The 217,500-nt window shown below is 42.6% G+C and overlaps 6 protein-coding genes and 2 long non-coding RNA genes across 15 annotated transcripts in view; 3 read left to right on the top strand and 5 right to left on the bottom strand.

The window, feature by feature from the left end:
• The window catches only part of th (tyrosine hydroxylase), a 10,564-nt gene extending 8,052 nt beyond the window's left edge, over positions 1–2,512 (bottom strand). Inside the window, exons 1-4 of the mRNA XM_035418802.1 lie at positions 2,375–2,512; positions 1,711–1,911; positions 151–325; positions 1–28 (exon numbers count right to left, since the gene is read on the bottom strand). The exon at positions 1–28 is cut by the window's left edge and continues 61 nt beyond it. Of these exons, the coding sequence (XP_035274693.1) occupies positions 1–28; positions 151–325; positions 1,711–1,911; positions 2,375–2,458 (488 nt within the window). The 5' untranslated portion in view covers positions 2,459–2,512. The remainder of the gene's footprint in view (positions 29–150; positions 326–1,710; positions 1,912–2,374) is intronic.
• Positions 2,513–17,921: 15,409 nt separating this feature from the next.
• Positions 17,922–42,191, bottom strand: LOC118228079 (ras-related protein R-Ras2). The gene is made up of 6 exons (XM_035419329.1): positions 41,567–42,191; positions 23,464–23,551; positions 22,887–22,989; positions 21,761–21,869; positions 20,877–20,995; positions 17,922–20,046 (listed from the first exon to the last, which is right to left on the bottom strand). Exons 1-6 carry the CDS (start codon positions 41,666–41,668, stop codon positions 19,959–19,961), a joined length of 609 nt encoding a protein of 202 aa, XP_035275220.1. The 5' UTR covers positions 41,669–42,191; the 3' UTR covers positions 17,922–19,958.
• A 6,868-nt stretch (positions 42,192–49,059) lies between these two features.
• On the bottom strand, positions 49,060–62,302 carry LOC118227007 (coatomer subunit beta-like). 2 transcript variants are annotated; one of them, XM_035417055.1, is made up of 22 exons: positions 62,125–62,302; positions 59,802–59,953; positions 59,320–59,549; positions 59,010–59,179; positions 58,693–58,807; positions 58,472–58,564; positions 57,829–57,966; positions 57,464–57,583; positions 56,863–56,970; positions 56,479–56,625; positions 55,386–55,531; positions 54,987–55,083; positions 54,468–54,628; positions 54,066–54,186; positions 53,554–53,781; positions 53,074–53,253; positions 52,133–52,277; positions 51,904–52,023; positions 51,614–51,759; positions 51,415–51,504; positions 50,448–50,603; positions 49,060–49,589 (listed from the first exon to the last, which is right to left on the bottom strand). In XM_035417055.1, the coding sequence occupies exons 2-22, from the start codon at positions 59,890–59,892 to the stop codon at positions 49,530–49,532; spliced, it is 2,862 nt and encodes a 953-aa protein (XP_035272946.1). In that variant the 5' UTR covers positions 59,893–59,953; positions 62,125–62,302; the 3' UTR covers positions 49,060–49,529. The 2 variants fall into 2 exon arrangements, with proteins under 2 accessions (XP_035272946.1, XP_035272945.1); XM_035417054.1 differs by lacking the exon at positions 62,125–62,302 and adding an exon at positions 61,251–61,382.
• A 479-nt stretch (positions 62,303–62,781) lies between these two features.
• On the top strand, positions 62,782–108,695 carry LOC118227005 (cGMP-inhibited 3',5'-cyclic phosphodiesterase B-like). Of its 3 annotated transcripts, XM_035417053.1 has the most exons (17): positions 62,782–62,992; positions 64,359–64,644; positions 91,818–91,868; positions 92,075–92,323; positions 92,881–93,014; positions 95,299–95,402; positions 95,613–95,823; positions 96,389–96,480; positions 97,574–97,764; positions 98,508–98,642; positions 98,968–99,079; positions 99,509–99,622; positions 101,296–101,495; positions 101,863–102,066; positions 102,413–102,574; positions 102,953–103,217; positions 104,143–108,695. In XM_035417053.1, the coding sequence occupies exons 2-17, from the start codon at positions 64,408–64,410 to the stop codon at positions 104,361–104,363; spliced, it is 2,682 nt and encodes an 893-aa protein (XP_035272944.1). In that variant the 5' UTR covers positions 62,782–62,992; positions 64,359–64,407; the 3' UTR covers positions 104,364–108,695. The 3 variants fall into 3 exon arrangements, with proteins under 3 accessions (XP_035272944.1, XP_035272943.1, XP_035272942.1); XM_035417052.1 differs by lacking the exon at positions 62,782–62,992 and having other exon boundaries at positions 63,610–64,644; positions 97,574–97,689; XM_035417051.1 differs by lacking the exon at positions 62,782–62,992 and having other exon boundaries at positions 63,610–64,644.
• A 2,537-nt stretch (positions 108,696–111,232) lies between these two features.
• On the bottom strand, positions 111,233–118,583 carry LOC118227173 (vitamin D 25-hydroxylase). Of its 3 annotated transcripts, none has more exons than XM_035417345.1 (5): positions 118,060–118,583; positions 116,867–117,008; positions 114,066–114,702; positions 113,359–113,688; positions 111,233–113,072 (listed from the first exon to the last, which is right to left on the bottom strand). In XM_035417345.1, exons 1-5 carry the CDS (start codon positions 118,297–118,299, stop codon positions 112,883–112,885), a joined length of 1,539 nt encoding a protein of 512 aa, XP_035273236.1. In that variant the 5' UTR covers positions 118,300–118,583; the 3' UTR covers positions 111,233–112,882. The 3 variants fall into 3 exon arrangements, with proteins under 3 accessions (XP_035273236.1, XP_035273238.1, XP_035273237.1); XM_035417347.1 differs by having other exon boundaries at positions 114,070–114,702; XM_035417346.1 differs by lacking the exon at positions 111,233–113,072 and having other exon boundaries at positions 113,335–113,688.
• A 5,642-nt stretch (positions 118,584–124,225) lies between these two features.
• On the top strand, positions 124,226–128,961 carry calca (calcitonin/calcitonin-related polypeptide, alpha). 2 transcript variants are annotated; one of them, XM_035417432.1, is made up of 5 exons: positions 124,226–124,337; positions 125,240–125,330; positions 126,118–126,249; positions 128,134–128,319; positions 128,759–128,961. In XM_035417432.1, the coding sequence occupies exons 2-4, from the start codon at positions 125,245–125,247 to the stop codon at positions 128,291–128,293; spliced, it is 378 nt and encodes a 125-aa protein (XP_035273323.1). In that variant the 5' UTR covers positions 124,226–124,337; positions 125,240–125,244; the 3' UTR covers positions 128,294–128,319; positions 128,759–128,961. The 2 variants fall into 2 exon arrangements, with proteins under 2 accessions (XP_035273323.1, XP_035273322.1); XM_035417431.1 differs by lacking the exons at positions 128,134–128,319; positions 128,759–128,961 and adding an exon at positions 127,103–127,715.
• A 4,156-nt stretch (positions 128,962–133,117) lies between these two features.
• Positions 133,118–144,060, top strand: LOC118227201. Of its 2 annotated transcripts, none has more exons than XR_004765205.1 (5): positions 133,118–133,967; positions 134,732–134,820; positions 135,094–135,141; positions 136,251–136,408; positions 143,626–144,060. It is a non-coding gene; the product is annotated as an uncharacterized LOC118227201 (long non-coding RNA). The 2 variants fall into 2 exon arrangements; XR_004765204.1 differs by having other exon boundaries at positions 134,633–134,820.
• A 31,945-nt stretch (positions 144,061–176,005) lies between these two features.
• LOC118228228 lies at positions 176,006–178,318 on the bottom strand. The gene is made up of 3 exons (XR_004765424.1): positions 177,951–178,318; positions 177,753–177,836; positions 176,006–176,338 (listed from the first exon to the last, which is right to left on the bottom strand). It is a non-coding gene; the product is annotated as an uncharacterized LOC118228228 (long non-coding RNA).
• Positions 178,319–217,500: the final 39,182 nt, after the last annotated feature.

Here is a 217,500-nt window from a genome sequence, read left to right as displayed (position 1 = left end):
TCTGAAATTTTCTTTGGAAACCAGTGAACTAAACACAAGAAAGAGAGGGAAATGGCGTAATGAATTGCCTGATTAACCTTTGGAAAGTTAACAGCAGTTCTGTACTGAAACTACGAATAATACATAGGTTAACATTTTCAATGTACTCACATTTAACTTCTTTGGTGGTTCTGACATCTTCCGCAATCCTCCTGATAGAGCTGATGAGAGTGCTGACGTCAGCCAGATGAACCTCGCAACGCACGAAGTACTCTAGATCCTCGAGGCTGTCCTTTGGCTTCCGCCTGGTTCTGGTTTCCAAGTGATGGATTTTCGCCTCAAATGTCTGTGATGTTACAAAAAAATTAGGACAGAGCCGTGTTTCTTGAATTTTATTTAATTGCTTTATACTGCGAATCCCCTAATGCCCCAAACCCGCCATTGTCACTGGTCGTCATAAACCTCTGTTAATATAAAAACATCCGTCACCGCACAAAAATACGAATCAAAAACATGTACTAAACCCAAAATTCTATCAAAAGTTCCAGAAAGTGAACTATCAGTTTAATCTTGCTTATTCTCCCTGTAAATACGCTGGGGCGGCAGAGTAGCGTAATGCATGTAATGTATGCTAATGTAATGAATGAATAGGCAAACATTGTAAACATGTATTTTATATTAAAGTATTGTACAATGTTCAAGTTATTCCAATATTGGGTTATGAATAATAATTAATTTCCACGACAAAGCATTACACTAAAAATATAAGCTAGGGTACTAGGCATTGCATTGGTACAGTAGGTTGGGGGGGGGGGGGGGGGGGGGTCGTTCGAAATTCGAAAATGTGAGCGTGCAGTTAGTCGAACTTTTTGTGGAAACCCACGTATCTTTGCAATCCTTCATTTTGCAATACGAATGAACTAAGAAAGCATATGACCCAGCTATCAGTCTTCCAGGACCCTGGAGATGATTCCGATAATATTCCAAATTGATTATTATGAGTACGATCACCAGACAGTCTCAGAGCATTGCAGACAATGTTCTGTTACAGACCAATTCTATCAAAGTCACAGGTAAATGTTCCAAGCATGTAGCATACAATCGTGCTGGAAATATCTCTAGATGGTTATCATGTAGTCTATAAAACAAAATAGAAGGTAGTCATTTCAATTATTTTCCTAACGAAAGTATCAAAGTGGCAACGTTCTTTAACTTATATCCATCATAAAATAAATATGAAGGATCCAATATTCAAATTCTTTTTAACGTGAATATGTAAGCCTATTAACGTTCTAAAATAATTCCTTGAATACTCCCCGTGACTAAAAGATGACGCCCAAGGGATCACAGATATTGTTTCACACCTTATTCAAATTATCCGACCAAAGCATGCCTAGTTGAGAAATTTTCCAATATATTCTAATACCCGAGTCGATACAAAGACTGTCTTCTGGGTCTCAGTGCACCTGTTTTAAAATATTGATTTTAAAAATGCTCTGAATCGTAGAAGGTATAATGAAGAAAACAGTATCGGGGAAAATTCTAAGAATTTTGGTATTCAAATTCTAAAGGTTGCTTGTTAATTCCCAGAAAGTTTTGTGGCCTATAACTGTCATTTAATATGGTGCGAGCTGTGTTTTCCCTATTTCTCATGCGAGCAGATTTTAAGGGAAATATGCTGATATTAAATGTGTAACCTTAGGAGGATATTAGATTATCCCTGATGCTTACCTCAAAAACCTTGAGAGCACGAGAGAGTGCGGGGATCTTAGAACTTCGAAGCGTGAAGAAAAGGTTGAGCAATGCTTTACCGTCCTCCTCATCAAAAACGATTTGCTCGCTCGCTTCTGACGATTCCGCCGCGGCCGCTGCTTCCCTTTCTTTTCTAGCGTCCTCTATTAAGCTCTGTCTTCTGCCCACGAACCTTGGAGACTATAAAAGATCCAAGGCGATTAACAGGCGATGAACTCAACAGAAATGAAATACCGGTGAAATTAAAAACTATCCAATTCTGAACTACTACGCTCCACATTTGTTATATTTCTGAAAGTTTATAAAGAAAGAAACAGTGCCGTGCCACGCTTTCGCCTTAATGGTGAAATGTTTACATCTCAAACATGGCATAAAAACAGTTTACGTTAACCTGTCGTATTGCTGATACTTCATACATAAACCACAATCACAGCTTGGAAATTAAGACTTTTAAATGTCCTTGCACATTATACAAGCGCACCGTCCCGTGCGTAAAGATGCTACTTCTCCGTGCGCACACGTCCAATTCTTTTCTAGCCTTCTAAATTATACAAGACAAACACGACAGTATGAAATAAGTTCGAATCTCAATACAGTGATCGATTGAACACTGTTTCAAGAAGATAATGCATCAATTCCTTACCGTTATAGAGTCTGCTCTGTCAAGTTCGGACCCTGCTCTGGTGATGCTTTTTGTCGAAGACCCGGAAGAGTTGGAAATAGGCATGTTTGAGCACTTAATGGGTTATCCTGAGCCTTTAACTGATCTGAATCGCAGTGTTCAGTGTAGTCTCTCGCTTTTCTCCTGGACGCCCATATTTATAGAGGTCATTTCTCTTTCCTGACGTCAATTGCAACAATTTCCGTATCAACACAGCCAAGGACACTCCTATTTAACTGTATCCGATAGGAATACAATTTTTATATTTTGTATAGCTGATCGGTAATGATATTTTTCGCTCACATGGGAAGTTGTATTCTTTTAGTCTATTTCCTAATAGTTGGTGACAATGAGAGCTGTTTTCATAGTTTAACTAATTTGAATTAATTCTAACAAAATACTTGCCATTTCCTGTGTGAAAATCATTTGTTCATTCAGGTATGCACAAGGCTGAAAAAGTTGGTCATGTATAACAAAATGAGAAAAGAAAAATCGGTACAACATGTTTTTAGTTGATTAACTTGAATCACTCGACTATCTTCTTCCTTTTAAGAGAAATGTAGTAACGTTATGACAAACGTAAGCCTCGTAAAATATAGCCTACAGTAATCATTAATTTAAAAGTTTTTAAACAGTTAATTTGAAGTCACCATAAATTTTTGCATTTATTGAGAATGCAGTGTTCATTTCAATTCAATTAATCATTTCGATGAATATGTAGTGATCTACAATGACTGGCTGTACCTGAACATGCTGTACGTAAGGTCGAGGATAGCAACTCCCTTAGGAACTGAGTGTATTTGCGACAAAACTGACATGTTCTGGGGTAATCATGTAAGCATACATCTCACAAAAAACACGTTTTCAACGTACAAAAATGCCACACACACAATTGTTTCCTCAATTGTTTCATGTCACTTGGCCCTCTGTTTTTTAATCTTACCATTTTACAATGTCATTCAAACTTTGTGTCAGATCAAAGTGTCAAATATTTCTAATTGTCTCATGCAACACATTTAAATGCATGTACAAAACTGCTGGTGAATAACTACAGGAAGCATATTCCTCCAGAAAACACGTTTATACTTACTTGTCAACTTCATTTTACTAAATGTACAAGAAAGGCAGGACAGTTAAATACATACATACCAATACAAATTGGACATATAGGCGCCTATTATTCAAACAGTCTTGACTCTCACAAACCCATCCACACATATGTTTGGCCTGTCCATGTACTGCATGCTTATGCACACAGTGACTTGAAACAATTGAGGAAACACTGGGTAGCATTGCTTTTGAATACAGCTTATTTAATTTCGGTGAGGCAAGATAGCCTATATTGTTTGTAGTACAGTAACCTTGCGTCATTTTGATATCAATACTTGTAATGGCAGGCCTAGATTTTGCCAGTTTGAATAAATGAGTTCAAGACAGTGTATGTATTGTGTGTGTGCGTAACTTGGCATTTTTGTATGTTGAAAACGTGTTTTTTCATGAGATATTATTTCTTTTTGCAAAGCGTTTTGTTATGAGAAAGTGAGAAATGCGAAGTGACCCTTTAAGAAACGGTTGTGGATTATGGCTATCCTTGTGTGAATTTGTAGTCCGGTGAGCGTGTACCGTTTAGCACTTTCGTTTTGTATATATGTAAAACAGTGTCTGGGATAAAGGGTTCGGTGGCGTAAGTATAAACGCATCAGAAACGCCGCTGAAATATGGCCGGTGTATGTACTCACGGATTTGACGGCCATCCAACGAGCCTTGATTGAGCAAATAATCAGCAAGCTCGTAGAATTAGAGCTGACGCCAACACTGACCACTAGGCCACGAACAGGCTAGCTGTTCTGACTGGAAATGTTTCACTAAAAAGGTACGGTTATTTTGCGTGTGTATGCGAGATTTAGATTGGTTTATCTAGGTGAAGGATTGGCTGGTGTCGTTAAAAATGTCCAATGGGGAGACATTTTGTTTGTGGAATAGGTGGCAGGAAAAATAAGAATGAGAAGAAGGTAGAGAAAATGCAAATCCCCTTAGTTTGGGGCTTTATTGTGTGGACATGTGAAGTTATTTATGAATTCTGTCTGTTGAAATGGGGTCAGAATGTACAGAAATGTAATGTTTTTAAGGACTGAGTGTCTGTGGCTGTTGTGTTTCTGTGTGGGACCCTGAAAAGTGTCAAACTCTCGTGCTGTATAGGTATGGGGCATGCCGCCATACCTATGACATCTATCTTTCTTTAGCCCCCGCACATAGGTAGTTTGTGCATATTCTCTATAATTTCCCACAGTAATCATGGGGGACTGGGAGCAATGAAATGGGGACAATATGCATGGTGTCCATTTTCTTCCAGTAAAATGTGGCTGTTCTTGAGTCTGGATAATGAAGATTATGGCAAGTACAACATACAACCGGAAGATTTGAACCCTTATTCTCAGGACCAATTGAAATAAAGCCGTCACTGTTGACTATGTTCCCAGTCATTATCTGTCACATACACATACGTTAATTCACAACTAAGAAAAAGTGGATAACTCCACCCCAAAACTGATGTCCCTTGGGTAATAACCCCACCTTTCCCTCATTGTAGAGAGTGAACAACTACAGTTCAAATAATACTAAAATAGGATGCCAGTTATGTCTTGCATAATGTAATTTTGACTTCTGAAATATAGAAGAATAGAGATTTTAACAATTACACAATATTCTCTAATTCAAATGACAAGTATATTCGCTTAAATGATAAAAAGAGGAAGTATTACATGTGCAGCGACACTTCAAATGGTTTGCGATCACTTCGCTTGGTCCTTTGCTGATGCAGACAAAATCCAAGGTTTTTGGCTGATCCACTACTACTATTGCTACTGATACTGCTACTACTACTACTACTACAAAGAGAAAGACAAAGAGAATTAGTCTAACAGAATAAATAATCTAGTTGTCTACCCTGCATGTGCAGCCATGATTGAGCTTTTACAAGCAAGACCTTCCTGTCACATCCCACAGGTGTTCCAGGATGGCTGTGCATATTGGGAATTGTATTACACTTCGGTCACGGTCAAGTTGATAACAGATCCAATTAATAATTTCTAATGAGGTCATTTAACATCGCATTATTTTATTGCCACTCTTTTCTTTTTAAAGCAGCTTTTCAATGTGGTATCCACACTGAAGCTACGAATGAGAGAGGTGTATACTAACTTGCAGGTGAAAAATGCATTGAAGTGTCTGTAACTGAGGTAAAAGGTAAAAGAAGTAAAAAGTCTCTGTCTTGGTCAATTGAGTCACTTAATAAGCTCAATTTAATATCTGCTGAATCCCCCTCCCCTCCCTAAATTTTCACAAATTCAATTCCTATTAAAACCTGCACGTTGTTTTCTATCCCAGCCTCTGCAACAAGTGCCGTTTTTACCTTCAGCCGAGAGCGGCATGATGGGTAATGTGATTAAGATGTGATGTATATAGCCTAGAGGCGTGGAGGCTAAAAGGATTAGCCATCGTTTTTGGTTTGAATGCTGTTACTGCCGAGCCCCCTGGTCAAAAACAAGGGTTATGTCTCCAGTGCACAGAGAGGAAATGTTAAAGATCACATGCATCGCTCGGGGCAACCCATCGAAAGGCCTTCCTTTATCGGAAAGGGCAGAAGAACAGAAGTAAAGGGAATACACTGGCATCAAGACACAAACTGAAAATACGTTCCATGTTACAGCAATACATTATCTGCACATAATCATGTCTAACCAAAATCGCTAGTATTTCCCCATTCTTTTTTAACCCTTGTGTTTACCTGCAGTGAAAACCCCCAAAATTATATTTTGCAACATGAAATTTGATGACTTCTCCTGGAATGATCCTACCATTATAAAAAGTTAAACATTGCCATTTATTTAATAAAAGCGGTATACCGTCAGGGTGCAAAGATTGCTTTATCAGTCGTCTTTAAAGTTACAATCCACACATCTGTTACAGCAAAAATAATAATAATAATAATAAAATAAGATATGATGTGTGTTTTGTAGTATAAATGAGTGGTGTAAACTGAAAAGAAATGCAGTCTCTCCAGACTGTGAAGTAGGACCAGTTATTCACCGATTTATTGATGAGTGACTGGTTATTTCTACATGAAAAATGTTGATTTAAGGTTTAAAATTAAATGGAGAGGCTTTATCACAGGGGTTCCTGCGAGGGTGGGTTATTTTATAGCTTGTGGACATGGACTGGATGCAACACAAGGGATAAGCAACATGACACAGATAATGGGGGAATCTACAGCTGGGAAATTTTCTCTTTGATGCAGGACATATATAATATTACACACAAACACACACACACACGTATATATTAGTAGTATATTAATATTGTATTATGTACATGCTGATAGTTCTTAAATAACTACATGAAAAAAGGACTATTAGTTTACCTGATGATCAAAACCTCATTGTCAAAAAACAGTGCTTTCATTTGTGATGCATAAGAGAAGAATGTATAAATGCAGACCCGCAAATATAATTGAAGACATTTAAAAGTTTCCATTCTAGTACGCATCATACAATGGACTCACAAACTGCTAGACAGCAGCAACATGAGATTAACATGAGATTCAACAAGGTGGGGTTACATGTTTATGGTATTGAAAAGCGTTCAAAAATCCCCTGATGTTAGCATTAGTGTAAGTGTATCAATGTTCCATAAGTCACGAGGAACAGCACATTCTTTCTAAATGGACTGCATTTATAGTAAATGGACTGCATTTATATAGCGCTTTTATCCAAAGTGCTTTACAATTGATGCCTCGCATTCACCAGAGCAGTTAGGGGTTAGGTGTCTTGCTCAGGGACACTACGACACGCCCAGGGCGGGGATCGAACCAGCAACCCTCCGACTGCCAGACAACCGCTCTTACCTCCTGAGCTATGTTTCTGCTTTGTTTTTCAGAACGCAAGCTAAAATGTTCTTGGAAGGCGTTGTACTGTACCCATAGGCCTTGTGTTGGCTTATTGCATAGATATCGTACAGATCTTCCATGTTAGGATCTAGCTGTGGGAAATGGATGTGGTGCTCATGACTGTATTGGCGGTGGTTTGGGCCACACAGAAAGCTTGCTCTATGAGCTGCTCTGCCTTGGTTCTCCTGTGTTGGGGTCCTGCTGGTCTGGGGCTCCCCTGCATTATGTGCTGGAATGGTACCAGCCCCACGCATTCGTGCCACCTTCTGGGGCGTTCGTGAGGCGCCTTTTGTCCCCGTATCTGCAGTCCTGGACGTGTCCACGGGAGCCAGATTTCAATGGCCGCCTCGGGCTGGGGGAGCTGACTCACCGGGCGATGCCCGCCCCCCCAAGCACGAATCCGGGGCTCTTTGTTTGAAATGCTGTTTCTGATGAAGTGACATCTCTCTGTCTCTCAGTGCCTCTTCGTGTTTTTTCCCCCTTGCTTCTTTTTGCCACTTCCAAAGAGACACCACCAAACCTGCATCATGGCAACAATTACAGCAATTATGTATTGATCCTCCAGCAGCTTCCACGAATTGAGCTTCACAGCTTTTCCCACGTAATTGTTGGATTTCAGACAGAATAATTGCAGCTTGCCCAGCTGGGTAATTATCTGCCGTTTCCCGACCTTTCTTTGGGCTGTTGAACGTTGCCGGTCTTTGTGGGTGTCATTAGGTTCATTGGACGCAACAACAACAAAAAAGGAAAATATTTTATGATTACTGATTACTGACAGATAAATAATCACATTTGATAATTTTTTTTTTTTTTAAATGAAGAGAGCCTGAGCAGGATCCCTAATCCTTGCCCTCGCTCACTTCTGACACCACAAAGAAAATCGTACAGATGTGCCAGTCTGGAATTGCAGTGGCGGTTATGCTGTGGTTCAGTGGATCAGAGCTAAAATCTTTATCAGGAGAGAGAGGTTTGTATTTAGGCACTTGGGTGCCTGTGCTGATTTTCTCCCACTCGGTCCACTTCATTTGTTTGTTAGGGGGATTTTCACCATGTCCGTTACATTAATGGAAAAATTCTATTTTCCATAGATTAAAATTTTAAAAATTTTCGTTTTCAATTTTACTTTTCAGCAATGACTTGGGGGAATCAGGGTGAGTTGGGATTGCAAGGGACTGTGAGGAACGTGCAAGCTTCCTCAGAAATCAGTGCCCCCTTCTCACAATTGCCATTACCAGCAGAATTTTCCAGAAGGCCTTTCACCCAACTGCTAACCTAAACTCAGGCTGGTTAGCGCAAGAAGGCAAGACAAAGCACCAGAAATTCCACATGAACCAGCTTTGTTCTTTACTACAGATGACTAGCTATAGATCTTCTTTACATTACGTTAGAGTGAAGAGTAGGGCTGATTTAGTTCTTTGTTGCTTTGTAGCTTGGCTGTGAGCTTTAATGGGATAAAGGGTACATCATTTATGCTACCAACACACATATACACATTTTACTGTAGGACATCAAGTCAAAGCACCGAAGTGCTTACATTTGCTACACTTATACGAAAATGTGCTAGTATGTAAACGTAGATGCATGTGGATATGCATGCAAGACCCCGCCTCTTTTTCTTTTTCTCCTGGTATTATGACAGTTAATGTCCACTTACGTAGTCTCAGATATAAAATGGCTGGTAAGGCTATTAGTGAATAACAGCACAGAAAACTGATGCATCTATTTTCAACATTTTATGAAGTGTTTCATGAACACACTGTCCTTTTCAGGTGATATAAAAACTAATCTTGACATTTAATGTCATCACTCACAACATTCGTCTTGGCGTTTCAGAATCTATCATCATGTTTTGTTTTGTTTTTTTTTTTTCTCTGTCCTTCTCTTTCAGCGATTTTTAGCCCAGCTATAATTACCAGTGACCACGATCCCTTTCGTATTTGTCAAAATACAGCTGCCAATTGGAGTGACTAATCATGCAGAGTGGCATTTTATTGCTTTTTACACATGTAATTTGTCAGAAGTGACAAAGTGTTTAGGCGGCCGTGGGGTGTGGGAGGGGATGGATGTGGGGTGGGGGTGCGATTGCTTCCATGCGTCCTGTTATCTCTGGGGGGGATTGGTGAGTATGTGTGGAACGTGCAAGCTCCCGGGGACAGTACCACCCCACCCTGCTGCCTTCCCACCCCCTCCCCCCCTCCATGCTTCAGGCTTCCTGTTTTTACATTCTGTCACAGTGGAACCTCAACCTCCAACACTCATTATGACACTCTGTCCATACAGGGCCAAGCGGCTCCATTTATTTTACATGAATCTAATTGACTTTTTTAAAGAGTTTTTAGGGTGGGAGTGAGAGAAGGAAAAGCTTCAACTCACACATTGGAGAAGGGGGAATGGTGCATGACTCCCACGTAAAAGGTAGATCATTTTAAATCTTTCACTTTCCACTTGGGAGAACTTGAGTCTCCCTAGGTTTGGTAGAGATATTACTTTGGCCACTGATGTGAATGCCTCAACACACGACTTATGTATTGAAAATTGTGCTCAAACGTGAGTCAGAATATGATGTTTTGACTCAAGAGAAACATTACTAAATAAACAAACATCTAAAAAATGTATATAAGGGAGAGAAGTTCAATGGATCAGGGAGACTCGTCAAGCCGATCTCCTGCGCATCATTTACGTGTATAACCATTTCACCACTCACATTTTGCACCATCGTATGTTGTCATTATTACTGAACACACTGAACTGAACAGTTAACTGCATTCGTTTTAACCTGGCATTCCTCTTTGGCTCTTACCACTGCACACCCAGCAGTTTTAAGGTCCTAGCATACACATAGAACTCAGGATATCTGCACCCCATGGTCACTTGCTTATACACAAGTGTTGTAGCAAGATTCACAAGATTATATTATACTAGCCAATGACACATCCATGTCTACCAAGATTGTTAGTGACACTACTGGTGGAAAGCAGTCTTCGCCGTCCATGTTAGCACAGAGGAAAGGTTAAAAGACAAGTTTGATAAGTGAGATAACATTAAATGAATCCCATTCCGGTACCACCGGGTAAGACTACATGCTTTCCTTCGCCACTCAGATACTTCCACTCTTTGGTGTATCTGAGGGGTATCTTACAGTAGCGTGCTTAAATACATAAGTTGTGAAATAGTGCTGGAAACAAATTTATATGACTCTTGTGGCATGCATAATTTCTCTGCTGTGCCATGCTTGAAGTGTAATCATTTTTGCTGTCAGCAAAAGCTGACAGAAATCATGGCCCTTAAAGACTATTTGATGTAAGCCAATTTTCAGACTTTTGCTGGAGCACTTTTACCTGTCCCCAGAGGGGGTGATTTCTGAAGAATGTATGCTGCTTCTGTATAAATGCCTAACAGAATGTGTCTTGTTCTGTCAAGAAGTATTCCAATCACTGTGCATCTAACCTAATCTGTAATGGCAGACTCGAGGACAGAAATGGTTTTGACCACAGTAAAACATTCACATTGTCTTCTTTTTCAGGTCTGTTATGCCGGTCACTTTAGTGCCAGCATATGAGAGGTTCTCTGTTTAAGGTTCACAAGGCTCGCTGTTTAAGATTCTTGAAATGACACCAAACACAAAAAAAAGGGTGAGATGAATCAAAATCAAAGCCTTAAAAATGCTCTCTTCATCAGAGCATCTGAACGCGACACAGTTTCATGCCATTACCATGTCATTGTGGAGTACCGAGCATGAAAAGGGTTTGAGCTAAATGGATATGGACGTGAATGTGTCTCTCCAAAGCCGTCCGTGGTGCGTAAAGCATGCTCACCACATCTTGATGGTTGCACTCACGTCTTACTTTTCAAGAAAGAATGACATTGTGACTTTGGCTCATCAGACTTAAAAACACCGAAAATGTACTGTTGATCTAACGTGAGGTTGCCCGAAGTCTAATAACACAGCTCCCACTCGAATAGACGCAAGCCATTTTCCGTACGGTGGCTTAATTGGGTTTGTCTTTCATAATGGAGTCGTGTGCTCTCTGCCTGTGGGCAAACACACGTGGTAATTACCAGGGCCCCCCTGCTGTATGGACCAATCTCCCCATTAAAACTCCTGACATTTCCAGTACCAGCACCCTCAAATCCATATCAGCCTGGTTCTGACGTTGGAACATGCCCCTCTGAGCAACTGCTTTGCAGTGAGCCGGGCAACAAATGAATAAATATAGTGCAATTTTTGGCACACCTGCTGTTTTCAATGTCCTTTCAATGCAGATTTGCCACAGCGCAATTTCCTTTTTTTTCCTAATAATTTTCAAGTAATATACAACAGAAAAAAAATTTATATTGGTGTCTGGCAATTCCCAGCTCTTTCTCCCGCTAATTTCAACCCATCTTCCCAGATGTTCTTTATTATTTTTACCCACAATATAAATTTTCTACAATGTAATGGTGTTTGAGAAATATTCTAAATCTATTTACCTCTAATTCTTGTGCTGTGTTTGTTCAAAAAATAAAGTTTTTCCCTGGTAGGATTATTAAGTTATTAATTCATCTGCTTCCTTCCCTTAGGTCCAAAACAATGAATAATCTCATTTTAAATGTTTATTTTTGTTAGTCGTCTCTGCAGTCTGAATCCAGAAACAGGCTACAAAGGGCCAGTACCACAGTAAATCGGAAGCATCTGCATATGCCAGATTGTTTGATGCATATTAATATATTATATTATTGTTTCCAAGAATTTGTACAGTTATTCCATTTAGTAATGTCTTATAGACGTGTCAGTTGTAATATTGTTGATGACAGTCCAGTTGGCTGAAATTCTCCTAGCTGTTCTGGATTTTGTATGGCGTACATATCAAGGTTTGTTGAAGATATTTTTTTATCAATCAAACTTTATTTCTATAGCTCATTTCATACAGCTGAATGCAATGCGATGCACTTTACAGTGGGAAAAATCAATAAAACAATAAAAATGAAAACAATATGATGAAAGAATGAAGGAGACAGCCAGTAAATAAGTAATATGTAAACAAAATAAACGGGGAAAATGTGTTAATTAATGTTCCTAGGTGAAATTGAGGCTAAAAAGGTGAGCCTTGAGCTGATGTTTAAAAATCTCTACCATTTCAGTGGCCCTTAGAACAGCTCTACTAGGAACATATTTAGGCAGCAGGTCAGTAGTATATCCAGGCACAGATTTAAAAACTAATAAAAGAATCTTAAAATCAATTCTAAAATTAACAGGTAACCAGTGTAAGGATTCTAAAACAGGAGGAAAATGTGTTCTCTTCCTGGTTTTAGTTAAGACTTGCAGCACCATTCTGAATGATTTTTAACTGACCTAATGCCTTTTAGGGAAGCCCAGAGAATTTACAATAGACAAGCCTGTTCCTAATAAAAGTGGAAATTAGTTTCTCTGTGTCACCTTGAGTGAGAACAGGTCTGACATTAGCAATGTTTCTTAAGTGGTAAAGGGCAGTCACATTCCATATATGTGGCACAGAGCTCAGATCACTTTCGAAGATAACGCCTAGGTTTTTTAGAGTTCTGATGGTCTGTGATAGTGGCTTAAATTGTGCCATCATTTTCTCTCGTTGGTGCCTTGGGTGCGAACATCAGTATGTCAGATCTGTCCTTGTTTAACTGTAGGAAGTTATGCCACCAAAGCATTAATGTCAGTGATTATTACAGTGGGTTAGTCTATCAATGGGGCAGGGATTCATCAGGCGTGGCAGAGATGTATAGATTGGTGTCATCAGCATAAAAATGGAAGCTGATGCCATGCTTGAGAATAGTGGTTCCTCGTGGGAGCATGTACAGGCTAAACAGAATGGGGCCTAATACTGAACCTTGTTTGAGCCTAATGTTGGACACAGGACCATTTTCATTCTTGCTTCATTGATTTTGACACGGTGTCTTTGGAACAAATGAAATGAGCTCCTTTGCTTTTGTGTGTGGGTGTGTGTGTGTGGGGGGGATAAACAAGCCAGTAACCTATACAAGCGAGGAGGTCTGGGGGAGAAAGTGAGCCAAAGATCACGTTGTCTTTATTACTGCTGCAGATTAAAGTACATTGCCTTTCAGCTGCGCGGCGTGTCCAGGGCGGCTAGGCGGCCATAACTGCCGATCGATGCCTCCGCCGGTTTCTCTGCTCACGAGGACGGCAGCAGCCGGCGCGGAGATCGGCATTCATTTACCGCGTTTCCCGTCGATAGTGGCCACAGCTGTGCCTGATGAGCGCCCGCCTGCGTCTTCCCCGTCACGCGCACAGACGTAACGGTGCCCCTCACGAGTGCCTGTACGTCTCATCAAAGCTCGCAGACAGCCTGTCAGACAGCCTATTACTCTCGGGCTTATGGGCTTGGGGGTGGGGGGCGAGGGGTACTGATGGTGTTGGGGGTGGTGGCCTGACTCAATCGACCCCCCAAAATCCAAAACCGCCTGGTCCACATCAATAATGCAATCAGGAAGCTCACCCACTTCATTCAAATGTCAGTGCTGTGGTCCGATTCCATTTGCCAACTGGCTGCATAGACATAACTTAAAGTTAAAGATTCTATTATGGACCAGCAGAACTAATAGAAAAGCTGTATTTTAGGGGGAACTCAGACACAGACGTTCTTTTAACTAGGAACAACAATGACAACAGTTACAACAACATTTAAAATGGAAAATATTTTATGCAAATAGCCAAAGGTATTTAGATTTAAAATGAAGATTCTTTGCCATTGAAGCTTTCAAAATTTTCTGATTTGATTATAAATATTTATGATAGGGCATAGCTGAGGACAGAACGTCTCTCTTGGCTAGCAATGTGATAAGACTGTGCTCAGCTTCTGTAGCTAATAAAGTAATGATCACTTTCCTACTACTGAATCACAACCGCATGTAGATAGGCCTCAAATAGGAAGAGGCGGTTCAAAGCCGGAACTTTCTCTGGTCGAGTTTCTGTAGAATGGGTTAACTAAAATACTAAAAATAGTAGAATTTGGAGGATTAAATTCATGGGTTGATGTCAATTAAGTTTGAGGAATGTGTCTGTGGAAAAGGGGAGTCCAAAAAGCAGGTAGGATTACATAGCTAAGAATTAAAGGGATTATTCACTTCCTGCAGTTTTCAATATTATTTCAGTTGTAGTGTGTTTCTGATTGGCCCAGTTTTTGTGTGCAATGTTGGATATTTTGGATACTTGCAGAAGTTTCTGCTGACCTTCTGGCTTTTCAGTGGCCAGTGCAAGGGCATGTGCAGGTTTGTGCTTTAAAAAAAAAAAAACAACAACAAAAAAAACACATTGCTTATACAGTGACTCCAGAGATTGTATGCGTATATATTACCAGATTTTATTTAATTTTTAAAAAAATTATGTGTAATAACAAATTAAGTTGGCCCAAGTTCCCATGTCACGTGACTGTGGTGCTCGAGGCAAGAAGCAGTGGAACGATATAAAACTGGGTATTTATGTTTAGAATTGCAGATGAACACTGTAAAATGGATGTGTTTATATGTATAGCCTCTGTCCACATAAACACATTACTAGCGACAGCGATGGCTCCAGACCCTCCCGTTAGGAACCGGAACCTCTGAAACGTACATGTGATGAGGACAGAAGGGAGACATCTGTTAATTAAGGAGCATGTGTGCTTTCACAAGAAGCCTGAGCCTCCTAGTCAGTAACTTGAATCCTCAATTTCAAAATGAAACCGCAGGAATGACTGCAGGCTTCTCAAAGCCATCCCCTGTCATTCCTCTGTGTGTCCCAGACTAGTTCAGGTTTGATTTAAATATGAAATAGGTGTCTACAGGTTGCATGAATTAAGATGTTTAAAAACTTTATGAGGCTAATGACAGCCAGTGCTTTTCGCCTCACTATAGTAGCTAATGCTGACATTTCCTCTCGGATTAGGAACAGATGACCCGTTCTCATTACCTGCCTCTCCAGTAGGATGTTCTCTGCAGGCTCACTTTGCCCGTGTTTTCTGTCTTCTGCTTGCACCAGCTGTGAACGGAGCGTGCGGTTCTGAAGCAGAGGCTCAGGTGCTGGACCGCGAAGTGAAAAGACGTGGCAGCGTGCGGACTGTGTTTTGGACGAGAGCAGGTACAGGCACATCACCATTTGGATATGAATTCAGGATATTTGCACCAAATTTCTTTGAAAAAAAGGAAAAATGAACTTACTGCGTCACCTTAATTATCTGAAAAAGTAAGGTTTGTAGGTGTCGTGTGGCTTCAGTTTTAACAGATCCTTACTTTCAATTTGTTTTTTTCTCTTGTCAGCTACGCTGTCAACCGAAAGTGAATTTAAAAAAATAACAAAGAATTATTTTAACAGTTTATAAATCGGAATCTGTAGTGATCTGAATGAACGCCGATATTAAGTTTTTGCTGTGGTTTTAGCACTGGAAACAGCGATTTTTAATGACCCCATTATAACGTGACCCCGCTTTAAGGAGGTTGGCTATTCGTTGACCCCAGCCATCACATTATTACAAGGTTCCTGTGTGCTCTGAAAGGCTATCGGTGAATGTCAATGCTATGAAACATCTCAAAGATATTGTTAAGTTTGTAGATACACTGATAATTTTCTACACTAGAAGTAGGCTACATCTATTTACAGTTATTAGTCAACATTCAAAAACAAACACTACTACCATCACATATTTCCGTCACATATTGCATTCACAACCAGCACACAACTTAAACACGTGCAGCAAAACTTCTGCTACACATGTGGATGTTCAGAATGTTATTTGGTAATATTATGGAATGCAGTTAAATTATTAATGGTCATTTGCATTCCTTGCTGCATTAGTTAGAATTGCAGTAGGTCGGGTTGAAAAACGTATCTTTCAGCATACTTTTTGAATGTGGTTTAATGCACTGATTTACATGAATGTTTATCGCTACATAATGACAGTCACATTGACGTTGGAACAATGGTAGTTTGAAGCATGAGCGTGAGCGTGTTTGTCCTTATTATGTAGTGCTAATGTTCAAGCAGAGCCCTGCTCACACAGGTGGCTAGGCAGCACAGGGCTGTTTATAGGCTGCAGGTGTCTCCAATTGTCTTCCAGTCAGGCCTTGACATCATAAATGCAGCCATTACACGAGATTCAAAACCCTCATCTACAACAGCTACTGTCCATTATGAATGTACAACATGGCCGGGTGAACATCTGTTTGTTCTCCGTCAGCACTGGCTAAACATCTGCTTGTGATTCAGTGATTATGCCTCACCAACAACCTTCAGAAAAAAAGTTTGTCGATGTGAATTTTATTTCAAAAGCATTTTTCATTCGGTATTTTCATTAAAACCCCGTTTACACATAAACCCCTACATTTACACCCCTAAACTTGGGCTCACTCATTTTATTCACCTCAGAAGGAAGGTTCCGGGGCCTTGGGCACTGCTCTGCTCTGCTGCGAGGCTCTGCTTCTCTCCCAGCAGGAGGGAACGCCGTTCGTTTCAGTCCCTCCCCACGTAGAGCGCCGACTGGAAAATGTCACGGCTTGACAGGGACCGGTCGATGCCCCGCCCTGATGCCCCGAGGGGCCGCGGGGCCTGTCACTTCCCCTAGACTGCAAGGCCCCGGCCCCGCCCGACAGCGACCGCAGACTCTGACATTTAGCCAACCTGGGCCTACCTCCTTACGATACGCCCGGGCCCTAATCCTTAACAGGCTCAAAGAAGGAACGTTTTGAGTGTGCGGTTTGAATCACTGCATTTTATGTATTTAAGCCGTTCTGAGTAGTGACATCATTATCTCTTCTGCCGTTAAATGGGGAAAACAGACAGTGTTCCAATATCGTAAATTATCCTTATAGAATATACCAGATTTGCCAGCATTACTACCTTTCCAGAGAAGAATCTCCCAGAGATATTTTCTACACTGAAGCCATTGCTGAACCTAAAAAATGAACAATTTCTGATGTCATGTTCATATAAATCTGAGCTTGTTGCTGGACTGTAGACAAGATTGTGTTAATGCTTAATAGAAATAAGGAGTGAGGCGATTGATGCCCTCTTCTGGTCAATCATGGAACAGCACAGGTGCAGAGAGGTATTTGAATATATGAACTCCTGAATGTGAGAATTCAAAAAAAAAAGAATTTTTTTTAGAAATACATAAAAATGAGCATTTTTCCGACTGATAGTTTGAAGCCAGTTAGCTAAACGTACTCCAGAACAGAGCACATCTTTTGCATGCATTTTCAGATCAAGATTAAGAATTCTGAATGGGACACTCTTTTTATGAAATCCCTCATTGCCTTCTGAAAATCAGCCAGTGCACCTCACAGTCCAAATAGAAGCACAACAAATCACTGAAGCCCCTAACCCATACAAAACATGTCTAGGATTAGGCCTCCAGGTTCCAGTGAAGTACTATGAGAGCACAGTCATATTAAACGTGAAGCTTTGAGAGCATCATCTGAAATGCAGTTAAATTATCCCTAAATCAGACTTCAACAAAATGAAAGGAATCCTGTTAAAGATGAAGTAAACCTTTGAAATTCTCAGGGGGGAAAAAATCCCTAAATACAAAAAATTATATTAATTATCTATATTTTAAAATCAAATGAATGGTCATATTTGGCTTAATCATGTCTTTTATTATTATTATAGCACCAGAAGCTATACAGGGGGTAGACTTAAAGAACAGAACACAGAACATGGATTGGATGAGCACAACCTCTGGTAGAAGGAGGGAGTCTGACTTTTGCATGCTCTGCAAGACTGCTGAACAATTTGTGTTACCGTGACCCCCCAACCAGCACCTACAGAACGGGGCTGGCGCCCCCTGCAGGACAGGTAGGGACAGTGGAACTGGGGCAGTCTAACACACCGCCTGCTCCATACAGCCAGCGAGGAAATGTTTCTTTACCTGCTTCACCATGTAGGCCGAGCCTTCTCAGTTAAAAACTGTGGGAATTAAATACTCCTCTTTACATATACAGTTGTGCCGCGAGAGCGTACAAACATATAAAAATACTTGTTAACTAGTCTGATAAGAAAATAATGTATAAAAGTATATAGCAAAAACATTTAATCATTTCCTTCAATGGATCCTCTCCATCCGTTTCTCTTATATTACATGAAGATAAAACAAAAAACTACACTAGTTTCTTTGTATCCCTTATTCAGAAATACTCACATAAAAAAGGAAGACCCAAAACTCAAAAACAAACAAAAGCCCTCTTTAATAGTGATGTGAACCCTAATGAAAAACATTTAGGTCAGAATTGGCCACTGATGGATTTTTTTTTTTGCGGTTAGCAGGTGATGCATTGAGTCGGTCTATCATGACCCGGACCCAACAGAACCACTCCCACCTCACATCAGACCAAACCAAAATCCACATCCGTAACTGCTCTTAAAGCCCGCACACTTTTTTTTTCAGTTAACCGATTGCTGACTCTATAAGTGTAAACCATTTTAAATGCGTCGGCTTCAACAGCGACAGTTTTCCCCCTATAAACAAAATACATGCGCTTACCCCCGCAAGAGAAATTAAAAACTGAACATCAATTAAAAATCGTTAAAACATGGGGGGGGGGGTGGATTCGTTTAAATTATGATACCCAAAAGGAACCAAATAATTTGTGGTCTTTGTTGTGCTCTGTGCGCAGTGGTAATGAGGTTTCTCAAATATAATCGCTCTTAATCTTCAGCATAATGGCAGTTCCTTCTTGCTTTTTTTTTTTTTTTTTTTTTGGCTTGGTGAATCTGTGAGTTCCAACAGAGGCAAAGGCTGAGACGTGCACAGTTCCGAGCCATCCGGAATTACACATGACCAGCTCACTCTACACCGTTACATACGCTGTGGCAGTGTTAACAAGTGAAGGAGATATACAGTAGACCGATCGGATGTGACCACTGAGACAACTGCACTCAAAGACACAAAGGTGGAAATTTTCGCTTACAACAGAACATAAACTTGGCATCACTTTCTTTTTTTTGGCTGTTTGTGCACGTACGTACATACATTCATACATTTATTCATACTTACATGTATATAATTTTGTAATGTATTTCAAACCAAGCTTGTCAACCTCACTCGCTGTACTTCAGTAATTTAATTCATTAGATGCACTTCTATAATCACAACAAATTCCACTTATGTACAGTAGCAGATTAGCACATGTGACATACTCAAAAGCTTGATTAAACGACCTCAGTCCGTAAGACCAAAACACCTGTAGCTAAAAACATACATTTTTTAAAATCTGACATTCCGCGAGTGCGTTTCGTCATCATCATCGCCCCCCATTGTCCAAAGATATGTCACTAAGACAAATGTCAAGGCAATTAAAAAGTCCAACATACAAAAAATGTTTTTTTGTTTTGTTGTTTTTTTTAAGAAGCAGTGATTAGTGTGTTTGGTATGCCTGTCAGGATGGTGATTTGTGTGCATGTGTGTGGAGTCTGGATGCCAGTTTCAGGTCGCCTTGTTTGTCCTCTAGTGTAGTCCCTGGTCGGCGCCTCCGGGTTAAGGCTGCTGTAGAGGCCATCGTTCCGAGTCATGCAGGTGTGGGAGGCAGCACTCTTCCACACAGGATGTGATGTAAGAAGGCAAGGGGGCGGGGTCTGGTGACAGCAGCTTGGGTGAGCGTGTGAAAATGGGAAGGAGCCAGTCAGAAGATCACACAATGGCAGCCGCTCTTGTCCTTCTCTTTGCGAGTGGGCTCTGGTGAGGGTGGGCACTCTTGCTCCTGGAATTTCCTAGAAAAAAAACCACACACATACTTAATTACTTAAGATCATAGATCCACCGTAAATGTACATTCACGTCTCAGTCCATATAAAAGAGCAGCGGTAGTTCCACCCTCCCCCTTCAACTTAACCCATACTTAGTTTTTAAATGTGACACAGAGACAAACTTAAGAGAGCTTAGATTTACCAAGCCACATATGTATGTTCAGTAGCTATCGTTTTACTAGCAGGCTAGGTTAATTTTGCTTGCTAGTATTTTTAAGATCTGAATTAAATGTTATCTAGCTAGTAGTTACCCCAACCCTCAGGACAACATTATCTGGATAACCTTCTGACTTACAATATGCCTATCCAATGACAAGGGAGTGCAAGTAGCATTGTAGTCAATTCAATGTTCAGCATATAGGGGGCGACATAGCTCAGGAGGTAAGAGTGGTTGTCTGGCAGTCGGAGAGTTGCCGGTTCGATCCCCGCCCTGGGCGTGTCGAGGTGTCCCTGAGCAAGACAACTAACCCCTAACTGCTCTGGTGAATGAGTGGCATCAATTGTAAAGCGCTTTGGATAAAAGCGTTATATAAATGCAGTCCATTTACCATTTACCATATAAAAAAGAACGTTTCTGAAGTAGAACTTTAAAGCCTGTAATACAATTTTCAAAACAGATGTCTATTTCATTTAACTATTTATAACAGCCAACCAAACACTTTCCGGGGGTTATATTTTATAACCGACAGCTAAAGCTGGGTTCCAGGCCCAGGAAACAGCAAAAACTGTGTGTGTGTGTGTGTGTGTGTGTGTGTGTGTGTGTGTGTGTGTGTGTGCGCGCGCGTTCCACCCACCTTATTACTCTAACCAGCTCGTGGAAGGCTTGGTCTACGTTCATCCGGATCTTTGCCGAGGCCTCCATGTACGTTACCTTCAGCTGCCTGGCCAGCTGCTGGCCCTCCTCCTGAGTCACCTGGAACACGAGCACACTCTGGGTCTGTCACCAATCCAACAGCTCACTTCTCTCACCGTAGGATATAAACGATAGCTCTCAGATACCCACTAAATGCACTATTACCAAGTTATTTCACTGACCTTACCAGGTTAACTAAAGGCAAAGGAAAGGCAGCACAATCATCCTCATTGATTTACCTAGTCATCCCACACGAAAGACTACTCTCCTGATTTACAAATATAATTCACACCACAAGGTGGCAGTATAGTCCTTTGTGACAAAGTTGCTGAAAGGACCTTTAATTTTGGCAAAACTGGATAGAATCCAGGCTTGGCTTCGGACCTTTGCTCTCCTGACTAGCCAGACAACTCATACTAGCAGAGCTGGTATAAGATGCTGTATCGTAACTTGAGTAGGTTCTGATGTTTAGCACTTTGCATCAAAGCTGCACTGACTCATTTTGCTTTACTTCAGGAATCGATCCACAGGTCCCTAAGGCTAATTAATTTTTTTTTTACCTCAGCGATATTTAATGTAAGACACAAACCACCATTACCTACCCCTATATTTACAGATCCTGCATTTCCCCAGTGACCCTCCCTGCTCAACTTTCAGTGCTACCCAGCCAGGGCAAACCCTCTTCTCCATGGTCAAGTGGAAATGATGTTAAACAATAATCATAACCACATATGGCTGCAGTGCTCTGAGAAAGGGCCCTGGTGCCTGATGGGAGATTTAATAATGTCAGCAAGCCTCCTAAGCGGGCCGTGATGTAAAGCTCACCTGTCTCTGCAGCTCCAGGTCCGCCTTGTTGCCGACGAGGATCATGGGAAACTCGTCTCGGTCTTTCACTCTGAGGATCTGCCTCTGGAACTTGTAGATCTCCTCGAAACTGAGAGACAGAAAGGAGACACCCGCCGGCGGGGACAGTTATGACCGCACGTCTGTCCGCAAAGGAGACCCCACCTCTCCACGCGCCATGCTTCCGTTAATGCGGGCCTCTAAATCGCAAGTGCAGGATCAAGGCTTAGCAAAAAGGTTCACTAGCCACAGCTCTACGCACTGTGTGGCTTACATTGTGTTCTGCCGTTGTGTAAACAACAGTACAATGCTGTGATCAGTACAGGCAGCGAAAAATAAATAAATAAATAAAAAGCGTTTGAAAACTTTCCCCTTTCCATTCCACCCCCTGGTCTGCAACAGGCCTCCCCCATGAAGTCTGCTCCTCTATGAGGCTGAGAGAGAGGCTCTTTATGGATCCTAACCGGAAGAGAGAGCGAGTCGGGGGAAACCCTACAGGGGCCCTGCTCCCTTCCAAATATGTTGCTACGATGTTGTGAAAACATGGGGAGAATGTTAGACGTTAGCCAAACACTACTGTGAAGGACCCTGGTCAACCTGCTGTGCTACACATGCGGGTCCTGCTTTGGCCGGCTCGTCTCCCTTCCATTTAACGGCTTTAAGAGGGAAGGCTCGGGGTGGAAGCACATAGCATTAAAGCACAAGAGCCCTTTGATGAGGTAAACAAAACATTCCAACCAACAGAGGGCCGGATCTGAAAGCAAACGGCTCTCCAACGGCTTTGCCGCCACTCAGTAAACCCTGGTCCCCACAACTCAGTCAGGGCTGAGTGGTGTAAACACAGGAAGGAAAGACTGTTTACAGCAAACACACAGCAGCCCTCAGGGACAGACTGCACTGCTGGCTCCCCTCAAACACAGCTGTAAACAGGAGAGTCGCTAAACTGGTCAGACACAGCGGACTGACAGACCCCAGGTCAGTCAACACCCTGCCCACTGAGGAAGAAGGTGGACATTTTGTCTCAAATCTGGACAGGTAGATCAACAGAAGATGAAAATGGAGAAATCAAAAAGAGCGTTTCCATGGCGGTGGCCAGGTTGGCACTCACCTCCCTCGGTCGGTGACGGAGAAGACGAGCAGGAAGCCCTCGCCCGTTCTCATGTACTGCTCTCTCATGGCCCCAAACTCTTCCTGTCCTGCTGTGTCCAGGACTGCCAAATACAAAACAGGCCCCGCCAGTCACCAACAGATCAGGCCTGACTATGCGATGGTAGAGTGATCAACACAAGCCTCTAACTCAGGCCAAGTAAAGTGTAGACATGGCAAAACCAACCAAGCAATGAACCATCCAGGTACATACGCAATAATTAATGGCCAAAACAGAGACGTACCATTTCAGTCATTTGTCTGCTATGTTTACAGCTCTCAGATCCAATATAACACTCTGAAATTGTACAGCTATTCTCAATAGCCTATATCATCATTTGAACCGCTCTACAGCCAAATAAAATCCAATTCAGCAACAGTTAATTCACAAAGGTGCAGCAGCTTTTTAAGAGAACTAAAACACGCTCTCTGCTTTGTATGTTCGGTGTGAGTACACAATTGGGGCTCTTGCGGATTGATATTCTGGGAGGTGCTTGCAATGCCTTTGCGTTTCCTCATCTTGTCCGCTTGGTACTTACTATCCAGACGAGCCGCTCTCTCATCAATCACACACTGCTTCGTGTAGGAGTCCTCGATCGTGGGGTCATAGTCCGTGACAAAGTAAGACTGTGGGGGGGAAAAAAGGGGGGATGGATGTTACTCCAGTGTCATTTTAAAAGTGCAGACACCTTTCAACGATCAATCTTCAGTCTAAATTACTTTTACGAAAGTAAATCAAATTAACATGAACTTTATAACAGTTCAGGTAGTGACCCCAACGACCGCACGGCAGAGAAACGTCCACAGGATGTCAACATGCGATAAAATCGATTTGTTTTGAAAGCTGGAATAAATACGGGCTAGCACAAGCCGCTGGTGGGGGCCATTCTGGTGTTTTGGTTCGGCTTGAGGAACAAGGTTAACCCCTGTGCAGGGGTTTACAGTCAAAACACAGCTTTAGTGTTAACGGCACATCCAAACAACTCCCACTCCAATAATTACACTAATCACTTCCAGAGCTCATTAATTAAGCACGAACCTAGACCACTTCAGGTCCAGAAGCAAAAATATCTTCCTACTAATCTGCCAGCTGTTTACTGATAGGGGAACTTAAGGTAATACACATTCATCTTTTTTTTAAACATTATTTCTCAGCTTCTCTTTCAGGAAAACAGGGCAATACATTTCCACCTGATGAAGCAATATTGACACCTCAAATGAGTAGGAAATTTGTTTGTTTTTCTCATATTGCAATTGTACCTTGAAGGAAAAAATTACCAAAGATTTACCGTAAATAAACTAGGATGCAAGTGATTTTCTCTGGATTCAGACAGACCGTCTGTAGTAGACAGAAACGCGGATCGGTTTCCGTTCAGCGTAACCACCAGAGAGTGAAGGACTCTCTCTCCCCACAGCCGCGCTGACGCAGGACCAGGAGTGCAGAACCGAAGTGTGCCCGGGGTTCCCCGACACGGCTCGTCCTCTCGTTCGGTATGCGCTCCGGTTATTCACCGGCAGGCCTGAGCACGCAGCTCATTCCAGAGCGTAGCACGTTAGCGCGTTAGCTGCAGGCTGCAGCCGCTCAAACGGCCCCAACCAGGGCTGCGCTCCACTGCTCAGGGCATCGGGCATTTGGCACTTCCTGTTTCTCTGTAATGTCCGCTGATCTCCACGCTCCCAGAACAGCTGTAGTCCTAGGCTACTTGCACACCTACTCTGAAACAGGCACAGCCATTAACATTTAAAATGTATGTAACTGGAGCCTGAAGTAGGTTGTAATTAGGGTTTGGATGCTTTCTCAATATGACTGGTAATTGCTCCATCTGTAGCTACAGATTTACTGCTTTTTCATACGGTTGATATTTGCTGTAACCGTTTGAATTGTTCAGTGCGCGACTGTGCCATAACGCTATAAAGGACAACTTAGCAACCGAACAGGATGACCGTCAATGAATGCTTCAGTGGGCTCTTTAGACCCTTCACCTCACATGAAGTCATGAGTCAGGGCACAGGGAGAGGAAAGGCACCGCCAGCCCGCTCCCTGCCTGACCCACTCAGGACCAGAGGAAGGAAGCTCCACCCACACAAAGGGCAGGGGGCCGCTACAAGCCCTTCTGGGTGAAGGTGATGTCACAGAAGAAATATTCTTGCCGCTCGGCCCTCTGGGACACCCTCAGAGCAGGGGGCCTGTGATTCACTGCCACGCTTGCCCTCCTTCGACAGACATTTATCTTCCTACCTAACAATTCTGTACACGCTCAAAGGCTTGGATCTCGCTATGACTGCACACCCTTCTCAGGAGCAGGGGGCAAAAGCTGCAGACTCAGCAAAAACGTGCACGTCTTATATAGGCCAGCGCTCAATGGGGCGCATAAACAGGTCCTTATGAATATCGCAAGCATGCATATGACAGTGCCCCTCACGCAAGGAAAAGTAGCACTGTATGCATGTGGGTGTGTAATTAACACCATGTTGCCCAGTGCACCTTCTTCACATAAATAACAGTCCCTTACCCTCAAAGCACAATAGAACCGTCATACATAGCATGAATAATACCTGACTGCTACATCACAGTAACGGTAACGGAAATACTTCTCACGAGTGCAAAAGCATGAGACCGAAGCAACAGCAACAGGTGTTGTGGACACGTTGTTCAGTCTGGCCCGTATCCAACCCACATCAAACACTGCCGACTCCAGCAACAGCGTTGGGACCAAGTTAAAATGCATTTTTGTGAATGAAATCCTAGGTTTATAATGCATTCAGACGAGAGTAAAAAAAAAATGCAAAGCTAACAGTTTTGAACACGGATGAGGACACAGTGTGCAGAACCCGCTCTGTGCGTCCTCTCCAAAGCCGAGGCGAGCGTAGCTACAGTACCCTAAGGCCGAGCGCTCAGCCCCGTCACACTGTACCAGCCAGGCCCTGTGCCAGCTGCAAGACTCAAGCACTGCAGTTACTCTGCCACCCTTATCTAAACACATCTACTGCTCTCCCCAACTGCTCACAGTCATGCAAAAGCACCCCTGCCATTAGAATGACTACCTGCCTAAGACAGACACAGTAATTCTCTGTGTATACCTTGTGATCATTATCGTTTGACTGCGTTCTGTTTGGATTTTATTCTACACCCACAATTTCACCACCACTACATTGGTGGAAAAATACTCATTATATTGTCTTGGGTGGAACCTTATTGCCACTTTTTAAAATAAAGCACAAGCTATGTCACGTGGGAAAAAGTTGTTCTTAGGAAAGAGAACAACACTGCCATTTTTGATTTTACTATTTTTTGGGGGTGGGGGTGGTGGAATTCCCCTTTAAGGAAATCCCCAAATGGTACAGAAAGCTGAAGACTGAACTTTCTGCAATCCTGACTGGGTGTGATCGCCACACGCATTCCACTGGGTGGGGGTGGGGGTGTGGGTTTTTTTTTTTTTACATACAGGACAGGGGGAAAAATCACCTCCAATTTAAATCCCCCAGTGACCAGTGTGAACTTTTAATAGGAGAGAATCTCAATTCATTTTAGAGCAAAGACCTTAGCTCTGTCCTGTGTTACAGTGAGGAGTGATGCTGTGCCTGTTTGGGGGGGGGTTCTGTCTCTCTGTCATAGATACAGCTTCCTCTGTGTCCATGCAGCACAGAAAGTGACACACGAACGTACACACACACACACGCATGCACACTGCACACACATACACAAGCCCAGGCCCTTCCAGATCATCCATGAAGTGAAAAGGGGCGGAACTTAATTTCCTCCCCTTTATAACCCCTCTCTTTGTTCCCCAAACCCCCCCTCCACCAGGCAGCCAAAGTCCACTGACAGCATTGCACAAGTCTCTCAATGTCAAATCTGCGGAGATTAGGGGCCTTGCTGAGCCGGCAGTCACACAGACCAGTGCTTTCCTAAAGGCAAGCCCGCAGAGGTCAGTCATGCCCACTCTGATAAGCTAACGGGCAGCACACAAAGAGCGCTCAGCCAGGCACAGCTGTGGACCCAGCTCTCCTCTCCGGCTCTCAGCCTGAGCGTTTAACCTCTGATCCACCCTGGGCAGCCCGTGAGACGCGAAGCACTGGGGCCGTGGGGGAGGGGGGGGGGGGGGGGTTAACGCGGAGCAGGCGGGAGCGTACGGGGCGGGGGGCTCCTCCACCCCCACCCCACCCGCCCGCTTCCAGCACAGAGCGTCCGCCCGGCCGAGATTTACGCTCCGCGGCCAAGCCCCGCGCACAAAAGCTCCCCTGTTTCCTGGGGGAAACGCCCACTTTTTCTCATGACATCATGCAAAGCAGGAAGGGGCGGGGACCAGTTGCTCGGCGACTGCGTTGCAGGGTGAAGGGAAGGAGACAACAATGAGAGAGCGATGCCTTTAATGGCAGAGAGCTTCTGGTGGTGCTGTGTAACCCTGGGAAAGGTCAGGCCTTTTCCTGATGGAACAGATCCTGTCGCCTATCGGCAGCGGGGAAAAGGGAGTCCCTTCCCGCTCCGCGCCTCGGCACGGCCACCTTTTACCGCCTTCCAGCCCCCGATAAACATCAGCATTAACAGGACAGCCAGCACCTACCGGCAGATAGGGGCTGTGTGTGCGGTGCAGGTACTAACAGCCACACTGAGAGCTGGATATACAAGTTCTGGAGGGTGCGGGTACAGTTCACTGCCCTCCCAAACTGTCAGAGGGTGCTGCAGCAACGGGACCTGCGTACTACTGCCATACGCAGTTCAAAATTCATTTTTAAACATTTATCAAATGCACAACCGATTTATACCTACGCAGCAAAAGAAGTGCTTCTACGGTGCATGGCTTTATCCACATGCAGTAACAGATGGGAGCGGTAAAGATCAGTTCCCATAATCAGGAGCAGGACTGTGCAGCACTGCGCCTCCTCTCCACTGGGTTACTGCACAAATCAAACAGCACCTGTTGCTACTGCTCAGCAGTGTTGCTACTCCAGCAGTGCAAACCGCTCAGCTGCTCCTACGCCACAGCTACTCCTACACTCCAGACAAGAGGGTATTTAACAGTCACAGCGAATATGGAAAATCATGTACAGCGGACAACGTGTCAGTCACAGCACACAGTGCAGAAATATTGACAGTATGGGGATTGTATTAAGAGTATTAGGACTAGACCTCTATGGATGGACAAGCCTTCAATGTAAGATGAAGAGCTGCACTGGCAGGTTCTGAACGGGGTTAAGCTCAAAGTAAAAGTAAAAGTGCGTGTGTGTGTGTGGGGGGGTGGGGGTGGTGGAATATTTACACAGCGCGCCACTGACCCCCCCAGCTTGCCTGGCTTTAAGGTCTCAGTAACCGCTGGAGGCTGGACTGTTTGAGGCCCCCTCCCTCTCCCCCCTCACTGAACCCACTCAGGTGGACCCATCAAAGTGCAACGATCAAAGACAGAAAGATTAAAGTGTCCACCCTGCTGGTGGGCATGGCCTTTACCATACCCCTGTAACTGTACGCCTGAGATACCCACTTTCCATTGTTATTACACACATTTTAAAACAGTGTTATGTGAGTGCTGTTGGTGGTGGGAAGGGGGGTTTGGGGCAGCAACAACTGCTGTTTTACACCTTCCAGCCACAAGCGTGTGGCGCAGATGGCCAAACTGTCCTCTTTTAGCACCATGCCATTTCACACAAATAACTTTCTCGACGGTGTCCTCACAAGCCCTCACAAAACACAACGATAAACAAAGGAGATGAGCTCGAAATCAGGTTAACGCTTTCACAGAAAGAAAGGGAAATGGATCAGGATGACACAAACAGACATCTGGCTTCCTAAATCTTAGTGTACCCTCTAAAATAAGATATTCCTTTACAAATTACATACTCTAAAAAAAAAGTACAAAAGTTAAAAGACAAAGACGAAAGAATCCAAGTTGGAGTAATTGTGAGCAAGTGAACAGTCAGAGAATGTACCACAGTATCCCGGAGGGTCTGAACTCTGCATACTTTAACAGGTCCTTCTTTCGGTTAGATCATGTTCGCCAACTGTATAAACGAAACGTGCATGCAGAGGAGGCGGCATATGGTGCTCATGTGAGCGCTTTGGCTCGTTTGAAGCCCACATGTTCAGGGTTGGCCTGTTAGGGCATCTCAGGACACCCACACACACACACACACACACATGCGCACACTCACGCACAAATACATACACACGTGGGCACGCGCACGCACGTACACACGCACGCGCACACACATGCATCATACATCACTATATGTGATGTATTTTTGGTTTGTTTGGCCATTTACGAAATGGTTCAGCTCAGTCACAGGAAGCTGCACAAGGGGCTGCATTTGTTCTCATTTGATTCGTTCATATACTTGGCTGTCACCCCCCCCCCCCCCCCCGCCGCCATTCACTCCTCTGATTTGAATTTGAGGACAACAGATGTACATATTCATTTTTACTGTCAGATGAACTCACCAAGAAGCGTTCCGTTGTCTCTTTATTTAGACCCAAACAGATCATAATCATCAGATTAATCCCTACAGTAATAAGCCAGCATCTGGTGGGATGAGTTCCCTAAACGTCCGGAGAGAACCAGGGGTGTGAGGGGACCGGACAGGCAAGGCCCCCGCCACCGACACCCCCCTCCTCCCAGGCTTTGTTTTTTACGAAACAAAGATGCGCGACTCTGTCATTTTGAAACAGGCACCTGCAGCAGGATGTCAACAGGGGGGTTTTTTAAATCAAAAGGCAGCCATCGCTGCGTGCCCACAACCGTCTCCCCAGCCGAACGTGCATCAGTACGGGCCTTTGCAGAAGCACACAATCACAGGAGGAGAACCTTGAGCAACTCAGGGTGTTTACTGACTGCATGCTGAGATCAGATGTATATCTATAGCTGCAGTGCTTTTCTGCAGTGATACCACCGAATCAGTGTTACTGCTATTTGGTCATTGTTTCCTTGCAGTGCGTTAACTGCGCTGTTACTGTGCTTGATACTCTTTGCCCGGTGCTGTAACCTTTAAATCCTGGGCACTGTGTTCTAACATTGTGGCGGGTTAGAAGCGGTCCGAACTGAAGACGTGACATCACATGATAAAGCGCTGATGATAAAGCATGTTTGATTGGGCCATTGCTGCGCTGTGGATTGGCGGCATGCAATCCCATGATTCCTGTGAAGAGCAGTTTTCACAACAGAACCGTCCCTCTGAGTGACAGGTGCTGCTCAGTTAAATCTATAGGCTTCTATAGGCACACTGCTACTCTGTCCTTCAAAAGGACCCTTTATCACTCAGAAAATTGTGATTTAACCACACTGACACAGCCCATTCATTCAGAGAGTGTTTACACCAGGCCAGAAAAACAGCAGACGGCTGCCATTAGTCAGAATAAAACTCGCATGTTATATGTTTACCGCAATAATGGTTTCAAATGAAAGGTCAAAGGGAAATTGTCCTGCGCTTTAGAGATTTAGCTTGCACAGACAGGCTAGTCCAAGATTCACTCGACTGAGTATTTTCTAGAAATGGGAAAACGTGTAAAAGAAATGAACAGCAGTTGAGCCAAAATGGAGATAATAAAAGCACCGTGATGCATAGCTGTAATGGCAAGTTCACACTTTTGCAAAAATAAATAAATAAATAAAAATCCATGCTGAAGTACCGTTGAGTTGCCGGGGAAACGAGGAGAAAATCCACCTGCTGCTTAGCTTTACCTCACGACAAACAGCTTAACTGCCCAGCATTGTGTTGCAGAAAGCAGAATATAATAGATCACAGCTCTATACTCTTTGCTGCCATTGAAACCTGGCCAATATGAAGAGGGGGTTAACATGTCAATCTGCCATCAAAGCACAATCCCCATGCTGCCAATACACTGATAGGTTGCATTTCTTAGAGGTTATGCACTCCGTATAGGATATGCACTCCGTATCGCAAGTGTTTTTCACATGTATTTGCCTTCACGCAAATCATAAAGAACAGATGGAATACCCGCCAAAAAACAGCTTAAAAAAAACACTTGGTTCCCTTGCAATTGGCATTGAAAAAATGCATGTCTTTACTTTGTCCTGCTCTGGATTTACAACAGCAAGACATGCCATAAACACCAGCAATCAGACCAGTGTTCAGCCCTGCACATCTGAATGAAACATGGACATTTCTCGATTCCACGCTGAAGCAGAGATGACAGTACTTAAATGTTTCCGAACATCAAGAAGAGGATTATTACATAGCTCTAGGTCTCTTTCTAGCAGCAAGCATAGACAAACAGTGGTACAAACACTCCATATTAAAACAGGAACTACATAAATAAACATGAAATGACAGCAGAAATAAAAGCACCTACAGCCAGGCCATTCAAGGCCAAACCGCAGCTGTCTGCCAGGCACATTACCGGCATCGTTCATTAAGTAATGAGCATTTTTAGCAAATGCCCTGTTATGTCTTTGTGGAAAACTGTTATGGATATACTTCCCTGTCACTTTACATTTTATGTGTGTGGTTATGCAAGGATTGCTGCTTTTAGAAGGCTGCCAATCCAGAGTGATGAGCCAGTCTGTTGGGACAGATCTCCAACAACTTTGCACACCTAGACAATATTTCCTCATTCTCCCTTACGAAGCTGTTGAAGCTCAGCCAAGCAGTGTGGGGAGCACCGACAGACAGCAACCTTCAAGTCATGCCACAGATTTTCGACTGGATTTGGGTCATGGCTCTGCCTGGGCCCATTCAATGACATGTAGCCTTTTGTTAATTAGCCACTCCGGTGAAGGTTTGAGAACAGAGAACTTCTATCCAAATTTCAGGTTTTCCATGGGGATTTTTCTGAATTTTGCTTTGTCCATTTTCCTTTCTATCCTGACAACTGTCCCAGTTCCTGCCAAAGTGAAATACCCCCATAACAATTCAGCCCTGAGGGGGGCACCATCATCACGGCTGGTATTCACCCTTCTATTTCTATCTTGACCGTACCCCACCAACATAGGCCCATTTTGAAATCTTTTCATACCCATCTCTGACCTGTGACTTTACGAAACATTATTCTGGAGCTCATTTGAAGAAATCATGGTGGACTCTTTGCTTTGAAACGCACTACCCAGCAGAGGAAACCTACAGGAACAGATTTTATTCTGAAACAATCCACGTCACTAGTACACTTTAACAGAAGTTGAGGCCAGTTTACAGGGTGTGTGATTCTGCAGCTGTGATCCCAGGACTAGAGGGATGGGGTACAGAGCAGTGTACAGGGGTGGTGTCTGTGGCTATTCAGCAGTACGGTGTTTTGGGGGAGCAGAAGGACTGAGAAAGGCAATTGGGAACTCGGGAGGGGACCATCTGAAGAGACTTGCCTGAACTTCTCATGTTCTAAATCAGAGGCAGAAATACAAAGAGCCTCTCCCAAGGTCCCTGGAGCACCTTTTGACTGGACATAGAGCGGCGAGCGAAGTAAACTGGGAAAGTAGGCTCGTCTCCACACAGAAACCCACCTCACCTGCAGGAGAACTACAGCCTACATTCATTTAGCTTCCTAACACATTTTTTAGTTCTGAGTGGGTGTTACAAACACCAAATCTTTTCTTCCAAAGACCAAAGACCGAGGAGAGGCGGCGTGCGAGAGCTAGCAGCGGCAGGCGACGTTTGTTCCCGCAGCCGCTCTGGCGTAAACAGGATGCCTCAGGCGGAGGCTAGGGCCTCTGAAAGCCGCAGGAGTGAGAGCGCTGAGAGGGTGCGAGGTCACGCACTGCAGGAGTGAAACAAACACTTTCTCACACCAGCACCTTCTCACTTCTCTGGCGCCAGTACATGGGCGGCTTGTTCATTTTGCTGATGAACGCAAGCTGTAGGCTAACACGCCAAACGTGGACTCTCAAGTGGAACACTTCATTACAGAGATGGTTCAACCCCAAATTTAAAACTTTCAAAATTGCCTTCTTACCAAAACGCTTTTAATGTCTTTTTTTAATGTAATGTCCTTTTCTAGTTCCTAATGAAAATGAGTTGATTTAAAACGTGTTGCTTTAAAGGCTCTTGTGTATAGGCTTGTATTGAGTCTGGACCATGTCAGTGCTGCCTGTGGTTGAGAGTTCCACAGGATGACGTAATTGGCCGTAGTAGCACCCAGGGAAGGGGGGGTCCATTGTTCACTGGTTTCATCCAGACCCCCATTTCTCCTGCTGATTGAGAACCAACTGCCTGTCTTCCAGGGGAGATCGGTTAGTGGTGCCAATTCCTATTGGTTCACCATTAAAACAATAACACTTCATAATTATACATGGTCCATATGAACAGTATATTATCGGCATTTCAAAAAGGATAACAAAAACAAAGATAAAGAGATTGCGGGTTGTTGGTCTTGTTGGTTCATTCACTTGGTGCTCGTTTCTTGGTGATGCGATAGAGCATAGGTCTGGTGCTGCTGTGTGGAAATGCACTCTACACATCTCTACACTAAAAAGTTTGCAATTCTACATTCTCACTAAATGTCCAGGAGGGATATAATAGCCTACATTCAATCTGATTTAGATTTACGCACACATCACACCACATATGTTTTCTGTCACATAGCATTTATACAGGCATAATGCTAGATAATAATTTCTTGTTTCAGTAATTGGTGATCTGAAATCAGTAATTCAATAAAACAAACAGAAAGTTAGCTTTTTTAATTTTTTTTTCGGTTAACATATAAAAATACTGCACCCCTATTTAATACCGCATTATTGTTTTCATGGATACAGTCAATTTCTGTATCTGGAATGGTATTTGTTTTTACTGCAAGTGTAATGTTGCAAGTGGCTCTCGATAAATCATCTACTATATAAAGAATGTAAACATAACTGAATGCCATAGTTTTTTCTTGTATTATAAAACTCTCAGTAGTCTCAGAGGTTGTTAAAATGTTGTAAATGCCTTCCCATAAGACCACTGCCTGTGACAAATTCTTTTACAACCGACAGAGACGCTATTGTGGCCAAATTGTATAGTGCTATCTGTTGACACAAAAATCCTAGTGCCCTGCGGACAATAACATTGTCTCCGTTGTGGCCTGAAGTGGACTTCAAAACACTCCAAACACAAAGCACCTCTGGCCAATCCACCGAGGCCTCTTCTCCTGTTCTTAACTCATCAATAATAGGCCTATCTGGTTGTGTTTATATGGAACTCATCAACACCGATGTCAAGTAACTTGAAAATTAAGTCTTATCATCCATCTCTTCACTGGAGGCAGAGTTTGTTTAACAGTGAAATTTCCATCAGTCCAGATACGAATATTCCTGAATACTGTACGAATGATATCACTGCTGTACGTCTGTGGAAAAAGTTTGTATGGAAAATTACACAGTCCAAGGGCAGATTAATGACAAAGGAAACAATTGTCAGTGCTGTCAATAAAGAGCAGTTGTGGATCCAAAGGGAGTTGACAGGGTTCGCGTGAACCCCGACAATCTCCAGTAACCCCCCCCCCTTCCAATGGATAGACTGAGTGGGGAACAAGAGCTGAACACAAACAGATTTAAAAGCAAAAGTATGCTAAATATTTCTGACAAAATGGAATTTGTCCATATCCCACCCATGAAGAGATACAAATTTAGAGGGGAAAAAAATCATGAAACAGTTAGCCTAGTTTCCAACCAGCAATTTTAAATGAATTTGCAGCTAACAATAAATATCCATAACAATGCAAAAACTGCTTATTAGTGATAAGACACAGTAATATTCTCCAATTTTAATCAGAGATGTTTTAATTACTTGAGAAAAAAGCTGATGAGAACAAGCCAAACACTGCAAACGCACACAAAAAACATGATAATGTTCACCTCCCGCAACACGCACGCTGCCTGTAACACACAAGTCACATATATTCAGCACTTTCACAAAAACAAGGAACTAACAACTAAAAGGACTCGCCCACATACACTTTTTATATACATATATATTGCTGAAATGTAGAGCAGTTAATTTAGTCCAGAGGGGAAAAACATCATGGGTCCAGCGGTGAGCTCTACTGGACTGAGCTTCCATAAACAACACGTCACTGCTCATGTATAAAGGGGCGGGCCCATGAATAAAAGCGTCATGTTTATGAAATCACTTTCCTCAGAAAGACAAACCAAGAACTGAAATGAAGCCGTTTGCCGTATGAATCCATGGTGCACAGTGTATTGCACCAGCGAGCAAGATGAACGTCCCACAGCCACCTCAAAATAAGGCCGTGCAACACACTGACAGTGGGAGGTTCAAAGGTCTGAAATCCAGCCCGTTCATCATTAAGCACAAGACCCCCTTTAGGAAACTTCACCACTGCTGCCCCCCCCCCCCCCCCCCCCCAAAGGAATGCATGCAGGAACAACCCACACCTCCCCAGCACCTTGCCCACGCATGCCCAGGACGGACCTCCCTCGCGCTGGATCTATATTTATTCAATTACCGCTCGGCGCAGCGTGCCACATATATGAGCTCATGACTCGATAATCAGAACCATCTCCCGCAGCGCGCGGGAGGGCCCCGCTCGCCCCCAAGGAGCGCGCTTTGTGAGGCCGAAGGACCGCGGTTTCTCAGCGCACCTTCAGGACACGCATTCATCAGTCTTTCTATCCAGGACCAGGACAACTGATCACGACCGACCGCGGGCAAACGGCGATTCGTTAACGGGCTTCTCTGCCCCTCCCCGCTCGCCTTCTCGCCGAGGCCCTCGGACCGCTCCTCCGGCTCAGGGGACGCGGACCTCCTGCGCTCCGGAGGCACGACAGACGCCGCCTCCTCCACAGCACCGCCGCGCAGGCACAGAGTCAGCGGCACCTGACCCAGGAAACCGCACTCTACCACCTCCATTCTGCTGGCTTACATCAGGGGCCGTCAAACCTCCCAGCCCCCCGTGGCCCCCCGTGACCCCCCGTGCAGGAGCGGAGCTGCTTCCTGCGGCTCGCTCTCCTGTCAGAGTGAAGCCGCGTTCAGACAGGAAGTCAGGGTATGCCAGTGAACGTGGTGGCGTAGAGCAGTGGTGTTCAGGCTGATTAACGCAGGTGACTGTGGAAGTGGAACAGCGTTTGTTGTCACGCACACCCAGCTCAGCCACACTCCCTTGTCCCGTCGCCGGAGAGCCCCCAGCTACACGCGAGCGGTGCGCCAGGCCCACGGTGACCTCCTGAGGAGCTGCCAGATGATTCAAAGCTCTTTCTCCAGGCAGTCATGCCCCGCTGAGTCACCCGCCTGACGCACGGCTGCCCTCGCGCACCGCGCCGACCCTCCCGCCCGTGACCTCCAGGACTGTTTTTAGAGCGCAGTCACCAGCCTGGCACGGGGGGACGACTCGGGAAGCCCCTCCGTGGCCCACGGCCCGTGTCACTGCCGCAGGGGTCACCGGCTCCAGTGGGTTCAACAACTCTGCACTTCCTCTCCAAACTCACATCTTTATTCCAGACATTCCCAAGGAAAAGCAGCACCAACAGGAGATAACAGAAAGAAACGGCAACTAGTTTGGACTGTTCGTTTTAAAAAATTAAAAAATGTAAAAAAAGAGTGCTCCCTACAACTGTGGTTCTGTCATATGGAAATCTCACACCCTCTCCCCTGACAAAAGTAAGATAGCAAAGAAATAAATATGACGGTGAATTCCAGGCCCACTGAGTCAAGCTGCAGCTCTTTTTTTCGCTCGTGGAGGAGGCCCTCAGAGAATGAGCAGGACTGCAGAAGGACTTCCTGTTCCAGAGCGCAGATTCCGGCTGTCCCATGGCCATTACCCTGTCATGACTCAGACGGAACCTTCCCCAATTCGTTTGGGGGAAAGAAAACATAGACCCACACAGACCCGAGTGGGAAAAACTCAACAGCCAGCTGTGAAGGTCCGTGTTATTTTTTTCGTCATGGAAACAGAGCGAGTGGGCCAAAGGCACAACTCCTTGCACAACAGCCTTGCCATAAAAACCACCATTCAGTTCTTAAAGCTGATCTACTTTAAATGCCCGCAGTAAAAATCCAGTACAATAGTAACTACCATTTTGCACAACAATGCGAGCAACTTTCAGAGTAATTAAGTCAGTGGGCCAATGGGATTTAAGGGACGGTGTTGAGACACATTGTCCCCTTTCAAATTTTTCCGCTACAAAATACCACACCCAAACCAAAGCTCTCCAGCAATTTGGCAGCGTGCTCCACAGGCCGCAATCGGCAAGTGCTGCAAAAGGAAATTAAATCAAGCTGGGAGACCGCACGGCAACAAGGAAGTTGAATGGTGGCAACGGTCGGAGGGGAAAACACCACAGATCGCAGTGGAATGCATTTTTTAAAGCCTTTTGAAAATCACCCGTCGCAGCAATCCACAGAGACCCACAATTAGAGCTCACGCACAGTAACCAATAACAAAGCCAGGCCCGGCCCATTTATTCGCCTTTCACGTCTGATCTTCCCACTGCAGTTATGAATTTTGTGAGAAAACACGACACTTAACAGCACTGTGGGAGGCTAGATTTACTCTCCCAGTTCTTTAATTCATTTTCTCTGTCCCCCCTTGAACTAGCCTAGAGTGAATTCTTCACATTTATGCTGTTATATAGCTACCCTCTTTCTCTCCCAGTGTGTGATCTTTGGCCAGAGGGTGATCCTGCACATGATATCTCTAGCCATGGGGTAATCTGTGGTCACGGCAGGGGTGTCATACTTAAGTCCAGAAGGGCCACTGTGTCTGCAGGTTTTTTGTGGTTTCCTTTCAATAAGCTTCCAATTAAGGCCTCGAAAACAAGGCGTGTGGAATTCTTTAGCCAGTCAAGACGTTTGTGAATCACTGGTGCTGAAACGCACAGAAAGCCAGCAGACACTGTGGCCCTTCAGGACTGGATTCTGACACCTGTAGGCTACGAAATGCGGCAGCTGTGTCCCCTGTCACAGACGGAGTGGTTTAGATTCCAGCCCAGACTCAGTGGGCTGAATGGGAAAAAAGGGAACTAGCAGGTGGGGAGATGAGCGTGGGATGTTTGGCACCACTCTCACAACGCTTTCGCAACACCCATGACTGCTGTTCAAGGCACATTAACAGCAAGCACAAAGCCATGAAAGATCTAAATAATTCCAGACAAGTTGTGAGAGCATTATTGTGCTTACGGTTCACATACAGTTGCATGCTATAGTGCTGAGAAAGGGAGATCAATCCTCGTTAAGACGGAGAGATTACACCCGTCAGATCTTCCCTTACAGACGATCCTGAAATTTCCTTTTCAGTCACTCAAAGATCAGGTCTCCCACTCAAAAAAAGATGTATATTTTCTGTAACATTTGAAGGTTCATTTTTAAAAATGCAATATTCAGGGCTATATTGTGCTACAGAGCTACTTTTACAAAGTGGATGCACATTTTGAGACATATTTCTCTAAGAACAATGTACAGTAACCACTGATTTTTTGATACAGAACACCGAGTACTTCCAGCACAGTGAAATTGCACGACTTGATACGAACCGACATCAAGCTACTCAGCTGACCATTAAGTTACACGCATTTTGCTTTTGCAAGTTTCACTGACTTTTCAAGGTCATTGGGCTATGTCACCACTTTCCATGTGACTTCTCTGTGATTTTTTGGGGGGATGCAGATATCTCCAAGGATTTTTCAAGTACAGAGAGAATCCTGGAGGATGAAAAGAATGTTGTCCGGTCACGGGTTTTCCAGAGCAGGAGTATTCAAAGTTGCAGTGTTCTACCATATTTCCAAGGCACCTTCCCTCATCAGCAACCGGTCTGCATCAACATATAGGCTAAGCAGACCATGAACCATGTGGACAATCCTCAGCATGTCCCATATATATTAAGTATTATAAACTAGGCCTATTTCCTGTACTCTTGTGGTCCATCTGAGGCTTGCACTCATACCATAAGGGAGACTGACACATGATGACTATGGCTTGATCAGCACTAAAAACACATGTCACAGTTTTTCTTAAAAATAGCCTACATAAGAAATGACAGTTTCTGTCTTACTTGCTCTCAGCCTATTTATTACTAAACCATTTAAAAGATGCAAATGCTTCACACTGTAAAGTAGTAAGTTAAGTATGAAAACTGCCAGCAAAAAAGAAAGCAGACACCCATTTCGATCAGTTTCTGTAGCAACACTCTTTAACATGATGTAGCCTATTCTGTGTGCCAAAGATGTAGTCTTACTGTGAAAAATTCAGCACAGCACCATGGCACTGTTCTTTGTTCACTGCCTTTCAAGGGCTACATAACATCATCCTACAGCACACCGAGAGAGTGAATATCTTTGCATGGCGTGCACAATCTTTAATCATTCAAAACACAGATGCTTTGATTTCTAAGTATTCAAAGTTCATTTCTAAGTTTCTAAATATTAGCCAAATAATTTCTGGTAAGCATTCCTGACAAGACTGGCATAATTACCGCAGCTCTTTCATAGCTGTACAACAGCACAGTGGGCAAGACAAAGAATAAATAAATAAATAAATAAATATCAACCACTAAGCACTCTTTACCTCTACATCACACAAATAGCAACATTTCAGTGGGGCTGTTAAGATCAGCTGCAACTCTGCAAAGCAGCTAAAATCTGGGGGAGGGGGTGTACATTTAATGAGCTTTAACAAAAACCCATTACACAAAAGATCTTCAGCAAAATCACAAAAAGATTTTACATCTAGAAACAATCCACCTTTTCTCAGCCTTACTTATGCAAACTGAGCCCATGCCCACAGCCTAATGTCGCATCCCTTGAGGAAAACTATACTCAACCATAGGACTTTAGGCCTCAAAGATCAAACAGGGTCTAAGTGAAGATGGTAAAGCTTTAGGGCCTTGTGAAAAAGACTTTGTGAAAAGGTGGAAATGGAAAAGAAACTGCATACAGCTTCATGCTAATAAACAAACGAACAGGCAAGATTTCACTTTCTTCCAATTAAGTTCACAGTTCAGTTTCAATTAAAATCGATGATGGAGTTTTATATGGATATTCTAACATGGAACAGTTTGGTCATTTCGTCATTTCCTCATAAAATACTGAGTAGGTACACTTATTTTACTGATATAATTCTGAAAGGGGGGGGGGGGTGCATCTTAAAAACTGCTTCCTAGGAAGGCTGAGAATGTGAAGACGAGTGGCTATCTGCTGGAATGCCTTATATCTGCTACAAGGCACTTAAACAGCAACTGGGAAATGCCTGTTTCCACAACAGCTGTTACTGTTCACTACAGCTGCTATGAACATTGTTCTACAACTGCTTTATTCAAAGATCATGAGTTATTTATGCAATTATTCATGTGATAGTATCCTTCTTACATTTTGTGTGGTAGGCTAATCAATGGACCGGTATTTAAATATAGGCCCACATATTACAATTTCAAATTAATGAAAGATTACACTTACTAAATTCAATAGTTTTATTGCTTTTCTACTTTATTCCAGGCATGCAGACCTTGTGCGTTGTATTACATTATTCATTAAAACGCACATTTGCCTCCATATATTCTGGCATATCAATGTGGCACTGCGGCTTAAAATTATTACACGTTACAAGCTTTAACCTCTTGGCGCGAGTATTCTTGATAATAATTGAATTTTTCACAACAGCGTGAGTTGCGTTAATTTGCGATTTAACCGTAAAAAAGAGCAATAAATAAATAAATAAATAACCATAGGCATTTACGCATAATTGTTAAGGAACAGTTAAATAAACAAATAAATTCCTGTTAAAAGTCCCCATTTATGGATAAGATCACAACTGTTACAGAACCACGCATGGTTACAATATGTAGGCTAACTATGAATAACAGCCTATTTACGTTAGCCCAACATACTAATGCGTGGTATTTAAATATGATTTTCCTCGTTCAGAAAAATTTCTATTCGATCACATTGTTGATCACTACTGGCTAATAATGGTCGATAACACTCCTAACATGTAGGCTTCGCGTTGTTTCGTTTTTAGTAGCAGCTGTAAAAAATATTTTTTTTATTTTTTTTTGCAAATGTTAAGATTAGCCTACAGAACGAAAACGATAAACTAATTTCCCACCTACAGGCTACATACCACAACATAACCATGTAGCTCAAGGATAAATTACTTTTTCTGGTGGAGTTTCATGGTTAAACGTAATGTTAGGTCTTGTAAGCGCCCTAGGCTATATAATGCAAGTTTCAAATGCGGATGCTCAACAAAGTTGCCAGATTACAGCTTTAAAACGTCATGTATAGCCTACTTCTGCCGTGATTTTTTTAGAAGTACACCGAAAAATAAAGCGACCGAAAACACGTCATAGCATAATATTAAATAAAGGGCAAGCATACGTCAAACAAAAGGACTAATCCTGCGTTTGTGGAATTAGGATAGACAAAGTTTTGCGTCCGTTATGTCAGAAAACCAGAAAACATTCCAGAAAACATATTCTACCATTCCCCAGGTCCGTAATCATTCATAATTGTGTATTTATGGTAACCGTATTTTTCACAGTGCATAGCTCGCTATTCCGTGATCAAAAAAACTTTTTTCATCGTAGCCAATTTTGGAGTTTCTTCAAACAAATATTTAAGAAATTGGCTAGCTAACTGCAATACAGGCCCAAACCAGCTAACTGAAACCCCTTATTTTCCGCGTGTGGGGTCCCTTTCTGAACGAGAACCACCCATATTCGTATTCACGCTTATTCGGCGCGATGGCAGCAAAAGGCTGCGAGTGTTTACTGACCTGGATGAATTGGATAGTCAATGCTGACTTCCCGACACCACCGCCTCCAACGACAACCAGCCGATACTTCTCCTGCACCGACCCATCCTTCCACCCAGCCATCGGGGAACCGCTGCCGCGCTCGCCGCTGTCTAGCACCAGTGAGAGGACTCTCACTTCTCAATGACAGGCCTTCTGTTGAGAGAACGCAAAGGACACAAAATACGCGCAACTACAAAATGTAATCCGTTATTGAAATGGGGTAAAAGGGAATGTCTTCCTTCCTTTCTTTCTTTAAAAAAAGTGCTGCAATACGTCTGACTTAGTCCATACGCCCTCCTCTGAAATCGCTATAGCCTAACTGCAGCGCAGAAGACGTGAAACGGATCGGAGGAATCGCTTACTACAAATGGCCGTCGCTAGAGGCTCTTTCTCCCGTTCCACACCGCTCTATGAATATACATGAGCAACATGTAAATATTAGGGAATAAAGTTAACTTCGCTTTATAAGGCGCGAGAACTGCCTTGAATGAGCATCGCCTACTTAATATCTATGTTTACACAAATTCGATACCGATTGAGTAGACTGCCATATCTTACATAAATACTTCATCCTATTTCATTTTGCTACATGTGGCAAACGTCACTGTACAAGTGTTTGAGTGATCTTATCATTAAAACTTCAGCTTTGAAGAGTCGTAATGTGCCAAGGTGTAGCCCGGGTAAATAATGACGGCTTTTAATTATATAACGCCTTTAATCTCATCGGCGTATCTCGAAGTGCCCTTTTGCCTTTTTGGTGGGCATAGGATGTGCCAAGGTTCATCAGGCTAGCGTAGTTTACGTTTCTGTGCTAAGAATTTACCATGCAGACAGACGAAACAGCCACGTCAATTAAATTGTGTCAATAATTAATATTGTGCCAACCCAGTAGCCTAAAGTTTCCATTTTCCCTCTACAGAGTTTGTGTAGGCTATGCACTGGTACTTTGATGACTAAACTGGAAAGTCTGATTTAAATTTATTTTCACTATCAACAGTCTTCTGTTGTTAATGCCACGGTTACATCAACTTTTCATAACAATGTTTTTTTCTTTTTACACTGATTGTAGAGACATTTGAGCTGCTTAGACATTTTTAAGCTTCCTACTTTGAAGTTGTGATGTCGAAAAATGCCGCATCCATTCTCACAGGAGTTGCAGCAGATGTGGAACTGAACACGTACATAACAGTGATAAACGATCATTTTAAAATACTACTATATCGTAGAAAATTAATATGGCTCTGTATATTCCAATATAATTTGAATGCTGTGGGGGGTCATTAAGTCTAAATGGTCCTGATAATGCAATTTACATTTTTAAGCACACTTTCAAAGCAAGGGCAAGCGAGTAATTCATGTCATCTTATATATGCAGCTCCCATAAATCAGTGCTATTTAAACAAGGTCATTTAAATTCTGTCTTGCTCCAGGGTACCATTGGAATCATAGTCTTCTGACTCAGGTTTAGGATTAACCTTTTGTCATATTTACTCTCACATTGTCATTTCTATGGTTTCTAGGCTCTTTTTGTATGGACAAGATTAAATCGTACCCCTCCTGCAGCTGAAATGTATGGCCAAAGAGGTTAATTGACAAAGTACACAGGGCATTCACTTTGGTCATGTTTTTTTCAACAGCTTCCTGCACAATGAGTACAGTTTTTGTGCCTGGTAAAAACGGTATGTGTTTTTCCAAAATTAGCTAATGGTATTGAAGGCTAGCACAGTACAGCAAAAGTTTCATTTCCCCTTCTGCTTGGCTGAACATACAGTTTAGTTTTCAACGTCTTCGAAGACTGTATGCTTTACTTGTGGTGCTGGAGTCAATGTTGTTCATTGTAAATGTTGGTCTATTATGTTCTGTGTCTACAGTCATCAAAGATTGCATCTGAAGTGTTTTGGAGGGTTGATAACTAGCTCTGTGATTTTTTTTTTTCTTACATTGGGAGAGTCTAAGCTCTGGCTTTATGTTATGTGAGCCTATACCGTTGCTATGTAATTGTTAAAAGTTCTTTGTTTTTTTTAAGAGCCTTTTGTGACTCTAAACTTGTAAAAAAAAAAGAAAATTAAAGGCCATTTTGTAGGTTTAAAATTAACTGTGAAACAAACAAAAGTGGTGGTGCCTTTCTGGGGCTGAAGATTTGTGAAAACATGCTAGTAAACAGATCCCCGTAATGTCCCAACCACAGTCCACACTGCTCCCGGTAAAATACGTAAAAATATAGCCCTGATCTTGTCACGCGGAATACCAGCAGTTTACTTCCTTGGGGCTCGAAAATATGCTGTTCCAACTTCCTGAATCTGCCCGCATACAAGAAGCCAAAGGAACAACGTGGGTCAAAACAAGCTCGTCCTGAAACACACGTACACACAGAAGCTGAGCTGCCAAGTAAACAAGGCAATGGTGGGTGAGTGTGATGTGCGTGTGCAGTATGTTGTCACAGCTGCGGGACAGTGACCGCACACCCACCCTTGGCTGTTATCACAGCCTGGGGTGTAACGTTTCATACGACTGAAGGGGAGGGGCAGAGGCGATGGGTTCGCGAGCTCCACCCAGAGCGCCGCCACCTGTCCAGCCGAACCCCCAGACCCTTGATTTAATCTGGAGTCACACCTGGCAACCTCATCCAGCAGTACCCAGAACATGGTATTCAGCAGGCTGCCTGGGAATCAAAGGTAGTCTCTTTACTCCTGACCACTTTACCATTGAAAGGAAAAACAATTAATAAGATGTATCAAGAAGTATTACTTCCAATTCTTCCAATTATTATTGTCCAAGTCTGCTTCTGCATAGTGCCAGCATACATCTGACTAGAGACAGAATAATACACAATAGCTATAGCTACTTTAACAACCCGTTTACTTTGTTTTCACAGCTATACATCTTACTGATATATTATTTTACAAATAATATGTGGAAAATATAAACACATCTTGGGAGCAGAGAGTATTTTAGTTGTTAAAGAATTGGATTTGTAAATTTTAATTTTAGATTACAGGTTCTAATCCTAGGTAGGGCATTACCATTGTCATCTTTAACAAGACCAGAATTCCCCAACCCTGGTACTGAAAGGTCATGTGGTCTGCTGGATTTTCTTTACATCTTAAAATTTGCAATACATTTCTGACAAAAAACCATGGGCCTGTATCTTGTGCCTCAACAACCCTGATAATTAGCCGTACCCAACGCTGTTATGTGCTTGTTCACACACACGTCTGCACGTGGAGCTCGAATGTTAGTCGGACGAATGAGAAACAGAACTCACGCTCACATGTAAGCGATGTTGTTCGCTCCTGACAATGTCAACATTCATAGCAGACTGTCTGCAACGCTTGTTAATTCCACAGACCAGCCAGTGTCCCAGAATCATCTATTTAATGCTAAGCCTGTTGCTAATATGCAAACAGTTTTCTGAACAGGGAGTTCTACTGTGTCATGTGTACGTTTGCTTACTGCTCAGCAACTACTGGTAGGGACCTGCTGTTGCTGATTCACACGCATACTGTAAGCTCACTGTCATTTGGATACTAACTGGAATTAACATTGTCATTACCTATTTCTGGCAGTACTCTATAGTACAGTTGTTATTACCTTTAATAACCATCCTGCGTGTGAAGTTAACCATATTGAGTGCAGAAAGGGGGGACTTGTAAGTCACTCTGGATAAGAGCATCTGCTAAATGCCTGTAATGTAATGTAACTTGCAGCCATATTTACCCATACTATTAACTAGACCTGGCTATGGTGAATTAACTGTGTAATAAATTGGTTAATTAATTTCTGAGTGTGACGATAAGGTTTTTCTACCCATCGCACACGCACACGCACACACACACACACACACACACACACACAAACACACATCTTTGCATGACATTGCCCCTTTTGTAACCATGACAACACGAGGTCTAAGGGGAGGTTGTAAAGCTCAGTAACAACAAAAACCTGCACGTCCCTGTGGCTCTCCAGGATCAGTGTTGGAGACCCCCTGGGCAAGACCCTTAACCTGAATTGTTTCAGTCAAATTTCCAGCCATAAAAATTAATGGTCCTTGTTTAAAGTTGTGTATGATCCTCTGGATAAGTGCACGTCAAGCAAATAAATATTGCAAAGATAAACTGATTTAAGCATGTCTAATAAAATAATTTATGTGATGCTGATCTTTGACTCCTGAAGAGTATACATACAGACTTCTGTTCTTCAGTGAACCGTTTTATTTGACATCTGTTGCTTTGCCATTGCATTTTAATGATGCTGCTTTCTTCAGAGGTAGTGAGACCTTGTTATTTCGCTTTGCTGAAAGAACAGATTCTGATTGACTCCCATGCTGCTGAATTGCTCCCCAGGAATTCCAGGAATTCCAGTGAACTCCTGAATCCCCCATTAGCTTCCCAAGCACAGACAGCCAAGGGAAAGGAGGAGAATGGCAGCGGCCATCTCAGAGATTCACTGCCTCAGAAAAAAGCTGAACCAAAAATGACCATACTAAAGTCATGGGAAGATGTCTTCATTGAGTTCTGAGAGAGGCACAACAATTAAATATTTCCTGCTTGATAGAGTGTTTAAGGAGGATGGGACATCTCCCCCTCCACATCACATTTTCTGGGTTTATGAGTGGTCTGTGGGGACACTGCTGCAGACCAATTCATGTTCTGTGGAACCATGTACAGCTATCCACTTTATCACCCTGAGAGGGATTCATTCCACAGGGTTTCTCCCTCAGAGCAACTCGTCTGGCCAATCAGGAGCCTTCAGTGAGCTGTAGTCTTCCTGGGCCAGCTGTACCCATATAAACTCTAAGTAGCTGCATGTACTGTACACCTGCCGAACGTCTTAAGTAGATGAAGAGTAAATGTGCGTGCTGCCAAAGTTTTATATAAGCACATTTCTATGGTAATAAAAACCAGTGAGGAGAGGCTGAATGTGCACCATATAAAATGTAATTATGATAACTAGACACACTTAAAATCAGTTTTAGGTTACCTGCTGTGTGGTTTTCATTTTCCTTTATTTTTTAAAATCAAACACTATTTCACAGCAATAATATAATCTTTAAAAAAATGCACAGGTTTAATATAAAACTCAGCATGTAAATTCATACTTTGAATCAAATTGAAATTGGTGTTATATATTTCCATGTAAAGGAATGGAACCCCTTTGAGCTTTTGATATAATCTGATCCAGAGGGAGGCTCGTCTTATGCTGGGAAATTGAAAGGAGAAATAAAAGCTAAATGTGTGTGATGGAATATTAAAATAGAGCAATGATTTCCAATGGATGTCAAATTTCTCATTCTCCGGCTGTTTTAATATGGAATGTGCATATATTAACCAAGTGCTTTCACTTGGCGTATTTCTGTAAGCTTTTGCTCTGTCCAGTTAGGCGCCAGCCCTCTTTTCCCCAGGTTAGGTTGGTAACCAGTGTGCAGCTAGTATTTTGGAAGAGACTGTCACCCCCCCTCCCCCCCCTTTCCTCAAAAAATACAAATAAATTTCCCGACACAAAACAGAATCAGTTTCCTGTACAAGAAAGTGCTCAGATGGGGAAGTGGGGAGATTGGATTGCACTGGTGGAGATTTATATGGCTGTAATGTCTAAAACATGGCCAGTAACAGAGGGCTAGAGTTTTATGTGCTGGGAATAGCCAGCTGAGCCATGAGTGAAGCTCATAAATAAACACTAAAATGACCAGACCTGCGTGTGTGTGTGCGTGTCTGTGTGTGTGTGTGCACGTGCATGTGCGTGTGTGCACGTGCGTTTGTGTGTGTGTGAGTGCGCATGCACATGCGTGTGTGTGTGTTTGTGTGTGTGCATGCCTGTGTGCATTCTGGGGGCTCTTTAATTGAGTGGTGAGTTAGTGTTTCATACACCCTTTTTTTAAACTGGGGATTTAAAAGCACTGCACAATTCAATCTAAAGTAACACTATTTGGTGAAGGCAATAACCTGGAGTCAATTCTTTTCTCCAGACTGGGAATATTTTAAACAAACATCCTAGTGCACAACATTGCCCATTTCTCTATGAGATCTACTTCTGGAATGTATCATTTCAGTCTATTTTTCCGTAATTCAGTTCCCAATGCAAAAAAAGCTTCAAATACACTTACAGATGAGTAGAATGTGAGTACTTCTCTATCTGAATGGGAGGCTCTCTAATGAACGCAGGAGGAGAGCACAGGCAGTGTACTTACAGTATGCTGGCACAGATGAAAATAACGGGAGCTATTAATTAATTACTTCTAATTACTGTGCTGCCGCATAGCCATGAAAAGCATCGCAGAGCTCTTGTTTTGCAGGGATGTAACCAGGAGAATGGGAAACTGTGGAAACAAAGGTCCGTTCTCTGCCTCAGCATCTGTAATGGAATTTGAGGGGGAGGGCCTTACCATGCGCTGTATCAGCAGGTTTGCCACTATGAAATCACCCGCACAGCGAGACGCCCAGACCTGTTTTTAATCCCTAATGCAGTGTCCCCTCTGTGTGTGTGTGTGTCATACACACAGAATGCTCTTCATAATCAGGAACTAAAGCTTCCCAGATTGTTTGCCCTTAAAATAGCTTTGTGTGTGTGTGTGTGTGTGTGTGTGGGTGGGGGGGTTCCGGCTGGACTAGCTGAGCTGGAGAACAGGACTGACTGTGGCTGGCACGCATACACACACACACACACACACTTCAAATACTCACTCCTACCATCTTTCCTCATTCCAGGCAGGCGCGGGAGGCGAAGTCATCTGAAAAGCATGTGACGGAAGAAAAGAAATTCTCCAAATTCCTGGACTTCCAGGGAGCAGGGTGCCTCTCCCAGCAGCTGCAAGCCCAGCAATGTGCTGGGTGCTGCTCGGAGACGTGGAGGGGAGTGACTCTCTCTGCCCACACACACACGCTTCCTGTGACCTCAAAGCAAGGACAAAACAAACCTGACCTGGGAGCATGAACTCCCCATTCTGGGCATACTCTCCACCTCTTTCTGCTTGAGTACTTTCCACAACTCAGTGTGGAGTCTGTGAGTGCATACTCTCCAACCCCTCTATTTTAGTGTGTACTCTCAAACTCCTCTTTTAGTGTGAACATTCTAACTCCTCTGTGAGTGCATAATCGCCACCGCTTCTGTGACTGAATACTCTCCACCGCCTCACACTACGTACTCTCCACCCCTCTCCATGAGTGCATACTCTCCACCCATTTCTGACTGCATACTCTCCAACTCCACTGTGAGTGTATACTCTCCATCCCTTTTTGTGACTGCATACTCTATACACCTGACTGCATACTCTCCAACCCCTGTGAGTGCATACTCTCCACCCCCTCACACTACGTACACTCCACCCCTCTCCGTGAGTGCATACTCTCCACACCTCTTTGAGTGCAGTCTCCACTGAGCTCGTATTCTCCACCAGTTTCTGTGAGTGAACTCCACCTGTGTGTGTGTGTGTACACATTCTCCACCTCTCCACAAATCAACACAACAGCAAATTATTAAACGTAATGCATTTATTGTACGGTGCAACATTTAGTGTAAATTTCAGGTGAAGCAGAAACTATTTGCTGACGTATAAGAGAAAATTTGAATGAGGAGACATTTAGAAGTGTGAATTCACCCCCCCCCCCCCCCACCACCCAAAAAGACTGAGGCAGAGCAGAGGCAGAGACACACACACACACACACACACACTCACTCTGCACATGCATGCATGTACAAGCACACACAGACATACACCCACTCACACATGCACGTACAAGCGCGCAGACACACTCACACACACATGCTCATGCACACACGCACGCACGCACGTACACACACCCATATTCACGTGCTCACACTCACACACATGGCCACTTTACATGCTGTGATTTGTCGCAGAGGTGAGCAGTATAAAAGTGTGGAGAGCGATGAGCTGCAGTGGGGTACAGCCCCCCCCCCCCTTCTTCATCCAGACACAGGCTTACGCACTGCTCTTCTTCTGGGACAGGTTGATCTTGTCCCCCAGACTCAAAGCCATGCCCTGCGGAGAAAGAGAAAGGGAAAGAGGAAGAGTAAACAGTCTTTCACTTTCCATGTATGTACACTCCTCCTGATCTGAGGAAGGCCATGAGCCCCCTCTCCCTCTCTCCGGCTGGTACAATAACAAGCGAAGGATTGTCGTAGTATGCCAAGACATAATGAATGCTGAGCGCGTGTGCAGTGCCAACAGCCCAATATGTCTCAGTAAAGGGGAGTGCGTACATGAACAGACCCGTATTCGCCTCCCCCCCCCTCTATCCTGTCCTTCCATCTGGCTTACGTCACACTTGGACCGGAACCAGCAACCTCTCTCGCGCATTTCGCTTAATCAATACACTCCCTTAAAGGCCAATTAGTCACAGAATAAAGCAGATGCAATCACGCTGAGTGAATAGCCCAAGCACAGCGGAACATATTCTTCAAAATCCATAAAGCTCCATCATGCATTAGTGCTGGGATTAACCCCGCGCATTGTGACAGCCCCTGGGTGGGGTGGCGGTGCGCTATTAACTCTGCAGCCCTGTGTGATAGTATGTAGGGAAAAGGGCTTTGACTCATAGGGGTTGCAGGGTCAAATCCCACGTTGGTCACCCTTTACCAAAAAAAGTACTTAACCTGAATGGTTTGAGATCTCCTGCTACATTAGTGTACGGTATGAAAAAATTTAAGCTGCAAAATCACTCCTTGGTGCTTGTGAGTATAAGGGACTAATCTGATCTGAGTTCAATGCTTGAGCCATTTTCAACTGTATGCTGCAGTAAAGAGCTGATCTGGGGTCAGTGTGCAGGGCAGTTTGATCCAATCCTGGCTGCTAGTGAGTGAAATGGACTGATCTGAGGTCAGCGGGGGCGGGGCCCACCTGGCTCTTGGCCCGGATGCGGATGTGGCCGCTGACGGGCGAATCGGGGCCCAGGTGGACGGGCCTCTCGATGCTGACGTTGGCGAGGGCGTCCTCGCCGAAGATGGAGCGGGCGTACAGGTTGGCAGCCATGAACCCGCAGAAGCCAGAAAGAGCCTGGTCAGTAGGAGAGGACGCAGGGGTCACATGACAAGAAAAAAACAACTCTCTTTCACACAGTCCAGTGCACTGAAGACAACACCTCAACGTTTCCACATTCCATTTTCACACATTAATGAAAGCAGCGATTCTGAGGTACTCTACTGAGTGCAATCAATTTCCTGCCAAATAGATATAAATTTAGAATATAATTTTTTTTAACCGAGAAATTTCAACAAACTTATTTTATAACAAGACAGTTATTCAACCAATAATTTATTAACCTTAACAACACAAGCATGCACTGGCTACAATGCGGTGCGGTGCTGCAATGCAGTACAATTATACAGCGCTGCAAAACCTTTTCTCCTTTTCGCAGAATAGCACTTGGGTCATTGGGAATGACTTTGTGTCCTGATGAGTGAAAGATGATGACTGTGTGACGTATGCAGCAGAGGCAGTTCATGCAATTAACAATTCAACACTAATCAGGGCTGCGTTTCATGTGCTGAAGAACAATACCTTCCCTCATAACAATCAACTGATTTTGGGCTCTACAATGCAGACAAAATACAAAATCTTTAAGTCCTCTGTGCAAAACCCACCCATTGTCACTGCCTTGTGCATGCAAAATAAGCTTTAAAAGACAAAGGAAGAGCCCACTAACCGGGGAAACGTGCAACTTTTTTTAAGACACCTTAAACAAATGCAACTGCACACATGCATACATAATGAAAATACACACACATGCATACATAATGAAAATACACACATATGCATACATAATGAAAATACACACATATGCATACGCAATGCAACTGCACATTACCTTCTCGGGAGTCAGGCACCTCATGTTAGTGGAGCTGAGGATATGATGCAGGTACTCGTTCAGGTCTGTGATGTTCGTGTTCACCGTCACCTAAGAAAGGTCAAAGAGGAGCACAGGCCATGTGACTCCCCCTCTCTTGGGCGAGATCTGCACATTTGCTCCATGAAAGACTCCAGGCTAGGGCCCCACCCCCTCTTACCTTATTCTCCCACTCAAACTCCGCCCACATCTGCCGGAACTCGGCGTCGGTGCAGGAGGCCGGCTGGATGTAGTCCATGATGTCGATGTGGATGTCACTCAGGACCACGCAGTTCCTGTCACTGGCAGCACCGGACACGTCGTACACTGACACACACACACACAAAAAAACACACACACACACAGACACCAAGATCAGCACCACTCCGCTAACATGTACCAACATTAAAACTGCAGATCAGAACCACTATTTAGTGTGGCAGTGACGGGAAAAGAGGGGGCCCATCTTACCGATGTTGCCGAATATGATGCCGTTCTCTGTGGAAGCCACCTTTACGTTAGCCTTAATGTTGGCAAAGTCATGGGGGGCCAGTGTGAGTGGGGAGGGCTTTTCCACAAGCTTCAGGTCACCTGCGGGATTCACAGGAGGCACCATCATTGCCTCTGAGCACTTAAAATACCAAATTCGAAATGCTAAAAATGAGAGGTTATACAGGGAGACTGCCATCTTCACACTCACCCAGAGTGGCCAGCTCCAGGGTGCAGTTCTGCAGGGTGTCGCTGGTCTGGTTCACCACCAGGACGTCCAGGACGATGTCGTACTGGTTGACGTGGACGTAGGCCTCGGCGTAGACGGGGTCCGAGAACCCGGTCAGCTGGGTGACCTGCGGCACAGCGGGAGCAGAGGTCACCAATCGGCCAATCAGCACGCGAGTGCTGCCGGTGAACACCGCAACCGCGACCTCAACCGTAACCGCAACCGCAACCTCAACCTCAACTGCAACCTCAACCTCAACCGTGACCGTGCCTCATGCGAGAATGCAGGCGAGCACGCGTTCGTCCGCTCAAAGCAGCGGGAAAACCAGAGCCGCAGTACAGCACGTCTTTATCGCTCAGTGTTAGTGCCTTACAGGCACCAAAGGACTGACTGATTAAAAGAGGCCGTTTGTTTCTTTTTTAACGGTATTTTCTCAGGAATCCCAATCATAAACACTTGCTGTTAACAAATGGAATTCATGAAATTCCACTGAACCCAGCAGTCAACAACCTGTAAGATACCACTGAGGCAACAAGTACTATTGACCAGAGGCGCCATCTACTGGACAATACTGGATGCACAGCATTCTCTGCACCACAGAGAGCACAGCCGGCTCAAAGAGGAAGATAACATGCTTCATGTTCAACACGTCACTATCAAACACCTATCCATGTGCACACAGAGACATACTGCTCAATTCAAGAAAAACTGACATAGAAATTAAGCAACAATTCCCACTCAGAGAGTGTCTGAGAGTTCTTACACCATAACTAATAAACTAATACTAGTAACTCATAAAAAGTGTATTTTCAGGGAAATTCTTGAAACATTTGCTAAATTATCATGTCATACAGTAAACAAATAACCCCGAGCCAGCATTATTAACACACACAGACCGTTGCCATGGCGCACTGACCCCGTACCTTGTTGAGTTTAGAGGCCAGCGGGTCGTTGGCCTCCTTTCTGGGCGTGTTGCCCATGGCAGCCAGCAGGCTCAGCTGGAACAGGTCCTCCTTGGACGCCATCTCGCTCTTGGCGGTCAGCTGCATGAAGGAGATGGGGTCGTCCGCCTGCACGGTCACGTTGCGCTTCTCTGACTCTTTCTGCGAAGAGAAACAACCGACACACACAACACGGTCATTTCCCCTTTACTGAACCCACATAATCACACTAAGAGTCGAATTAACACTGAACACTACACTGTGAGCAAAGCAGGATTAAACCAGACACACATAGCAAAATGTTGAGTGCTAAATCAACTCCAACAGAATACACAACATCCCTTCTGACTCAAATGAACTGCAACAGAGTAACATGTACTTGCTCAGAATGAATAAACAGTCAGGGTCAACATTGACACCTTAAATGTGAATTTGAGTGGCAGCGGGCGCGAGAGGCCCCACCTTCTGCGAGATCTTCTCCTCCTCCAGCCGCACGCTCAGCAGGTGGGACAGCGAGCGGCGGCACTGCTTGTTGAAGATGTCGTCCATGAGGGGCGGGCACTCGGACAGCACCTTCAGGCACAGCGAGATGCGGTCCACGTCGTCGTCCGTGATGGGCTTCTTGGGCAGCGACGACTTGCCCAGGTGGAGCACGGTGGCCATGATCAGCATCGACTCGGCCACGAAAGACTGGGGGGGGGGGGGGGGGGGGGCAGGGGGGAGAGGCAGGGAGGGAGCGCGTTAGCCCTGAGCGAACAGCCAGAACTGACTCTAAAGGGAGAACGCGTGACTGCAAACTCCTGCTTTAGTGCTCATCGCAGCCCCTGTAATTGATTGGGGAGAGTGCAGACAGTCATGTGATCCACTCTGGGGCTGCTGCTCAGTCAGGAGCCGTTTCCAGGTTTATAAAATGATTTTGGTGAAAATCATCACAGGTTTGATGTGTGGTATGGCGGTGCACACGCTAAACTCACGTTGTGTTTCCTCTTGTCCTGCACCAGGGCCATGTAGCGCAAAGCCACCTTGGTCAGGGTGGTAGCCAGAGAGGCGGCGACGTAGAAATCACCATCCATTAGGAACCCCCGCAGAGGAGGCCTACGAGAGAGAGAACACCACCCAGGAGATTAAATAACTACCACTGTGCCTAGGAGTCTTTCACAGAGGAGGCCTACGAGAGAGAGAACCACTCCCAGGAGATTAAATAACTACCACTGTGCCTAGGAGTCTTTCACAGAGGAGGTTAAAACAAACAGGTCAATCAGACGAGGACTTCAGGAGGAAAACTGAAACCCCTCCCCCACCCTCTGAAACACTCTACCCGATGCCCTGTCTGAAGCAGAAGCACAGCGTGACATAGCTTCAGCGGGATACTTTACCTGTCCCCGTCTTTTTTGGAGGGCCGGGACGAACTGAGCGCGCTCTGTGTGACGTAGGTGCCCATCTCCGTCACCAGCTTCTGAGCGGGCGCCACGCTGACCTCCTCTTCCGGTTTCACATCTCCCGACTCACGCTTAATCTCGCTCTCTACGATGGGGATCTGTGTGCAGGACATGAGAGGAGACACGACCACGTTTTCTTTAAAGAAGAGCTGTGTTCCAGTGAAAAAGCAGCTGTTTATTAATATTACTAAACCATTACTACAAAACAAGAACAGCACAGAGGAATTTCACCAAAACCCTCATACACCTGGTGACATTACAAACTAAAAAGCATGTGTGCTGAAGCCATGAAGTCAGAGAAGAACACCAAGAACGCACAACACTTTCATCATCTGGAGGGAGGTAAAAGCTATCTCCTGCTGTTCAGAGATGTGGGGTGTTCATACACGTTTGGTGAGCGTGGCTCCTGTGTCCTGTTTTATTAGAACCACTCAAAGGAATCGGGCAGGAACGCACCTCTCCCAGTGACCTGCGGACCTCTGTCATCACACTCTGGATGTCCTCCTTGGTGCTGCAGTACTCTCCCAGAATCCACAGCGCCCCCCGGTAGATCCTGGCACAGCAAACAAACATCTTAACACTGAACCACACAGTACCATCATCCAACAACCAAGAGAGAGCCACACTGAAGCATGCGTTAGCTCTCAAGTTACAGCAAAGAGTGAAATAGTAATGAGCAGTCAGCACTAGCTCAAAAAGGATCCTTCACTTTAAACTACACTTAAAAAAATATACATATATATATACATAAACACTGAACACATGCACACACACACGCTCAACACAGTACTTTTCCCTGAAATACCACAGTTGAGTGGACACATCTCTCTTGTTCAGGGGTTCACGGTGTCTTACTTGACCGTCTTGATGGCATGGAAGACCTCCAGCATCTTCTCGATGATGAGCGGCCTCAGGTTGTCGAACCTCTGGATGGCCTCGCGCACGAACTCCAGCACGTCAGCCGCCGCTGCCTCGTTAGTGTCGCTCAGGAACTCCATCAGCTGGCGAACACGCGGGAATCACATCACGTCAGTACGTACAACAGGGCCCAATCACATCACGTCAGTACATACAACTGGGCCGATTCACATCACGTCAGTACATACAACAGGGCCCAATCACATCACGTCAGTACATACAACAGGGCCCAATCACATCACGTCAGTACGTACAACAGGGCCCAAACACATCACGTCAGTACGTACAACAGGGCCCAATCCCATCACGTCAGTACGTACAACAGGGCCCAATCCCATCACGTCAGTACGTACAACAGGGCCCAATCCCATCACGTCAGTACGTACAACAGGGCCCAATCACATCACGTCAGTACGTACAACAGGGCCCAATCACATCACGTCAGTACGTACAACAGGGCCCAATCACATCACGTCAGTACATACAACAGGGCCCAATCACATCACGTCAGTACGTACAACAGGGCCCAATCCCATCACGTCAGTACGTACAACAGGGCCCAATCACATCACGTCAGTACGTACAGCAGGGCCGATTCACATCACGTCAGTATGTACAACAGGGCTGGACAGCTCAACTGGGAACCGGCTGCTTTGGCTTCTCTCCAGTTCTACACATCTGTGAGAGTCACGCAATTCTGCGGAAGTCCGGTGTGAAAGACAATGTCCAGGTGCCTTAAGAATGGCTTAGATTTCATGCGTGGCTGAACAGTGTAATCACTGAATCTTAACAAGAATTAATTACTAACAAGCTCCCATCTAACCAATGGGAAAACACTATAATTACAGGATTACTTACCTGATTATTTGAATGCCAAAATCTCAAGTTCACAGTGCGGCACTTACAACCAGCACACCACACACCTGTAGAGTTCCACACACCGCAGTGGTGCTCCTTCTTAGGGGAGGGACAGGGCTGAGCTAGCACAGGGGCTGCACAGTGCGTGTGTGCGGACAGGAAGTGAGCTCACCACGGGGATGACGTTGGCGGCCATGTCGGGGAAGCGCACGCTGCATGAGTGGAGGGTGCGGACCAGCAGCTGCCGGTACTTGTCCGTGTCCTCGTGCTCCGTCACGTTGTTGGTCTTTATCACCTCCTTCTTCAGGACGATCACCAGCTGCAACACGCCAAAGCCCCGCCCCCTGTTTAAACCACACCCCCTAATGCACGGGAGGCAGCTCCCACACTTACACCGAAGACAACCCCCAGCTCGTAAAATATTCTAAAGCAGGGATAACGTGTCTTCATTTGTTGCTGAGGACAGTATAGGGATCCTCAGACCACAGTTAAGGAACAGTTAAGGGACTCAGGGGGTCAGATTCTGGGTCCTGGAGAACTGGACCATAAAACGCACCTCCTCCACGTTCCGGGACGAGACCAGGTCCAGGGCCAACTGCAGGGTTTTCTTACGGACCTCCAGATCGGGCGTGGTCAGGACCCGCAGGATATCCATCACCAGATCCTGCGTGACACAAAGCATTATGGGATATCAGTGCTGATAGGGAAGAACTACTTTCAGCAAGCATGCCCGGGTCTATCAGAGCCAAGCATTCAACATTAAGGCACCAGCAATCAATGCAGCACAACTTTGCCAAAGATGGCAGTGAGCCAAAATGTTATGACCTTTATGCAAAAACAATGACTAATGACTAATACTCTTTTGAACAATATTAATCTGTCTTCATCCTGTTGGCTTAAATAAATGAGTCATGAATTTCAACTAACCACTTCTGAAATTCAGCCAGGTACTAATACTTATAGGTATTACTCTGCTACCAGAAGTAAATGGCATGTTGTCCAGCCATCACTGCTGAATAGGGCAGGACGGAAGCTAAGAGAGCAGATCACACAGTGCAAACGGGCCCCTGTGTGGGGAGTACGCGCGCGTTTCGGTGGGGTGTCCTGGCTGAGCTGCTCGCAGTGGGAGGAGTTTACTCAGACGCAGGTGAGCTCACCTGCAGCACGCGCTCGTGGGCGGGCTGTTCCTTCAGCTCGATCAGCCGGTCCAGCACGATCAGCTTCACGTTGTTGTCGCTCTCCTTTATGATCAGGTCGATGTAGCACTGAGCGGCAGCCTGCAGAGCACAGAGTGGGGTCAGAGCAGCCCCTCTGCTTTCAACATGGATTTGTCACATAGCATGAAAAAGTAAGGCTTTACAATTAAAATGCACTTAAAACTTTTTTATTACTTTACGAATTTGGCGGAAAGGTCTGTTCTCATCATCATTCATGCACACGTGTATGTGTATGTGTGTGTGTGTGTACGTGTGTGTGTATGTGTGTGTGCGTGTGTGTGCATGCACGCTCAGTGGGGCAGTACCTTGACGGCGGTGGGCGCGCTGGACAGTGTGACCAGCGTCCCTGCAGCCTCGTACTTGACCGCGGGGCTGGAGGACTGCAGCAGGTTGTAGATGCAGCGGATGAAGCGGGCGCGCTCAGAGGGGTTGGCGTGGCACACCTGCACACGAGGGCAACGCCAGTGACATCAGAGACCCCGTCACAGGAACACAGCGCCACCCCGTGTTACTACGGTATACTGGCACTCTACAGCACCGCTCTGCAGTGCTCACCGTCAGAGCATTTATAATAAACCCGCGACCTAAATGTGACCCTGCCCTCTGTTCTATCGTCCATTACATCTCCTCTCTCCCTCCACTTTGATTGCAAAGGTAAATGCAACAGTGCTTTGATTACACAGGAATCCATGACAGAGCTTCGATTATGTAGGTTTATATCACACAGAAGGAAATATCACTGCTAGTACAAGACCTTACTATAAGCAGGCGCACTGAGTGGAATGTTTCATTCAGTACTCTCACCTACATAATGTAAAACCTTGAATGGGTCAAAGGGCTTTACACCGAGAGGGAAATTTCTGTGCCTGAGGCAAGATATTTCATAAAAGGATCGAAAGGCACTGATGTGGAGCCTTCACAGAATGAGACTGGCTCACCGGCACCTACCTTGTAGATCAGCTCCACGATGACCAGCTGAAGGATGTCTCCAAATGTGTGCACCTGGTCAATGCAGGTGCTCAGGTAGTCCAGCGCTCTATCCTGCATCACAAACAAACGAGTGAAAATGGACATGTGCACAGCAGATTCCATTTGAGTTGCACAGTATTCTGAAATAAAAGAAAAACTCCTCAGCACAAACAAACAACGAGCATTCCCTCTCTGTTTACCTGATCAGCGTGAATGAGCATCATGAAAGCGTTCCTCTTGCAGCTGGCGTCTTTCTCGTTTACCAGGAAATCGTGGATTAGCTCTGGAGCGTCGGGGATCAGATTTTCAAAATTCCTACAGAACAAAACCATTTTTCAAACGTTCATTCAGACTGATATTTAAGAGTTATTTCCTCCAGTTTTGAAAAGAAAACACTGTCTGATTTCAGTACGTTCAGCCTGTCCTTCAACGGGCTCATCCCACAAATGTAGGTGGGCCGTCCACCTAGTCTCACATACAGAGCTATATGTCCATAGTCACACACACACGCGCACACCTGTAGATGGTGTAGATGGCTAAGACGGCGTTCCTGCGCACGTAGCTGTGCCTGTGCTCCAGGCAGGCTCGGATGGCGGGCATCAGCGGCTCCAGGAGCTCCGCCTCCTTCAGCTTGCACAGGAAGCGCAGCGTAGAGCCCCGGATGAACTCGTTGGGATGCTGCAGGTCCTGAAGAGAACAGAGCGTTTTCCCGCTTAAAAACTCCCCTCAAAATAATTGCCCCTGCCCTTTTTTCCTCCCCTTCTCTTCCCAATTTGGATATGGACACTGTACCTACACTGACTAAGCCGCCCTCGAACCCGCGTTACCTTCCTGTAGGCGTCGCACACCAGGATCATCTCCTGCAGCAGTTTGCCGTCAGGCGTCGTCTTGGGGACGATCTCCCAGAAGACCAGCAGCAGCTTCTTGATGGTGTGGTCCTGCAGCGGCAGCACGAAGCGGATGATGGTCATCAGGAGGCCCGGAAGCTTCTCCCCGTTCAGGATCATGATGATCACCTTCTTCAGCGCCTCCGTCTTCGCCTTGATCTCCCCCTTTTCTGCACGAGAGAGGAACCGGCATCACGTGTAAAACAATGAAGGGCACGGTGCTGGCTTCAACAGAAATACATTTTCAGCCGTTCATACGAACTGGCTTTTTACATTAGTACAATTATAATAAACACAGCAGAAGAGAAGGCAAATAAATAAATTAATCAGCAAAAGAATTACATTTCCCCTGGAACAAAACTCCAGCAAATTATTTTCTTTACAATGACTTGAATTAACAATTAATTAAATAATTAATTTACCCAAATCTGCCTTGAGGCTGATTTCGGTGGGAGGCTCCGAGTCGGTCGGGACATTTATGAGGGTGTAGCACACGTTTTCGGCAGCTGTCATGGTGCCGGTGGGTTCACTTCTTCCTTAGGAATGCACTGGTCAGAGCTCTTCGGGCAACTCCCTGAAAGTATTTAAAAAAACAAAAAAACATTTTCAGTATAATTTGTAACTCACTTAGTCAGCTAAAGAAATACACAAGAAATACACAAGTAGCATGTTGAGATACAAATGGATTGTTTCACCTTCAATTCAAGGGTCAAACTACTGTCACAAAACAAGAAGGGAGATAATTCACTTTATGATTAACTCTACAGACTGCAGCGGTCTTTTCCCAGCATTTTATTTAAAAGCAGGAAGCTAAAGTTGTTGTTTTTCTTTAAGGTAAGCGGAGATGGAACCAAAATCAGCCATTCAGAATATCAAGGTAAGGATTTGTATAAGGCAGGATTTTTTGTTCTTGCCAGTCTCACTCTCCCAATCAGCTCCCTCCCTGTCAGGTGTCTAAACCGTTTTTTCAACAGCGCAATGTAGTCTTGATGCCCTGAGCTAGTTTGCCTCCTGCCTGTCACGTCATTCTTGCCAAGTCAACTAAGAAGGTGAGCGCTCTCTCTCCCCACATTTCACACTCATACTAGGAGTTCCCCAATGCTCAGTGCTTGCCCTTCTTTGGTTCTCCGATTACGTTAAATCACGTTTATCTTGTGCCCGCGGATGTACAAATAGCCTACTGTTAGGCTGATGACACTCAGCGATTTCCTTTCAAACACAACAGTTAGCTAATAGCTTCCTAGTTTAATCATACCATTAACTACAAACAAGCTGGCGAAGCAATGCTACCTCGCTAGCTAACAGCTAGAAATAGAAAATACGCGCAAGTAAAATTATCTGGTTGCGCCTGTTGGCTATTTGACAGGTAACACGTACGCAGTGCTCGCACATACAATTATCCTCTTATTGAAGCAGTTCACTCCTTTCTTACTACATTACACCAACAGTCTGGGAACAGAAAGAGTAACTTGCGGGATGTGCAACAGCTTCGCGCAACTTCATTAAACATGAACAGAACCGGCCTTGAGGCTTCAATTCAGGAAGTGAACTTGGCTAGCCAACTAGCTACTAACTTTCAGCAAACAAGCTAATAAATCGAAATGGCCTAGCAATGAAACTAACAAAGTTAGTGAAGCGGTATATTCAATGAGGCTTGTTAGCCAAATGCAAGATTTCTTAGCTATGTCAACTTGATTATGACGTTACTTAGTTTTAGCTGGTGCAGGCAAATTGAGTTAGCAAGCTCCTTTTATACGGTAAGGCGAGCTGTCTAGCCATTTTCTAGAAGAAACGATCCACCGCTACGTAGTTAGCTATATTCAGAAATATTTATTCGACATCACTCTCTGGTTTTTTTGGTCATTTATTACCTTTAAAATGTCGTTTCAACGTTCCTTTTAGTAATGTACACGCAGCTCTTCAGCCTTTTTCTGTGTGCTGTCTCCTCAAGGCTGCTTCTTACCAATGACGTGGAACTCTGAGCCACATCAATACTACAGAAAGCCTAGTGGGCCAAAACAGTGTGTAACATGGAAAAAACGCCAGGGGTATCTCTGGCCTCCCAATTTGGAATAGCACCACCCTGGCTACTCGTGGTATTGCAATTTTTGTTGTGCTGTCCTGTTCCATACTTTAGAACCCATTTTATCGAATAAGCACACTACTGCTAGCTATGATCAGGCAAAGTAAATTTTATGCCGTTAAGGTCTACTCGACTTGAAAGCTGTGTCATCTGTAAATGTAAATATGATGTACATTATTTTTCTAACTAAAGCACTTCTCTGGAAAAGGTTCCTACTGACCAGCCATTACTGCTGAGTGTTTCTTGAACGAAGTGAAAAAAGAGACTGGCTTGCGAGGCTAAGTGTTTCCCAACAGAACATACTTGTTCCCAGCTATTATAAATCATTCAGTGTCATTCTGTGTCAATGAAGCACAATATTAGCCTTTGAGCATGAGCTGTTCTGTGAAAGAACACTTCAATAACTTCAATATAAAACAAACTAAGGACAATGATAATAAAGCATTCTCAATTAGTTTGCCTGAAGCAGCTCAGAAAACACACAGGTTTACTGATACAGCAAGACATTTTCAGGGAAGGTTTGTGTTTATTTAGACGTATTAACTAAAACAAAATAACAAGCAGAACAAAACTCAGGTGACCACCTACCTGTCTTGGCAAAAAACCAAAGTTGACAGTGCATTAAGTGACTTAACATAACTGGTACACTGATTTATACTTACTGAAACCAACTGAAACATGTTAAAGTGTAATACTGGACAGAAAGCACAGTTTATCTGTGAGTGTTGAGGATTGAGAGCAGGCCTTTGCTCAAACTCTGTGACAGCCCAGACTAAACGGGACTAGGCTGAATTGGACCAGACCAGTTCAGTTGACTGTGTTCTGTTCTGTAGGCACTTCCTTGGCCTTCTGGGCTACGTGTAGAACATAGCAGAGGATAGATGTTAATTATACAGAGAGGATAACTGGAAAAGACACAGACATCGTACCAAAGCATGTAGCACACAAACCCAAAATCAGCGATAGTGCTAGACAAGAGGTGAACAATATAATACTTCCCGCCAACTTAGATTTCTCTATGCCTACGCAACACAACTTTACGAAAAGAAAAGCGTGGAAATCAACTCAAGGCTTGTGTGTTCCAGTAAGCTTAACAGTTAAATTGCGCCACAGCACGCTAGCAAAATGTGCTAGCCAAAAATCAGAAGATAATTTCTAAATTTACATAACATTCTGATTATGCCAAAATCTAAAATATGGTGTGCTGGGACAAGCTAGTATCTGCCAATAAGCAAAACGCTGTGCATTATCAGCGAACTACCATGGATCTTACGTCAATGTGAACGTGCACTTGAGGATTCGGAAGTATCGTAGTTCGCTGGAGGAGTTAAAGGATTATGGGAAAATTTAACTATCGCCTGCAGTCCCAGAATTATTTTAGAAACTACACCGTTGAAAGATTTTTTAAAGTTTGATTATTCAGTTTTTTTCCATTACAGTCAGTATAATTTAATCAATACAGAAAATATAGTGATTTAGACAAACATATAACTATTACACAGGAGGCTACAATGGGGCGCTAAATAAAAGGTGAGGGATACTTTTAAATGATAGGCTACTCTAACTATAGCTTGTAGTCTACCAACCGTTAAACTGTGTTCCATGTAAAGGTTTAGTCAAAATTCATCCAGATTAAAAACTGGTACGATGTGGTTGAGTTAGTAGCATTTAACGATAAATTACTACGACATGTTAACTACTGTTTTAAACGTACAATACAATATTCCAAGACTACAGGAACGAAATCACTATAGCCTAGGTTACACAGTGTATCCTCAAGATCAATTGTTGCAAACTGATGCAATTGTTTGAATGTGAATATTATTGGTTTTAACAGGCGTGTCCAATGACATTTTGAGCTGGGATATTATCTGCTAAGAATGAGAAAAATATTTGCCAAATAATTTGTGTCAATGCGATTATTTACGTTTAATTTAATTGATTTATTTTATTAGTGTTTTACGGTTTAATGGTTGGACAGCTGGTTGCCAATTGGCAAAACATTTGAATGGTGCGTGGCTTGTTTTGGAGCAAATGGAATGCTGCAGAGCGCGCGCTTGTCCGATTTGTAGCCAATATTATTGCAGATTGTCACGTCTAGGCGGCGACATAGAGTCCATCTTCTGCGCAAAAAAAAAAAAAAAACATTTCACCTTTTTCCTTTTACCCAAAATGCTCGAGTACGTTTGAGTGAGTATGGAGCGCTTTAGCTGTCATGTAATAACACGATAATAGGATCAGGAAAGAGGGTGAAGGGACATTCTGACGGGATACACAAGTATACAGTTGGAAACATGGCTGTAAAAGAAGAAGGAGAGGTTTTGCACTGTAAATTCAAGCATCACGATGGGGTTGGCAATGCAAACAGCACAGAAAGCTTCAGGAACGGCTACGTGAAGAGCTGCGTCACCCCTTTAAAACAAGACCACCAAGGGGGGTTTTTATTCACTGTCTGTAGGTTTTGCAATGCTGATTTATTAGGTTCAAAACGACTTCGGGCTTCGGTCCTATACATAGGTGCATTCGCAGTTTGTGCAGTTTCGTTACTAATTTCTAGGAGCTTGCAAAGTGGACATTTCTTCTTGGATCTGCGGACTTTTCTGCTGGGGCTTTCACAATCTGTCAGTCCCCTCTTCAGTATAGGCTGTGCGTTTTTCTTTTTAACAATTTACCTGAGGAGAAAAAAGCGGGAAAGCCATAGGACCTGGTTCGTGTCGCTGCCTGCATCATGCTATTTGGGGGATTTCTTGGTTTCGGTGTTTTTGCAGCTGGGAGAGTATCCCCACCACATGCAGATGGTGGGCAGATTACTCTTTGTGTTGGGTTGTGTCGGTTTGCTGACACTGGTCCCAACTTTGAAACTGAAACACAGTGTCCTAATCTTGATTTTCGCCAGCCTGGTGTGGCTGGTATCCTTCACCAGCCTGGGATGTCTGCCTGTGTACATGAGACCCATCTCGGCTTGCCTGGCGGGGGTATCTGGCTCTCTCCTGGCGCTTTGTTTCGACAATTATCACCAACCTAGGGAAACATCGCACCGGATCCCAAACGAGGAGAAAGTGCCTGTCATCCGACCTCGGAGAAGGTCCAGTTGTGTTTCTTTGGGAGAAACGTCAACCAGTTACTATGGCAGTGGTAAAGTCCCACGGAGACCGTCCCTGCCATGCATTTCCAGAGAACAGGTATGTTTACAAGCGAAGACTACTCTGTTGAACGGCCAACAGTTGTCATCCAGAATTAATGCGGTGATAATGTGCAAATACAATTGTGCTCTGGCTAAGCACAAAATCTACATTAGTCCTTTTGGAATGCATTTTCTATGATATGTTTTAGACTTTAGAGCAAAAATAGCAAGCGTGGTTAGTTTACTCGAGTGTTAGCCTACAGAATGTATAATTCATGAACTGAAACATTCTAAAGTCTACCAGTAGTTTATACTTTAAATGTTTACTTAAAATCTCACTGAAATTAAGTTTTATTTGCAAATATATTCAATCTACTTTGCAAGTCGCATATGTAGGCTACAATGGTTCAAGAAAAGTTGCATCTAGTTACACAACAGGTAGGCCAAACTGTCGAAGTTGTTCAGGATATGAAGTGGTACCAGAACATTTGAATAGGCCTTAATTTCAATGTGACATTTGATCGTACCACAAGAGTTAATCTGGCAGTCGAAAGTACGTGATCTGCATATTTTCCTATTGCGATTTAATGTAGGCTTTAAAAAAGAGCCTTATTTCGAATAGTAATTGAACTTCCGTTATATGATCAAGATGTGCATTTCGGAAATTAAAATAAGTATTCAAGAAAAAATAGGGAAATAACGTAGCCTATGTTGACCCGAAGCATCATTTTCCCCTTTGTCTTCGAAAAACAACAATGGCAGTGCTTCACTGCAACTGGGTTCTCTGCTGTTTTAATTGATGAGTACAAGTGAAAGCGAGAAGTTGAAAATTGCATAAAGCTCTGGATTAATAGCATTCAATTTCCAGAATAATTCTACAGATTAATTCATGACATACTGCTATTAAAATACACTAATCAGTAACAGGTTTATCGGGAGAAATTTGGTTTAGTACGCTGTTTTTAGTACGCCTCACTTCATGATATTTGAAATGAAACAAAAAAACCCGTTTGCCATTGTACAATTGTGTGGAGAATTAAGTTCAAGTTATCTCCATCCTGTTCAGCAAAAAATCGCAACATGTCTTGTGGAGAAGTTATGTGAAGATGGTTAACAGTACCCAGTTGGCCACACTATTTTTAATTTTTTTTAATCGTTCAGTAGTTATTTTTTAGAACCATTTTTAAAAAATCTTTTTTTTTCGTCTGCACCTTTTAAAATTAAATGTAGGCCTATTCATACACGTGGAAAGAGGCAACTTCATGTGGTGGTAATACTGACTTTTCCTGTGTTTCCCCAGTGCTGTGAAATGAGCAGTATTGAATTTTACAGCTTTTTAAATTTTATTATAACGATTCCAGTTTTTTTTTTACTGTAATCACTATAAATGTCTTCATGGGCAGTCATCTTGACAAGATCAGCGGATGAAACGCAGCTATCCTGCAGTTCAGTGCTCCTCTCGTGATCCGCATTTGTTTTGAGAACCATGGGTGTAAATATTTGCAGTAGGCCTCCTGACGAATTCCGAGCCTGCTTCTTACAAATGTTGTTTAAAATGTAGACTCTTCAGGCTTAGGAGTTTCACCCGCACAATTTATTGTTTGTTTTTAAAAGAAAATAACATTTTAAGTTGAAAGACACTGAATACTATCAGTGAAAGACACTGAAAAGGTATTTCTCTATAAAGAATAACCGGGATGAGCTTTCTGTTATTAGAAATGTATTGGAACCATAAAATCAAGATGTACTGATAAATCTTAATGGCTGAAATGGATCTTGAGTAAATAATGATCAGTCTGTATTTTTTAAGCTGCCAAAAGATGAGTGATGAGTAAATTAATTTGAAATGTAAGATTTTTTTTTTTTGCTTGTTTTAGAAAATTTAATAAAGATGGGCAGAATTTCCATTATAATTAAGCCTATAAATTATTGAGATTAATTTTTTAAAAAGCAATTCAGTGTGAATGATAATAATAACAATAATAATAATAATAATAATTATTATTATTATTACTTCATTGGCAAATCAGGTGTATCTGATACCTGCTGGGTGGCTCGTCCTGTTAAGTTAAGGCATTGTTCTTGTGTATGGTTGGGCCCCAAGGCCTGGGATCACATCCTGACCATGCCATTACCAACTGTGGCTAGTAGGCCCGTGGGCCGACAATTGGTGCTAGAGGTCCGCATCCTGACCCGGACCTGACAGGGCCTGAAAGTGTGCTGTGATCAGGCTGGACATCGGCCCTATTTTTAGCTCTGTGACCATCGGGTCAGGTCGGGTACGGGCCTGCTGCCAGCCCAGAAGTTTGCAAACAGTAGCGTAACAACCTGAGGTGGAAAATCCAGGTTCAGAAAGAAGAAGTCCTCCCAGTATTTTGTTCCAATCACCTGGATTTACTAATTGGCACAATTCCTCAGCCAGGAGGTAGAACTAATTAGTGAAATCAGCTGGTTGAGTTCATGAGTGGAAGAAACACATGGCAGGACTTTTACAGGACCCCTGGACTTTCTGCCTCTGGTAGCAACACTTCTGCCAGCTCTTGACGATGATTGACAGTCATACAAATCTTCCACTTTACGGTAACTCTGGCTGCTAATGCTAGATAACTAACAAAGTTAGCGAATTTAGCAAAATATAGCAGTCGTCGCTAGCCGGAATTTGTGGTGGCAGCCATTACACTGGACTGGACAGTGACACCCCTTTTTTGAGCCCCTGTCTACACAGTTTTATTGACAGGTGATTGCATTTTCAGTTTGAATTTCGGTAAGGTTTTTCTGTGACCACACAAAAATGATAATGCAAACGAAAGCAATACTGTTGGATTTAATTTATGTCATCCTTGTGCCACAAAAACATGAAAATGGAACAATAAACGGCCAATTGGATTATCATTTCTTTTTTCTCATGGATAATGCGGTTACAAGAGGAAACTGCTATTTCAAATGTGGTTTTTCATTTTCATTCAACTTATGACACGGATGTGAAATTGAAATTGAATATGAAATAAACTTCGCATTAAAATTTTGAAATTGTCAGGTGAAGCGCAAACATTAACTTGAAAGTGAAAACACAAAGTGGGCTTTTGCATTTCCATTTAAATTATGTCATGGTTTTTGTGCACATCGAATGAAAAAAAAAATGTAATTGCCAATTTGCATTTTCATTAGAATTTTGCCACGGTTTTGGCAATTTTTCCATGCTACTAGGCTTTTTTTTTTCACTGCATGCAGTAAGTTTTTTTTTTTTTTTTTTCTTTTTTTTTTTTTGTTCCAGAGTTTTAACTGGCTACAATACGAAGATGATTCTCCGAAAGCAAATCAAATGTATTATCATAAAAAAGCTATCTAGAGCGTGGCATCTCATTTTCGAATTTTCATTCAGATGAAACACCTGTCCTTTGAATCTCACAATGCTACCACAGTTGTGTAAATATTATGATTTATAAACAACACAGATTTCAGACACTGAAGATGATTGGCTCAAAGAAACAGGTGTAATTATTTTCAAGTCTGGGTTTTCGCTAGTTGTTATCTTTAGAAAAACACCTCAAAATATCTGTGTTTATAGAAGGCAGTATATATTTTCCTTGTGTTTTGGCTCTCTCTTTCTGCGTAAAAAACATAAAATCCTACATTAACACAACCTCTGTATGGACAGATCATATGAGTATAACCCAAGTGATCAAAAGCTGAAAGTATTGAGAGAAAGAAACTGCTCATGATCCAAAGCATGCCACCTCCTCTGAACCATGAACCATGAACCATGGTTGTGGTAGTGTTATGGTTTGGGCATGTACAGCTGCCACTGGAACTGGCTTACTTGCCTTTACTGATGTGATTGTTGATGGCAGTGGCAGGATGAATTCTGATGTGTACAGAATCATCAGCTCAGATCCAAGCAAATGCCTCAACTTATTGGACCACAAAACTCATTGAGCTGCAGGACAATGACCCCAAACAAGTAGCCAAATGATTTTTTCAGGGAGAGTGGAATGGTCTTGACTGATTAAGTCAACCACCCTTCCTGAATCCAACATCCATTTCACTTGATGAAGACAACACTGAAGGCAGAAAATCCCAAAACAAACACAGAAATGAGGATAGCATTAGTATAGGCCGGGCAGAGCATCACTAGGGAAGATACCCAGCGTCTGGTTATGTCTATGGGCCACAGATTCCAGGCAGTCATTGAATGCAAAGGATTTGCTACCAAGTACTAAATATGACAACTTTATTTAAGATTTTTATTTTGCCCAATTACTTTTGGTCCCTTAAAATGGGGAGACTATGTACCTTAAGTGGTGTAATTCCTACACACACTGTGTATGTGGGCCTGTTTTTTAGAGTAAAGACTAGCATGACGAAGCAGGTAGCACTTCCGAGAGAAATCCTTCCTCTTTGGTTTAGCCTGTGGCCAATCACAGTTGGCACCGGCATCCTCAGGATTTGAATCCAGACCATAGGGCATGTGAGTCCACCGAGTGACTGCCTTTGTTGGATATGCCAACTCCAGAGCCTGTTTTACCACAGTTGTGTTGGTGGCCAATGACAGCAGACGCTGTGGCCAATGACAGCAGACGCTGCGGCCTGGGAATCGATCCCGCAGGGGGAGGTCACCGCCTGCGGTCTAACCCTGTTGACTTAGCGAGAGGGGACAGACACGCAAACGTTGCCCAAACCCTCTGATCCGCTCTAGTTCAAGGCCTGTGTTTAAATGTTTGGTCACAACCTGCCCATGTGACCACAAGCATATGCCATGTTCAGCTCCTCAGATGTCACTCAAGCAGCTGTAAAGACCTTGCTCTCCTCATAATGATGCACCATACGTTATTGTCTTTAACCCAGACCTTTTCTGAAACAAATCTTGAGATCATCTTTGAGTGTCATCATATAGTTTTTCAAACAATTTTTATTCTAATTTATTTATTTTTTTGACTGCCTAATTGTATCTACGTGCCTGTATCATCGTTGTTCTGTCTTCTGTCAATTTGGCTAAAAGTGCCACAAATCAACATCAATTTAGATAATCCTCAATATGGGTAATTGTTTGCATCAGGTTATAATATTGATAAATTTTCAATGTCATGAATTTTTTTTTCATTAATTGTAATTTTCATTAATCAACCAAAACCTCCCTTTCCCATGAATCCTTATTTTGCGTGTGTGTGTGTGTGTGTCTGTGTGTGCACGTGTATGTGCCTGTGCCTGTGTGTGCATGTGTGTGTGTAGAGGGGGGTGGTTGTGGAGGGAACAAGTAATATTCTTATAATATTTTGTTGAGGAAGATATGTGAAGAGAACATGTATGAATTACCGCCACATTACCACATACGTGATATTTTACCACATATTACGCACGTAGTAATTAAAACTGTATCTTAATATCAGCAAGGCGGAAATACAGGTTTTGTTCATTGGTGAGCAAAGGCATATTTCAGTCAAATAAAGTACAGGTACACTACAGGCAGTGGTGTGCAGATGTGTTTTTTTAGGGTGTTATTTTGCAGCTGAAATGCCACTGTGCTGGAGTGATGAGTCCCGATTGGTCATGGTTCTTTCAGAGCGGGAGTGATCGTAGTGACGCTCACGGAGGGACGATAAAGATCTGCGATCGGAGCGTGTCTGGGCCCTCGGCAGGCGTGCTGTCTCTCCTTCACGTGCACGTGCGAGGGTGTGCGTGTGTGCTCCTGGCTTTTCCCTGTTTGTAGAGCACAGCCTGCAGCCGGGCCTCTGTGTTGCACCCGTGACTCATAATATTCTCAGCGTACGGTACGACTGCACCAGGCTGGCTGCAGGCTCTTTTTTTTTCCATTTTTTTTTCGGTTGCAGGAGCTTTTGGCCGCGGCACGATCGGGTTGTAGTGGGGTTAGTGGCTTGTTTACAGTGAGCTGGCCGTTTGAAATATTTATGGGCTTTATGCAATGGAATCTTTATAATAATAAAACAAAAAAAGAAAAACAAAACAAAGCAAACTGACCTTTGGCCTTCAGCGAGTGTGTAAATCTTGGAATGGGGAACTTTGTTGCTTGTAAATGCCATTTTAGAAAAGCGTCGTCATCTCTTTCCTCCATTGCCCCCCCCACACACACACACACAAATCACGCTGTGTTGATAGTAATGTACAAGGATGGGGGGGGCGAGGCAGCGCAGTTGTGGGAGTGGATTGACTGTGTTGGAAAAGAGCGGTGGCTGACAGCATGCCGGAGGGCGTTGTTTGTGGACGCTCGCAGGTCAGAGGGCGCAGGGGCCGTGCGACTCTTAGCAACTGCTGGCTAATGCTCTCCTGCACGTCAGTGGGGCTCTGATGTCACGGGTCTGCGCCACATGCTTCTGAGTTTTTCCCCCTTCGATTGGGTGGCTATTTACAGTTTAACGGTCCAATGAGCTTGCCTCAGTGTGCCACACAAAGAGAGAGCGAGAGACACAGAGACTCGTGCAGTAAACACTGTGCTGTTCGGGAGGCCCTCAGCATTAAGATTAAATTCTGCCTTGTTTTGACCATGAGACTACAACCTTAGCTGCTTAGCTGTTTATATAAGATATGATTATTACCAATTAAATGCACAGTAAGCATCTGATTGTTTTGAAATGTATTGAGCACGTGGAGTATCAATATGCTTATCGCTTTGCTAACACCTGTGTAATTTCAGAAGTTGGTACACTTCTGAAATTATACAAAATTAAAGTCGGCACAGGTGTATTGATTTTTGGATAATAATTTAATATATTATGACACAAGTTTGATTCACTGTTGACTGTTGCGTAAACACTACAGTACTACAGGTCACTTCATTAGTCAGAGAGGCAATGGGCCAGGGTAGATTAGGCTATTTATGGATGTTGAAAAACATGTTTGAAAAGCACATGGTGGAACTGACATGCCCGTGTGTATCAGGAGAATAATACCTTGTTGTGTTGGATGTTTGGCTGTGTCGATGTGCTATCGCTTGCTTTTCTAGTGTTTTCAAGGCTAAAAATTTCAAACCTGGCAACACCTGACATCCAAGCACACATTCCAGGTCCTGGGGACAGTCCATGAGTGATTACTTTTTCTCGGGATTGACTTGCACCATATTTGTCATGATTAGAATAAAAGCGTGCCAGAGGCAAGCTGCTGTTATGTTAAGCCATGCATTTTCACTTCTTAAACTCTATAAAATAAATTAGGAAAAGCACTCAGTGAGAATGGATTTCTTTTAAATTGAGCTTCTCGAGGATCACCTAATATGTAATGAAGCCATTGGTGAAGTTTGTTTGATTCGGTCACCAGACTTCTTAAGTTGCCCTTGGAAGCAGCACTTTGTTGTTATTGTGTGTTCTCTTGTTCAGTTTATCCTGAAAATTGTCATTTGAACAGAAGGATCATTATTTATTGATAATGGCGGGGGATGCCCTGCTGGCTAAAGCCCCTCCCTGGACAAGCCTACCTCCAGTTATTTTACAGTTTTATACCTCTGCACTGAAAGCTATTTTTTTTATTTTTATCTTGGAGATCCCTTAGTCAGCCATTGTATGACTAACCTGACTGACATACGCTAGGCTACTTCTAAAGGCAAGGCAAGACCAGTTTAAACAGATTAGACTGGCCCTTATGTTTTATGCACTAGGCCTCAGATTGAAATTTGTAGTTGGGTAACAAGCAAGGTACCAATCGCTCGACTAATGTTTGCCTGATCCAAAATGTGTATTAACTAGCCACAGTTCAGCCACAGACAAACCATTGGTAGCTAGCCCTGTCAATAGATACATTTAGTAATTTTCTATCACTCGTTGGTCTGAAATTAGTTAAACCTTATGCTCCAAATTTTAACAAAATGGCTAGGCCTAGTTGTTAAACATACATGTTTTACAGAAATAGCTAACTTTTAAAAAATAGCATCTCGAGAAAACTACTGACCAATGTAGTATAGAAATGTAACTATATAGTATATGGTACTATTTAAATCTCAAAAGTGAGCTGAGTAGCCTTTATTTATATGGGGAAAATTGTAGGTGTGTGTTCTTCTGAAGTGGTCCTCCATAGTTCTAAATGTAACCAAGCCTGCTTTTTCTGTTTGCTGCCCCAGGTTGGAGAAGAAACTCACTTTTGTGTGTATACTACACTTGTGAAGATGGCACTTATTTATTTGCACAAAAGTAAAAGTATTCAGATACAAAATCCAGGTGAACTGTAGAATAAACTCAAATATGTTTTGAAACTAAAATTACCCTTGGCCTTTCAGTGAAAATAAACAGAAACATTACAGAGCTTTGGTGAGTAAGTAGGAGTGTAGCAGGACCCAGTCTCGCTCTCTCGCACCCTCTTTCCCTCTTTCCCTCTCTCCTTCCGTCTCTCCATGCTGGCGGTGAGGGCTTTAATCGCAGGTGTTTGTCATTCCCACACCTGACTGATGCCGCTGACAGACGGATAAGTGCAGGTATGGGTCGCGTTTCCACAGTAATGGCTGCTCAGTCTGTGTGCTTCACTCAACACCCGAATAGCGGCTCTTGTCAAAATACCGGCTCTTCCCAGCCCTGCTGAAACCAACTGAGCTGCCCTTTCATCACTTATAGAAAGATTCAATGTTCAAATTAACAATAATAAGCATTAGTGATAGGCTGCATGTGGCCTCTGCCTGTGCGAGGGCAGTGACTAGGGAGCCATTGTTTTATCCTGATTATGTTGTTTAGCCTTTGTTTTCCCCCCAAAATAAGCCTTTCTGTGTATAGAGCACACATTCAAGCGTTCAATAACCACCCCTTTACTTTTTAGTATCAGCAGAAAAGGCACTGGCACTGACTGACACTCATACAGTCAACATGCAGACGGCAGACAATGACAAAGGGACACTGAAGACTACAGACAGACACGCAGTGGGTGCTTGAATGTACTGCATTTTTTTGTGAGGATGCTTGTTTTCTGTGGCAGTTGTTCTGTACGTGTAGACTTCCTGAGCGAGGAAGAAATTGAGCACATAATGTTATTGTATACTTGAGTCGGATGAAACCCTGTAATTCACAGAATGCACAATGTAACCCTAACCCTAGCCCCTCCCCAGACAGCAGACCTGAAAGTGACTGTCCCTTCTCCTCAGAATGTTGGGAATTCGCTTTTTTTCTTTTTAGCACTTATTGTGTTGATGTGGTGGAAAACGCATTTTAAAACATGGCCTACATTATGAAAAGCACCACTGTGAATCCTTTGTGCTTTGAGGAGGAGAGGTTTAGGGTTGAAAACCCCTCAGTAATTAGTACAGCTCATGCAAATGACCTAAAAATAAAATTGTACTTCATCTTATGATATAATCAGGTATGTAAAGATATGCTTTATGTCGTATAATATTTGTTTTAAGCTTGGAATTCATTGGAGGAAACCCTATTCCCCGTACTTCTAAACACAAAGGTTAATGGTTCTGTGTTTGTCTCCCCAAAGTTAAACTTACGGAAAGAATATGAGAAATTTGGAAACATTTTACATTTAAATCATTCCCCCCCCCCCCCCCCAATATTCACCGCCTCTTTAGTCACAATAAATTCTTTATTATTTATTTTTGGGAAAAAGTTATTTTAGGTCATGTGGAAAGCCGGTACTTTCAGATCTATAAAGCCTGATTTTTATCCATGACTGATCATAGCTTTTCAGGAAGTGTGAGACAGCCTTAATAATAATTCAGTGATAAATTGAGAGATATCCTTCAGCTAGAATGCTGTCTCAAAGAAAATAAATACTGGGCCCCTGGATGGAAACACAGGAGAGCAATTGTTGACCAAAAAGAAAAATATACAAGCATGGATATTTTTAATGACTCTGTAATGGCTTCCTCTCATCTGTTTCATTTTCCCATGTAGAATGTTGGAGAATAATGTGGGAAATGTGGTGAAAATCGTTCCAGGAATAAGCACCAGCATTAAATAAGTCTTCCTTTTAGATAAGCCCCTGTCCTGGCACAGTCCATGGCTGGTAGGACTGCAACACAAAATACAGAAATACAAAACACATCATGTCAGCGTATCGTGTTTTAAAAATATATATATATATTTAAAGCTGTGTTTGAGTTCTTGTGAGTGAAGCCTTCAGATCTGTGGTGGTGATGTTCCACAGTACCCCTGGTGAATCGGGTTGAGATCACCCTGCTCTGACAGGGCTGTTTCTACAACCGCACGCTATGCATTATGAATAGATGGGGTAACGGCGAGACTAACGTTTTATAATTCATGGGGCGGAGCTGAGAGGACTCGTGTTTCAGCTCTGTGGAAAGTGTAAGTGTAAAAGTCCGTGTGGAACACTCCCTTGATTCATATCAGTCCTGCGTGCATTCCGCAGGGAAAGCCACGATTGTGTAGAAAGCGATTTGTTATGCTAACCTGCATAGAGCAGTTCTGCACCTTAGGATTCAGAATGTAATGTAGAGCACTGTATACTTGTGCTACGTGTTTTGTAACCTTCTTCGTTTATACACACACATGCACACACACGCACACACATTTTGAAGAAAAGCATGCTCATGTGCACAGTCTTGCAGTGAGATCAACCAGCAGCAGTGGTGGCCGTATATATATTTTTTCGACATATCTTACAAACTTAATGGTTAATCCAAGCCGAAGAGCCGTGTGCTATTTTACATGCTCGCTCCAGGATCCTCCTGACGCCTTACGGTTCGGCCGGGCCGGACGGCGGGCTGATGCTTCGCAGCTGTAACAGGTTAAAGTCGCAGTCAAATTGCTCATAAGACGGAGAGCTAATGTGAGGCCCGGAGGCGGACGGTATGCAGGGTGAGGAGCCGGGGTGAGGAGCCAGGCCTCCAGCAGTCTTCCTTCAGGGGCCGTGCTCCAGACTGCTGCTTTTCATGGCGTATGTGACATTTCACATGATATTGTTCCTCTCCTTTAAAGCCTCTTTAAGCCGTCTGCTTCCATTGACAGACGCATTACGAGGAAGTTCTTAATGCATTGTATTTACGCCATTTAGACATGTCGACATTTACCGCATTTCAGAATAGAATTTTCCAGTAACCTCAGCTGTATGATTTCGAGATGGTTTTATGTTCACCAAGCAAATTTCTTTAAAGGGTGACAACATCATGGTTATCACCACTCATATTGGCATTATTGTGTTGGCTCAGGCCTGGGCCAAATAAGTATTTAAACAATTTTATAATACCTTTTTGACATGTATTTTTAAATACAGTCAGTGCTGCTTGAATGATATTTTTTGGCAAATATGTTTTAAAATGCACTGAAATACATCATTGACATTTTAACCTAATAACCTGCATAGCATTTTGTTTCAAGGATGTAATTGAAAATACTGGTATAACTGCTACATATTTATACGGACTAGCCACTATGATGTCTAAATCATATTTAAACTGTTTATTTTTAGATGTTCTGTCTAAATTGGGATTTACTTCACCTTCTCTGTATGAGACTACTAAATTCTGTGTTCTCCCTCTTTATTGGAGATGGTGACGGTTAACTGCCGTTTTGAACGACCTTGGTGTCGTGCTGGTTTAATCTCCTCTGCGTTTGGTAAAAACGGTCAGATGTGACTGGCTAGATGCCTGAGCTGCAGGCTGGGCTGGAGCGCAGCAGCTTTCAGCCGAGCACTCCTGCTGAAAAGCTGTGTAGAGTGATATAACATTGACGTCACTCGCTGACGTGCATAACTGTGACAGGGAGAAAAAAAGGCCAAGATTTGCTTAATACCCTGTAGAATTTAGAGGCTTCCATTAGCTGTGAGAGGAGAGAGGCTCCAACATAAATGTACTTTTCTGAAATAAATAAAATAAAAAATTGTTTTATGCCAATAATAAATCTTCCTATCTGTGAATAGCTAAAAACGGTCATATTTCATGACAATTGCAGTAAGCATGACTGTTTTTCCTTTTACAAACTGAGCCGGCTCAACACCTACATCCAATTCATTGCACTCGGATGAAATAAATTGCTATGTTTGTGAAAACTTATTTATTTTCCTCCCTCCCATTTCAGTCATATTTTTTTTATATTTGCATTGACTAGACAAACCAATTCAATAGGACATGTTTAGTCATCCCTAAAAAATCAGCGTTCAGGACAGTGATAAAATTGTGTTTATGCAGTATTACATTAAATTGGCCATACTGTTTGTCATTTAAAGAAACTTGTATTTAACAGACGATACATTCAATATCAAATCTAATCTGGGAATTAAGTGTTGTGTGTGTGACTACGTGTACGTATATGCAGTACATCTCATAAAACTGTCAGTGCAGTACGGTAGTTGGCTTTGTTATTAGTAATTTATTTCATAATCAGAAGCAAATGTTTTTTACTACATGTAGGGGTTGTCTTGTGGAAATAAGGTCGTTGCTTTGAGGACATTTAAAAAAAATCTATTCATTCTAATAGCAATTTGTGAGATTTTACTGTGCTCTTTAAATCACCTTGGACATTGGCATCCTCAAAACATTGTAAATACATATATAATAATCAAATAGCAGATAGATTATTTTTAATATAGTGGTAAATTTATGAAATGGGAAGGCCTTATTTGTATAGGGCAAAATTATTGGACAAGGAGAACACCCAATTGGTTGGTGCCAAGTGTGAAATGCAAGTTTTTAACTTGTCCCACCGAGGCTGTTATCTTTCTTCATTTTTCCCCTCATCCGTTTTTTGTGATTGAACTCATGCGTAATTATGGCCGATGAGTCATTTGGAGATTGGCCAGGTCACAATCGCACCTTTACCATTCCCTCAACCTATTACAGAAGGGTTCTGTGCTCAGTCTCACTTTCCACTATATACCTTTTGCATTCTTAAAATATCAACATTTTGAATATGCCTTTTTGATCTTATGCAAGCCAGCTGTACTTACATCCTTTAAAAAGGCCCAAAGTCTTTCTTGATTTGCTAACAAATTAAAGTGTTCTGAAATTGGTGAGATTCATTTTAATGTGTGGTGTTCGAGCTTTGCCTGCTTTAGCAAAATTGGGCTTTCTGATAAGGTTTACGTGGACTACACAAGTTCTTAGTTTGACATCTTATTTCACTTTTGAAGATTCATTCACTGGTGGCACAAAAGGCTTCAGCCATTTCTTGACCTGGGACACAAGATGAACCTTGAACCACAAATTATTATCTGCCTTCCTGCAATGTACACAGTGGGGTGAAATATCAGGTCATTTTGTAACTATATTTAGGCTTTTTTGTCCAAATTTGGTGATACACACAACTCTCTGATTTCAAAACTCACATGGCGTGTCAGTTCTGGAATATATGAGGATCACGCTGGAATGAACGGTACGCTAGGGTACAAATTCGGACACTGTTTGCTATGATTTTCTTGGCACATTGAGTCCATGTTTGCAGCTTAGCAGATCGATGTACAAGGATTATTATTTAAGTGTCAACAAGCCGCTGCTGACACAACTGCACGGAGGCTGGACCATGTGGGCCTTAGAGGTGCTGGCGTCGCTGTGCTCAGGAGGAGCTGTCTGTTCCTCCCGTATGGAACTGGAACTGGCTGTGATATAGAGAAATGTGTCATTATCACACACAGCAATATATGGGCGAATATGTGTACAGTATGTAGATTTGCTTTTTTTTTTTTTTAAAGTACATTTCTGTGGCCTATATTTATCATTATATTTTCTACAAAATCCACATATTTATAATAGGCCTGTATGGCAGCATATTCCATTTACATTAGGGCATGTATTTCAAATCTTAACCAAAAAATAAAGTTTCCCCCTTTCTGTCAAGTTGTGGCAATTTATACATACATATATATATATGTATGAACACCATGATAAATATATTTAGATAGATTTAGTAAAAATGTAACACGTGAAGACTTCTCTTTGTGAGCTCAGAGGCAGTGCAGAGGGATGGGGGGCTGAGGGACAGGGGGGGGCTGTTCCTGCGGTCTGCTCTCGCCTGGCTGCACACTGAGACAGGATGCAGTGACTGCATTGTCGGGCCCCGCTGTTATGAGTACAAAACAGAGGAGGAAAGCTGGAGTGCACACTTCAGAACTCCGGCCGTTGCCTTGGAAACCGTTTGCGTCATGATCGCCAGCAATTAGCCTGCAGCTTTTTAGCCGCGATGACGGCTTGGTGGAGCTCGGCTCGACGCTGGAGCAGCCAGCGAGGAGGAGGGAGCGCAGAAAGACACCCACAGCTCGCCTGCGCTCGCCTTTGCTTTGTGTATATTTGCATGTTTCACTTCAGTAGTTCATTTCTTGATTTTAACTTTTTGTTCCATTTGTGTATGAGTTTATGTTCAGAAACCCTTCTGTAGAGCTACAGCACTTAAAATGAAAATGATGAAAAGTCAGTTACTCTGCTGGAACTTGAGAGTAGAGTTCATGTAATGTAAACATTTTTTCTTACACATTTGTATTATTTTTTAAATAAACAGACTTCAAATAATTGATTGAAAATGAGTGTTGTGAAATTCATCATGCATTGAAATTCTCGTGACTGGTCACGGTAGGTTCTTTGTCATGCTTATGACAGCATTATGTAGGCCTTAACGTGCGTAGTTCAAGTACTATGTTAACCAAAAATTTTTAAAAGGCGACGTGAATATGACCTGTGATCCGCTGTGAATATTATTGCTACTACAGCCTCTAGCAACTACTATTAATACTACTACTGGTACTACTACTGGTACTACCACCACCACCGCCACCACCAAATAGAACGACAGCAGTAGCATTTTATTTTTTTAAGTATTATTTTTATGATTTATTATTTTGTATCTCAATGTAACAAGCTGATTTAATTCTAAATATGGTTTACCTAAATGTTTTTTTTGCCATGTTTCATTTACCTCAGGATTTTTTTTTTTTTTTTTTTGGTCTAATTTTTTACAACTTGCCATTAGTAGAAAAGCAGGCAGTGCAGCTCTAACCCCATCCTCTGTGTTATGTAGAAATTGTATGGTTTTACTGTATATCACAAGTGGTTGAAACCTCTTTAAGCACTGGTCATTTTCCCCTGTGAGTAGCACTTAACTGTTAGGTCTCCTCTTATCTGTCCCATCTGTGCGTGATGGTCCCAACCCTGTTTGGTGTGCGTCTGCGTGGAAATGCTTTGATTACTGTCACGAGCGCAGGCACAGCCTGGCCTCTCCGGGCCGGGCTCAAAGATCCTGTGAGATAGGCGGGAGTTTTTAACGATCGCGTCGGGCGATAAGAGGCCTTTCGTGGCGTGCGAGGGGATCCGCGCGGGAAGAGGGAGGGAAGATGCGCCGTGAGTCTGAACGGAAAACAATGGGAGGTGGGCGTGGTCATCACAATGTACCCCCCCCCCCCCCCCCCACCCTCTACCACCACCTCATTAGCTGCAACATCAGGACGTCTCATTCAATAAAACGGAGTGCAGATTTTCTGCCTGGTTTATCTGAAAGGGTTCATTGCTTAGTGACGTTTCTCATCAGCCCCCTCCCCTCCTCCCCGGTCAAAGCACTCATGGAAGCCCCCTGCCTTTTAAGGTTTTGCGGAGGGGGTGCGGAGGTAGCGGAGACCATTCCCCCCTGAGCCGGCGGCCACCGCCCCAACCCCCCGTGTCCGCTTTTGTCCGCAGCCACGCCTGTGTTCGTGCTGGGCTGGAGCGGTGGAGGTCCAGGACCCTTTCACATTTTCTGTGTGCGGGTTCTGCTGTGTGAAGCTGCTGCAGAAAAATCTGCTGTAGTTGATGGGGAAGGCCAGGAGCACGCTTTGCTCACAGACTAAAGAGAGGACTGCCTGCCCTCTGAAGACTCTGTTTGCATGCGTCTCCTGCTGATTCATGGGCGGAACAATCAGCAAGAAAGCCGTGCATGGCCATGGTCATTGATGATTGGAATGTGTAGTTGCATGGTTGTGTTTATATATATATGTATACGTATATATATATAATGTGTATAATATGTATATGTATACATATATATATTATACATATATATATATATATATATATATATAACTGAGGTCCCTCACATTTATCCAACACCAAGTGCACTGGGTATTTACAAAACTAGTGTGTGCAAATATGCTGTTATTTCATAGATGTATTTTCAATGTGTAACTTTCAGTACTTCATGAATTTTTAACAATAATGACCAAATCTAGTACACACTAACAGATGAGATTTATGTCTATATTACCGGTCAGTCTAAAAAATCTAATACATGAAATATGGAAATATAAACACAATATTGTTGAGGAGTCCCTGCCTGAACAGGGAGAGTTGAAAGCAATAAGGCAGACAGTACAGTGTTAATGGAGACCTGAATGTGCAGTATGGGGGCCCTGTGGGGGGGGGGGGGGGGGGGTGGATTCAGCCTAATACTCTTACTCACTTTAATGCAGTGCAGTTCAGTCATACCAAAACAAAACTTACTCGATTTGTTTGCAACCATATCTCAATCAGGGAATATGAAGTCAGTCTCTCCAGTCACTGAACATTTACCAAGTGATTGAAATCAGGGGTTGCATATGATTGGTCAGGCAGTAGTACACATACCTGCCTTTTCTTTCTTGAAGTTCTTGTTCTCATAAGCTTATAACATGTTCAGTTTCTGAAACTATTTGTCTTGTGTTCCTAGTCCATTATTTCTCAGAATATGATTTTTTTTTCTCAAAAACAAACAATCTTAAATGTCATTCCATGTCAAGGAAGCAATGTTGTGATTTTGCTGACAGAGCTTGTCAGGACTGGATTAACCCTACTGTTTGTGTTTGCCACATGTGCGATATTTAAACCTACCATGGTCAGATGCTTTAATCACTTGAATGCTGGCCATGTAACTTAAGGTCTCTAGGTTGCATGGCCTGCTATACCATATTGCTATACAAAATTATATATAAAAGGTGAGAGCCTGTAGTAGGCTCGGTAACAACAAAAATGCCATCTGCTTATTGTTTCGTGGTGCTAGGGATGAACGAATGGACTTGTAGTGCTCTAAACAGACATCCAATGATCAATCCATGGCTATAGCGTATGATATGTGTAAAACTATAAATCATTTTACTTGTATCATGTGCTACAATTATTAAAGATAAGTGGGAAATAAATACATTGTAAATGCTTTGTATCTGCAGTATACAGTTATATTTTGTGAATTTCTTTATACCAGCAGGAATTGCCAAATTGGGGACGGGTAAACATATTATTTAGACCGAAGCTCCCTTCCCATTTTAAAAAAGCTCCTGCCTCCAGCCTAGACTCTGCATTTCCAGCCACACCTTTTCCTTTTTCCTGCATCTTCCTTCTGAGGAAAAGATTCATGTTGTGGAATCGGGCTTGTTTGACTGAACTGCATTTGTAGGTTGGTAATAGAGTGGCCCAGTGTCCTTGAATGAATCTTGGGGATTGTTCCAGACAGTTATTCCAAAGAAGGAAGGCTAGGATACTCTGACCATTTACAACGAATGGCCAAGATTTGAAAGGAACAAACATATAATCTGTTGTTTTGCATGTTTGTGAATGTATGACATTCTTGAGTCCTCTCTGCATTGAAATCTAGACTTATACATTTCATTTTAATTCACCAAATTCAAATTGCAGTCTTGAAGTTTTAAGTCTGTTTAATGGATGCTACAGGATGATAAGGATGCTATTGTACAAAGCCTAATATGTTAGTTATACATAAACATAGTATATTTACAATAATGTGAATGAGACCTTTGGAGTTTAGAATGGGGAAAATGACTTTTTTTTAGTGTATTGAAGGTCATCAGTTGTCAGTTTTTCTATCAGACCTCTTCCTTTAGGAGTTTGCGTTTAAGTGTATATTGCAGGTTTGTGCTGAAACTCTCTCTCTCTTCTGCCTGCCTATAGTTTTTCCCTCTCGATTGAAACCAGTGTCAGCACCGCCTCTTTTACACCAAAAGGCTGTTGCTAGGAGACGTTTGACGTCAGTCGCTGCCACAGAAGAAGGTTTGTGTGTTTAGCTGTTCAGGGCAGACCCCACTGTAAAGGGCAGAACTATGAAGCTCTATTAGTCACTGCCATGAGAAGCTAAACTTTAGTGTTCGAGGAGAGACGCTCTGTAAATAATACTAAATGTGGACATTCAGAAAACCGTCTCCAGCTTCACCCGGTTTATAGGTTTCAATTTTTTTTGGAAAAATGCACACGGGTCGACTTCATCAAATCATCCCCCCACCCTCTCTTGTAAATGCACGCGCGCTAAATTTACAGGCACGTACGCACATTTACAGATACACAGGCACACACACACACACCTACACACACGCGCACACACACACACGTACCTCAGTCCCCAGACCCCTCCTCTCTTTAAAAGCTATGACGTAAGTGAGGTTTTGTTGGGGGTGGGAGCCATCAATCATATGGCCTCATGTAAACCTCATATTTCTGGAGCCACAGCAGCAATTATGTACATCATTCTACCCGTGAGCCTTTGCTCTGCTGAATTATGCATCTCTATTCCCTCATGGTTCAAATGGTCAGAGACCGGCATAAAGCATCGGACCTCTCTCTTGGCAATGAGTGCTGTGGAACATCTCACTAAACAACCAGACTGGATCTTGTCCCCAGATGCCTCTATTTTTATTGGTACATTTCTTTTTTAGTAATCATGATTACAAAAAAAATAAAAGAAATGTGAATTTAATTTATTATTATTATTATTATTATTACTGTTATTACTAGTAGGAGTCGTAGGAGTAGTAGTGTTCACATAAACGCACTATTAGGATTGGCTGTCTTTTTAGGATCCATATTTATGATTTGCGGTATTTTATTTGCCTGTAATCAATAAAAATATAATTGAAATATCTTGTATGACAGAATGAATGTAGCAGACAGTTTTTTTTACATGAAACAGATGAGAAATAATAGAGGAAAAGTGGAGCAGGGGGTAGTCGTGCGGTGTTTATACAGATTGAAATACGATGCTGGTCAGAGGGCCAAATGCCTGCGTTCCATTCTCTGTTTATCTGTCTGCCTTTAAATAAACCGCACGGTGACGGGGGAAATTCTTGAATGAAGATCACCGGAGATTAAAACCAATGCAAATATTAGATTTCCAAGTAACCGTATGGAAAGAGCAACACTAAAAATATCTGTCAAAACAGAAACGCATCGTCTGGTAGCCGCTGGAGCGCTCGTCTGTCCTCTGACTGTGTGACGTCCGGGCTGTCCTGGCGTGGCGGTTTGTGGATAACGCGGTCTGTCTTCCGTGATAAAAGGGCTGCTCGAGTGAAATGGGTGGTAGGACATCTGCTGGAATCAGATGTTCCTTCGATGTTCCCTGGATGACCACGGAGTCCTTCATCGTCATAGTAACTGTGGGATCCCCCTCACACATGTAGCGTGACGAAAAAAGATTAAAGGTCTTAAGCTGGCGCATACAAAATAAACACATATGAGAGTCATCTGTCTGACTGGTAGTTTAAATCGAAAACTCTGACAAATTGCACGTTCTGTCTCCCTCCTTGATATCACCACCAGCCACAAACTTAGCCTAGCATAACCGCTAACAAGAAAGAGGGTGGGACAGGTTTACTAATGAGAAGATATAACGGCAGGCTTTTGGGACTTTTGCTTGATATGGTTTTGTTAAACTCCTGCAAATACTTATTGTTTGATAAGAAACCTTTTCTTTTTTTCCCTTAATTAACGGTGGAATGCCAGGGTTGTTGATAACCTAATAACCTAAATGTTTGGAAGTGATCAGAAAACATGAAGATACACACCCATCTGCAGTGTGACAAGAAGATAAAAGGTAGAAACTTCAAAGTGATACAGCTGTTATTTAACAGATTACATCTATTTGTAGTCCCAGGCATTTTGTTTGGGCATGCTAGGAACTGCAGTGAAGAATATCTTGAGTACGTTCTAAACGAAAACATTTCGCTACATTTGCCAGAGTTGTATGTGAATACAAGAATACAATCTTGTATGCTCCTGTTTTTTATGCATCAATTTTGATGTAGCCAGAAACCGTAACTTATTGATGAATCGGCATCACAGCATATAAAATTTGTCCTATCAGCAGCCGTGGTAGCAGCGGTGCGCAGCTGTATGCTGAATACAGCATGGTTTCAGTTTAAAAAACAATTTGCAACATTTCTGTCAACTTGAGCAGGGCCCATGTTCCAAAGGTAAAACTGTGATATTTTATAGTCCTGTAGAGGGCGGCATGAAATTTAAAGACTATTGCAGCTCGGCCTAAGATACATATGTGAACGTATTTTCTACAAAAAAAGAGGTACATTTTGGTATGTCTGAGATATCGGCACTATGAGGTGAACCTGCTGAATAATTCCGCACTAAACCAAAACAAACAAGCAGGAATATGGTTTCTCAAATGAGAACGCATAACATTGTGGTTTGTGGGGCCATGGGAGAAATATGCTTCTCTTACTTTCAGTATCTTTCTTCCGTCTGAAAGCTACGTATTTAAAACTGAATTTAAGGAAGTTCTTGTGCACACAGAGGACAGAAGAACACATTCACCAAAATTCTCTCTGTCGAACTAAACATTTATTTATAATAAAAACGAATTAATTGCGGTTGCAACTAAGGTGTTTTGAAGGTGTTTGCTTTGATATAAATTTAAAGATTACTTTAAAGGTAATCTTTGGTACATTATATTATCTTTACTCCATACAGCATGTCAGGAACTCTAACCAACTGAGTAGATGCCCTGCATTATCCCTGTGGGATTTTGTGCCTACTCTCATTATAAACCTCAATCAATACATTGACCCACCCACTCATGACATTCAAATCCATGACTGGTTATTTTATGAGTCTAATTTTTTCCTTACTACCATGTACATTGACAGGATACATCTGTTTTCTGACATTCTATCTTCTTTACAAGAGCCAGTCGCAATGAAGGTTCTAAAAAGGGGTTTAGTGAAAAATAAAATCCAACCATTTCCTCCAGTATGTTAACAGTAGAATTAAATCCTTTTGCTGTATACTGAGGCCATTTGGATTTGAGATCAAATGATGAATATGAAACAAAAGTGCAGTCAGTTTTTATTTCATGGTATCGTGTGTATGTTTTACCATTTTACAGAAACAGCTGTTTTTGTGTTGTGCAAAATTAAGTTAATGGATGAACTTAAAAGGGAATCGAAGCACTGAAGTCTAATATTTGGTTGCATAGCCCTTAGCAGTGTGAGCCCTCAGTCCAGCTCTGTTCACCTGGTATAGGTCAGGATTATATCAGGTTTTTTCAGCGATGTTTTGCCTCTGCACAATGTAGGCTATATAGACACAGTCTGTTTTGTTAATGACCAGCTAGTTTACATGTAAACTAAACCACGACTGAAGCTCTGTACCCGCGTGTCGAGCCAGGGGATGTTTTGAGGAGAAGGCTGCTTACTTGTCTGTATTTCTTTCATCACATCCTGAAACTGAGAGAGGACAAAACAGAGCTGTTTGTCATCACTCAGGCCTGGAGCCAGGGACTCCATGAGTAATATTTATGGTTGCAGTCCTGCCCACTGTTGATTATCTAAGCTCTGGAGAATGGGTTATCTCCCCAAATATTGCTGCTAAATGCTAGTCGGTCTCCACTGTGACAACCCTAAGAGATGGAGGGACACAGATAATTATTATGAACTTCCCTTCGCAGATGTTTTACATTGGCCCTAGTACAAAGAAGGCTGGAGTAGGTTGTTTCTTAGAAATGATGGATAAGTACTGAATTTTACTGTTGATGATTTGCTTGACTGCCTTTTTCAGTTTATAAATACATTTTAGGCAATCATAAATTTTAGGCAGCATAAAGCATCACGTCTTTCTTGGAGCTGTCGGATACTCTTGGTGTGTAAATGCAGTGCTATCTCAGTATGTTACTACAGCCTGTAGATTGAAAGATTATTGTGCGTGACTGTTTTTGTAGAAATCATTTATTGTTATGAGATTTTAATGTTATATAAAGTGCATGTCAGCCTAACATAGACAATTTCTGGCTAACATACCCTGTTACACGTGACACCTCACATTACTATGCCTCAGATAGGCCTGCGTGACATGGCAGTATAATGGCACTTTGCACTGGAGTGGGAGCGGACAGATTTCTCAGTGTTTAAAATTTAAAATAAGCACCAGGGCCGTGGTGGTCTCAGTCTCCTGAGTGTTGCATTGTGTCTGAGCAGCACAATGCTGCGCTAAGTCACAGCATCCAGAGCTTGAAATATGCTATTGTGGGCGAAAGTTCATCTCTGACGTAACGGCGATGACCTTCAGCAGCTTGTGCCATTTTTGTTTTTCCTGAAAACACGTGTTTGTCATTATGCAAGCCTTCCCCCCCACCCCCCATCACAGCGCCAGGAAAGGAAGACGAGAGAGAAAGACTGAGACTGACAGCCTTTCACCCAATCCTGTTAAAGTGCTCCCTGCTCCTAATTCAACATGTCTGAAGTTAATCACTTCACAGGGGTACTATAAGTGCTGTATGCTATTACTGAGCAGAGTGTTTTGTGTTCTGTAACTTTTATTGCTTGCTGCAGTTTGTTGCTGAACCAGCTGTAGACACTTGTGTGTGTGTGTGCCTTTGTGCTATGAAATGAATTTAGCGTTATTCTGCCAGGCATGTTTATGAATCACTGCCCAACGGTAGCAGTAGTGTGCTTGTTGTGTGTAAGTGTGCTTTTGGCGCAGTCATGTTGGCGGTAGGCTTACTGTCTGGCCCCTGGTTTTGCTTTGCGTGGTTGTGTTTGAGTTTTGTTGTGTTTTGAGTTACACCTGCCACCCCTGTGCTGAAAACTGACCAATGAGGTTTGCTCACGTGCAATCTCAGCAAACGCCTCATTCCAGCTTTTGCCCTCACCCTGTCAATCAACTGACCTGAACAAACAGATGTGATTTGCAACAATGGGGCAGTTTTCTGCAAATCGCACACACCTGTCTCCTGTGTTCCCCTTCACATGCAGTGCCCTGTTATAACAAAACTCTCCACCGCGTGGATCACCTGGCTGTAATGAGTCTGTTTCTTCAGTAATGGAATATGTTGCAATATATGGTTAATATGAGGACTTTCATGTTCCACTTTTCCTAAATCAGTGATAAATTGCCATTTGGCAGTAGATTGTGTAGCAATGTACTGACAATATATTTCAGTATATTTTAAAATGTATTCCACAAGGGGTGAACATACTGTTTCTGTTTGTATATTTGTATTTATTTAAAAGCTACTTAAACCTGGTTCTAACTTGACTCTTTTACCCCACTGCCTTTGCAGTGTGTCCCAGCTCTGGCTTCCAGCAGTGCTGGTGTTTGAGCGGAAAACTGGCTTCACATCTCTGCGTGTTGTTCACACACACAGCGCTGGTGCAGCGCAGCCCCTGACATCACCAGCCTGTTGGGCTGGTCCTCCACAGGTCCCCTCGCAGTTACCAGCTGTAGAGAAATCCATGGAAGGAAAGTCATTAGACTGGGGCTATTTTTTATCGGTTATTTGCCTGTAACAGGAGCCCAAAACAAGAGGATTGGCCTAGGGAGAGAAGTGATGGGTCTGTGTGAAAAGACGCACAGGATTACCAGCCGTACGAGGATGACTGCCTCCTACCCCCCAAGAATTTTCCATACTCCCGCCAGTTCTTCCCAAGAATGCTTTAAGCTCTGGGCGCCCCCCCTTCCCTACCCCTACCCCTTGCAGCCCCTCACTATCCCTATAGTTTGAGGTCTTTTAACTTATGTCTTGCTGTTTGAAGTTCAGAAACTTGATTAGAGTAAATATGCAGAGTTACGGCCAGCTTGGACTTAGGAATTTCTGAAATTCCCAGAACTTTGAACTTGCAGTAAATCATTTTTAATTTACAAATGATCTTCTGCTCCCTGGTCTTGGTGGGATTTGAATTCTGAGAACACTGGTGCTGACTGCTGTTTCCCTGAGCGTGTCACCAAGTCATGCGTTATCAGAAGTTGTGTCAAGGGATGGAGTCATTTGGATGATAAGGTGTCGTCTTCTTCATTATGACATCATTCTCATTTGCATAGGGTTCTACAGTCTGACAACAGGTGGTGCATGCAAAACAAAAAATCGGTTAAACAGACATGTTTATCTGATAGCATTGTATCAGACCTTCTGGATTATGTGAGAATTTTCATCAGATAAAAATCTTTCTTTATGATTTATATTCCCTCAAATGCTATTATTACTCATTAATCTGAGTAACAGGGATACTTGTAACACAAGCCTTTGCTTCTGTCATCGTGAAAACTCAGGTTCCGCATATAGGCTATTAATTGTGTGCAGTGCACAGGTTCGTTTATGCTGTAGGTCAATGATGTCATAGGATAAGGGAAGCAGTGACTGACTAATGCTTGCTAGCGTGTGCACGTGCGCAGTGATGTTCTCCGTCAGTTCGACGTAGGTTCGGTAATGCCCCCCCCCCCCCATCCCTCTGGGCCCAGGGGCTGCGCTTCACAAACAAACTCGTCAGTGGAGTTGCCATGGTGTTTGTGTCATTGTTTGCTTTCCTCTTCGCCGGGTTTCCATGGCAACACTTATTTGACCTGCTAACGTCTGGGAAGTGTTAAAACAGACTCTGGATGACAGGCTCTGCGTGGCGTCCATTTGACCATCGGGGCGTCTTCTGATCTGAAGGATGAGGAGAGGAAAAGAAGCTTGGGCTCAGGTTTTTTTCTGAGTGGAAGATCAGAGCCTGAATGTCATCTTTGAGTCTGCCTGGCCTGCCAGTTAAGGCACGGCTAAGTGAAAGGGTGCTGTGTAAACTCCTCATGTTTAGGCCGCTCTCCCTGTGCTTATGCCCTCTGTGACAGTCTTCCTGTTATCTCTCAGGACATTCTGTCATGGAGGTAGGTCACATGGTTCTCATACGTCTCGCCTGCACACCAGCAGTTTATAGTTTTATCTCGTTATGTACACTGCGTGGCCAAATGTATGTGGACACCTGACATCCAACTTATGTCTTCCAAGATAGTGGCCGTTAATAAGGAGGTGGTCCGCCCTTTGCTGCCAAAACAGCCTCCACTCTTCTGGGAAGGCTTTATACTAGATGCTGGAGCATTGCTGCAGGAATTTTCTTCCAGTCAGCCAGAAGAGCATTAGTGAGGTTGGGCACTGGTTGGGCAGTTAGGCCTGGTCACAGTTGGCTTCCCGATTGATCCCAAAGGTGTTGGATGGGGTTGAGGTCAGGGCTCTGTGCAGGCTAGTCAAGTTCTCTCACGCCATTCGTGACAAAACCATTTCTGTATGGACCTTGCTGTGTGCCCGGGGACATTGTCATGCTGAGACAGGAAAGGGCCTTCCCCAAACTGTTGGGGAAGCACAGAATCGTATAGAATGTGACTGTATGCTGTAGCATTAAGATTTGCCTTCATTGGGACTACAGGGCCTAGCCCAAATCATTAACAACAGCCCCAGACCAAGGGGTTTTCTGATACTTTCAGTTGTATAGTGTACCCATTGTCACAATATGGATGTATGTGCATTTATATATACTGGGTGATACTTTAAGTTTAAATTTACTTTTTTTGGGGGCTGGGGGGTTTCAGCTTTATTAGACAGGATAGTGTAGAGAGACAGTAGGAGGAGAGAGAAGGAGAGACATGTGACAAAGGTCAGCGGTCAGACTCGAACCGCTGACGTCGCGACTCGCAATGAGCATGTGGAAAGCGCTCTATGGGCTACGCCACTGGAGGCCCCAAGTTTAAATTTACTTTAACCACATATGCAGTATGTGTAAAATCATATGTCCTAAGTACAAGTGTTTTGTCATCTTGTTTTTGTATGAAGTTATGAACATGATTTGACATTCACTGAAGAGTGTATACACGGTTCAGAGAGGGAGCTTTTGTGAGCTTCTGGAGACGTTCTACCCTGCAGTATTGATCTGGATCAACTTACCGTACCCACAGCCTAATCCAGTTAATTATGCACATAAAACTCTGAGTGAGCCAGTATCAGCTTACTCTGCCCAAAGCCTGGCCCGTTCCTTTACGTGAAAAATACTCGTGCTGATTTGGGATCAGCCTGCTTTCCCGACAGCCTGGCCCAATTCAGTTTGTGAATAAAGTTCAAGCTGATCGCACGTTAGAGGAAGTGGAGGGTATAGCCGGTGCCGAGGATGTCTTCTCACACATCGCCAGTCTGCCATCTTGTGGTGGAAGCTCTGTAGCATCGAGCCAGACTGAAAGCTTCTTCTGAAGTCTACGTGGCCAAGAAACTCCCTCGCACTGAATCAGATTTTGTAGAAGACCAGTGATTAACAGCTCCTGGTACATGTACTGAATGTGATGTTACATTATTTTATTTTTCTTTGCTGTGTCACACGTTAAATCTTATGTAACACGTTATGATAAAGATTTTGGATATTTGATGTCCTGTTCATCAGATCCATAAATACAAAATATTGTTCTACTGGCACAAAATTTGATGGCATGCTTGTTTTAAATTGGGGACTATCTCAGGAAGGCTTTAACCTTGCTTCCTCTGAATAACGGAACACAGAGGATATCAGGACCGCATTTAAAAAAACACAACTAGCGTTACCGCAGGATTGAGCTTTTCTTTTTACACAGAAACTGAGCCAAAATGCAGGAAAAAATACAGTGTTCTATAAATGCAGATTTCTGAGGTTTTTTTTAAGATTGCAAGGGGCGATGACCCAGACTAGAACCACAACAAAATAATTACTCCTGTTTCTTTAAGCCGATCGTCGTTCCGTGCATGACAGTGTGTTGTTTATGGATCATAAAATATTTACACAGCCGTTGGTAGCATTCAAAGATGGTAGAGATTCAAAGAAAAAGCACTTAATTTGAATGAAAAGTTGAAAACACGATGCTCTGGCTGGCTTGCTGAGTAAATTAAAACAGAAATAGCTCTTTGGGTTTTTTAAAATATTATTAGCCTTCCTTTAGCAAAAATTTGTTTTTATCAGAACGCCAGAACATTTGTATCTTATTTCATCCAGCTAATCCCACTGTATCATCCTGCTTCTGTTACAGGTGTCATAAAATTATGAATGACATACATTTATTGTGTTATAACTGAGTTTATATATGTGGGCAAATGGTTATTTTTATCAGAAAGTGAACTAGTGTAAAACACGGGTTTCAAAAAGACCTGCATTCCAAAGACACAGCATTCCATGGGCTAGCCCGACCACAGCGTAGCTTTGAAATTTAGCTTTTCCTTTCCACACATTGCCTCCCCCCTCAGCCCCTGGCTCATGGTACCTGCCCCCCCCCCATCTCTTTACATCTGATATATGACAGTGACTGTACTCTAACCCCTGACCTTTGACCTGTTTAATTCTCTTTTCCAGATGATTCTGTGGGACTGGGATCTGAAACAGTGGTACAAGCCACAGTCTCAGGTCAGTGCTAGTTGCCTAGTTGCATGTAAATGGATATGAGAGACAGTGTGTGTGTGAGAGAGTGTGTGTGTGTGTGTGCCTGTAACCCCACTGCTTGAGTGTCACTGAAGTATAACACCAGTGCTCTAGTGTAGCACCTTAGTGAGACTAGTGCACGTGTGCATGTACGTGTGTGTGTTTACGTGTGCGTGTGCGTGTGCGTTCAGGGTGCGGCCAGCGGGAACGGGGTGGACCTCTCCGTCATCAACGAGGCGCGGAACCTGGTTTCGGACCTGCTGTCGGACCCCTCGCTGCCCCCCCACACCTCCACCTCTCTGCGCAGCGTGTCCCGCCTGATGGGCACCTTCTCCGGCTCCTGCCGCCCCCGCCCCAACCCCTTCACCCCCTTCCCCGGGTTCTACCCCTGCGCCGAGGCGGACGACCCCGCCGAGAGGAGCGAGAGGAAGCCGCCCAAGGTGGGAGGGGCCGGGGCGTCTGGCGGAGGAGACGGTGAAGCTGTAGTAACAAACTCACCAGCACATGTGTAGCTTACCATGAAAGTTTCATTGTTAATTGCAAAATTCTTAATTATACCTTTCGGAAACATTCTCCTCAAGACAGGTTGAGTTTGCTGTGGGGGTTGAAAGAGCTGATTGTGGGACAGCATTAATTTTCATGAAGTCGTTCTTATTTTTCTTTATTGATGGGAAAGGCAGATTTGCCTATTTTGGGAAAGTTGGTGAGCTACTATGTAGAGACTCTTGATCAGGCAATTGGTGAATTAGATGTCCAAAAATATATATGATAGCATATATAACCTGCTGTACAGTGTTAAGGGTCCTTGAATTTTGGGGAATCATAAGAAAAGTCCTTCAGCTGGTGACATAGGAAAATTATTGGGAGGTATTGTTGTTTTGAATGAAGTCCATTATGTATTATATTGCATGTATTCCTGTAGACTTTTTCATGTTCAGGTTATTATGGTCTAATTAATAATAATAATAATAATAATAATGGTCCCCCCCTCCTCCAGGGCATGGGTAGCAGGAGCAGCCTGCCCACCCCCCAGCTGCGCCGCAGTTCCACCTCCTCCCCCTCGGAGGCGCCCTCTTCCCGCTGGGAGCGCACCAGCAACAAGAGACCCCACCCTGAACTCAGTGCCACCAGGTTTGAATGCTCATAGACACACACACACACACCAGACACAGGTTTGAATGCACACACGCAATGCACACATACATGCACACACACACACACACACCAGACTCAGGTTTGAATGCACACACGCAACGCACACATGCATGCGCACACACACACACCAGACTCAGGTTTGAATGCACACACGCAACGCACACATGCATGCGCACACACACACACCAGACTCAGGTTTGAATGCACACACGCAACGCACACATGCATGCGCACACACACACACCAGACTCAGGTTTGAATGCACACACGTAACGCACACATACATGCACACACACACACACCAGACACAGGTTTGAATGCACACACGCAACGCACACATACATGCACACACACCAGACACAGGTTTGAATGCATACACATTATACACACATACACAGGCAGACACATATCCTTTCTTGATTTCTGACTGCAGTTTCCTTATAAGACATGGCTACACACACACATACACACACACATATAGGTATTCTATCATGCCCTTTTCTCTGGAGAATGTAGTTTACAGACTGACAGATACCTCTAAATCACAAAAAACTAAACATGGGGGTCTAGACCACTTGTAACATGTTCAGAAAGTATGCTTTTAATGAATATAAATGGAAGATGGTTTACATTTAATCGTACTTATCTTCAGTTTTGTATATGCTCTCTGTTTCTTCCAATAAAAATATTATTTTAAAAAACCTCTAATGAAGAAATGGGCAGAAAATTTGGACATTACAGACCATTTTTAGCTATTTTGGGGGAACCCAGGGAATATTTACAGCAAGGAACAGACAAGGAAGGTACTTTGTTTAGATGACAATTTAGTGGGGCTTTATGATTGAAAATCTTGTATAAGTACTGGTTCTGGAATGTGCCCCATGTGGGGGGGGGGGGGGGGGGGGGCATAATCGCCTCTCAGCGCTGCCCGGGAGGCAACATGGGGGAGAAAATTGACAGGGAACTCCCCACCCTTGAATGTCCATTTCAAACTGAGAAATTGAGATAAAAGGCCATGCAAGTTCTTATGTATAATAATTATAGTATATGTTGTCATTTTCATACTCCTTTTTATTTTTGTGGATTAAACAGTTACTCCATTTTTATCCGCATTCATTTTTATGTTAATTTTGGGCTGTAATATATTATTTTGTCCACTGGGTGGCAGTAGTGAATAATAGAGATGAGCTGGCATAGATAATGATCTTGGTGCTCCTTTGTGTCTGCTTAAAGTTTCGATGACGCACTTGGGCTCCCTTTTTTATGAAATTACTGTTCAGCGATATTTGGTCAATGCTGAAGGGCAATTTATTCAGCAGTTTTTTTTTCTTCATTTTTACATTTTTAGTCCAGGGAACTTCCTGCTGTTAGACAGATTTTCTGATCTGGAGTTGTCCGGCTTCTCCGCAGTTGGCCTTTGTCCGCTGCGGTTCTCTGTGTTTCTGCTCTGACCAGCCGTGCGTCTCCTCTCCTGCGCGTGCCCATTCTGATGTGCCGTTTCAGTGTGGCTCCTGCGTTATGGCCTGACCCTGATCACACAGCCCAGCTTCACCTCCGCTCTGCTTTCGCTCAGCTTTGATTTTGCTGGATTTATTCAGTGCTAATTTCATCTTCCCGTTTCGCTCGTTTTTCCTCATACCCCTTCCATCAAGTCCTTTTTCTCTCGTGTATCTAAAGAGGAACAAATGCCGCACTTTGATTCGACCGCCGTGGTCTCAAGAGGGAGTTGTTATGTACTGTATCTATTATATTTTCCTGCTGAATTATACGATTTTCTATGTAATCATATTATGTAATTGTATCATTTCCCATATAATTATATCCTATTCAGTTCAAATTTTATAATCTTAATTGCATACGGCATCTTTTTTATTCTTTCCACCAACCACAACTGGAAAATAGTGTAATTTCTTCCTTTGTTGAATTTTGATTTGATTTGATTATCTTCCATTGTTTAACGTACAGCCACAGATTTATTTTGCTCCATTTATTTCTGTCACTGAACGCCTGTATCCACTTCTGCTTTAATATGGACGGAGGTGAACCTTCAAATGACATCATCAGCTGTGGTCTTTCGGGCTGTACGCTAATGCTGTAGAACATGTTACAGAAACGTTGTGGGCATGATCTGGGGCCACACCACACTCCTTCACTGGCTCCATAAGGGGCGTGGCCTGCTGATCAGGCTTCACGTGTTCCCTGTGTGCTTGTGTGCCGAGCGTCAGGTTGCCCACTCAGTGTGACCTCTCTGTGTTTAAAGCCTGGGGTGTCTGTCCAATGGACCCAGTGCTAACCTGCTGACCATTCCCAAGCAGAGGTCCTCCTCCGTCAGCCTGACCTACCACGCTGGGCCCAGGAGGGCAGGTGAGACAGCGCGGGGGGGTGGAGGGTGGACCCACATAAAGATACTGTATATTAACGGGACCGAATAATGTGTATTACATGTGAATTATCCTCCCTGACATTCTTTCCCTCTCTCTCTCCCTCCTTCTGTCCCCTTCTCTCCCACTGTCACCTCTCCCGCTCTACCTCTCTCCCTCTGTCCCCCCTCTTTCCCTCTCTCCTTACCTGCAGGTACATCCCCCGGCCTGAGTCCCGTAAACTCCCCCTCTCACCCGCCCCCCGCCGCGGGCTCCTCCCTGGCGCTGCGCTCCTCCCCCGTGGAGTTCCCGGACACGGCCGACTTCCTGACCAAGCCCAGCGTCACCCTGCACAAGCCGCTGGGCTACGCCCTCAGCTCGCCCGACTTCCAGCAGCAGCTGCGCTGTTCCAGCCTGTGCGCCAGGTGCTGTCCTGGGCCCGGCGTCTTACACCAGCACAAACACACTTTACCGTTAATGACTGAAGGCCAGCCTCACCCAAAACCTAAATTTCATATTTATCTTGTGCGTATATTACTGTGGATGTAACCGATGAGACTGTTAACACCTTGTACATTATTAGGAGGAACTAATTTTACGAGTCTGGCCTAATACTGGTACTCATTAACTCTGGAAGTTCTGCACTGTTTGTTCTGCTTTTTCTTTCAAAAAATTCAAATACATGGAATGGATGTGGAATGGCCATTTTTCTGCCTGTGTAAATATTGAAATTCTACGTATGACCCTACTCCTTAAAGCATTTCCCATGAACTCTACACGCTGGCACTTTGTGGTTTTTTTTCATATTGCTTACATCACATTTCAGCCAAAAAAAACAGTTTTCACTGCAGCAGGTTTAATTGTGATAGCAGGGTGGTTTCTGACCTTGGCTCTTCAGATGTGTGTAGCTACACTGGTGAGTGTGGCGGCGAATGTGCATATTGCGTGTTGATTGACAGCTCTCTCTGTGACCCCCCCTCTCCCCTTCAGCTGTGGGCGAGCGACGCTGAAGGGCACGCCCTGCGCAGAGGTGGCCGAGGGCCTTGCGCCGCCCCCTGCAGAGGCGGAGCTCAGACACACAGGTACTCCCAGCATGCCCCAGCAGGTCCCCTGGGACGGACGCCCCCTGGCACTCACTTCCTGTGAGGGGCACATTTTAATTGTGACCCTGTCCCTGCACATGAAGTAAATTACAAATTACATTTGTTATACATCAAACTATTGTCCTTGACCTTTGTCCTTTGTATTTGTTGAAGGTTTTGTATTGAATCTGTATGTAAAAGCGTACAGACACGCTTCTCATTTATTAAATACCTGTAGTGGTACCTAATGAATAATAAAGCATCTCAAACATTATAGAATAGTCTGCAATAATGGGTTGTTTAGTCAGGTCTCAAAAGACCAGTAAAAGGTCAATGGCTCAATGTTCCAATATAAGGGATTTAATTCAGTTCAGGAAGAATTAATTAAAAATCCTAATTTATTTATTGATTTGCTGAAAAGTAGTGACAGCACAGGTCTCACATACGTTGGCACAACTGTGACTCAGTTGTGTGCGCCTGCTTCAAGTCACCTTTGCCAGCCGTGAAGAGAATGTCCTCTCAGGGGGACAGAAACGTGTGTCTGTCTCTCAGCTGGCAGAGGTGACAGGAAGGGAATGGGAAAAGCTGAGGCATGAAAATCTGTGAGCTGCTGTATATCAGCACACATCAGTCTTCCCCTCCCACTGCTCTCTAATAACCTCTAAGAGTTATTATGATTCAGTATAATACCCTTTTATTATCCAATCACCATTAAACCAAGCTCTTCTCTTTCTCATTCTCACTAAGGGCCAATTGTCTGAGATGATAATATCATGTGTTAATAGATCCATTTGGAACCGACATGCTTGTTTTGATAAGTATCTAAAGCGGAGTGGCTGGAGAGCGGTAGATTACACTGTTAATTACGGGGAGCGGTGTTTTGCCGGGTAGCTGCAGACGGCCTCTGTGCAGCAGGCTCAGGAAGCCTAACAGGGTCATGTGATCAGACGATGGGTCATGGGTGTGTTGGGGGGAAGGTGAGCGTACGGTGCGGGGTGAGACAGGCGTAGGGCGTGTGAGGGTGGTGAAGGCGGGCCGTTGTCGTGGATGTTCGCGGACGAGAGAGCTGAGATGACCTGGCCCTTCTCCACAGCGGGTGAAGGGACGGAGGACGCGGCGGACGGGCGAGACAGGGCGGGGCTGGACGGAGGGGCGTGTCCAGACCTGGAGGAGGCGGAACAGGAGCAGCAGCAGCTGCAGGAGACGGAGGTGCAGTCAGGAGTAGAAACCTTTATTATTTCCCGTGGGAAAATTTGTTTCGCAGCCAAACAAAATCGCAGCACAGTACGTACCATACCAAATCTGAGACATTTAATTACATTAAAAATGTTATAAGTGACCCAGAGCGGGTATTTGCTATTTTAAAAGGATACTACAGCAGGGATGAATGACTGCCTGTATTATTCTGGCCAAGGGGGTCAGAGAGACACCTGCCTTAGGGTAGGAGATTGAGCTCTGTCAACAGGGGGTGGGTCGAATCATTTAAAATAATCTCTGATTATTCTTTTATATAGTGCAGACAGGCTGGTTTGTGACTGCCCAGTGATTTTACTGCTGATTTTAAGAATTTTTCCCTTAAATCCCTTAAATTCCCTTTAGTCTTGGAATCCTTGTACTTTAGGATGGATCACTGGCAGAAATGCTTGTCACACCCAGAGGATGAGCCACAATGAAATACAAGTTTTAAAGTACTGATAAAAAAACTACATGTATAAATGAACTCCCTGTCATGAGAAGCTTTCTTTGCTCTGTAGAGCATCACTGGGGTTCTGTAACATTTGAAAATAGATAATAAATGTCTTGTTTGATAGGATGACCTTGTTATATCAAATCCCAGTTATGTATGGCCACTTTATTACAAGTAAGGCCTGTACATACGGTGAATGTGAAAAATGATACGTATGTGCTAGCTGTTGCTTCATATCAGAGAAGAAATGTAAACTCTCGCTCCCTCTGTCTCCTTCCCTCCCTCTCCCTCCCTCCCTCCCTCTCTCTTCATCTCCCTCCCCCCTCTCTCTCTGTCTCAGAGCGAGCAGGACTTCTCCTTGGACCCCCTGTTGGAGGAACAGGAGACCCTCATGGAGACGCTCAACAACTGGAACTTCCAGATCTTTGACCTTGTGGAGCGGACCGGAGGGAAAACGGGCAGAATCCTCAGCTATGTCAGTGCCGCTGCTGCAGCTTTGCTTTATAGACACGCTTATAGACGCTACATGCTATATCTGCCCTGTGTTTGTTTTTACACTGACCGTATGCACGTACCAGCTTCAGTCTGTGTGCTGTTCCAATAGCAGCAGTAATCAATAATAATATCAGTAATATTAATACCATATGTCACGCTCTGGCCTGCCCCCTGTTACCTCATCATGTACGTTGCCTCATGTAAACTCATGTGGAGTGTACTGTGTACTGTAGCTGTCTCCTACAGTACATGCAGTTCTGCGGCTGGATTTTAATGGGCTCTGCTGTGCCGTTTCCTTTCCCCAGGTTACGTACACTCTGTTCCAGGACACCGGCCTGTTTGAGATATTTAAAATCCCCATGCGAGAGTTCATGGCATACTTCTGCGCACTTGAGAACGGCTATCGGGATATACCTTGTAAGTTCAACGTTAATGTTCTCTCAAATAATCGCAAATGGATTGTGTGTCGCCTACAGATTTAGAGATTAACTTGAACTTGAATTACGTTCAACAACGCAGGATGGTCTCTAAGCTCGACGCATCCTTAAATAAAAAACCACTTACTCAGTTCTTAAGTGTGGATTAAGGTGTGTATTAACTTGTCCAACCAAACTTCAGCCCAATAGTGTGCAGCCCTCCTGAACAGAGGGCAGATGCTGCAGTAATAAGACAGGCTTACATTAGATACTGGGAGGAAGAAGGAAAATGGGAAATAAAAAGATAAATGCATGTTCTTTACGCTTTTAAAAAAGAAGAGCAAGAACAGTCAGGATGGACCTTGTTGGTGGACGTGCAGGAGACTCGCCACAGGCGACGTGTTCTGACCGTGTGGCCTCCTCTCCCCAGATCACAACCGGGTCCACGCCACAGACGTCCTGCACGCGGTCTGGTACCTGACCACACAGCCCATCCCGGGGTTCCAGCAGATCCACAATGAGCATGTGACAGGAAGTGACACGGGTAGCTCGTCCCTCTCTGCTATTATCCCTTTTATCCCCCCCCCAAACCCACGCACACACACACACACACACACACACACACACACACACACAAAACACATCACCCCAGCAGCTAGTCCTAAATGTATAATCTCTCACATCAAAATAATTCTATTTTTCAATATATGAACTGGCATATTAAAAAAATGAATTTATTTCATTTTACAAAGTGAATTGAAAATTGAAGAAATATATATTTAATGCATTATTGAAACCATATGTGACCCACAAAGAGTAATACGATTTTAATATTATACAATATATAATAACTATTCATTTTGCATGCATTCATCAAATTATTTCTAAAATCTATTTCTGTTATGATAAAGACACCAATCGTGTATTATTTATACATTTTCTGTTCTCTAATTCCTGTATCTATAAATGTATCCCTAGTATAATTTGTGAGAATGGTACTTTTTAAAATCCATTTTATTTGTATTTTCATTTGGTATTTCGTATGGACGGAACATTCTAGCATTAGCCTGGAGGCTCTGGCTTCAGCCTTGGCTCGGGCGTGTCCAGCATCGACCCCGCGTATCTCTGACGCGGGCTCTCGCGCACGGGCGGCGTGTTCAGACTGCTCCGCCGCCTCGCTGTCTCTGTTAACGGCGGCTGACGTGCGCTCTGTCCGCGGGACGGGAATCAGGGCGCCGCGCCGTCCCGTCCCCCCCTGCCAAACGGAGCGCCCCGTGCTGCGTCTGAAACCGCCGTGCCCTGATTGAGACGTGCTCTGTGCTCCGGCCCGCTGCTGAGCTCAGCGCTTTGGGGCCTGTCTCAATCTCCCAAATGGAGCGCGGACTGAGTCACGCTTCGGCTAATTCCGGCCTGGTTTTTGCCCAATTTTCCTTTTTTTCTGTTTCCACTGTAAAGCGCCTTTGTGGCAGCGCTATACAAATAAAATTGGACTGAATTCAATTGAATTATTTTGGCCCTGTGGTGACTAAGGCATTTAAAGTTACAGAACAACACAGTGAAAGAGAAAAATAGGGATTCGTGTGTACATACATACTGTACGCCGTACCTCTTACCAGTGCAGAGCAGCAGCTATGGGTTTGATGGCACAGCACCAATCAGACTTTGCAGAGAGGCTGTCCAATCACCTGCCATCCTGTGCTGTCTGTCAGGTTGATTTGTAACCGTTTAGCATCTGGTTACCGTGTCTGATTTGTGTTGGTTCCGGCTGCAGTGAGAACAGCTGCACGGCACATCTGTGTGTTAGTCACTCCCTGAGAGGTGACACCTGCTTGAGAACATGGCCCAGGGAGGCAGGGTTTTAGTCTGCATTTCGTTACGGACTAGAACCTGCTCTGAGGTTAACGAGCGCCCACAGTCTGTCTGCATCAGCTGTGCGTGAAGTGTTACTCCTGTGGCACCAAGACTACACCACTTGGCTGGTGGGCCGCAGTGAATAGGTGGTGATAGTTTATCCGTGAATACAGTTGGACATTCCAAATACGGCCATAAAGCAAGCAGCAAATGTGCATCCAGCTATTGTATTTAACATATACAAAAGTACTAAATTCAGCAAGTGTAATTACACGTCATTAAGTGCTAATGAAGGCAGAGGACAGTGTTGTAATCATCATGCGCAGGCTGGTGATGCGTGGGTCTCCTCTCGGTTCCTCTCCTTAGACTCGGACAGCGGGATTTCCCCGGGCAGGGTGGCCTACGCTTCCTCCAAGTCCTCCTCCGTCTCAGACGACAGCTACGGCTGCCTGACCTGGAACGTCCCCGCCCTGGAGCTCATGGCCCTGTATGTAGCGGCAGCGATGCACGATTACGACCACCCCGGCCGCACAAACGCCTTCCTCGTGGCTACTAATGCCCCACAGGTAAGTGCACCATCGCCTTGGCGTAGTGAGTCTTTGTTAACCTGTCCTTCACTGCTTTTGTAAGATTGCATCGTGGTTAATGAGATGGTGGCTGAATATGTATATTCGGTGAACTCAGCTTGTCTATCAAATGGGGTGACAGGACCATAGACATGAAGCATATATGTTTCCCATTTAAAGGTTTTATTCTTTTTAATTATTTTTCATCAAGAGTAAGAAAGATGGTTTTGACAATCAAGCCGTTATAAGTGTAAGGCCAATAAAATGTGAAATATGACTCCACCCCTGCTCCGCCTCTGACTCAGCCTCTGACTCTGGCCCCGCCTCTGCTTCTGTTGCCCCTCCCCTCCTCCTCTTCCCCACCCAGGCGGTGCTGTACAACGACCGCTCGGTGCTGGAGAACCACCACGCAGCCTCCGCCTGGAGCCTGTACCTGTCTCGCCCCGAGTTCAACTTCCTGTCCAACCTGGACCACGTGGAGTTCAAGCGCTTTCGCTTCCTGGTTATCGAGGCCATCCTGGCCACCGACCTGAAGAAGCACTTTGACTTCCTGGCGGAGTTCAATTCGAAGGTGGGTAAGAAGCCCTCTCTCCAGGTCTTGCTGTCACACACACTTGCGCGTGGCCCTGAGAGAATTGGAAAAACGTGATGTCCACCTTCCTAAGAGACATCACATGCTCAGGCATTATAAAAAGTCTGTATGGCTAATATATCACATGTAAGTGGTCTCCTTTCCTGTTTTGAAACTGGAATAAACTGAGGATTATTAGAAGCTCTGAAAAGCTTTTGTCATTTTGCTTGAAGATACTTGAAAGTTATGTTTTAGCCATTTAGCTTTTTTTGTTTGTTTTGTTCTTAGCTTACCGGTTAGACCCTGCACATTATTTCCTGCACATTGTTTCCTCATATTCAAATAGGTAAATGATGTGGACAGTCCAGGAATTGACTGGACTAATGAGAACGACCGGCTGCTGGTCTGCCAAGTGTGCATTAAGCTGGCGGACATCAACGGACCGGCCAAGTGTCGCGAGCTCCACCTCAAATGGACTGAAGGCATTGTCAATGAGTTTTATGAACAGGTATTTATCTCCACTGACTCTTTACTCCCAGATTTTTACACCTCGAGCCAGAGAGAAGAAAAAAATGCCAGGATCCATTTAAAAATGAACGGTTCAAAAAGTGCCCGTTTATATTTATGTATTTATCAAGCTTACTGTTTAAAGTCAAGCTAGGCATAATACTTTTTCATGCTGCACAGTTGTATGTTTTCTCGGAGTATCATGCCTGTGTACATTAGGAATGAAGCTATGCTACCTCGATTTGCTCAATATATGATGTCAAGAGGTTGACCCGATGGCACATCCCATGATCCTTTGCATGATCCAGCACGTGACACACTAGCTTTCCCCGTCCATCCCCAGAGCAGACTGAGATAGGCCGTGTTTGCCCATTTCCAGGGTGACGAGGAGGCGAGCCTGGGACTTCCCATCAGCCCCTTCATGGACCGGTCCTCTCCCCAGCTGGCCAAGCTGCAGGAGTCCTTCATCACCCACATCGTGGGGCCGCTGTGCAGCTCGTACGACGCCGCTGGCCTGCTGCCTGGATACTGGATGGATGAGGAGGGAACGGAGGACGAAGCGGAGGAGGAAGAGGAGGAGGAAGCAGACAACTCAGAAACGGATGATGAGGAGTTGGAAGAGGAGCTTGAACCAAGTCATAAAAGTAAATTACTTACAGATATGTAGAACTTGTTAATTAAGTAAAATTAATGAATACTGTATTTATTTATTTATTTATTTTTGCCTCTCCTGGTTTTTTGCCTCTCCATCTTATTCTTTGTTAGTTGTTTCAGGGGGCTTCAATCAAGCAATCAACCTTTATTTAATTCTCAAAATATGCATTGAGGGAACAAGCCCTCACTTACAATGGTGCTGAGATTGCAGAATTCATCAAAACAACAATGCTAAAAGTAAAAATAATTTAAAAATTAAGTAACAAATTAAAAAGAATAATAAAATAATAGTTATAATAACACTAAAAATGAATGTCCAATTAATACCTTTAATAATAAAAGCTCAGAAGGGCAACTATTTAAAAAAAAAAAAAAAAAAAAACTGCCCCAACTTATCTGTTGCAAATGTTAAACATGTACGAGAGGTGGTTGACTGGCATTATAGTACGTGTGAGGCAGATGTTGGCACGAAAGTAAATCAATCGTCTGTAGTGGAGTTCAGAGAATCAGCTGTTTGTGTTTGCACACGTGTGTGTGCCCATGCAACATTGACTTGCACCATACATCTAGGAATCCTTGCTGCTGGGAAAAATCCTAGGGGAAATGCTGTGTAATAATTACCACTGGTTGATGTGATCTACAAGGTCAGATATGTGGATTGTGAGAAGCTCGATCTAATGAAGTTTATACCGCTCTAGACTGTGAGAATCTCGGTCTAATGAACAGTTTATACCGCTCTAGACTGTGAGAAGCTCAGCTGTAATGAACAATGCATACTGCTCTAGACTGTGAGAAGTTCAGCTCTAGTGAACAGTGCCTCCTGCTCTAGACTGTGAGAAGCTCAGCTCTAGCGAACAGTGCCTCCTGCTCTAACCCTTGCGTTGTCTCTCCCCCCTGCGGCGCCCCCTTGTGCAGAAAGGAGAAAACGACGACGGCGGCGGCTTTTCTGCAACATCATGCATCACCTGACAGAGAACCACAAGGTTTGGAAAAAGACCATCGAGGAAGAGGAGAAGAGCAAAGAGCCCGGCAAACCGCCTCCCCAGCCGACGCCCTCCGAGGCCCCGCCCCTGTCCTCCACCTCCGAGGACATACAGGTGATTCAGGAGGAGGCGGAGGAGGAAGAGAGGCCGTAGCAACGGACAGGGGTGGAACCCAGATTGGAAACTGGCAGGACTTCCTAGGGAGGGGTACGTGTATGCGGAGGGGTACGGCAGGGGAGGTGAGACCCCCCTAACACCCCCCCCCCCCCCCCCCCCCCCCCTCCCCGACACACACGGGCGATGGAGCCATCCTGCTGGACCTCTCCTTGATACGCTGAGCTGTGGTGCTGACGCCCCCCTACACTGAAGCACGCCTGCATCGGCTCAGAAAAAAAGGCCTTATTACTGTGAGCGGACTCCTCCCGCAAATCCTATGCACTTTGACCCCACGGGGGAATAAGATATAAACAAACAATGAAATGACAGAAACAACCCTTGTTCTCTGCAGATGGGGAGGGGGCAGTTTTTTTTTTTGGGGGGGGGGGGGTGCGGCATCAGGAATGGATGGAGAGCGGGGCAAGGATGCAATCTCTGTGTCGTTGAGTTATGCAGCTGATGCTGTCTGGTTGACCGCAGAGAGCGTTTTGATATCTGTGAGGTACTAAAAATAAAATAATAATATGCCTCTTTTAAAGTGATTGAAGTTACCAAAGTGAAGAAATCGAGAGGGCAGCGTCTCTGTGACTGATTCAGGCTCTGCCGGAAACAAAAACAAGAAAATATATATTTAAAATATATATGAAACATATATATTTCAAATGTGCCTGTCCCATCATATACTCAACTCAAAACAGTTGAGGCTGCATATAGACAAATAGTTTATTTTTTTATTTTTATTTTTGTTTTTGTTGCACAAACTGTGCGGTCTCTCTCCGCCCTTGGGCTAATGACACGAAACACTGTATACGCAGACTCTGTTAGTGGAAGCGCTGACATTTTGACTGAAGACAAATGTGCTGCCCTTATTCTTTATGATGCCTTCTACCCTTGTGTGTAGCCTGCCTCGTTCATTTCTTGTTGACATATATATTTTTTGGAATGCACAGTGGTTCTGAAAACTTGCTCCATTCTGAATGAGGGATATTTCATTTTTAAAATCTTTATATGTCTACATACACAGAGACAGACATAAGCGCGCATGCACACACATACGCACACACATACATGCACGCACACGCACACATGCACATACTGTATATACATTTTTCACTTTTTCTCAGGATGCACATTAATATTAAATTATTTTGCAAGAGTTCTGGTGCAAAGTCATAATGCCCCCCTGCCCAAGTGCTTGGTATGACTGATTCCACAGAAAACGGGTGAGCTGCATCACTGAATGTGAAAAGTCTTTTGGTACAGTATGGCACGGACCAGAACCTGAACATACTAACCAACAAGGAGATGCATAGTGCACAGGGATGGCTATTTTTCTGCTGACTTGCTGTTGGCATTATTGACATGTATTCCTGGTTCGGGCTGCCGGGTGGCTCATCCTGTTAAGGCACTGATGTGTGTGTGGATGGGCCCCTTGGTTTTGTATGGATGAATCTGGGCCATGCAAGTGTTGGCTGTGGCTGGCAGCTGTAGAATTGCCTGGAGAAGGAAATGCATTCAGACTGCAGGGACGTGTCTCCTCATGCACTAGCACCCCCCTCTGGTCATTCTAGTCTACAGGCACAAATTGCACATGAAGTGTCCTCTTTAATTCAGTGTGTGAGTTTCACGGCTGTGTTGCAGAGTGACTAGAAGCAGTGGCTTGATTGAGCTTTCAGGGAAGAGAGTGTACTTGTGTGCACTGTCCCGAATCGACTAGAGATCGCAGCGATGAGCATGAGCACACACAATTCCGGCGCTCCAAATTGGGTGTACATGGGGGTTAAATTGGAAAGAACATGCGTTCTTGCAAAACCTCGTTGTTTTCTTCAGAATAACTTACTGCTGATTCCTGTGCGACACTGTCTGTCTGTCAACTGTCAAACTGTCAAAGTCTGTCAAATGTATGTCCGAGGCCAGTGAGCAAATTAGCAGCGTTCAGCGTTCCCCTGGAGAGCGGCTGCTGAGCTTTTTTAATGGTTTTGTGCTGTACCACATAGGACACATACAATTTCTATTTTTCTCTGAAGCAAGAACTTTCAGCATTCCACTAGAAGTCGGAAAAAAAGCAATCACGTCGGACATCATGAAGGCCAAGCTCCTTCACTGAGTTTTTATAGAAACGTGTTCCGACGATGATCAATGTTCTCAAGCAGCCAGTGTAACTCAAGCTAGTGTATTTAAAAGGAGAATTCAAAAATGCGCACCTTTTACTACCAAACAAGTGTTTAACCTCTGCACAGAAAGAGTATCTGCATATATATTTTTTAAATAATCAACTGTATCACAATGCATCTGTTTTATATGTGTGGTTGACATGATGTTCTACACACAGAAACCTGTGATTATCATCCTGTCTCTAGTGTTTTTATGAAATACTATTTACGGGTGTGAAGTCTGGGATGTCGAGAAACTGGGATTTGGTGTTAATTCCTTTGGGTACAACATGTGTGTTCCATAACCTCACTTATCTTGGACCTCTTTAGTTTTGCATTGTTATTCAGTCCAAGTTGTTTTTCTTCTTCTTTTTTTTTTGCCGAACCAATGAAGGGGTTCCCAAACTGGTTCCAATGACCCCTGAGTGTCCATGAAGAAGACTAAGGGGGTCTTCTACAAACTTTAAAAAATATTTTACCCTTTTTAAGAAATTTTTAAAAAATATTTCCATATATCATATGAAAACGTCACATATTAGACTTATTTTCAGGTAAGCTAACCCTCTTCTATTTAAAAATCCTGGTTTTGGTCATTATTAAATATTTAGATTATCCTAAATAGTTTTATGTCTTGTATGGATCTATGATATAACCTTGCTTCCATATATCACTGGGTTAAATACTTGGTTTTAGCCAGTAATACAGTTAGATACAGGTGTCTAAAGATCACATCCTCATCCAGAGTGATGACATTTTAAGAGCCACAAATTGGACAAAGTTTGGGAACCCCTACCCTAGTGCTCTCAGGATTTTTTTCCCACAATGCACTGCTCAGTGTGGAACAGAAGCATGACGCAACCGTAGGAAGGCACAAAACTAAAATGAATGAGGAAAAATACATATGCTATTACCTGGATACCTGGCCAAAGGTACCTGTTTCCTCGCCAGCAGAGGGGAATCTAGTGTCCCTTTGTCTGGCACAGGCCCATCTGTGCTGCAGGTTTTCCTTTTTGAGTCATTAAGCCACACCCCTGCTGTAGCATTATGTCATTAGTAGCGCATTCTCCCAGAGCACTCAAATCAACCACAGTGTATTGTCAGATTAATCAGATTTTATGAATGACTGTCACCAGTATGTAGCACCTAAATGTGTATCTCAGATGTAATGTTTAAACCTTACGAAATATATGTGTGGCGGGGAGGGTAAAAGTCTCTGGTCTATCATTTTTAGTTTTGAAGGTGTGTGTGTGTGTGTTTTTTTTTTTTTTTTTTACAGCAAATATGTTTTTGTGTGTAACGTAATATGTTGACTATAAAATCCAAAGTTCAAGGAATATATTTTAATAAATGTTGAAATACACTGCATTGTATCATTTCTCCTTTTACTTGTGAAAGCTATGCATATAGCATACTATTTCAGTGTATATTATTGTGTGTGTGTGTTTGTGTGTGAGGATGTCTGTATCTGTTGTTGACCGATTGATATTGTGCATATATGCATCATGTTCTGATGGACTCTTGTCTGCTTGCTGTTAATACTCAAACATACATTTAATCTTCTGCTATTTAACTTCAGAGACTTAGGCCTAGACCATATGGTAGTTCTGTATGGATATTGACAGAGGAAATCCACAGGGAACTTCGGCTCTTGGGAGATGGTTGAAAATGGCTGATTGTCGGAGTTTAGCTCTGAATGCAGGGTGATCTTTGTGCTCAGTCCATCAGAGACTGGTGACACGGTTGTTCATCTGCCGCTGTTTTGACGTGTGTGACTGTCAGGGAGAAGTCTCCGCTCTGTTCACAACGCTACGCTCGCTGTCTGTGTCCCACGTCCCCGGGGGGGCGATGAAAACAAACTGGCATCCCAGCGGACAGCCTTCGGTTTGTTTCAGCTGTCACTCACGAAACCGCGAGGAAGCTCGATTATAAATCACCAAGAGATTTAGAGGGCTCTGCTGAAGTGAACCTAACCACCAAAAAGTTGCTGTTTTAAGAGGCAGTTGTTTGTATGGATGGGTATTATTTGCATGCTGTGGACCTGCAGCAATGGCAGATTGGTTGCTGTTATTTAGCCTTTTTTTTCCACAACTGGCTTGTCTAAAGCAAAAGGTTGATGTTTATTTATTTGTCCTTTTTGGTTTCATTTTTATGTGAAAATAAACTCTTTGTCCTCTTCTCCTTTTTTCCAGTTAAACTTAATTTCATTCGACTGGCGAAATTGTGCTTGTGGGAAAAAATCATGTTTAAGAGTAAAAGTTGTGGATGAATGTTGATAAGATCCGGGCCTTCGTGAGTGGAGGGCGCTCTCTGTGAGAGAGCGATGATTTCAGATGGGTATGCATGTTTTAGCTCTTTCTCTTTGCGCACAGTCAGCACTCAGGAAATAGTTTATGGCTCGCTTGGCCACCCTCCAAATGCAGGCAAAGCTTTTAACTAAGGATTTGAGTCTAGTTTAAATTCATTGTTGCCCATCAGTGTGGTTTTCAACTCTTGTGTTACAATTTGATGATGCAGTGCTTCAACTTTTGTAGCTGCGTTTTGTGGAGGGCGGTAATTTTAGAAAAAGGCAGGCCCTCGTTTTCAGTAAGTGCAGTGAAGTGCACTGCACTCGTGCCTTATTAATTACAGTTTCCCCCCCCCCCCTCTTGCCTGCTGGCAGATTTTTTTTTTTTTTTTTTAAGTCAAACATGCAGTCACATTTTGCAGCATTACGTAATGGAATGATGAAACTCCATCCTCATCCAAGGCACCCATATGTTCTATTATGGGGCTCTGCCATGATATTTTCCCAGCTTTCCTGCTTAATGTGGTACGCCAGTTTGCAAAGGTATATCTGTACCATTGCAACATAATCCCCCCTTAAGCTCTGGAGGGTGAGGGCTAGTGCATACGCAAATAATCCCCTAGTCTATAGGACGTATACCAGGTCTATACCTGGTCTATAGGACATATGCCTGGTCTATACCTGGTCTATAAGTACCTTAAATGGCTGCACCACTCAACCACTCAGGGGCCTTTGTGCGGTCAATGGTCATTCACTGTAATGATGCACTTCGTAACAAATTAGCTGGAGAGATTTGCCCAGATAGAGTAGAAAATGGCAAACAAAAGCAGAATGGGAAACAATGCTTTGGTCCCCATAGTTCACTGTGCCTCCATGGGCCACAGGAGAAACCAGATGTGTGGATCAATGTAAATGGGCTACAGACTGTTGTTAAGGAAGTGAGTGAATTCCTGGGCCCTTGCCATGGCTGCAGATTAGATTAGATTAGATTAAATTGACCACTTTTGGAGATATTGGAGATATGTCTTTGGCCTCACCAGAAGAACAGATGTGAGTAACAATACATCGTTCTGGACAATATGTCCGTAACATTAGACCGCTCTGTAACGATCCATATTTGACATGTGAACATAGCTGTAAGAACCGCAGATCAGAGTCGTGACCAAGAGGAAAAAAGTTCAGACGCTTGAGTGTCGTGAGTGTCTCTCAGGAGATGCTTTGCAGTACAGGACAGAGGATTTCTTTTACATGTTTCTGCATTAAACACAAGTTAAGATGAGTATCTGGCCAGGAAATGGCGTGTCTGTGCTTTTGCACTGCGTGAGGAACCAAGGCTGAATATCTGGACAGTGTCTGCTTTTTTTACTGGATGAGGAGGCAAGGTGGTACGTCCTCAGACAACCCTGGAGGGGCTTGGCAGGGCTACACAGGTCACGCCACACGTGTGATCTGAGGAGGAGGATGATGCGTCTGTACACTCCACATACTTCACTTCACGACATTCCTTTTCATCAAATAGGGCTGACACCTAATTTTAGTGTATGATCAAAAAAGCTCTGTGATAGTCATGGCAGTTTACACACAGTCATTTTAGCGATGTTCAAATCTTTCATTGCTGAAAAGAAACTGGAGATCTTATTTTGACCTTCGAAACGTTTTTTGGACAATTGTGGGAAAAAGTTTGTTCTCTGCCTCACGTATCTCACTTTTTTGCCAACTCAGTTAAAAGGCTTGATTCTGTCAAATTCAGGAATCCTTTTTTGGCAGCAAGTAATTCCAAGAAGTGAGCCTATAATATGGCTGGGATTCAATCAAAATTTGTCCTTACTTTTAGCCAAAAGCTTTTTTCTTCACAGTTTGGTTTGGCAATCACTAAAATTAACTCACCAAACTGAGTTTATGAAGAAGTGTAACACATGCATTTTTTTGTAAGTTAAGGGCAAATGATTGAATTTCGGCCCAAGTACCTTTACACCGCTATAATTCACTAAATAGAAACTTATTGCTTAGGGTTGTGTCACATTTCCTGGAAAAAGAAAAGCCACACATTAATTGTAAAACTAACGCAACACTGAATTTTGCAGAAAGCTATAAGTTCTTTATAAATTTTTTTAATGTTTTAAGTTAATATAGAAATTGTGACAGCCAAAAACAGGAGCAACAAATCGATATTATACACTAAAATGTCACCCAGGCAACCTGGAATGTGTACAGGTCCTGCTATTAATAGCATTTTCTAGTCTGATATCAAACTTTTGAGTTGCAAATAGGGGAGGCTGTTTAAGGCGATGGGTGACTGCTTCTCCCTCATTCTACTCCACCTCAAACATTGTTTTTCCGAATGGCTTTTGAATTTGATATTTCTGTACTTTATAAGTAATTGAATTTATAATTATTTATTTTCAGACCAATATCATACTCCGAATTGTTTTATTTGACAAAACACAGCAATGCTTATGCTTGCTCACAAATAAAAGCTATAAAAAACTTCAGTTAGGTATAACATGAAACCGAGTATAGAACAGTTTTACAGATTATAGAAAATGTTTAACCTACTCAATGTATTCAAGTAAGCCAAACTTCACAACACTGAAACCTGAATTGTAATGTTGTTACACAATCAATACAATATGACTAGGATGCTGACATACTGTATGCTGTAAACTCAACTTTGTTACTGTGCTCTCAGAATAATAAAACAATACACAAATACAAAAAATAATACAATTTCATGTTAAGCATTCTTGTGCAGACTGTTGATAAATGTGTCTCTTCAAATGTACTGACATAGTGGATTATTCCACACTGAAATAATCAATTTTCTGTCAGTCATAACGTGACATCTCAGAAAGAGTTCATGGTTCGCAGAGCTGATAAATACACTGAAGCCAAAGGCAGTGTTATGCAACAGGCGGCATTTGAGGATATAGCGCATATTCTAGGAAAGACAGCTTGTGTACCTTTAGTCTTCACCTGACACAGCAGTTCTGTACGTTCCAGTTTCGGCACATTTCTGTGAAGCAGGTGGGATTAGGCAAGAACCTCGCCAACAATACACACACTGCAGACACCCCTGGATCTAACTGCTTTGCTCTAAAAGCCTTAACATATTCTCCAAAGACCTGGAAATAAATGTTTGTCCCCTGTAGGGGGACACAAGTCTCTGGTGTTAATCTCAAGAACCGTATATTCTAACACTACAAGGAACATTCAACAAAAATGAAATACTGTTCCCCAAACTGCAACATATCATATTCTGTCAAAAATGAAAATATTTAAACTTTGTTTCAGCTGGCTCTCAGGCGTATATGGAGCATAAGCACTGTAAGGCACTTTAAAAGTCCTGAAAGTTTATCAGCAATAAAACATGCTTATTTTGCGTTTGTTCCACTTCTCTGTTCTTTTTGTAAAACCGAATTTACATGTAGCCAGAGTCGGCAAAAGTAGCCCCTGATATAATTTGCCATGCTTTCTGTCTGTCCTAGAGTCCTAGGATCTGTTCCATATCCCCTTTTTAATTCAACTCAACTCATTTTTCTTTATGAACAAATTTAGGTTGCTCAGTCTTAAATGCAATCCTGTCCCATGGTCACAAGTCCAATTTTGGTCTGTGCACAGTAGCATAGGCATCTTCCAAAATGTGTCCAGTCAGCTGCTACTTGTGCTCACTCTATAGTCCACCAGCTGGGCTGTGCAGTTATTGCTATAGGGAGATGCTGTGGCTAATTCTGCACTGCTGTGCTAGACTCCAAACCAGAGCCAGAACTGTAGCATTCAGGATTAAATTCTGCACCATGGAGCGTACCACTACACATAAGGCTAATGATTCAGTTGGAGATACTGACTGATATTTCCATCGGCTTCCATTTTGTTTTGTTTTTTTGCTGCGATTTCGTACTGAACTGACAGAAATCACAGAAATATGAACTGCAGTTCAATAGCTTCACATCAGGCACAGCACTGAGTAAGAGGAGCGTAATAATTTACGGCTGCAGATGCGGTTGGGGAGTTCAGATGGGAGACATTAGCTGCCTTTCTGCGCTGGTTTGAGTTAGTCTCATCGCAGTTCAGACGCTGGGCTAACTCTTCACTGCTGCCTCCTGGTGGCACAGATGGCGTAGGGCAGAGGTTGTAGCGTCATGCCCAGTTTGGGGGTGAGGCTTGGGACGACCCCCGGGGGAAACTGCAGGCTGAATCTCTGCATCAGCGTGCTGAAGAACAGAAACATCTCCATCCTGGCCAACGGCTCCCCCAGGCAGTGTCGCCGCCCTTCAGGGAGAAAACGAAATGGGAAATATTTGCATTTTATTTTTAAAAATAAAATTTTTTGACATTTCGACATTTAGCTCCCTTTCTGCAGTTAAAAAGTATCACAGCAGTGTAAATGTGACTTCTAATGTATCATGTCTTAGGTATGTTAGAGTATTCAATATAAATCCCAGCACTCTAAGACTAGGATTGGAAAAACCTGATGGCAGACTAAAAATGATGAACGATCTGCTGTTTATTTCTCTGTGTCTATCAGCACACTGCGGGCTAAAGATGGCGGACTTGCCCAGGGAGAAGGGCAGGAAGGCCTCCCGCCTGACGAAGTTCCCGCTTGCGTCCAGGAACCTCTCGGGGGAGAAGACGTCCGGGTGGCTCCAGTACTTCTCGTCGAAGTGCACGGAGTACAGGTTGGTGATGACCAGGGTGCTGCGGGGAACCGAGTAGCCCCTCACCAGGGCGTCGCCCGAGGTGGCCCGGAAGATGCCCAGGGGCACCACGTTGCAGAAGCGCAGGACCTCGTGCAGCACGGCCTCCAGGTAGGGCATCCGCAGCCTGTCCTCCAGGGTGGGCGGCCTGCCGTTCCCCAGCACCCGGTCTATCTCCCCCTGCACCTTCTCTGGAGGAGAGAGAGAGCCCAGCCAGCACATCAGCAGCAGCACAACCGGATAGCTTATCGGAAATAACAATACAATTACGTCTATATCAATTATCATAATTATGATTATTAGAATTATTATTATGGTATAATAGAATTAAAAAGCTGTCGATATATAAAGTAGTCATAGGACAGTGTTGCTTCAATCCCAAACAGGAACAGCTATCCTATGCTGACAGATGTGAACCTAAGTTCTGCTATAGAGAGGAAATGATTTTGTTTGTTTCCAATATCTTTATAGCTCCATCCATTATGAATATAGACCTCCCTCTCTCACCACTGGTACAAAGGCCTCATGTAGACACCCAGGCTTTAAGCCATGATGTAGAGTGGTATACCTGCCTTGGACGCTGGGGTACAGGGCCATGTACAGCATGGCCCAGCGGATGGCGTTGGTGGTGGTCTCCGTGCCAGCGATGATGAGCTCGCCCACGGAGAAGATGAGGTTCTCCAGGGAGAAGGAGGCGGTGGAGTCCCCGGCACTCTGGTCCATCTCGTCCAGGTAGGCGTCGATGTAGTGACGCGGGGACTGGCACGTCCTGCCCTGCGCGAAACGCTCGGTGATCTGCTGCAGGAAGACGTACACCTCCGCGGCGTTGCGGAACAGCTTCTGGTGCTTGCCGAACGGAAGGATCTCGATCCAGGGGAAGGCGTTGTAGAGGAAGGCCCAGCCGCTGGCCGCCAGCTCCACGTTCTCACTGAAGATCTCTATCATGTGCTGGAACTCGTGGTCGTCGTAGGTGAAGCGGTTGCCGAAAAGGATGAGGTTGGTGACGTTGGATACGGCGTTCGTCACCAAGTGCTTAGGGTCAAAGGGCTTCCCCTTGTGCTCGTCGATGGCGTCCACGAAAAACATGCACTCCTCTGAGATCTTGTTCTCAAACGTCTTCTGGCCAGTGCCGAAGTAGCGGAAGCTGTTGACGGCGAGTTTGCGATGCTCGACCCATCCCCTGCCATACTTGGCGTTAAGAAGCCCTTTAACACAGAGATGAACAGTGAAGGCCAGATGAAAAAACTGGATTCATATTTATGGAATTAGGCTGAGGTGCCAAGGTCCAGTGTATTCACAGTGATAAGATTACATGAAAAGATCACTTCATAACCATTATTGTAGGATTGATAGGTTTGTCTACATAAGAATATTGAAACAAATGGACATTGAATGGGTAAAAACTCTGCTTTGTGGTACAGAACTTAATACATATAACAACAACATAATAATAACAATGGCAATAATAACAGGCCTACATTGGCAAAAGCTTCTGAATGAATGAGTCATTGTCTGACTTAGGATGACGATTAAAAAAAAATTATGTGGGTGTGCATCTAATGTAGCATAGTGATCAATCTCTAGCCGTGCCACAGAAGCGCGTCTGAGGAGATTGCATCGATGAATCCAGTCATGTGCGCACTGCCAGGCACCACTGAGCAAAACGCACGCACAAAAAGCTTTTAAAATCACTTGTGAGCTGCTATCAGTGCAGGGAGCTACACTGTTGCCGTGTGTAATGTGGCCCCTGAAGCTTTTCACAGGGACTGACATCGTTCTGGCCCCAGAGTCACAAGATTTCCTCAGAGCAGGAGTGCTGATCTAGACTAGTGTCAGATTTCTCTTATCCAAGCCCGAACCGTATTAATTGTGTGCTAAATAGCAAAACTGATCCTAACCTCCGACATTCCCTCTGATACACATTTTGAATAGTCAGGAAAGTTCTAGTGCTTTCTGCTGTCCTTGTACTAAAACTGAGAAAGTGTGAAACTGGAAAACGAGGCATGTCACTGCTTGCCTTCCATGAACAAGAGTCAAGTCATTCCTCTTCAAAAACTGAAAGAAATCTGTCTGTATGCCCTTTTTTTTAAAGGATAACACCATTTTCATTTTTTCAGCATTGCCACCATTTCCCATGAAAAGACCAAAATCAATAATTTGTACAGAATATTTTCATTGAAACACAGGTTTATTCTGAAGGAAATAACTTTTATATAGTCTGAAAACTTATTTTAAAAATATATAAATTACAAAAATGAAATAGTGATTGTTACACATTGTTGACATGGCATTCTATAATGAGGTTGACGTAACACTGACTGTCCTTATATGTATGTATGTCCTGTGAGCTCCATAATGTTTGGGACAAAGACATTTTGTTTTTCTTGATTACTCCTCATTTTACATTTGTAATCAAACAATTCATGTGTGGTTAAGGTATTTAAAAAAAAATAGATTTTGGTTTCATCATGTAAAAATTACAACACTTTTTATAAATACCCCAACACCCCCCCCCCCCCCCCCCCCTCATTTCAAGGCACCATAACATTTGGGACAAATGGTGTTACAGGTGTTTCTGACTAGTCAGGTGTGTTCAACTACTTCCTGAGAGTAGGTATAAGAGAGCTTTCAGTGTCTAGTTAGGATTCTTTTGATTGCCTTTGGAGTCTATTATTAGTGTTTGTCAATATGAGGATCAAAGTTATACCCATGACTCAAGGAAGTCAAAGAAGTCAAGGAAGCCATGAGGCTGAGAAATAAGAAAAAACAACTAGAGACGTAGGCCAAACCTTATTCTAACCAAAATCACTTGTTTGGAACATTACTAAGAAGAAAGAGAGCACCAATGAGCTCAGAAATCACAAAGAGCTCACCAGTGAAACACATGTGATGCCATTTGTCCCAACTGTCATGGTGCCCTGAAATGGGGGGACTATTTATAAAAAGTGTTGTTACTTTACATGATGCAAGCAAATTATATAAAGAGACCCTCCAACAAAAGCTGAGAATGTGCACTTCAACCACACATGATTTTTAAAAATACAAATCTAAGAGTACAGAGCCAAATAATGAAAATAATGTCTTTGTCCGAAATATTATGGAGCTCACTGTATGTATGTACGCATGTATGTATGTATGTATGTATGTACTCATTAAACATTGTTAGTATCCTGTGTTTGGTTTGAACACACCTCCAGGAAGATCAGAAAATCCGCTATATGGCGTGACTGCTCAATGCACTATTTGTGCCTGTGATTTTTTTTATGTTTCTGCCGCCATCGAGAAAATAATAATTACGTTTCTCAAGGAAAAGTGTAGGCCTTGGACGGCAATCGGATAGATGTTCATGGAAGCAGTCTGTCTCCTTACCTCCCATTTTTGTCATTTTCTCGAACAAAGGCAGAGATGGACGGTCCGCAAACAAGTCGCTCTGATGCACGAGACACTCTTTGACTACATCGTAGCCGTTCAGCACCACGGTGGAGATGCCACCCAAATCAAGACTGAAGATCTGAAAAAATAATAAATAAATGTGTAGTCTATACACAGTAAAATGTCCAGTGCTAATTAAACTCCAACAGTGTTAATTTAACTGTTAACAGATAACATTTGGTCCCACTCTGGAATGTGGGACCAAATTTTATCTGCGGAGAGTTGAATTAACACTGGACATTTTATTGTGTACATGTTACGCGTTTATTAAACTCTTCCAGAGTTCATAGGAGTCCATTAGGTAGGTATGAAATGTCGGTGACAATCGGAGATGATTTAACAATGGACATTTCATTGTGTAAAAGCCTTCATTTAAAAAAATCTAAATCTAAATCTTAATAAGGCTACACTACCTGAGGAAGAATCCAATGCAACAACGGAATATATATTTTAAAATATAGCCTACGCAGCAACACACTTTTATTTACAGACAAATTTTCTATAATAGATCACAATAGAATGAAATGCGGCATTTGTTTTCGTAAAGCAGAGTTTCCAATTTTTGCATGAAAAAAACGTGTTCGCCTAAGTAGATAATTCCTTTGCAAATATTCAATAGCGTCTGGGGAGGGAGGGGGGAGCTAGACAGACAAAAGCCAACTCTGCATTTTCTGAAACCTCCAGGAAAAGCAGACTTCAAAAATGCAAGGGGAAACTATCCTTGTGTTCTGCGCTGTTTGGTTGATGGAATTTAATGAGACTAGGCTATATGTCATTAATTAGAGTCCTGCTTCATAACTGTTCACACAAGAGAAACTGCATATTGTCAGCTAAGTTTCTTCTCCCCGTAGCTATAGCCCACAGCTGGGAATGCTAGCCAAAGTGGGTAGAGTATTAGGCTAAGTCGAAATAACTTTAGGAAACTTGAATCATTGTCGCATTTTGATAATGAAGGGAAAAATATGTAACAGTAGGCTATCACCGAAACTCCAAATAACGGACTACCAGTATCACCAGCGCCAGGAAACGCGGTCTACACAAAAGTTTTTGTGCCGTCACCGTGATAGTGCGGTAATATCAATAGACAGTCAGTGAATTGCCGGCTCACTAAGACTAAATAAACACAATACCTGTCCGTGGATTTCGCTTTGTTTCTTCATGTAGACGTGTGGCTCGGAGGCGAGGGACAAGATGTTCCCAATTATAGGCAATGGTGTAGGTCCCGGAGGGAACCCTCTCGGTCTCCTCTGCTTGGCAAGTTGACGAACTAGCAAGAACGAAAGAAGAATGATCAAAAGACTCCCTAAGTATAAGCATGCTCGCCCGTAGGATACCTTCTGGAGAACTGTCAACCGGCCGGTCGCCTCCATTTTCGCTTAGGCTAGTTAAGGATCGGCACTCTTCTCAAAAGGTTACATTATCACCGTACACATGGAGCTATCCCCCGCCTCTATGCTAAGATTGGCTCGTCGTGCTGCGACGATCATAATCATTGACAAACTTTGACTCCTCTTAAAATTAAACCATTTGACAAGTTGGTGCGAGACGCCTAGAGACCCGAGACAATTCGGAACAAGATAAATAAATGCATCTTTTCATTTTAGATGAGTAGCACATATCCTATAAATGGCTGTTTCTGTTTTTTCCCCCTTTTTGTGGCGGATATAAAACACCCTCATTAAAAGAAATAACCATAAATGGTCTATACCCTAACACTATAGAATCGCTTTTTGTAAATATTTTCTTTGTAATAACTACGCTGTCTACGTACTCTCATTACAGCTGTCTGACAAAGAGTAGAGACTGAGTGACCTGGCTAGCTATTAAAGCCTATTTGCACGTGTCCGTTAAATTATATCACATCAGATCCAGAAACTTGTTAATTGTCACAAATTGAAAATTATGCCTACGTATTGGAAAGTAGAGTCAAAAAGGCAACGTTAGAACGAGTTTATATATATATATATATATATATATATATATATATATATATATATAAAGTGAAATGTGCTATCTATTACGACGTGGGGCTGTTAGAGCTGGACGTCTAGACACAGCCTGTTATCAAACATAATGATGTAATGAATCTTCAGCATGTGTTCCTTCTGGACCCATAGGCTAAATCACGACCATAAACTTTGCATCTGTCAGCTGATGGAATTCCCACCGCTTAGAAGAGGTCAAAGGTCAGAGAAGGCGCGTTCCTATTGTAGGCTACATAAGCTATTTGTGTGATTTTTTATAGGGAATGGAAACCTCGAGGACAGCTACTTCTCAAACAAGCACCCTGTTCTGTGTTAAAAGTTACAACGTCTGTTGCAAAAAAAGAAAAAAATGTATCAGGCAAATCCTTGCCCTTTATCCCTGAAAGCATGTTCCCCTGATGTTTCAGTAGGAACAACACCATGAAGAATCCATCATTCTGGTCTGTCAAACTCTTGTCACCAATTTATGGGCACAGCACCATAGGCAAACTTTGACTTGAAACCACAAGGGGGGCATCTGATTGTCATTGCAGACCAGGGGTAAGTGGGGTTATGGCTATCGCAGGCCATGGGTGGGGGTTTAGATTGCAATTGTAGACTGTGGGGTGGGGGTGGGGTTTGAGATCACAGTTGTGGAGGACGAGGGGAAGATCAGTCCCTGCATGTGCCCAGGCCTGCCCCTAACATTTCGGGGCCCCTATACTTTTTTTGAGCCCAACCTGGTAGTGACTGTGACTGCAGGGGTTGGTGGGTGATCGCGGATGGGTGTGGGTAGGGAGTGGATGCAATTGTGGACTGGGGGGATGCAATTATCTCTTGGGCCTCATCCATTGCAAAATCAGGCAATGAACCATACAATAGTTTTATTTGTTAATCACTGTTGATCAACAGGCAACCCGCCCCCACCCCCCCCCCCAAAAAAAGGTACCAAAATGCAAGATGTTCTCTAATACGTTTTTTATGCTCCAACACAGGTTCCCTTTATTTGTTCTTCTCAAATTGCGACCTTTCACGTTTAACTTATTCCCAACATCAGTGGGCCACCAGGGGAATTCTGAAGGAAAAGCAGTAGCGTTCATTCACGAGAAAGGGTAGACCTTTGACGAAACCCTTCATTGAATGCGAGTTTGTGCTAGTCCCTCTCGGGTGGCCTGGAGAGTTAGCTTTCCTGTTCACTGACTCTTGGTTTGTGTCTCATTAGCGCAAATCGCTATTTTCTGAGACTCTTCTACTTCATGCCAAACCAGCTGGCATTTCGCTTCTTCAAATGAAACAAACAGGCCTCGCTGGATCTCCCCCACTCCTAGTTTGTCTAATGACTTTGGTTTGTTATTAGAATTTAATGAGGTCATTCAGCTCCTTTCTCTGGGCTCCACTGACACAAGGTCCTTTTCTCCTGGAAATGTACGACCTATCAAACTCATCTATAATTTAAAGTGTGTATGTTTTTTTTCAAACAGCACTGCTGTGGCAGATGACATACCAATGAGTCATAGTGGAAAAGGAGTAGACTGACCAATTATGAGGATGATTTCAGCTCAACAGTCAGCTCAGGACAACGCATATTCAATAAGGTATACAGGTCTTTGAAATAGTGCCAATGAACAAATCCTAAGATGATGATGATGATGATGATTATTATTATTACTATTATTATTATTATTATTATTATTATTATTAGAGGTCCAGCACTATAACCCCTAGACGGTATGGTGAAAACTCATGAAACATGGTAGGGTGGTTAAAGACGGTAAAAATGGAAAGACATACAGAAATGGCAGTTATTGACCAGACGGGATAACTGTATAACAAAGAAATTACAACTTTGAAGGGTCATGACTTTTGACCCATTAGAAGTGGGGACATAGAAGTCGTGCTTGGACCCTAGTTATGCTGCCTGCGGCTCTATAATAATAATAATAATAATAATAAAAGAACAAGGTTGGATATGTAGAGACACAAGTGCAGAAGCCTACCCATGTCCTCTCTGTATGTGGTTGACAGATGCAGTATCCAATGGCTCATCTTATTTAAAGCTGTGGAGGTTGTCTTTGATTTCACTACCTATTGTGTTAGTTGGTCTAAACTACCAGCTGTAAATTCAGCATTCTCTTGGCAGCAGTTTTCCCACCACTTTTAAGAATGACGCTGCATTGCTGGCCTTCTGCTCCGTTTTCAACTTGGGGCGGGAAAGACAGGCATAATGAGGATGGATGGGTGCTTCAGTCTACAGAATTGTGTTTATTAGTAACATTTCCTCAAAAGTCATCTCCTAGTTTCTGATCGCCATTAAATCGCTTCCCAAATTTGACATCGATCTGCACGTAATTGTAATTCCCAGATGTGCAGCCTGGGACACCAACACACCTACAGATCCACAGAATCAATGGAGAAACTAAAGCAACGGACAGCTGTTTAGCCCAATGTGGTACCTTCAGCAAATATTCATTGAAATGCATGTACCGTATTTTGCACCTTATCAATTTTATTACGCGTTTCAAAATCCCTTTGTGACCATTACTGCTGAAACTACTCCTCCTCAGCACTTCAGTTTATCAGAACAAATAACATAAGTACATCTGAATAACGTATTATCTCAGCCCTGTTTGAAAATCCCCAAAGTCTCATGGCTGATGTGGAGGGGGGGGGGGGTTTGATCTGGGGAGCTTCACTGAAGCTTTACACTCAGTGAAGGATGTCAGACGGGCGGCTGAAGACCGCTCTCTTGCAACAGGGGACTGATTGATGCTCGACGCTCAACGATTAAATCTAATCTCCTTAATGTCTGAGGATGCACACAGCGAACGTTCCTGCTTCCGCTCGACATGAAGCAGCCTTCCGCGAGGGGCCGTAGATAACCCGAAGCGCCCGCACTGCGTCATCTCCCGGGAAGTGGCGCGCTCCCCGACTCTCCTCAGCTCCGACAGCGCACTCGGGTGCGAGTGGCGTCTTAATCTCTGCGTAACCATAGCCGCCAGGTGTGCAAATGTTTCCCCTAGCTGGACTGATGCAGCGCACACAGGGTAGCTGCCCTCTAATTGGACAAGGCTTTCCCCGCAGTCGCTGTGCTCTGTGTACATTTAGATAAAGGCAGCTGATCAATGTTTTGACTGGGCAATTCATTACTGTGGTGTGCTGATGCTACCTAAGGAAGTCACTTACAATAAGATTCATTGGGCACACAAAAATACTGATACACAAACATTTACACTTGTACACATATGCACTCACGTATGCAAACGCGCCATTTATACTTGTACACGCGCACACACACGTACAAGCACACGCACACGCACACGCACACACACTTTCTTATTTTCTTTAGTTGCCTGAGGATGTTATGGAGGTGTACATTCAATATCACATACTTAATGTTTTTCACCCAATTAGGATGAGCCAGCTGCTGGCATAAACAGCCTATACGTGTTGTTTATGGTCACATATTTCCATTTCGGGTTTTGGAACGCATTTAAATTATACAGTATTTGTCCCCAGCAATCTTGTTTAGGGTCACGAAAACCCCAGGGTGGCTGAGCTCTCCCCATTAGACTGAATAATCGAGCACCAGGGCTCTGTTATACTTATCTGTACTTTATCCAGTAACCTTTTATGGTAAACCTATAAAGACCATTTCCATCTGTACCGAGTGCACTGCGTACAGAACGTGCAGCGGACCCCGTTGGCATACAACCCACGGCTCTGCCCGGATGTGACCACGTGAAAATCACTAACTGTCTTCCGCAATAACTTACACAAGGATGGGTGAGGCATTCACGGCTGGCCCGAGAACGTTTTTGAAAGGTTACCTTATCGACGTGAAAGTTTTGAAAGGTGGTATTGGGAGGGGCTCGTGGCATTGGTGGCGGTGGTTGTGGTGGGGGGGGGGACGAGGGGGGTACCCCCGCAGACGTTGGACACTGGTTGCTTATACTCCGGAGTCCGCTGGCTATTTCTGTATCCTCAGCAGAACAGTTCATTGATATAAAGTAAAGGAGCTTCCTGCCAGGCGGACACCCCCACTGGTCTGCTTAGAGACTTAGAGGAGGTGGGGGAGGGGGGGGGGGGGCGGCTGGGCTGGCTCTCGGTCCACTTGCGGTGATTTACCAGTTCTGTCATCTGCCCCGTCGCAGAGTTCAATAGCACTAAAAGGCTCATCCACACTAATGGGGCCCCTCCATGACGCAAAAGAGGATTCTCAGCAGAGATGCTTTGCAACACGCCCCCACACAACCCCCCCCCCCCCCCCCCCCCCCCTTAAATATTGAAGTTAGGAACAGTACATCACAAAAAGATTTATATCTGATTTTTGAAATTTTTTTGTGAGATGACCAATTGTTTTTTTACAATAGGTTTTCACTTGCTTTCACTTTTTCTAGTGAAAATACAGGTATCAAAAGTTCACGTATCAAAAATATCAATCCCTAAGCATATCCCAAGCTTTCAAAAAATTAATTTGTAAATTATTATGGTAATGAAAAGAAAATCATTAAGCACTGAAAAAATGTGAACCTCTGATGTGCAACAAAAAGATTAAATCATTTATTTTCACAAAATGTCCATCCTAAGTACATCATGGACAAAATACATAACAGTGAGAGGGTAGAATTATTATTTATGTTTCTATATATTTTTTAAAAAGGCTCCATGTATTTTATATCAAGTATTTTCTTCCAAAATATGCAGTGAATGCTTCGCCAACCCTTACATGTTTGAATTTATTTCTAAATGAGCGGGAGTACGATTGTTTGTTCAGCTCTGTACATACGTAAATATCCCTACAGAGAGCTACAATTAAATAGCACACACATAAGCTTGTGTTTTTCAGTGGTTTTAGAGTTGTATATTGCTGTATCATTCATGTAAAGGAAACTTGTCAACAGATAATTGGAAATGTGTGCGTCAGTGGGAAAAAAAACCTGCAATGAGAATTTTTGGACAGTAGATGGCTCTGCTAGCAAGCTATATATGTATGCCATTTTTTAAAGCAGGCAAAGCAATACTACATTTTTTAAAGCATATAAAATATTTACTGGAGGGGATGAGTTCCATGGTCATTCATTTGATCTGCTCTAGTTTAATTAATGACCTCAATGTAAATTTAGAAAAGGGGTCCAAATGACTGGCAAGATTTTGTGAATGGAGCACTTAGTGACTAAAGAATGACGTAATTTGAGTGCCATACCCTTAAGTAGATGTGCCAGAGCCAAGGGGTAGTCACTGATTGGCTGGCTTGAGCAGCTGAGCACTGTGATTGGCCCACAGAAAACAATTAAACACCTACACAGTCAATACACAAACCCATGTAGTAGATATAAAGGACTGTGAATTGTAGCTGCCTGCTACAGAATCCCAAGTTGGTCTACAAGTTTTAGTCTACTTATCCTATTTTTTTGTTGCGCAAGAAGACCTAATACTCACTCAAGGTAAGTACAGCTTTCTTCAAACTGGCCCTCTCTGCAGGGAATGTGTACTGGGATTCAAAGGTAGACTGTTTAAAGCTTAAACTTCAAGCTATTGTCTTTGCATTTCATGTCCAATGTGATAAGATCCATGTGAGGCAAGGATTTGATTTTCTCGCTACTATGAGACTGTAAGAGAGTGAGACTGTGCTGGCGGACGGACAGCGCGTGACAGTAAATGTCCCAGGTGCATTTTCCCAGGTCCTGTTTTCGCAGCAGTAGAGATGCGGTGCGGATGGGGATTGATGGATTCTCACAGAGGGACAGAGGGACACCACGCTCTCTCTCTCTCTGAGAGCGGGCACCAGCTCATTACGCTAATGCACCGCGGCTTGGAGGAAAGCTGGCCAGGGCCACTAATCTTGATGATAACCACTAATACTACACACCCACCCTACCCCCCATTAGTGTCAGTGGCTATGCACAGGACCGCTCCGCTGTGGAAGGTCCAAGCAGGATTTTCCCTCCGCGAGAATAGCGAAACAGTGAGAATTACTCAGACTCATCTCTTTAACTGTCATTTTCGTGAGGGGCTTTTGAAGAGAGGAGTAAGGCACTTGGGACTGGATGCGACAGGAGATAGCGCTCACTATAGCGCCTTTCATAACCTCTCTAAAAGGATCACCAGAGAATGGCTGAAGTAGTGCGTCAGGCGTCCTCAAAGTCAGAGCCGAACGCAACACATTTTCTGTGGATTTCAGTTTTCAAGAGTCTGCAGACCATAGCAGGGTATCATCTTTAAGTTTTTTGTAGACCACATAGATGATTTGTTCATTTGTTGTTGAAGTCCTTGCTGTTGAACGTTTATTATTTTTGTGTCGTAAGTCAGTTGTAACATGGACGGCGTTGTATTTGTGTTGCTGCAGGGACCATGGTTATGTTGAAGATCTCTGCTTTCCTTGTTGCCTATGCGCTGGTCATTTGCCAGATGTACAGCTCAAATGCCGCACCCGCCAGGTGAGACAAAACGCACGCCACAGACAGACCGATGGAGAGGTGGACTTAAGGCACAGACATAAAGAGAAAGAGTGAACAGAGGAAGGTATAAAGGAAAGATGAAGAGACACACAAAAGCTATTGTAATCATTTTCAAATTGTTTGCTCAATGTTAGCAAAGAGTAGTGAAACACAAAAAAAGCAACCAGGACAAGATTCCCTGTTTGAGGTACAGGGGGTTGTATTAGCTTGTGGAGGAAATCTTACTGTCGGAAAGAATTTACATCTGCTCACCAGGACTGCAAAAACCCAGATCAATGCAGACAACCAATTTATATGACAATTGAGTAAGATATCATTACTATTCTCTTTAAAAAACTATTGAAATAAAAAATTGTCATTTTGACAGCTTATCGATGCTTACATGTATTCCTTATGCAAATAAAGTGTAGAAGTGATTCTCTTCACCTTAATCCACTTTAACAAGACAGTCTCCTTCCAAATAAAATTACAAAAGCATTTACAGAATTAAAAAAAGTCACTAATGCAATTTCTTGAGATTGGTAATATGTACTTTGTAAATAAGACCCAAGTCCAAGCCCCCTCCAGATTCTTACCACATTATTGATTTTGTCATAAATCTAATCTTGGCTACCTGTCAGAATTTTAAATGGATACTTTTAGCAGATTGTTTTGATACTGGCTTGGGTCCCTTGTACCAGAAGGCAGTGGCTTTTAACTTCAGTGACATTACCTCACAAGTGGGCTATTTTTAGTCTGATCATTTCCATCTACCCTTCGCTTGCAGACCCGGTTTAGAGACAACAGACCGCATCACACTTACCGACTACGAGGCTCGGAGGTTACTGAACGCCATAGTGAAAGAGTTTGTGCAAATGACGGCGGAGGAAATGGACCAACAAGCCGTCGATGGAAATAGGTACAGGACACTTAACACCTATACTCTGTATTCTGTCCAAATTATTGTGTGAACAAGGATGTATGGTGCTGCTGGTAAGCGGGGAGCTGTATGATGAACTGAAACCAAGACACTGAGAAGTTTTTTGGCGTCATTCGGTAACGAATGCTGGTCGCACCGGTTTCCGCCTTGTATTCGAAGCTGCCGACCTTCCCTGTACTAATCCTCGATTTCCACTCTGTGAGGAACGATTCCACTAGCAGCCAGTCCAGCAGGTTTTGATTAGGACAGTATTGTAGAGGTATGTGCCCAGGACAAATTATTAGTGAACCAAAAGAGATGGGAGATTTGGACGGACATAGATGAATTCTCTGTCGCAACCTTCTTTTGCATGGGTCAGATTTATTTATGCGTTTTATGAGGGAATGCTACGGAGCCTTGCCTGCCTGCGGAATGCCGAAGGAAGAGAATGCCAGATGGAAGGGATTAGTGCATGCATGGTCTCAATTAATGCAAACAGAATGTGCTGCATGACTACAGACAAGTCTGTGCTGAATTTAAACTCTTGACGATGCAGCGTTGAAGGGGGGGAGGGGTATTGGAGCATGACAAAAAAAAATGATTGGGGATGCGATGGAACTTTTTATTTTGAGGGTGGTGGGGGCAGCATGGTTTTAGAATGTTCCTTTCTTTAGACGTGCATTCAAGAGCAAGTTTTAGAAATGCATTTAACTGATATGCATGAAGGAGAATGATGTAGAGCTGTGTGTCTGTGGGTGGATGGGTGGGTGCGTGTGACAGGGGGGTAGGGGAGCACGTACCTGCATGCCAGTTTTACTATGATCGTGTCTCTGCATGTTGTTTCTCCCCACAGCCTGGATAGACCCTTGTCCAAGCGCTGCTCCAATCTGAGCACGTGCGTGCTGGGCAAACTGTCGCAGGAGTTGCACAAATTGCAAACTTACCCGCGCACCGACGTCGGCGCTGGCACGCCCGGCAAGAAGCGGAGCCTCGGGGAGCCCGGTCGCTATGCAAGCTACGCGGAGTCATTTGACACCGTCTAAAGCAGTCTGCCCCCACCTTCCCCATCGTTTCTTCTTCTTCTTCTTTTTTTTTCGTTCGATGCATGTGGATCTTGCCTGCTTGATTGACTTCTGAGAAAACCGTGATTGCATACCTCTCATTTTTTCAGTTTAGTTTTTCTTTTTTCCCCTCCTCGAATCCTCTTGTTTTCAGCAGAGAATGATAGCTGGATCCTTTCAGACACTCCAAATTATTATTTGAACATCGAAAAGGAAATTTTATTCGCATATACCGATTATTTTTTAGGTGCATGGTACGCACCCACCTTTAAATATCTTGATGATATCAACAGTAATAAAAATATACGATTAATACCAGTGATAATAATAATAATACCAATAATAAATGCTTCTCATGCGTGACCATGTTTCTTGTTGAATAAACTTATTTTTCTACCAGGAAAATCTCTTTCCCCTCTTTTGTTCAAGCATATTATACATATTGGATCTCGAGAATTGTTTTGCTCTTTACATGCTCGAGTTAAGCTATTTAATGCAGCTGCCACTATAAAAACTCATTGCGTTACACATTAACATGACTGGTGCTACTTGAACTCGAATAGCCCCTTTTGCTATCATGCCAAAGGCCTATACTCACAGTTCTCAGGTAAGATGTTTTACAGTAGGCTACGACCAAGTTGATTATTGTTCCGATTTTAAATCTGGAAAATAAAAAAAATTATTAAATGATTGAAATGGATTGTAATGGTTGTATCGTTGCAAATTCTTGTATTAAAACCATTCTGCAATGTGCTGTCTGTTTGCCGTTTTAACCTTATGAGTACGATATCCCAATAAACTCCCTCTCTCCCCCTAAAAACAGCATCACGGCGCAGAAACGAGCCTGCAACACGGCCACCTGCGTGACTCACCGCCTGGCGGACTTCCTCAGCCGATCGGGGGGCATCGGCGGCAGCAACTTCGTCCCGACCAACGTGGGCTCCAAGGCCTTCGGGAGAAGGAGGAGAGACAGCCAGATGTGAACGCTTGAGGGGCCTGTATAGACGCGGTGGGTATCTTACCTCTGAGACCCAGTCCTATCTCTCTCTGCCTCCCCCGGTCTTGTTTTCTGGTTTTGTCATTTACCGAGCGCCTATGGCATTATCCCCGATGTTCTGGGAGGCTCAGGGTCCTATTTCGCCACTCACCTCCCCTGTTGGAGGCGTCTGTCAGGTAGTCTCAGACGTCCTCCAAACATCTCTTAATCTCTTAATTTTGTTTTACAGCTAATACCCGCCATTAGCCTTTAGTGCCTCACGTGCTCATGGAATCCGCTGTCTATGACTTTCCGATCCTCTTTGTATGCCAAGAAATAGGGCTTTGCAAATGACGGCAGTAAAAATCTAAAACAGGATGAAAAACTTCAATGTCAATCTGTGGAAGATCCACCGGTACTTAGGGAAACAAGATACTAACCTGTCCACTTTTCTTCTGTGCTTCTCCTACAGAGTAGGCATGTCTGGACAATACAACAGTCACGTTTATTTTCCGGGAAAGGGAAAAACAATGATCTTCTCCTGCCCAACAAGAATGGCCTCCAGACACAAGGATCGATTTTTTCATCCTCCTGTCCATATCTTACCAATATTTATTTTTATCTATTAATGTGCTTTTAGCAAAGAAGGGAAAAAAACAAAAAAAGAAGAAAAAAAGCAGTTTCATTGTGTATATTACCAGAAAATCTGAAAATTTAGAAAATTATATTAATTTTTATAAGCAGATCTATTTGAAATAAAAGGAAAACGGCACCTGTTACATTCTTTCTCCTTTGACATAGAGCACACCTGTACCATGTGACCCACCTCCTTCCTCACAGGCATCTGAAGTACCTCAGGAGGACATTAAGCTCACCCTCACCCACCCCCTACCCCCCCCCCCCCCCCCCCCCCCCCCATTGCCCCCAGAGCTTCCCTGGCAATGGCTGTGCCTTGATATAAAAACATTTTACATGCCATGATTGTACAGTGTGTTGAAAGGAAAAAAAATATTCAAGAAACATAAATATTGTAATGATTGTGAATTTCAGCAAGATTAAAAAGGTATTTTAGATACATTTGGTTTGGGGTACTTACTTTATTCCACTGAGGCTGGTAGCTATTTCACTCCTGCCTGGCAAGACTTGATTGCTTCACACACGCAGGGGGATGACGGGCCCTTCGGCCTGATCCGACACCCCCCGTGCGCTTACTCCCCAGCTGTGGGATATTACAAACCGCCTGCTTCGTCCTTCACAAATGGACTTCACAGAAACCCATTCTGAAAGATATACAAGGCATAAAAAACAAACTGTCAGCTGTAAAAAGCTAACAGCGCTATTCCTCTCGGGAAAGGCTGACTGCACTTATTAAAGGGAGCAATAACAGAGTAAGAAGAAAAACTTATGAACCCTTACTTTGAAAATGTAAATAAATACATATATAGCAAGCAAAAAATAAATAAAATTATATATATATATAGATAGATACAATATGAGTAAACAATAATATTTATATTTTCATCTACAATTTCACTAATCATATAGAATCAACTGCAATGAAATTGCAATTGTTGGACAGTGGTACCCTTTATTCTTTTGTATTTTTGTGCTATTTTTAATTTGTGGAGGTTCTGTGGTTCTTTTGTGTGTGCGTGCGTGCATGTGTGTGTGTGTGATATCCTCCATCTGGCAGAAAAAAAGGAGGATAACAAGCTTTTAAATAGCAAAAAATAACATGCATGAAGGAAAAATTCATATGCAGCATGCTACAGTAACAGCAAGTAACATAATTATACAGAGATAATTTGGTGAATTTAGCTCTTATTTTCTCATCAAGGGCAAGACATTGCACTATTCTTGTCAGCTAGTTTGAATACATAAAATACAGAGTTATAATAATAATAATAATGGATTGCCTTTAAATATAACTTTTCATTATCTTAAAGTGAATGAAGGGTGGAAACTCATCTCAACCTCCCACCAATGTAATGCACAGCAGTTATTTTCCACCAGAACATTCACTAAACATCAGCTGAGGTGGAGAGATGGGCGGGAAATGAAGCCGCATTTTATATATGTGTACCCCACACTAACCTTCCATCTCCAAGGGGTTTGAGGATTCCAAACAAGTCTTAGGCCTAATATATCCATATGGGTCTCGTGATCGCTTCACATTCAACTACATGCTTCTGTGAACGAGTACTCAGAAGAAGAACCCAAATGCAGAGAGAACACAGTCAGGGAATAAAATCTAAAAAGTCTTTAATTATGAGCAAAAATACACAAAAGATCACAACAAGCAAAACACGAAAGAAAAACAATAATCCGGGAAACACAGGAGAACAAGGGGAAAAGGCACAAGAAGCTCAAAACACAAAGGGCTGGTACAGAACTGGGGTACAGAAGTTCACACAAAGACTCAGTGAAGACACTCGGGAAACAGGGAACTTACACAGAGAAACACCTGCACTCACCTAATTAAACAGACACGTGCATATTAACAAGAACCAATAATACAATAATTAAGAAATATTAACTGAGAGGAGACATGAGACACAAGGATAAAATGAAAACAGGTGGCCTCTGGTGGACAACCGAAGGACTCGTGACAGAAGCCCCCTCTATGAACAGCTTCTGATGTTCGCAAGGGACTGATGGTGGCGTAATTGCCAAATGAGCTCAGGGTCGAGGATATCCTAAGCCCAGACAGAGGATCATTCTTCGGGACCATAACCAAACCCACCCCGTCCAGCTGGTACTGGGTTTATCTTCCTACCCAGGGACGTGGCGGACTGTGAAAGCAGGTTGACTGCCCACCATCCTAGGAGGTGGGGGGGGGGGGGGGGGCAGGGGCCAGGGGGCTTGTGACTACCGGTCTGAGTCTGGACACATGGAACATTGGGTGGATGCACATGGACCAGGGCATCTGGAGTCTGTAAGTAACTGGGTTGATCCAGTGCAGGATTATGAGTGAGCCGATCAATTTTAGAGCCAGTTTTAGGACTCGATGCGTAAGGGAATGTCTATCGTGGAGAACCACACCTTCTGACCTGGGTGAAACAGGGGAACGAGGAAGTTAGCATAGATCAGGGCAAGTCTGGTGATTACAGAGGATTACGGACAAATTTACTGACTTAAGTTTGCAGTTCTCGAGCTGTTCCCTTGACGAAATCAATGGCAGAGAGGAAAATTTTGCTATTCGCCTGGTATTGTTAACGGATTGGACCATGATCGACTTGATTATAAACAAAAAACTCCCAGATTCCAAAGCGATTCCCTTAAGTGGAATTGGTGAGTGTAAGTGCCCGCAAGAATATCTGTTAACAAATTGGGACAGCAACCTTGATTAAATTAATATTAATAGTGGTTAAAAGACAACAACTACACCAAATATTCTCTTAATAGGCAAACCACTCAGAATTGTTCCATTTGTCGCCCCAGTTCCTAAGAGTCGGCAACATTCCCGGCTCCATTTCTATGGCAACAGACAGTATCAGCAGGGCTCCTGCTCTTAGATGTTGACCCTTTTCTTCACAATGAATCCATGATATCTAACACTGAGAGAAATGAAGAGTCCTTGATCCATATCCCTAACAGAAATGAAGAGAACATTGTGTCTACAACCAGGGATAAGCAAACAATTTACCTGCAGTGAATTAATAAGTGCCTTCTGGGACTTCCTTGTTCAGAAAGCTTTAATAACTAAATGTTACAAGAAATGGTTTGCTTGAGATATGCATGTGGATAATAAATATCTCTAGTACTTTTCATTTAAAATGAGTGGTTAAGTAAAAGCCGTGAAAAAATCTTACGTCCATCGAAGAGGTTTGCTTGCTACCTTGAGAATGAGATTAATGAAACCACCTGCTGTTTCAGTATGGGGAGAAAATATAAATTTCAGCTTGAATGACTAATGATGGGCCTCACATACAGGGCTGTATCAAGGATGGAGTGTAGCACAGTGGGTAAGGAACTGGGCTTGTAACCGAAAGGTCGCAGGTTCGATTCCTGGCTAAGGACACTGCCGTTGTACCCTTGAGCAAGGTACTTAACCTGCATTGCTTCAGTATATATCCAGCTGTATAAATGGATTAATGTAAAATGCTATGTAAAAAGTTGTGTAAGTCGCTCTGGATAAGAGCGTCTGCTAAATGCCTGTAATGTAATGTAAGGTGTTGACTATTCATGAGACCGAGGTCATGAGACATAGATGGTTCGGAGGTATGACCCCCTGAAAAATACTGATTTTCCTCATCTAAATCTTAAGACAAATTGAGAGTAAAAATTGGATGATGATCACTTTGGACCCATCTACGTCGAGCAGTAATTATACAAGGAGAATCAGGTTTAATGTTTATCAATGCAGCACTGCACCGCTGAGGATGGCATACACACCATTGGATCAAGCGCAGCTATCTAGCTCCAATCATTATCGAGGTTATTTACATATAATGGCACAATTGGCTCTCATTGGGATGGTATGCCATTTGCTAAGTTACGCCTTGGTGGGGCATGCCCATAGACCGTATAAAAATAGGGCATGCCACATACCTATACAGCACCATGAGATTTGTACTTTTCAGGATTTCCTATAGAAAGAACCAATTGACCACAGACTCTCAGCCCTTAACAACATTCACTACTGGACCCTCTGACCTCATATAAATACACAGAATTCAAATACAACTTCACACGTCCACACAATAAAGCACCAAACTTGGCTTATTTTGAGTTTTCTCCGTTTTCCTGCCGCTTTGGTCATCACAAATGTTCTGTTAGCCTGTGTTTCGTCTCTCCGGTTTGTCATCTGATTGGTCGTTTCCGTCTCCGGTTACTCTGCTTGAAAAAGCCGCCATTTGCCACCTACCCTTCGGGATTAGTTCTTCGAAGTTCAAACCCGTGTTTGGTGTGTTGTGTATAGTGATTGCGTCGTTTGACTTCGCGTATTCGACCCTATTTTTGTTTGATTCCGATTCCCGTCTAGCCATTCTGATTTGTTTGCTTATTAGATCTCGTGTATGACCACTGAATCGTTCCCTTCGACTCCGACTCTTTCCTTAGCTCTTCTAGTTTTTTAGTCCGTGATTTTGTGTTTCTGACCATTCGCAAAATCAGTAACACAGAACTGAGGGCTCGTCGTCTACTATGGCTAGGTTTGATTAGGAAGATGTTACTATTTGTCAGACTGTGGAACAGTCTGGTCGTTGCCGAAAGGACGATCTGCTACTTATAGCAGATTTATTTAGTGTGACTGTGCCCAGGAATAAAACTAAACGGGAAATAAAAAATTGGTAGCTCAGAAAATCCGACCTGACGAAGAGGAGTTCATGGGTGTTGCAGCTGAATTGGAACCACTGCAGACTACGGCTACGGCGTAGGCTGAAGCCGTGTCTGACGTATCTCCATGCATATTATCCCGGCGTTTCACGCTAATTTCTAGCTAACCCAGTGCTCGCTCTGTGTTTTAAAAGAACTTTAGCTAAGCAGGCAAGAGTGTCAGAGCCAGTTGCTGCAGTTTTCTGACCGTCAGGTCAAGTCAAAGGAACTGGAACTGCGAGCGAAGGAAGGGAGGCCTACTCCAATGCCACGGAAATCCCTGCTTTGTTCGCCCGTTGTCCCCTGTGCCTGTCAGTGCATCGCCTCCCGCGCCAGCTCAAGAGGCTTCCGAAGGCACCGCTTTCGTGAGTTCGGTTGACTTATGTTAGTCGGCAAATTCGTTTAGTAGCCTAGCTCTGTTCAGAGGGAGTGAAGTAGACAAACATTTCCATGTTTCAACCAGAGACTGTAAAAAAAATAGGTTTCAAGGCATTACTTCTACATTGCATTGGCCAAAGAGCGCGTGGTCTTTTCCATTACAATGCAGATTACTGGAGAGGCTCTGGTATGTTAAACGTTGTCTTTAGAAGACAGTTTAGATTACGATGTATTGAAAGCTACAGTGTTACGTGTTTATAAGCTTGTCCCTGAAGCCTACATGCAAATATTTAGAGAGCATGTAGAAGCCGCAAATCAAACTTTCGTTTGCGATAAAGCTACACATTTTGATAAATGGTGCTCGCCTAACGGTGTTACAAACTTTAAACAAACAACCGAAGCAGTTCGTGCTTCTAGGGGAATTTAAAAAATCTGTTCCGGATAAAATTGGGAAATGCAGCGGAGGTAAACAAGCCCCCAGGTGTTCCCAATGAGTTTCGTGTGTTTCTAATATGTAATATAGCCTATATGCTGTAGGCACAGTAACGAATGCTGTCCAAGAGGACACTTGTTTTATGTGCCACTAACATTTTCTCTGTTTACCGTTTTATCGTCTATTAAAATCCACTGCATACATCCTGACTGGTTATAGACATGCAGTATGGGAACCAGCTGTCATACGGGTCTGCTTGTTTTAATGGGGAGAGCTTTGCCATCTCAAGCATCACTGCGTTATCTTTGCTGAGCAAAGATTTTGTAGTAACGACGGAATTCTCCTGCTCGGGTTGGGTCCACTTCACTACCCCACCCCACACACTTAGAAGTGATGATGAAGATCAGGTAATCTTGGCTTTCAACAAAATTTTTTCTATGACAAAGTGAATTCATTTTATGTACAATAGTTCACAATGTTTATTTAGTATAACACTGAATCTTTATGTTAAAAAAATACTGAAACTCAAGAAACAAAATACCGAGGTCATGACCTTAGTGTCCTCAATGGTAGATACGGCCATGCTCACATGCACGCTTAATGTTGTATGTAGGTCCTTAATTGCTTCTGCTTCATCCACCTGCTTCATCCACCATCACCATACCTTCTTTTTTCCACAGCTGGTACAGTAACCAGGGCTGTAAAGAGGCAATTTGCTATCCTGATAGGTTAAGTATCATCACCGCTGCACCAGTCTTGTAGAGATGCTCAATGACAGGGATCCTCAAACTCCAGTCTTAGAGAGCCGCAATCTCTGCTGGTTTTAAAAAATATATATTTCCTTTCCATCAGTGGACAATGTCTTTGGGAACAAGGTGTGCAGACTCTAGCTAGTGAAATGAAATTAAGCTTAAATTAAGCACTTAAGTGCAGGAACACATCTTAAACCGGCAGCAGCTGACACAGTGAACCTCTAAGATTTGAGTTTGAGATCCCTGCTCAAGAATATATATATATATATATATATATATATATATATATCATTGCCCAGGCTGCTGTGTGCTCACTGCTCTTATACAGAACTTTTCTAGTCGTCTGCAGATAGTTTGCTGGAGACTCGTGCGAATCAAACTGAATAACAAACTGTAGTAACCACAGGAATATTTCCCCTGTAATGCCTTCCCACATTGCCACATTGATTTTCCAAGAGTTCATACACTCTGCACCTTATTATTTTTGGGTCCATTTTCAATGGAACCCTGACACCTGTGTCCTTCATAGTCAGTCATTTCTTTTAGTTTTTGAAACGGGTGTGTATTTTATTCTTAGATAACGTTTTTGACTGACTTATTAACAGAACCTATTGCTTATATTTCAGTATAAGGTATGAATGGTTTATTAGACAGCCTACATATCTGATGCTTTCAAAGAGAGAATATTGAGGCTGAGGTATTGCAGTTGTTTTTTGTTCATGCAACCACCATCACTTCCCATTTTTGTTTTAAAAGGTACTTTTTGTTAGTTTCTAATGTTTAAGCAAACTTATTTCAGAAAGGCATTGCCTGCCCTTGCTTACAGTCAAGAGATTTTGGTTCTGTTTTTCAGGTATCTCTTGAGACTTTACTGTACTATAAATGGTCCAGAATAGTTATTTTCACCTCCTCCTCTCCCTTCTTCCTGTTTCCTGGCTCTCTCCACCTGCCGTGTCATCCTTAGAGTGGTCACTCAGCCAGCTGAAATTGTCACGGCCGGCCCGGTGTTGCGACCCCATGCGGGTGAAATGGATCTCCTCTTACTCAAGATGATTAATTAACCTTTTTCTGCGCCTTGTGCTCAGTGACTCATTTCACATCGCTCCATCCCCGCCCGGCTGCCCCCAAGATTAATTTATCCTGTACTCGGCGTGGCAAACGTCATCTTTTCAGTCCGTCCACTCTCGCTGCGATGTGCCACACAAAACCTGCCCATCAGAATTCTCTGCTCTCCGTGGTCCCTGTAAGTACCATGCACAAGTATACAGCAGGTTTTGTCTATCCTGGTCACAGAGAGATGCAGAGCCTGCTTGTTTTTGTTATTTCTCAACATTGCATAGATAAATTGAATTGATTGATTACACAGATAATTCAACTCACCTGATTTCTTGGCTTTGAATTGGTTTCGGACTCCCGAATTAGCTGAGCCAATTATTTTAGTGGAGAGATTTTTTTCTTTCCAACCCTCCAGGCTCTTGTTTCTCCCTGTTTCATGCTAAAGGCAATTAACTTTTTTTTTTTAACTACAGAATTCGAAACAATAGACACATTGTTTTTGGGGGCAAAAAACATTATTTTAAAGACCTTGCTTGAAGGTGAGTGGGTGAATATTAGTAAACAATGACACCTCTGTTATTCTGACTCGCCAGTTGGTTTTGTCTAACATGAACAGCAAGGGATTGTAGCACAATACCCAACCAGAAAATTCACTGAATTCCACAACCTCCCTCTGCTTTAACTTGGAAACTGAAAGCCACATTGCAAATGGATATTCAGGTCTTATGTCCTGCTTATAGCCAAGGGTGTACATCTGGATTTCCAGAGAACTGCCTGCAAACATCTTGGAACAAATATCATATTATTATTAGTCGTGTATATTATTAGCCATCCATCTCATCCATAGCCAGAAAAAAAAAAAAACAACTAATACCAAACATATCTTAGCGAGGTTCTGACTGTGAACATAACATTGCAGAAAGCTACAAAGGAGGTTCCAGTCATGCCTGTTTATTTGCTCTTTGGCTGGAAGAAGGTGGAAAAGAGTGATTGTTGGATCAGACCACACAAAGCCATCCCTTGGGGCAGACTAAATGCACTTCTCTTCCTAGGAACACTTCAAAGTGGCACAAACGCAATCAAACCAGACGCCCTCTTAGTTATCGCCTAAACAGTCCTAGCTGTCGCCTAAAACAGTCGTCTGCATGCGGCCAAAGTCAGTCCCTCGGGTGGCAGCTCACATTGTCTTTTGGAATCGGCAACCAGCACAGTTCTTCTACATCCAGGACAAGCATCACAAAGTTATTTAGTTGTGCTTGTTGCTGCATGCTGCACACGACTGGAGCAAAACGAGTGTTTTTTGTTGGCACTGTGAATCATCTGACAGTGTTTTCTCGGCCTCAGTGAGCCGGAGCTGATGGAGAAAGCGTTCCTCCAGAGAGTCCGATTGTACTAGCGGACTTCACACTGTGCATCCAACCGGTAGTTTATGAAAATGATTGAGACATAGCATCTATAATGCACGCACGTAGCTTCGCTTGACTGTTTTACTGCTTGATTTAATAATTGTTTAGTGAATGAAAAGGCTGGAAAATAAAGGTTAGATAACACTGCACTGCGCAAAGCATTCGCTTCGTCTTTTCTGTTGCGTTGGAAACGTATTTGGAAAAATAAACCGGGGACAAATTCGAATCTGGACTTATAGCCCTTGATTTAAAACACAATATGTAATTCCTTATGCACTTCAGTATTCTCACTATATTTTGCATAGGAATGCTGTAGGGGAATACTGTTGATAGAATTTACTGTGCTAAACATAACTATAAATATTCTGTTGCATTCTTTGCTTACATTTCAGTTTCATAAAAATAATTCCCAGATATATTAAATGTATGTTTAAAGGGACATTATAATAGTTAAGCATATGTAATGCACATATAAACATGTATAAACTGAACTGCAGTTCAATCCTTTCAATTTAACATATACTCACTGAGTGGCAAGACACATCAATGTAAAATCCCCAAACTGTATCTGATCTGCTGTAAGTAGGCAAATAATTGTGTGGGGGTTCTGTGTTCTTTGTGATGCACTTCCACACGTTTTGTGTGTCTCTGGCATTTTGTGTGGCATCAAACCTGAAGCCCACCCTCTCGACTGCATCCTTGATGGCTACATCTTTGATGCCAACAGTGTTTGAAAGATTCTCATCCGCTGACAAAATGACTGTGCATCTGAGTCACTGTAGCCTGCATAGTGAAGGTAAGTTCCTGCTGCAAAAGGTGCTTCAGGGAAGAGCTCAGTGTCATACTCTTTCAAATCAAGTAAGGGTATATAAAGTTACTGTTGTGCTATGCAATCCAGTTACTTCTATGCAACGGAATGTCATTAGGTAAATGGATTCAAATCAGGCAAAGCCCTTCTGCCCTTAGGGTTAAAAATAGAATAATTGAAATGGGTCCAATCGATAAAGAAAGCTGACCAAAGTTGAAAACACTTGGAGAGTGCCAAACCTCCCCTTTTTCAAAGTAAACAGTCACTAAATGGCTGTTGGCCAACACATTAAAAGATAAGAAATATTTTACTGGGACGCTGGACAGAGTTTCAAAATCTGTAAAAGGGTTTATTTTTAATTAAATTGGAAGTAGAAAAAGTAAAATAATCCTGTAATGCTGATCAATAGCATAGAGATGCATATAGCTCCTACAGCACACAGTCAGCCATTTGGATTGTTTGGGGGATTATGGTAAAGTGAGAGTAAGAGGAAGCCCTAGGAATGTGTGTGTGCCTTGGTCTGGTCTGGTTTGTCCCACAGCAGCCCATCTTGGCACCACTTGGAACAGTCCAGGCAAAGCCTCTGCTAGTAAAAACTGTCATGTAGTTCTTTTAAGTAAGTCCTATCCTTCCTGAGAATAGTGTTGTTTCTGCATAGCAGTCGACGTCATTCAATTTGCAAATGTTATATCTAAACGAGACATGGAAGAACTATTATTCTCTTCATTATATGCAGCTGTGTATTGTCGGATGTGTAATTCACCATTTGACTGTTCTCAGTCATAGGAAGCTTCAAAGGTGCTCAGCCAGCATAGCCTGGTGTGGATTTGTGCGTGTTAACAGGAGTGGTCTGGCATTCTTCATATTCATTTGATTTTGAATCTTAAATTGGTTATTACACCTACAGGCGCTATGTTTCACAAATATTTTCATAATAGTCACTCCCAAAAAGATTTAATGTCATCATAATGTTTACCTATAACCTTAAAAAGATTTGGTGTATTGTAAATTGACCTGAACCAATAATAATAATATATATAAAGGGGGAGAAATAAGCACCCCATAGATCCTCCCTGATCATTAAGTATGCAGAGGCCAGGAGAAGAGGGTGTGTCCCTCTCTTTCAGTAGATAAATATGTCCACCCTCCTTTTTTGGGCAACTTGGCAAGAGGTCAGTTTGTAGCAGTTACTTGGAAGTGGGCATCTGAGTCCTGCACCTTAGCCTGGTCTACATTTCTTCTCTGGTCTTTTGGAATATTCTGTCCTCTTTAGTTTTTTGAATTTCGGTCTTGGCACATCCTTGGGTTACTTTAGGACAAGCACGCTGTGGTTTGGTTTTTTTTTTCATTTATTCCTTGTGTGGCTGCAAACCAGTCCATGTCTGTGAATTTGTTCATTGTTTTTAAGGTAGTTGAATCTTGTCTTTAGAATAGATATGGATATTTGTTGTAACCTTAATGCATTTCTTCGTTTTAATTGGGTTGTGAGTCATACGTTTTGATAACGGTTGATCCAGCAGATTGCTCTGCCTGATTTAAATGATAATCGATACCTTTGATGATGATTACCAAATGATCATTTGCCGGACATTAAACGAGGGTGTTATCGGTTGAAACTGCTGGGTTTGGGAAATGAAATGCATTTCACTTAAACCTCACTTCGGTGACAGCCTGTTGCATTAGGCAAGAGACAGATCATTTTATTCCATTGCACATAGAGAAAATATTCTCATACATTTAAGTGGATGTCCTTGCTATTTGCAATCTGGAAAGAGGTCTATCTGACCAGCAAAAATATCTTTTTCATTATTTAAAAATGTGGTTTGAACTCTGTCAAACCTTTTACTAATAAGATTCCAAATTCCCATCTCCTGTGGATGTAAATCTAATTGCAATCACCTTTGAAGAGGCTATACCCAACTGCATGCTATGAAATTACTTGGTTCTGTAATAATCAATAAGATGTAGGCCATCAGTACACGTATCCATATTTATGCACTTTGTTTGGTACATTATTTGCACTTTGCACTGCACATCACAACAATATCTTCTGAGCTTAAGTGGATCCTGTAAGCAGTGGAGTTCCCCTTGCGCAGTGGACATGCTAATTCTCTCATCACTCCTATTGGAAAGTACAAACGCTTTTTGCTGTTCCCAGTGCTATAACATTATGGTCTTTTTAACGTGAAGGTGAAGATACTTGTTGCACTTATGGCATTGATTTAGTAGCAATAATAATCACCAAAAGAAAACATGAAAATCTTTTTCTCCTGTAAATGGAAAATTACCACAACGACCTATATTTTGCTTGCAGATAATGTACAGTAATGGATGCAATATGTTTGACGTGGTTATGTTGTTATTGGTCTCCATTTCGGAGGTGCGGATCATACCCCGGTGTTCTGTATTATTACGCTGTTGGTTGTGCAACTGAAAGCCTGCGCAGGCTCTGCCCATAATGCACCTCTATCTTTCCCCCTCTCCATAATCAGCCTCTGTATTCTCACCCTCTTTCATGTCATCATAACCTTGCAGAAAGTGAAATTCACTCCAGATTAGAAGTATTAGCGAAGGGCCATTTTCCCACCCCCACCGCACCCCATGCACACCCCCACCTGATTTTGCCTCTGCTTTGAATTTCAGCCTGACAGCAGGATTGTGTCTCCGGTGAGCACTAGAGGGAACTGGCCAAAATTGCTGGTGGGATGCAAGAGATGGAACTAGATGAGAGGGAGCAGTGGCACTGGGGGTGCGATGGGGCAGGGCACATTGGGGCTGGCACTGATCTCTGATCTCTTTGGGCTTCAAATTTGCGTGAGGTTTCGTTCTCTAGACATCTGTGAGTCTTTATGCTTCATCATCCTGCCCTTACGCAGGAGTGGCAAGGGCATGCCATCATCTACGTCATTGTGTGGTGAAGAACTACACTGATGGATGGTGAAATTGTTTTTCATTCAGTTGGAACCATGCCCTCATCTGGAAACGACTTTAGTTCATTTACCTTGTTAGATAATATCAACTGAGTTGAGCAAATGGGGCTCAACTGAAGAAACTTGTATGACTAGTTTTTATTCATTTCATGTGAGAGGGATTGTAAAAATTAAGAACAACTTATTTTTTTGCATCCATTAAGATACTACAACTCAATGGATACAGTTTTTCTTTAAAACCCAAACAATTTATCGTTAATTTTGTTGTTTGTGGTGTGCACTGCTCCCCCGGAGAGCAGTTGTGAAATATAAGACGTTGCCTTCAGAATGGGGTGTCCTTGTTCATGAAAAATTGATTCTTTAAATTGATATCCTTTCCTATATTATAGTTTACAGTAAATGAAATGGACACTTTGGCCCTAAACCAGGAAGTGCAAGGCTGCTGTCTGACTGCCTCGCTAAATGTAGTCTCTTTTAATTAGCTGCGTCTCTCGCAAATCCTAGAATGATGAATTCATCCATGTAAACTTGGATGCCGCAGTTTCAGCTGAGCAGTTTTCTGCTTTTTTTCACGACTGTGGATCTGAACTTTTTTGGAATGCAGTATAAAAAATTGTATGAAAGAAGAGAGATCCTTCTCAGTGGATTCAGAGGATTTCTCCACTTTTCAGACCAGAGCATCGTTCTGACTCACGACCACTACCACTGAACATGGCACTCCTGCATGAGTTAAGATGGAAGGAATTCAGAAGGACCTTATGGAACCTTAACTTGAAATCCCACTATACCTCTCGTTTGCAGAATGTTTGCTTGGAAAGGATTTGCTCAGCATGGTGTAAAAGCCTCCTCAATTCGGCCTACCTTGCACTAGCTGAGGTTGGCTGTGCAGTCACTGTGCTGGGAGACAACAGAACTGATGCAGTTGGTGTAGGCAGGCTGGAGAAAGTTTTCTCCAAACAATTGTCAACTTTCTTGAGTGGGAATATCCAAATCAAAAATATTTCCATCTGGTTTACACACAAATCACAGTACTGAAATTAGATCTTTTAATTTGTTTTTAAAGCACTACTGAGGCTTGCCCCTATGTACATTTACGGCCTATTTACCAAAATGGGCCATCAGAACTTGAGAAAAGTGAAAAACAAAGGATGATGTAGCCTTCTCTGTCCAGTTCTCCAAATTATGGATTTATTTACCAGAAAGTATCAGGATCTTGCAATCAGTCTTTACTTTAACATTTTTTATTCTGTCGTTACTTTCCTATTTTTCTTTCATCCATCTTTTACCCTATAGGATTGACTTAATCTAAATTGTGTTCCTTAATGTAAGTGATTCGTTGTAAGCTCAGGTATTTAAACATTATACAACACTTAATGCAGTGGTTCTGCACAAATACAGTACCCTTCCCCCAATACACATCTGTCAACACAAACTTAAAATACAATTACTCTTAGAGTGAACAACAAATGCCCTGCTTGAATGAGGAGAGGTGGTCCCTGTGCAGCTTTCCTTTATGTTTTATGGCAGATCCCCCTTGCAAACAAAATCTCAATCTGAATGTGTCATTCCTGGTCAAATAAAGGTAAAATAAAAAAATCTACCATAGCGGACTTCATCGGTCTATGAACAGATACTCCCTTTGACCACTGAAACCCAATATTGCACTGTGATAGTGCTTCACCCAGTACATTCAGCATAGTTTATACACAGCAATTGGCTTCATGGACGAATGCTGTAGGCAGTAAGCATTAACATAATCACAGAATGGCTGTGTTAACCGTGCTCTATAGACCTGCTTGATTCAGTACTAAGCAGGTTTCTTGTAGTTCATTTAACAAGCAAATGGTTTTGGATAGTACTTGATGTAAACTAGGTTGGGGTATTAACTCATCTGTGCTGTTATTTGTGTTATTAGTTTTATGTTGCCTGCTTTGCAAAATTTCAGTTATATTGTGTTCTGTAAAGTGAACAGATTCAAAAGGGCAAAACAGTTATATGGTAATGACTGAATGGAGTAGCTCACTTTGAGACATGTTCCTTCAGAATTTCACATGAATAATACATTTGTTTGTTTCCTGTCATGGTTCTGATTCATTCCATGTCCACTCGTGTAGTTTGGGCCATGGTCTTTTCCTTCAAAGTGCTGCTTTTCTGTTTTGTGATTATGGCATTAGAGGGAACATTTCGCACAACATCAAAGATGCGGTGTGCTCTATGTGATTCAGGCTGCGTTGAGTGAATATTACCATTTTATCAACAGAAGATCGGCAATTTTGAGGATTCCACACTGTCAAAAACCCACCGGCGTGGCTTTTGTCACAGATATGACGAGGAGTGTCGTGTTCCTTCAGCTGATGGTGGAAATTGCTTCCTCTGGACTGAAAGTACTGAGGAAACATCACCACATAGCACTGCTTGCGCATTCATGTGTGAATACCCATTTAAAAAATTTTTTTTATGGGATCAGTCATGGTGACGCCTTGGCTGAAAAACTGGAAATGCAAAAAATATTATTAGTTCTAGGTACCTACGAGTGGGGAGAAATCTTCTTTCTTGAATGTTCTTTCTTGAAGGGGAGCTAACGGGCTGATGTGGCAGATAGCGCCCCCAAATGGACTGACATATGCACCCATTTCCTGCCTCAATGTCTGTCATTAGATCATATGTGGGTGAGTGTAATAAAAGGCGAAATGAGTTTGTGCGGTTAAGATAATTACACATCCGCATTTTTTTGTCACTTACTGTATGACTTGGATCTTGATACACAGCATTAATCTGAAGACTTTTCAGACAAAAAAAAAATTCAACAGAAAACTGCTAAATGTTGCTCCTATGCTTTTTAAATTCTTACAAAGCCTTCCATGGGTTTGTTGGACCTACTGCATTTTTTCAATTTAAAGTTTTGTACATATGAATTTGTACCTCAATAAAGACAGTTCCTTCAGATGAAATGAAGGGGTCATAAATAAATCCCATATAAAGTAATTACAACCTCCCTACTCAGGTGAAACACCAACATAGAAGTGATGAATGAACCAGTTTAAGTTCTGCAGCTTATTTACTGCATGCAGTTCATCTGGTAATTCATCCTATCAACTGACCAAAGGCCTGTACCCCCGCATAGCATTGCCCACAATTCTGCTAAAATGTGTCTGTCTGAATGGGCTGGTTGCCATATACTGGCCAATTACCTTGACAGATAATTAAATTAATTTAAAATGAGAAAATGTTTTATTCTTATTTACATTGTGTCATTCAGATGACAATCAAAGGACATTATGTTTAGCTCACAAAAATAGCTTTTTTGACATTTTTATAATATAATAAAATGTGGCTGTTTATAACCATATGCGACACAAAGTACATGTTCAGAATCCCAGAGATGGGGGGGAAAAAGTATTATGACATGAACTTGATTGCCACAACGTAATCTGAAGTAAGATTCAGAGTCGGCTGCAGAAAGCTTGTTACTTAATGTATGCACTAACAGGGATTGGATTGCACTCCAAAGCAACTGGTGAGCTGTGAAGCTCAAAAGAACCAATCACAGCAGTGGGCTCGGGAAGCATGTGATGGCTGTGCTTTCCAGAATTAGTAACAGCATTAAGACATGTCTGTATATGTGACTGGTATTACCTGTTGGAGAGAAAATAAAAATGTCGGTAAGTGATTGATTTAAGAAAAACAAACAAAATCATATCTGCTCTGCTTTACCATCAATGTATATGTATAATTTCCCTTGTTTCTTGTATTATATGCAGTATTTCACCACTGGTGGCCTAGGCCACCATTAGCTCTATTAGCAAAGAGAACAGTCTTCCAGCCAGTGGTTAATAAAATGCAGTTTTTCATCCTGTATGTACACAGAGATGTTTACTTCACTATGTTGAACCAATGCGATTGCCCTTTTCTTATAGTGCCTGCACAACCAACCACAGTGGCTTTGAAAATGCCCTTATCAATGTCAAACATTACAGAAGTTAAAAGCTTGTAATAGAACTTAATTGAAAGTGAAGCAGCAAAGCATTATAAATGTTCTGCAGTGGTTCACTCCATTATCCAGAATGTCAACTCAATTGCCTTTTAAAGTATCAGGGTATAATTGTTTCAATATGGGCATGAAATAAGTTTTTTTGTTAAATATTTGTATTGATTTTTTGCACAGTGTAACACATTCACAAAAACAATGCTCCTCACCCTACAGCACACCCCGAACCCCTCCTCCCTTTCCCCTATGCCCAATGCAACCCACTCCCCACCAATAGATTTACAAAAAAAAATTGGTTCGGTTTTGTCAGAAGCTGATAGTAAATAGTGCCAGTAAGGATAGATTGACATTAGCAGATGCAGAGGCCCACAGTCCCTTTTCTGCTGAGGGCCTCAGGAACCAGTATTTTGGCGGGAAAAGGGCTGAATTGTCTTCTGACTTCATTATCCTGTCATCATCGATTGTCTCTCGGGTGCCGAGGAAGACACATCTTTGCGCTGTCGTCTGTGAGCGCATATGTGGTTCCTGAGGCCAAAGTCCGATGCACACATGCGGCTGCAGATGGGACATGGGATACCATTGGTGGGGACAGGAGGGGACACAGCTCTGTGGCAGTGGTCACAGCCTGCTGCAGTGCGTTGCCCACGATCGTCCTCGTAGAGGGCTATTGGTTCTCTGGTCAGGGTCCACCAGCATGACCTGTCAGTGGCGGCCTCCTCAAGATTACAAGGTGGGAGTCCGTCCATTTGAGGTTCATCTTGAGGTTGTTCTTGTACCTCTTCTTTGGTCGACCTTGGTTGCGGCTGTCATACGACAGTTCCCTGTAGAACAGCTGTTTGGGGATTCTGTTGCTGTTCATGTGGGTGACATAGCCAGTCCATCAGAGTTGGGCCTGGATGATTTTGGCCCTAATGCTTGTGTAATTACAGTGTGACGACAGTGGTAGGTAGAGTGCCGCTGCTGAACAAATACATTTACATTACAAATACATTATACTTTCAGCATGTACTCTATATATACATAAATATATACATACATACATATACCTGTTTAAGTTTTTGCTCAATTTCAGTGGTCTTATGAATGAAACCTGCAATATTTTCCTCATCAGCATTAACGGTGTGTGATCCACTGGTCTGTCACCCTGACACAGGTCTTTGTGAATGACAGGCGATGAGAAGCAAGTTGTGTCTTCATCCCAGGATGTCGGCACAATTCAGTTCTTCTCTCCTGCCCACTTAGTTTATGTGACTGGGTGTACCCATGAACCACCCCTTTGGGGGTTCCCTCCCTCACCGCCATTTTCTGGGAATTGCTTTGGCCTGTGTAGGGGAGGAAAATTGTCAGAGCCCTTTGTGCTTTTCCTGTTGATTCCCACCCACTTGTTGAATCAAAAAGGTCTCATTTTCTGATGGGGAAAGGACACCCCCGCTATAATTTTCCTTGTTTCACAAAAACAGTGCATCTGAATATTTTTTAGCTCAAATGATGCGATATTGCTCTATCAACTAGATCAATTTTGCAGGCAGTTTATTTTATTTATACTTGTCCTTTTCAATGAGCCTATAGCTTAAAAATAATTACAGCTGGTGAAAGCTGTTTGTCCAGCAAATTTCTCTGTGTATGCCACACACCCAGTTGCACAAACATGGGTGTAATGTGCCAGTTTTTGTTTCCATTAATAGCCATATAATAAACAATTATGATAAATAATTATTGCTCAAAAGAGGGTGGATACTGTACATTAGGATAGGAGTGGTAGTTACAGAAGGGGGGTGACAGCATGTTTTACCAAAGCAGTAAAACAGGTGAAATTTGAGACAACCAGTAAGGTTGGCAGATTAAACTAAAAGCCGGTCTGTTTGCTCATCTTTGTTAGCCATACCTCTTGCACTGTACACAGGGATAGGAACGTGCATACACTGCCACCCCTATGCCACGGGCAGTGCCTGTCGTGCACACCCAGCTCTTTGGTGTCATGTGGTGGGAGGGATTTCTTTCGGACGCGTATACGAACAGACCGCTGTATTTACCCAAAACTCCTCCGGTGAGGCTTCCCAGTGATGATGTCGCATCTACTCCATTTTCCTGCCAGACAGCAGGGCACAGTGGGCTGGTGAACATTAGTCAGCCCTAGAAGCAGAAAAGAACTGAAGGGTACCACAAAAACAGCTACCATACTAATACTGTTTCGTTTTATTGTATTTATGAAGTTCATAAAGGTGGTCTTAATAAAATCTCAATTTCTAGAGTGATCTATTGAGAGGCAGCAATGTTCTGTAGTGTAACTGTAGGCCTCAGTCAACATTTGTTCTTAATTTTTTAAGAGGTTTGATAGAGGTTTATTCTTCACTGGTGGCTAAATCCAAAATCTAAATGCATATTGCATATATTTTAAAATTAAGATACCATCTAAGTGCTTGTAAAACTATTGGTCAATTTGATGAGCCATTTTGAACTCAAAAACCATTTAATTGTTGTGACTCATCATTGCCTGTTATTACTAAGCAATGAATCTTTTCATACCAAATGGAACAGAAAAGGGAAATATTGTCATGTCCATATACCTTGATCTGGAGCTGCTGTTGTACACAGGTCCTTTACTCAAACCAGTCCTGCTTATGTAAGATAATTTATTGTAGTCCCTATTCTCCCTAATATTTCAGTTCTAAATCAATTAAGGGTATTTTTCAGATCTAATTAGCCATTAGGGGTAATGGCGTACATACAGCTACAGAAATTGGTGCATAATAGTGGACTCAAAAATAGTCTAATATTAGCATTATTAGAAAAAATCATTTTAATGACAGAATACAGTAGATGCATCACCAATGACTATAGGGCCAACTGTTAGGCACAAGGCTAGCTAAATAACTGCTGCTTGAAATAAACTGTATTCATTAGATGTTGGCATTTTGTTCTTAAAATCTGTCTAGACATTGCCTTTAATTGTAGATGCAACTAAATGGCTCCCCATTTAATTTGCCGTCATTTGGCCAATTTGAGTAGCCATTTCAGCTTAAAGCTATTTTTGACCAACTTTTAGACTATTAGAGAAATATCCAAAAAATCCAAATTGATGAAACTTTTTTCGCATACGGTGCACGATCTCATCAATATTCCATACGGCGATAGTGCTGGCATGCAACTGAAATAGCATTCTTTTTACAATATTCCCCCGTGCCACCCCCACAGTTTTATAAAAATCTGTATACAATTAATTTGGTGCACCTTTGGAGAATTAAATAATTCCAATAACCAAGAAAGTAGACTGCAGTCTGAATTCACATATTAACCCTTAAGTCAATGTTCTTCCTCACTTTGGTGTCTGAAGTAAGCAAAATCTATCCTGGATAAGTGTTAAACTCACCTTGCTCACGAGAAACACTCGGCATCACATGGACCACATGTATGTTGTCCATTCCTGCCTCCTTCATCCCATTTTCTTCTGCTATATGTGTTTTTGTCTCCCGTGATTTCACTAAATGGGAAAATATCCATTTATGCTATGGAGGAACAGGAAGGAACAAAACAGTGATCGGTCCAACCCGTTGGCTTTTCCTGTGCCAGAAGTCTTCAGTGAGTTAATGAAAAGCACAACCTACTCTCCTTTTCCCCAACAACCCGGCAGAAACCTGAAAACATCAATTAGCATTTAAAACTCAGACACAGAAAATTCAGTGACCAGTATAACTGACCAAAAATAAACGTTCTTCTGCTTTAATGCAGCGTTTTCTCAGAAGCTCTTCCTAGAAAATGTGCATTAGAAATAGAAGGCCAGGTTTTATTAATAACCCGGCACAAGGCCTACTTCAATAAATGTAAATGCTTACGTCATTGAATGCAAGACCAGAAGTGGTGTTGATGACGGGTGGAGGACAGGGGTGCTGCACCCCAGTTTTAAGCAGGTAGCAGGAACAAATTACACATGTACCCATTAAATGGCACCAACATGGCTTGTTATATTGCAGTATGGCCACCCACAGAAAACTTCAGGAACAGAACTACAGAGGCTGCACTGCAAGATGCAACCCCTAAATAGTTAGCAGCAAAAAAAACAGGACAGCCAGGTTACAGCTTGCTAAGAAGTACCTAAAAAAGCCTGAAGGGTTCGGGAAAAAGGTCTTGTGGACAGATGGGACCATTATTCACTTGTATAGAGTGATGGCAAGAGCAAGGTGTGGAGGCCAAAAGGAACTGCTCAAGATCCAAAGCACCCCTGTCATCTGTGAAACATGGTGGTGGGGATGTTATGGTTTGAACATTTATGGCTGCCACAGGTACTGGCTCACTTGTTTTCATTGATGATGTAACTGCTGATAATAGTAGCAGCAGAATTACTTCTGAAGTGTACAGAAGCATCTTATTTGCTGAGTTCACTCAAATGCCTGTAAACTCATTGGAAGGCACTTCATCCTACAACAAGACAATGATCCCGAAAATACTGCTAAACCCAACAAAGGAATATTTCAAAGCAGGAATTGGATAATTGAATGGCTAAGTCAGTCACTTGATCTGAATCCCATTGAACATGCGTTTCATACACTGAAGAGAAAACCGAAACAACAGGACCTGAAGATGGCTGCAATACAGGCCTGGCAGAGCATCACTATAAAGATACTTAGCACCTGGTGATGTCTTTGGTTTGCAGACTTCAAGAAGTCATTGCATGCAAAGGATATGCGACAAAGTACTAAACATAACTACTTTCATTTACATTACATTAATAAGTCCCAGATATAATGGTCCCCTAAAATGGTGGGCTGTGTATAAAAAGTGCTGTAACACCTACATGGTGAAACCAAAGCAGATAAAAAAAATACCCTTAATAAAAGCTGATAATGTACACTTAAACCACATGTGCATTGTTTAGTTACAAATCTAAAATTGTGCCGTACAAAGCCAAATCTGGCCTTCTCACCCTTGTGAATCTTATGCTTTCATTTACCATATCCCACTCTACTCTAACCTTCTCACCCTTCTCCCACCCTTGCATTCACCCTATCACTGTCTATACTCTAACCCTCTCACCCTTTTTTTCACCCTCTCACATACCTTTTTGTCTGTCTCACTGGTTTAGAGCACATAATGAGGAGTCCATGTCCAGTGTTAAGCACTACTGCTGAACATGGGCCCTCCCCTTCGCCTGTATTGCCATCTAGATAAGAGAGAAGAGTTCAAGCACGAGGTCCCTGTTGCAATTAGTGACCACCGCTTCCTCTACACACTCCAGAGAACTCCTCTTTTACTGTCATTAAACCCACACACATCCAGCCCTTGATCGATAACCACCCAATCCCATTAGAGCTTCCACTAGGGTGGGACCAATTGAAAAGCACAAAGCATTGATCATGACAACTTTACCAGCTTTGTTTCTTACCTTGTCTTCATTTCAACGTTTTCATGAGGTAAAGAAACTTAATTACAAAGTCTCCATAGACTATAGAAAATAAATCAAGTATTTAAATCCCCCCCCCCAAAAAAAAAAAAAAACGAAAACCCTCAAACCCTATGGCACTGGTGAAAATGAGAAAGTGTTGACTGCTGTAGACGGCAAGTACAAACATCTCAGGACAGTATCCTAATGAGCTAGAAATAGCCGAAGTAGCTCAGTACTTCAAAGGAGAATTTTATGATTGCTTTTGAGAGAGATTTACAAAGCATTTACTGGGGGCTTAATACAGCAGTTGTAAAAATAAAAAAAAGCTCATTGTACACAATAAACTGGCTATCCATATTTGCTAAACTGACATGCTTATGGTGGGTAAAAATGAAATGATAAAGACATACTGTAAAATACGAAGAGGAAAAGTGATGAAGTAATTAAATGGTGGGAGGGGCACTGATTTATTGTGAGTTCCAGCTTTTTGTAGTGGCAGCTTTCCATGTTTGTTGTGGGGCGGCATGGTGGAGCAGATGGTAGCACTGTTGCCTCACAGCAAGACGGTCCTTGGTTTGGTTCGAGTCCCGGCCAGGGCCTTTCTGTGTGGAGTTTGCATGTTCTCCTCGTGTCTGCGTGGGTTTCCTCCGGTTACTCCCGTTTCCTGCCACAGTCCAAAGACATGCTGCTTAGGTTAATTGGAGAGTTTATGAGTCTATGTGAGTACAGTATGAGTGTGTGAGTGAATGGTGTGTGCCCTGCGAAGGACTGGCAAACTGTCCAGGGTGTATTCCTGCCTTTTGCCCAGTGCATGCTTCAGCACCTCCCACAACCCTGACCAGGAATGGTAAGTGGCGGGTGTAGATAATGAACAGATGTTTTTTTGGGTTAATGGTGATTCAGTTTTATCATTGCCAAGAATCACAATATAGATGCCATTTGGTATTCCTGAAGCACACACACAGAGTAATCATATCCAGTCCATAATACAGTTCTCTGAGGGGGAGTCAAGGAATCAGTATGCCATCTCTCTCAGAGTTCCACACATACATCTGCTGGGTCACTGGGAAAAATCTAACCCATGCATTTGATTTGGCTGCAATCAGATTTTTTTCTTGTTTTCTTTTTGTTTATCATACATCTGTATGGAAATTTGTATACATGACATTCAGTTAATGTATTCACTCTGCTAAACAAGTAGGTACAAAGATGATGAAATAGGTTGCAGATGTGTCATTTAGAATGGAATGGAAGCATCTTATCTTTGTACTTATTAATTTTCATAAATGAAGAGGGGTTCAGACAGAGTTCAGGACATTTAGCTTAATAAAGTGCACAAGTTGAAATGACATCTCCATTAGTTAAATTGCACATTTTTTAAAGAGAGGATTAAAAAGTTCTCGTTAACAGATACCAAACAAGATGAATAAAGGGGTGTTTGAGTAATGCACTGTATATGAAAGTGATCTAGACAGTTACATGGCTGCATTGTCTTTCACTGGGCATATCTGATTGTACTTGTGCTGAATATGTTTTCCCTTTTGACTCTCATAATTTAACAACATCCACATTTAGCTCATTTTACAAAATCTCATTTTACAAAATCAACATTTAGAATTGGTACAGCTAGTACCAAAATATACTAGTTATGGGATATATAGATATACTTGTTTGGGATATATATTGAAGCAACAAAGTAGCACGCTCAAATTTGATTTCTGCACCATAATAATGTGATATACTAATTGTAGCTTTCTGTTCACAAGACCACTTTAATAACCACTGGCCTATAATGTAGTGCAGACAGAGCAATACATGCATACATGGAATTTGGCAGATATATAAAGCCGATATATATGAAAAAGTATGAAACTAGCACATGCACAAACATTACTTTTCTGGTGCAGGTAAAGATGACATGAAATGCTATATGAGAAAAAAACACCCTGTTCTAATGCTCCCAACAATAAATGAAGTGTTAAGTTACAATCTTCTCACTATTGTTTAATGTTAGTTGGAAAAACAGAGGTCTTCTCAACCATTAATTTCACCACTGGGTTACTGGGACTACTAAAATGTTTATGTTTCCTGTTGCTTCATAGTAAATGCATTGTAAAAAGTATTAATTCATATCAATTTCAATCCTCTGAGTATGTTATAAAATGCATTTCTTCTTGAGGAAAGTACATGAATATGCAAGTGGTCACAATTATATAAATTAAATTAACAGAGAGCAATTCCGTGTTCTCACTAAACAGAAAAGTGCTGCTTGGATAATGTGGCTGAGAGAAGCTCTCTCTCTCTTGCGAAGGTTTTATTATTATTTTTACAAGCTCAGACCGTCGACTGTGTGCGGCATTGGGGTGTGAAGCTGTCGTTTTTAGAGGTTAGCTTCCAAGTGGGCAGGGCAAATTTAACGGGAAAACACTCAGCGTTTGAGTCAAACCATTAGCTGATCCACGTCCACAGGCCCTTTGTATCAATGCGAGAGCTCTGTCAGCTGAATAATGGAGCTTATTAAGATAATGGCAGTAGTTACAGTTACCTCGTGTTATGGGTAATTCTATCAATCTCCGTGTGTAGCAGAATTCAATCACTGCTCCTTTCATGGAAGGGCACCACTGGCAGGTACACCCTAACTATTTACGGAAATATCTCTCTCACACAAATAAGTCTCTTTTTCTGTATTTGCGTTTGTAAAATGCATCATGGATTGATAAAGAAAGGCATTTCTTTTTTTTTTTGTAAATGCCAAGGGGAAACTTTTCCAAAAAATGTGTAACTTGCCACTTGTCCATGGACTAAGAGTAAGAAATCTGCCAAATGTGAGATGGCTTTTGTGATCAAATTGTGCTACACTTAACGGTGTCATACAAATGAATGTAAGTACAGCCTTTCCCAATTTTAAATACCTAGGGTGATTTTAGTTCTCCCATTCCCCAAGAGAGGTTGTGGGTGAGCCTGCTCAATATCTCCAGATGGAACTTAGTGTGAACAGCGGCAGTCACTGCCCTGCGTGCATTTTGGATGATGTGGATGCCAGTTTGAAATCTCCTGAACTGCCAGAGGAAATTTAACACTGGCCTACAAATGCAAAAAATACTAAGAAAATGTATATGAGATCTTCCTTATGTGAAAAAATAATATTCTCACACATACTTCAGGATACTTGGAAGTGTAATTAAAATGTATATGATTCTGCTTCAAGTATGCTGATTATACTATTTTTCCACATCGGTCAGAATAAAAAACAAACACTGACTGGTTTAGATCTGTCAGATGCTCCATGACACCACACATTTTGAGGCCCAGTAAGCCTCAGTCTTCCACCACTGACTGACAGAGGGACTCCTTGGAGAGAGAGGAGCTAACAGTGAGCCAATTCAGCCTGAACCGCCCGACTGCGCCATTCAAACAGGCCCTCTGTCTACATGACATTCACATGCGCGTTTACTCATCCCGCAGGTGCGTTCAGACAGAGCGGCCCACAGGAGAGCACGAACGGGAGCGGAGGTTTGTCTTCACGCAGGTGAGAAGAGCGCTCTGGTGTTTCACTGCAACAAATGATGCTGACTAATTAATGATGGGTAGATCGACGACGTGCTTATCGGGAAAGGCTTGTAATATTGAAAGGCTTTCCTTTATTCCGCTGGCCGGGGGAACGCTCCCTTGTTAATGTAATTGGATGGAGCTGTAATATTGATTTTATGAGGGAGGCAGAAGCTCCGAAAGCTTTGGCACCCGCACTTGAGCTCACGCACTGTACCGTACAGGCCTGTGTGTGCGGCAGTATGAATTTTGTCAGCACGTGTAAAAAAAGATGATGTCACACACAGGACCTAATAAATCTTACATATTGTGTTTTTCCCCTTTTTGCATTTTGTTCAAAATAATATATTTTGTGGTTGTTCCGCTACTACGCTACTGTTGATGACCAGGATCTTTTTTCTTTTTTTTTGAACCACCTCGTCAAAGCAACAAACCCAGTGAATTTTCTATTTACAATTGAATAAATGTCAGTTTTTTTGTGTGTCTGCTCAGAGCTAAAAGTATTGTCTTATATTTGTTAAAAAACTTTGAAATATCCTTTCAAGGGGTGCTTTGCTAATGGTCTGCGATACTTGCCGGATTCTGGAGATACAGGGCCGGTTCTGCGCATAGGTCTTATAGAAGGTCACCTAGGGTGCCACCCGTCTGGGGAAACATCAAATGAAGGGGGGAAAGAAAATCCTTGCATTGTGTTCATAATAGTCAACACAACCCACCACTCCCCGGTCAGAAGAAAGGCTTGAGTCATCTCTGAATGGCCAGATACAAACATAATATGCAGGGCTGCTGAGGGAAAATACTCAAAAGCAATTCCTACCCAGGTAGGAATTCTCTTAGCCTTGTTTGTAAATGGTAAATGGACTGCATTTATATAGCGCTTTTATCCAAAGCGCTTTACAATTGATGCCTCTCATTCGCCAGAGCAGTTAGGGGTTAGGTGTCCTGCTCAAGAACATTTTGACACGCCCAGGGCGGGGTTTGAACCGGCAACCCTCCGACTGCCAGACAATCGGTCTTACCTCCAGAGCTATGTCGCCCCTTTTTGTGTGCTTGACCCAAAGGATTGTATGGGGGGGAAAAACGATGTCTCTAGGTGGCTAAATAGTTTTTTTAGATTGTAAAGGTTAAAGTGTCAAGGCTGTGACAAATTGAGCACAATGTGGCAGATTGGTCTTTTCTCAGCAAATGGCCTTTGACTGATGAGCCAATCATAGAGCAGCAGGGTGGAGCTTGATGACTGAACCAGCTGCTGTGTGAAGTAAATGTTGTTGAAAAGGTACAAAGGTATAGGCTGCACTTTCAGTGTTTAGCATCCAAAAATAAAGGGAAGGCCATTACATTTTTGCATTGAAAGGAAGTACCAGTTCCATTAATTTGCAAGTCAGTGCTAAGGGCAATGTTGGCTGAACTCAGGCCACAGAGTTAAAACAGAAAATTAACAGAATGCTTCAACTGGAACGATCCCTTACACTCACTAAGACATTAGGTCATAACAGTCGATTGGTGTTAGACTGCAATACCTACGTACAGAAATACAATGCAGATGCATTTTAAGGGTTAAAGCCATTTACCATGCTGCATTAGGCCCACGTTCCTTTCTGTTGCCTTAATGTAATGTGACAGCAGAATATTATGCATATTGAATGGTTCAGCCCACTTAATGTCCAGTGATTGGGCTGCAGGGAAGTGTAGCTGAGTAGTGAGTCACACTGAATGAGGCAAATAAAGTTGGCACGTATATATATGGACATTTATAATCACAGGGTTTTTTTCCCCCCCTCCCCTAGAGATGACAATAATAATCTCCTGTTTAAGGATTCATAACCAAAATAACCGTGTTACTGGTGGTTCACCTGTCGAGCATTCTTTTCCAGAAACTGTTCGGAGAAACGAGTCTCTTGGGCGCAGACAGCGCTATCGCCCGTTCCCCGATTCGGCGTAACGACGCGGCTCTCTCCAACCCACATTACAATATTACGTAGAAAATGGCGGGACTGCATCAGCGGCGCTTCCACTTCAGAGTAATGTCCCGCAGTTGTTGTCTGAGAGGGCATTTTACACCTGATAACATCAATGATTAACTGGCCAGATCAGTTCTCGTTATGCCGTCACTGTTCTCGCTGTTGCCTGACCCGCGTGTTTATGCGGGTCATTGCTTGGTTATGGATAAGGAACGTGAGAGGCGTGCTGATAAGAGCTGGTGTATTTCATCTTCTGTTGAATGATCTCACTCACCACAGCGATGTACTGCTACCTGACCAGAAGCATGCCTTTGCCTTTCCTTCTTCTTTTTCTTCCTCTCCTCTTTCCCTGAACCTCTTCTATTTTTTCTCCTGTTCCTCCTCTCTTAGTCCTCAGGGGTCAGGCCTGCTGTATTCAGTTTTCTCCTCCTGTAAGCCTGTAAGGTTTCTCAAATAAAATCCTGGCATTTCATACGCCTTAGAAGAAAAATATCACAGTAGATACATAGTTTAGATAGTTTATTATCTTCAGCGAGGAAATTCTTTTTCACAACATGAAGCACTGAATCATACGCTAACAGCAAACATTGACACTGAGATTGAGATTGAGATGACGTGGAAATATTGAACTGAATTTAAACCCAAATCACAGAGGGAGGTGAGAGTTGCGAAGTTTCTGTATGGCAGAGGGCACAAAACTTCTGCTGAAGCAAGCCGTCCTACACGTGGGCGACCTGAGGGAAGAAGGTTGAAGTGACAGTGCCGTGGGTGTTCCGGGTCGTCTGCGATTGTGTGTGCCTTACCTGCTATGGCTGTGGAGATGAGAGCGGATAGGTTGGGAGGGGTAAGTGCAGTACTGTGATAAAGTATTTACCCCCTTCCTGATTTCCTCTATTACTGCAGATTTGGCACACTGAATGGTTTTAGATCTTTAGATGAAATGCAGTATGCGACAAAGGGATACTGAGTATATGCAAAACACATTTAAAAAAAAATATTATTTCATTTATTTTATGAAAAAAGTTATCAAACACCCATATCACCCATTTGAAAATGTGATTTCCCCGTTAGTTACTCAATCAACCAGTTGCAGCCAGCCATGTTAAGGTTAAACCTTACTCATATTGAACCTGACCATCAGAGTGTAGAGAAGTAGTCACCGCCAAGCATGCTATGCCATGACCAAAGGAAATTCCAAAAGAGATTAAAAAAAAGTTGTTGAAATATATCAGTATGGAATGTGATACATAGCCATTTCTAAGGTTCTGGGACTCCACTGAACTACAGTTAAGAGACATTATCTCCAAATGGAGAACACTTGGAACAATTGGTGAATCTTCCCAAGTGGCCGGCTTGCTGAAATTTCTCCAAGGGCACAGCGACAATTCATCCACAAAATCACAAAAGATCCCAGAAGAACATCCAAAGAACTGCAGGCCTCCCTAGCCTTAGCTAAGTTCAGTGTTGATGACTCCACAATAAGAAAGAGACTGGGCAAAAACGGGATTCGTTCAAATCAGCAAAAAATCACCTGGATGATCCCCAAGCCTTTTGGGATAATGTTCTATGGACAGATGTCAAAAATAGAACAACATGGGTCTGATTATTTTGGACCTAAACAAATACAGCATTTTGCAGTAAGAACCTCATACCATCAGTCAAACATTGTGGTGGTAGTGTGATGGTGTGGGGATGCTTTCCTGTCTTGGGACCTGGATGACTTGCCTTAATTGTAGGAACCATGAATTCTGCCCTGTACTTCTAAAGTAGAAATATCAGGTCATCTGTGAGCTGAAGCTGAAATGTAATTTGGTTATGCAGCAAGACAGTTAAACACCAAGGCAATCTACATCTGAAAACAAAATGAAAGTTTTGGAGTGGCCGAGTCATTGTGTTCAAGTCCTGCCTTGAACACAATAGAGATGCTGTGGCAGGACCTGAAATGAGCAATTCATGCTTGAAAACCAATTTGTCTGAATTAGAACAGTTTTGCAAAGAAAAGTGGGCTTACATTCCTCCACAGCAATGAGAAAGACTAATATCAAATTGTAGGAAGCGTTCGGCTGCAGCTGTAGGCGGTGCAAGCAGTTATTTTAAGGGGGCAGTTAATTTTTCACATGGGTGATATGGACGTTTGATGACTTTTTTCATTAAATTAAATCATTTAATAATGTGTTTACAGGTTCCCTTTGTCTAATATTACATTTTGTCTAAAGGTCTGAAATAATTCAGTATGAAAAATATGCAATAATAGAGGAAATCAGGAGGAGCAAATACTTTTTCACGGCACTGTAACTTTAAGAAGCACAGTCCTTTATTGTATTTGTCCAATTATATCTATGGCTTGGTAAATTAAAACTGACAGTCAACTGTGGCAATAATATCAGTAATGAGTAATGATTATCATGAGGATTATCATGTATTTGCTTTGATCCTGGTGGAAGAATATCCATAGTGTATTTACTGTAAATATCAAACCACAGGTACTTGCTGTTAGCACCCTGAAACTCAAGGTGAGCAAATGTGATTTGTCTACCTTCCTTACAATACTTGATTGCTAACTGAAGAGTTTCTACCAGAAAACAGATATAAAAAATGCATTAACCCTGCAATCTAGTCATTGTTATGGTTTCTATAAATAATGCCTGTATGAGATATTTTTGATAAAGGGTTGGTGTATGACTGGAGGGTGGCAGAGTGCGTCAATGGCAGCAAATCTGAATCAATCTTGTTGTCCCGACTCCTTGCCTCAGCCAAAGGGGTTCCACAGAAGTCCATTATATTGATAATTGTGTTCCTGGATGTCCCCATTAGGGGAATACTGAACATAACCAAAGCTACAGATGGAGAAATTGAATTAAACCTCAGAGGACAATTCCACACAATTCCTCACCAGAATACCACATGCATGCATTAGCTATGATTCAATTATGTGGATGTAAATGTAGTATGGAAATTACTCAAACAAACCATTTATCTACAATATCAAAGTTTACAGTAGTTACATTTAAAATAGATAACACTGGAATATGCCTTTAACTGAGAGAAAGATATGTTGCAGTGCAAATCAAAGGTGATGTATAATGTACTTTTGAAATAGAGCCCAAAGACAGGTTATCTTAAGTACATGTAGCTTACAGTTAACAGTTTTAAAGTGATATTGTGTTCAGATTTTTGGCCGTTTGAAAAAAGCAGCAAAATAAACCAATTTCAATTTAAGTTTTCCTCCACAGATATTTATAATAATATCGATTTGATCCTGAATTTAGTTGGGCAGGGGGTGGGTGGTGGTTGAGAGTTGAATGTCCGAAGCCTTCTTTTTGCATTTGCGTTTCTGTCCATTCACTCAAAGCGGCAGGAATGGTCTTCGCCTGGGGGAAACAAGCTGACCTCATATCCAACGCTGCCGGCCCTGAAACTGCCTGTGCAACATCGCCACCATGTGGCCAAACAAATGTTTGTGACCAATCTGTTTTTTAATGTGAAAAATAATATCCCTATGCACATCTAGTCACATTCTATCCAAAGACCCACTGAGTCTGCTGGCTTTCATTGTTACTAGGCTTAGTTGGTTTAATAAAAAAAAAACACATGCTGTGGCTCTCCAGGACCAGGGCGGGGTCCATGCATGAAGCATGATCTACAGTACTCCAGGGGTATCTGTAATGACTGTTGTGAACCAGATGGGGGTGCTCTTGAGTGCTGAGGAACAGAGGGGAGTGGAGTGAGGTGTGCAGACCCTGTGGGCCCAGGGAGGCCCAACACCACCCCGCTGCTGCTGCCAGCCAGCCTCCTGCCTCCTCTGGCATCTTAAACTTTGTCCAGTGAATGAGAAAGAAAAGCAGGGCAGTCTTCCAGACTTTCTATCCTGGAGGAGCAAGTTATAAAAAAAATGCTTCCACCAGCAGTTTTTTTTCTCCTTTCTCCTTTTTATTAGATTACACTGGGCTTGGGCTTACTTAAATATTTTTTAAGACAATTAAAGTTGTTGGCTGCATTCCAAAGTGGTGACACAATTCTTTAAAAAAATTTTTTTTAGTTGCACCCAAAACACGTGAGCTGCATCCATGAGTATAATTAATGTGATGCATTAAAAATAGGCCACTTTGGTAAGTTAATGTCCCCTTGGCCCATCTGAAGAAGAAGAAGAAGAAGAGGGGTGGGTGGGTTTATGGGATGTCCCCCAGTAGTTGGGCAGGGACTAATGGCTGGCAGACAGCATGCCAGGCGGACCTGAGAGGCAGGTGGAGACAGCCATATCACCTAAGAACGTCAGAGGGCAAGAGGCATGCCTAATTACAGGGACAGGCCACTCTGCCCATCTGGGCTGGTTATTTTGCTTACTGCCTAGATGCGTGTTTAGATATGTGCCACTCACATACAGTGGCGTGCAAAATTTTGGGCACCCCTGATCAAACAGCAAGTTTTGTTGAATCTCGAAGTGAAAAGAGGTTAACACAAATTCTGCAGGGCACAGACTTAATCACCATGACATACTTCTGCAAATGTTAGTGAGTGTACAATTTATTTTAGTTTAAAATACAATGATAAATGTGGCATGTGCAAAGGTTTAGGCCTCCTTCCAATTGATCCATTAATACTTGAGATGTCAAAACTTGATTGACTCTTTAGACCTTCAATTAAGCCCAGTGAAGACAATTCCAGTGCTTAATAAATAATACCATTCAAAGACCATTTTAACCTCTCAGGTTCTTGTGCTGACTCTTACCAAACAGCAGCTGACTGAAGATTTGAAAATAAGGATAAATGCTTATAGAAACGTGGAATTTACTTAGTCGGAAACAGCATTAAGAAACTGAAGTTGGGAGAACTGTTGAAGTCAAGGCAAGATTTGGAAGACTGAGAGAAATCTCTGATAGACCTTCTCATAGACTGATCAGGTATGCAAAACAAATCCCACCTATCACTGCACTGGAAATATTGTGCAGGTGAAAGGAAGAATGTATTCAGCATATCATAGAAGCTAATGTCCCAGAGTCAGTGAAGAAATTGAAGTTAAAAAGAGGTAGGATATTTTAACAAGTAATTGATTGAAATCAATGGCAAACTACTTAAAGAAATGAAAGATTAAGGTTTTGAAATGGCCTTCACAGTCCCCGGACTTGAATATTATTGAAAATCTGTGGGAAGACGTCAAACATGCTGTGCATGCAAGAAGACCAAAAAATGTTTCTGAATTAGAAGGGTTATGTGAAGAAAAGTGGGAAAATTCCTAAAGCAAGAATAGAAAGCATGTAGCTGCTTACGAGAAACATTTGGAAGGCGTGATTTCTGCCAAAGGTGGTGTTACTAAGTACTTACTGACAGGGTGCTCAAACTTTTGCACATGCCACATTTACCATTTCATTTTTTCAATCTGTTACATTCAGCAAATAATAATTGGGCATTAAAATGTTCAAAAATATGCCATGTTAAGTCTGTTCCCTGCAGAGGTTTCTGTTCACATAACAAAATGTGCTATTTGACCAGGGATGCCCAAACCTTTGCATACCACTGTATTTACTGTATGCCTGCCAAGAATGTCGGTTGTACCTGCAAAGTATCTAACAACCTGTACATACAGAGCTGTGAAAAAGTATTTGCTTCCCTCCTGATTTCCTCTATTATTGCAGATTTGTCACACGTAATGTTTCAGATGTTTTGACAAAATGTAATAGCAGACAATGGGAACCAGAGTAAACACAAAATACATTTCTTTTTTATTATTTTAATTATTTCATGGAAAGCGTTATCAAACACCCATATCACTTTTGTGAAAAAGTAACTGCCCCCTTAGTTGCTCAATTAAGCAATTAACCAAATTTAATTGACAATTAGATTCAGTTGATTGAACACACCCAGGCTTAATTGCAGCCACCCATCTTAAACCCTCTAAAATCAGGATAGGGGCAAATATCTTTTCAAGGCACTGTACCAACATTCATGCAGATTTCATTCTTAATCTAACACGCATCTCAAGCTTAAGTTTCATAACACACCTAATTATCAAACAGCATGGGGGTACCAGTGGCACAGTTGTTCCTCAAGAGGCTTCTAGGTTGTTCTAAAGCAGGCAGAAATAAATTAAATAGTTTTAAATGAGTAGGCTATAAACCTGCATCCTGCATGTTATACCACATTTTCCAAAGACAACCTAGCTCCCCCATACATTACCTCACCCAAAAACCAGGTTTGTGTGACACCTGATGCCTGTGAGTGAGCCAGTTTGTTCACCAGAAAAAAAAAACAGATCCACCAGCTCTCCTCAGGACTCCTCTGTACCGCCTTCTAGAAGAATCTATTCAATTATACAGCATATTCATATTATATTCATAATGTGCACCGTGCACAGGAATCTTCTGGGTTTAAATTAATATACTCTTAGTGCCTAATTTGAATTCTTCCATGTCTGTAGTAATGAAACTTTTGTATTTGATCTACATTTCTCGCAGTGGAAGTTTCCAAAGTCTTTGCCAGAGTTTAAAGATTATCTTTGAAAATGTGCTGTCCATGACATTTTAATTTAATGAAACATAACTCCCTTCTTTTTATTGTGCCCGATATGAACATATGAAGAGTTGACTAAGTAAGGATCCAGAGCTACTCCACTCATTCATTCATTGTAATGGGACTGTAATGTCAAGGTTATCACACAGTGATATCTGACATTGTTTCAATGAACAATATGTTGACACTATGGTTATGTGATAAAAATGTAATTCAGTTAATTTCAGTGTGCTACATATGCAGGTCTTTTGAGATACTTGGCTTAAGACACAAATGTACAGTGAAATGATTTACATTTCAGTAAGAACAAAGGGTGTGTGCCATTTTTGCAGCACTACAAATGTCCTGAAGTTAAAAATGTTCCTCTATGAAACTATGAAGTAATTAATCCATATTAAAAGGGTGTTAAGCATTTCAGCTGGCAGGTTTGTTTATAGGCAACAGATACCAGCAAAAGATGGCAAAAAATGTAGCTTTAGACTACAGACACTAGAACTGAGGAGGTGGAAGTTAAGCCAGTTTGTTTTAATAAAAATCTGTTTTTGTTTCTAACCATATTGCGACTGTACCTGAAATCCTCTGTTCTGGAGATGTCTGGTTCTAGGATTCCTCTGATGTGTGTAACTCTAACCAGCACTCTGGTGACTGTCCCTGTCAGCTTGAGTATTTCCAATGACAAAATCCTGTCCTGGCACAAAAAAGCAGGATGACCTGTTCTTCGGTCAAAATACTCCTCCCTTTAAAGCTACGTATTTTCCAGTGAACCCTGACGACAGTGTCACACAGTGATGTGATTTTGTCATCTAGCACAAGATGGTGCCAAAGAGCCACGTTAGCCCTACTTTCTCATTTATTTTTGCTGCAAAAATACCCCCAGCTCACTCCTCGGTATAGTGTACTCAATTACTGTTTAAAAAATATATCATTTTATTTGTAAATTTTAGCAATATTATCCAAATATTTGCTTTGCGTTGTCTTTGAGATAGATGGGCAAACGAGGAGCAAACTGTCTCCAGTTTACAAGTTCTGTTTAATTCAGTATCCCACTATGCCTTTCTGGTGACTTGTTGAGGTTTGTCTATAAAAAACATCTGAGAGGAATTTTGCAGAAGCAACCGTAAATTCAGGTTATAACAGCTTTTCAGCTGCATTCCAATCACTTCACTGATGAAAAACCATGAATTGCTGTTTTTTAGAAAATGTTGTTCACCTATCTTGGGTCTTTCTGCTTGTGACCAGTCTGGTATCCATTGTGTGTGTGTGTGTGTGTGTGTGCGTGCGTGCGTGCGTGTGCATGTGTATGGTGTGTGTGTGTGTGCATGTGTGTGGTGTGTGTGTGTGTGGGCGTGTGTGTGTATGGTGTGTATGCATTAAAGCTTCGCCTGTTCAACGGTGCAGCCATTGGGGAGGCAGGGAGTGCAGATCGCACCAGTGTGCTACATTAGCATAACGTCCCATTTATCAGAATAGATGGATATGCTTAAGACAACATGAAATGGCCTTCCTGAGGCCAGCGCTGTAGAATCCCTACCCCCCTCTCTGAATGCCGCCTTTGTGCATTGGGGTGTGTGCTCTCTCTCGTGTAAAGCAGGCTGTGTTTAAATATGCTTATACGTCTCACCAGCCCTGCCACAACCGGAGTCTAATTGTAATTGACAACGAGAGGCTTGTGTGGGTGATGTACAGTACAGAATGTCTTGATGTATTTCTGAAGAAACCGCTGAGATTGAATTTGTATTAGCGCAGTCTCTCTTGGCCTCCAGGGTGGCATGTCCAGCTACAGCACCAGTCTTTGGTGTGGCGGGTTGAACATGCCCACGCCGGCTGCTGGGCATCCTGCAGAGAGATGCACAGATGCCCATAGTGTAGCCCAGGGAGGGAGGGTTTCTGTTGGCTGGGTTTTTTCCTTGGCTCTTAGCGTAAGAATGATTCCTTTGGCTGATACAGTACCTGTGTTTTCTGATGCAATGACAGTACAGTTCTGGAGGCCATTTACAGAATGGTCTCATTCATTATTTCACAGCAACGTGCTGTGCTGTGCTGCCGTTTAACGCACAGATTAAATCAAGGGTTGAACCCAAAATGCAGAACACTTCATCTTTCATGAAAGTCTCAGAGGGCAAGCTTTGCATCTGCAAACTAATGCAGGTAATACAAGAATTGGCAGATTTTTACCTTCTGTAAAAATATACTTTACAGTGTATTAATTTCATTACTGCAGGAAATCATCAAAACAAAACGTTTACAATATGCTATTTAGTGAATTTATTGCACAGGCAATCTTCAAAGGCAGGTAGATCAGGTCTGTCTAAATGTGAATCATGTCAGAATGATTCCAGAAAAAAAGATGCTGGAATTGACACAATAAAACAGTTAATTACTAATTATATTTAGATGGGGTATAGTTTTGTTTGTGGAGGTTATTACTTTTGTCTCTTGCACCCCAAAACACTGGCCCCTTTTCCAGGCAAGGTGTGGCAGCACCCAAATTTCCTGCAAGTATGGATTCAAGTAACTGGATATGAATTTTTAAAAATGGTTGCTTAGCAGAGGTCTTGATGAGGAGGTTGTATCAGCATCTTTTTGCTGGAGTTGCATTCTATAAGAACAGTCTGCCTAAAAAAATTTTCCACCCCAAGACCTGAAAAGAGTAAGAACACAGCATTGCAGCTGGATGAAAGAGTTTCAGTCATACGCTGGACCATGGGGCTGGGAGGGCCTGCTTTATTGTGCAAAGTGGCATTAGTCAAACCACCCTGTCCCACCTTAGAGCTGCAGCCAGCACACTACAGAGAGAGAGAGAGAGAGAGAGGGCAGGATGACAGTATTGTCTTCCAGCCACACTTTCAACTTCTGATGCTCTCCCTGCCCTCTCTCGCGTCTCTGGAGGAATGGCTTGCTCCTGTGCCGCTGCCTCTGTTCTCTCCTCTCTGAGTGTAACTATTACCAGAGGCGATGTACCTCTCAGCTGGGCCTGCCACAGGTCCTGCACTGCTAATGTAGGACCGCTCCTCCGGATTACTGCTCCTCCTCTGTTCACGGTCCCTCTGATGGGAACCACGTTCCTGTTACAGCTCATGTCCCTGTTAATGGGAACTGCGTACATGTTAAAGCTCCAGTGTCCCTGTTAATGGACCTACATTCAGGTTAAAGCTCCTCTGTCCTGAAGATGCAAACTACACTTATGTTCCACGATCCCTGGGTATGGTACCACCAAGGTTTCTGCAAATACTCAGCTCCACACTGCTAACACTGAAAGTTCTGTCTCTGTTGTAGCATTCATATTTCAATCCAGGGGCAGAGAACAAAGAGCAGCCTATACATTTATCCAAGTAAATCAGTGGACATGAAAATGGTGAACACAAGCATGGCCCATTCATTAACAAGCACATGAATGGAGTTACCTGTGTGGTACCCTATTTCATGTTTTGTTTTCCAATCATTATAATTTCCATGGATCCTGGATTAGTATTTATACAACATATCTATGAAACAGTGGAAAATTTTAAATTTTCCTCTTACATGTTCCATATGATGAAACATTCAGTGATCATCAGGAAATTAAATCTAATAGAGGAGAATTCCCAAATTTTAGTAGCCATATACCAATGCAAATACTGATTTTAATAACATCATACATATAAACACTATGAGCAATATTATTTATATTTTGTGGTGAAAATAACAGTTAACAGAGTAAGTATAACAGATGCATATGAAGAATAATATATAAATATATGTTATCATCGTGTTCCTTTTGTGGAAGCAGAGGTTCCATTTCTGTACCCAAACAAACCCAGGTTAAATCTGTGACATGATTATTTTTGGGATGGCTAATCTTTTAATGGTGCTCTGTGATGTCATTCAGGAGAACGCTGACCCCTAATTTTCTGGGCGCTGTTCTGAAAGTGACGCAGCGCTCCTTCTCACAGGCGAGCCTCACACACACACACACACACACACACACACACACACACAGGTTTCCTCTGCTCGTTTCTCCGCTGTTTGTGCAAGAGCAGTGTATCTCTGAGGAACAATGTTGCAGTTTGACTTTACTATGAACAAAGGGGTGCATGAACAAAGCTTTTGTCTGGCGCACACACACACACTCTCACTCTCTCAGAGGTCCAGAGGTCCAGCAGACACTTTGAAGCAGCAGGTCAGAGACATCACAGAGCCGCATGGCTGATGCACATTCATGCTTGAACTCACGCGGGCCGCGCATCACATTTGTCGTTTGTATCGCCCTCCATCTGATTAAAGTCCTCGCTCAAAACTAACGGTCAGGGATTTCTTTGGTTTTTTTCCCCTCAGTGGAGAAAACCAGTAGCCCCCGCTTTTCTTCTTCTTTTTCTTCTCGTACACCTGAGGGTGCTCACTGTGCAGGGAACAAGGGGAGCCCACTTATTACTTTTTAGGCTATTGAAATTCTGTGCAGTTCCTCAAATGGTTGAGGTTAGAAACTTTAAATCTTTTTAGTTTCAGTGCGATTTGTAACCAGGTTTCTTCTGGAGAGAAAGAGAGAGAGAGAGAGAGAGAGGGAGAGTGAGAAAGCAGATCTGTGCCATGAAATATGCAAAGCGAACGCACCACACAGAATAGCTGAAAACACACGTTCTTTTGATGCTAAGTCCTTTGGTTGTGCATGTCTTCATCCAAGTAGCCTGTGGATGTTTTAACCTTCTCAAAAACTCTTTCCAGTGCTGCTCTCTCTCTCTCTCTCTCTCTCTGCATCCCTCCTTCCCTATCTCTGCACATCAGAGCTGCACGGTCCTGCCAGTCATTTCTATTTCATGAGCTCCCTGCTTCTTTTCACTGTGTGCGGGAGAACGTGTGCAGCTTCTCTCTCTCAATCTCTCTCTACCTCATTTTCTCATTCTCTCCCTCCCCGTGTCTCACTTGCGCTGGGTTGCCTGGGTCCAGCTCTCACTCCTGTTCTCCACGAGCGTTTCTCCTGGATACAAGGGCAGGCTGTCTCCCAAACTGACCAATCACATCAGTTAGTGTGCCACAGAAGCACAATTTGACCAGTCAGACGTTTGCAAAAGGCTATGTTCACTTTTTAAAAATAAATTAACCCTACTGTATGTTTACCTGTGTGAGGTATCCTACAAAGGCACGAGTAACCTGTAAAAATCCACCGAATCCTTCAACAGATTACACAGTGAATGCACTTTCAGCCCACGGTCAGGCACTAAATGAGTGATGCCTTGCAGTGGTTTGTAGGGTCAGACCCCACACTGATCAGGGGGCTGGGCGTTCTTGCAGGCACAGAGGCCGAGGTGAGAGTCCAGCGAAGCTACTGTACATCACAGCGGGATCAGTATTCACCGGACATCTCCAGGCCTTTGATGTGTCCGCGCGCCCCTCACCCAAAAGCCAAATCAACATTTAATGAGAACTCATACCTACCATTTTAACAGCCCTGAATATTTTACGCAAAAAGCAAATCACATTCGCAGTACAAACACACGCCGTCTACTTTGGCAAGTCGCTCTTTCTGTTTTCTGCGACCTGTGAGATTGTTTGGAGATTTGCAATCATGCACATTAATGAACCCGGATAGTTACTATTTCCTCATTAAATCCATGTTTTCATGTGAGGATGCAGCCTGAAGCTACACACGGGCAAATATGCATAATTTAACACTGCACGTTGTTGTGCATTATCTTTTTCCCAGACAATTTACTGTTCTATCAATTATTCTTTGCAGAAACATCTTCATTTGAAACACAAAGCAAACTGCAAAATAAGATATCAACTGTTTCTAAAACACTCCTTCAGTACATTCAACCTCATTCTCATGAGTAATTTTATTCCCTTTTTTTTCTACAATGGCGCGTACACCTATATCGCAGTCTTCTGAACTTGGGGAAGACAGTGCAGGTGTTTAAACTGTGATGATGTAATTGGTCACAAGAGAGGGAACAGACAAGAGCCCTTCAGTCACTGATTTGATCCCTTGGTTATTGATTCCTCAGTCTGGCTGAAACTAAAATAATTGCCATATGTAATGTATTATTCAATTACAAGCCACAGTTCTCAGCTTAAGGTTTGAGGGTCCTTTCTGAATCACAGAGATTTATAGATAATTCAGCAGCAGTCCCCATTAAAGGGTGCTGATATTAAATGCCTGTGTTATATTAGCATATTTATTAGCATTTGTGTCGCTCACAAGGCTCAAACTTTCAGACGCACCGCCTTTGTATAACTGTAGAAGTTGGATGAATCGGCGAACAGTTTTTCTTTTATTTAATGTGTGAATATATTTCTCTTTAGATGTGGCAATGAAAAAGGGAGTTACAGGTGTCACTGAAATATAATTGGATTCTTTTCAAAAGACAATGAACATATTTCATCAGTCATCAAACAGGAGTGCAGTTCTCCAAGCAGACTGGCACAGTCACCTGGCTCTCATCCAGTCTTCTGACCTCATCTGCTCTGAAGCCCCCCCCCCCCCCCCCCCCCCCCCAATTCTCAGCTAAATGAAGACTTGGCACAGTCTCCAACTGCTGCAATATTTACCTCAGTTATTCATGAAGTACTCAAACTTCCTTAAAAATTTCTTTGTAGAATGATATGTTCTGAACCCAAAAACTGTCACACCCCAAACAAATTGAAGCATTCACCAGAAACGAGGAAGGGAACATATGTTGACTTTACTGTGCACTGAACTTGCCCTTTCCTGCAAAGTAAAGTTTACTCTGTAAAGATAGTGTGTGAAAAGTTTACACTTTGTTGCACAGTTACACTTTCCTGAACTTTCCTGGACTGGGATACACGCACCACCAGGGTGTGCTGATGATCCAGATTGCGGTGATGAATATGATCAGATTCACAACGGAGAGAGAGAAAGAGAGAGAGCACAGCACTGAAAGAGCTGAAGGTTAAATCTCCCACAGGTTACGAGGATGAAGGCATTCACAGCCTTTCAACTTATGTTCTCAAAAGTCTCTTTGCAAGGCAGGCCAGTGTCACTGCTGATAAGAATGTGATAAGGACATATTCTGACAGGAGCCTTGAAGGATCTTGTATAAGCATGGGAAATTTGGGAGCAATTCGCCAAAAAAATTGGGAGTGATTCCACACAAAAAAAGACGAGATAAGCAAAATGCTTTGAAGTTATTCACTATGAAAACACAGTATGCACCAGTTGTGCATCAGATTATGAAGACCCTTCACAAATGGATTTACTGGTTGTGGCTATCAAAATCAAAATCCCATTAGTGTGCTCAGTCCTTTACAGGCCATTAATACCAGCTGGGATTTATTAATGGTTTTGAGATTATTTCTGTGCCCATGAAAAGTCTTCCCATCTTTGATTCCACTGTTAAATTAATATTTGATCTGTCACAGACATAGCTTTCAACTTAAAGCATTTTCATTCTTCCCTCCCTTGGTGCCACATAAATATCCATTTCAAAAAGCTGAAGTATGAAAACAATGTTTTGCCCTTTTCAGAATTAAGCTTTTGCTCTTGTGAAGTTGTATTTTCCACAATCTGCTGTGTGCTACCTTCAGTAAACTGCACATTTCAAATTCTTTCTGCCATCTCTCTGAAGAGAATACCGCCAGGTACAGATATAGAAGATGCTGTATTACCAGATCTGATTACCTGATCTGAACTTAACTCAGGCAGCATCATGCTTTCATCAATTAATTGCTCTGAAAAGGAAGAGATTAAAAGCACATTCTGCACTCATTATAATGTACATATACAGCTCACAAACACCCTGGTGCCTGTGACCTTCCCTCCCTGTATGATGCGGGTTATGGACCTCCTTGCTGGCCTCACAGTCCCCACTGACACAGACTGGGTTTTCTCCAAACTGTGGGGTGCATAATGACAAGTGCTATTGGCGTACAATTGCAACTGAGAACCTACATACTGCAATAGAATCCATAACACTGAAAGGCAAGGAAGCAGATCAATCCTTTTATAATCACCCCCGCCCCCCCGCCCCCCCGTCCCATTGAATGGTTTTAAAACACAAATAAAGTTACGCTAATCAGACTTCTTGTCTTAAGTTTGAAACCTGCAGTTGTGCCAGCTAAGTTGTTACTGTAGTATTTGCATTCTTCCAGAGCGAGTGTCGACTGGACAAGAATGGTATTTCACCAACAAAAACTTGAAACCTGTGAGCGACTTGCATCACCGAGAGGAACTAATGTAACAGGGCTTAGGATAGTCATGGGACAGCCAAGGGGGGTGCTAGACACAGGAAACATGATGTTCTGAAGAAGGTAGGTGTTTATTTACAAAGAGTTTTCAGAGAATGTGTTCCTTCCTCACCACCTACGCAATTCAGCTCACAGTCCAGGGGCTGGTGATCTATCTCGCGTCTGGACTACTACAACTCTCTCCTTCATGGCGCCCCTGCCTCCACCACAAGACCTCTGTTTGTATCCTCAATCCTAACATGTACTGTTTTCCTAACCCTAGCCCTTAACCTAACTCTAGCTAAACCCCTAAAACCTAATTGAAGCCATAGGAACCTTTGAAAACATCTGATTACTCATAAAGTCAAAGTATTATATAGTACAAATACAAAATAATATGTATGAGGCCATTTAAAAAAAATGTATTCCGTATTTCTTTCACAGCTCAGTCAGTGTCATAGGCTATTCCACAGTGATGATGATCTGTTAACCAGTCGTAGCAGAGCTGACAAGTGGCTCTAGCTCTGTGGCTTGAAAAGTCACAATTTAATTTTTTCCTTCTACAGAGTTTGTGTATTCCAATTCTTATACATGATTGATCTGTTTTTTTGAGCACACCATCACCTTTAAACTTTCTCAAAGAAAGAATGCCTCATTAATCCTCCCAGTAGCTTAATCAATCGCAGACTTATACACATTTGCTCGCTGCTCATTTTCATAAGCTTCATAAACAGGTGGCTCTCTCAAGGAGCGTGCTTGTGCTTTGTTCAGACTGACCTCGTTTGACATTTGTTTGCTTCTGCAGATCTGTAGCAGTCTAGCGTAGCATTTCAAGTAGCTGGTTTTTGCAATGCAGAGGTTGCAGGTTTGATTCCACAGTGTGACACTGCAATCGTAAGCTAGAGGAAAAATACTATTGTTCCCCCTATAAATAAAGGGGGATTAATTCATTTTCTTACATCAAGAAATGCCCTTTGACCTGACCTGACAGCTCTCCACAGTGTATTTTTTAAAATGTCATTAGTCCAATCAAAAAGAATCATCAGTCCTTATTTTTAAAAGAATGGAAGTGTGTAGATGTGGAAAATCTATGTAGGGTTCTTATTTAGGCTATTAAAAATACCAAAATTCATAAAAAATAAATGCCATCATTTGCAAAAATGAACAGCTCAGAGGCAGCATTTACAGTGACTACTATACCCCTTACAATAAAAGGTCTTATATTTACAATGTCTTCATTAGAAACCTGCTATCAAGCTGAAGTGACAAATTAATTGTAACATTCATTTTAGGGTGAATTTGGACTGTTTCCATAAGTGTCATACAACTGATTATTGAATGGGTAAGAGTAATATAAGTCAAGTAACTGCGGATAAGGGATAACAACAACAACACATTAAATTAGGGAAAGCTACATCAAAATTAGGGACACCAAAAAGGTACATTTTAATTTGACAACAGTGTGTTCTTGTGATGATTTGTTTAGGTGCTGAATCCTCCAAAACCCCCAGGTCTCATCTCAGCTCACCTGCGATTCATTAATGTGCCAAGCAGAAGTGAACCTGCAGGCAGAAGCTTGAGACACACCCCTGTGATGCAGAATTTCACAGGTTTTCAAAAGCACACCGCCCTTTTCCTGTTCTTAATGAATGATTTATGCTTTAAACGATACTGATGATAATTATGTGCGACTCTTACTAATAAAAATGGGTATTGCATTTTCCTGGACTTAATGAAATAAATCACAATAAATAAATACATAGGATCAGCACAGATTCTTTTATTTGTATGTTTGTTTTAATGCACAGACCAACACATGAAATCTAGCATGTATACAAAAAAAAAGCATTAGGACATAATGTATTCCTCTATTAAATTGTGTTTTGTTGAAGGACGGATAATCCAGGCGATATATTCACACTGGGATTTTTTTATACAACATTCTATCAATAGCTTTACATACACAATACTCTCCAGCACCAGCCTCCCACTTTTCAAAATCAGGTCAGGCTGTTCTTATCAGCTGTACGCTCCATGCTATGAAATGTAAACATTATCCTGTATCCTGTGTGATCTTCTACAGAAATCTGGACCCTTTAGAGCTGATGTGAACGCAGTGCTGACGATCCATTAAAAAACTTGTTTACAGCTTGGATATGGGAAGTCATGTTCTGTGAGTACCCACTTGCGTTAATATTCATCCTCGCGCCTTAATTGGTTTGATGTTGTTACATGAGGCTCAGTCAACGCGCTCGTAAAGCCGGCTTTAGTGTTGTTTCAAAGTCTTTATTAGTATGACAGTTGAGTCGTGTTCATTAAAGTTTCACAATCCATTTTCATTAGGATGAAACTGATTCTGTAAATGAACGGTTGCTATGAAAGGCTCGTGCCCTGCGAGCGATCACAGGGGAGGTACAAAGTCTGTATTAATTATCAGGAATATGGTCTCGATCGAAGATGTTAATTGCACTGATGGCTGGTTATGCGGGGAATTGGCATGCATTTCATGCAGGGATAATAAAAATGAATTTTTAAACAAAGGGATCTTAAAATAATATCTAATCTACAGAGAATACTCACATCAAAGGCAAATATCTAAGCTTTGAAATTTATCTTTGTGGTCCGAAATGTTAAAGATGAGCCCCGCGATGTTTCAGTCAGTTCAAGTTTGTCAAGGGGAGAGAAAACACAACACATGAGTTAATTAACAGTTATTACAAGGCTTTTTAACATTCATTTGACTTTCAAATATTAGCATTTATATATAAACTATGCTTCTGGCATCTGCAAATGAGCTCTTGCATAACTAATTTAATTGGGCAACATTGTGCGTCAGTGTCACCTTTGAAAATCCACGCACAATGATAATTAATAATTTACTGCCATTGCAAGTGTTTAGGCATGTTGTCACAATGTTCCTTTTACAGTAAGGTTAATCTTTTCATTATAGACTTGCTTTCCCATAATCATGTTAATGTAAATGGCCCCAGCATTCTCTATGTGAATGACATCAGGGAGGTCATTTTCACATCTGAACTGTTGTAGGGAACATACGTTGTGTTTTAATTTACAAAAATGTGCACATTGTGCACAGACTAGAAATACCAGTCTCTATTTGTGAGCACTAGTACATTGCTTTTGAGGTTCCCATCTCATTATTTCTTTGAGCGTGTACTGCATATCCATGGAGTTACACAGGTTTCATTAAAAGTAGCTCCATTGCGAGCCTTTGATGACTGCCATTGGCTTGATTATAACTGTTTAGCCAGCTGTAACTTCTGAATCATTCTATTCTAATTCTTACATAGAAGTCTTTTCTTACCTCTCCCATTCATTCAAACATTTCTTTTGTTCTTTCATGTTAAAAGTTGACTCAGTCTCCCCCTCCCTCTTCTCGCTGTCAACATCTATTCTGCATAATGCCACTGATCAAATGCACCTGCAAAATGGTGCTAAGATTCCAGGACGTGTTCGCCAATTATCTTCAAAGCCTCACAGATTTTGCTTTTAATTGTTTTTGTCTTTTTTTTCTTATATAACTGAGGGGCAGGTTATGAACACACTACAATGGTATTTATTAACCAATTTGAGAAAACCACAGGAGATGCAGAGGGGTCATGAATTAGTAAAGGCAGAATAAAATACAAATTTTCACTATGCGTGAATGTGCATCCTCAGCTAGACTAGCTGTGAAAACGTGCACGTGCCATCAAAAATGTAGGGTGGGCTGCATTGTCATGTTCGTTTCGTTTTTTAACTGCAGAGCTAAAACCTCTCGATTACCATTTAATTTAATGGCACTTTATTAGGAGAGGGTGTTGGATTAACATCAGTATTTCAAACAACAAAGCTGGGCGCCCTCATTATCATTTTATGTTTCAATATAATTAGACAAAAGTAGTTAAAAGGGTGCACTTAAGGGAGAACGGGGAGATATTAAGGGCTTCACACAAATTGGCGGTTAATTATGAAGTTAAAATGATATGCACAGAAACATAAAGCTCCAGCTGACTGGAGTACTTAGTGTGTGCCAATGCCACTGACCAACAGTGATTTGAAGAAAATTAGACAGGAAAAAAAAGAAAAAATCTGTTATAATGTGTGAGATTTTTGTCAGCTGCCAATGTTTCTATGTCTGTCAAGTCCAGGTAGGGGAGAGTAGGGGAAATAACGGTTTTCATATTTGGCTGAATTCTGAAAATATGACTAGAGATAGATTCATCATTTTCGTAATTCACCAACAACCTACATCCCTTGGCTATGATTACACACAACAATGAAGTTTCTAGGACATACCATTCACTAGCAATCTGACCAAAAGTACTGAGAGTGAAATGTTACATTTAACCCGGTGGGTGGGGTAAAAACTAACGCAGCGCGGGATACACCTAACAGTCTTAATAGCTTTAGAAGTTAACACAAAGTAAGGCAATTCAATACAATTCTATGTTATATAATACAAACAGTCTTTAATCTATTCTTTGATTACATTTATATGTTTTTCATGGCCTACCTACAGGGTGAAAACATCATCAATAAATCAAAGATCCTTTTTTTTCTACTTTATCTGAAGACTACATGTTCTTAGTGTTTTGTTTTACATTGACCGTCCATATATTAAACAAATTGCTCTTGCCATAAAAGCTGGTAAATTCCATACCCACGGCTGGCCTAAGGACAACACAGTTTTCTATGGCTAGGCTGAGGCTCTTGTGCTTTGGGTTGAGTTAGCCTGGCCCTTGTTTCATTTTCTTTTGTGCTACAGCCTACGCATGTTGTGGGACCCTGTTCTTTAGGAACTTTTTGCTGTCTTGCAGACATTTTTTGGATCTAAGGGGGAAGTCATAATACTAAACATTTCAGCGGCTAGTATTAAAGTTATGCCAATCGCTGCTTAAATCAGTAGTTTTGGTTGTAGGCATAAATTGCTAAATGGCTATTTTAATGGTTTTATTGTTTAATTTACACAGCTTGTTGTCTCTCAAAATTTGAAGTGTAAATAAGAAATTGACTCTTTTGGTCACACAACCTCTGCACCTTCGCATAGATGATGAAGTCACATGGGCAAAAGCTTTCAAGACTTCCTTAACTGCTGACAGTGCACATGGTGGAAACAATGACACTCATTTATATTTAATTTAATTAATATTCATTTATATTTATATTTAATTAACACTAATGGGACAGACCTACCATTGTGTGAAGAGCCCCATTTCCAACAATAACAATGAATAATGAAGGTTTTGCCATTAGTGTGCTGTGGACCCAGCTCCGGCCCCACCAGAGTCACTGGTCCTGCACAGTACTGCCACTGCACTGGGGGAGGAGGACTGCAAAATGTGGGCGGACATGATGAACGATGAGACAGACGTGTAGTCCCTTAATGCCAGTGTGCGTCCTGAACCACCAGGGACGTCCACCTACAGACCTACATTAGAAGCGAGACCACACGCACTTATAAGGGCGGGTCAGAGAGCATGGTGGGACAGGTACCTCCTGCCATCCTCAGGGGTCACCTGATCACAATAACAGAACAAGGCCCGAAATGCCTGATCAAGACCACGGCTTCTTTTTTCATTTCTATTCATTTCTGTCGGTCTCAGGAACAACAGTCTTTACTTTTAAATGCATGGTTGTAAACATTTGCACAAGCTTTCATGTTGAAGCCTCCCCGGCCCCTAAACGCTTACAACATCTCAAAACGTAACTGGAAACGCACACACCCTCGGTTTGAAGTGAATTGTTCTTAAGTTTTCCCCTGTGTTTTTTCTGACTAGTATCAGGAACTGCCTTTATGTTGCATGCACTGAGAAAGAAAGCGGGGTTTTGGTTCCCCCCCCCCCTTTGGTTTCACTTCTCCCTACCCGTAAGAGAGGATGTCACCCGAGATGCTCACTGAATATTAAAGGCGAGACAGCAGGGGGGTGTGACAGCTCCATCCCTCCTCCCTCAAACAGATCTTGTTGTATGGCTATAATTATTTAATCTGTCTGTGTCTCTGACGATCCTGCTGGAGCTCGCCTCTTAATGGGGGGTGGGGGGGGGGGGATGGAGCATGTTTTCTCCTCTTTCAAGATATTCCCCTTCATCCACGGCTGACTCTTTTCACTGCATTTTGGAGTATTGGGAAAAGTTCCTTTAGAAAAAAAGCTGTGGTTGCCTTTTCAAATCTTATTTTACATACTGCATACTGCTCGGGATGATAAACTTGGTGTTGAATTTAACAGTCCTGAGACTGGCGGATACGTTTGAGCAGGCTTTTTATCCTCTGTACATATCGAGAGCACGTTATTGTCAGTTTACATTTGAAATTCTAAACATTTTGCAGGCGGAGACACCTTGGAGTTAATCCTGCTCTTTCCCTCCCTTACCTGGCAAAGACCTATTAATCAAACTTTTAAAATACGGTGCCCAACCTACTGAAAATAATCTAACAAATATAATATACATCACATGTGCCTCAACGTTGGGGTGTCAGTGTACAGTGGTGAGGTACAAAATTAATATTGATTTGAGTACCCCGTCGAATAAACTCCTGAAGGGCAATCTGCTCCTCCACGACTCCCCCATCCCCACACTGACACCCTCGACTCTCAGTTTAGGGGTGATAGCAAACACCTCACAAAACAATAAACACACTGTTGCTGCAAACACAACAGCCTGTGTAAATAATTCACACATCATAATTTAGGATGGGAAAATCAAACAGAATATTGCACATCAAAGCCTGCTTCCTAGAAAGGGTGTTTTGAAAGGGGGGGGGGGGGGTAAGGGGGTGGAAATGGGGCTGGATGGCCTGATATTTTGCATGGAAAAACGGGAGCACATTTATTTATCATTACCGGGTCTTTCCTGTCCCCATGTTGGCAGTGTTCCAGCTGTTCAGGGCTTCATCACGAGTCAGTTTACATAAGCATCCATGGTGGCTTTAGTCATGAGAAAGCAATTACCAGAGAGAGAGAGTGAGAGAGAGAGAGTGAGAGACAGAGAGAGCGAGAGAGCGTTCGATGCTCATCCATTTAAAAGAGGCGCAAGTTTACCTTTGAGTCCGTTGCTTTCTGCTTGGCTAATCCTCCCAATGTAGCTTCAGTACGGGAGAGAGGGCGAGAGAGCACTCAAACGCCGGCTAGAGCGCGTGGTCGAGGAAATACTTGATGCTCTTCAAAACAAACGGGCGTTATTCTCAGCTGAGCAAACAGAGAGCCGCCTGTAGCGGAGATGATGGTGGTGGAGACAAGCCCACTTTCAAGTCAATTTCCCATTACATGCCTGACGGCCGGCGCGTTTTTAAACGGCACTCCCGGTTTTTATCGCAAAAAGTCAAATGCGAGCCTTCATTCCACAGCACATTTATCCCTCGCTCGTTAGCTTCCAGTAAACCTCAGACTGCACACACTAGCCTATACAAACCCCGCCGAGTCTCCTAATGCACCAATGGAAGGAAAAACATTCTGTTATTTTGACTCACTTACCGATTATATTTTGTTAGAACACCAGAAATTGAGAGAGAAAATTCTCCTCAATGCCAATGCTGTGTGGAGGTTTTCTGTGGTATAATCTGAAAAAATAAATGCATAAATAAAAAGTTCCATAGGCCAGTATAGTAAAAAAGGAAACTAGACAGCTGGTTAGAGTTTGCAGCTGTGGTTACTCACATGTTTAAACATGTCATTGAGGAAATTTGATGAGACAATCTACCATTAAATTATGCTAACGCTATTGTCTTAATTTGTTGTGCATACCTAAGCACGGTAAAATCTGGAACAAGAAAGTTTTATAAAACAATGTTCTGATTAAGATAAAAATATATTCATATATACTGATAAAAAAAGCTCTCAATAACAGAGCAACATTATTGCATGTAGCAAGAACATTAAAAATAATTGGATGTAGAGCATTCAAAGCAAGGAGAGATGAACACAAATTAATGGTAATAACATTAGTAACTCAAAGGGACAACGGTGAAGACTCGGAAAGAGAAACTGCGGTCTGAGCATTCACAGAAACAGATGCACTCTTAAGCACTGTTAAAATCTTCAAATACCATTGAGCTGCTTCTGGTTACACGGCATGTGCTTCTCATTACCACGTGAGCTTCTCAGCACCCTGGACAAACCTACTGTTATCCCCCCCCACCCCCACCCCCCCCAACTCCGCTTTTTCATTACAGAAATTCATGAATGTATAATATGAGCGGCCAGATGTGGGGACTTATCTTGGATCAGCGAAGGCCCACAGAGATCAGTGAGAGGGGCCACACGGCTCCTGCTGGCCTGCCGGTCACCCGCCCGTCCGCAACCGCCCAAAAAAATCAGCACGCTTCGGCATCCACCGGACCTGTGACCCCCGTCGCCTGGCTCTGAGAAGAGCACAACTCCGACACGCAGAGAGTAAACTCATTAAACAGTGTCAGATCAATATGAATATGAAAATATGGCACCTGGCACTATTGCACGATAAATCATCCACTTCAGTCAGACTGATCAAGTCTTCCTAATTTGGACAATGAAAGAAGTGACGTGGCAGGTCATTTCTAGACTTTAGGAGGGGGCTGGTATTGACATTCTGGGAGGGGCTGTTTCATATTAGACTGTACAACAATTTATATCAACCGTCAACCTTCAAAAATAGCTTGTGCACAAAATGCTTCACCCTGCTGTAAACAGGTCTGTTCTGCAGGGCCAGCTGAAATGCAGGAACCTCCTTTATGAACATGTGGGACACATTTAAATGTGGATGCTCAAATAGATTTTTTGGAGCCAAAGGCCCATTTCTGTTGATTGACAGCTGGACACAAGCTTCCATTGCTCTGAGACATGACGCTAGCAGTGGTAACCTGGGAATTGGAATGCCAAAAAGATTAAAAGAGCCACTGTTTTTCTTCTGTATGCAAGGCAGTAAAGGATATCAATACACACATGTTTTAGCTGCATGTAAAGTTTAGAAAATTAACAGGAATAACCTACAGTACGTTTTCTACTCTAACTACAACAGCACAATCAATCACATGATTTCATTAAAACTCAGTGGTGTAAGTGCTATGGAAAGGCTACTGAGGGACCTATATGCATTATAATAAAAGCAATATCACATAAGACTGATGACTTGAGTGACACAGGAAATTATGAACATTCAGAGTAATTGTTATTAATGTCATCTCTTGTAACAGTGCAGCTCTTGTACATTAGAACTATGAGCATGAGACAAGTACAAACACAGACCTTCCTTATGACCAAGGAAAACAGCAGAGGTAAAAGAAGGGAGGTCTGTATCTAAGTCCTTTTGTCTCAATGAGCTTGTACTCATAACAATGTCTATCTATATTGTCAGTCCTAATTGCCAGAGGTCAGTTTTTAATGTTAAATGAAAAGCTCTAATGAAGGCTCTGATGAAATGGTTCCTTTTTTTAAAGTGACAGTGACCCCTGTTCCACCCTGCTCCTTCCCTGCTGCACTGAAACCTCTTTTCACCAATTTCACTTCCACCAATCAATACTCCCCCGCCAAACACAGACATTCTAGACACAGCCTCCCACATCTTTGCTGCTGTTGCTTAAACCTCTGGTGTTCAGCGGTCTGTGTTTTTCATTTTATATAGTTTTTTAAAAACATTTCTATTGTGTTTGTAAGGCTGTTTATGTATGTGTGTCGTGGTAGCAGAAAATTCTCTGAAGAAATACAGTTTTACAGCTAAATCAATGAAGCCAACAATCGACATTTCCATGGCATTTTCATACCCTCCGAATCAATAACTCCATTGAGCCAATTACTCTGGACAAGCAAACAGCCATATATAATGCAAGATATAGCCCTGATACAGAGCTAAATACCTGCCTGTTTTGCTTTATTTGCAAGCAACAGGGCTACGTAAGGGCAGTCTAGGGATGTACTTGTTGTTAACTGGATTAGTACATCAGGACTTAAATGTTAATTAACTATGAGGTAGCTCCATCTTCAGTTGGAGTCCGTGATGCACCATGCACTAAATAATGTCTAAATCACTCTACTTGTTGGGAGCAAGGCTACCCTCTAATTTTGTTTTCTGAAACTGCATGGATTTCAGACTTGCTCTGTTCTGTTTAATCATTCATCACAACTAGAATTCTCAGAATTCTATGTATACCAACCACTATCTTTTCATTTCAGAATATATTAATCTGATTTAAAAATGTGCACTACTTTCTTGCACACGTTTTAAAAATATGCAGTATACAGTAATAGACTTGCAGTAAATATCTCATGCAAACTACTTATTGTTATAAATATGAAATATTTTACAAAACGCTTGCTTTATTTGTGCTCTAGTAAACTGTAGTTTGATGAAATTATAAAAATGAATTATAAAAAGGAATAATGAAAGAAATATATCGCATGAAAACAGACCATGCAGCTTACAATTCCAAAAAAGTATATTAGTAAAAGGAAATTTACTATTATATCCTGGCAAATCGCTTGCAGGAATTTAATGCTGTTGTACTGCAAATAACCATATGGTGGCGCCAAAAAATCAGCTAAGAACAAGATCTGAACTGTTGACGGGAGGAAAAACTTCATGTAAAAACAGTCTTTGTTAGATGAATCTATCTGTGTGTGTTTTCTGTGAACTGTAAAACACTTTTGAGAGGGCAGAACAGTAGTCATTTCAGGCCACTGTGAAGAAAATGAAAAAGGAGAATATCCACAGCCGATACTAGGGATACTTGTGAGACACAAGACAACATAATATTATTTACAATTATGCTGTACAGTTCCTCATTTAACCTACCTGCAATTGTCACCACCTAGAACCCACAGATCGACTATTTCTACACATACACATACACAACATGAAGCACATACACAACACGAAGCACATACACAACATGAAGCACACACACTACGTAAAACATTTGACATGCGCTGGAGTTCTTATGCTGAACAATTTAATTCATGAGCACAGGAGAACATACCAGAGTGAGGTGATGTTTCTTATGGCCCCATGCTAAAAATGTTTATTCATTTCATTTTACGTATATGCTTTATATAGCCAGGGGTCGCATGGCTTAATGAAAAGGCTTAAACTTATATAAGTGTAAATGTCAGTGATAAAAGTAATAGTGAAGTGCTTATAATGAGAAATGTTCTTGAAATATGAAACAGGTGCATTAGTTCAGCGAAAATTTTAATCAGGATTTAAAGATCTCTCAAAGACATGGCATAATCGAGCAGTAAATGTTCCTGAAGTGCCTTCTGTGAAGAGAGCAAAATACTTCAAATGTGTCATGGAACGTCAAAATGGAGCCAGATCAGATGGGAAGTTTTTTGATGGTGACACGCAGACAGGTCGTCAAAAATATTGCGTGGAAGCATTTCCTAAAAATAAAAAGCTTTACAAAGTATGTCATCTGATAAATCACGAGAGTACCACTGAGGGTGACCAGTTTTTTAAGAAAAAATATAGCAGCTTTTAAAAAAATAAAAATAAAATCAGTCTCCCCTTTTTAACCAAGTGTGCACATACATACATTCATACATATCAAGGAAAATAAATTATATAAAAATAGCAGCTTTAAAATTTTTTAATATAGCAGTTTTTAAAAAGTCAGCCCTCCCCTTTTAACAAAATCATCATTTTAACATCATTCATACATACATACATACATACATGCATACTTAGATACATTCATACATACATATCTATGTGATCTATGCCTTTGATAAGTTGGATCAATACAAAAGTAAAATACCTTATATATGCGTGTATGTGTGTGTGTGTGTGTGTGTGTGTGAGAGAGAGAGAGAGAGAGAGAGAGATATAAGCAGGTTACGGCATTCATACACGGAGAATTGCAAACAACCTACTTTGTGAGCACACCAACATGCATGCGAGTACATCTGTGAAATAATTCACCCTTGGCCATTAAGATCGCTATGACTATCACCCGCGCTAATGGCTTTACCTGCTGTCACTGCGTTCTTTAACAGACATTTCAGATAGTTGGACCTGGCAGCATCTACAGCGGGGGAAACGTCAAGCAGTTGACTTTGGTATTTCATCAGCGCAGCATAAAGCTGGCCAGAAATTAATTTTGCAGCAATTGCCATATGTTCTTATTGTAGCTTTGGAAACGCACTGTGACATCTGTGTTATACTGGCACCGGGTGCGAGCGGCAGTCATTTCTTACTGCTGGCAGCCCACACCTGCGTTTACTGTACAGGCACTGCCCAACGCACTGAGGTCCATCAGCGAGATTCACATGAATCTCAAACCGCTGTTCTGCAGCAGCACAGTAATAACCTTCCAACCTGGACTCCCATTAAAACCTGCTTTAAAACAGAAAAGAACTGTGTAACAAACTCAGATCATTTGTGGAACAGATTGGATCCACCTTTATCCAACAATTCTGTATTGTTCCTGCTGCTGTTCTTCTTAATTTTGGGCATTTTTATTTTGTGGCTGCCAATTTTATACCCATCATGTAATAGTTTTTTTTCCTTTAAAGAAGACGTTTAGTACCCTGAAAACTTTTATCTGTGCCCCTTTTTCTGTTGTTGTTTCTTGGTGTCATTTTCATCTGTAAAAATGTGTTCAAATCAGTTTTCTTCTTCTCGAGTGGTAATGACATTATGTGACCATCAGTAATTTGAAATACATTACTATGTACAAGAAAAAAAAAAATAGGACGTTGTAATGAATATTCTTTAAAACAAATGCTAATTATTTTTTCATTTTTTATGCTGATATTACATTTATTACATGTAACATTTATTATGCCAGAAAGAGAAATTGCAAAATATTTAATTCATCGTAAAACTGTTTATTAGTACAATTTCCATAATTTCTGCTAGTACTGTAGTACATAAATTAAGTGTGTAACTGTCAACAATGATAAATACTAAAACATGTACAGTAAGAATTATATAGCACCAACATACATAGCTGGCAAAATGTCGGAATGGGCTGCTCCCATCATCAGACAATCTTACAGTAATCCCCGCAGAACTTCTGTAAGACTATCTGCAAGGACATTGTACAGGTCCTGACCACAGGATATTAAACCTTTAGAGAGGAACCATCATAGACACCTGAACCCAAATGTAAAAACAGACCAAAGAATACTTTTAACTCTTAAAACATTCTTTTTTGTAAGTTCTCCCTTTATTATAAAAAAAAAAAAAAAAAAAAAAAAGCTCCTGTGTTGCATCCAGTCCCTATTGAGCCGGTCTGTACAGTGCATCAAGAGAGGATCACCAGATGTAGCATGCAGTCTCTGGCAAGCTAGCACTGTGTGTATCCCTGCTGCAACACAGATGGGAGAAGGCCAGGCAGTGTGTGGGCCCATCTAGGATGATCGCTTTGGTCACCTGTGTGATTTACTCGTTCTCTCTCAGTCTGAGGTGCAGCATTGCATCATACGACCCATGACTCACAGCAGAGAGAAACTCGGCACCTGTTCATTACCTGCTTCTAACCTGCTGCCACTCAAACCGTTACTTTACTGGTTCCATACCTGGCATTTTACCAGTTCATCAGCTGAGAAGTTCTTGCTAAAAACTTTAAACCATTGACACCATAATCAACTCAGAGCAAATCCTGCTAACAATATTTTTTGATGCCCATGAAATTGCCAGTCCTAGTATGTTATAGCTCCAGAAAACAGGATATGGTAGAAATAGCTGGATTGAAATTATTGCAAAAAAAAAAAAAAAAAAAAGTCTGGCCTCAGCTTAATAGTTTTAATAACTGCTAAAAACCAGCCAATTAGGCAGACACTGTTTTTGTCAAAAAGAGGAAAACAATACCCCCATTGCAGAGAATCCCTTTTATGGTGCCATAAATCTGGGTGGGAACAAGGAGGAGACAGACAGAGTCTGGGAAACGACTCAGACCCAGCATTAGGAAGAATGAAACTTTCATGGTTTGAAACAAAGTATTCTATAAATCAAACCCTTCAGTTCTAGAGCAGACCGTCAGCATGAGCTGTGCTGAGAACCCATTATGTTAGTGATACTGCGGAATAAATGTGATGTGCACAGTAATAATCTGCAGCTATTGAAAATGAAAATGACAGCAGTGTATTGCTGCTGTTTTTGCGTGGTTGAGGTGCTCAGAGTAATTTCTGTGATATTATGCAATGTACACTCAATGCTGGGCCTCTCCAGAGATTTATCTCAGTCAAATGGGATGAATGAAGTATTGCTGGGTATCTGTAGGACTCCGACACACCCATAGTGCAAGTGTGTGTATGTGTGAGAGAGAAAGAGAAAGAGAGAGAGAGACTGTGTGTGTATGTGTGAGAGAGAAAGAGAAAGAGAGAGAGAGATGTGTGTGTATATACATGCAGTGTGAGTGAACGTATGCGAGTGTGTTGATCAGCCACGCTGATGGCAAATATTTCAGCAGAGATCAAATTGTGTGCCAGGAGGTTAGAGTTTATATTTTAACACCTGCTACATGGGGGGAAGGGAGGGGGGGCAGGTTGGGGGATAGAGATGAGAAAAAAAATTAGGGAAAGCGGATGCGAAACTACAAAGGGAGGAAAAGGAACAGAATCAGCTCTCACACATCAAACTCAATCAAAGTATAAGAGAGAGTGGATTTTATGAGACTCAAAATGAAAGAAAAACACATACACCCCTCCTCCCTCGCTATCACACACACACACACACACACACACACACACACACACAGAAAAAAAATCAAAAATTGAAATGAAAGCAGTTAAGCAGTGGCAGAGGGAAAGAGATGACAAAGGCCGAGGCAGCGCTCCACAGTGTTAATGCAGGGGGGACTCCACTGATCTGATTTACACATGCACATTTTATTGGCGTGCGCGCCCAGCAATGGCAGCGGAGGCTGCCTTTGCTCTCTCTGGCATTTCCCTCATTGTATGCGCCAGTACAGTAGGCAATAATTAAATATCAGGTGCATAAGCTTCTCTTTAATTTGACATGTGTGCTCCAGGCAATAAACGCGGGTGGTGCATGGGGGGGTGGGGGAAGGTGGTGGTGGTGGTGGTGGTGGTGGGGATGGGGGGGGAGCGTAATTGCTGAGGAATAAAATATCATATCAAGTGCAAGCGGATCATTGTATCAGGTACCCTGTGACAGCTCGTTTGATCATTATGCCTAGGCTAAAGAGGTTGGCTAATTAGTTTCCATTAAAACTCACCCTCTAATCAGGAGTCGTTCTTGCATAAAGAATGTCGCTATCTCTCCAGCTGACTGAACAATAGTTAAAACCCTTTCATAACCCCACCCCCACCTCCAGCGCTCTTCTGTACCAGCTATTTACAGGAGTACAGACAGGGGGAGGACGGGGGTTTGTGGGTGGGATTGTGCTTGTGCGTTTGATCAGTTAACTCTGTGACCCATGGCGACAGAGAATGTTGAACATTACTGCAAATTCAGGTCTAGTTCTGTCAGTGAAATAAAAGTACAAGACAGAAATGAGAACATTTTTTTCTGCAGCTATTTGTTTTCCTCCACACGGAGGCATGGTATAGCCTTCCACATATGACAGCCTATGGATGCTGGGTACATTGCTGGGTGCTGCTAACATAGTGAGTAACCTGTTGAACCATTGGCCCACTGAAACCCACTCTGAGGATGGCGGGATGAAGCCAAATGCCTCCTGCTGCTGTGGACTGCAGGTCTTAGCCACCTAATGGCAGACCATAATTGAACCTGCGTTTGAGGGAGCCAGCCTGCACTTGTGGCAAATGGCTTTACTGACAGAGCCACATGCGAGCCTAAGTAAATATTTTAGTTTAAAAAAAGAAACAACATATTAAAAATCATTATGTGGCTGCGAAGCAGTGCTCACTGTAATACTGAAAGGCTCTCGAGTGTAATATCTCACTTTTCATTGCTAATATTTTTCAAAGCATATTTTGAGTAAATCAATGGAAGTGCATAAACTATGCCGGAGCCACCGCTGTAAAAATATCCCTCTTATGAACTACAGACCATAATATGCCTGAGTCTGAATACCTCAGAAGATCAATCTCTGATGTGTACATATGAGGTACTGCTGTAAATAAATACCTGGGACAATATATGCAACCAGACTCTCCACTCCCAACCATCACTACGGCACCAAAGCTAATCTTATAATATTACCACCAGTGGCATTACATTCACACAAATATATACTGTATCTATGCAAATTATGCAGTGCCTGCCCCAAAGATCATCTTAAGAATTAATCATTAATTTCATTGATCCCACCTGAATGAACAAAAAAGGCACCACTACATTCGGTTCTATTTAAAAAACACTTCACAATTCCTGGATTCAGAAACCATTATTCCACAAAGCCTGTCTCTGTATGATTTATGCACCATCAAAGTACAATACCTTATAATTATACTCTAAGACCAGTTGTTAATAATTAATTGTTTAATTAAATATGTTTCTTGCCTGCAGGGCAGACTTTTAAGACTACTAAATGGTTGGGATAGGCGGTAGTGTTACACTGAGGAGGTGAGGGCCACAGTTGTATAAACCGCTTCACTATTTAGCTGTTACATTATACCCCATTGTAGCCACCTGTTCCTCTGTATTATTTTAATGTGAAACAACTTGCTGCCCTGTAGCTGAGATGTCTTCATTCAAGTAGTCTATATTTTATTGTAAATAAGTTCACTTATTTACCACTCCACTCAAGCTGCTGCAGTTATTATGCACAGGACTATGCTAGCGACACAGCTGGTGCAAGCAGGTGGCCAGTAGCCAATCAAATACAGGAGTCACTCTTACACAGAGAAGCAGAGGGTACCCTGCAGACTGAAGCCTTTCTCCTTGGACAACCTCGAGGTCAATTACGCGTTGCCTAGCAGAACAGCCATCCGCGATCAGCAGCGACCAGCTCAGGAGTCTATCTGGGCCAAAGGACACACAGCCTCCATTGAGACACAGACAACAATTCTTTGGACACAGCCTTCTCCGAATCGGAAAATCTAATGCATCAGCGCTGGCTGAGTCGAGCTACCTCTCTTCATTGTGAGGAGCACTGAGGTCGTAAAAGGTGCCGTCTAAAAGCAGTCTATTATTTCAACTTAAAAGAAGAAACGCAAGGCTACTGAGACGCATCGGTTGGCCGAATGAACAGCAGGACACCACTGTGCCATGGGAGCATGAATTGCTCAGTTCCATACAGTATGTCACGCGAAATGCATCCAGAAGAAATGGGACAGGGAGCGCACTTCCTCTCAACCGCCGCTCATGTACGCCGTGTCAGTGGGTGTACAGTACAGTCTGCGATATGAATTCTTCATAAAGGAGAGGTCCCCAGAGAGAGAGAGAGAGAGAGAGAGCCGTGTCGACAGACCTGTGGATGTGCCTCTCGCTGTGTCTTTGAATCCGTGCGGGGAGAGAGAGATTCACACTAAACATCAGCTGACAGCCCTCTATAAATAATAACAGTCATAGTGCTCTGTGCCAGCGCCACCAAGCTCCACAAGGGCTTTCAACAGGTGGGGCCCTCGCTGGTGCAATTCCACTTTGTCTGACAAAAGAGCCAGTCTTTCACAGCTGAACCCCCCCCCCCCCCCCACCACCCCCCCAAGGCCCCCTCCGTCTGAAAGCTTTGCTGTGATCGTTCCTTTATGTGCCGGGGCCAGAATGCACAATGTGGGGATAGCTGGGGCTCGTGGGGACGGGGGGGGGGGGGGGGGAAGAGGCCGCTGTCGTCGTCTGAGTGCGTCCGTGGGCGGGGCCCAGGAGAGTTCCGGGAGCGACGGGGAGGTCGGGAGAGATCGGTGGTGCGCAGATCCCTTTATTCCCCGTCACCGATGGCCGCCTCCTGCTGGGGACGGCGGAGAGTAGGGGCGGTGTGGATGGAGGCGTGAGGTGCGTGTGAGGCATGGCCCGGGCTCTCTTCCCCATAGGACGGGATCAGGAGGCCTCTCTGTGCTCTTCAAAGGGAGACTGAACGAGAGGCCATTGGCTGCTAGATGCCTCATCCTGGACTAGTATCCAGTCTTGACCGACCACGCCACTGCTGACAGCGACCAGTGGCTGCACAATTGGCCGAATCGTCTGTGTTCTCCTGAATTTCCAGTGGACAACTGCAGCAATGAGACAAGCCTACGAATATAATCAGACATTCCAACTTAACAAAACCAAACAGACAGGATTAAAAACTGGTGACTTACGTAGAGACAAAAGTGGCTTAAATAGAGAGAAAACTGTGTTTCTGGTGAACTGAGACTGGGCTGTATGAGGTGAATATTATGGACAAGAGTTCCATGTGTGGGGAAGGTTTTGGGCTGGGACTTTGCCCCAACTGATTCCCTATTAGTCAGAATAGGGTTAGGGTCATTTAAATATCACAGAACACAGATATTTAAATGCATAATGTACTGCAGCATTTTTATATTTTAACAAATTAGAGTTTTATAAAGTACATTTTTTTCCCCAGAGGAAGAACTGATACTATTAGTGGCATATGCTGAAGTGACACAATGAAGCAAGTTTCCTCACAAACCTGAACATCAGACTTTAGACATGCCCTGTTCCACACACTTACAGGGTGCACAGGACGCGGTTTCTCAGACTCACATCTCACAGCTCTGAGAGAAAACATTGCGTCTAACCGATGCCGATGACAATGCTGGCGATACTTCCTGTTGAAATGAATTTTAAGATGGTAATTTACAGCGGGAGCCGTTAGAGGCTGGGAGAAGTTATCCATCTGCCTGGGACCAATTTCTTGGCGGTTTTATTGTGCATCACACCACAGTGTCAGAGCTGACTGGCTAAAGATTCCATCTCTCTGACAAATCAGGCAACACAAAACAGCCACGCAAACGCGTTCTTTCATGTTCTGCCCACTCGAACCCACAGCACTGTATAAATTAAGCCTGCCTAAAGAATGGCATTAATAATGAAACGTTGTGTGCACTATTTTCTTAATCCTGTTTCCTCCTTATAAATAAATGATCGTTTGTTTCTCAGCATCGTCGTACAAAGGCTTCAGACACTATTCACACATTTTAATTATTTCGGGGCTGAAAAAAAAACACACTCTATGAATGTTATGAGCCTGTCTTTTCTTTTTTTTCCCCTCTCCATCTGCAGACGAGAGAAGAGGGTGGGAAGAGAGAGAGTTCTCTGCGAGCTCGGGCTGGCATTAATGCGCGAGGTGCCCAATGACCTGTAAAGGATTAGCGGCTTGGATAAATTACCCCACGCTGATAAAGCGGTCTAATTTGGGACTCAGGTTTTTTGAAAGAATCTGCCGACGGTGAGGCGGATCCTGCAGAACATTGCCTTTCTGTGTGTAAACAACATTCTCAGAGACCGCATCTGTCACAGCACAATTTGAGTCGGCTTCAGCTTTTCGTGTGATATTGAGGAATGGAGGGAGGCATCTTTTTTCGTCCTGGTGAAACCCACAGTTCATACGCCCCAGCTCTCTAACCACTGAACTGTCAGGGGATAGCCTTCTGTGACACTATGATGGCTGTTCTGGTACCAGTGGGCTTTCCAAAGATTGGTGGTTTTCCAAAGAGGTCTGGGAACCACAAGCAGCTTGGGAGAACTCCCCCTGGTGGTCCATGGGAAAAAATATATAATCAGAAAATTGCATTAGTAATATGTATCTAGTTCAATATGCATTTCAAACACGTATATGTCATGTTGTTTAAATGAAAATGTGTGCATGCTATGCATCTTAACTGTCTGTGGAGAAAAAAAATTGTTGAGAAGTATAATGACTGGAAGTTATGCAGGTCACATACACAAAATTAGGAAGTCATACAGATTATCATCCTTATCTAAATGCGTGCCTAGCATATATTCCTGGACATGGTATCTCTATGCTGTCCTAGTGAGAACATGGAACATACAGAGAGTGAGGGGGACAAAGCTTCTCATTATTCCTTTATGGAGGAACCTTCTAGAACCTTACCAGCTTAAGGAGCAAACATGTTCTGTGACCCACCAGTGTAGATAATGTAGACTAATATATGTCAAATATCAAACTTAAAGGTTTTGTACATGTTGAAACATGTCAAAAGGAAAGTGTATGATAGATATTACATTTTTATTAATTTACTTTTTTATTTTATTTCTATTTTATATTTAGCTCGCAATCCTCCTCAACCCTTCGTAAAAACTTTGAGATGAACCATAAAAAAAATCTTAGTACCTCGCTGGCTGAAAATAAAACCAAGTGTTACATAGGAAAGAACTGAAATTCATTTCAGAGTACATAAAATATTGAGCACACTCAAGGACCAATTCGATTATTATTATTAATAATAATAATAATAATAATAATAATAATAATAATAATAATAATAATAATAATAACAATAATAATAATAATAATAATAATAATAATAATAATACATTTTGTAAACAGTACAATAAATGCATAATTGCATGTGTACTGTACACAAAGCAGTTGCGGTGAAAGAAGTGTTGTTTGAGTGCGTAGGCCTGTATTCAGGTAGAGGCACATGTGTACCGGGTATTGTCTGCAGCCAGTGCTTTCCCCGCTACCTTTGAAGGGCTTCAGCAGAGCTTCCTGTGATAATTAGAGAGCAATGACCTTCTCATTAGAGCCTGGAGACTGATCATCGTTTCCCCCCTTTCCCCTTTAATGGATGCAAGCCACAGAGACAATCTTGGAATATCAAAGCAATTCTCTAAGATATTTATTAGAGTCAAAATTACAAAAACACATAGCAAAAAACCTTTGAATTACAAGCGCTAATGCATGCAGAGCCAAATGAATGGCTGCTCTTTTTTCCCCCCTCTCTCTTGTAGCTTAAATTTTTCATTACAAATTTCCAGGGCTTCAAAGTGGCACCGCACAGTCAGACCCTTTCTTCTCTCCTGCGTGACAAAGAACTGTCAAAAACTGTCCCGTGTTTGTTACTGTATTCCTTCCCTTTCGCCCCTCCCCTCCCCCCTTACATCTAAATGTCAAATAACTAGGTTTAAGCGTGGCACAGCATTCCTCCTCTGGTGAGCCTTCTGGAGGAAAAAAAAAGAAGAAAAGGGAAAAATATAGCAGAAGGCGTCTAAAAGGCCCCTAATTAATGTTGCTCATTGATTTTGTTTTAGTGTGATGTATTCTATGAAAAAAATATGAATCTAGAAGGCGCTCTCATTAAAATCATTAGCAGCTTGATGTTAGCTGAAAACATCTCATTCTTTGGTGCACTCTAGCGCTTAAAAGCGCATTCGCAGGTTCCAATTTAGCAGCGGAAAAAAGGGGCCGTGTTCGCTGGGTTTGGGGGGCGGGGGGGCGGGGGTGAGAAGACTCCGGGTTTCTCAGCTCCCGCTCAATTGTGTGGATGCTTTAACTCGGCCCAGCTGAGCGAACAGACAGACAGACAGACAGACGGAGAGCCAGTTCATCGGTCCTTTGTCTTCCTACCTGTTTTCGACGGTTTTTTTTTCTAGTTATTTACAAAATTGTCAGAGGGCTAATTTCAGGCAGTGCCCCTGGAAGATGAATAGGATGGACGGCTGAGGGTTTCTCATATTTTACGGCGGGGGGGGGGAGTGCGGGACACGTCAGTGAGGCTTGGTTTGATTTCTTGAGGAAACTGATGTTTTCATGATTTGTTCTGTCACTGCCGCTGCTAGTGGGTCTCTCAACCTTGCAACATTTCTCACCTCCAGAGTACAGTACCTCTCCGGTGTCTATCACCATTACAATAGCTGTCACGACTACAGTACAGTTCTACAGTAGTGCACCGTCTCAGTGTCTATCACTATTACGATATCCATCACTTCTACAATACAAGACCTCTGCAGCAATATTTTACTTGCAGTTCACATAACATCATATTACCTTTATATATGATCATTAAATGTTCCATGGTACAACATGAAAAAAACCTACATTAAAGGGATTTGCGAGCATTTTTTTTTTCTAAAGTGGAAGAGGGAAAAACAGGAAAACAGTTAAAACTACATTTCAAAATTATTTAAATGTTTAAATTATACAGAAAGTTGTCAACACGTTAAACAGCTTCGCAAGTCATGTACTAGAGACCCTAGTGGTGTTCGAGGCCTGGAGAGACACAGTGCTGGATGCTCTCAAACCAGCAAGACAAAACTACCAATATGGACGGACTGAATGGTGTTTCCTGCCATTGAATTTATTGAGTTTTTCTAACACAATAGATTTATTGCATATGCTAATGGTACCAGAATGTGTTTTCAATTCAAACATATTGTACCCTTAACTCTACAGTTGTTGATGACCCATCATGGTGGTGCAGGACATAGAGCAGGAGTTAGTAAAGAGAAAAAACTGGGCATACGAACAGCGTTAAGATGGGGATGAGGGTCAGAGCAGCCACACACAGCTGCCCTTGCGTGGTGGCACCAACACCACACGCCACACGCAATTACATCGTTAGGGAAGCCTGCGCTTGTTTACAGGACCAATTAACGCACAACTTTCTCCTACCTGTTTGACAGCCAATTAAGGAATTAACCTTCCATTTACAAATTGGCGTTAAGCCTGCGATGGTAATGGGATGCGTGCGTGAGGCCCAGTCACGCTTTAATTGCAAATATACAAAACAATCTGAATAATACGGAAATTGCTTTTCCTTGGTCACAGATGTTGATCAGGGATGACACAAGGTTAAAAAGGGAGGAATTACCAATTTAGCATAATCAAAGCATAACCAACAGTATATTTTCTTTTCTTTTTTTAAATAAATCAATTTATTTGTTTGGCTTGTTTTTGTCTTTTTCTGGTAGATCCCGAGGAACTCTGCAGTAGATCTGTGACGCTCCCGGAAAAATCTCTCTCTTTTCTCGCCTCTCGTCCCGTCCAATAAAAAGGTAAAGCCGCTAGATGATCAGATGACAAACCCGAGATAAAACAAATGGCATGGAGCTAAAAATCTAATTTGCAGAGCTCTCCAGTCATTAAATTCCCTAACAGCCATAAGCTCTCTGGCTCCTGCACCTGCATGACTCACTTCTATATGAAGTGCTGTATAAATTAATCACACACGGTCTTATGCACTTTGATGCAATTTGTAATGCACATTAGCGAGTGGTGACAGCTGTAACGAAAAGGCAGAATGATCACTTACAATTTAAATAAAAATCAGAGCAGAATAACAAAAGTCATTTGCATGACATTTTTTAACAATTTTATTTTCATCTTTGTCGTTACTTTGATTCCCGCTGCTTTATCAAAGGGAGCATGAAGAGACTAAATTATCTGTGAATCCGAGCGACGCGCCCGCTCTGTCTTTACTCGCTATTATTGTAATGCATGAGCGCTGATTTTACATTGACAGAAGGTATGTTGCCACGTTGGCGCACAAAGACGCCTTTTCATTGCACTTTATTTCAATCTGAATAACTGATCAAATTTATTCTTCGGGGGGTTTTGTCTTGTTCACAAGGCGGTTCTCGCAAGGTTACTCAGTTGTATGTCAATGTCACGTGCCGCTAATTTGAACAAAAATATAACCCTCCCATGTTGCAGTACATGTAGCATGCACCAAGGCGACACAGAGAGAGACATGGTTATAATGGCGAGCTTGAAAAATGAATTAGTAAAACAAAAATAAACATTTAGCTGGTCTTCACCTCTGTTAATTAAATTTTGGGCAGAAAAGTGAGTTACTGTTGTAACCGATTTAATTATTTATGATACGCTGTGATGACATTTCTCTACAGTCAAGCATACGGGGGTGAGGGGGTCCCTTGTGAGTCATCCATTCAAGATGGCTGATGGATAAACAATTACACAGAGAGAGGACACAGAGGGTGCTTGCAGTGATGTGATGGGGGCAGAATCCACCACGTGTATGAAAGGAGCGCGTACTCACCCTGACACACACACAGACTCACACACACAGAATACAGAACATGGCAGGATATCGCAGATGGAGGGTTGGGAATAGAGGGGTTTGGGAGGGTTAGTGACCTCCCAGTCTCTAGAACGAGCCCGTATTTCTCTCCCCCAATAAAGAGGTTTAACAGGAATGCCGAAGATTTAATTAAGATGTCAGCTGGTGCGGGTCAGCCGCGGTGCCGGATCTTCTGCAGAAGACATACAGGAGCGGAGCAGGGCCCCGGAGCGCCGGCCCGGAATGCCTCAGGACCCTGATTTACTGGGGCAGCCCCGCCGTAAAACACCGCCATTTTAACCACAAACGCGCAACCGCTGGGCCGTGTCTGCGAGTCACATGAGCTGCCATTGTGTAAGCGGCGGACAGGGGGGAGGAGGGGGTGAGGGGAGTCCTCATCCAACAAAAGACACGTCATCGAGAAAGGAGAGCAAATAATGTCAGTGGAAAATAATACAGAAAGTTTGTGGAACTTTTTTGCTTTCTCGTCTCTGTTGAGAACCATTTGCATGCTCCTGTGGAAGGTTCATGTTACGCAAGTGTGAGTCCACTGGTCGACTGGGGTTCTCAAATCCCCGAAAAGAGTGGAAGGGCAGGCAAGGGGTATGGCGCTCAGAGAATCGGTTCAGAACCAATGGAGCATGATGTCCTCCTCTCCTAGAACAGAACCCCTTCCCTTAAAGGACCCTAATCATGGTTGGAGAAGGAACTCATGGTGACCAGCACCGTCAAACTAAAGTAGAATTCATCCTGAAAGCGGTATTAAAAACCAATGCTCCAGCACTCCATGCGAAGGCTAACATCATCTGTCAGGCTAGTCCCAGCAGTTCCGTGTTCCGCTTCAAAAGAACCGATAGGGACAACAACACATGACCCATACCGGGGTTCTTCTGTCCCTCCTCATCTTGTGATTCTCCCAAACCGAGCTTCAGGGTTTTCATTGTAGGTCCATTACACCTCTCCAGTGCAGGAATTATGAATGACAAGCGCTCCCCAGACATAAAGCAGAGTATTATCTTGCTGGGGCCAGAGAAAGGGGAGCGGAGTTGTGTTTTATCGAGTGTCCCTTCTGATTATGACATATTGTATCCATTATTCAGCCTAAGTGCATAATTAGAAGGGAACCGTGAGCTTTTTAGGAGAAGGCTTTTGGAGGAAATGAAACTTCTTTATCTCGATTTGGGGGCGGAGTCAGGTTCACCGCGTGGGCTGCCCTGCACCTGTGTGCCCCCGCTTACACGGTCAGGGGCATGCTGGGTATTCAGGGCTGCAGCTCCAGGAGAAGGGAAGTTTCTAGGTCAAAGGCACTCCGCATCTTCCTTAATGCCTTTCCATCAGAGTCCAACCAAGAGAAACCCCTGTGCCTTTGTTAAAAATTAATCTGCTGTCAATAATTAAATGCTCATTATTTGAACTCAAAGAGGACTGTGATTCCAAAATTAATGTGATACTAATGCATGAGGCGAAATAGAAGCTTAATAACCAGGCCTGGTAATGGAAAGCCCAGAAAAAAATCCATTCTTCCTTTGTTCAACAAAAAAGAGCTTTGTTTCACATAAAACATTTACAGTGGTTGTTCCAACACTTGAAAGTACATCTCTGGTTTTGTGTGTGTGTGTGTTTTTTTTTTTTTTTTTTTTTGTAGAACAAGAATTCTGAAAAATCTGCAATGAAGAAAACAATGTCTTCGGCTCTTTCATGACTATAACAAAAGGACTATGTATATAATAGATTTTTTGGAGGACACATTGCTAAGGGGTTCTCAATGAAGAGAGAAAAATACAAAAATGGTTCCCTGGACAAGGCTGAACTATATGAAAAACATTGAAAGGCACAACTAAAATCAACATCAAATAAAAATAGAGGACAATGATGAATCTAGAGTAGCTCTCAGGTTTCTGAGGAAAAGGAAACAAAGGAAGAGAGGAGATTAAGTAAAGTTTAAAAAAGGCAAAAAAGGCCAACATGATGATGGGACATATAGCCAAAGGTATTGAGCATACATCCAAGGAAGTTTTACTTATCTTACACAATACATTTGTTAGACCACATTTGGAGTATTGTGTGCAGCTCTGGGAACCGTACTACAAGAAAGATATAGATGTGCTGGAAAAGGTTCATAGAAGAGCAACCAGACTGATTCCTGGAATGAAAGATAACAGCTATGAGCAAAGACTTAAAATGCTTAATCTCTTCAAGCTTAGTAAAAGGAGATTTAGTGGTGATATTATTGAGGCTTTTCAGTTAATAAAGAGGATCTATAAAGTGTGTTGTTATGTTATTTTATGTGATTAATGGAGGTTGTGGAGGGAAAAAAGATCAGAATGAAATGCATCAGGTTGGAGACAGCAGGAGCATTCTATGTAATGCAAAGACAGCCATATCTGAGTGGGCAGAAAATAATAAAAAGGGCAAAAGACAGAAACTTCACATATTGTAAAAGTGACAGGAGGAACATGGGGGGCAGTGGGAAGAACAATTTACAGCCATACGGCCATAGCACCCTGAATAACAAGTGCACTTAGCAAAGCTAATAACAGATAAGAAGTGAAACCTACTGACGTTCAGGTGAAAACTTATTTGGCTGGTGTAATTCCGGTATATGGTCATATAATCTTGGCTGCATGAAAGCATAATACAGACTTTCTTCAGGATGGCTCCCATTACATCAGGTTGCCCTGAGAATCAAGTAACAGCCCTACAGCCCTGCAGCATTCTGTACATTCATAAATGTAAATGTTCATTCCTCAGTTCACTCCGGAAGAGCATGCAAAGTACGGGGTTAATGACTATGCATGATTGCTGTTACATTCTAATGTAATTGTTTTTATTATGATGAAAAGGCATTCTGTGAGGTCTATCAGATGCTGAATATCAGAATTGCTCCAGGACAGGAGAATAAATACCCCGGGGTACTTTTCTGTTAGAGTAATTAGTCTCGTCTAAGTGTTTCACAACAAAGACACCTTCCTTGCCTGAAAAGTGCATTATATGTACAGCAGTATGGAATTCCAGTTCCATCTCCCCGCAGGAGACACTGAGGTGGAGGGTTAGCAAACAGTTTGGATGGCTGGGTTAACAGAGGACACAACACACACTAGGAAATATCAGCACTCATCTTCCTGCCTATGACAAACAATTTTGGTGTCTGCTATTGTGCTGTACTGTGCTGTTCCGTGCTGTGGGAACAAACATTATCCTGATAGCCGTTGTGTTCAAGTCAGTATCTATCTCTGTTCCCTCTGCATATTGTCCTGTCACATTTCCTCAGAAGCCCAGCATTGCATTTGGGAATCTATCGGTCTATGGTTAAATTGGTCGATGAGTAAAACTGGTTGGATACTGACATACAATGACTGCTTCTTTGTTCTCAAAACCTCTGTTTATTCTGTTTTCTTTGTTGTGTCCCAGTTTGAAATAACATGCCACGAGCCACAGCCTTTTTTTTCCTCAGCGCTGCAATGTGCAGAATGCAACTCTACCTCCCTGGGTGACACTAAGGCCAATTATGCTTTCTGCAGGACTCCTGGAAGACACGTAGCATTAGCTCAGAAGGCCTGCAAATTTAATTCCATAACTAGAAATCTGAGAGTTGCTTTGGCAAAACAACATTAAGGCAAATATTTTACACAGCAGCACACACCACATTTTCATTTCCAAGCAGTCCTTTTTTTTCCCCTATTAAAATAATATTTTCTAACATTCTGTTTTCCTATGTCAACAGCTTTCACAGTATGGTCACAATCAGCTGCAGTGATTTTTTTGTATCACTGCATGCTATAATGTCGGTACTGGGAGGATACCTGCTGAGGTCAGCTCAGGTTGGAACAGCGGAGCAGCTGCCTGGCTTTAGGGCCCTCCAGATAGAATTTATCACATGCGGGGAAAAAAAAAAAAAACACCAGATATAAGGGTTTAAGTGGGGGCTATCCCTTAGCATACAGCACAGACAGACACGAGGGAGTGCAGCCAGAGCCACTCTGTTTCAAGCTGAAAAACGTCCACTGCCACACAACCTTCTACATGCTCAACTAACCCCCTGAGGTAGGCAGCCTTTCTCTGTGGAAAAAAACCAATGTGCACAAGTCAGCCGTTCCAACTCCCAGTGCCACCCAACCACCATCCATACCCCCCCCGCCCCCCACCCCACCATACAAGGAATGCAGTGCACACCATGCCCCTTCTCCCCCTGCATAGGTGTCCTACTGGACAATGATGCCTCTTCAGCACTAAGTGAAGAGGGACAGGGACGTCACAGAGGATTTGCTCCGGCTTGATTGACAAAATGGAGTCCGCTGCCACTGCGGTGGCTGCTGTCGTTTGATTTAATGGTAATGATTATTTCATGTGCGAAACTTAAAAGCATATGCAAAATTAAGATCCCAGGCAAAAAAAAAAGACATTTTATGTGGTATTTAAAGAATGATATGCATAATATATTGTGAGTTAATATTTATGATGAAAGACTTCAAATTCTTATCCTTGAGTTCACTGCAGTAATTCACAGCAGTGTTGTAACTCTCAGGATCTCCAGAAAAAGAGATGAGAGGAAAAAGCATAAACTGGATTCTTTTAATAGGATAAGAATAGCAGTGACAGTTAAGAAAAGAGAAAAATAATATCAAACAGAATCTTTTCATTTAGATTTTGCAATCATTTAATATTAACATATCCAGTATATAGCCACATGCTAAAATAAAATCTATCTGTCAAATGAAAGAATAGAAAGGTATTCATATTGGAAGAATGCTGAAAACAAACAGAATATCAATTTCAAACAAATAACGCAGAAGTAAATTTGTTATTTAAAAAAAAACACCTTATCTGGTTATGAAGATAAGAATAAAAAATATCTAAAAATAAAAAAGACATAAGTAAGCAGCCTAGTTAAGATGTAATGCAAGTCATTATTTGGTTTCTAAATATAATGTGATAATTCCTTCTTATTATTATTATTATTGTTGTTATTAAAACAAACTATTTTTGTATCAATGTCTGAATGTTAATCCAAGTGATAAAAAGATTGTGATATTTTCATAGCACAGAGTAAAACATTTTTCAGAAGGTCACTGTGCATACTGTTTTAGTCTTTTTTCATTGAGATGGGAATCAAACCCCTGCAAGCTAAGAGACGATCAGAATAAATGCCACATTCCCACACACATTTTTGATATCTCTGATTTCATTAAGACAGTGCTTTGATGTTCCTTGACAAAGGTCTTTTGACCAAAATGTTGACTTAATAAAAGCTGAGATCTCATAAATGTGTGCAGCAATATAGTATTTATAGCACTGCTATACCTATGGGCAAACAAAAACTTTGTTACATCCTTCCCATAAAAATGGGCTTGGTAAAAAGTTGTTCAATTGCATGGCAAGACTACAGTACATAAAAGCCAAAAATTTCATTAGGAACAATGAAATATCCTGGCTTAAAGATTATTTTCGTACCGGTGTGGTTGATTTAATATAATTGACGCTAATTAACACTAAATCATAGATAGGGACTGCATTAATGTAGCAACCCCACAGACTCAATAGACATCTACTATAGTGGCCAGCCTCCTTGGGAAACAAACACAGAATTCCACACATCCCTGTTTCTGGGCACATTCTGACACAACACGCTAAGGAATTCTGCGCCCGCAGTGTTCCGGAATCCTCTGACTGAAGCCCTGAATGTGTAGCTGCTGTCCGCGACATTAAATGAAGGTGTGCTGTCTAAATCTGCAATGCGCTGCGAAGGGAGGCTTCCAGCAAGCTGGGCAACTGACACTGGGCCCCGCGGACATTATCAAAGAACAAGGAAGGAGGCGAGGAGCCCTTGAGAGAAACAGAGTCCATGACCTGTCAGGACACATTAAACCTGTAATTCTTGATGGTAACTTTGCATGCCTGCACACATGCACAGGCACATGCACACACATGCACACACACACAGATGCATACACATGTGCATGCACACACACACGCACGCACGCACACACACACATACACATGCACATGTAAAAACATGCACCCACACACATACACACACACACATGCTGGCACACACATACATGTCACAAACATGTACACATACACACATGCCCACACACGCACACGTGCCCACACATACACACAAACACCTGCTGGCACACACACATACATGCACACAAACACACACACACACACACACGCACACGCACACACAGCCCCTGCACAGTGTTATTAAAAAGAGGAACGTGGCTGTGGAAAATAAGTAAATATATAAATAAATAAAATACTGATTAAATTTTAAGCAGCCGGCGGGCCGATAGTTTGCCTGAGGCGTATTTGTCAGTTTCAAAGGGTGTTTTTATTAATTTTGTATTTTGCATTTTGTTAGTGGAAAGCGCCTGCCCCGTTGGGAGGCCGGTGAGCTGCAGCCAGCGGAGGCCTGTTGCGGGGAGAATGTCAAACAGATCCGCAACAACCATGGGGCCCGAAATTAGCCATGGATTAGCGGATGGCCGGCCCCAGATTGCACAAACATTGTCCCTCACCGCCACAGCTGTCCGGCATCATTACTCTGTCCCAGTCTCCGCTCTCACTCACCAAAACCGGCCCTCTGGACAAAGAGGGCCTGTGATGTATTTACGCATTCAGTTACACAGCGTCAGGGAGACGTTGCACCCGCTGTGCCACGGCCTGTCATCATCCGATGACACGGTCAGCGGGCCGTGACCACGGAAAGTGGTCCTGTGTGGTTACGCTGGCGGCCGAGCGATCAGGAAGGCCACTCCCTTACGGGGCCTGATGAATTCAGTGTATTTTTATCATTTTGAAATAAATAATAATAAAATGGCGAGACAAAAGCAAAGAAACCAGGCACTAAATGTGACCACGGGGCTTGATTTCATTTTTGATCTTGTCCTTCAAAAATTGTAGGGGCTGTTTGGCAGTGGGCATATCCAGCATAGTCAACACTTGGCGTGGTGAGGTTGCCCCGCTATCAGCACCAAATACTGATCGTGCCCGTACTGATGGTGGCCTGGGGTCAGAGTGGGTGATGCAGGGTTGGCTGTGGCATCATGCAAGGAGGGAGGCATTCGGTTGGCAGGGAATTCCCCATCTTGTGCCAGATGAACGGGGACTCTGGTCAAACGGGCACTTGCAGTCTTCAAAAGTACAATCAATACTGCAGTCCTCAGTGAAAAAGAAACAGTGGCTGGCTAAGGCCGTTTGACTGGGCAGAGGGGTGATAGCGGCGGTGGCTCCATTAGGATCGGCCATTCCAAATAAGAATTAATAAACTAAAATAGCGGATGAAATTATTTTTAAACAGGCACCAAAGTAGACAAACTACTCACTTAACATAAACCATAACAGAGACAGGCTGTAATGGCCCTCAACACATCTTATGCCTCCACTTTCTACAGGATCTCTGCACTAAACTGTCAGTGGTTAAAACTCCTGGAGCGAAAACTTATCTTGCCCACAGTTATTAATGAATTATTTATTCGGTTCAGTTGAGGCTGAAACTCAAACCAAGCAGACCCTTTACACAGGTCTAATGAATGAATACTAGCCATAAAGACATCACTAGAGTTTTATGTCAAAGGAGACCATCGCCATTTTCTCTGTCTTCTGTAGTAAAACTCTGAAAACTCTGGACTGATAATCATGATTATGAAGCGTTACCGCAGCTGCCAGAGAAACATGAACTAATTATATACAGTATAAGGACTAAACAAGCTGAATCTCAGCTTAACTTTGCCTCATCAAATGCACATTTAAAAGTAAAATAAAAAATGAACGTATAGTTCCATTAAAAATAAATGTTTTTAATATTCTTACAAGATCATTTGAAGTCATTAGTACAGTTTTTAAAAAGAGAATTTTAATATGAGATGCAAGGTTTCATAAAACACACTAAACTAAAAATGAGCACAACAGTATGTTTAATTGATGTTGCAGTAATAAGTACAAAATAAACACTGAACAAGCAACACAGATTCAATTCTCTTGGGGGGTATTCCTTAGTCAGCACTGCAACAATGCTGTGTGCATTTCCAAAAATAACATATGGAAAGTGTCAGCTAAAATCTATTTTTCATGTGAATGCTTTCGTGATGCAGATAGTACCAAGGAGTTAATGGGCAAAACAAACCCCTTCTGTGATACAGTGAATTTCATAAATTCCAGTCAGGCAACTTCAAACAGCATTGAGCACCACAGCAAAAAGTATAGCCTCAGGCTATAATTTGCAGAAGCTTTACCTGCAGCTGGCTGGGACTGGATTAAAGCCCGAAGACAAAAGCAAACGATCTCCACCTGTGTGTTTGCACAGGCTGCATTGTGGGCGAAGCCCCCAGGACTCCAGGCTGTCCCCTCTGATTAGAAGTGATGCCCCCTGGAAATGTTATGTCACTCAGAAGCAAGTTCTTTTTTTTTTTAATGGGTGAACAGGCCAATCTGCCTTACTGCCTTCGACCTGCGGGGGGTACAGTGAGTTCTGTCTTACAACAGCAGCAGATGTATGGAGCAGGAGCTATCACGCTGGTAGCGTCCTCTCTCAGGGGGTCAAAAACATTTCAACAACGTCAAAACAAGCTCTCTCTGGAGGGTTCAGGCAATTGTGATTGGTGTTCCACAGGTTTCTCTCTTTCTTGTACTGGCTCAATGTGTTCATCTCTAACAATCCCATTAGGCACTCATGGGCATGGTCTATGCAGTATTATTGTTAAATATGTGGTAATAGGACTTGTAATCCTTTAATGATAAAAAGAAATACTGCAGGCACAAAAAAAATGCAACCTGTCGCATAATGAAAAGCTGTATATAATATCCGATTATCCGTGTGTAAAACAGTTTAGAGAGAGCAGATTACACACCCAAATCGCATTACCATAATGACTCCTCGGCACGGTTCTCCCCATTACTGCCACAGCCATCCCATAATTAAAGGTGAAACAGGGGCCCGTGCTTTGAAACTGGGAACGTATGGCCTATATATTCTCTACACCTTCAAAATCAATTTTCAATATAAACACTTGCCATATTAACATCAGTTTTACTCGCCGGGAACAGCTTGGAGGGGAGACAGCTTCGCAGCACTGCTGAAATGGTTAATTAGTGGAGGGGATGCAGCCCGCTATGCATATATTCACAGACATAAGCCAGGCATCCTCATAATCAGACGCCCTTTATTTATTTATTTGTTCCTTCTTTGCCAACATGATGCTTATTGAAGTCGGGATTTGTCAGAGAGGGGAAGTGACACGCACTCCGGGTTTATTGGAATGCACAGGGAAGTATGCTTTGTTTATTATGCACAATTCTGAATAAATCTCATCTAAAACAGCAGATTACATTTAAGTGATGTGTTCAAAGCAGCGCACTTAAAAGAGTGGTGGGTGTCTCTTTCTCCTCCTCCCTACCGCCCCCCCCCCCCCCACCCCCCCGCCCCCCCAAACCCCTCCACCCCCCTCGCGCTCCTTCCCGCTTTAACTGAGCGTGTCCTACGGGTAACGGGGCAGGGAAACAGCGCAGATTAATGTAAGAACCGGGGAGTGATTTGTACAGACGGGGACTGAGAGGCGCGTATTAAACACAGGCGTAATTACAGGACTGCAGGATGACGGGGGCGCATTATGCGCCCGTGCTCGTGGGTAATTAGCGGCGCATACACCCTAATACACGCGTCAGATAGGCTGAAGTCACTCTCTCTCTCTTTTATTTATTTATCTTTTTATTTTTGTAAAGAATCTCACAACAACCTTATGCCTGCAGGGCTTTTTCATCATTACCAATATTTGTTCCCCAACTTCGGTCTGATTTGTGCTTATATAATGACTGCTTGTGAGACGCGACGTCGCCGCACTTCTGAAGCGACGCGTTCCCGCTACGGGACCCAGCGCCGCAGGATGAGAGCGGGGTCTGAAATAGTCTGATGGGAGACGAGTGGCGGCGGAGCAATCAATGAGGATCTTCAGAACAGCCAGCCCAACGATCTGGAGGAGTCCCGCGTGAAAGCGCCCGTGACACACGCCTTGTCTACGCAGTTACGGGGCTTTAATTAAACAGGAGCGCGCGCAGAGTCCCGGAGGGGTCCGGCGCGTGGGCTTGACCCGTTCAGGGCGATAAAGGGTTAACGCAGCGCTGTTCTCATGGCGCCGTTAGAACCGCGCGGAGGCCTTGTGGCGCGGGCTGCGCTGCGTTCGCTGGGCGTCTCGGGACTGCGCCGCTCGACCTCGCGCCCTCACGCAGGTTAGCCGCTATCGCTCCGGAGCGGAGGGCGTCCAGCGCTCTCAGGACCGGGTCATTCACGGGCTTGCGCTTGCCTCGTATCTCGGATGAAACCATTTTGTGTCGTGATTTAAAGACTCGCTTTTGGGTGCATACAGATACAGATACTTTACTCTGCTACATACTCGTGTCTGTTTTTTTCCTGCTCCAAAGAACATTTGCAGAAGCAAATGTATTTCTATGAACAATAAGTTACCACTGTTTCCAGTTCAGAAATACAAAATCATATTGTAGCTGTATTGTTACCTTTAAACAATTTGATAATTTAATGCCATGGCCATGATCACAAATGTTCACCCAGTGCAAGTGTGCAAAACTATTTCAATTATTTTGCTGTCTGCAGACAGAAAAAATATTTTAGAGATTTTCAGCATGAGTACCAGGCTGGATAGAAGGCCTCTGGGATGGCACTATTGTGTCAGATAATAATACACAAGTGTAATTATGTTCCATCATGCTGCATTTATTTTGTTTATAAAAATCTGATTCACTGTCTATTTCAGAACAGCACAAGGGTAATGCATTTTTAGAATTCTAACAGTAGTATACATCAAGCATTAATCTGTGCTGTACATAATATAACTAACAGTTCAGAGAAGCATCTCTGATAAAAAAAGCACGCTAAGTTCACAGCATCTGCTGGCTGCACTTGAATTGGTGGAGGTGTGGATAGCGCATATGCCTGAGAGCAGTTCCTGAGAGCACACAGGTGTGGGGTTAGAAGGATAGATGTTGGCGATGGCCAGGGTTAATCAGACAGAGAGCTGAGAGCAAACAGCCCATTCTGCCCATTCTTTGGGGGAAGTTGACCCCAGAAATCTAATACAAAGATGCCCAGGCTCTGTTTAGGGTTCCCTGGGGGGAGGGGGGGTGTATGTAAATTTTAATATAACAGGTCCATCTGCAACCCCCCCCCCCCCCCCCTCTCTCTTTTTGCTGGCTATGCAGAGTGTTGCTCTCCAGTTTTGATCACTTGCTCTGAGAGTCATGGGCTGACACCAAATGCAGCTGGTTGCTCTCCACGCAATCCTTTATGGAGCGCTGCGCGGTGCTGAAGCCGTCCTCTTCCTGATGAATCACGCGCGTCCCCAGACTGATGCTGTTCATTACGGGCAGGAAACGGCTCGTGTCAGACACCCCCGCCCCCGGCCCCCCGGCCCCCGCCCCCCCCGCCCCCGCCCCCGCCCTCCCCCTCCACTCGGAGAAAAGAATAACTTGCTCTTCATCATTTGGATAACCGTTGCTCACCAGATAGAATCAGGCGATTCATTATTTGCCAAAAAATCTTTGCCCCTTCAAATGCATGTGGTTCTGCTCTGTGTCACTTTATAATAGCTCTTGCAGGCTGGCAGAAATGGATTAATTGAGGACCGGCTGCCATCCAAATCTGAGTCATTGGAGGCAATTAAGATCATGCTCGGCAAACTATTATAAATTAATTAAGAGGGCATTCATCAATTATTAATGAGAAATTAATTGTAATCATGCCTTTTTACACAATGTACATTCTTCAGAGAGACATATATACTACTGTTTAAGCGTAGTTTATATTCTAATATATCCATAAAGAATACAATTTAGCAATTCTCAAACTGCGCTCAGCAAAATCATGTAGATGAGTAAAACAGAACAGAGCAAATGTATAAAGGGAATCATTATTTCATGTAATAAACACGTTGATAGAAATAATACATTAAATGTTTTATTGTTTTATTTAGTGTTTTTATGTTTTATTTAGTGTTTTATAAAATGTTATTTTCTCTTTTGGGGCTTTAAAAATATTGATGAACGCCTCACACAGTCGTTACGCATTTTATCTGTCAAATCGTTAAAAGCACAAAGGATTTTTTATTTTATTCATTCCAATCAAACCCAAATTCACACTGTACCGCATGACTCGGGTTATAATGACATACTGCATCAGTTATCTGTAAATTTAATGCATAAATAGACGGCAGGTTATTACTATAAAAAATGTTTAAATAACTAGTTAAAATACACACACACACACTACACTGCAGATACAAATACAACCATTTGAATGGCACAGATTCTCCAGGAAAAAAGGCATTAACATGGCAGTTCCTGCTCTCACTGTACAGTTCCTCACTCCAGCATTAAAAAAGCAGTGCAGCATCCCTCCGATTGACTGACAGTTCTTGATCCCACATTCCTTCTGAAAAACAAGGCCTGTTTTGCCCTTTACCAGACGTTTGTTTGCTCAAACATAGCATAACACACTCTCAAAGCTAGGTCATAACAAACACGCGAGGTTGGTGCATACGATCCAGGGACGAGGTAGTGAGATTACACAATGCTTAAGACACTGAGAAATTGATTTGAATTATTTTCTTTTCGCTTCCTCTAAACCTCATTTGGTAAAGCTCAATCTACGACAGTGTTTTTTTAAAAAAAACAACAACATTTATTTAAAAAGCATAATTTAAAATTCAAACCCCTGGGGGGGCCAACCAGCATAATGTTTAAAAATGACCTATTTATCCACCAAAGTATTCACAGGAGCAATTTTTAAGAGGTACCTTGCTCTGGGGTGAAACAGCAAAAAAAAGCAGGAATTTGCACACCGGAACTATCTGGAAAAAAGCTAGTTCCTTAAAAAAACTAAGTCTGTGGAGTTCTCTTTTCCAAAGAACAACACTAACAAGTATTTTGCCAAAAAAAAAACTTTTTCTGTTACAAAAGGACATGAAAAAACAAACCAAAACATTTGTCTTAGAGAAGAGTTGAATTACTAATATTGTGGAAAAAGTCTGTTATCTGCTACTTGGAGGACGTGTTGTTTAGAGGTGACTACGTATAGAAAGGGCTTGAACAAAATGACTTCTATCCACACTCCAATCACGGTGTGGCCTCCTATTTCTCAACCCTAAAGTGGAAATCTGCGGCTCCAGTCGAGGAGCTGTCCCCGACGAATCTGGCTTGTAGACAGTGAGGCACATTTCATGTGTCTAGTTTCTTTAGAGGATATCTGTGTTGCAGGGCCAGCCATTCAACTAAATGGAAACAACAATATCCTGAGGGACAGCTATTCGGATAACAGACACTCAACTCATCAGTTTCACCTCTAAGCACAGGTCTTCTTCCATTTACAGTGGGGAAAAGCGGACAAAAAACCTTTTTAACTGAAATGGAAAAGGACAAACGGAGTTTGTTAGGCCACACCTAATGTTTGGCACACCTTTTACAGACATGTCAGAGTACAGCAGGCACAATAAAATCATTCTTAAAAACATACAAATTAAATGAAACGTTTTATTTAATCCATCTTCATTAGGTGAAATAACAATGCACCCAGCATGGGTATTACAGGTGAAATTCCGATTTTTCACACCCCGTAAAAGATCCTTAAGGCTGAAACTTAAATAACACCCATTCATATTTCACTGATGTATCTCTCCCCCTCTAAACCACAGCAAACAGAAACAGTTTTTCAGACGCTAAATGCTTTATTTTGCCATTTATTTCCAAACCAGCGCTTACTTAATTTATTTTATTTTTTTCCTTTGCCGTTGCAAATTGAAGGAATTCTTTACTAAATTCCATTAGCTTGGCATTGCTACTTGGGCACCTCCACGCCATCAGCATCAATACAGCAGAGGCCCTGTCGCTGAGACAGTTCTGCATGGCTGCCCCGGGGCGGAACGTGACAGTCACATTAGTGTCTCCGTGTAAATTGCCCCGCCGCACGCACAGGCAACAAGCAAAAATAAATAAAAATAAAAAGAAATTTAAAATTCATTGCCTAGTGACAGCGGAAATTACATCAGCGTTCATTGTACGCCGGGCCAAACGCCCGAGTCTATTATAATACCACAGGGCGCTTTGCCGGAGTCGCCAACCTCGGAGACGGACAGCGGTCGGACTGACAGTAAAAAGCCGTGACAGCAGGCATTGCTTTGGCGCCTTTAACAAAGCCGCGAAAAAAATAGAGGAAATTAGGGGGCAGTGGTCCTGCGGCATCAATTTATGGCCCGCGGCAGGTTTTCTGTGGGAATAAGGTGATGCTTGTTTTCATATCTGGAAAGCCTGCATAGATGGCAGGTCAAAGTGGGCCTTTTGGCCCACCCATCCACTTACAGAGGAAAGCTTTAATGCAGCACAAAAGGACAGGCTTGCACAAGACAAAGATCTTACCGAGGAATACTGCTAGACAATACAGTAATGGCTGATACGGACACATAAACCAGCCCCTTTCTGCTGGATACGTCCTCTAGCAGATAAATGTTATAAAATAAAGAGTTGTAACATTTAAGGATTAGACTAAAACTCTGCAAATACATTTTATAAAAATATTTTATAGAACTTACTGCAGCTTACAAAACCAGTATACCAAATAACTCAAGAATTGACAGCCAACAAATAGTATTTTCACTGATTCTCAGCTGTCCCTAAAATCTTAGATGGGGACAGTGGCAGTCTAAGGCTCCAGGTGTCAGTTAAGTTTGCTACTGTATGACAGAATGTGCCATTCCTTTCCCTCTTTCTAAAAGGGTTCTTATGTTTTCTGTTTATTTGTCAATTTCAGGTCTGGAGGATGTTGGGTCCCTGCTACCACTACAAGCCAAGTTTAAATGATACACTAGGAGAAGCCGTCACCACAATCATTGTGCCTCTAGTATGGGGGGCAAAATCCAATTGTGCCAGCATCTGAACTAGCTTTCACTATATATCTATTTCCACTTTTATCTTCTTATCTCCACATGTTTCTTTTTCTTCCCATTTGGAAATAATATTTTACACCCTGGGCATTGCTGCAACCTCACTCCATCAATTCAAGAGAGTGTAGATGGGCACACAAATCACCCAAACTGCCTGTAGCCAGCCTCCACTTATTCTCCTTCTGCAGTCATTGGGCCACAGAACTGGACAACTTAATGCAGCCAGCACAGGCAGACAGCAGTTGCTAAGTCGACCACAGGAGTTGCCTTGGTGCAGCGAGATGGGGGATACCCTGCCAACTGAAACTGTAAAAGTGCCTGAACAGAACTTACCGCTCAGGGCCTTTACAGTTTTTAAATGAAGAGAAAAAAGAGCAATCAAAACCGCATTTCAGGATAGGTTCCTTTCACCCGCAAAATAGTTGCTATGTCCACAAAAAAAAGAAAAAGAAGAAAAAAGCTGTGCATATAACCATTTGATTGGTTTATCATGCAAAGGCGGGGTAGTAGCTGATTGGTCGGTTCTTTCATGTGATGGTCTCTATGCAATGAGCTTTGCGGGTTGCAGTAACTAGAATGCTCATGGTAAACAAGCGTATTGCAGTAGTACTTGATGAGGCTGGTATCCCATCAGAAACTTTATTAGGCAGATCAAACAAGTGTCTTTGATTGCATTTGCATACACAAATGAGCATGCAACATGCGGTCAAAATGAATGGTTTCAAATGCATCCTGCTAGAATAAATCACTCGTGCTGCATGTGAAAGGATCAAATATCGCTGAAATTGCCCTCATCTTAATGGTGAATTATGAAACAGGAAGACATAATTGCCAACCAGTGTTGGATCTGCAATGTTAATCACTAAGAGTCCTAACAGCTTTAGTGCACTTTCATAATATATTCAAATGTGACAAACACAAGATTTACAACATAAATATTGATTTTAAGCAGTTACAGTTCCAAGAAATGACGATGCGCAAGAGACGAACAGTACAAGATAATTAATATTTTTTCCTTGAACTGATCAAAAAGTTCCAAGGTATATGAAAACAGTGTCATCACATAGAGCCCTAAGTGCTAGAGAGTAAACAGGCTGAGAATCACAGCCTTCCCTGAGATACTGACAGGACAGGAAATGCTGGGAGAGGCTGTGGGTAAGGTAGTGCCTTCGGAGTACTACAGAACCCTGCACTAAAACTCCTCTTTAAACCCCCCCCGTCCCCCCTCAAGATATTCAAGTTCGGTCCTGTGGCCTTCCCAATATATGATGCTCCTCTTCTCACCTGTGACTCATCAAATCTCCTGAACCTCAACACACAGAGCCTAGAAAAACATGGTAGGAGCTAAACACCTGGTAGATACTGTGCACGCATGGCCTTCATAGTTTCAATCTTTTCTTCCCCAGTGCATTGTTTGAAAACATAATTACAAAATTAAGAAAATGAGCAAGTGGATAATGTCCAAAGTGTCTAGTTTAAGAGTCTGTGATTCAGAGCAAACAAATAACTTAATAGCATAAAACGCATTCAGAAAAAGTTCAGTGGAGCATGTTCCAATGTTACCCATCTCTGCAACTCATTGCTGGTGAGGCTGATAATGGACACGTTCTTCACATGTAACATACCTTAACTGCTGAATGGCCATACAATTTTTAAAAATCTTTATCGACTTTTTATTATAAGACTGTACCATATTTACAGTTAAACTGTGAAGAGGTCATTTTAAAATGTTTTTATGTATCATTATTCATGGAGTTCTTTCAGTACCGTCACCTGTTGTATACAAGTCTATGCTATTTATAGTAGCTAGCTAAAGTAACATTAATGAAGTTCATTTGCAACATAGCTCCTACTGTTTTGTACATTACAGGCACCATTAGTTAACTGCTGGGAGATAAATAATTTCTTATTTATACACACAGGCATGTACACTGTGTCTGATCACACCCGTAGGTCCATTTTAAAAGTAACGGGAAAACAGCAGCATGTGGATTCGATTTTTTTCACCCGCTGGTTAATCTTTAAAGGTGCCCAATTTGGTGAGAAAAACACAGACAAGGTAACATTTTTGTGCACCTGCCGCTGCCTAAATGTTAAGCTTTCATCCGATCAATGTGCTTGTTTGCTTACAAGATCACAGTTAAAACTGAAAATCTGTACAAAAAACCCTACAGCTTGTCACTGACAGTCAACATTGTTGCTGTTGTAGGTGGCTAGAGATACCAGAGTATACATTGTGTGTACTTTGTATTTAGGTTAGAACTGGATCGGTTTTCCAGCAGATTGGAGGCTACATTCAGGATATTACAAATCCTTGCAGGTTTTCCAATCTCTCAACTCAAAAATAAATTGAATGTCACAATCAATATACCCGTGCTTTCATAATGCAGCACATATATTTTCAGCAAAACTTTTTCGCCCCAACATCTGACTACTGACAAAACTAAGTCTCCTCTACTATAGTTTTTTGATTACAGTGTCTTGCTTTTCCTGGTAACCATGTCCATCATGTGACCCGTGTTTCCGAACTCGGTAAAAATGTTGGTCTGGTTGTGGTCCTGGTTCCGCTCCCCTCTCAGCACAGCAGAATCCTGAAGCCACGGACTGTTCCACAGGCCCGACAGTGAGAGTGGGCAGTCATTCCATTTCATCCTGTAAGCCCATTCCATTGGCGTAACATCTGTTCATTTAGCAGTCCCTCCCATGCCAATGGCACAGCGAATTATGATTTGGTGCTGGTGCTACAGTCATCACAATCAATAACAGATGGAGAGGTTTAGGGCTACACTGAGAACAGCACCTTAGCAGGATGTACCAGTTTTATATGGTCCTTTTGACCACGGCCCTCCGAGCCCCACTGACAGCCCCAGCAAAGCGATCAAAGGATTTAAAAAATAAATTGTAATAATTGAAATGTACAAATCCCGGATCTGTACAAACCTGGGAGGATTTCCATTCGGAAAGAACTCTTCCTGTTATTCATGCCATCCGTTCTGCAGATGAATGTGGGCGGCTTCACCTCCGGACGCGGGCCTGCTTAGATCCTGCCAGCCCAATGACACGCCATTTCATTATAATTCAAATTATGATGCGCTGACGTCTGATTGGATGGCCGCTGGTGAAAGGCGGGTCTCATCCCCGTGCCCTTTTTGCCGAGGGCCAAGAATATGCTAATTAATCAGGAAGTTTAGACTTCCCTCCCCTTGTCTTTAGCATTAATATTGGATTCTGTCCCCTTGCCTCAGTGAGCACATGAGCTCTGCCTTGGTCCTAGCTTTCATCCCTCAGAGAAACGAATGGCACAGAGAGGGAGCATTATGAAATGAGCTGTAGGAGCAGCCAGTGAATATGTCATTGAGTGTGACTCACCCCCTCAACAAACTGCCATTTATCTCCATTGCTCTTCCAAACCCTTCCGAACTCGTCATGCTAACGGTTTTTTCCCCGCTCGTGGCAAGCTCTATATTTTTGCAGGCTGGGATGGGGCGCGGGGGCTAGTTTTGGGGGCGCTTATTGTTCTGACTGATGGGGAACCTTGCAGCGTGTCACCTCCACATTAGAAAACACCACAATTCTGCGGGTAACCACCTTAATTCCACTTTCACGATATGTTCACTAGCATTGAAGCAGTACGGATAGCATTTTCACGCACAGTGCAAGGCACATATTGAGAATTTAATATTAATTGCAGCATTTGTAAAGAAATACGTGTCTACCAGAGTGCTGTAGAGTCACCACAGGGTGCATTCATCGTCCTGAGGAATTAACATGTGCTGGCGTGCTTATTTCACAACCGCCGAACCGCACGACAAAACCGTGCTAACCGCTATGAACAAATTTACAAGCAATTCCTTCTGTAGAACTCGCACGCAAACTCAAGGATTACACATACTGAATGGAGTCAAAACATTATAATGAACCTTTTTAGGGAGGGGGGAGAGGGAGGTACAGTTTGTAAAGACTGGGCTATTCTTGAGATTAATGATAACAGAGGGGGGGGGGGGGGTGTTGGTGGGGGGTTGTATCAAAGAAGTGTATTCACACAAATGGCAAACACAACGCCAAGCTGAGTAAACAAGAGCTGTGGGAACCATGACAAGGCGCTCCACTGATCCCTGACGTGCCCATTGCCAAAGTCGCACTTTTAAATATGTTTACATTCACTCAAGCCATGGGAATAAGCAACGTCTTCCTCAAGCAACAAAAAAGGCATCCCCGAACCCTTCCATCTGTCAGCGACAGAACTTTAGAACATGTCAGAAAGCTTGGAGAAATCTCGCGACACTCCCTGAAAAGACAGAGCCGGTTTCTAGGTAGTCCAAGGACAGCAGCGAGAAGGCCCTCTCAGTGACACTACAGCGCCCCCTGTGTGGTGAGTACCTAAATTCGCCCGGGTAATTAATGAACCTCTGAACCTGTGGAATGCTATCGTGAAGCTGCCAGTCTGCCGCAGTGTCTTCTGCAGGCTTCAGCTTGATGTCTTTTGATTTTGCACTGATCTCTACATAAACACGCGGGTGAGACAGAGTGGGAGTGCCTGCCTGCTCCGGCACATCGCACGTCAACCTCACCAACTGCCACCACTCTCCTCTCCCCCGCCTGCCAGGAGAGACAGGAACCTCCCCCCACCCCCCCCTCCATTTAAAAGAGAATTCTCCAGAGGCTGCTGATTTCATTTGATTCAGATGAGCGTTACCTATGAATGGATATGCCCTTTAGGAAAGCCACAGCCCTGTGAAGTCACGTGAATAAACAAGTGGCAAATGGAATTTTCCAGAAAACTATCAGATGACCTGCAACTTCACTTCTTTTGCTTAAGGGCTACATACAGCTTCAGCTTAATCTTCTACAGTTACCACAGGGCACCATAATTCAATATGCCACAACGTAGTAATATGTATAATATGTACTAATATACAACAGATCATAACCACTAAGGTTACCGTTTTAATTTAGCTTTGGGTTCTCTGAAGAACACATATCTCTTCCTTCTTACTAGACAGACAGCTCTTCAGACATAGTTTGGCCCATTGGCACAAGGAGAACATAGTCTTCAAACACACACACTGTTGCAAATACGTTCTGTTAAAGCCACAGAAAATGTTCCAAGCATATTGCATTCTGTGGTAATGTCCGCTGATGGTTGTCTTTTGGTCCTGACAATAAATAACAAAAATAAAAGTTGCTCCTGCAATATTCTTAACTTTCCAAAAATGTTATGGGTAGTAATATTTGTTAGCTGGGAAAGTTATTTTTTTCCTTAGCTTTATTTCTCTTTTTCTCTCCCCAATTTGAAATAACCAAATCTGCCGGTAATAACCAGATGCTCTTGTCTGTAAGCCAATGGCTCCTTTATACAAGACAGACCACACAGCACTACTGAAGTGAAGATTGGAAGTATATCTTACTAATGATTTATAACCACCCTATCCCTGGTAGGTATCTGCTGTGACCCATGAACTCCTGGTCATAGCTTGGTAATGGTATAATGCAAGGTGTGGCTTGAACCCGAGATATACGGCCCAGCTTGTAGTAGCTTTGGCATTTAACTGGCTGAGCCACTCACGACCTCCGATTCTGAAATGCACTTGTTGTTTGTTGATTGGCCAATTGTGGTTATTGCCTTGTTTTTTGACTGTCAGGTGATTTGATTGGTTATTTATTTTTAAACTGCATCACTGAGTTTACAGTCCAATGAAATGCATATCAAGAAAAGTGTGGGCAAACATGGTGGAGCCATTTGCATTCTGCAACAACAAAATAAGGAGTGACAGTAATTTCATTTTAGCATTCCTCTTTAAAAAACAGTCAACAGACTTAATGAATTATCACCTTGGAGTTTTGTCATTCTAGACAGCTAAATTTAAATATAAGCAAGGAGGCGGAAGCTAAATTAAGCCTAAAATGCTTTGACTGAACAGGTCAAAAGCAAGAATTCTCTGACAGGCACAAAGTAATGAAATAAAGACTTGAATTTGTAATTCAATACAGGCAAAAAAATGGTGCTGAAAAAATCATTCTTCAAGAGAATGATGAATGAGGGAGACTGTGGCACAGTCCATCGAGAAGCCAACTCCCAGCCTATTTAAGAATCCCCTGTGTGGCTGGGGGTTTGATTCCTGACCTTGCCACTCTCTGTATTGTGATCCCATATCTATTTACAACCCTCTCTACTTCCCCCCATCTGAATGAAGTGAATAAAAACTAAGAGCAAGTGTCCTCTATCCTTTTATTTTTAAAAAAGCATGGTAAGCTTTTATAAAGAGAGGAGAAATTAGTTAATATATTTAATGACTTCAAAAGAGAAATGTGAATGTTCAGCAGGAATACCCCAGGTAATTGTTAGCGGGTATTCTTTTCATTTCGAGGCAACGTAAAATCACATAATAAAATTAAAGAAGCTCCTCGTACTTCACAGCGGCCCGCCTCCTTTCAGAGCGTCCCTCAATTAGGCGCATCTCAAAGCCCATCGTTTCCGGGCCCTAATTGGCCCAGTCAACAACGGCGGGACGCTAACAATGGCGCGGACGGAATCACCTTTATCCGCACGGACACCTCCATTTGTCTATGAACCCCCGAGCGCTCAAAAGTGACAGATCAAAGGATGGCCGTACGATGGCGCCGACCGCGAACGCATTCTGCCTCATTAAAATAATAATGCAGTCAAAGGACGGTGGCCCAACCTCCCCGCTCTCTGAAGTACACTGGGTCCTCTATTAGCCTCATCGCCCGGCCCACCAAATGTCATTCGAACAGACAGGCCATTTACATTTATGATAAAATGATCCTGCATTTTTTATTTGTCTGGGAAATTAAAGACTTAGTTAATCATTGTGGATGGAGGGGGCTTAGCTGGTGTAGCCATGTGTTTCTGATTGCATTAAGACTGATGTGGCGTGGCATGATGGATATTTAATAGTTCCCCTGTCCTCCTGTATCACGTCAGGGGCTCGGGGCTTGCAGATGCACCATGGCATGTCAGCAGCCAGGGAGAGCTTCTGTTATTAGGGCCTCCGTGTTCCCATTGAGAGAGGGACAGAGAGAGTGCAAAGGAGAGAGAAAGAGCAAGACAGAGAGAAAGAGAGAGAGGGAGAGAGAGAGAGAGAATGAGAGAGAGAGAGCGAAAGAGAGAGAGGGAGAGAGAGAGAGAGAGAGAGAGGGAGAGAGAGAGAGAGAGAGACAAACAGACAGAGATCCTTTCTCTTCAACGTCCCCGTGCTTTCATTTCAAATACGTTGATAAACTCGAATGGAGTCATTCCTACCACTAATGGATACATGAGCTGGTCAGGGCAGGAGATCTGCTAGGCTCACTGATCTACAGTAAGTGAGGTGGTTTTGATTATCCTGAATACACACATCAGTGATTTGCCACCAGATCTCGGCACAGTGAGCAAACTAAACAATGCCAAAACACACATCCTTGCGTCCGCCTCCATGTTGACCTGAAAAAAAAGAGCAGTGGCAACAAGCAAAAGATAAAAAGATTGCGTTGGTGAAATGGTATTTTTTCCTTCTGGAGGGTAATAAGCAGGCTGCACATCTGGTATTAGTGTTTGTAATGGAAGACAATCGTAATCACAGAGATGGCAACTGTGCTGGTGTGGATGAATGGCCGGTCTGAGCTCTACACATCAAGTGGCTCCTCTCACAAAGCGGCCCTTTCAGCCTGCCAAGTCCGTCTCTCCTGCATCATTCAACCTCTTTCCTGTACACTCGGCAAACCCAAACCGAGCACACAAGCTGCACGTGTTCCACTTCCTGTCAATTCAGGAAGCTTTGGTCTCTGTCCCAACAGCATGCGCAAAACGTGGAGAA

Source organism: Anguilla anguilla, chromosome 5 (genome assembly GCF_013347855.1).
Source record: "Anguilla anguilla isolate fAngAng1 chromosome 5, fAngAng1.pri, whole genome shotgun sequence".
NCBI lineage: Eukaryota > Metazoa > Chordata > Actinopteri > Anguilliformes > Anguillidae > Anguilla > Anguilla anguilla.
The sequence above is the reverse complement of the archived record's forward strand: the minus strand, read 5'-3'. Positions and strand labels throughout refer to the sequence as shown.

Bases quoted from the DNA above. Each gene is read 5' to 3' on its own strand.
- LOC118228079 (XM_035419329.1), bottom strand. From the start codon at position 41,668: ATGGCTGGGTGGAAGGATGGGTCGGTGCAGGAGAAGTATCGGCTGGTT. The intron at 22,990-23,463 runs GTAAGTACCAAG...TGTATTTGGCAG, and splicing joins GAGAGCGGCTCGTCTGGATA to TCCTGGACACAGCAGGACAG. The intron at 21,870-22,886 runs GTGAGTGCCAAC...TCTGTCTCTCAG, and splicing joins TCCGTCACCGACCGAGGGAG to TTTCGAGGAGATCTACAAGT.
- LOC118227005 (XM_035417051.1), top strand. From the start codon at position 63,757: ATGGCTGTAAAAGAAGAAGGAGAGGTTTTGCACTGTAAATTCAAGCAT. The intron at 98,643-98,967 runs GTCAGTGCCGCT...TCCTTTCCCCAG, and splicing joins CGGGCAGAATCCTCAGCTAT to GTTACGTACACTCTGTTCCA. The intron at 101,496-101,862 runs GTAAGTGCACCA...TTCCCCACCCAG, and splicing joins TGGCTACTAATGCCCCACAG to GCGGTGCTGTACAACGACCG.
- LOC118227173 (XM_035417345.1), bottom strand. From the start codon at position 118,299: ATGGAGGCGACCGGCCGGTTGACAGTTCTCCAGAAGGTATCCTACGGG. The intron at 117,009-118,059 runs GTATTGTGTTTA...TTATTTTTTCAG, and splicing joins AAAGCGAAATCCACGGACAG to ATCTTCAGTCTTGATTTGGG. The intron at 114,703-116,866 runs GTAAGGAGACAG...TCTGTGTTAAAG, and splicing joins GAAAATGACAAAAATGGGAG to GGCTTCTTAACGCCAAGTAT.
- LOC118227007 (XM_035417055.1), bottom strand. From the start codon at position 59,892: ATGACAGCTGCCGAAAACGTGTGCTACACCCTCATAAATGTCCCGACC. The intron at 56,626-56,862 runs GTGCGTTTTATG...GGCGTGTTGCAG, and splicing joins CGTCCCGGAACGTGGAGGAG to CTGGTGATCGTCCTGAAGAA. The intron at 52,024-52,132 runs GTGAGTGTGAAG...TGAATCCCGCAG, and splicing joins CCTGGAGCTGGCCACTCTGG to GTGACCTGAAGCTTGTGGAA.
- calca (XM_035417431.1), top strand. From the start codon at position 125,245: ATGGTTATGTTGAAGATCTCTGCTTTCCTTGTTGCCTATGCGCTGGTC. The intron at 125,331-126,117 runs GTGAGACAAAAC...CTTCGCTTGCAG, and splicing joins TCAAATGCCGCACCCGCCAG to ACCCGGTTTAGAGACAACAG. The intron at 126,250-127,102 runs GTACAGGACACT...TTCTCCCCACAG, and splicing joins CAAGCCGTCGATGGAAATAG to CCTGGATAGACCCTTGTCCA.